A 288,358-nucleotide genomic window follows, 5' to 3' on the forward strand; every position below is an offset into this window, starting at 1 on the left:
TTATAAATTTTACCGAGTATGTATGTATGTATTTTTTCAAATATTATCATAATGTTAATAATTTGCAACACCTTTAGTAAATCTCTCCTAGTTGGTCACGACTTACGATCAACAAATTCATTTTGATTTAAAAAAATCTTCTCTTTGCACAGAGTAAATTAAGTAACATGTTTAAGTGTATGGTGTATATAAAACAGCAAGAAAAGCGTACGAAGAGTACTAAAATGAATAAAATAATATAAAATAATTGTTTCGGGCCATCTAGCGGCAGAAGGCAGTCGTAATGGGCACGCTCAAGATGTCGCGAGTATCGGCGGCGCAGTGGCGACGAATTGATCGCGCGGCGGGAGCGGGAGGCCGAGGCGCGCGGTGCGGCAGCTAGCGAGCCGAGTGCGGCGCTGAATTCAATTATTTATTCGCCGCGCGAGCCGCGGGCCGGAGGTCGCTCGTGGAGTGTGTGCGGGGCCGGCGTCTCCCCGTCTCGGTGTTGTTATCGAACCTACAGTCGGTGTTACAAGTGACTATTATGAGCGACAGGGACAGGTCGTCGCCCTCCCTCACGGACACCCCGCTGAAGACGTACATCGGCCGACACGACGACGACTACCCCCTCATAAACGGAAACGGTGAGTGCTTTCCGCGTGTACGAGCGTAAGGGTCGGGTGCTGAAGCCGTGAGCGCGCTGGCGCTGAGCGCGCATCACGCGCTCGCGCCGCCGCCGCGTGCTCGATGCGATCGTCTCCCGCGCGCCACTATCGCCGCAGCGGGGCAGTGGGTCACTGCACTCGCTTCGCTTCCCGCTTCGACTTGGACCTCACGTTAATTTCGCACAGCCGTTTCGTTTTGCCGCAGTGTATACGTCGCGGGTTCGATCGACCCGCTGAGCTTATACCCGAAGTTAAGGGGATTAGGTATATCTACTTGGTATGTGATGGCGATCAACGATCACTTCCCGGTTCCCTAGAGATCTAGTTTACTTCAGTTTTGACCGAAAATGATGTACTGAATCGAACCGTTTTGTGATGAACCCGATGATAAATGAGGCTGCGGAGACGAAGCGATTCGGCGCCGTGGTGCGACCGGTGCGGTCTCCAGCTGTCGCGGATCGATACCGGTGACCTTAGATTTTCGGATGGCATAGTTTTTGTAGGTAGTCATCAAACTTCTGAAGAACAGAGAAAGATACGATAATTCTTGCGGGCATGGTCGGACCCGTTCTATTTCCACTCGATCTATTTATCGGCATTTCGGCTCTGCCGCAACGATTCCTCCAGTTAGCTTTGGCCGTGTTACAATAGATAGCTTCCCTGGCCGGCGCTGGCCGCGGCCACTGGACGAGCTCGTAAATAATCCTCGGAATAGTTTAGAGTTTCGACTCGACACCCATAGAGTTATATTTAGTTCGGCTTCCGCTCCTCTTTGTATATTTCACTGTGGTTCTGACATTCCACGCAAATCAACGTAAACATTGCGATAACTCCTTAACGCAAAGTGACTGATCTCGACCGTTTTTATAACTTTATGACGATTCCGTTCCGATTCTACATTTACATCGAAGACATTAAAATTATCAGTTCGTTAAAAAAATATATCCTATCAATGTGATCTTCGTTATCAGATAAGAGTTTGAAATAGCCGTGCTTCGGTATTACAAATCGATCATAAATAAGATACATCTATTATTCCGTTTACTGTATTAAACTGAAAGAATCTTATGTCTGTCTATGAATTATTTTATAAAAAGAACAATTCTCGTTGAACTTATTTTAAGAGAAGCTGAAGATTTCTTTAACTTTTTTGCCACTGGATTCATTATAAAAGCAGCCGTGGTCTGAAATAGATTGAACATTTTAAATAAAAAAAAATAAAAGAAAGCATTCCCACGGGAATTACGAATTGGTATCCTTAGTTAAAATGTACACGGACGAAGACGCAGTCTTAGCTTGACTTTAATCTATTTTACTTAGTTCACGGAGTACGGTAGCGTAATTACGCTTATCGTATTATAACACAATTTGTACTAAAATGAAATAAATAGTATTATGAAATAATATGTATTTGAGTACCGATCGCCTTGCAAAGCAAACGTGTAGTATCGGACAGGATAAACATGAATAAATAATTATACATAAAACCAATCGTTGGTACATATATCTTTACTTTACAGATATGTGTATATCAGCTGAGTACTAGAGTACAGATTTTCTTGCTGGTTCGTAGTAGAATCAAGAATCGAAACCGACGATAGCTCTGCATTTAATTTAATCTTGTAAAATGACTTTATAATTGACAACAATCACGACCTTTAATGGTCGAGGTAAATTCTATGAATGTCTTAAATTGGCTGCAATAAAACCGTAAACGCTACGAGATAAACTGACAACAGCAGAATTCTATTATTGGTAGAATAGGTAATCTTCCGTACTCAACCGAATATAATTTTCTACTGTTTTGGTTAAATAAAGTTCTACTAATATTCTAATATATATTTGAGGATACATTTTCTGTAATACCTAACTAATTTAAAAATATAAAAATCTTTACCAGACGTTCCAGCGCGCAGACGTATGCTATATAATATTTTAATATCGGTAGTTGCTCTTTAAATTTAGACTCAAATTACTTTCTTATATGTTACTATATGTATAATAACAATATATGTATAGTTCGCAAAATAAATTTATAAAAAAAGGTAATAGTTTTCATTACAAGATAGAGGAAACGGTGAAACGAATTTTCGAAGCACACGCGTGAGGTGTTTGATTAATTATTCCATCTCGTCTAAACTAGTGATTTCCTCACTGCGCTGGGTTTTCTCAACGCGAGGTCGAAGTCACGATTTGTTTGAAATACACTTCTTCCGCAGCGCTCGTTAACAGATTGTTATTAATGAGGAAAGTATTGATTATATTACTTATCATATAATTGTAAGTGTATAAACCATACTGAAGTGGTATCGTAACAATGATTTAGAAGTGGACAGCAATTATCATTGGCTTATCAGCTGCGCCCCTTTGATAGTGGCTAAGTTGCAAATATTTCCTCGCGGTTGAGATTTGCCTGTTTGTTTCGTTAGTAAGGAAGGTATGTAATACTTGTGATAGATTTCCTGTAACATATTACTATAATTATGTCGCTGAGTTTTGTACGACTCAGGATAAACCGTGTTAGTGTTTCATTCGCCTAATATTTCTAAGTCTGACCTAAATTTCCTTAGTATTTATCAATGATAATTTAAGCTTCATATGTGGTAAATACCCACTTTAGTGTAAAAGGTTATTTGGGGTTTCCACGGCGTTTGATAAACAGATAAAGAAATACAATACGGGTAAAACTTATTCGAAGATAAAATAAATGTTTCGAACATGTCCGATTTCGAATAGAATTTTATTGAGGCGTCTTTGAAGGCGGCTCCATAAATAGTTTACGATGAAACTCACCGAGTCTAAGCGAAGGAGCATGACTTAAAGCCATTTCTTACGATGTCGTTTCTCGTTTGCAGTCAATTGTCAAACTAGATTCGTGCCCAGTTGGATCCGGATAAGCTGAGTATTAATTTAGACGAATATAAAAAATTCGGACGATGTATGAGGAGTTATTTGAATCGTTATAATGGGTCAAAACCGTAAATTTCATCGTGTGAAAACCTACACGTGTTGGAGTCTAACCCGCAATGGAGAAGCGTGGTGGAGTAGGCCCCGAATCCTTCTCATTAAAGTGAAGACAGCTTTGTTCCCCGATTCATTTATTAATCCTAAAATGTCTGGTGAGAATTTGATTTGTAATTAATGAATTATCAAGCAAAAGTTATTAAAAAAAAACCCTTATTCCAGGTTCCAGAATATAAACCCCTGACCTACCAAATTTCATTCGAATCCTCGAAGTATTTGCGATTGTTTTTTATTTAAACACTTTCCCATTACGACGCAAAGACTGAACCTTTTTTTGTCAACCGATTTACTTTTGGTTTTGTTTTGTAGCTAATGACAACAATTGTTGTTTTTAGTAAAAATAAATATATATTAGTAGTTGTAAAGTTTTCCTGAATTTTTAAGTAATGATTCTGTTCGTATTTCGATCGCGATGCGAAAATTAGTACTATTTATTATTTTATAAATAATATCGGCGGGGGTGTATTTTGTTAATAAAGAACATGAGAATGCTTAGCGAGAAATTATTGAGTCTGTAAATTTATTTTATAACGTTTATTTATTTATTAGTTCAATAAGCATGAATGTCATAAATATAAATTTGAAATGTTTTTAACTGCCAAGGGCAAAATTTTATTGTTACCGCCAGTTATCTGACCACCCATTCCGCAGCGAACGATCTTTTTTGCTGCAGATAATTTGGAAACGGTGATATCCTCTAAAACTTTTATTCGAATGTTTTAGTGAACATTATAATCCGCATTATGTGCCCAAAGTAAATAACATATTTATTTGATTATTATAAACTATGTTTTTTAACAAATTTTTAATTTATATTGTTATTATGATTTAGCAATTTTGAACGAAATATTTACAAGTTATATATACAAACATATCTCGTTTATCTCTCTATCTGAGAATGAAAACCGTACCAAAATATGTTGAGTGGTTCAGAAGAATGTAGACATACAGACCGCGGCAGAAAGCGACTTTGTATTGTAATATTTATAGATTCTAATTTAAAGGAGCTTCTATAGCGCTGGTACGTTTAAGGCTAAAATTATAGATGACCTTTAAATTTTCTATTCACAATACTAATGAATGTTTCTAGTTTATTATAACAGTTTTATATATGAACATTAACTTTGTGAACAAGTTCACTGTGGTGCACGATTACAAGTACTGAAAAAACGAATGCAAAAAAAAAAAAATTACATCATTTAAATAATAGTCTTCTATTATTGGAGCAAGTCTTGGTTCCAGGTAGCTTAAAATTGTTACACGTAATTAAAAGCAAATATAAAAGTCATTTATAATCATGATATTGATATCGGTATTTACCCAACGTTGGGCAATATCTACGAATGAGAATTCGAAGCTAAATCAGCTACGTTTGTTCACAAGAATAATATTTCATAATAATATACTTTTGCGATGTTTTTCTATATTGAAATTCACCTGTAATGAAAACTAATGAAGTATGATAAGTATGCTAATTACTGCTATTAGTATTGTATTTTATCAGCAAACGCGCGATGTTACAAGAATATTTATTTAGTCCTTTACAAAAGGAAAAGCGAATCGTTCAAATTTGAATAATCTCGAAGTGTAATACTGTAATTTTATAACATGTGACTACGTCAAAATCTACCCAATATCCAGTACACAACAATACCTCTTTAACTTAATCAAATCAGAACAGAGACGTAGCTTAGATTTATGTTTTCCATGGGATTTTCTAGTAGCTCGGTTATATTATGCACTATGAAAACTTCTTGAGGAATATATCTTTATTTATAATACAAACAAAAGCCTCGTGATTATTTAAGCCATCGACCAATGATATCGCGTCAATGCGATGTCAATAGATTTTTATTTATCTTAATTCCTCTTGTAGTTGGAATTATATTTGTTTAAATTTTGTCTCCTCACACGCAGTCGATTGTGCTTTGATGGTACTGAAAGTATCGTAAAAATCCGACAAATGGTTTATCTTCATTTAACAACGATGCTGGGACGCATTAGAAACGAATACAATTTTTTTTTTAGTAAATTCCATGGATATATCTAAATATGTCCGATCAGTGTTTTAATATGTCATTATTAGGCACACGGTTCTCGCCCTCACCTCGTGGCCCACAGTCAATCAATCAAGGGTACACTTGTAGGCTCGTATCTATACGAAGTTCTGAAATGTCATTTTACGGGTTTAAATTAAACTACCGAAAAGAAACGTACACATAAGTATGGACGCAGTAGTTTTTCTATTGTCATAAATCAGTTACATCGTCAACAATTAATTAATGTATCTCGTGTGCAAATAAACTAATGGGGCAAACTCATTTATCGTTTTGATATTCTTCTATTATGAAAGAAACCTTATTTTTTTAATATCATATTATTTAAAACAAAGTTAAATGTTTAATCAGTCAGAAGTTGTACATAAGGTAAAAAGTAATAAGAGTATTTACTTGTACCACGTGGTCACCACCGCCCATTTATTCTTCCCTTCCATCCCCGACCATTCCTTAAATCACTCATTGGCGCATTCACAACCAAATGTGGTAATTGAGAAGTTATGTCCCTTGTGTCTGTATTTAAAATTACCTTTAAAACCTTAAAATTATTAAAACTAAGCTGAGTTGTTTAGCATACGTGTAACGTGGTGGAACCTACTCAGACAGGCATTCACAAAGTCATACATAATTTATGATTATTAATTCATACTGTTATTAGTATATTATCATATTCATACTACAGAAATATTTTTAGAACTTCTTTACGAAAAACGATCATACAGTGACGTCAATTAAAATTAAAGTAATCTTCGGGGTTTATATGCTGTACACAGACATACAGTGAAAATATTTTATTCAATGATAGACCTAGAGAACAGAACCTAGAAGATTTTTGTATTTTCCAACAACATATAATCTGATTAACTAAAAATATATATAATTCCATAAATCTTTCAAGTACTCATTTGCAAAAAACATTCGCTTAGTAACCAACAAATATCACAGTGGATAATGTGGTCTGCTTTGTAAATATAAAGTGTTATAACTCGGTCACAAGACGGGTGTTTGGTCAAAATTGGAGTCCAGTAGCCGACAATGGAGTCACATTAAGGCGCTCGACTTGCGGACGGTTTCAAATAACAAGCTTGCTAGGAACCGTTTCGAGTGTTACATTTTATAGATACAAACGAATGTTGCAATTTTTTTTAAAGAATTTAAAAAAATAAAATTTTCTTTTTCTTACGGATAGTAAAATTGCCCATGGTTTTAATCGGCTACCATTCGTTACTGGCAGACCAGATGGTTACAATTGTTCAGTTTGTGTCATAAGTGCCATCAAAGGCTAATAGACGATATGAAATCACAGGAAATCTTATTTATTTTATGGTAGTCGTATATACCGTCAAAAACCTATAATAATTTATATTGCTGTGTTCCGGTTTGAAGGGCAAGTGGGCCAGCGTAATTGCACAGGCACAGGCGACATAACATCTATGCTTATGGTAGGCCGCTCTAATGATGAATGAATTGAATAATTAATATTTCTTACACTTCTAATGGTCACAAATTGCTGGTCGTTTTATTAAATAATAACTGAATATGTACGTGAAGTTGCGTGAGATTGAAGTCTTTTCGTATCACAGATTATACATCGTACACAAAAATACCTAAACGAGGTATTTATTAATGGAAGGTGGCCCAGTCTGTGGGCTAATCTTACTACACTATGTCACCAGAAGTGCTAAAGTTACGCAGCAAGATCTTTTAAAGTGCTTATGTAAATATATATTGAATTTTTCAGGCTTTGAGCAAGCTCGCTTAGGTAGGTTGAGTACCATGTTATATTAGTTATACTGTATGATTTTTGAAATATGAAACAATGAGTTTAACGGGAACCAGGGATACAACATCAATCAGGGATACAAGATCAGTTCCCATCCCATGAGAAAAGGTGTGAGGAATATATTTCTCTGCATTTTCAATGACTATCCGCGGAAGTGACCACTTCCAATCAGGCGGCGTCACGTGGCGTGGCGTTCACGTTTGTAAATAATTTAATTAAATCAAAAGAGACGTAGTAGTATTACTTATTTCAAGAGGATAATTAATCTTACTTTTGCACTAAATTGAAATTGCTAATATGATTATAGATATTCGATTTATTGACGCTTTTCATAGCATTTATATTTCATAGCTTTTGTTACCAATACAATGGTAATCGTAAAAGCGTAATTAATTAAAAAGTTTTAAAAAATAAATTAAAAGAAATTCATTTAATGTATCGACGCGGGCAATTGTTATTAATCCTCTATATAAAATTGTTAAATTTGCCAAGTAAAATCTATATTGTCAAAAATTTTAACGTACGATTAAAGTTTGTTACTAATGGAAGTAGGTATGTACTAATCCATCTAGGATACCCTGAAACAACGACAGATACCGAACATGACCAAACCAATCAGTCAAAACATATATTAAGACTGATAGCGTTATAAATATTTTATTAGTAGTCATTGGCACGTATCACAGTGTGACACTAATATACAAGCCAATTTTACAAATGGTATACGTATAACTTTCAAACGTAGACACAACGTCTTGTGTCGTCCGATACTTGGACGACGGACGTATGGGAAACTCCAAAGCATCTCCTTAAGAATGGAGATCTTTGCCCAGCAATGGACAATTTACGAGCTGTTACTTTTAAACCTACACGTTGTGTAAGAATTTGGCTGTATATTATAAATATAGTAAACGTGAGCGTGATGATTCTCTAGTTACAAATTAGGCGCAGTTCTCGCTCATACTTCCCAGTGTCAGATTAAACCAGAAATCAGTCTGTCCATTACGAGCGTGCCTACATAACGCACACATCCAACTAACATGTGTGCACTTACAAATGTCTTTTTATTTGAGTTCTATTTGAGAGCGAGAGAACGCATCGGGAGATGATCCCTAAATAGATCAGAGGATTTCAACCTTTAGGTTACTAGATCAGACCTTTGAGTTTTGTAATTACAGCTCTTTATAATTCAGTTTATATAGAGATTGCTGGGCTCTGGTGTTAAGATAATAAAAATACAGACTAAAAACAAATGTAGTAAATATCAATACAAATAAGGGCTTACCACGTTCTTTTTTTATTCATATAATGCGAAATATAATATTATATTCTGAATCTTTGAGCTTATAACGCGATCATTGAAAGACTTGTTATAACAATATTAAGTACGCCTTTGTCAAATTGTCACAAAATGTATGTATTCAAAAAATTTGAGTTAATTTAAAACTAAAAATATTACTTTTAGTACTTCTAGTACTTGAGAATTTTTAAAAAATATTGAATATATAGAATGTTAATTTCCTTATAAATAGGGCATTTCCTGGAAGATGGTCTAAAAATTTTATTTTCATCGATCATTCATGCAAACGAAGCGGCAGCTCGTTTTAAATAGAAAACCATCAAAGAACAACGAAAGACGCTGAACTAAAATACAAACTAATGAATAAGTATTAGCTTCGCATTATTAGCTAAGACGCCTCAAGGAGTAGACACATGAATAGGTTACGTATGACGAAACTTAACAATTTGTTTAAAAATTAACATACTAAAGCGACGAATGCACGCTCGAAACGACTTACGTATTATATTTGAATACTTGAATGTAATGCTCGGTTCAGAAGTATGAACGTTTTTGAATACGGTGACATTTATATTAAAGTCCAGCTCGGCCGATTATTGAGGAATTATTTTATGTTTTAGATTTTTGTTACCAACAAAAGCATCTTTTAAAATAATGTCGTCATGGTATTCTTATAAGTGTTCCAGATTTAGATGCGTTACTCGTATGCCATCATCAGTCACTAATTTGGTGTATGTTCTCCGCCATATTGTTCGACAACCTTGCGTTTGACATTTTTCGTACAATATTAATAATAATTAATTTTTTGCAACAATTTATAATCTTGTTAATCTGTACATACATTCAAGAAACAACGCATACATGTATATATGTGATCTTTCTAAACTACCCGTTTATTACACAAAACATGATCATAACCCGAGCAGATAGCTCGGGTTATATTCGTGCTTTGTGAACGGTACAAACTGAAATTGGAAATATGCATTTTTCTTTGAAATAGCCCATACAGTGGGTATAAAGCTCCTGTCACTAAAAAGATAAATGAAACCATAGGTTTATCATGGTATGGACACACGATGAGAAAAGAATAACAAGCCGAGTGTTAGGTCTTAATTTAATTGATTATAAGGCGAGAAATACTCGACTGCGATACTGCATGTAAGAGAATATAGACGATACACCAAATACCCTATTCAGATTTGATTGTTTTAAGAAAAATAATAGAAAAAACCGAAGTAAATATGTATTAATCTATCCCCAAATACCAATTGCATTTTATTATAAGGATGAGTGGACCACACACCCAGAGTTGCTACCACTATATCTATATATCTATATCAGTTTTGAAGGTACCTTTCCGCCTATTTCATATATATATATATAAAAATATTTGTCATATTTGTCGTACAACCGATAACCGTTGGGGAAAACGTGTTCAAGAGTGGAGACCGCGTCTCGGCAAACGTAGTGTAGGACGTCCTCGGGCACGGTGGAGTGACGATTTGCGCAAGACGGCTGGCAGGAGCTGGACGCGAGTAGCCGAAGATATATCACAGTGGCGAGCCATTGGAGAGGCCTATGTCCAGCAGTGGACAAGTATGGGCTGCTGATGATGATGATATATAAAAAAATACAAAATGTAGGATATAAAGAATGACTAGATGGAATTGAGGATATGAGATACAAATTTATGGTAAAGAAAACACTACGAGGACCTTGAATAAGCGGGGGGGGGGGAGGTATGGGCCAGTGAGTGACGAAAGAGTAGTACTTTTAATCTGGATACGTTTCAGAAATTATTTTATATATCACGTGAATAACTGGTTCGATTCAGCAAAATTTCCATATGAAACCATTTCGTAAATTGAGGGTAGCATATTCAAATCAGAAATTAACTTAAACGGAACGTAAACAAAATAGTTTCATGCGTAATAATGCTTTGTTATGATAGCAGCCGGGGTTCGGTTAGTGAGCAAATAATACAAATGTTTTGTGCTTCGAGGTGGTTATTAATATCTAATCTTAATAAACTTCGAAACGGACCTTCCGATTACACAGATCCCTCCACCTTATGTGAATGATTCCCACTTTACATACAAACAGCGAATGCGTCCCCAATTTCGGGAATTGAGCCTTGTTATGCAGTTACATTGTCTCATTCACCGTCCAAACTGGAACACAAAAATACTAAATAGTATAGTAAATATCAAAATAATTTTAAGATTTTCTTATAATATAAATGAGCGAGTAACGTGTGTGTATTTTAAGGATAATTGTGCACGGAGACTTCAAGGACCCTGGAGGGAAACAGGGTATGCTACTTACTGCCTTGTTATGATAGATTATTATGTAAAAACATTACCTATTTAAGTAATATTAATTTAATGTTCGTATGTAAATTATTCCTGATGTTGCGAGCCCATTTTGGATATATATTAAAATGTCAGCAATGTGACCGACGCTTGATCGATACGAATTGAACTAACGCGTCACGCCTCTCCATTTCATACCTTCGTTCCTGTTTTTCGATAGCTGTCAATTCAGTGTAATTTTCAAATTCGTCGACATATTCATTGGCCGTTATTTATTTGACCTTAACGAGTACATCAGCGAAATTCTCTATAGGACTGATACTTCGAATAGATTAATAACTAGAAAGTCCTTCGTAATTTAAAAAATCGTAGATTTTTCCTTTCAATGGATTTTTAATTAAACTTTTGATCGATTTTAAAAATATATCGAGTAAGCGTATAGAGTAATGGCTTTATTCTGTCCTAATCCGAACTGTATCTCAATATTGTAAATTTTTTTCGGAAAAAAACCGGCTTGCACGTGCTCTGCATACTACATGCATGGTTGGAAATTCGAGTATTTCGATTGAATTTTTAATACGAACAAACATGGAAACAATTTGAATTTGAACGAATGAGTCTTGCAAAGTGTTGTATTTATGATTACGTTACGTTAACTTCAGAATTATAGCGTATTTATTCAATTATATTATATATTTAAATTGCACGTCTGATAATGTGTAACTTCATTGTGTTTTGAGATCAATTTCTTTCAGTCTCAATACAATTTTTATTGTTATAATCTTGTTAGATAATGGAGTTTAGTTCGTGTGTATAGACTATTTAAAGGAGATCATACTGTTTCAAAAATTGGTAAGCATGTGTAAAAATCATTAATAGTCCGAAAACTTTTCCCGTCTATTAAATGTTTCACAATTCACTAGTTAAGTCAATTTATTTTTTAATTAATTTGATTCAGTAATAATTGTATTGCGAATGACTATCTCACTCAGTGGCGTTTAATATATATTTAGGGTAAATCGAAAGATTTGTATTGTATTGTATCTATATATATATATTTAAAATTTATTTTCCCTTTAACTTAGAGATTTGAAAATAAGAAGTATTGTTTTTGTTCGATTCAATGAGCGTTATAAGTTGTACACTTGATTTTCAAATTATTTACCTATTTAAGTATTGTCGCTCTTATCCAAGTTTTGCTACGTTATAGAAGTGTATAAAATATACTATTATAATTATATTATGACGTCATTAGTAATTATAGAATTGGTACAGTCATCATTTTATAAAATTGATTAATAATTAATTATAAAACGTAGGTGTTTTTCTGTTTTAATAAATTATTCCTTTAAGGGCAAACTACACGTGAAGTACAAAACAAATCAACTGTTTCTTATTTAATAATAATTGCAAGTCACGCTCGTATAATTCTAGTAATTTAATGTATTCTTAAAATTGATCTTTGAGTACATATTACACACATAGTGGTACATATGAAAATTCATTGATGCTGGCCCGAACTTGACCCGCAATATTCAGTTAAGATGTTATGTGTTTCAGCTATAGCACCACACCAGTTTTAACGCATTTAAAAATAATTGATGATGTCCTGACCGATTTCAGCCACGGCGGCTAATCTCTTGAGATTAATCAATTGCGCGGGACATATGATTATATGCACAAGCACAGGTGAACTCTTATAATCCGATGGGAAAGAGTTCAGGCCGGGTTCAGTTCAGTTCAGTTCCGTAGTTCCATTTGACCGTATCCAACGTAGAGCAGCTCGAATTATCGACGATAAAGCCCTTTCTGATCTGCTCGATCCTTTGGCTCTGCGTAGAGATGTTGGATGACTCTGCATCTTCTACCGAATCATCCACTGGGAATGTTCCGGGGAATTGTTTGGATTAATCCCGGCAGCTGAATTTCACCTTCGGACATCTCGTCAAAATTCTAAATTTCACCCGCACCATCTAGATTGCGGAAAATCCACAACAGCGCGATTTTTAAGACATTTTCTGCCTCGCACAACTAGTCTGCGGAAACAGCTTTCGCCGGCGGTTTTTCCGAACCGATACGACTTGGGAACCTTCAAAAAAAGATTGTACTCCTCCTTAAAAGGCCGGCAACGCACCTGCAACGCCCCTGGTGTTGCGGATGTCCATGGACGGTGGTAATCACTTTCCATCAGGTGAGCCTCCTGCTCGTTTGCCCCCTATAACATAAAAAAAAAAGTTCCGGATTGCGGATTCATAATATCTCGATAAATATGTACCAACGAGATTAGCGATTATCACGACGTAAATAAATCATTTTCACGACTTATTTCGTTTTAATAAAATTAAATTTTTCAACATTTTCTATCTCGCTTAAGAAATTTTCTAATACCGATTTTATCCGCCATAATTAATTCTCCATTGATGTCAAATCGGATTCGAGGGGGATATGGCAATATCATAAGCGCTAATGAGTTTCGTGTTCAACAAAAGACAGTCTAATTTCCTGCCTATTTCAACTTCGTATCGTTCCAATCTTACCTAACAATAAGAACGTTAGGGTTTACGATTTATGCAACTTTTCAATGTCACAATGAAATAAAAACATTGTTAAATAATCATGAAGAATAATAACACACTTTGTATCGCTACAGCAAACTTAGTTGCTTTTCTTTGAATCATAACTGATTATCAACAAGTTATTAGAAAAGAACAATGGCGTTTTAAATTCGTCATTGCCTTGCACTCGTGAATGCCATAAATTCGGGGCGAGACTGTGCAGAAGTTTGCCTGATATTAATTTTGCTTTGGAATTGTTAAGCTGTCGGTTTCCCGTTACGGTGTTACGGTTACGGTTTTTGCTTATAACTTTTTAAATTTTAACTTTATGGTAAAAAGTCACATAAATATAATTGTAGTCACAACAATTTGCTATAAATTATGTTTTACAAATTTTCCGTACAATTAATAGTTTCGGAGATGTAGTTAAAAATATGTTTCCACCACTTTTTTCAAGATGGCGGGCGGGGTACAAGGGCGGCAACCCCACAAACTTGGGGTTAAGGTTGTATTGACACATCCTACATGTCCCACAAATAAAATTGCGTCCTCTAGAAAATGTTCAGTCAATGTAACATTTCAATGGACTAAAAATCATTTAATGACGTGTCATTTGTTAAAATTGAATGGAGTCGTTAGACTAGTCGATACAAAATATAATTAAGGTGTTCTATTTATATAATTATTCAAATAAACATGAACATTTTCGGTGTACTTCAATTGAAAACGTCACATATTGAATTTCGTCTGTGAGCTATATTTATTTAACAATTAGGTCTAAAGTCGCTTGACAAAATACGATATATTATTTCCACGTTCGAAATAACGTTTGATTTCGAATTTATTGGTTTACTTACTAACTGTAATTATTATTATAATATCATTATTATATTCAATGTCTATTATGAAAGATTTTTTTTTAGTTTCACATTCGAAATCAGTGATGAATTTCAAATACTCGGGACGACTAACCTCGTATGTGTGGCTCATAATATATGCAAAGTCGTACGTAGTTGTATGGCTGCGTAATTGATTGAAATTTATTATAATTTTATTAACAAAAATAACAACCGCCTCGATGGTCTAGTAGCCGGTGTCAAGAGCTTCAAATCTTGAGGTTTTAAGTTCAAATATCGGATCAGAACAACAATATAAGGAGGCGATTGACCTTATATAAAAAATACTTAAATGTTATAAGGGAGCCGATAAATATTGTACAGAAAAACTAAAAACTGTACGAAGCCGTAGACAAAACGAGTTTAGTATTATCATATAAGTATTTTTACTTAAGTGAAAAAGGAACAGGTCTCGAAGGAGAGGTTGTTTAAGCTTATTTCATCACGCTGCATTCTACATTGCAATTCATAGACTTCAATCGTTTAAAAGAATATTAATAAATAATACATTACTGAACACAAGATGGATGATAAAAACCGCGGAGTTTATCCTTGTTCACTTTCGAACAGGACAAATTTATTTTTTATTGTATTTAATTGACGTAAACAGTAACCACTGAGTTTCTAATCGGTTCTTCTTAGATTATACATTCCGAACTGGTGTTAGCTTTACATTTAATACAATTCTGCAAAATGAAGATATAAAATAAATATATATTATAATATAATGATAATATTTGATAATAATAATAATTTTCTCCGCAAGTGATTTTGTTAATTTTATGAGAAAATAAATGTCTTAAACCATTTACTTGAATAAAGTATTCTCTTTAGTTGCGAGCTTGCAGATGCACATTTGGCAAATACCTCCCGATACATGTAGTTTTCTCACGATATTCCTCCACTACCGCGCACGAATTATAATCCCAAATTGAGCACACGAAACAGTAGTGGTTTAACCGAATTCGTACCTGCAAATGTTAAGAATAGCGGTCTCTAACCGCTGAACCATATCGGTTCCTCTTCCTTTCGCTGAACCATATAGATGATGTTTATCTATTATTTTTAATGCGAGAAAACATAGAATTTTTGTTTGAAAAACACTTATTTTTAACTAAATATCAATCTAGTTTGTATGTACTTTAACACAGATTTAATCGCTATAGTCTACAACCACAGACTATGATTGATGTATGTATGATAATGAATGAATGACTTTACTGGATGAATGTAATTTATCGATACATCTATTCCTCATCGAGGCTAAGAGTGAAATAAATGATTCCTAATTTAAATTTGTTACATTAAAATACTTTTACAATGATATAAGTTTAAATCGGAATCTAATATTGTTAATTACCCTAGTACTACTATTTATTTACAGATGGTTCCCATACATATTATTACTTTTAAAAACCTTTTTTTTGTATAAATGAACTTAATAGTAGTCGATCTATTAAGTGTACAAAATCCATCGTATCATCACCAGCACCGAAATCTATTCAAAGTTTCAGCTCAATCGAGGGGACTAGTTTAAAAATTAGCTGCAAGATTTAATCATGCTTATATCAAAGCTAGAGCAGCTGGAGCCGAGCTGGAGCTGAGCTGGAGATAAGCTAAAGATGATAAGCTTTTAAAATGCATTTTTACGAAACTGCTTTTAATGATTAATTTTGTAGAGATTATGCGATCGCCTTCTATATTCTTCAGGAGGATAAACTTGTTTCATAATATAGGACTTTATTTCGATCTGTTTTTAATTTATTATCATGGATAATCGGCCGCGTAGCGGATATTTTGGTCTTTTTTAAAGGTAGTTGGATACGCTAAAAATCGGAACTGTCCTACTTAAATTATAAACGTATGTTTTACATTATATTTATACGTACACAATACCCAAATAATCGTAGATTTGACGGTAGATTCTGAGGTCCTGGGCTTAATTGCCGCGTCGGTCCAATAAAAAATATTGGGTTTTTCTATGTCAAAAAGTTCTCAGAAGAATCTTATAAATATTTAAAGACCATATCTTGAAAATTACATAAAAACCGACTGGATTATGGTATGGGACACATTCGAGAGAGGGAATAGAGCTTGTATTTGCATGCTGCAAGTGAAGGCAATAATTCGCCTGCCTGCTTGCCTAGTAGCCTTCTGGTTAACTTTGAGGAAGGCCGTGAAATAAATCGGATACGGAAACATCGCCATCATTCGCTAAACTCCTAATTCTTCTAATTTATTTACACAAATTTCACCTTTCCAAAATTGGAAATTATCCAATTATCAACTGTTTTGGGTTTCACGTTACCATAAAGAAAAAACTGCAAGCGAATTTTAATTTCAAAAAGTGTACGCTGAAATTTTAACCCAATAATGGAAATGGCTGTTTCTAACCTTCGATTTATTCGGAAACGGACGTACGGTCGGCGCTGTCATTCATTTCGTACTTTTTGGGTCGTTATAGACGCGCCTACAACTTTTCCACATAGATATTTGAAACGGAACTCTCGGACGTCGGAGCTATGAAAACAGGAACGCTTCTTTTTACAATCGAATGGGTTTTTTTTCCAAAAGCACGGACAGTACTTGTTTTGTTGAAAAATATATTGAAAACGCCCGTCGTTTGGGGCGTTACATAATCGTCTATGTTCGAATTAAAATAAAAACTGCTATGGATTTTTTCAAGACTGCTTTGATTTGAAATTTTTGTTATAAAAGGAATAAATAAAACAACACTTTTCAGCCTATGTCGGAAAAATTTAGAAAAAACCTGAAATAAGTTTCGCTTAAAACACCAGCAAACATTTATTCTGTATGTAAACTCATACTTACTTTTGATAGACTCGATCAATTTTGAGTAAATGATATCTACACAGTACCTTGGAATGTAGTTTACATTTGTGAACATTACCTGTTTTGAAAATTAACCCGGACAAGGAGGAAGTCAATGGAGTTGGAACGATGTCGGTATATATGTCGGTAGATGTATTGAATAACAGGTAGAATAAAATGTAATATGATTGAGACTAATTAAATACCAACGACAATTTTTTTATAAAAAATCCCGTGTGAATTAAAACGATAGTTTAAATAATATTATTTAAAACCGTATAAAATATAATGAGAATAATAATAATAATAAAGAGAGGAAGATTTCGTTTTCCTCATGTGACGATTTCTGCCTAAAATTAATTCACCCTGAAAAGAAATGTATGTTTCAGCTTTGTTCACGTATAAATATTAAATGATTAACTTAAAATTTAAGTTCAATTCAAATCACAGACATATATTCAATTTTATTTATTTCTTGAAATTCGTATATATTTTTAATATTAATAGCAATAAGAAATGAACTGTCTCTATATATATCTACAAATATAGGTATATACAGCAAGTTATTCTAATAACAAAGGTGAAGACTGTCCTAAAGTCAGTTTAAATTGTCACGAATATTCTAGCTGGTATATCTGGCTTTCTATCTTATTGTAAAGATAAAGTAAATTAAAATTCGTATTTTCGCTTTCCGTCAATAAAATTCCATTAAAAATCCGTCCGTTGAATGCGTTTTAATGAACAAATATACAAGAATTCAAAAAACTCAATTTTAGTTTTATTTGTATTCCATTCGAATAGTTTTGATTGGATTTGTATGTTTAAATAAATTCTCTTATGAGTTTTGTTCAATAGTAAATTTTTATGGATCACTATTAGATAAATAACGTAAAATTTAATGGATTACGCTTTGTAAACTAACCCTTTTTGTGTTAATAATATTATATTGGAACAGGCTACAAAGAGATTTTCACCAGTTTTCTATATTACAAAATATAAAGTCTTAACTTTACCTAAATGTTGTAAAAAATGATTAGCTAAACTTTTCTTTTTAACATCAAACCAACGATAATGATTAAAGGCAGAAACTTTATAAATCAGGTCAATTAAATAAATAAAATATAAATAAATTTATTGACATGAAAAGTTAACATAGTCACAAAACATCCAGTGGTCCCGCACTAGGCAAGCCTGTCTTGCGGGTACCAACTACCGGTTACAATTTCGTATGTTTAAACAAGAGTTCGGACGATATACGATCGCATAAAGAATTACATAATAATATTTCGTTATATAAAATACAGCAATATATATGAAAAGTAGATTAGTGTGTAATACCTAAAAAACAAAAACAATAAGTAAAATAAATATAAATAAACAATAATCAGTATAATTGATAAGACAGTTTATGTAGAATAATAATATGTAAATGCCAATTTATTGAGAATGGAGCTTGAATGTACTACTAGTTTAAAGTTGGGTTGGGTTGGCCCATAGACATTTGTAGTAAGCCCGTGTAATTACACGGATAAATGACATGCTCAATTACTTTTGAATGTATTGCAAATATGTTCTGCAGTGCTAAAATCTATAGACTTATTTGACCATTGAGATTTTAGTAGTATTAATTATAAAAAAAAACTACACCTTTAAGGCAATTTTTTTTAATTCCTCACTGAAAATGTATCAAAAACATTTTTTGATTGTAAAGTTATTTTCGGTGTGATAAAATAGTCAATAGATCAAATGTCGAAATTTTTAAAAATTCCATAGTCGACTAATCTTTCCACTTATTAGCTCGGGCTCCGGTGATAGATTGGACACGGCTCGCATCACCGGACACGGAATGCTGGCAAAAATCAAATCAAAGAATTAAAGTTGAAAGCTTTTCGGTATGTAGATTCGCCAATCGGATAAACTAGGAATTTTTCATTATGATTTTAGTTTCATTTTAAAATATTCGAATACACTGGATTTATTGGAAGCCCGGCAGTCTATATAACGAAATGACCATAGATATTCCTGTTTTTAAATTAAATAATATTGAGGGTACACGCGTTTGATTAATATATATACTTCCAGAAGTTTTAACAAAATCACAATGATATTGATTATTTAGTTAGGATCAGGGACAACCATTGTATAAACAAGACACGTAAAAGCAAACTCAAAACACCAAGTTACCGAATCGAGAGCCAATAAATCTTTCCTGCGGGAAAGGTATTTGTGCAACTGTGGTAGATTACCTATATGTAAGAGACAAAACTTTTTAAAAGTGCAAGTATACCCTTATTGGCGTCGTTGATCTAGCGGTCCTGAGATCATAGGTAGACCAGGATCGATCCAAAAAAGTAATTGGTTTTTCTTGTAGAAAATTTCTGAAACTCTCAGAAGTATAAAGCCCTCGGTTTGTAACTTAACTCTTTCCGATCACATAAAGTGTATACACTTGTGTCCTATATTATGCCCTAAAGTTATATGCCTGTCAGTTGACTAATCCCTTAAAAGTCACCGCCTTGTCTGAAATCAGGACAATCAACGTTCTTGCCTCCAGTCTATTCTAATTTTGGACTCATGGAATAGCAATACGAACGGACAAATCACTTGGAATCAAAGCTAAAAGCACTTTGCATTTTAAAATAAACAACATTTTTTATTATTAAGGTAATGTAGCTCGTTTCATTAATTAAAGTAATTGAATATAATTAAATGTCCTTTTATTTATTCTGTCATTTCACTTCCTGATTGCTGGTTGTTTTTTCTCTTGAAAACTTAACTCTATACTAATTCAAATGGCTTTCGTAGCGGGAGATTAATTCTATAAATGCATTCCTTCAGCCATTTCAATGAAATTATCTTTCTCGAAGCAATTTATGATGCAAATTATCTCTTTGTAGTTGATCGTTATCATAAGAAAACAGAAATGTCAATTTATTATTTACTTGTTCGTTTCATCAATTTGTTTTCGAAATTTTATAATTGAATATCTTGTGATTAATATTTAATATTTGAGAGAGAAGAACCGAAGATTACAGTGTAGAAATACTGCCTTGACTGACGGCGAATGGTGATAACATAATCTTAGATTGTTACATCAAAATCGAGAGCGTCCGGTCAGCTACCGCCCTTAAATACGGAAACTGATTGGAGTGCTAGTGAATGGTTTTGGATTTTCGAACTTCGCTCTAGTTTTTTTTTTTTCCGGCCACGTCGTCTAACCATTCAGCTATGACGGTATTGGTAATGTTGTTAGTTATCAAAATTACTTTTCACTGAATACACGTGTATATTTGTTAATTTACAAAGTTATGAAATTGATTTGTTAAATAAGAATGAAATCTATACACGAGTATTCCAAATATTCATCCAATGAAATAAATATAATACAATTTAATTCGTTTATCTGTATGTAGAAATATCGATCAAATTCTGATTAAGTTTTCGCCGGAGTAGCTTTGGGACCTTGTCAAATTGCCAAAGGTAATTTCAGTATTGCTTCTAAGGCTCGATCGCTAACATAAGCTATAAGCTTGGTGCGACAAAGCGTTAATAGTCTTGTACTAATAGTTATATTAAATAAAATGTAATTAAAATTATTTATTGCGACATTAACTTATCATTATTCATAATATTTTATCACAATACATTGTTGTTAAGACCGTTTTGATAAGTATTTTAATACTTTCGGTTGACCTATTAAAAATATTTGACATTAATATTTTATGTAAATATAAATACCACCTATATATTAATAAGATAATTAATTTGTATGTGTTTAAAGCTATGATTAGTTTTTAAAACTATTTATGATGTAGTTTAATATAATATCATTTTCGTATATTTATACCTGCTGCCAATTAAGGCGTTATATAAAATAAATATTATATAGAATATTATGTAGATGATGGAAAGCTTCAATGAGATCTAATCGTATTTCATTTGTTTTTATTTAAATTTAATTTAAATACAGTTTATATTCGCTTAGTTTCAAGTTTCTCCTATGAACAGTTAAACAAAAATATCAACTGTAAATTGAACCACTTGGCATACATCCTATACTTTTGAGTATAAGGTGTCGGAGCCTGACCCAGCGCACTGTTCCAATGCAGCCGTTTTCGACCAACCCGTCAGAAAAGCATTATCTTAGCGGTCAGACATTAGGTTTAGGTTTTGCCCTGGTGCTCATCTTATCGCGCACACACCACTCAACAATATCTGTACATTCTCTTATTTAGATAGATTTAAGTATAAGCCGATATTAACTTTGACTGATCCCGATGTAATTGATAAATTGTATCAAATAAAAATAATTATCAGATCGTTTTGACCGAGAGAAAAGAGAAAGATGCTAATAATAATAATCAAACAATAATATTATGGTATTTATAGTAAATACCAAAAAACCGTTTATCGAGTAAAGTATTTAATTAAATTAATTAATATTGGACTGAAAATATAATCAACAACCGATATCATCATCCTCCTGCCCTTATCCCGATTTACTTGGGGTCGGCGCAGCATGTCTTCTTCCATACTTCTCTGTCGGACGTCATCTCACGAGTAACATTCTTTCCAGCCATATCGTCTTTCACACAGTCCACCCATCAACAACTGAAATAAATTTAATTATTGTTACATCAAAGACTCAACTCAACAACGGCACCGCATTAAAATATTAAGTTTGCAAATTGTAGGATAATAACACTTTCGCCCTGTTATTGTTAGAGCAATTAAGTATTTCTTTGCGTTACTTTCAACTAAAATACGTCAGTTACTATGTTACTAATAACAGATGTTAATAACTGCAAGTTTCTGCGACCTAAGAGTTTGTGTATCGCCAATATTGCAAGGCAAACAAGTATTTCAGGCGACAACTTTTTCGACAAATATCGATTTATAAATTATTTAATTACTTCGAAATACTTGCGCCGAACTACGAGCAAGTTGAAGCACCCATACAAATCAATGACGTTCTACACGAATGGCCAGATTAGTATGTTTCGTATAATTAACAGTACCTGTTATTATATGATGTGTGTAAGATATATTTTTAACATATACTGAGTATGCTATAACTACTATACATTAGGTTTACTAAATGTCTAATTTTTTTCAGTACTTAAGTTATAGTATATTAATTTATAACATTGCGATCGACTGCTGGACATCGGTCTCTTTCGGATAAAATTACAATTTCAAAATAAAATACTAATTATTCATTCAATTACAACATATGTATTATGCGGCAATAAACACGTTGATTAGTTTTATATTATTGAGAACGAATGATAAAATATCGAGACAGATAACAACAGACATTTGTTAAATATAATATTGAATGACAGAATGATTGAACGGTAATTGATTCGGTTTAAATCGTCTGTGTAATATGTAGCCAAATATGTATGACGCATGTTTGTCAAGGAATTTAATTATTTTTTTGTCTTCCTTGTTCGTGTAATGATTTATTTTTAATGAGATTTGACTACATTTGATGTGTTATATTACATAATCCTATTATATATAACGAATTACGGAAAAGGTCATAAAGAGTGCGTAATTTTTGTTCGTTTTTAAATTTTCGAAATGAAGAAAAAAATTACAACGCCTTCAATAGGAAGTGTACCAATTTGTATCGGTAGTGTTGAAATCGATGCGAATAAAGCTGTTTAAAAAAAAAGAAGAAAAATTAAGACGCAAGATCAAAAGCGTAGAAGTAATTTTATTTATGGAAAACGATTTTCAATTTCCTGCACTTATATTATCATTTATCAGAACTGGTTTCAGCTGATGCGTGTGTTATCTCAAGATGGCGTCTCGGCTACATTCAATATTGGAGGGCCACTCTGCGATAAGTAACCGGGGTACAGCGACCTACTAAAGTTCGCCTAACTTCAAACAGCTTTGGTCATGAACTACGAATTAACTTAAAGGAAATTGCATTTAACATCGAAACCGGCAGACGTTCTACATTCTAAATAAACATTCAATATATTGAAATCCGTTAAAATGTACAAAAAGATATATTTTATATATCTTTCTGGCCGACTTCGCCACGGCTGTATTTCAAGGGAGACTGCACAGGATTATTACACATTGTAGATAGTGCAAGTGTATTCATAAACACAAGTGTGCTCTCCTTCCCCAATCCAAAGGGATGACAAAACCAAAAAGCTTAAACACTCAGGATCGATTACGTGAGTTTAAACACTTTCAAATTCATAATTCTGGGCTGCCACTGAGAATTATTTGAAAGAATAATAACTTAATATTGAACCGTCTTCCGGAACTAATCACTGAACTTAGGACCACAGGGTTTAGAGCATTATTGTTAGTTAATGTACATATTAGGCGTATATGTTAGAATGTTATCAGCGGTTTATCTTTAAAATAAAAATATCAGTGCGCTTCTACATTATAATATAAAGATCTGATTTAATTATGCGTATTTGTATTTGTTTATTACAATAGAGTTAGAAAACAAACGCGTTTCCCGCTGTCTGTCTGTCTCTATGTATGCTTAGATATTTAAATCTACGCAACGGATTGTGATACGGCTCTTTTTTATAGATAGAGTGATTCAAGAGGAAGGTTTATAATAATACATGCATAATATAGTAGAGAAAAAACACTGATAATTTTCGAGGTTTCTAAAGTGATGTCGTAAATAAATACATTTTTTGGTTCAGCCAAAAAATGTATTTATTTACATTTTTTGAATTTGAAAATAATGAACTACAGTATTGTACACCTAAACAGGTCTACAAAAAAGTCTGTGATGCATTATGTCTGTCTATTAGGGATAACGCACAGTAACTATTTTTATTCTTTACTTTTTACGAGAAATGTCTTATTTACACAGCGATTTTAAGCAATACAGCATTAATCCTTATAGAATTACCTTAACTACGTTGCGCATTTAATATACATCAATATGGCCCTTTATAGCGTGTAATTTAAATGAGTATTTTCGAAGATACTACAAATTTAAAATGCAGGGACACAGCGAGTTGAATTTTCTAATTGCAAGCTGTGAACGCTATCTATAAAGACATTCTTTAGCATATTTAGTGTCTGCATGGCACTCGTGCGACGTCGGGCGGATCGCTAGTATATAATAATAATATCAATAACTTTTATTATGACATAAACGATGCTCACATAGAGAGCAAGACAAGTAAGCCTGTCTGGTGCAAAAAGCGTGACTCGAGAAGGCTTTATTTCAAGTATCTTGTGCGTCTGAGACTCAATATTGAAACATCATGAAAATATCTCAAGAATATATCGACGTTACTCTCTCGCGAGTTGGTATCTCAATTTACTTTGAAAATTATCTTCTGATATTTCCCCAACAATCCTTACTTAGCCTTATTTATTAAGTAACCTTTATTCAATAAAGATCGTTTAAATTATTCATTAATAATAATCACTTTTAAATATGAAGACAAGATAAGAATAATAAATTAAATAATAACGAATTTTCTCGTTAGGCAATGCTATTAGAGAGATACGAATTATGATTTTCAGTCCGATGTTATTCGAAGCGGAATTCAAGGTCGTTGAAATTAGTCTATTAGTTCGCTACAACCATTGTGTGGACTACCAGCTAACTTAATACACCTAAATTATTGTTTGCTAGACACGAGTGATTAATCAAACGTGAGATGCTGTTGACTAATAATACAATTGTAGGATCGTGAACTGTTTCCAATCACTATTTGAGCTTTGCGGCTGTCAAATATCCTTGATGATTTCTGACAAATTATAGGTGAATAGATACTTGATTATCAAAAATTAAAATCACATCTAATTTGATAACGGCTGTGATAATTTTATTAAGATCTCAACGAGTTGTTTTACATCTTAGACTGACTGTTACAAGTACTTATTCGAACACAAAAATTATAAAAAAATGTCGAGTTCTCGTGGAACATATGATGATTAAAAGAGAAATAAAAATCAGTTCTTCTAAAACGACGCATTCTCCTTTGTGGAAGTTCCAGTTCAGGTTTTCTCATATATTTTTCTCTGTTCATACCCAATATTGTTTTTATATTTTTTACTATCAAATATGATTCCCTGATATGGATTGATGATTCTATGATAGGAGATGAAAGCGATTTTTTTATTAAGCAATATTATTTAATAAATAACATAACCCTAATCTATTAATAAAGTTTCTTGAATGTTTAATGTATTAAAACTGTCAACTAGCCATAACAGCGTAACATTAAATTATTTCAACATTCGTGAATGTGCACATATTTTAATTATTGCGGAATTATCGTGGTTTAAAAACAAAAATATTATTATTAATATATACATATATATTTAAAGATTTTTTTATTTTACCTTAACAAAGTAAAACCTCACTAGTTTTTTTCAGATTAAGTTTTTATATTTTATAAGATATGTACGGCTCATTGCATAAAATAGAAATGGCGCTGAAATAAATATTAACCAATCCTTTCAATTCCATTGCTCCGTCGGCCTTGGAAGCCAATACTTATATCCCTTGGGCCTGTAGTGGATCACTCACCTTGCACAAACCCTACCAACAAAAAAATCATCAATTATTATTTCTTTACTGTAATGCATGTCAAACAATTTTCGCCTTCTTCCTTTCAATTTCAAAACACAGGAATCGTAAACGATTTGAACGTTAACTTTTATTCCGTTCTCACTATTTTAAAACAAAGGGGAAGGGTAGTTGGACTTATCTATGAGAAGCATATATTTGAATTCGTTTTACTATACTGTATAGTTTAACATAAAATTTTACAAGTAAAATGACCGTGCTCGACTTCTAGCTTTATCAACGAAAGAGGCCGAAACCAACTGGTCGCATGCGATAGTCGTGAAAAATCTTATGACATTTTTAGGCATTATTCATGCTATCACTTAAAAGTAACTCTCCCAAAGGCAGCACTTCTGTGCTTAGGAGGTGGTCTCTTTTGGCTTATATGGTCTTCCTTTTCCAACGACTTTAGTTGGGCCTGCCACTTGCTCTGATGAATTGTCGTCAACACCAAAGACCAGATGGAGTAATAGTAGTTTCCTCGAAACGGAAATGGGCTTTATTGTAGGTCGTTACATGCGTTGACACATTGACCCCGTTTCTCGTCAAGAAAATAATTTTAAAGGCCGGATAATTCTAACACGAACAAACGGCGCAAAATCTTCTTTAATTCAAAATTATTTGTGTGCCATTTGCGAATGAAACGCTTGGTCTTTTAGTAATTGATAAAAAAAATTTGAAAAACATAAGAAAAAATCCCCGAGTTTAATAAAATAATGTTTAATAAGATTGACTTCATTGGTCACTTCAGCTGGTTTATTTTTCCAGAAAATTGGAATTATGATTTAACAAGAAAATGCTGCAAGAATGTCTATTGTACTTGTAGCTTTACCAGCTCTCGAACTCAATAATAGATAGTTCAAGAGCTGGTCAAGATCTTTGAAATATATTTAAGATATTCTTTAAAATATCTCTTATTTCAGACAAGTGTTTGTGGTCGAATGCGAAAATTCGAACTGACAAAGTATTTATAATATTGGAATGATATCAGATAAGACGGTAATCTTATACGAAAACATTATCGTTTACTATCAGTATCTATGGCGCAGTAATTTAGGGCAATGCGGATCGGAGTAGCTGACTGCGGGTCTCAAATGCGTAAATGATAAGTTATAGCCTCACTGAAGATATAATGTTAAAATTATTTCCTGTGTGATTCCGTTTGCTATTCGAATAGTCTAAATGATAGCATTGCATTCTATCTAACTACTTTATAAGATAACGTCCATTTTATTTTGGATTTTAATATTAGAAAATGAAAATAAAAAAGAAATATCCAATTATTTACATAATATATAATTCTTAAATATATTTTTGTAGTTAATGAAGCATAACACAACTCTCCGTGGACGTCTCATAGTTTTCTTATGTATTTATATGATAATAAAACTATATATATAATAATTCAAATACATAAATACATTATCATCTAAAAATGACCCAGAATTGATCCCATTAGATTTCGTATAAGCTATAGACGTTATAACATCCAAACACATGTTTTTCATAATTCGTAGTTATATATAATATATTCGTAGTTTTACATTGTGTGTCTGTGAGTAGCACATCATTAGATAATTTATGTAAATATGTTTGTAATGTCTTTGAAACATTTATAACAGCCGAGTGAACTTTGGATAAGTTATAACAGACGTCTTAGCTTACCAACGACTTTGAATCTCTTGTTGATCTACGTTAAAGTTTACATGGTAATTAACATATAACCGATGAAACTTCCTAGACACATAGATCGAGACGTCTCTTAATCCTGGTTCTGAGATTCAAGGTTTTGGCTTCCAATCCGAGCTTAGCCTTTGAACTTTGATGATACGTGTTTTATAGCCGTTTCTTACGTAGCTAAACCAAGGCTCACACACGTGATAGGGAACAGGTAAATGACAGCTCATGATAGCTATTGCTGACAATTTTCCTCTTAAGGGCGGCTCTTCAGCGGGATCATCGCCTTTAATGTAACAAACTATGATTCAAGGCATTACATTATACAGCTTAACTGATTTACGAGAATTTTATGATTCGATTTTCGCGTTCGCCTGCTTTCATTTGATTTTACAATGTCGGACAAATTGCGTCATGACAGGTTGCTCATAATGCCCAGTTTTTCTCATTCGCTGTAGTAACGCTCAAATATGAAATGTTACCATTTGGGAGAGTGCTCCGCCTAGAAGTCGATATTTCTCAATTAGACCAGAGAGAATTAGATTTCTTCTGGATGATTTTTTTTTACATTTTACGCAAATACATTTAAGTGATGATCCATTTGATTCTGCAAACTTCGCTTAAGATTCCAATGTTCTATTTAATGATTCATGAAATGCCGTGGAAGTGTCAGATTAGAATATTGAGTCCAAACTAATACAAGTTCTATGTATTTTTTTTAACAAAGCATTTGCAATTTTGTACTAGTAATTCTCCAAAAATATCTGCCTTATGACAGCTTATTATTCCCTTTTTTCATTATTTCTACTTAAAGACTTTCGCGTCAGTATAAGTTTTAATTTCGTTTTGTAATTAATCTCCGTTACTTGCGAAGTTCTTTTTTTAGTTCAATATTTCGTCTACGCTCCGCAGTGAAAGAGCTGCACGATGGGAAAGATGAAATATATCCACATGTTCACTTAAGCCAATTTGTATTAGAGTGGCTTTATAAATTAAGTGCCGTGTCGTTAACAGGAAAATTACCTCCAGCGAGCGGAAAATTAGCCCAGCGGTGGGTATAACGAGCTCTTACCCACTTATCTAGTCTATACCGAACTAAGTATCTCGATTTGCGATTCCTGTTAAATTGGAACCGCCCTGATGATAGGGAGGGCACACTTTGTCATCAATCATCACCATTGTCACTCGTGGCGAATATAAGTGCTGGTTAAAAACATTACGTAATAAGATCAGTTAGAACTGGTCGTGTTAACCGTGATGACTAAAGGTGAATTGGAATAAAAATAATTAGTACAGATTTAGTGGTAGGTCTTTGTCTGGGCTGGTCCCACTCACGTTTTATCTATCTGGTGAAATTACAAAAACATACACACATATGTAATATCTTAGTGTCCATCATTCTTCTAGTTTCAATATTAACGGACGATGTTCCTGGTACCTCATAAAATGACACATTTACCCATCTTAAATCCTATACTAAGTTTGATTTAATTAATAACCCTTAAAAGGTAAACCATATAAGATATTTTGTTTTAAACAAAGTCAATCTATGCCTGAATAAAGACATAAACCGTTATATTATTCAGATAAATTCGGACATCAGCATTTATCCGATAAAATATCGTCAATTAAACTGCGCCACGAGAGCGTTACATAATTTTATAAACGAGTATCGAACGATCCGTTGAACATTGGTGTGTAATCCTATTGTACGACGTATCCGACACAAATACATATATAAAAAGAACCTTAAAAAGAGATTTTATGAAAAACGAAAATATACCTTCTCTTGAGGAGAAGTCTTGGAAAATATTACACCACGCTGTTCCAATGCGGGTGGCACACACACATTTAGCATAATTACATACACACATGCAGGTTTTTTACGATGTTTTTCTTCAAAGCCGAGCACGAAATGAATTAAAAGCATTAACACTTTGCTATATTTTCCTTTATTAGTGCCGTCACTAATAAATAACACACCATTTTTATTTATGGTAACCAAAGATAGATTACAGATAATCATAAAATATTGAGTACACGAAAAAAAATAAAATAAAAGAGCGATGGAATATTTATTTTGAAAAGCTTATGAATGAAGAGAATGACTCGAATGGTATTCTCCAAGAGGCACAATTAATAAGGGATTAGTAAGAGAAATAAACATGGATGAGATAATGACAGCAGTCAAAAGTATGAAAAATGGGAAGGCTTTGGGTCCAGATGACATACCAGTTGAAGTATAGAAGATGTTAAAGACTGACGGATGTATGTGGTTGACTTTATTCTTCAATAAGTTGTTGCATGAAGAAACCATCCCTCAAGAATGGTGCAGTAGTTCGCTAGTGCCCATCTTCAAAAATAAAGGGGATGTACAGGATTGCAACAACTATAGAGGGATAAAGCTCATGTCACATACTATGAAAATATGGGAGAAGGTAATAGAGAGAAGATTGCGAGAAGAGAGGGGAATTACCCAAAATCTGTTTGGGTTTATCAGGTCGAGCGCCAATGGACGCTATTTTTGAACTCCGCCAATTGTGCAAGAAGTACAGACGTGCTCACAAGAACCTGCACATGGTGTTAATTGATCTCGAGAAAGCCTATGATAGGGTGCCTCGTGAAGTGTTATGGTGGGCATTGAAAGACAAAGGTTTGCCTGGGAAGTATGTGGAGTTAGTCCGTGCTATGTATAGGGGATCCTGTACCTACGCCCGATCGTCTGCCGGATACACCGACCAGTTCAGTGTGGCTGTAGGGTTGCACCAAGGGTCGGCTCTAAGTCCTTACCTCTTCCTGCTGATTATGGACGCTCTAACGGCAGACATACAGGAAGAGGCACCCTGGTGCATGCTTTTTGTCGACGACATTGTACTGGTTGGTGAAAATGGACCTGAGATCCAGAGCAGATTGGAAGATCGGCAACAGAAACTGGAGAATGTTGGCTTGAAAATCAGTAGAACGAAGACTGAATACATGTTCTGCGATTCTGGCGGTCTCTCCGGTCCTGAAGCCATAGCTTGATGGCGTGGCCCTTCCACTCTGCTCCGACTTCCGGTATCTCGGTTCACTCATTCAAGCCGATGGCGAAATAGATTGAACGGTGAAGCACAGGGAGGATGAAATGGCGGCAGGTTACGGGAACAATTTGTAACCCCCGTATTCCCCTTAGACTTAAGGGGAAGATCTATAAGACCATGGTCAGACCTGCTGTTCTATATGGATCAGAGTGTTGGTCTATAAAAGGGATGACTGAAAGACAATTGCATGTGGCGGAGATGACAATGCTGAGAGGAATGTGTGGTGTTACGCGAATGGATAGAGTAAGGAATGAGTACATAAGAGGAAGTTTGAAAGTGGCACCGGTAACCGAGAAGCTATCTGGAAACCGGCTGTCTTGGTATGGGCATGTTATGCGGAGGAATGAGGACCATGTTGTGAGAAAGGTTTTCAGAATGGATGTGGATGGATAAAGAGGTAGGGGACGACCAAAGAAACGATGTATGAATTGTGTGAAATAAGATATGGTTAGAAAGAATGTTACTTGTGAGATGACGTCCGACAGAGAAGTATGGAAGAAGAAGACATGCTGAGCCGACCCCAAGTAAAATTGGGATAAGGGCAGGAGGATGATGATTGAGCACACGAAAAATCATTGTTCTTTGCCCTCGTTTGTACATAAGTTTCACGTGTTCTGCGCCATCTTGATTATGTCAAAATTATTATTAAATATTACGATTTAATAAATGTTACTTATCGACGAATACTTAACATGCTTTTGCAAATGGCTTCCATCGCAGACCTCGAAGTCCGACTGATTTAATTATTTTATTTGATAGATACTGCAAAACAAAATTAAATTATATTTTTTAACGATAATTATAAAATTAAAGTAACATTAAGACCGGAAATAATTTTAAAAGTCTCTTGAAAATAGCGAGAAAGATAGATTCACCAATCTTGCAACGTTTAATTAAAATGTGAACGTCGAAGTCTTTGCTGAAGCAAATCTAAAACAAAAGGCTAGCGATATGACTTTGTTCAAGTAGGTATTTCAATTTCACGGGAAGGATTATATCAACAGCTGCGGATGCATATCAACATGATCCCGGAGCCTCTCCAGTGCCGAAGACGGTCATCGCATTGACTCTAGTGGGTAAGAATCCCATATACCCGGTTCCCAGGGTTTCATACAATATAGTACTGTATCGGGTCTCTTAAATTCTTCTTTAAAGCCAATGCGTTTCAGTAACTTTTATAACTCGGATTGTATGTACTTCACATTTGGGGTTTCGATAATTCAAATCTTAGTTGGAACTAATACTAATTAATTACATGTGTAGGATAGTCAGAGTTATCGACATAACCCGACGGATTAGCAAGAGAAATGGCTGTCTGTTGGTCACATTTATCGCAGAACCAGCAGCCGCTGGAGTAGACGTATTTTGGAGACCCATTTTAAACAAATATTTTAGAGTGATAATTTTTTCAGTGTTCTGGACGAACTCTTGGAAATTCCTATGTTATATTAGTAATTTGTTTTTTAAATGTGAACCAATCTTAGGTTTATGAACGACTCATTTTCCGTAATTCATAACAGCATGACGCTTTCATGTGCTGCCATGCCTCCTCTCCAGCACCACCCTCCACTCTTATGGGTGCGTAGCGCGTGTATTTCGTTGCTATATATTATTACTAGCTGTTAATCTGATTTATCCGTATTTATTTCAGTTTGTAACAATAAGAGTTTTATTGTTACTGAAATAAAAAAGCGCTATTGCTGGATAATCGGATTAACAGATTCAGATTTAATCTATTACAAACAACAAATCTTTATTCATAATATTAATTTGTACGCCGGTCCGCACGGTCCACGCTATAATGCTTATTGTTATAATAAAACATCCCTCCTTATAAACAAGTAGTTGTTTTCAATAATTCTTATACTTAAATACCATCGAAAATCCTTCATTTTTATATTGTCCGGGAGGACTGAAGTTGGCTCCACTCCACCTGATGATAAGTGGAAATGGAATCCAAACGCGAAGACGACTAGTACAGTCAGCAAGAATGAGCTGCACTAGTCACCCTCGCCATACCGGACCGCAAGATGCCTCTTCACGCCTCGTTTGAGGGCACCCAGGTTACAAGAGGAGGGGAAAACGTGTCTTGATAAAGGTTCCATTTTTTGGCGGTGCGACAAAGAAAAGAGTTGCCAAAATTCTTTGTGCGCGATGGAATCGATGTCACAGTTAGGAGGTGACGTCGCCATAATTGCTTTAAGTTCAATAACATTGGACTTTCATACAAACTTCCAATCCCCGTTTTACCTCCTTAGGACTGGAGTTTCATAAAATCCGGATGTTTACACCCTGTAAGGACCTACCTGCTAAATTTGAAGTTTATGGATGTTCTAGTTTCTGAGATTTCGTGATTAATCAGTGAGTGGTATTTCGCTTTTGTGTATATAAATAATAATCAAAAAAGTATTTATTATATTAAAAGAATTAAGTTACGTTAACTTAAGTTTTAATCATATTGATTTAGCGCTCTTTGGTTATAAATTCTTTCAATAACTGTAAATTTCAATATTTCTAACATAATGGGCGTCTCGTAGCGGGCTTCTTTTTGAAGTTATAATTATTATTTATCAGTTGCTTGACAGCATATCCTACCATCAGCAAAGCTCACTACTGAGTGTGTATTACACTATAATACATACTTATTATATCCGTACTAAACCAATAATCCTACAATTTGTCATACGTATTTGTAATTTTTTTATGACATGAATAATTATGATTTTTACGTGATTAATATTATTTTAAATTTTCTTTTTATGTGCCTCGACTTTCTGTTATAGACCTTGACTGAGACTTGTTCATAGATCATGACTTGCAAATCAACTTTGATACGAAACTTAAGGAACCAATCTAGGTAACATCGAGCGACCTAGATCTGACGTCACAGAAATTGCTCCATGACTGTTATCGTCTAATCTTTACTTGAATAGTTTGATGGGTACATTCCTAACTAGTTTTAACTGGATATAAAGTTAGAAAATGACATAGTCAACACAGCAATTTTGATATTTGGATGTTCAATGAATTTAACATAAACGGATTAATAATTGTATAACAATACGAATTATATGAATTAAACCTTTGTAGTTATATATATATAAAGAAGTACTTGTGTAGTAACCAAAATTTAATCTATTCTACGGATGTGTGAAACTGTTTTAAAAATATATTGCAAGATTGCACCTACATACTAAAAACGTGAATTTCAATTAAAACTTCGTAAAAAAAGTTTTGTTCATTTTACTTGTGTATATGATAATTTCAAGCATATTACACATAACGTTATTAGATTTAACGGCATACTGTAATTAGTGCGTTTAATTAATTTACGATAGGAGACAATTAACGTAATTCCGGCCTGGCATATCGATTATCCGACTTACGATTATGTCATTAGGAATCAGTGGTACGTTTTGGCTTTCTACTATCAAAATATTACTACGATTCTCAACAGGGGTTTACTTATTTAACAATGAAGACACATTCGAGATTAGCTCTAACTATATGTAGTTCTCGGAACGCTTTGTTTTAAACTACAAGTAAATGTCCCCCCGGACAAAGGCCTCTCCCGTCAAGTAGCGGGATTCGGAGCTTAACTACGCTGCCTCAAAGCATGTTGGGAGATACACGACTCTCAGAATTTCTTAAGACACAGGCAAGTATCGCGACGATGTTATACGATATATATCATCTACTACGAACTGCGCAACTCGTTAACGACGGTCTATTTTTAAAACAATCTGTCATCGCGATCGGCCACTACGGTCTCGGAAAATGTGCTGAAAAAGTTCAAAAGGAACTCTGTATTGAAGCGTGCCTACAAGTCTTCTAGTCCTGTATCGATCTATTCAAGAGACTGTCTTATTTATTACAATTGGATTTGATGTTTGACAGTTAGTATATTTAGTTGGTGGCTTTAGGTCTTTGAGCAAGTATGAGTACCATGCACTCAACACGTATTCTACAACTAAGCAGCAATACAGTATTGTTGTTTGGTTTGAAGGGTGAGCGAGCCAGTGTAATTATAGATACATGAAAACACCATCGGGCAGTGGCCACAAAACCGCAGGTGTTTTATTGATCAGTCCCTCTAAATATGCAATAAATTAATTAAGTTTAGTTCAGTCGTTATATACGAGTACATTCCAACCGTACGAGTTTAAGATTCTGTGTACGGGAGCCTTAGAAAGGCTTAACTTGAAATTGTAGACCAAGATTTCCTATGAGCTTGTTTAAAAATGGGGGTAAATTTTGTTTTTTTCCCATAACTCAAGTCTCCTTCATGAGATGAGAATATTGATTGTATTGTTTTTTTTTGTATTTAATATGGCATGACGGCATACTAAGAGAACGTAAAGGTTTGGCGTCACGGCATACACTGGTCGGTCTTCAATTCACATGAAAATTAGCACACATTTAAAATAAAACTATTTTACATAATCACTCTTGATGTTCACTGTAACTAGTATTAATTCAGTGTTAATATATATTTTTTAAATATAATATATTAATATATCTTTAATGAGCTGCTGCGCGAGCTCCAAGCAGAAAATATCAGTGTAACATATAATATGACTATATGAAGATTAAACATTTCCCACGCGTTTTTACACACTATGTATATATATATGTATGTATACATGTTAATCTTTTATAAGAAGCCGAGATGGCCCAGTGGTTAGAACGCGTGCATCTTAACCGATGATTTCGGGTTCAAACCCAGGCAGGCACCACTGAGTTTTTATGTGCTTAATTTGTGTTTATAATTCATCTCGTGCTCGGCGGTGAAGGAAAACAACGTGAGGAAACCTGCATGTGTCTAATTTCAACGAAATTCTGCCACATGTGTATTCCACCAACCCGCATTGGAGCAGCGTGGTGGAATATGCTCCATACCTTCTCCTCAACGGGAGAGGAGGCCTTAGCCCAGCAGTGGGAAATTTACAGGCTGATTATGTTTTCATTTATTTATTTAATCTTTTATTTCATTAAAAATTCACTTCCAAATAATATGGGTAAAAAGTATATATTTTAAATGTTATTAATTTTTTTTTTTTATAAATGTATATTTTTTTTGCGCTATTTGATGTCTTATATTTCTAACTATGATTTTGATTATTTACCTGAAATAAAATATATCATTATTATTATATTTATGGTTGTTGACACGTTATATATATATTTTTAAATAAATCGCTGATTTACCTAAGCCGTTATTTTTGTTTGGTTTAAATATAAAATATTAATAAGTAAGTCGTTGAATATTGATGCATTTCTTCAATATTCAATAAATAAATATAAAGATGAGTGTACATAAGACTGGTTGAGTGGCTGCGTGTAGAGGGAAAAGTTGCAGATACTAGGAATATTTATCAAGAAATAAAATAAACAGCAACCTATGCAAACCTATGTCCTATTCGACTATTAGACTATAATCTATCTCTTTGTCAAATGACAAAAACATATAACTAAGCGATTGATTTTTTACCATTACTAGAATTCACATATTGATCATAGTCACGTAAATAAAACACAATTTTTAATGAGTTTACTCAACATCCTAACTAACCCAATATTGTATTCGTAATAATTGAACGGATAAAGAATAAGAAATTTTAATAGTCATTTTACAGAATTAATTTTTTTAAGCTAGCTACCGTCGTTAAATTCAGGACCTACGTAGTAATCTTTCTCGTAAATGCATTAACGTAACCGCTATTTTATAATTAAAATATCCTCCATTTAAAACTTATATTCGTTTATTTCCAATAAACGAATATAAGTTATAAATGAAAAAAAAAATTAACGCTAGATAAGCTTTAGCAATTTTATTATAAAGGGGTAACAGACAGACCGACTTGCATTTATGATTATTGCAGATGAAAAACTCCGATGGGAAATCTTCGTCTCCTCGTTAATAAAAAAAGATATATATCTCAAAGTGCCGACTTGCTGTTTGTTCTTCATACACAAGTCGAGATGGAATTATTTGCAATAAGAAATATAACTTATATTATGTATTTATTATATTAATTGTTAAAGATTCATTCGTATCGAAAGCATGCTCTTGAATATATACTTTATTATTTCCAGAAACATATTAACAAATACATCCTTAAATAAAATGTTTCCGTGACTTTATTGACGTGGCATTATTTATTATTCACAATAATACATACAGATCTATTTGAGAGAAACGGTGTCAATATTTGTATATACACGAGGTAAGATAAACTAATAAAACCTAGTTTACGACTTTGCACTTCGACTTCGTTAATACGTACTTCTTGGGGCATGATATTCGTTTTCGTTACAACGAGATTCCACAGATATCTAGAACTTCAAGCAAAATTACTTGAAGATATTAAAAATTTGAAAAATTTATGTGCAAAAGAACACTGAAAATGGCATTTTACTTAATACAATGTTATATCATTGATAAAATATTTGTTGAATTCTAGGCAGGATGACGGAAATTTTATTGTACTTTATTGACATACTCTTTAAATGTAATGTTAAGGAAGGGAACTAGTCAGTTTCTTGTCAATTCTTAAAGGTAGATCTAGTTTCCAACTTTACATATAATTCTGTTGAATCTGTTCTGTTCGGTAACGTGACGATTTTAAAGTGCTTTTAAGAGCCTACTTGAATAAAGAATATTTTGATTTTTTTGTTTTCCTGGGTAGCAGTTCCTATGAAGTTAAGTTCCTCAAATGTGTAGGAGAAAACTGATTGCTAATGTGAAAAAATAGCCTATAGACGTAAAATATAAACGAAGCTTAATATGTAATTCAAATATGAAATAAAAGGGGAATTATAAACTTCATAATATACACGTGAATTTTAACCACACGCGAGCATCATTGATTTTTCATGATCCATATTCGCGTTTAAAATTCATCTCGTGTTCGGTGAAAATATCGTGAGAAAATCCGCATGTGTCGGATGTGAATCTACCATATTAAGTATCTTCTTAATTTGATTGGAACTGTTTGGAGCGGAAGCTTGAGCCCAACAGTGGGACATTTACGGGTCGTTACGTTATCAACTTTATAAATTGTATCGGTATTAATAAGAAACACTATTCAACCCAAATAGTTGTAGGAGAACATTTGAAATATATATTCTATCACACTCCTTCGCTGCGAGTTGTTGCTTGAGGCATTATATCATCCGAAAAGGAAGTTCCTTTGCGATGTTTTCGATCGACTGCTAGTTAAATTTTAAACACATGAAATTTCAGTAGAATGTTCTATCCAATGAGCCAGGTCGGCTCTTATTATTATAAATTATGATATGAAATACTATAATAGTATAATTTAGTTAAGACTCCTCACCAATGATATAAAAAAAATGTTTTGTGTAGACCCACCGTTATTCTAACCGTGTTAAGGCGGGAGGTGCAACTATATGTAACTTGACAAACATAGTTCACATTTCGGAAAAGATATCAGTTTTTTAATGCAACAGAGACCAATAAACTGGTTTTCGAATTGCATACAGTCGTATTTTAACGATTACAGTGTTCAAATATGATATTGTAGTACGTGTAGTTAGACGTTGGGATCAAGGACACTTGTATCGGAGTCTGTCGGAAGGGGTACTTTCGTACCGAATATCCATAAAAGATGTACAGATTGGTCACGAGCGAAACAACATATTAGATATATGAATAGTTGATAATATGTAATAAGATTCCTTTGGTAAACTACCGTCTTATAATACGAGTACTGTACTTCACTTGTTTATAAAATTTGCTGCCCAACGAAAGTGACTAAGGGTAAACTACAGTTATTTTTTTGTTACAATTAAAAAATATTAAACGAATTCAATATTTTATAAATAATATATATGTATTTTATTTCAATATAAACCTGCTTATTTGTTTAACTTACTTGGTAGTGCTTTGTGTAAACCAATCTGGGTACACACCACCCACTCATGAGATATTCTACCGCCATACAGTATATAGTATTTTTCGTTTCGGTTTGAAGATTAAAATCAGCCGTAACTACAGACATAAAATATATAACATCTCAGTTACCAGGGTTGGTGGCATATTTCCAATGTAAGGAATGGTTTTTATTTTAAAGCACCATTGTCTATTGGCGGTCGTGATCATTATTTCTGAGTGGCAAATTTAAAAAGCTAGAAAATGCAACAGACTTTTTTATAGCCATCCTCGTATTTTGAAGTGTAATACAATACCTTCTAATAGGAATTAAATCAACGAGAGGGCTACTCGAAGCTTATTATTAATGGAAAATACATCTATTGTTGTCGATTTGAAAGAAATACTTAGAGGAAATAGCGTTCATGTCGGGTAAATTTATCTGAATCGAATCTTCGGTTCCAGAGATGTAGGAGTCGATTCGATGTTAAAACTTTAAAGGAACTTTAAATTGACATTTCTATACATATATTGCAATCAAATCGGAAAAAAATATTTACACGAGTATTTTGTTAATGTTTCCTTTCTAAATAAAATATTTTATAAGAAAAACTTGAATCATTTGTTTGTGTAGTCAATGTCAAAATATTTGTGACTACGTCACAGGCAGTTTAATTAATTAAATGTATTAATTAAACTATAGTTATATTTTCGTAATAACCAATTATTGCAGGATAAAGACCTCGACAAGTCTGACTTAACCCTAAAGAAGCATATCTGTATATAACATCGTGGTGGTGTTAAAAATACAGGCGTATCGTATTCAGGGTCAAAAAAATAAGGCAGTTTACATTACAATACTAATGCGGCAAAGCTGAGTGTACTCGGCAGCTTATTATTAGGAGAGCCCTATTGTAGTTTAGCAACTGAAATGCTACAAGGAATACTGTTCTGTATAAGTATATGCTAATATTTCCCCATTTAAAAGTGGTTAATACTTATATTATATATGGAATACCTAAATTATAATATTCTCTATTCAAGTTGCTTCTTATATTTTTTAAGTTTGCTACATGAAATGCTTGAATGAAATGTAAAGTTAACACGGTTCGGAATATAGATTCCATCAGGACCAGCTTTTTACAATTATATTGAGTTACCAGACATGAGAAGTCATTTATATTGAAATTTCTATGTGTAAAGTTCAATGACATTTCACAATCTATCTTATATTATCCAGAGTGAGTCAGTTTGTATTAACACAAGAGATGAAATTTCTATTAACCCAAATGAGATATTTAAATGAAACAGATCAAACTTTTACAAAAGCTTAACCAGACAATTGTGCCAATTTAATTCGATTTTTGTAAACTTTGCTACTAAAATTTTTATTTGCAAACTGGTTGTCGCTCGGCACTTTCCCCTCGTGCTAGACAGTCGTCATGAGGTTTTAGCCATAACACAGTAGTACTATACCCTCCCTCTTCTTACTAAGTTTGAGCAAATCGTTTCAGTGGTATGGCTGTGAAAGAGTCATAGACAGACAGATAGTTACTTTTCATTCATAATATTAGTATAGATTACGGAAACATATTGCGCTATTTCAGAGATTAATTTTGCCGATTACCGCAATAGCCGCTTTAAATGACGAACCGTGTAATTAGGGCTATATAATTGAACATAAAAGCGATACTACATTTTCATTTATAACTGCGAAACATCTTCATAAATCTAAATTAAATGTCGTGTTACAAATGATAACAGGCTTACGATGGGAATGAACACTTAGCATACCGTGCTACTTGATAAAAATTTGTTTCATCATTGTTACCTTTTTGCGTTGGACAATAACGTATCATGATAGCACTTTTGTAGTATGTCTTGTTATATTATATATGTCGGAGGAGCAGGATGCCGAACAGTTGGATTCGGGGATTGATCCGACATTTGGAAGAATCATAATAATATCAAAGGATTACAATAATTCATCTCGATTAAGAGCAAATGGGTTTGCAAGCAACCATCGCATTCGAGTAGCTTGTCAAAACATAACGACTCGCATTGCCATGACACTTACAAATCCATTCGGGGTGACCCGCTCTTAAAAGTAAATCAGCCATCGAACATTATTGCCGACTATTCATTAATTATCCAAATCAACAATCAAAGTAATCTCGCCCCTTATATATAATAACTCAATATATAACGATGTATATAGTTTGTTTTCTGAGAAGAACTTCTCGTAGTAGACCAGAGTTTGAAAGTTTACACAACGTGCCCTTGAAAGTTCGTAAAGCCGTTGGTCTTATCTTTGAATTCTCGCCGTACGGATTTCCGTGTTCTTTGATTAAAAATGGCACTTGTGTCTTGTGCAGCAGACATTTGCTCTATAATATTTAGTGCGCATTTGGCTAGTCTCCATTGAAAAATGTAGCCTTGACCGAAATCGGTCAGGAGGTTATCAAATGAAATATGCCACATATAAAAAAGTGACCCATTTCTTTTAAAAAAATAACTCTTTCTAAGTAACGGGATCCAATAAAATGTCGATTTACCAATCACGTATTTGTAACAAAATCAGAGTGACGTCATAGAAAGGTAAATAAACACATTACAATGACAAAGTCAGTGTCAGCTTTAATCACGCACTGCCAATAGGCGGATAGATTCGATTAACAATACTCGATGCAGACTGATTATTTTGTCTAAACAAATTCCAACGCATTAGTAGGCTGTATCGTTAAATGTACATACTATGTGCTTTGGAATAATTAGTGTTTCATTATACAATTAATTTATATTATATATATAATTACATTAAAAAAATTGCGTTAAGTAGATTTAAGAAGTGGTTATAGAAGTTGAAAATGGCCCATTAGGTTGTGCCCTTTGTGTCGATAAATAAAAAAAAAAACATCATGAGTTGTATTGTCACGATTTGATTTACAAATGTGAACATCACATTGATCTTGGATCATAACCGTATGAGTGAAATAAATCTAAACGAACTCTGAGATTTCAGCGTCAACATTTGTAGCATTTAATAATTGAACAATGTTCAATATTTATGAATAAAATACAATATAAAAATAAATAACTAGAAAGCAACTTTTTTCATTTGAAAGTTACTCGTAGTTTTGTACCAAATATTAAGCAAATTTTGCTGGCAATTTAGGTGTTTTCTAATATGACATTATGATATGAAAACGATACACATATGAAATACAGTTTTCCTTATTGTGATAGATATAAAGCCTTCCTGTGACGGCACTTAATTTCAAAACACCTTTCTCGAGTCTTAAACGTATCGATTACATAAAAGAATACTCGAAGTCATTTGTTAGGAGCCTGTAAGATTTATATGAACAAGGCATGTCCACGTCTTTTTCTCTTAGAGCCACTTTTCATTTATAGTTTGAAGGAAAATTTAGTTCAGTTAAGTAATTCATTTTGGTTCATTTATTTGATTTCTTAACGATAATAGAAATTATTACTTTGCGAAGTTTTTTTCTAGTCTAGGCCATCAAGAAAATGTCATAAGATTTTTGTCAAGAATTCTCAGTAGTATTCCCTTTAGTTAAATAAAGTGTATATAATATCTACTATATGCTCTATGTTATTAAATAGTCTACTTTTGGATTGGTTGCAGATCCAACTGAAATACATTTAGATAAAGTAAGTTTATCTGCATCATAAACATTAATATTCTATCAAAAATTACTATATTTTTTGTGAAATTGTTGAACCAAGGTTTTTGCAGAATAAAATGTACAAAAGAGTAAGAACTTTGCATTCATTCGCAATGGAAAAATCTAATTTATATGCTGATGAAGGTATCATACATAGGAAATAATACATGCATATGAATATATCAAACGAGACCTGTGACACGGAACGAAAATTGTTATGTCGGTACATATGTTTTAGTTTCATCGAGGTAACTTTGTCTGACCACGTTGCGATATTACACGCGACACTAAAGGGTCAACTTCATCAACTTCAACGAGTAAACTGACCGCTGTGACTATGAATATATATATATATATATATATATATATATATATATATAGTTATTTGGGAAGTCAGCTTGATAAACAAAGTTTCTAAGTCTATATATAAATCAGTCTGAGAAATATTACAACGTACATCACTAGTACAGGCTAACTCATCATGTTAAAACAAAAAAAGACTACTGCGCCTAATAAAGAAGATAATTACAAAAAAAAAAACAATTGAATTTTCAAATTATAAAGTAAAAATTCATCGGTTTATCTAGATCTATGTTGATACGCGATATAAAAGCCGTATTATTTATAGTATCTGTTCAAGGGGGGAAGTATTTTAATATTAATTGTGAAGTATTTTGCTTTAAATAAATCATAATTAGACTATCAGACACGAGTAAGATAAAGGATTACGCCCTCAAAATGGCAATACGTACGTGGCAGAGAGTGAGCGCTTGCTGGAACTTGGAGGGGTGAATTTGAATAGTGAAACTCTAAGTTTAACTGCTGCATCCGCATCGGAAATCTTAAGATCGATGGAAGGGAAGAATTTAAATACAGACTGCCATATTATTCCGAAAACAATCTCTAAACTAAGGTATCACGTCCCTTGTTCCTGTTGCTACACTGTCTCAATCAAACCGGAACACAACAATACTAACAATGAGTACTGTTGTTTGTAGAATATCTAAAAAGTGAGTGCTACCTGAAAAAATCCCCAACCAAGTGAAATTGTTATTATTTACAATAAGAAATTTATATTATAATTTAGATATAAAGGTAATCAGCACTCACGGCACGGGCTCGGACGCTTAGTTTAGGTGAGATTAACATTAATCAATGTAATTATAGATGACATCTGCATTTTGAGTGCTTTCAAACGAATCCACTGAAGCGCTACGAATGATAACGTTGCCAGAACTGTAATTTTCATTTCATACGTTCGTCTAGTCGATAAGTACCGAAATCGTTTTTATTTTATCGTTCGAAGTTATTTTAAACGTAACATTGAAATTACTGTTTTCGTTACTCGTTTTAATATTTTTAATTAAACTACGTTTCGTCGCGAAACGTGGAATAAATGCTGTTATTGTTGCATGCTATAACTATACTATACTTGACAATTAATAACGCCCCGAATGAATTCTATAAAACAATAAAGTCATTTCATTGGATCGAGTTAGCTAATAAACAACTGATTGAAACGAATGGCAATTACAACAACTGTGTTATATATATTTTTTATTATTAATCGTTTATATATTTTTTCACTCCGTTATATTTAACCGCCTTGTTGCTATCGCGACCCCTTCTTTTCTTTCTTGTTATCGGTTGCCATGGGCGACAATCCCTTTTGCGTAATTGTTAATGAGTAACGTTCGGAAAAGACTGGGTCGGCTATTCAATTTCAAGGCTTAGCTTGGCTTGGCTTGGTTTGGCTTGGCTTGGCTCGGCTCGGCTTGGCTCGGCTCGGCTTATGTGAAGTCGACCTTTACACAATATATATATTTAGTTTATGCAACAATAATTTCATTGACATCGTATATAATTTTCGAAATAAATAAATTAATTAAAATCACACGTGGCGTCCATGAAACGTAAAAACATATTTTACGACACGGAGTCCACAATGAGCTTGCTTTATAATGCAAGACAAAAGTAGACTTGTTAGATGTTTCTTTACGCTGTAAACTCCTTTACGCTTTGCGTTACGTTTTATAGATCAATTCATTTACGTAGACGCGCCCCTCCACGTTTAATTATTGTCGGTGAGAGAACCTATGTGTGTGTGGTACGTTATTACAAGATGTCTTAGTGTGCGTGATACCGTCGTCTAGGACTAAGGACTGTTATATAAAATTGTATTAATTAATAAATTAATTAACGTGAAGAGATGCCTACGCGAGTAAATATGATCTATACGAGTTGTGTGACCGTAAAAAATATATTTTGCAACTCAAATTTATTTTATCATAATATAAAAAACTTGAAAAAGCTTAGTAATAATTTTTCAATCGGTTAAAAATGTACAAATTATGCGAAATGTTGATGTTTCGTAATCAAATCGGCAATTAATGTCCTTTGAGGGTTGTTTACAAGCCAACGCGAACTTAATCACAAGAAATTAAAAAAAAGTTCTGAATTAAAAAAAACATCTATTGTTTCCGTAGATTTCAAAATTGCTTTAGCAATGTTCGTGACAGTTATATTTTTTTATAGATACAGGAGTCATGGTAACGTTTTTAGATTTGAATGAAAGGGGAAAAAATAAAGATAACTTCAGTTCTTAGCGTTACATTACGAATAGAACGAAATCAAAATAAAAACTTTTTTAATTTCAATCGTTCTCTTTGAATATGTACCATTTACACTTAGTAACAATAATTTAGAAATATTCTAGAATATTTAAAGATTATTAAGGTAATTTCATTGAAAGTTTTAATTATAGCCTCGTCTATTTAATCTTTTAGGTGACGTTATAAAATTAAATTGATTTATAAGCGATTTGTGAATCTATTTTTACATGTCAAAGTAATTTATTATCATATATATATTTATATATATAAGGTCACGGGTTTTTCAAAGCATTATACAATTTGATTCATCTAAAACAGAGTTTAATTTTGTTACATAAATAACATAACATAAACAGCCTGTAATTTCCCACTGCTGGGCTAAGGCCTCCTCTCCCTTTGAGGAGAAGGTATGGAGCATATTCCACCACGCTGCTCCAATGCGGGTTGGTGGAATACACATGTGGCAGAATTTCGTTGAAATTAGACACATGCAGGTTTCCTCACGATGTTTTCCTTCACCGGCGAGCACGAGATGAATTATAAACACAAATTAAGCACATGAAAATTCAGTGGTGCCTGCCTGGGTTTGAACCCGAAATCATCGGTTAAGATGCACGCGTTCTAACCACTGGGCCATCTCGGCTTTTGTTAATAACAAATAAGTTTTACAATACTAATACTAATGGCTGACTAATACAAACCTAAAACAAAGAATCGACAATTGCAATGTTAATGCTTTATTTCCTTATTTAAAAGAGAACTGGAATTGTCCTTTCCACTCCAAATGGACACTAATTAATAAAAAAAATACGTTTATAACTAAGTCTTAAATAAATATTTAAATTAACTGACACTTTTTATGTCATTAAAAAATATGATACGTTTTTTACTGAGACCCTCCTTCGACTCAACTGCCAACACTCGAATTTCAACTCAAAGTTCAGTCACAAATTGTGTAACTACTGACCATAACCGGAAACGAGTAGCATACAGTTTGAAAAGCTGCAAGCCTTTGACGTAAAAGGAGAGAAAATTTAAGGCTCCGAAATAATAAATACATTTTAAGCTCCACATATACAATAATTAAATTACCAATTGCAGAGATATTATGTTAAAAATATTTTTGTAAATCGAAAAGCTCTCGTTTGTAATGCGTGATTAATGCTGTAATACTCTGCTTAAATCCGGATTGTAAACAACGTAGGAAGACCATGATATACGCGTAGAATTAGTAATTTCGGTTTAAATAATAATTAAAATTAAATTAAATATTGGGCTGGAAAAATAATTACAGCATATAGACATATACATGTATAAAATATAGATACAAAATCAATATTTATACATGTATATAGAGACGATGAACTTTAACATCGTTTGCTCGATCATCTTGTAAGTTGGCACAGAACATATGTATTTTTTTTAACATCTATCTGATATATCTATATGGAAATGAGAGAGATGGAACGATCAGGTGACGAATAATAGAGGAGAATGGAAGGCAAAGACATGTTGCGCCGACCCTAAGTAGCTTGGGACAACGGCAGGGAAAAGAAAAATACCTTTTTGTAATTGACTAGAAAATTATATATATTTTTTTTATATTGTTTAGCAATTTGCATATACAACACTAGCTTAGTTAATTATACCCTTAAACATATACCTTTACTTAGGTTTATATAAGTGAAATAAAACTGTGTTCCTTTGGATGTCAGTTCAATGGTGACAGAGAGATTAAATAAAATAATTGTTAAACATTGTTTATTATTTTTCTGAGGTCTATATGTCACAGAATAAGTCACTAAAATATTTTAAAATTTGGTCAACCTACAAGTTAAAGTGAACACCGGCCGTGCAGAGGTGTTGATGCACGGGATTTTCCTCTGAATTATTCAATTCGTTCGAGTCGATTTCAAACTTTTATAGTTATCACATATTTCGTATTCCATTCGAAGTATTCAATATTAAAATAATCTTTATTCAATCAGACCGTATTAGCAGTTCTGAATCGTAACAGGATTAAAATGAATGTAAAGCACCGGGTCGGAAATTAGATTCTACCACGAATAACCGGCAAGAAATACGTTACTTAATATTATTCTGAAAAGAAGTACATAGTGTTCTATATACAGGGTTGTTGGTAATTCGACATGTTCCCGTTAGGAGGTAATAGGGGTGACTATTTCCGACAATTCTAACCCCCATATGTATGATGCAGAAGTGAACCATTGTTGAGTTATCACGTTTTTTAGCTTTTTTTGAAAATAGGTCAAAAATGCAACTTCAAAAAAATCTTAAAAAAAGTATCAATTGAGAAAAAAGCAACTTCCCATAAATTATTAAAAAAAAGTATCAATTGAAATAAGATTATTAAAAAACGATAAAACATTGGTATATATTATATTTGATGTTAAATTTTGCTAATTAATATTGGCTATACGTCGAATTATCAATAACCCTGAATAATTAAAATTGTACGTCCTGTGTGGAAATTAACGAATAAGAAAGCTACGCCTTTTATCGTCTGTATTAATGTTCTTATTTTAAATTTATTATTAACAAAATTCAATTTATAAATAGGCAATGTTAAAATATCACTGGAATCTTATTATAAGGAAACCTTGCCCCAGGAAGGTTCTATTGACTTTGCGGAGCCGGAGTGTTTATTTACATTTTCTGTTATCGGAATTTATTCCGCTAAGCGAAAAATGTATATTTAATATTTCTAGTGATAATCTTTTTGTCGCAATTGTTTTTTAAATTTAAGAGCTTTTTTTGTTTATTACATAAGGCTAATACATATATATAGTTGTTAAATAGGGCTAGAATTAATATTCGTTGATTTTATTACAGGATATGCTGATTGTGTGTCGACTTATTTTCTTCCTAATATTTTAAAGCAGAATCTGTATAATGAAGTAAATTTTAATTAGTTTATTAGGCTGGAAATTTTCAAGTTATTAGATGTGTGTGTAAAAAATTTTTTAATACTAGCTTGGAGTTAGACATTTGTCGGTATTATAACAACGTACTGGACGATCGGAATGAGGGATTAGACAGTGCATCTGTGTTTTTGCACGCACTTTAGCTCTATATCCTGTTGCCTTGATATTAACAGCAGCGGCCTGATCTATGACTTCATTATTTTACTAAAACTAACCATTTTCCGAAATACATAACATCTTAACTCTCAATGTTTTTCTTACAGTGCCCATGATATTGGGGGTGACCACTTAACATCGCCATCGACCCCATGTTATGTCTATATAAATAAAAATAAAAACCTTTTACCTAGACAGCTCCGTATTAATAAGTATAGACTCGAAGCTGAAAGGAAATTATTTCACTGTATCGATTGATTTTATAATTGGAAGTTTATTAAACGTGTTTGGTATTTCACCTCGCTGTAATTTGAAAGAGCGCAGTAGGGGCAGGCGTCGGGCCGAGGCTGAAGGGGACACGGTGCCCTAACGGTTAATTTAATCTGGCTTCCTGCAGCGCATAAGAATAAACGCCAACGCTGTGCATTAAAGAACTGTATTCACTTTCATCTATTTTAGCGATTCTATAATTGTTCTGTTTATGAAATTGAAATTAACGATGATTTTATTAAAATATTAATTCATCCATTTTCTGAAAATGTTCCTTAATTCTTAACTCATAAGGAGTTTATTATATCGCTGATATTATTAGACATGTGTGTGTTTTAAACTCGTTGTACTTTTATTTTTAATGCGAATATTTATATCACTTTTATATAAGTAATTTATTTAAAAATCTTGAGAATAGGTGCAGTACCGCCTTTTTATGCGTATTTCTAAATAACCTTCAGGCATTTAGTCTGCTAATTGTTCCAAATTCAAATTTTGCTCCATAAAGTTTATTGATATTTTTATATAATATACATTCAATTGATTTAATCTTCAAGAAAGGTTGTTTTGAAATTTTGAATTTAAGAGGGTAGCTTTCTATATTTGCAATTTCATCCTATCGAATCTTTCGAAGTGTTTGAATTTTTATCAATAAGTACTAATCATTCTTATCGTATAGGTAATTTTTATTATAAAATGTGTCAATGAAAACAATAATATATAAGTTATACATGGTGATCTTATTTTAATACAAAACACATTTTAAAAATATTATACCTTAGAAAATGTTAAGATTAAAGTAATGTACACTTTAAACTAATTTAATGTACGCGATGACTGTAACTAAAATGCTATACAAACTCTTTTGAAATAACAAAAATCATTTAATTTATCGATATGAAGGAGCGAATTTTGCGGAGCACAATTAAAAAAGCAATTAACTATGGTCGATTTCTGTGTGTACCTGTATAACGAGCTCATGTCGGTGACGATAAAAACCCTCAGTCCTGTATTGATGGGTTGTACTGTTTAGGCGAGTAAAGTAGGTTATATATACACTTTTGAAATTTGTCGAGAACTATTCGTTCCTATTAATACTTACGTATAACAGTTAAAGTCAAAACTTTAATTCAATAAAGAAGCGTTAAACTACCTTATTGATTATCCAAAATCAACCCCCGGTTCAGGAATTAACACCTCGGACCTATGAAGACCACTGAAATAAACTCACTAGAGTTTTTTCAGTTTATATTTTAACAATTACGTATTTAGAAGCTTAGTATTTGTATTTTAGAACGTGATAACCTAAGGAACAATTTGACTACTTTCAATTAGAATCAAATTCAAAAAAAGAATGCGGTTCACAATTCATTTGTATATTTTTTTAAATATTTGTTTGGTAATATATTCTTCCAAGTTATAAAATATATACGACGAGTAAATATTTAGATCATAGTATATAACTATACCATGTTATATTGAATTCTTAATTAAGTCACACATTCGAAAGTCTTAGAAACTGAAAAGTAAAGTAACATATTGTAAACTGCTATCCTCGGAAGACTTTAAAGTTTATTCCAGCACGTTTCGCGGTAGAATTCTGATGAGTGGGTGGTATCCACTCGAGCGGGCTGGCGAGGTCCCACCACAACGTAAACTATTATAATATATGTGCCCAAATACATGTATAATTATATTTTAAAACAAAAGGCTGATGGAGCGCTCGGAACATAAAAGCTTGGCAATAAAAGCTAATGTGATTTGTGAAATTAAAAATCGAAAATTTATGAACAGTTTATTAATATTATATGTTAGTTATTATCATTTTAATTCGAAGAATAAATGTAAAGTTATATTTGATGACATAATTCTATGATGAACAATTCTATGATTGATGACGTAATTCTATGTAATACTCAACGTTTTGTATTGAAGTTTTAGCTCAAAAGTGAACTCGGGATTTGTGAAGTATCGATTCACGTTTTAGAGATAATTTAATGTTATATCCCTTGTTTTGGTAATTCATTATAGAGAAATGTTATATCTATAGCATATTCCAATTACAAGAGGACTAAACACAATTAAACAGCATTTGACATCGAAATAAAGCGATATCATTGGTCGAGAGTTTGAGTGCCGACAAAGCCGATATAGAATTTTAGTAAGTTGTAGTGAGTAGTTCAGTTGAAAAGTGTATTACAAACAACGATATATTAATAAAGAACTATTTAAGTGCATAATATATCTGAGCAAGTCGAATGAAATTAATTTAAGGTTTGTTTATCTTTATATCTTGCTAGCGACTCGCCTCGAATCCCAGCTGCAATTTATTAATAAAGGATTTGACGTGATATCAATGTAATTTACACCCTATAGCGCTGAGAAAAACTAGAATTTGATCATTAGTTGCGGAGATTACGTCCGACATATAAACAAATAAATTGTAACCTCTTTGTAATGTTATTAGAGATTTCAATGAAATAGGCTGTTCGTATACAATTAGGTAATGCTTAAGAGTTGGTTAGCTTGAACGCGCTTATCTCAGGATCAACTAGTTCGATTTTAAATTGAAATAGGTTATCACTACATACTCGTAGTATAAAACAAAGTCGCTCCCCGCTGTCTGTCCCTATGTATGCCTAGATCTTAAAAACTACGCAACGGATTATGATGCGGTTTTTTTTGTATTGATAGAGTGATTCGAGAGGAAGGTTTATATGTATAACAAATACAGTATATAGTTGAGAAATACTGATAGTTTTAGAGGTTTCTAATGTGATGTCGTAAATAAACACATTTTTTTGCGCTTAAATTGCAATCGTGGGCCCTACGAGATAGATCAAAATAATGTATTACAGTATTGTACACCTTAAAACGGTCTTCACTTCAAAAAAGTCCACGATGGTATATGTGTCTCTTAGGGATAGCTCACATTGCACCCGTGCGTATCCGTGGCGGGTCGATAGTTGACTATAAAATAATACACTTCGCTTGGCTAAGGCCTCCTCTCCTTTTCAATGAGAAAGGTTTGGGCATCCTCCGCTATAGTGCTCCAATCCGGGTTACCTCATAATGTTTTCCTTCACTACGAGCACAAGAATTACAAACACAAATTAAATACATGAAAATTCTTGCGTGTGGTGGTGCTTGCCGAGGTTTGAACTCAGAACCATCGGTTAAAATCGGGTCTTCTAACCATTGGGCCGTCACTGCTATACAGGATGGTTAATGGCTATAGAGGCCTAATATCGCGCTAATGCCTATGAGGGTTAACCGCGCGAAGTAGCTCGTGTTAGTCTCTAATATATATTATAAATGCAAAATCGTGTTTGGCAGTGTAGTGGTTTGTTCCTTTAACGCAAAATGGAGCTACGGATCTACATACGTGATTTTTGGCGTAGAGACAGAGTATGGACCGTAACTGGATGCATGAATTGCACTTTTGTTACAATGGGCTCAATAAGTGTCGTTAATGTGTTTAAATTTTTATTTAATACTAGCTGTTGCTGTACCTACGACTTAGTCAAGTTGAAATTGAGTCGGATTTTTATATTATATTAATATGTATAAACTTATCGGCGCGACGCCCTTATTATTTTTCTACAGTAAAATTAATTGAGGTACTACTTTTAAGAACAGTAATGGTCTGCCAGTAAAAGGGCCGTCGAAATCGGTCCAGCATTATTTGAAGTTTTGTGTCCGAAACTTTTCATTACCAGTACCTTATATATTTTCGTCAAGTAAATTGTTGTTATTTTGTCATTACAAACAGACACTTCAATTTCGAATCTTACTTTGAATGTGGACTAATATTTTTATGAACAAGAATGTGGTTATAGAAACTAATAAAAAAATATTTTATAAGCGAGACTTTAGGGCAAAATTTCCATTTGTCTTATAGTTTTTTTTATGGATTACGGATTTATTCAAATCTACAAATCTTGATTAGCTTGAAGATGTTCACGTTATAAAATCAAAACTAATATTTCTGAGATGTAGTAGTGCTTAAATGTTTTGTAAAATATTTCAATGTTGTAAAGATAAAATGTCGGACCAGGTGCTTTTCAAGCGAATGCTAGCGAAACTATAAGAGGTAATCTGAAAAACTTTGTATAGGGCACTTGAAGATCTCAAAAATGTTAACAGAAAACTCCGGCATAATGTCTACCTTTTACAGACGGATCAAGGTATTTTAAAATAATATGCGCGGTTCCAAGTTATTTTTAAACAGTACTAAATGAGACCATTTTTCCAATTTAGCAGTATCTGTATGAGTAATATGTAACATTTTCATTTGTTATTTTTTTTTCATAAAAACTGACGAATTGTAATTTTATTATATTTATTTTATTTTATGATATATGTAAGTAGGCGTTCAAGAAAATGCCCCTAAAGCTAAGTGGTCACCACCGCGCTTAGATATCGTAAGGAATATTAACCATACTTATAATTGACATTTTGCACACATGCATGTGCAGTACAATATTATTTTACTAAGTGAATTGAACAATACTTGGTTCATGTAATACTTAATGCCCGTCCCGACTTTGTACGAGGAAAATTCATATAAAGATATGACCATTTCACCCCCCCACCTTAAGTTGATACTTCAAATCTAAGCTGATGCCTATGATCCAAATTTTAACTTTGTATACTCAGTAGGAATAACGAAAGCAATACGCGATAATATTACGAATATAATCAGAATACCAAAAAGTGTATCACAGATTCGAATATGTATAATAAAAAGACAAACTATTTAAATGTATAACGTATTATACATTACAATCTCATATGTTAAAAGCGTGAGCCGATTTTTGTCCCAGTGATCCGTAATAGTATCATGTTGAAGAGCTCCAAGGTAGACGATTTTTGATTGCAATTTATTAAATTGTTATGATTTAACAAAGAATTAATTTTAGAGAGTGGAAAAGGTTACTGTCCACGTAGAGCGGCGCTATGGCTGTATATATAAAAAAAAAAAAAAAGTTAAATAAACGAGAAGTTTCGCGTGCGGCTCACTAGTTTCATTATGAATGTTGTAATGTAATTAAAAACAGTACACTATGAATTCATTGATCAGCGGTGAAGCCGACGATACGAATTCTGACGTAGGCAAATCATGAAGGTCGGAGGTCTTTTGATAGATAACTGGCCTTCTCGATAACAGTTATACGACGTAACGTAATTAGCCTAAGAATCAAAACTTAACCTATATAAACATATTCGAACCCATCTTTCACTTTTGGCCTTAGGTACCATCAGCACGGAAACTATTCCATCGACTTCCTGGAACAACAAGTGATATCATACAATAGATCTTTAAGATTGGCAACGACTTCAATTCCAAATATGTATTATTATTTATGAGTTTCATTTGAGTTTTTATTTATGTTAGGCGTTCTTATTTGTATAGTGTAACTCGTTACAGGTTAGTTAGTTACAGGATGAGGTATGATTGTAATATATACAAGCTGATCCTGCGGTTTTAGCGCGTGAAATTTATAAAACACAAATTTCCAAACGTTTTACCCCCTTAAAGGTGGAGTTTCGTAAAATCCATCCTTAAGGGGGTAAATTAGCAGATGTCTACAGCCTATAATGAACCTACCTGCCCTATTTCAAGTTAGGTGGTATAGTTTCTGAGAATTCTGGATTAATCAGTGAGTGGTATTATATATATAGATTAGCTATCGCCCGTGTCTTCGGTCGCTTTTTAGGCGTTGAAAAGTAGCCCATGTATTTCCTTGGAGCTTAAGCTTGCTTCAAATTTAATCAAATTCGGTTCAATGGTGTGAACGAGCAACGGACACACAGAGAGACAGACGGAGCTACTTTCGAATTTATCATATTAGTGTAGATTACTAAACACTTCTCGACCTTGAAGTTGAAATTTCCAAAAATGTCAGTGATCGTTAAGTCACTTGGACATACTTTAGGAGATCACGTGATGAGTCAGTAGTATTTCGTTATATTAATAGCGATGACATTTAATGAATGCAATTATAATCACTAAAACTAATTTACAGGATCATTTGAAATGCTTTCGGGATAAGATTAAACAATATTATATACGGGACAGCAAAGACATGGAGCTGTGATAGTGCGGAATAAAATAAACATATATGTATGTTGTACGTAGATGTTTATGATTACACATTACATAGGAGACGTTTCCTGAACAATATTGAATATTTTTTGTGACGATGTTATGTTAGTTAAAGGTCAAGTCTAACGTGCCTCTTGACAATAATAATATTTACATAATTTAAATTGCATCATTACTAAGACGTTGTGTTGTGAACTAGTTGCCGAATTGTTTTCGTGTTCTAGCAGAGTCTTATTTGTAATCACTTACGATTGAGTTTGTACGAAGATAGAAAAACAGTTCGAGCACCAGTTTAAACTAGTTTTATTTAGTTTTAAATAATGTGTTTCGTAGGGATTTTTGTGAGCTCGTCTGGGTAGGTTAGTTTATGTTAGCAATACATAGCGCGTTCCGGTTTGAAGGGCGAGTGAGTCAGTGACAGTGGCGGTGTATTGGTGGTGTAAGGAATCGTTAACATCAGATGGCTCATTTGCCCGACCGCCGTCCTATAAAAATAACAATGAATAAAGTTTGTAACAATACAACTCCGTCGTCTGAAACAGTCGGATAAATGTTTATACCGCAGTGAGTAAAGATAATGAACGTAACTCCGACCTTCACCTAGCTCACCACAGCGAATAAAAGTACATCCTGGAAATATGTAGGACGTGCAAACTCCGTAGACAGAGCTATAATTAAATAAAAATATATTTTATTCTGTAGCCGTCATTATGTGAAAAAACTTACAATTACAGACTAATTTGTAAAATTATTTTAAAACCTTCTAACGAATGAATGTTATCATTAGTTATTTTCATTAATTAAATAGTAAAATGACATAAAACCATAAAATAATTAGGAAAGGTATCATCGTAATGAAAAAATAATAGAATAAATGTACAAATTGATACATAACTTGCCATTATAAAACGGAAAGGGAATATCACATAAATTATCCAGTCGATATTATCATTTGACTACCAGTAAATTAATAATGCACTAGGCGTTTATTCTATGAAATATAAAACATTTTTATTTATCGTTATAACAAATTACATATATTTAGTTTAACGAATGTGTGATATTTGTCTTATAGTTATGGTCGGCCTTATATTTTGCGTCACGTAGACAGTGTTAATGGATTAATCGACACTTCGTAATTGACAGTGTACTACATTATGTGAAGATGTTTACACTGAAATTCAACTATTTGAGCGATATTGTTTGATTTTTATATGTTGTAAAATATGTTTTATTTTGTTCGGGCAACACGGCACCAAACTAAATGTAACTCAGACGTTATTTTTAAATTATAGTCCATTTCAATGGTAGCAATAGTAAAGATAAACAAAACATAGATATAAATATTCCAAGCTCAGATCAGCTATAATATGCACAATACACGATTTTTGATCGACAAAAGGTTAGTTTCATCACGACACTATCCCAAAGAAAATTATTTCACTTCCAAAATTTCGATGATAACTTCGCTGACAGAACACACCATTTATTACGATTTCATAATAAATACTACAGATTATTTTAAATAACCGCCATTAACGAAAAGTTAATTCAAGGTTAATGTCGTTTATTTGTCTTTAAATCTCATTTGATTTGAATAGAATTACGTGCACGATAGTAGCTACACTGTCAGAAATAAAACTAACCTAACATAATACGTCGTTAATCAATGTAGGTACCTTTCCAACTTTGTCGGTCAAACACACTCACACACGCACAGTATGTATATACTTATACGTTCTCACATATGATTATACATAATAAGGTCTACCTATCATTTGTCGACATGACGGTAATAATGTTTCTTTTACTAAAGTTATATAATAATTCTATGGCTATTTTTATGGTATTAATCTTAACTTTAAAAATATAAATGATAATGCTTTTGATTTGATTAATAAATATAATCGGTTTTCGCCGGAACTTAAGACTTATCTCGCCTAAAACTACTTTTGACCGTCATCAAATCAATAAAATAAATGCTATGTGTTCTGCCTCGGTGATTAAGACTTAAGGATAAAAGGAAAGAAAAAATCAGCGTGATTCCAATTTTAAAAATTATTTTTCCGAGTTGTGTTTGAAAATATTCGTGATAATAATTAGCAGATCAAAAAAGAGTCAGAATATTTATAAACAATGTACATTAGACACCAAACTGTGTGTGTCCCATTGAGTTCCTTTAGATTGCCGTTCTAAACTTCTCAATTTTTTCGAAACACCTATTCAATCCAAGAGATTATTTCTGACAGTATACGATTTGCAATAAAGTTTATCAATTCTATTGAAACGAATATTATAAAGCTTCATTTTTATTTGCTGGGTCGCGCTAATGTTCTTTACATTGATGATGATGAAATCCCAATTTAAAAAAAAGATAAACGTCGTCACATCTATTTAGAAAGGTTAGTCTGTATAACATCGCAATGCAACCCATGGCAGCGTAGGAACTGCTCGTATTAAATAAGATCCCATCAAAAACATTAATGTAAAAATGAGAGCCACGTTCAGTATTATGATATAAACCTTGGTTCTTGACTTCAACGACAAAAGAAGTGAGATCTAAATGGGTGCCAAGTTCAATAGTCCTTCCTGAAATTTATTAATAACTATATAAAATATCATTTCTCTTATAACTTAGAATAATATATTGTTGCCTAAGGTCTGTCTTAATAAGTATATAAGTGTTCCTAATAGACCCAATAAAATGAAAAATTATAATAAAATGATAAAAAAAATCCAGTTTCAGATTTTGTCCATTGTATTGGCCTAATTATCTACCTGCATGCCAAATTTCAAGTTTCTAGGTGACCTGGAAGTAGGTTATAGTTTTGATCTATAGGTCAGTCAGTGATAAAAATGACGATTTTTAGACGTTAATATCTAAATAACCGTTTGAGATGCGTTTATGAAATTTGGAACACATATGTATCTCGCGAGTCTCAATATATAAGCCAATTTGACACGTTTATTTTAAATATTTTTTGAGTTATGCGGGGGTCAAAAGTGGCTCCAAATGGTTCGTGTAATATTACACACGGTGCTGCTAGGCAGTTCTGTTACTTGAACTTGGCTGACATGCTACCGCGTCTCTAGATGGTTGACTTTGACTTGACTTTGCACTAGTTTGCTGCAATATAACTTTACATACGCCACCAGATAAACACATAGGTATATCGATTTAATTGATGCGGCACCCCTTAAATATATTGATCTATTTCAAAGTATTACTACATACAGACAATGCATTAATTTGTGCATATGCCATTTTTTATAATATGTTAATAACTCGTTTTAAATAAACTTATATTCATATTTTTAATAAATAAATATTTGTGTAACCGCGATATTTTTCTTTATATACGTTCTCTGAGTTCCGTTGACGTTAATTTTTTTCATTTATCTGTCCAAAGGCTAATAATCCTTCCTTAACTTGCTAGATTTTTAGTTTATTGGTAATAACAATAATTTCACATGAATTGAAACTGATCATCGTAATACAACATCATGTTAGGTAAACAATTAACATATATAAACATATGTGTAAAATATATATGTTTATATATATTTACATATATATAAAAGAGGCAAGGTCACATATTAAATAAGGCCATGCCGGGAACGTGCCATTTCGTATCATTACCGACATACCTCTCACTCTTAATAAATTAAAATCTAAAGGCGGATATTTTTGTACAATTTTAAATAAATAATTTAAATATATTCTTACATGTTATGTTTTTTATGTATGTGGTAATCTTCGGAAATCATGATAAAAAAAAATCTAGGTCATTTCTAGTGAAAAAATCATATATTAAACAAAATAAACATTAACATGAAAATTTGTTCTAGGCAACGGTTTCCTTTAGATAAGTAATGAATACTATAGCAAGTGAAGTAGAAGTATGTTGTACATTGAATTTAGTAAAGTATAACTTAAAATATCATCCCGATTATTTTAGAATGAACCAGATTCAGAACTAGAATGTTTCTTATCCTCAACATTATTTGAATCTTCTAAAATTCAAACTATAAAGTACAGCTCAATTCAAAAGTTTCAGTATTGTTAGGAAGTGCAGGCTAGATGCTATTTGAATATTACAGATTACTTTAGTTTCGCATGAAGATTATATCCCTCAACCGGCATTGGAACAGCGTGGTGAAATATGCTCCAAACCTTCTCCTCAAAGGGAGAGGAGGCCTTAGCCCAGCAGTGGGAAATTTACAGGGTGTTAATGAAAGGAAGATTATAAATGGGAGCAGATATTTATTTATAAAAATATATTGAAATAGCGATCGTTTAATGTTTCATGAATATTGAAATTTAACGTCATCGTTTTATATGTGTGTGTGATTCAAATCTTACAATAGAATTTCAAATTTAGTTATCGTTCTAGTGTAGACAATAAATAAAGGTTTGTTTTTATAGTAAATATATTATTTGAATTCGTTTCACGTTTTTGCTATATTTATTATTGAATTAAGTTTTAAATGATACAAATTAAAAGTTAATTTCTTTAATAAATATTATTTACATTGACATTTTATAACAGGGGAATTTACTGTAAACGAATCGAATATAAATTAATTATAATACAATTGGTGGATACGTTTTTTTCTTTGATCAAATTTAAATTAATTAAAAATTAATTTCAATTTATATAAAATTAACTCAAAAGAACATATTATTGCTTATGATAATTCAACTATTGATAATTATTAAAAATATATATCGCTAATAATCATTCAGTTTGAGTGGTTTTGTTGAGTTTACTTCACGAATAATACAAAAAATACAATTAATGTTTTAATAAGAGAATGAAAATATTAACATTTATCGAATAGTACTTCAGGTGCTCTTAAAATATTACATTGCAATCCTTTTACGATAGCATTAAAGTGTAGTTTATTTGTTTGCAGATAATTATGATATTACGTTTAACAAATGGTTTTGAGACACCATTATTGTTTAGAAAGGTACCGTCATTGTAAGCATCAAAAAATGACACAAAATATTTGCCCCCAAATCTATGCTTATAGTATAAAAGAGAACATAACTCTGTCTGTTACCTCTTCATGCTTAAATCGTTCAAGCGATTTAGATGAAATTAATAGGCTACTTTTTAATGCACCCCTTGAGGGCGTAGGATGTTCAGCTAGTAGTTAATATTTCTTACACGAATTTCCAACGAAACAAAACGAAATAGGTAAAGGTTTATTATCCTCTCTCTAGAAATAAAGCTTCTTTATTTAAAATAGAATTCTCGTTTTATTTAAAAAAATAATTTACGCGAAAACATTGTTTTTCAACACACATTTCCTTCTTATGAATATGTAATGTAATACTAAGTGCAGCACTTACCAGCGATTTACTTATTAAAAATTCAAATGTAAGAGCGATATGAAAAATTGTATTATTATAATCGCACATGTTAGTAAATAAAACCCGGCTTTTATATATTAAAGAGTTACTTATATATTTCTGTCTTCTTCATCATCATTGATTTGCCATTCGGCAGAAGACCAAGCATTGTTTAACAAATTCACTCCCTAAATATTTATAAGTAAACACTAAAACGATATAATTTAAATATTGTAAATAAGTAAGTACATTCTATGATTATATATTAGCTGAATAAAACACCAGCGAATATGACAAAAGCATAGACCTTGAACGTATCCCGCCCTTTAACAGTTGCGCTATTGGGGCTCAGAGCCATAGCGAATCAGCCATGCGATCGATTGAACACCTGCCCGTCTAAGCGTTGTGATTTTACAGTATTTGTGGACTTACAGAGCATTCTCCCACTTGATAGCTAACGCGTTAGCTAGCGGTACATTCGTTTTCAGAAATCATATTATTTAGTTTTATTAATACTTACTGAAATTTATATATTAAGAATTGTTTTGCTATCGGTACATCACAATGAAATATGTCACCTTCACTGATAAAAAATTGCTCTATACAAAGTAAAAATCACTCCTTATAACAATGAGATCTATAACTCTATGTTACTGTAATTATTAACATTATAATCACATAGATATATTCTTAGTGGTAAAAATAATAAGTTAGGTATGTTAAATAACACTTTAGACTTATTTGTTGGTAGGTATTTTTGCAAGCAATTCTGGGTAGGTTATACTCACCATATATTCTATCACCTGGCGGAAATACTTAGTATTGTTGTGTTCCGGTTTGAAGGATGAGTGCCTCACGTTCTCCAAACCGGAACACAATATCTTAGATCCTAAGGTTGGTAGAGCATTGGCGATGAAAGGAATGGTAGAACATTTTCACAGCGCCCATCAAGTGGCTCGGCTTGCCCCTCCGCCTACATATATCATAAAAAAAATAAAAGATATAGTATTACTTCAGATTATTATTGTTTTATCTTATTATACGTATGATGAATTGTCCATTTTACTTTTCAATATGGATTGGTTTTACACTTATCAGAGATTCATTCGCCGGTTTTTCTCATCAGGTCTGAGAATCGGAGGTGTTTCTTTCCGAACCGATGATAAATATTTTTTTCTTGACCATCAGAAACTAAGTTTAATGCTTCTATGCTGAATATAGATTTTTGATTTCCGCTGTTTCAGAACAGCTTGTAGTACTTCGTGTCCGGCTATCCCACTGAACTAGGATGTTATAGATATTCAAAAACTGATTATATTTCATATAGGCATTTAAATAAATAAATAAAAATAAAATAAAAAATAAGGCATACAGTTTGACAAACGACAGAAACAGACGCATCTCACACAAACGACAACCATATTATATACTTACCGTCGTCAACCATATCAAACATCCTTTGGAAGAGACGAAAAGGCATAGTTGACGAAGAACACCTGGATCTAAACCAGAGGTCGCCGATTCACAGAGCGGCGTCCTCTGATTTAAAGTAATACTCTCGAAGACATTTTTCTAAATTAGGTTTATCCTTCAGAAAAATTTCGTACGATAATAAAAAAAAAAAAAACAATGCAACTGCATTATTTTCCTAAACGTGCCCTGTAATGGTAATGGGCCTTGATTTTAGCACTCATGTCACCTGTTTAAGTAATTTGAGCGAACAATCGGTTTGACATGCAATGCGTAGGCGAGAAGGTCAGCATGAGCTTCCGCATACATTTAGTCGTAGTTATTGTCTTGGGATTACGGGATAGTTGAATCAAATTATTAATAAGATGTAACAGGATATCGTGAATCTTGACTATGACTACGAATATTGGGATTCTCGTTTCATCGAAACATAGTAGTTTAATTTGAAGACAGTATTGTAATACTAAGGCAATATTTGAAGCCCGTCTGGGTTCGAGGTACGCACGATAAGTGTTTTGTACCAAACAAGGCTATTGACGCATTCGTGATACGAGGAATGATTGACATTTCTTACAATATCCATGTCTACGGGCCGTATGACTATTTACAAGATCGCCCATTTGCCAGTCAGTCTACCTAAACATCAAAAGAAAAAGTAACAGTCGTTAGAAGTATGTGCCACATGTACGAAAACAGATAAGCAGTTTACACGTAATGTTTTCCTTGATACCAAGAATTGTGTGTCTCAGCTCTAATAATTATAATAAATAATCTAAGAACGCTCGTAAGGGTTGCAAACATTAATCGATTTTCTACAAATAGTCATGTAAGGGATTCTTCGATATTATATGCGTTTATTGAAATAATTAATATTAATAAAATCGAACTACTTAAATAGATATATGGAACGTAAAAGTCAATCGGATACGTTATATACAAATACATAATCAGCCTGTAAATTTCCCACTGCTGGGCTAAGGCCTCCTCTCCCGTTGAGGAGAAGGTATGGAGCATATTCCACCACGCTGCTCCAATGCGGGTTGGTGGAATACACATGTGGCAGAATTTCGTTGAAATTAGACACATGCAGGTTTCCTCACGATGTTTTCCTTCACCGCCGAGCACGAGATGAATTATAAACAAATTAAGCACATGTAAATTCAGTGGTGCCTGCCTGGGTTTGAACCCGAAATCATCGGTTAAGATGCACGCGTTCTAACCACTGGGCCATACAAATTAGTTACACAAATTAGTAACGATCTCCGATTATGAAAATAAATAAGTTAGTAATATAATAATCGATTACTTATGTATTTAGATTCTTTATATAATACGCTTGTATTATATAAATAATCATGTAGACGGTATATTTATGCGATATGTTATATAATTATACAAATAAACTTCCCTTGTCTTCTCTATCGCACGAGACATTGGCGAAATAACCTGGGCACTATTCGCATTTATAGAAGTTATAAAATTAACTTCCTAGTAAAATTCAGCCCGTAAATATCTCATAGCTGAGCTGAGTTTTCTTCTTTGTTCGAAGAGGTTCAACGTTTATTCCACAACACTGCTTAAATCTGGATTGATGAATTGATTGGTGAATTTTAAATACAAATTAAGCATCTAAAATTCAGCTTCTTGAACCTGAGTTTGAACTGGAATTATCGGCTAAGAATCTCGTTTACGGGAATGTCGCGGTTATCATAATACTTGATAAAGATTATTATCTATCCTTTTTGGTAAATTAATGTAAAACGACGCCAGTTGCTTTGTAATATCAGACTACATTATTAATTCTTCCTCTCATATTTCACCTTTGGCTGAAATAATGAGAAATCAGCTCAACGTACAACTCACGAACTCATTAGAACAGCCTGTTTCGGGACTGAAAAAAAGAACGGTTATTTTATAACTCTTGAAAATGTTTAATTTGTTGGGATTGAAGTTGTGACACTTAATGCAACAGCCAGATTGTGTGAGCATGAATATCGTTTTAATAAGAGGAAATATTTTTATTTGAGACTTAGCAACACTTAATCCTCTTAACTTCATTATAAATACTGCACGGAAATAATACTAAACATAATTTTACAAATACCATTTCTGAATATGATGAAGTTGATTAATACAATTTGACGACCTCCGTGGTCGGGTAGTGTGTACACCGGTTTTCACGGGTACGCCACTCCGAGGTCCCGGGTTCGATTCCCGGCCGAGTCGATGTAGAAAAATTTCATTAGTTTTCTATGTTGTCTTGGGTCTGGGTGTATGTGGTACCGTCGTTACTTCTGATTTTCCATAACACAAGTGCTTTAGCTACTTACATTGGGATCAGAGTAATGTATGTGATGTTGTCCAATATTTATATTAGGAAAGCTACAATACACAACTTTTAATAACATGGCCGTCAAACAATATAAAGAAAAAGTGCTGATTAGTCTAGCTAGGATAAATGACAATCCATGCTAAGCCAGTGTCTCCAAATTATAAATAGTCAAAAGATCTAGAAACATCGCATCATGGATGCAATTTCAATAATAATTAATTAAAGTAAATGGTTGAACTTAATGGATGAAGAATCCTATCATGCTATCCCATTTTATTTCGAGTTGCCTGAAGTAAAGAATACCGTGGCAACAAAATAAATCTCTGTGCTCAATAACGCCGCTGGTATCTGGAATATCGTCTGCAGGATTTATAAAAGCAAGTCTATTCCTGGCACGGTTTCAATGGCAGCCTTCAATAAACCGTAAAGTCTTCCCGTAGACTCCCTTACTTAGGTACCTCTTATACTTTTAACTTTCCGACTGTGTTCGCAAACGATATAAATCAACTCGACTGGATCATTAGTTTTAATGGTGATTTTATTTCGACTAGTCATTCTGTTCTTCTTCTTTTTTTTTACAAATATTTTTTGTACCTTTTAGATAGAAAAGAGAAATGAGACTGATTTTGATATTGAGAGAGGTTCGTGTGTTAAGGACTTAAAACGGTCTACAGACCTTTGTAAATAGAAATTTGAAAAAATGCACATTGTAAATAAAACTTTCGAAGAAAAATATATATATTCGGTTCTTCTGAGGTGAGGTATTTTTTCTGAACCAGTGGTAGATTTTGTCCCTGATAAGCAATAAATAAGTGTAATCCCTCTTTATTGAATAAACATTTTTGACTTTTACGACGCATTTACAATATCAATTACCTACATAATAATATTTCCGATGCACATTAAGGGGTTTTATCGCTAAGTAGCGTGCTTCCGGATAACCTTAGAGGCTTCAGTCAATCAGTTTTAAATCTAAACAACCTTCTCGTTTATTATCTACGCTAATCTATTAAATAAATTGCGTAAAGCCTTTTCAACTAAATCACCTTAATTTAATTGCAATTGTCTAGATAATACTCGTAAGTGTCTTTTTTTAGGTTATTCTGTTTGCAGTCTTCATCCATCCAAGTCCAACCAAGACTATAAATACTGAACCATCTAAAATGTGAGCTAAAATTTAGAACATAGGGTCTAATTTAGTTTGACACTTACTTTAATAGTTCCACAATGGTGTTGCAAAATCAATTTATTTATAATTAAATTAATCGTATTTAAAATGAAGAAAAATAAAATTGGTACCAAAAGAAATAAAGTCAGCTTTAAAAAAGTAATAGGTTTAAAGTATGGGAGATAATTTTCTTCGGTGAGAACGACGGTGATATCCCGGTTACTCATAATACGATAAATTTTTCAGTTGATTGTAATCCGGCAAAATTAATCACTGAAAGATTTAAATTTCTCCAAAAAAGTTTCTTTTTTTTTATTACTAACGGGAGGGTTTTGTGCGGCTGTATTCCTGTGCGAAGGAGGAGACACTATAATGGCAGACATAAGGGGTACTATAATAGCCTTCATGGTCGACAGAACATTGGTAATTTAAGAAACATCTAACAAATAATAGGATGGGAGAATAATTGTCGTCGGAAATCCGTCAGGACATCACTACACTTCCTTGCTTTTCTATTTATTATTCATAAAAATCTCTACTAATTTAGAAGAATTTAACATTAACAATATTTAGAAAGAACTGAAGTTACTGGCCATCTAGATATAATTTCCTATTGGACATTGCGCACGTTGGGTCCTTTAAAAGCGTAAAACCGTAGACGTTCGCATCGCCTACATATTTCCGTGTCTGCATATTTTTCGTGATAATTTTTTGTAACGATTTACAGTGAATGCCTTTTTAAAACAACATTTGTTGATACGGTAATTACAAGCAATACACGTTCTAATGTTTAAGCTGACAGAAAAATAACTGGCTTAAAGTTATAATTGTTAGTCTAAATTAAAACAAGATTATAAATAAGTTCCTATAATTGAGATCACGATTAAAAGACGGCGTTGAAAATACGGCTTAACCTATGAACGTATTATTAAAATATATATATTTAACTTTAAATGTTTTGCATTATTTTACATAATATTAACGTTCGGATCGTAAAAAATGTTTCAGACGTTTAAAGAATATTTCACTAGATAACGCTGTGATAGCAAGCGAATGACAGATAACAGTTCCTATATATTTTACAATAAACATACTGAGTTTAAAATAACTTTTTAATCAGTTTCAGTTAATCTCAAATAACTATATGATTTATTTTAGTTAAACAACAAGTAAATATCTAGCCTCCTTAGCTCATGAAGAGCAGGCCCGGAATTTATTTCACGATGCTCCAATAAAGTTTACACATGTGGCAAAATTGTACCCAGCACATGTAGGCTAACTCGTAATGGTTTCCTTCACCGAAAAATACGAAATGAATATAAAAAAGTAAATGGAGCTTGCTCTGGTTAAAACCGCAAATCGTAAGGCTTTTTTATTTTATTTTATTCTTTAACCTAACTTACTTATTAATAAACGAATAATAAATAATTGAATATAAAATTCGCTAGGAAACTTCTCTGTATAATATATTTCAAAATAAGAAGCACAATTTGTGGAGTAACTACCTTGAGTCACCTCGTATATACAGAGTAAACTTCTGAAATTGCATGTGTAAAACCAATATGGTCATGATAACACTTACGTGTCAGTGTAGTGCTTAGTGGTAAGTTCGATATTTGAACATTATAAAATCCCTCCTATAATTTGTAAAACGACAATTCAAAAGGTCTTTAAAATTCTCATACATAGTTTATTCTGATTAGACGGTTTTGAAGTTTAGTATAAAAGTATATACTTTTTATTATCATAAGAATATAAAATGATTATAATTACTAAAGTCTTAAACTTAGTAGTCTGTCTGTTACGTCTTCACGCTTAAACTGCTGAACCGATTTAGATGAAATTTGGTACTCAAACCATCTCTAGTTCGAGTCCCGGGGAATTAAATTTTTTAATGAACCCCTCATTGGTTAAATATGTGATGATGGTTTGTGTGCTATTGGTAAAACCGAAGGTAAAATAAAGTTACTGTTGAAAGATAAAAACTCATTTATCAATTTGAGCAACTTTAAAGGATAAAACTAAGACTAGGTTCACACTATTTTCTGTATTCACTGAAGTTAAACTGAGTCGAAATGGCTTAGTGAATTCATTCAAGATTCCTAAGAATATTCAGAAGAAATCTCGTTACTAGTGTTCGTTCGCTATGAAAATAATTGCTTTCGAAACGAAAGACGTGTTAGAAAGAAAAAGCTATCCTTGTACATGAGTAAAGCTGCTCACGTCTCCAGTCTTTCGCGTGACTATGATTTTCAAAGGAAGTAGTTTTGTTCATCGGCAAAGCACGAAGGAACACGGCCGCAATGACCAGAAAATAATAAAACGTTCTTTACACAGCAGATAACTTAAAACAACGAAGTATTGGCTTTGAGAAGCGGATTAAGTTATGAGAGGATATTACTACTCAGTAATTGCAAATACCCCAGCCGAGGTTGCATTTAGCTATGTCCAGTACAGAAAAAAATATATCAAAGAAAACCCTTGCTGGTAGTAGAAAGTGTTTGTGAAATCCCGTTTAGGTAGGTACCACCCACTCTACAGACATTCTACCGTCAAACAGTAATACTTAGTGTTCTTGTGTTCCGGTTTGAAGGGTGGGTGAGCCAGTGTAATTTCAGGCATAAGGGACATAACATCTTAGTTCCCATCGTTGGTGGTGTATTGGCGATGTATGGAATGTGTAATATTTCTTACAGCGCAAATTTATATTGGTAGTGGACTATTTATCATCTGGTGGTTCATTTGTCCGTCCGCCAAACTATACTATATAAAAACTATTTATATATCCTTAAAGAGTATTTACTGACAAGACATTTTTTTTCTTTAACAATGAAACAGTCTTGATTAAAATACAGGATATTCAGAGAGAGTTGCCGGTGTTGGCTAAGCGATGAGTTCTTGCGGCAAAAGTTTTTTAAAAAAAAAAACCATTTTAGTTACTTAAAGCAATCCGTAGTCTTAGCTGAAGTATTAGCCTGAAGCGACTCATCAATCTACGATCGAATTACCTCGATATTTATGAAGACAGTTTTAGTACCAGAGCTTACCAAAGTTAGGCGTAGCAAGTTATCTGACATTGTGTCACTTTTAAATACATCATGTTGTCATAAAGAAGATGTCTCATGATTGTTATATTCATTATTATAGATAAACATATGTTTTGACAAATAGGAAGTTAGAACGACGATAGTGAGGTGTGAGGTCATCTCACTTGAAAAAATATATCTATAGGCCAGGGTCGAATTAACATAGGATCGGTGACAGTTGTTTTACAATAAAAAAAAAAAAATCACCAATTTATATTTAAATATAATAATATGTAAAACCTACTTATAATTAATGACACTTTGCAGGGTTACCATATAAAAAAAAAATATTCAAACGAATGTAGCTATTTGTTCAATTGCTTTAATAAAATGGTATAAAGGATATAATAATTTCAAAAATTCAGAGATATTTACAGTCTATAGGGTTGCCATATAAAAATAATTAAAATACCATAACACGTGATTAAGTATAATAACATGTTATTAAACTAAATGCTGATAACTTAAACTAAAGTTAAGACAAGACAAGCGTGTTGAGTTCCGTTTACACGTTTTCTTTATTTTTTTTTTGTGTCAATGGATATATATACATACAATACACACGATAAGAAAATGACTTAGAAAGCTGAACTGGACAGGCAAACACAATGACAATGACATTTAATATATAGACATACGGAACCCAGAAAAATGCGTTGTGATGCACTACTGGACTTTGGATAAAGTTTCTTGTCACTACATGTACCGGTCCAATCTGTTATGTTTTGTGCCGCGGTTTTCTCTTTCCAGCACGTCTGTTTTCTTCTATCTTGCAATATTTATTAATTAGTAACCTTTGTTATGAAGAAGACTAGCTTTAACTTGTTTCAAGTAATAGCTAATATCCCTGTTTACCTCTTCAGTTAAGCGTTAATGTTGTTTGACAAGGCAATTGTTGAGATAGGACCTGAAATATGATCGAACCTGCGACTTTTAACTCCAGGCAGTTAATCGTCGAATACAATGTGGGCGTAGTTATAAAAAATACATTACCGCCTTACATTGATAAGGACTTAGACTACAAAGTTGTAGACACAGCTTTACGGTCACTATAAAAAAAAAAAAAACTAATTTGTAAAGTGTCCGTTACCGTCCATATTGTATATTAATACTGAATACGTAGTGGTCGTGTTCAGTGTTAGGCACTGCAAGAAACAAATACCTACCACCGTCGAAATTTCAATATAATGATATACTTGCGGAATCGTATTTAATATTTCAGTTTCTGTTTTAGAATTGTGTTTAAACGAGATTTATTAAATAAACAGACTGCCGTCAATGTGAAATGTTTGCGATTCAACACGCATTGACCGCCGTTGTCCTTGTACTCGCATAGGGAGCCCCGCCTGTTACAACTACGATATATTTTAATTAAAACTGTTACGCTTTAGTAAAACTATATTATTGATGTTATTCATATTCATTTTATGATAGCGGGTACTATCAGAAACGATTTACGGTATACTATTAAGAGACCCGCTGAATGTCCTGTCCTGAGTCGGAGAAGTCGTTGAAAACTTGAGAAAATGCAGTTCTAAAGTGCTATCTAGTAGTGAGTTACAAAAAAGTGGAAAGTTGCATCCTCAATATTCATGGTAATCTGTTAGGGATACAAATCAAATAAATAGTATTCGACGTAGAATTGACGCGATATAATTGGTCGAGAGCGCGAACAATCTATGATTTATTAATTACAGATTGATCAAAAAGTTGCGTTTTGGACTTCGACGGTGTCTTACGACAGTATTTTTCGACGTAAAATAAAAATTACATAAGTAGTTGAGCGGCATAGTGTTGTGTTATAAGTAAATATTAATTAATCAAAAATTGTTAACAGTGTATAATATAGCCGAGCCATTGAGCAATTTGAATGGAATAGAGTGACAGATTTGTATACGTTTAAGTAAAACGTAATGGATTAGTACTGTCAATGTCGCACTTCACATTCGAGTGTCTAGTTCGTTCTCACAGAACCTCTACCGTAGTATCTCAGTCATCCTTTACGATAAAAAAGCGTGGAGTTAATACTTATTGACTTTCAGGCTGGACATATTATATAAATTTATTTGTTATAAAAGTAATTAACGAGTTTCGATTCAAAACAAAACGTTAATAAAAATATTCGCTTGAGCTCATATTTGTCTATAAAACTAAATTTGCATCGAAGATATCGGCATTCGTCTCGGCTTTGTCCTGTTTGTTTATGCTCAAAATGTAAACTGCACGAGAAAAGGATTTGTCAGATTTCACGGTAGGCTGTCTGGCTGACGTCCTTGGGGATTATTTCGGCGTGTTAGTTTCCAGCACCATACAGGTGTGCTCGATGGAAGGATGCGCTTAACAAAAATTCCCTTAGTGGGCTCTTAAGACAGCCGACGGATGGAAGAGGTTGTGAGTTCCTAGTCTGCCGCAAATCCCATTGCTGGATTATATATTTATATCATTTAGATAAAATAAGTATTGTGTATTAGATAATACACGAAATAGAAACAGCAGTTACTTAACGTATACGTTTCAAATACTTTTATTACTGCTCATTGCTGCTACTGCTACAAAACCAATAACTTTTTGTAACAAAACCCGGGATTTGAATCTTGGACCACGGGATTTGTGACTTCATCAGCTAGCCACTAGACTATCGAGGCAGTCAATAAGTAGAAAAAAATGAAAATTATTGTTATATAATATCTAATTACACTACCGAATAATATCATTTATAAAACGAGTAATGTTCTACGAATAAACTAAAAAAACCTTTGTTTCTTTATAACAAATACAATTTAAATACGGTTATCGTCATTTGTACATTATTATTTAAATTTTACTCTAGAGAGTTACTGTCAATATGTCATTTCGGACTATCTATAAAATGTACGAAAGCGTCGATAAAAAATTGTATTTATTGCACTGTAATATCGTACATTGGAACCGAGATTGCTATGAACTTTGAACTTTGTTTCCGAACACCGAATATTACATATTGTGATTTTTTTTTTGTACAAACAGCCGGTATTTTATTCTAACTGGCGCAAATATTTAAATAATAAATATACATAAACAAATATATAAAAATAAAATAAAATCACAGGCTAGTTTTAAACTGTCAGTCTACAAAAAAATAAATTGAATAGCTACACTATACACGGAGTGTAGACTTTACGTGGGAGACTCTTTGATAAATTAATTTAATAATATATTAAATGAATTTGTAGTACGATCTTTCATTATATATTTATTTTGAAGCATGTGGATAACAAATTATTAAAAATAAAATGTAGAATACGACTTTTAATGCATGATGTTTAAACATAAATAACAATTTTATATAAAATATATACAAACATTTTTTTATATATTTATATATAATAAAATGAAAGGGTTCCTAAATGGAAACCCTATTTCCTTAGATCGCAGTTGATATCTTATTTTTATGATAAATGCAAAAGTTTGGTTGGTGCTGAATAAAGATTAAACGCCTGGGATATTACTGCAATCCTGTAGAAATTGATTATGTATTTAAATAAAACTAAGAATACTTACTTTAATAAAAGAAAACTTTATTATTTATTTTCATTGACGACTAACGGATAGACGTAGCAAACAATTATACTTAAATTACATTAATAACAAATGCATTTTCGGCTAACTTTAAAATACCTTAAAAAGAAGATTCCTCTTGTACTTAAGGGAAAGGCGAAGATATAATTCTATAATTCATCACTTAAACAAATGCACTTTATCTCACAATTTCCTTCTTGAACTGCAAGGATTACACATTGATTATTTCGATGACAAATTAAGAATTATGGAAAATTGTTTGTTGGCTTCTATAAGAATAACATGGGAAGGATACACATATCACGGTCCGTCGAATTAAGGTATCAAGCTGTACGGTACGTCAATTGCAAGTGACTTGGAATTATGTTTTGATATGTGTCCGATCATGTTCGACAATTAGCCTCCGGGTGCATTAATTCCACTGTCTATATTAATTGAAATCTATCCATTTACTAACCCAAGAAGAGTAGCTACAGTTACTATATATGCATATCATGATCTCGGTAATATATTGTATATTTTATTAATAATAATTTGAACCTGTTGCTGGTTGAAATTACTATAAAGGTAATTTTTAATTTATAAAATAATTTACTTCAAATAATTTAAAATAAATTTCACGTAAGACGTGCGTATTAAATGTCTTACGTTATATATTTTAATTATTCATTCAAAAATATTACATAACATATTATCATATATTTAATTGCATTTCATTATAAACATACCCAAAGATAAGAATCTTGCACAGGCACAAATATCTCCAATGGATAAATAATTTTTCTATACGATTGTAAAATATTTGTTTTTCCTTAAGAAAATATGTCAATATAAATAATCCTTTAAGATCATTCTATCGTTTTACGTAAGCTCCTTGAATAAAGAAAATTCCAGACTCACCAAGTGACATCGGTCTGCGTATCAATACGCTCGCAATTCAGATAATCTAGAATCAAAATCGCCTTCCCACAGCGGGTACGCTACACACGTGGACTTGATATCGCTTGAATTAAAATTTATGACCCACAACCCCTAACGGATATTGCGTCATATATAATTATAAAATGATAAAAGTTAGCCATTGAAATAAATATGTAAATGTTTGATTCAATAAGAAAATAGAAGTACATGAAATTCACGTTTGTTACGTCAATAGTGCAGGATCGGGTACTGTTATGTACATACTTAAATCCCTTTATTTTTCTGTATTAGTAATTACAAAAATAAATCTTTATGACTTTAAGGTTTCGTATATTCGAACAAAAAAATGAAACCCTAATAAGGTTAATGAAACACTCTCGTGGCTGTATGTCCGTTTGTCAAAGCCGGATTTCTCCGAACGGAAAAGAAAATTCTTAAAATTTGGTACTCATATCGAGAAATGACAGTCAATGACGTATATTTATTGTAAAGAAACTATGTTGCTAATATGAAATTAAAATATATTTTGTATGATCATTCGTAGTTCTCAATATATTAAAGAAAATATCTTCAAAATCAGTTTCAGATATATATATTATATACGTTTGTTGACATAATATAATATTTTGTCAACAAGAAACAAACAAAAAGATCCTTTGTTTTAGTGGATATTTTGTTATTCCCGGTGCTGGCAACAATTTCCAATAATAATAATTAATAAACTCTTATTTTTTGCTCAGACTTATTTCAAGTTATTTAAATGTCTTCATATTTTTTTGATACCATTCTCAATTAAGGATAATTATTCTCTTCTTATTTCCTATTGTGAAAGTACGAAACCCTCTCAACGCGAGTCCGACTCGCAATTGACTGATTTTTTATAGTACGGCTCTCTGATTTTGAAATAATTGCGAAATCGCGTTTTCAAGAGGCAGCGATGCACTTTAGAGACGTAGACATATTCTAAATGTAAATCCTATTATTAGGCCCTTTGTTGAGGAAAGCTACTTGTGTCGCTGTGATTCTTGGATTAGCGTATTATGCTGGGTGTGCGATTAGAGGGTTTTTGTGGCTCTTAAATAGATTTAAAGCATTTTTATAAGCAAGGATTGAAACAGTGAGGTGAATTCGATTACAAACTAATTAGGTAATTTATTGTTTTAAGGTTTTGTTTTTTTTTTTTTGTTGTACCTTTAATTTCAACTTGTCATACTATATAAAAAATATATTAGTAAGCAATGTCAACAATTTATAAATAAAAAAAAAAACATTTTTTAAATATTACTAAATTTGATAAAAAGTATTTATATTTTGGATTTATTATTTGCGACCCGCTCCGGCTTCGCACAGGCGCAATGCTAGTACTAAATATACTACAGAATATCTTACAACGTTAACAGCCTTTTTGTCATAAGACAATACAAACCGCTGTGTCCCTGCATTTTAAATCTGTAATATCTTCGAAAATATTCATTTAAATTACCTACTATAAAGGGCCAAAATTATAAGTGTTTCTCTGCTATATTGTGCATGTATTATACATATAAACCTACCTCTTGAATCAATCTATCTATTAAAAAAAACCGCATCAAAATCCGTTGTGTAATTTTAAAGATATGCATACCCAAGGACAGACAGCGGTAAGCATCTTTGTTTTATACTATGTAATTATAATGAAGCCGTAGTTGCTATGAAAATCAAAATAAGAACATATAATTACAACAATAAATATTTTTATTCTCAATTCCGATCTATTGATTTCTAAACAGTCTGCAATGACGCACATCATATCAGTTTTAAAAAAAAAGACCTTGCATCAAATATTTATAACTTACAATTACGAAATTGGCCGCGAATTTAATGAATTTAATATGTTCAAATTGCCAGTTTTCGGCCCAGCGTTGCCATGGTAACATGGTATCGAGTACAGTGGAATGTTTATCGGAATATCAGCGGAGTGACGTTTCTGCGTATTATGTGAGTGGCCAAGAATCGTGTAATGTGCATGCTTCACCACGCGCAATTGGCGATTTAAAGTCTATAAATATATTTAGTATTGCCATGTTTTACGTGAATAAAAATGTATCTTTAGACATTTTTAATTACTTTAAAATGTTTATACGTATCGAAAGTTTAAAATAATATTATTTTTCATGTAAAGTATTTCGAAGTCGGTAACTCACGTTACTGCAATCACAGTAAAAGTTTTAAAGCAATCAAGAAATAAATGATGGGCTTTTAGCAGTGGATAGCGAATACCCGCGGGAGTTACCCGCTCATAAATATAAGAGAACGTCCAAAGAAATTAGAATGCATGGCGAATATAATATGATAATGGTATTATTTTGTACGTTTATATATATACGTCAAAACAAGATGTGAGTTTGTATGAAACATTTTAATATAACATTACTGAACTATTCACTAAATACGATTTTAACCTGTTTTGAGATAGATGTTATACGAATATAGCTCGTAATGACACAGTATAAAGATTCAGAGTTGCGACATTCCAAAATACACCTTAGTAGTCCAAAGGTTTATTTGATAAAATTATAAAAACAATTAATGTAAGTATAAAGTCCTTCGTTAATTATAAATATGATACGTTACTAACGTTTGTAAATACTTCAATATTCTTGGCTGCGTCCGCCAGGTATTTAATGACGTCATATATGACTACACCTCGTATACTTCAATACAATATCAAACAAAAATTCTGTTATAATATGATTTCGTAATTGTGTAAATGAAAAAAAAAAAGAGAAATTATACCGAACATCAAAACGTAGCATTATTTCAATAAATTTCGTTCGTAAAGGTAAAGTATATTTCATGACCTACATGTTACTGAGTCGACATGTCGCTTGCCAAGTACTAAGATGCTAACTCAATTTACGACTGTCAATGTTAACGGATCTCACCGGACACTCTGATCTCCTTATATCTACACTGGATTATATATGCTATGGAAATTTTTACCTGCTGTTGTGTTAAGACTAAATCAATTAACATCCCAGGAGGTCAGTCGAATAAATTTAAATCGATTCAATTTGTTTATCTGTCGTTTTATAATGGTGTCTGTCGTTCTCTAAGCGTTAAATTCGTCATTAATATTTGAAATGATTTGAAATGAACTTTTACAATTTTTAATCTTAAAAATATATCATAAAATTATCTTAAACTAATATAAATGTCAAAGTAACTGTGTCTGTTACCTGTACTCGTTTAAACTGCTTAGCCGATTTAGAAGAGATTTCCTATGAGGATATTTTCGAGTCCCATGGAAGTTAATAGACCACTTTTGTTAAATCATCCCTCGAGGATAAATATCCCTATTTACCCATTGTGGGTGACAGTTTTTGTGCTACAGGTAAAGTTTTACAAATTTCGAGCGGGTAAGGCCGCAGTTTCAGCTAGTAAATATTAGAGTTCCTTAAAAAGAATGACAGATCAGAAAATAATAATAAATGAATGTTACTTTATTCCTCTTTGTATATATCAATACAATACATAAAAATATCAAATGGCGATTTAGTTCAAAATGATTTTATTAAAAAAAAAAAAAACTATGAAAAATCTCTTTATCGAACGTAAAGTCGACATCCCAATAACATGAAAATAAAAACCAGTGAGAATATTTCAACCAGTTAATATCTAGATTACATGATGGCAATATAAATAGCGTATCTGATTACGCCTGTGTGTCACTTAACCGTAAATGTAGTACTCCACTGAGAGAACTTACCCCTAATAGGATTAAGGTTCATGCACGTATACTTACGGATTTACCTTGCCTCGTTTGTGAGTTATAAAACTAATTCTCACTGCAGTGAAGTTAAATACTCTAATCCACCACCTTCACCGTCTTTAGATAATTATGAACACCTCAATTTATTCAAGAACATAAACATGTTATTCGCTCAAACATACCTAATATATTTTCAATTGAATGCAACTTTACAATGCAATATTTCTTCAAACAATAATGGACCTTGCAAGGTGATGGCTTTGAATATCGATGTATTCTAATGCCAAAAATTTTATGGCGAATTCTTGTGTGTACGAATACAAGATTCAGTTCACGTCGCACAACGTGATCGGTCGGCCGATCGATGCTCGTCTGCGGCACCGCGCCGTCGCGCTCCCTGGCATTTGCATCGAGCTGGGACCCTCGGCTATTTGGCTTAAAATGTTTTGTATTGCTAGCGGAGTGTGAGCTTTTTTGTTTGCTGTTCATTTGGTAAATGTGTTTTCACTCGCGTTCAGCTAAATGGGCACGTTTACGGATTCAGTTGTCTGCTTTAGATACACAGACCGGCGACAATATTATACTATTTACTTTGGATCACTGTCAAAAATTAGTAACAGAATATTTTACAGACTTTTTGAAATAAGAACTTTGTAATCTATATATAAATTGATAAATGATGAGCTAACTATTTAGTTTTACTGAACAACCTTGTGATGATTTAAGCTGAAACGCTGAGAACAGTTTCCTAAACATTTAGAAAGCGATGTTTACCCGTATTTAACACTCGGTAGCAACGCGTTGCGACACTGCTTCGGTCGACCTCATGGCGATCCTCAGTTCGTTGCCAACGCGCACATTTTTGTGACACTCTCTCAGCATGTCACACAGTTCTTACGGTGCCAGGCATTACTGGCATAAACTTCAACCGATGCAATTTGCATTTACAAGTATATGTGAATTCATTTCAACTTATCATTGTTATAACACTTATCTACCAAGTCGATATAGTGGAGGCAATATTGTCTATACGTTACTTGAAAATTATTTAACTGTAATGCAAAGCGTAATTCCGTGGAACCACTTACCCGAACTTGGCCGTTTGCCTTGGTTTATATTTAAATTACAATAAGATGTTAAGGGAAGCGCAAGCGTTCGGTTTCTAGTCAGCTATTAATAATAATGGTCGTCGATGAACCGGTGAGCGGTCAACGGTGACGACAATGGCACTTAGGAGGCCAGCCGGAGCGGGCGCGCGCACAAGCGGCTGTGAAGGCGAGCGCAGATCTTTGACGCTGTCCATTTGTCGGTCAGCGCTCATCGTTCTTTTGGCATCGTTGCTATGTGGAAGCTGCTCTTTGTCATGCCGTTATTTTTACCGACATATATTTTAAGGTTGTCAATGATGAACTGCCCGGCTAAATTATGATGTTTCATTTTAAAACCCATGGGCAAGACGAAATTAGATTGTTGTTGTCTTTCTTTTTGAAAACCATCCCGATCTCGTTCGAACTGCTCACGCGCTGATTGCTTTTGGACCCACGCTCGCTGTGCGGGATAAAGCTATTGAATACTTGATTTAATTAGCATTTCCTCAGCATGGCAATGGTATCATTGCATCCGCTTTCTTGTGGCTAATTTATAAGTAAATTGCAACCTCCCACGCTCCCAGACGATATCGCTCAGTTGTTGTAGATCTTCAACTGGCTAAACCTTTAAGTTTTATGTCATCAAATATGTTACCGTAACAATGAATAATCATCATATTACAGTCGGCTATGATTATTGATTTTATTGATTATCGAATTTACACAAATTGTAGCAAAAAACTGATAAATAACATAAAAAAGTCGTTCGAATACCAAGAGTATACTGCAGGAAACTTCGGTGCCAAATCGCAGTGAAGCGAGTGATTGGCACGTCCCGGAATAAGACGGGATGCACCGCTGCCCCACGGACGTTTCTAGACATTGATTAACCCAATTACATATCTGCCAGCGGCCAGCAATCATTGTTCATACGTAGGGCCATGATTAATATGAAACCTGTTTCAATTACAATACGAAAACGGTGACAGGAGAATGTTCAAGGTCGAATCGTTTGAAATGACATTGACTGCTCAGGGCTGACACATCAATATTATCATTGTGATAGTTAAATATGTGATCAAAGGTACTGACTATACTTGTTTTAAATAAGTATTTGGAAATTGATTGCTCCTATTTTAGATATGAATTAAATACCCTTTATATAAACTTTTTGTTGTTATATAAAAATATAATAATAGAAGTTTACTATAGAAATATATAGAAATGAAAACCACATATTCAGAATGTAAGGTATTCGTCTAACGTTTGTTGACACGTGTAGTCAACGATCACTCAAATATTAGAAGTGTAAAGTTGACGTGTTGTGACAGCCCTAATTTTTGGCAATCAGCTGATTTTAACTTTATATTATGATCACTTATCGGGATGGGGTAAAATATATTTTTTATTTCGTCTCGAAGGCTACAAAAGAAAAAATTAAGGACAATAACAATTCCCTAGGTTTGTGAATACACGGGACGCGCCGCTGTCTGGTAGCACTATAAAAGTCGGGGTGGGTGATCTGGGGTGGTTCGTGAAATGTCGGAGCGCTCGGAACAAATACAAGCTGAGCGTCCTACTTAATTTAGCTTCATATTTCCACAATTGAGTTTTAAAGGATATTGTTGTATTTAAATAAAGAACTCCTTATGAGTAAAGATAAAATTTAGAATATTTAAAAATAGTATCGGTGAGTTATTTTAATCTATTAATATTAATGCTTGATAAGAGTTGTTGCATTACGTCACACACACAACAACGACACTTTCACTTTGGTCATCATACATTGTTGTAATGTCATACAACTCGGCATTCGTCTATTTCTGGGTCAAACGTGTGGGGTAAGGCGAATGTTCGATCAAGTTTTTACAAGTGAGGGAGGCGATTCAACCCCCGAATCACGTGACCCGTTGTCGTAAGTCAACTACACTTTATCAGAAAGTATTCGTAGTACAATCAGCACAACGTTCTAAAATTGTTTCGATGTTACTCTTTTAATAAATGTCTCTTGTAAATTCTTTGTCATTTATGTCATTGTGCGGAATCGAAAAATGATCAGGGATCATTTTCTACGAGAAACAACATTTAATAATAAGTATTTATAAAGTATTTAATTTAACATAAATGTCGTGGAGAAATGCTTTATTTATAAATGGGCAAAGATATACACAATCGGTGACTACTTGCCAGTTATTCCTCAGCCTTGACTTACACACGTGCTCTTTGACATGCGGCTTCCCCTGTCACTTATTTAACTTGCAAGTTGCCTATTTACCCTCCAGCTTCAAGCAAACCATTTATCAAATACTTATAAAAGTCGTCCCATTTAATGAGCTGGCATGGCATGGAATTGTGCAAGTTACTGGCACGTGTACCATATAAAATTCCATAAAACTTCTCAATAAATAGTAGTAGTAATATTATCTAAGTATTGGTAATAGTTAAATAGGAACAAATCCTATTTATTATCTTGGACCCGCACCTGAATACTGGCACACATAACTGAAACGATACACTTAAACAAAAACTACAAGAACACTAAAACCTGTTTTGTTTTTAAATTTAATATATTTAAAACTCAAAATATGGTCTCAGTTAAATATTTTGACAACTGTTTAAATGTTTACTTATCGATGTAAATTTCGGAGACTTTTAAAACTCATAAATCGCCATTTTATATATTACATATAAACATAATCAGCCTGTAAATTTCCCACTGCTGGGCTAAGGCCTCCTCTCCCGTTTGAGGAGAAGGTATGGAGCATATTCCACCACGCTGCTCCAATGCGGGTTGGTGGAATACACATGTGGCAGAAATTCGTTGAAATTAGACACATGCAGGTTTCCTCACGATGTTTTCCTTCACCGCCGAGCACGAGATGAATTATAAACACAAATTAAGCACATGAAAATTCAGTGGTGCCTGCCTGGGTTTGAACCCGAAATCATCGGTTAAGATGCACGCGTTCTAACCACTGGGCCATCTCGGCTCGGCATTTTATATATTAAATTAAACCAATTCCGTACATATAATTTTACATACATTATAATTAAATATATTAATATACATAAAATTCTGTATACGCCCCACCGTTGGGCTTATACCTTACTACCTTATGCCACGAAGTTCATCAAGTATTAAACCTGGGTATTTTAGAAAAACGTCAATTTATTGCACATTATAATCAAAATCGTAATACATGAGGTTAAAGAAACTACAGCAAAACATTTAATATTATGCTAATGCAGCCTGAATTATAAATATGTAGGTATTTTGTTATCTATACCGATCACACAAATAAACCCACACATACGCACTTTCAATATATGCGTACTACTTGGCCCTACTGACTTTGCGCTCTCTAGGAATCACACACTCAGCAGATATTCTACCGCAAAACTGCAGTACTTTTTACCATTGTACCAGTTTGAATGGCGAGTGAGCCAGTGTAACTACAATCATCTCATCATGTAACATCTTAGTTCCCAAGGTTGTATAAAATAGTCGTAATATAATAGAATAATCGGATCCAATGGCGGTCTTAAAGAAAATATTTTTTTAAACATGTAAAAAAGTTATACACACTCTGATTCTACAAAAAAAATTATTTAAGTGACCTTAGAGTATTTGTAGCCATTACTAGAAAAATAAAATTAATAATATACTGAAATAACTATTATATTACTAAAACTTGATACTCTATACACACAGACATACTACTTGTTCGAAAGACATCTATACTAATATTAAAAAGGCGTAAGTAACTGCCTGCTTGCTACGTTTTTACGCTCAAACCACGGAATCAAATTGATAAAATTTGGTACTTGAAACGAACTCGAACCCCAAGCAAACATAGGCGACTTTTTGATACACAACCCCTAAAACGAGAGCATTCGCATGCGACAAATATTTAACTTATAATACTTACACTAGAATATTCTCCGTGCTCATACATACCAAATGTCATGACGCTTAAACGGTATAGAAAATATACCGTTGATGTGCTGTAGCGAGTTTTAGCTGCGAATTCGAATATGTAGTCAATGTAAGAACCGTTTACATGAAATCAATACTTAATATAATATAAAGCGAACTTTAACGGTGATCGTCCAAATGTCGAAGTCAATAAAGTATTTTAATATTCATACAACAACATCAATTTTATATGCAACTTATATATAACGTCTGTGTGTAATACGTTGCTGTATCTCTCGATTTGTCAAGTTGAAATTCAACCTAAATCTTGCTTCCGCAGCCCCTTGAGCCGAATGTGTTTCGCTAGATAACATTGCCGGCTTCCCCTTCGCCGCTAAAGACTGATTTATGAATATTGGTCAAGCTTTTTTTGGTATTTTACACACGAATAGGTCTTTATAACCTTAAAACGTACTTTATCTGACATCGATATTTATAATTACTGTTTTATATTTTAAATTATAAATAGTGTATGTATATTTTATTTAATAATCTACACTAATACCATAAATGCAAAAGTCGGTCTGTTTGTTGCTCTTTCACAAACAAACCAGAGATCCTAATTTGAAAAAAAATTTGGTCGAAGCAAACTTGAACCCCAAACAAGGATATGGACTATTTTTATATGCCTAACACCTGAAAAGCGGGCGACGCGAACGAAATATATAATTTGTTTTTTCTCTGTTTCAGGTGAGCTTGCTGTTTATAATTATCGCTGTAAAAGTAAGTACCTACGTAGTCATAGTTTGTAACTGCACTACAGACGGACTCCTACAGTTGATCCGCGTTTTCAATGTCATTGATTTTTCACATAATATCATCATGTCCGCTCACTGTCGTATCAGATGAGAGATTAAAGCGAATTCAGAAGCTAACGTAAACGTACGTACTCGCGTTGAAACTTCATCGATTTTAACATTCGAGGAATTCCTAATGGAGATATTATAAAGATTTTCTAAAATAAACTCGTCTGTCAGAGAGTTATTTATTTGTATATTGTATGAAAAATTCTAGACTAAATCTCTGAGATAACCAGTGAGATAAATAGACGGTAATCTCAATCTAAGATAGGATAGGAAAAACTCAATTTTTCGTCATCAAATTGTCTCTCGTGTTCGGCTCGACTCGGCTCGTCTCGTATAGTCTCGTCTACTCGTGAACAATGGCGTAGGATAACTTTGTAAGAAATACTTAATATTAAGACTGATAATCTTCAATGTTTGTCACAGCCTCACGGTGAAGTTTTTTTTATTTTTTTGTTAGAGGTGGCAAACGAGCAAGAGGCTCACCTGATGGAAAGTGACTACCACCGCCCATGGACATCATCTGCAACACCGGGGGGCTTGCAGGTGCGTTGCCGGCCTTTCAGGAAAGAGTAAGCTCTTTTCTTGAAGGTTCCCAAGTCGTATCGGTTCGGAAAAACCGACGGCGAAAGCTGATTCCACAGAGTGGTTGTACGAGGCAGAAAATGTAGTAAATTGTTCTTATTAAAATTCTTAAAGCTCTGAATAGCACAGTGGAACATTATCATAAAGTTATATTTCGTAAAAAGTCTAATACATTTAGTACATTTAATTCAGTTGAATTTCTTTCAATAATAAGTTTACAATGGTATCTATTTGATTCGTCTTAAACGAAGGCTGAATTATACCAGCCTGGAGTGGTACGTCGAGTTAAAACCCGTGACCTTGAATTGTTGTATTAACTTTCAAGTACGTTATGTTAGTACGCTGACAAGTATTGTCTAAAACAATAGGATTACTTTAAGTACATTATTGGGACTTATTATGAGTCAAGCAAAATCCATTAAAAGTATTTTAGTGGAGACATGAATTATTTATTAAAACGGTGAAAATATTATGGCATATCGCATATTATATTACAATAAATTAAAGTATATGTTATGTGTTCTTAGAATCACAATCTGAGTATAGTTTATTTCGTATAGTTATTGAGTATAGTTATCACACAATCACGTATTCGTGATACGTTCGTAACAATTAACGAGAAATATTATCAAGAAGAAAGTTAATAATTTCTTTTTTTTTTTGTATATTTTTTATTAATCGTAAACTCATAAATTTTGTTTTGTTTTCACAAATTTTTTTTGTAAATAATTTAATTCTAACCATAACTTATAATATTCGATTATTACAATATGTTGTTGATGCAGTTCAGAATGCAGTGCTTGTCAATATACCTATTCAGTCTTTACCTTAAATATCTTATAATGATTATGAAACACGGACACCGTACTTTCCAAGCCTTGGCTTGAGGTAAAAGGAAGGAAAACCCTAAGACGACTGTCATAACGTTCATAAAACACGTTAATAAAAATATATTTGTAAATTGAGATATTATATATGTATGTATATAACAAACAGTTCATTGACCACAGACCTTCATCTTGAACTTTAACGATCGTTAAAACGTGTCCCACTAATGAATAAATATAATTTGTACTTTTTACGTTACCACTTAGTACTTCGTGTAGGCACAGTAAGCAGTTGTTTAACCGCTCGTGATTGTAATGAGTATTCCTCTGCTCCATAGTGTGTAATGTAATTACTGGTACCAGTGACATAACGCTGGCAGTTCCCAAGGGCGGTATAATTATAGTTTTTTTTTTTTAATTAATACCAGGAAATACTTCAAATTTACATATTGCTTTTTTATCATTTCAATTCCTTGTTCTTTTTTTAAATTAGCGATTTACTTATAAAATATAGACTACGATTCTGGCGGGGAGGTGTTAGTACTCTATATTTTTAATTTACCCCTGAAAATTGCGCAAAATTTCATAATGATTGAGTAGTTAGGACGTAAAAACTTAACAATCAATTAATCAAACTCATTTTCACGTTTCTAACATTAGGCAGGATTTAATTTATTTTATTGGACCGGAGTTCTTTTAAACGGTATACAGTGAGTTGACAGAAATTTTCACTTGAAAAAAGAACGGAAAAGTAACCTGTCTCTTTCATTTGCGTACGATTTTAAAAAAATAAAATTTAAATTAAATTATTAAATGAAATATTAAATATTGGACAACATCACATACATTACTCTGATCCCAATGTAAGTAGCTAAAGCACTTGTGTTATGGAAAATCAGAAGTAACCACGGTACCACAAACACCCAGACCCAAGACAACATAGAAAACTAATGAACTTTTTCTACATCGACTCGGCCGGGGATCGAACCCGGGACCTCGGAGTGGCGTACCCATGAAAACCTGTGTACACACTACTCGACCATGGAGGTCGTCAAATTTTATTATTTAGGCGTCAAAATTTATTGTTTTTTTTTTAATTCCCATGGGATTAGTAAAAATGTTGTCGTTGTTATTTAATTGTTCTCAAATGATGTGAATTTATTTTATTGTATTTGTTATTTAGTAGATAGTGAAAACAACCTTCCAACCGAGTCCCAAGACACCTCTTGTTTTATTTATTTATTGAATAAGGCTTACCAATTTCAGTGGATACACAAACTTCGTTACAAAAATAACATTATACGATTTCTTTTTTTGAAGATATGTTCCTCTAACTTAAAGGAAAACCCTACACACTTTTAAGGATTCAAGAATTGACATTCAGAGTCGGATTTCAATATGGATTTAGAAGTCTCGAAAGACTTCTGTTATGTTTTATAAATTGATTCCTTTGTTACGTAGATATACAGAATTATACCTCGAGATTCACAATTAAACGTATTCGTTAAACTTATCAATTCTTGAAATTTAAATAGCACTAACAATAATAAATTATCAAATTCTAAATTATATAAAATATAATTTAATCTATATCTATAAATGTTTTTCCTTTTTGTACGCAAATTACGTAAATACCACTGAATATATTATATACAGCGTATTTCTGAGAAGATTTTTGAGCTAAGCATTATCATGCAATATAATTCAACATATAATGCTTAAAATCATATAATACTACTGTACTGTATTCATTAACAAAAGCGTAGCTCAATCATTTGGATCATATTGAATTTAAATGCAATGGCATTATTTTGACAAATAGGTCACTGTTACAAATAATTACAAACTCTGAAATCGTTAATGCATCTACCTTGATATCTATGATACACTGAAATGTTCTAACCGAAATAATAATACTAACTGTAAGTATTGTAGTTTGACGGTAGAAAGTTTTAGTAGGTGGTACATACCTAGACAAGCTTACACAAGATCGTATCAATTTATGAATTATGCTCTATGAACCATATTAGCGTAGTCAAATAAATAATCTTCTTTTATTTTACGAGCTTATTGTAAACATACACTAAACAGACAAACTTTCGCTTATAACCTTAACGATATAAAGATAACATATTTTATAGTAAAGTGTGGTTCTAATTCAGCTTGCAAGATTTGACCTAAACTGACAAACAAACAAACCTTGCAAGTTATATAAAATATTGAAAAAATATTGGCATATATCAGCTTGAGATTAACGCCGACGACATTTGACCGATCACCATGAAAGCTGGTATATATCAGTAGTGGAAAGGAAGAAAGGCTCAAGCGTCACCATAGTTCTTTTGGAGAATGCGTTTTACTAACTTAACTTTAAAGGTCATTTCTCAAACGTACCATTTATGTTATCTGTTTCCATTGAGAATACGTATTTTCCTTATGGTTTTTATACTATCCACGTTGTGTCAGCACTTTAACGTCCACTGTTCCTACGAACACAAAGACAAAGTCTGCCGGAATTTTGCTAGTTTAATAAAAATATAATAAAATATAAACTTTGTTATATTATTTTCAACTGATAAAGTATAAAGATAAGACCAAATTGAATGGATAATTAAAATTATAAATTCGATGGAATAAAGTAAATTTGTTTTTTTCACACAAAAATAAAACAATATTTTGGATTGTGTCCAAAGTGTGAAGGTTTTTACTATTGAGGTGCAATATATGAACATCTAAACGATTTTAGTGAAATATTATACAGAATGAATTTATCAATTATGCGTGGGTAGACAATGAAACTAATTTCTGTAGCGAACAATGCTATCGACGGAAACTAAACTGCATTACAGAAAATCTATTGATACATTTATGCAGTATTATATAGTTTAATGTGGCTCAAATCACAAATTCGACCTTGAATACCATTTTCAATATATCTTTTACCCTTATTGCTAAATGTTTAAACAAAAAAACACAAAAACAAAACACTTTTTTGCCTTTGGATTTGATCGAAACATCAATAAAATTTAATTATACTTTATTACAAGTCCATACGTGTGCATCCCGGGACGAAAAGTACCCATATATCATATATCCGTATCCGGCACATAATTACTAGAAAAAACAAGTCAATTTGGCGATCTGTTATTATGTGCGTAAGAGCGTACAAATAGTTTTTGCCATTAATTCCGTTCGACGATTAAATTTTTACCAGTTTTAATAGCCGCACCGAAAAATGAAGATCATTCACCCATCGATCACGCATCAATCAGTTGCTATTGGAAAATTTGATCGATTCAGGTAAATTGCATGAACGTGTACCGGACGCTTCGTCGTTCAGTGGAGAGTAATATTTGAGGTCTCATGGTGTAGTTTAGTTTCACGTATGACATTTGTAAAATTTTCATTTGTAATACTTTCAGTTCAGATATATACATAAAATAATTGCTATTCATTTATTTATAATTAGAAAGAGGAAAGTAAAACCATGAACCAACTAAACATTTATTAAAATGGCCTTAATTACCCCTACGCATTGTACTAATAAGTATTATTTATAATGCGTTTCAAAAAAACTGTATAGTGAGATACCCCATTTATCAAAAACCGGGGTAAGCGCTGCAGAGTTTTCAAGTACTTGAATTGTATTTATTATTCACTTGCGTTCGACGGTGAAGAAAAATACCTTAAAGGAAAACATTTGGATCTTCTACCAAGCTGCTGCCTGGTAGAAGAACCAAACGTTTTCCTTAAAACAGAAGAAAAGGTAACTGCGTAGTAAACTAGCAAATCCCAATAGCTAAAGAACTTTTGAAAATTTTAAATGAATAGCAATCCTATACTTTTGAATGGTATATAAACCACCTGATTCGGTAATCCTACCTTCAAGTTAGTCATTCAATTCGAAGAATGCCTAGCACGTGTGCGCCCTCATAGAACTTATTACATTATGAACGAACAAAGGGGTTCATCAGCGCGTGTTGACCGAGAGTGCGAAAAAATCCCAGTTGAAATCAACGTCGAAAGCCCTTACAAATGAAAGGTAATTTCGACCAATAACACAATTATCTTCGAGTATATTTGACAACACGTGTCGATCACTATATCTGTATGGTTGGGGTGATACCCAGAGAAGCCGCCACAAAAAATCACCATCAGTGAACACATTTAGTTTCGAAGATAACAACTAAATCATTTAATGAATTTATTTAAAGATCAATAGGCTGTTTTTATATAAAACATATTCAAATACAACAGAAAATAAACATTTAAAAACAGAATCAAATGTATGCAAAATAATTGTTTAGAAATTTTAAATAAAAGCACGTCGTTCCTCTTTTCATTAAAACTTACCTCATAAAGTAAATTAGATAGACACGACAGTTCACGTTGCTCACGAAGAATGCAAGATTAATTATATATGGAACTTCAAGAAATGCTGTTATTATGACCAAGAAAGGTAAATGAAATTAGTGTATCCAGTCTTCCAAGGAATTATTCTTATATTCTATCGTCATTTTAATCCTTTTTTACTGCTGTCTTCTTACAGTCCGAGCAATAATAAATAAATAGATGTATATATAATAATATATACCGTACAATAAATAGGTACGAATAAAAAAAGTAGGTATATTTCAAATAAGATTCGATAAAGATAAAATAGGATTTATTTACATTCTCGGAATGTTAGATGAGACGGCTCGCGTAATTTCCTTGTTAATTATTATTAATTGCTTTCTCGATCCAGATCCTATGTCGATAGAGAATCCAGCCAGATTTTACTGCTACATATTATCTAGAGATCCGAGGTCCTTGGTTCAAATACTGGATAATTTTCAGTATCAGCCCAGAGTTAAGAAGATGGCAGATGGCAAAAAAGAACTTTAATCCGTTGACACCAGCGCCTCATCTTTTGGTCATGTTGTATTGCTGTCTGCTGCATTTGAGATTCTGATAACGAGAATGATGACAGAAACACTCGTACACATTAATAGCTCCTATGGAATTATATAAAATTTGTATTAAAAATATTATTATCATTTACTAATATTATAAATGTGAAAGTAAAGATAAATTTATGTTTGTTACTGAGTCACGCCTGAACGACTGAACATATTTCGATTTATTTTTCCGCAGAGATAGATTACAGTCTGGAACAGCACATAGGTTATTTTATATCGCTAACACTTGCACGAATACCCTCACCTCCCCCCTCCACCTCTCACAAACGGGCGGAAAGTAGTTAGTATATGTATTTTTATAATTACAATTATAATATTGGTGATTTGAAAAGGATACTAGTCGATGTTTATTGAACACATTATTGATAAAGCTTAAAACAACTCAATAGTTACTCTTTTTATCCGTCGAATTTCAAATATTTACGATAAACAATAATATTGAAATATCCAACGTAAATCAACGAACAGTGAGCCCACGATTTTTACCATTAATCAAATGTTGAACTATTCGAATAACTACAAAACTGTTTGCATTTCAAATTCTTACAATTACAAAACAGAAATACCATGAACAGACGCCGCTAAAACGTATTAATCATCGACAGTAAATAGGGCATTTTCTCTGTTTAGATAGAACGAAACATCTATTAGGAAAAAAATATAATCGGGAACACGCGTGTGTTTTTAAATTATGTAGTTCCCGAAACGATTGTTGAACAAATAAAGATATCAAATTACAAAATATCTTACGAATATTATTATAAACGCGATAGTTTGTTTTGTTATGAGTCGAACGACCTGATTCTAATAAAATATATCATTGAAGTTAATTATTTCGCAACTAATACATTAATGAAGATCCCTAATTAAAACCAATCGATGTTCGACAATACATTTACGTACGTAAAAAATGTTATTCGCTGAAAGAACAATGACGTATGTGGCCGAGAATTCCAAGCTACTACCTTTTAAAAATATAGTTTTCCTAAAAAAAAAACGGCAATTGAATAAGTTTAGGAGTGGGCGAATAGCAACTGGATAATACAATTACGAAAACATATATATATATATATTTATTGATACATACACATTACGAATTGTTGCTACGTCAATGTCTGATATAAAGAGGATCTCTGAGTCAAATGCTGAAGGAGCGTTGACGCTCAATAGAGCAGCTGACCACTTTCACTTTTTTAATCACGCGCACTGCAGAGCATGTAAACAAGTATCTACGAGTGTATTCGGCCCGGCGCGGGCGGCGGCGTCGGTCACGGGACCGGTATATTAATAGAAGGAGCCACACGCTTACGCAGCATGCTTCTTTGATGCCCTCTCCATACCATTCATTCAATAACCGCAATACGTTCGAAACAATTATCGAAGCTACAGATTATATTTTCGTTCACGAGATAATTTTAATTCGAAACAAATTACAGATCAATATCGAGGAATATTTATGAGGTCTGTATTAATTTGAAAAGTGATGATATTTTAAAAATAAAACTCAAGAAACATTTTTGTTTTATTAATAATTAATGTACTGTTAGTGTTTATAAACAGTAGACGATTTTTATAATCTTCAATTGATATTGACGGCGAGTTAGTTCAGACAAAGGAATAGCTTATATTTTTCCGAGCCATGATTATTGAGTGTTCCGGAGCCATAGACATTTTTGAAATGTAGAACAATAATAACACAGACGGAATGGTATCACGCATTATTTTATTTTTCACGGTTTTTGGCCGAATGCCAATAATGTCTTAACTGATTGATTTTACGATGGCACGTCATCAATATAATTATATTCTGCGGTTATTAAATGGCGCTCCGACTAACAAGCTTTCGTTGATGAGTAATTTACGGTAATCTCTGTTTTATAATTAATTAAATCACTATTAAGATGAAGTTAAACCTGTTCTTATTTTCGTATTTTAATCTTTGAAAATTTAAAAGTTTAAATAATTTTTAATACGAAAGTTTTACTGCTAGGCTAAGGTAAATTTTGTGGGGAAGGTTAGCAGCGCTCCAATATGGATTGGTGGTCGATTTTAATTCATATCGATGTCTATACTCTGTTCTCGTGGTCGAATTTTTCTTGCTTAGGTGAATACCACATGGTATCACGGGTTATTTCACCAATAAACCTCACTTTTGTGTTTGCGTGTGTGTCTGATTTGTGTTACGTTTGTTTATAAATGTTGCATTCCGGTTCGACGTATATACAACCGCTAGTTTCAAATATAAGGTATAATATAATAGATTCCGTAAGTGAAGTGGCTTTTATTCATCACTAGACAGAGTTTACGTTTTTTTATTGAGGACTAGCCTATCTTCTATAAATAATTTAAAAAAAAACAGTAAGGTATTGGTATTTTAGTAAGTAGATGCATTTGTTAATATATAACAGTATTATATTTCCTAATTATTATTTTACTGCAATTTTAATAGGAAATTAAAAGAGGCCGGGTTAATTTATTTATTTCGCCGACCTGAGGAAAATACACTTCTGCATTTAATTACACACAGGCTGTAAAACTTGACGGTGGGCAGTACATCCGTAACGTAGTATCTGAATTATATTCCTGTCGTTGTCAATTTTAATGGACTGGGATCGCCATAAAGTTTTATAGCGAGCTTGTATGAAATGCCATAATTCCTAATCATTCAGTGTTATCGGTTAACTTTATCGGTTCGAGACAGAGTATCTTATTCACAACAAATCTTTTAGAAACATGTGACTATTGAGCCCATTTAAGTTCATAACAAAACTTATGAGGCAATATTGAACAATTTTATTCAATATGGAGTTTAATTTCAACCTAGTTATGTTAAAAGGTAGGCAGTTGGCCTTGCTGGTCTAGTCAGATGTTGCGAATCCTGAAACGTTCGAACGAATCTAGAACGATTCAAATTCCGGTTGGGTTGACAAAAGTTATTGGATTTTTCTCTCGATGATTTCTTAGTATTTGTTGTTAACTTTGAGTCGATACTAAGAAGGTGAAACTATCCCATTGTCGTGCCTCGGAAAGTACGTATGTGAGAACTGATTTTTGTCGTCCAATTGGCTTCTTTTCTAGAAGCAGTGCGGCTGTGATCGAAATTATAGAAACGAAATTCTCTTACGCGGCATACAGTAGAGTGAACTATCGGAAATCGTCGCGAAAAGAAACAACGTTAAGCCCCTTCCAGGAGATCTCCCCCCCCCCACTCTCTATCTCTCTCTCTCTTGTATTCGATTCTACGTAAAACTATTTAAATTTATTGTTTGTTTTTATTTACACGATATTCATAGTAGCAATTACGTTATGGTAATTTAATTATTCTCAAACATAATTTTTAACATAATTTGTTTCGTTGTACCGGTCATTTAATACATATTATAAAGTGATAGCAACTTCGTTCCAACCGGATGTCCGATGGAACCTCTTTTTTAATTTTAAACATAAATTTTAAGGAACTGTGCTCAATACCTTGAGCACACGACGAAGTGGATAAATACCGTACATGCTACTCACACCTGCTGCTCCTTGCCTCTGGGACGGGGTAGTGACGTTTATTCAACTCAAGGAAGCTATGAGTCACGAGTCAATCATTTCCATTAGGCGTCCCCGAGTCAATCACTTCTCTTGGACGTCCCCAGCCGCACGAGCCATTAAGGTACAAGGTAGTTTCAATTGATAGTCACGGTCGTAAAGTTAATTTAAATATACATATGTACGTTACTCAATGTAGTTCGAGGACACATTTCTGGGACGCATTTTTCTTACGCGCTTCTCCCCCCTTCTCTTCTCCCTTCTCCTCGCTCGCGTTTTAGGGATTGGTTGTCATGTGTGAGTCAAAAAAGTAGCCCATGTCCCCTCCTTGGAGTTCAAATTTGCTTCATACCAAAATTTGTCAAATTCGGTTTGGTAGCGATATACCGACAGATAAACATACACGCAGACAGAGTTAATTTCACATTTATAATATTAATATGAATTATTTAAAACATTTTTTGCCATTGTTTGAATTCACACGGGACTTATATTATCTTATGTCATTGAATTAGTCTCAAAAGCAGTTAATTTATTCCATTGTGTCTGTTATTATGTACATATATACATCACATACAACGAAAACAAATTCGTTTCAACAGGGTGTCACACGACAACTGCCTTTTTATTATAATTATTATTGACGCCTTTAATCGTCTTCACAGAATTCCATAATTCCATTAATAATGTTACTTGTTCTAATAAATTTATATTTATAGTTCATTTAGTTTACGTAGTGAAATATTTAAGTGAAATAGTTATCTAAATTAATTTCCGGTCCGCCTCGTATAACTTGCGCGTAATTATCGTACTATAACTGAAACCTTTACGCGATTACATTTACGATAACAACTCTGTTTCAACGATGAATAATAACAAGAAAAAACAAATACTATTAAAGTTTTTTTTTATATTATAACAAAAATATAAATATGCTTCACGGAAATGAGACAAACAAAAACAATTATAATTTTCAAGAAATGTTTTACTTCATTAATCAATAAGCATTTTTGTTTATATATCGTTCTAAATAAGAGTTTTATTTTAAGTCACACCGGGTAATGAAATCTAAAAATTTGTTCGTTTCGGATGATCTGTTTTGAAATGGGTTAAAAAGCCGCCATTGAATACATTAATATATTGTTTTTTTTTATTACTTCACCGCACCATGTTTGTTTCGTCATCATAATCATGTCCTCATGACCGATTCCGGTCACGGCATCAATTTCCAACCATAAATAGCCGGCTGCGCGGAAGACATTATAGTTCTCAAGTATGAGCGCAGACACAGGTTTTATTTTCATTATGAGTTTCTTCAATTTTATAATTCGATGAAAAGGTAATTAACCGTCGAGAGCTTAAGCAGGACTGAAGGTTTCACGTGTTTTCTGGAAAACGGGATTACTAACAGGCTGTCATTGTATTGGTGGACAAAAACACACAACATTTTTTTAATGACGGTGTCGTCTGGGTTTGAACTCAGAATCTTGGGATGTGCAGCTTCATAAGCTAGCCACTAAGCCACCGAATCAGTTTGATGTATTTGTCAGTGTATGATGTGAACACGAACAGTAACGAAGTACCGTTGTAACGACACGCGCGGCTCACGCGCTTTTGATTTATACCTATACAAAAGATAGTAGAGAACAGACAGAAGCTAAAATTATAATCTGGGAACTTTATTACGAACATTAATTAAATACAAAATTATATAAATCAACAAAATGTTTTAAGAAACAGATTTCCATCAAACTATGATAAATACATATATTGTTTTAAGAAATATAGTGTTGTTCGCAAACACTTGACGTCGCGGTGTGATCACATTTTAGAGTGAAAATAAAAGTACAATTTTCGACGACCTCCGTGGTCGAGTAGTGTGTACACCCCTTTTCATGGGTACGCCATCCGAGGCCTAGGGTTCGATTCCCGAACGAGTCGATGTAGAAAAAATTCATTAGTTTTCTATGTTGTCTTGAGTCTGGGTGTTGTGGTACCGTCATTACTTCTGATTTCCATAACACAAGTGCTTTAGCTACTTACATTGGGATCAGAGTAATGTATGTGATGTTGTCCAATATTTATTATTATTATTACAATTGCATTAAATTATTGTAATAGGGCAATGCTAGCGACTAATATTCAACCATCTTGCGTTTCTACGCACTGACGCTCTCTTCGGCTGTCGGCAGCGCGACCTTACAATAAAAATAAAACGTTGAACGGTTTAAAATTAATCCTAGTGTGCGTTCTGCAAGCCGTCATTTCATTTTCTGATGCCGAGAATAAATAATGTTATAGCTCCAGTTCGGTTAAAATTTCACGACAACCTGTCGAAATGAACACGTTTTAATGAATTGAGATTTATTTAATCTGTATGTTGTACGTTAATAGTGCAAGCGTTAAATTATTCGAAATTTAAACGTGTAGATTGACATGGCGTAGTCTTTTTGTATATACGTTTAATTGCAGCGAAGATCAGAAGAAAAATTTTAAATTCTATCTGACAATTTCCGACTCGAGTTCACTTCTACTGATTTTTTAAATAATTTTTGAAAATAAATTTATGTTCTTAATGTATACATGTGTTATTTTATTTTAAGAAGTATAATTTTAAATGTTGTTTTTTTTTTCTATCAAAGATTTATCTACGTGGATTAAGATGAACATTAATCTAACTAAGCACTAACTAAACTATGTATTTATCAAAACGTTAAATAAAAATTACTAAATTTATCATACGATAGTATCAGGTATATTTTGATTGTATAGATTACCTATCGGAACTTTTCAATTAAACTATTACAATAACTATTAAAATAGAATAAATCATTAAAATTTCTCTTTTATTGACTGAACAACAATATTTGTAATAGTATACTAATATTTCAACGAGGTAAATTTATTTGTTTGTATGTAGGAGCAATCTCCCGAAAGCTCATTACGAAGCGTAATAGGGTAAATTATATTTATATAAAAGCATTTTCTTAATTAATAAATTGCACCCGTGCGAATCCGAAGGCGGTGCTAGTTTGAATAAAAATCGGTTGTTGAAAATACTTTGGAAATTGTTTTTAAACTTGAATGTACCGACAGCAAAACATACAAATGTTTCTTTTCTGAAACAAAGTTGCTCCTCATATTTGAAAAGATAACTCCGTATATGCGGTCGCGGAGGTTGTGCAATAAAGACTCAGGCTATTCCATATATTAAAAACTAGTTGTCGCCTGTAGCTTCGCTTGCGTTTTAGACGTTGGCCGTCTGGTGTTAGTCATAAAAAGTAAAATAAAGGTTTAACAGACAGTCAGACAGTGTAACTTTCGCATTTATAATATTCATACAGATTGTAGGCTATTGAACAAAATAGATTGATTAAATTGACAAAGTTTGTTTTGCCTTTCTTCTGACGTCTTGTTTTCCTCTCCAAACCGATACCAGTTTCTACTTTGACTTTTATCAAGTTTGTATTAAAATATGAAATTATAATTAACTTAATTAAAAAAAAAAAAACGCCTTACTGTTTAAACAATAGAACGTCTGCTATAAAGTTGCTGCTGTTTTATTTAAAGTGCTAACTGTATTTTAATATTTTTGTTTATTATTTTTATTTATGCGTATTATATATTTTAACAATATGTATACGTTCCAAGGCCCTGGGCTTAAACTAAAGGTCGATTAAAGTTATCGCATTATAAAAAATCGCAGTAACAACCTGGAGCTTGGCAGTTTGAAGTTGGTCCCGTGCCTGAACTCTTTCAGGTTAAGTCAGATTATCCGTCCCATGATTTTTTAAAATTGACTGAATAGAGCGCCCGTGCTTGTCCACACAATTGAGCACTCTCAATTATAACAAAAACAAATATGTATGTAATATATTGTATAAGTATGAGTTTCATCGCTAAGCGAGCGATCTCTTCCAGACATGCTTTCGATAAAGGACATTGAATGATAAGGATAACACTGCGAATGGCGCACTTCGATAATTTCCGCAAGCGCCGAGCACGAAATGAAACGTAAAGTCTGGATTTGAACACAAAATCTTTCAATTTTAAATCTAATCGCTAAGCCAGAGGCTTCCAGAATAGTTTAGAAATGCAACAAATAGAAAAATATCTTGACGGATATATATCATACTTAAACAAATAAGTCAAGTCAATCTTCAATTGTGCAACGGTTAAGGGTGACGTAACTACTAAGGGGTTATAAAAAATATTAGTAATTCCTTATTACGGGGCAATGTTGCTATTCTTAAAAAAATATAATAATTAAGAAAGTAAACAAAAATTAATAAAATATATTCTAGCTTCTAAATTGGTGTAAAGTTCACTTCGTCGAACACATCACATTGATAACGAACAAGTGAATGTATATACGGAACTCAAGTACAGTTGTTAATATTAATTGGAACAATGTGCCGGTGAGGTCGTGAGCACACGTAGAACCATGACCTTGGTCTCGCTCACCAATTTATCAATTGACACTTATTCCACATTTACATTACCGAGCACGTGCGCTCGACGTACGTCATAGATAAATAAAAAAACAACATTTCGATCGTAACGAGCGAAATTCGTAATGCTCTTTAGTGTTATAAAAAAAATATAAACATGTATCTATTCATGCCGAAGAAAGACCACAGTGGCGTGCATTTGGAGAGGTCTATGTCCAGCAGTGGACGAATGTGGGCTGATGATGACGATGATGATGATTCACGCACACTTGTCCCTCCGTGTTAAGTTATCTTTTAATTATTAAATATAATATTTTTTGTTTTTTTTATTTGCCGTCTTTATTTTTATCTTCTCACGCACACTGAGACATACTGTGCGCCTTCGTGAGTGAATTGATACTATAACCAAATAAAAACTATCTCCGCGTCTACAAAATGCGCCTCGACCGACTCTTTCTCTTATACTATTCTCTCCTGTGTGTGTGTCCTGCTGTGTGTGTTTTTGTGTGTGTGTGCGTGGGCGTTTAGTATGTACTACGTTGCTAAATCAAAATAATAAGAAAAATATATTTGTTTTGTTAATGAGTATCCGTGTTCGAAATTAGTTTACTAAGTATAATTTTTCTGTAATCTTTTTTTCTATAATACGTCATCATAATCAGCCAATAGCAAAAATTAAAATTAACTGAGTTTTCACGAGTCAATTTACAGTTTAATTTTAGTTGCTGCCCAGAGTTTGAAAGTTGGTAGTGCTTGCGGCACGAAAGTCCGTAACGTAAGTACGTTTAGACGATGGTCCTGCCTGAACTATTTCCAGCTATCGAATTTGAATTCCATCGAATAGAGTGACGAAAGATAGAAAGAGATATATATTTCTCTTATGTTTGCGCAATATATTCAATGTCGTGCCCGAAATATGAAAGACATATCTATAAACAACTATGAGTATTATTGTTTAAACACATAGCTTTACTTAGTATGGTTGTGTGAGCGAGTGAGTCAGTATAATCACGGCTGCAACGCTCCAAAGTTTGGATAATTAAGCGTTCGGATAATTGAGGGTTAGGATAATCGAGGTTCGGATAAACGAGTTCAATTTTTAATTAAAAAAAAAATCGACTATGTAGAGATTTTCAAAAATCGTTTCTTAAACAGAAAACACATGTATCAAAATTGATGGAATCTAAATATTATTATATATTTATTCAGATTTACAATGAATTCATAGCATAAAACAACTGGCAACACTGCACCACCTCATCGTGAGTGGTCACTACTGCCTAAAAAATATAAACTATTTACATCGCCAATTTGCCGCCGACCTTGGAAACTAAGATGTTGTGTCCTTTTTGCCTGTAGTTACGCACAATTAGGCTCAATCGCCCTTCAAACCGAAATAAAGCAGTACTAAGTATTACTGTTTGACGAAACAATAGCTGATGAGTACGTGGCTTATTCAAAGCCCTTCCATAAAGTAACTAAGCTCTGTTGAATATTGTATTGAACACCAATAATGATTACTTGACTGATTTATAAATGTATATATAAAGGACTTATGTATTACTTAAATGGGTTTAGAAGGAGTAAAGATCAATTTCCTTAACGATTCTCGGTAGAATCTATCTTACAAATTGTTAGAGTGATTCGTAAGAGTTTTTGAAAAACAGTTGAAGTTAATTATATTCGAAATTTAAATAACTGAAAAAGTTGTGATGCTGTCTGATAATAATAAAATAAGAAACATATGAACAATATGTATGAAGCGACACAAATAATGTTTAATATAGTCCATTATATCCATTTATAATTAATAAAATGTTAATTATTTTAATTAGAAGAGCGAGTGCTGAATTCCTCGTTGGTCTTATTAGATTACATATCGAACCCATTAATTTAATTCTTTACTACAACGGTCAATCATTTCGTTTTTGCTCATTTAAGCATTCATTAGATTTGTATTATATACCCCCCCACTTTCACGTGGGGGAAGCGCGCAAAGCGTATTTTCGGCGAGAAAACAAAAAAAGGTTAGGTTGGAAATGTAAAAGTCAGAAAAAGTCGTCCCTTTAAAATAAATACTTACATTTACCAACTCATTTCGGTAAATCTTAGGTTTTCCTGGAAAATCTTAAGATTGACCTTAGTTCGAGCTTTTACAGTAACATATAAACATAACCCCCTATTTTAGGACCAGAAACGTCACATCTATTATAAGCACGACACGGCGTGCATTTAGTAGGTACTTACCTTAATTGGCCAACCACCTTGGGTGGAAACGAGGGTGTGGTTTAACACTCGGCAGTAGGTCGCTTCTAACGAACATACCGTTTGAGGGATAATATAACAACGACACATCACATTTCCCCTTAACCGGCGACGTTCGTCAAACATATAGTTAAAATAGGCAATAAATCGTACATTAAAAAAAAAAAATCAACGTAAAACGCTTTGCCTTTTGACCTTGCGTTGAAAAAAAAACTCGATTGAGTTGATACAGCTCACGATAAAACGTTGAATAGATTCACAGACTATTTTTACTATATTCAAATATAATCTTCGATATTATGAAACGCTACAGACTTTCGTCTGACTGACATCGTTAAAATTGTGACTATTGATCGATGTGAAAGCGAGAGTTTGAACTCTGCGTCTGAAATCGAGAGCACTTTTTTAAATAACGTCATATACGTATAAATACATTACCTTGAAAGTATTATAACGTCAACTGATAGCAGTTTCAACTTTTAATTCTCGTGTGTTTATTTTTTTTTAATATTTTCTAAGAATGACTTAACCCTCATATAATTAATGTTGCTTCGTTGTTAGTTAGTGTCGATTAGTCGAACGATTTTGTCATTTATAATTAAGAAATTTTAATTAACATAATTTTAGGTAAACCGTAAACTGTGCCAATTTTCGAACGAATTACTCGATATGAAAATCGATTTTATTGTAACTTTAGGTAACATCACTAGCATACAAAATTCAAGACTTTCGTTGAATGAAAAAAAAAAAATTGAAATACTTTTTAATTGTCAAGAAAAGTTTGTATATATATATTTTTAAATCGTTTATCTACACACAAAAACGTACAAGTACATCGAACTATTAAACTCTATCAAAATGATCCAATGATATAGAGAGCAAGATTAACAATAAACAAAATTTTAAAGTAAAATAATATTTAAACAACCTGTATACCTGTTTTCCTTGCTATTCTTTTCTATGTCTTCATGTCACAAAAAACATACTAAATATAGTAAGTTTAAACCAATCTAATTCGTTACGAAATTGAACATATTTTTTCAAATGTTAATCCTAATAAATGAACGAATGAATTTTATTTAAATACGTTCGAGTAACTCCATCTATTAATAAACTATACGGCAACGAAGACGTCGGATATTAATACAGAGGTGAAAGATATGTCTTAAATATCTTTGATTACATAATCACTGAATAGAAAGTTACAAATAAAATATATAATGAGCTTAAAGATCACTGAAACAATTATAGCCAGTTGTTGCTTTTCAAATGCATCTATATATTTTTTTAAATCTATCTGACGGTTGTTCAATTCGGACATAATTGGAAGAAGGTAAAGTAAAAGCCAGTGACACACTGCTGGGATTATTCCTTCTCTCGTTTTAAGAAGTAGGCTTTGAGCTTCTCTCACAACGCTGCTCCTATAGGCTCGGTTATTCGACCACATAGTTTAATCATTAAATGATCGATTATTAAAATTGTTGTTTAACCTGGTCAATGTGTTTTATATTGATCATAGAATTAATTAAAATAGGTACCTACTACACTTCCTAAAAAACGAAATGCTACGGTACACTCCAATGCTATATTGAATTATAATTAATGTAATTATTCACTTAAACTCTAACTATTCGAGTAATGAAATCTTCTTAGGCATTACGTTTATATTCCTTCGCCTGTACTTATTCTTTTTTTATCACCATTTGCAGTGGGTGTTTATTGCAAACATTTGTATGCAGTAATTTCTAACAAAACAAATGTATCTAGTCTCCTTCTCGTGACTTTAGCTATAAGCCCATGTCACGTCGACATATCCGTTGACTTTGAGCGTGATGTTAAACCTCTAACAATTCCACGGAAAATAATGTCTCTACAAAAATAAATATCGAACACAAATAGCTTACGAAAAAAATAGCGTTTGTGAATAACTGACACAGTTTCCACTGAGACTCTTCGGCGGAGATTAATTTTATTGGGAACGCGTCAGCAAAGCACGTGAGACGCTCGACGGCATAAGGCATGGACGCCAGCGAGTTTGTTAACATAATATTATACTATTTACAAAAAATCAGCTACTAGCTAAGTCATGAACTTTTATTTTTTTCCCCATAATAGACTAGTGTTTGATCGTTGTCTTGTCTGATGTTAAGCATAGACACGGTGCACGATGTAGGACGCTTGCCTAGATACTTGTGGTTTTTATTAGTGATTTTTTTATTCGTGTACTACAATTCATTTTTTGGTTTTCTTTTCACTGTTCTCATTCTTGATGAATAAATCTTCGTTATCAACCAAATCAATTCAATTCCTTTATACAATATTGAAGCATTACACTTACTTATTCATTGTCAAATGGGCCTTTTTTTGACAATTTGTGACTGTTTACATATATTCAATATCACAATATCCTCAGTATAAAGTAAATAAAACATCTTCTTTATAATACTTAGGGTTTTCATGTAAAATGAAAAATCAAGAAAAGAAACAGCTATGTCGATTTACATAGTAATATAATATGTATTCTATTGATTAGAATTTGGCAAATGTTTCACAAACCATATTATGACGTCATGGAAAATCAAATATGGCGGGCGGTAATTACTATTTCATAGTATGCTATCCTATAAGTAACTTAAAAAAAGACTTATATTTTTTTTAAATAATTTAATTGGTATTATCATGCGTCGTCTCGCGCTCCATCGCTGCATTTATTATATCTCGTAAAATAAAAAATATATTTTCAAGATAATTATAATCGTCGGCCTCTTGTGCCCGAAGAATTAAAATTTACAACCGAATGTTATATTTAATGCAAACTAAACTGTTTTCGTTCTAACACTTCGTATTCGGGAGACAATTTTTTTTTTTTCAAGTTTTCTGTGGGTGTTAGTGTGATGCGATGTGAAGTCTATGATGTGAATCATGTGACTAGCTTGGCACCAACATTTGTACAAATGTATGTACCAGCGCTTACCGGTTATTTATGACTGTGAGCTTTTCTTTAAACGATTTGTTATTGGATGTGAGTTGGTCATGTAAAAAAAATCCATTACGATCTTTTATCAAAACATTTTTTGCCGACATTGGTTATTGTTGTTTGAAATAACCAGCGATTATTTAATTATAAGGAAAATTTTTGATATCACTTTTCTATAGTTTTAATCTGCAATATATTTTTTTATACTCAACTAGCTTCCCGTTCCGGCTTCACACGGGTTCAACAAAAAGGTTCTATATACAATTTTTTTTATTTATTTGAAATACCATCAGCATATTTACGAAAACAATGCAATCAAAAGAGCATGAACCAATGCCGTTTGATTCACCACTACAGGTATACACAACACTATTGAATAACAATAAAAAAGTAACACACTCTTAAATTAATAATAAAAATTTAAACTAGAACATACTTAGACAAAGATACGGCTTAAGGCTTAACAAAAACATAAAAATTGTAAACATAAACATACATAATCAGCCTGTAAATTTCCCACTGTTGGGCTAAGGCCTCCTCTCCCGTTGAGGAGAAGGTATGGAGCATATTCCACCACGCTGCTCCAATGCGGTTTGGTGGAATACACATGTGGCAGAATTTCGTTGAAATTAGACACATGTAGGTTACCTCACGATGTTTTCCTTCACCGCCGAGCACGAGATGAATTATAAACACAAATTAAGCACATGAAAATTCAGTGGTGCCTGCCTGGGTTTGAACCCGAAATCATCGGTTAAGATGCACGCGTTCTAACCACTGGGACATCTCGGCTCTTAAAATTGTAAACATCTAAAAATAAAAATAAAAGTACAACAAAATCAACGATAATGGTACTCACATGATACTCACAGTGTATAATAATTATTTATTAAAGTTAAAGAGATTTTGATAGTGGATATCGATGTCAAGTCTATTTATAGAATTAAAAGTCCTGATGGATCGAGTTGATGAGAATTGAGAGTATTCGTACGGTGTCTAGGTATAACGTATTTTTAATATTGTTAATTTAATTTTAGATATAAACTCTGGCGATTGTATTTTACCGTTTATTAATTCATGTAAAAAATAATAGATTGTTAACGGAGCTGCTTTTCTGCAATTAAATTATTTTAAAATGCCTCAGACGTCTTACGTAATCCGCACGATTTGGACAATTTTTATCCTTATATACTAAAAATCTGGTGAAGTTCTCCTGATCCTTTTGTATTGAAGAACCGACTTGAAATGAAACGGTCTTATTTTTTCCGCCTAGAAAAGTTGAAATTCTCAGCTTATCTCACCTATAATATGCATGTATTTCACGTATAATCATTCCTCTTGAATGAGTCTATTTATTAATAAAAACTCCATTAAAATCCGTTGCTTAGTTTTAAGGATCTAAGCGTAAAGAGGGCAGGAAGCGATTTTGTTTAACACTATGTAAGGTTATCTCTATTATCGCAGTTGAGATGAGTCATGTCAGAAATCGACTCCATAGAATTAAGTTTCATTAAAACCGCAACAAATAAATTATATGAATACTTTTTTTAGCGTTTTATTAATGAAATTCACGTACCTCCACTGTTTACGTTCGTAATAGTTATTGAAGTATACGAATACATAATTATTGTATATAGATGACATCGTTGGTACGACTGATATCACTTTCTGAGAGTAGCTACTTATTTTTAATTATTACCATAAAAAATAGATAAAATAAACTTCAATCACAAAAGTGCTATTGTTATGTTTAGTAAATGGGGTCAAAGGCTTCACAGAATATATCACAATAATTTTATACGCGTTTAATAAGGCACAAGTTTGGTAGGCTGCTACATATTGACAAATAAGTAAAATAAATGTCATGCGGTCACGTAATCGACTACCTCAACTTACGGATCACATAAAATCGAAACGTCCCAATAAATCAGTTGTATCTATGCAACTATTGACAAACTATATTTATAAAAATTTTTGTTCTAACCGTCAAAACTACTTAGTCAAGAAAGTTGTAATTTGCAACGAAGATTTACTTTAAAAAGTAAACTGCTCTAAAAATAATTACTAATAATTTCAACTAAACTTACGTCGATACGGCGAAATATTATTATAAAAATATCTATTTGCATCGTGTTTTCGTGTATCTCCCCAACACATAAGATAGAAAATCTAAGCGCGACTCCTACGAGGTTAAAGGACGTAATTTGTTCTATCTTGCTGCAACCGAGATAATAAAGAAAAGTTCTTTGTACTCTTCCAAGCTGGTTTTTTGAAAATAATTCTTCTCGTACAAGCTTTAATGGAAATCAATATTATAAAACTTATATATGACATGTAATGACAGGTTGGTCGTCACGTTTTAAGTATAAAACGATAGCCTTTGAGCTTCAAGCTTGATTCATTGCAAATTTTATCAAAATCGTTTCAGTTGTTAGGCTGTGATAGACTAACAGACAGACAGTACCTATCGCATTTATAAGATATTACAAAGTAAGCAATAATTTGTAGCTCGGAATAGAAATATTGATCCGTTTGATCCTGTGCCTGAAATCGCTAGCGGTGGATTGTCAAGCGATCGTTGTAATTAAACATCTGTCACCGATGAGGATGACCACCGTGGCCGCATTGGAGTATTCAATGCTATTTAGAACTTATATACTGAATAATTTTAATGAAACATTACTGCGATCTTGTTTGTGTTATAACAAAGTAACGACATTTATCGATGAATACATTTATTGAAATATTAGCTGGTGCCTACGACTCCGTTTGCGTGACTATAAGCCTCAAAGTAGAGGTATTATATGGTTGACATATCGGTGTATCTTTGCGTACGACAGACGCAAAGATAAGGCATTGTAGTTCCCAAAGGGATGGACAGATTATGATTTTGTTTTTTTATAGATGACTTATCAAACCCCAAACAAGTGTACGTTTTAAATTTATAATGTAATCTTATAATATTAAAAAGTTAAAATATATTTGTCTAACCGCGTGATATACACTTAGTGCCATCGAGGATTAAAGCATAGATTTTTTGCAGTTGCGAACCCGCGACCTGTGCATGTGGCTGGCCGTGTGCATTGGAAACTGGACTCGCTTAAAAGTAAACGATTTTTTTTTTTGGAATGAGAAGGACTTGGCGGTATAAACATAAAACCATCTGCGCCGTACATATTTATATTTATAGTATATTTATTTTCAAATGCAAAGGGATGACGTAAGACCACTGGAACTGTTTAAAAATGTTTTAACGTTATCAGCCCTGGTTCCAAAACATCCCAACCTTAATAAAACGCTGTATGTTACCCCAAGGTTACTAAGTACATCATTGAAAACCGCATCAAAGTCAGTTGAGCCGATTCCGAGATTAGCGGTAACAAGCGAACAGATAAACAGATAAAAATTCTAAAATTCATATTTATGTGATACCCCCATTAATATTTTTCTGAATTATGTTCTATGTTCGGATTTCGATCAGTTACGATTTTATTATATAGATTTTTTTACGAGTTATAAACAGATTATTCTATATTTAACTACAAATCAAATCCTAAAATGTTTACTTATTTTTACTCTTAATTATCTTAACGAAGCATTTAATTAAAAATACTTTAAACATGAAAATAAATTGGTAATTTAAGTTACTGTTTCGAGCAGAAAATAGTGTGTATCTTTCGTTTAGTTTAATTTCACGGATTGTTGCGCAGAGAAACAGTTCGGATTAATTCTGGATCAAATTCGTCATATCTACCTAAAGGGTATTTAATGTATAATTTTACAGATGAGTTCATTATATTTGTGATTTATACTTGACAAATATTTACAGTATTTATAGTATAATGTTTATATATAAGAATAAAATACCTGTTTATGATATAATCAGGGCTTTGTTATTTCTGATTTGAAGATTGAAATGTACGGAATTTCTAAATGGGATTTCAAGGTTGTCAAAAGAATTAAATCAAGTATGTCATGCAGACCACAGAAAACGTATATGTAATTACATTTAAAAATTTAAATAGATGTAATTGTCCATTGCTGGAGAAGGCTTATTTTAATAGACAGATCCAAAGCAGATCGGTAGACGTGGCAGATTTCCATGCAGGTTTTCTCAAGATTCGTTCACCGCTGAGCTCGATTTGAAAATACAAATTAACCAAATAAAAATGTATTGATGCTTGGTTAGTTTGAATGAGCATTCTTCGGTTCAGACATACTTACAAACTATTTGTCTTAGAACCACTGTGTTATTTTATATACATACTTCCACGAATATCCAAATTATTAACTTATTATATCAAATTTAATTTCGGTCTAATTATGATATCGGCATTAATATGGACTCTTTTTATTTTGTCAAAAATCTAGCAGGCATACTCGTACTGGAACATCTCAAACGCTAAACGAATACACTAGTCAAAAATCAAATAATCTAGCATTGAATTTATTATATATATTGAGGTTATTTGTCGAGAAACTGCGACTTTTATCTAGCAATAGTAATCGTTTCAAGGGAATATTTTAAAATATAAAATATAAGTGCTGTAGTTAACTTTGAATAAATTTTTTAATTTATTTTTTTAAATTAAATTTTTGTATGCTTGTAATAAACAGTAGTGATTTCATTCCTTGGTGAGAACTTAATTATTCTAGATTACTGTGTTTTATTTATTTCTTTATTCAATTTATTTTGTTCTTTCAATTTTATAAAGCTAATTGGTCGTGTTTTTTTTTTTTAGAAATATTTATATTTAGTATAGTAATCTAAATGTAAATATCATTAGGTACATCGTATAAAACAATCCCTGTCTGTCCCTGTCTGTATGTGTATGCTTAGATCTTTAAAATTACAGAATGGATTTTGATGCGGTTTCTTTTAATAGATAGAGTGATTTAAGAGGAAGGTTTATATGTATAATACATGCACAATATAGTAGAGTAATACTGATTATTTTAGAGTTTTCTAAAGGAATGTCATAAATAAACACATTTTTTGCGCTTACATTGCAAACGCTGGCTAAATCCTACGAGATAGATCAAAATAATGTAGTACAGTGTTGTACAACTTAAAAAGTTCTTCAAAAAAATCCGCGGTGATAAATGTCTCTCTTAGGGATAACTCACAAGAAGCATTTTTATCCTTTATTTTTTACGAGAAATAATGGCTTATTTTCGAAGAGATCTTAAGCAATACAGCATTAATCATTATCCAATTAAGTACCTTAAATACATTGTGCATTTAATATAAATCAATAAGGCCCTTTACAGCATGTAATTTAAATGAATATTTATATAACGCAGGGACATAGCGGTTTGTATTGTCTAATGACAAAAAGTTATGAACTTTGTATTAATGACATTCTATAGTATATTTAGTATTAGTATTGCTCCCGTGCGAAGCCGGGGCGGGTTGCTAGTTTATTTTTGAAAAAGGTTTGCGTATGTACCATGTACACTAATCTTATAAATGCGAATGTAATTCTGTCTGTTCTCTGTTACTCTTCCACGGTCAAAGTTCACTCAAATGAACAATTTGGTATGAAGTTGAAATCCCAAGGACGGACGTAGGCTAATTTTTTATACCTAACACCTAAAACACAAGCGAAACCGTGGCGACAACTAGTTATTTACTATATAAACGTTCATATATAAATGTTTATAAACATAAAATCAAAATCAAAATCTACTTTATTCGAGTACGCTTTTACGAGCACTTTTGCACTTTTAACAAACTACATTAAGTGAAGCTACCACCGGCTCGGAATGTAGATTCTACCGAGAAGAACCAGCAAGAAACTCAGTAGTTACTCTTTTTGAACATTTAAAAATACAGTAATGTTAGTTAAATACAATCATATATGTATGTAACATATCCTGCCTGGAATATATAGAATTCTCGATAGAAGCTAATAGATATTACGAGAATCTTATGTATTTTAAATTATCATATGTATATTTCGAGTTATGTTATAATAAGGTCATATGTACATGTTTGTGTTACGTGATAAAAAGGTAAATGTTGTTACAGGAAAATTGGCACTTCATTTCTTGTCAACAAGCGTCGGGGAGACATTTTTCTGCATTTAATTCTCATCACTTTTATTAACACGATTATCGTTTCTTTAAAACTATAACATATGTATGTTTCTAATAGATCGGAAACGTATTTTTTTTTAATTTAAGAATATATGAAAATAGGGCTTAAAACAATTATAAAATAACAAGTCTCGTTTGTTTAAGGTAAACAGATTGAGTTAAAATAATTATCTGACAGAAGTAGGGTGTCTGGGGTGTAAGGGGCAGGGGGAGGAAGGCTATGTTTTATTCAATTACTGGCACAGTCACCGCTGGCGCCTTCCAGAGCCGAAAGAAGCCATGTACTTCCACTTACTCCACTTACTTACTCAGCTTACTCGGAATACTTAATAGATTTACTCGCTTACTGTTTCTGATTCACAATCTTTATTTAACTTAAACGAATTTATTTGAAGAAGGGTTCGATAAAAATTATATAATTTACTGAATGAATATAAAAAAATATCTATAAATAAATATACAATATTTTTACACAATACTTGTTTCTGTATCTAGTTCTATCTCACACGCACACACACATATAGAAATACATACATACATACATACATACACAAACATAGGCGTATAAATATTGATTCATCATATAATAATGATGAATTGGTTTCAGCCAACTATTAGATACCATTGTAAACCATCATTATATTAATATCAAGTAAACGACATCATGATCCAAATCAAAATGTACTTTATTCAAGTAGGCTTACGAGCGCTTTTCAAAAAATGTTATAGGATTAAATGTAATATAATACTGTTTCGAAATGTAAATTCTAGATCAGTCCGTCATTTTTTAAGTTAAAAAAAAGAAATTTTATTTTTCGGAGACTAATTAAAAATGAGTAGATACGTATTTAATAGCTTCTAGATATTCTACTCCTACAGGGTGTAAAAGGGGTTGACATTTATTATGTAGGTTTGTCTAGAAGTCCGTCACTTTTGAAGTTAGAAGCATGAAATTTTATTTTTGGGCTACTGATTAAAAATGTTTTGATACGTATTTAAGCGTTTCTGGATATTCTACCGTACTACAACGAGGTCTTATTATTAACGTAATATTTTAAGTTAATCTGTAAATATATTCAACTTCCACGCAAGCAAAGCCGCGGGCAGCAGCTAGTAGTATATAAGTGAACGATCGAACACTAACGAGTAAAAAAAAATAGTCTTACTAAATTTTTTTTGTCTCTTAATTTATTTTTACGTCTACTATCGTTGCGTGTAGACTGGCAATGTCACTTAAATTCCTATTTATATAAAATACAAGAGCTCCTTAACGATTTCGCATAAAAAATGTACATAGGATACGAATATACATGCGTTTCACAAATTAAAATATCTTTGAAATAATTAATTAAATTAGAATTCATAAAATGTTTCAATTGACATTTCATGAGATCGACGAAGTCAAAGTCGAAGTCGATGTCTTTATTCGATATAGAAGCGTAACACGTATTTCTTCGGACATAAACATCTCACATGAACCGCTAAAGAAATTCAGCAAGATTGTAACGTTTATGATCATTTTTTTCTTCGTTTCGTATTACATATATATTTTCTCACATAATATTTGATTAATTCCACTTTCAAAATACCAACATAAATTTCAACATTTCCAACCACTACGACTGAAATTTCCAGCGCATAATCCTGTATTTTCTCAGTACGGTGCATATTGTGGCACGCTCATCGTACGTGCCACTTCTGCTATTAACTAATCTGAGCATTAAAATTAAAGAGTACCTTCTAATTTGCACTTTAATTCTTATTGTTAAGGTATAATATCATATGCAGGTATTATTGAGCTCAGAACGTTAATCAATATTAATTAGATCTCCAAGTTCACAAACTCATTTGACCTCTCACCTTGATATCGCAATCTTTATTGTACAGATTTACCGATACTAGTGTAATTATATATTCATTACATTGAATAATATCCTTTTTAAAGTTTCTTGTTATCTGTTCGTATATTATATACAAGGAATATAGTCCAGGTGATTTATAATAGACGAAAATAACTATGATTTTGACATTTAAACGTGGATTTGCGAGTCGGACTCTCTTTTAATAGTTATCTCCACAGTTGCCAGTTGTTTACTGGTGATAGGGCTTTGTCCAAGCCCATCAGGGTAGATAACATCCACTCATCCGATATTCATCCGCCAAACAGCAATACTTAGTATTTTCGTATTCCGATTTAAATAGTGAGCTGTTTTATTCATAGGCACAAGGTTAACATTTAAGTTCCCAAGGTTAACTATAAAACAAGTATTTTCTAGTGTTTATTTATAATGGAACAATTAAAAGCAAATATATTTCCACAAGACCGTCTTAAGCACAACAATCGCCCCAAAGCACGTGACGAATTCTTTTAGAATATTAGAATTTTTTTAATTCCAGAAATTCTCAACAAATAACTAAATTGAATCAACATTTAATAATAAAGTTAAGATATATTACGATTTGTATGACTTGAATACTTTTTATTATTTCAACTCTCCTCTTATTTAATATAACTTGTTTTGACCCGCATGTAGCTTACCATACACATAATTATTACACATAGTATTTTTTTATGTCTATGGGGGGCGGGCTCCATGTCATTCCCACATATGATAACATTTAGTTATCTATTATAACAAATAAATTCGTTGGATTGTTATTTTTGGCTTATAAACAATTAGTTTAAACGCAACCTCTTGTCTAATCAAAATCCTTCAATTTTTCAAATTAAAATCTATCAGGGTATGCCATGGGTAGTTTGTTGAGTTTTATAAATTTAGGACTGAGATTAATCTTTATTTTCGCTGCCGAATCCATTATACAGTGAAGCAATTATTAGCAGCGTGGGCATGTTTTGACGTCCGCCAAAACATGTCTTATCCTACGAAATTGCCCGCAGCGATTACCGTAAATAACTGCCAAAACATTCGCCAATTATGTAGCACCTGACTTTGATTTATTATATTTTAATTAATTAGTTCAGTTTAAATATATCATCTGTTGCATGGTTTCTGTGAAACGTGATGATGTATCTAAATTGTTTTAATTATATTTTTGTTATAAAAGCCTGTTACTAGTTTTTGTAAGCAATAGTCTTCTGAATTAACATTACGAATCAGTGGTACTGTACAGTATGTGTATGAAAATGTGATATTATATGATCAGTATTCTAACTATTCATCCTTTATCCACAGCTGTTAATATTACACGTTTCATCTTAAATTTTCAATCAACATCATAAACATCATCATCTTAATTATTGTCACCTTCGCAATCACCACCATCATCATTAATTCATCGGCCACCGTCGTGATCACCATAATCCTAAGCAACATCACCATAAGCAGAATCATCTACACCATCAATATTATTATAATTTCTGTTTCTACTCCAAATTACCCCATCTGTTAATTTGTAACCTTAATGACTAAGGTAAGGTACGATCAGAACGTCAGCTAACGGTAAAAGAATTCACCGTCAAAAGCATTCCAAATGAAAATTGGCGTTATATAGTCTGACGTCTTTTAATATGTATGTTTTATGTTGGAAACAACCTTTACTCCTATAAATATAATACTTCATATCTCACCCTAAGTTGCAGTGCAACGACATCGATATTTAATGACGAAAGCACTTTAATTGCTTCGACGTAGATAACATATTTATTATGTTACCATATGAATTATTCCATTAACGTCCTGAATCAGTCAGTTTTATTTCAGCCAATATGGGAAAATCATCTAGACAACGATATTTTAAACTATTTTTGTAAAGAAAGTTTTCTTCAATAAGTAAAATAATATTTTTAGATTAATATGAATGTAATTTATTACTATGTGTATGGCTCACTCTGGGATGTTTTAAATTTATGTTCTTATGTCAGGAATACTTATTGTTGTATTTCGGATTGAAGAGTCCACGCTTTTTTATGTTTAATGTAATCTTGTATTGAGTAATGTGCCTTATTTATCAAAGTTTTTTTTTATATGAGCTTTAAATTTTTTTTGATAATATATATGATAAATCAAACGATTTGTTTAAACAGCTTTAGAATATAAATATTTGTTTTTTATTTAGAATAACTAAAACTAGATTTCGATCAGTGGTAAAAATTTACAGAAAATATAGTATGAATGTTCATGTTTTAACAGTTTTTTATCCGCTCTTTCCATAATACTAAAGTCCGTTAATAGCTACCAAATAAAAAACAAATATAATAGCAAGGCAAATGGGCCATCTGATGGTAAGTGGTCACCATCGCCATAAGGTGCCTCTAGATACACTAGCTCACTCACCCTTCGACCCGGAACACAACATTACTAATTATTGCTGTTTGGCGGTAGAATATCTGGTGAATGGTACCTACCCAGACGGGCTAATACGAAGCCCTACCACCAAGTACCGGTTGACAAGGTGAGAATAAAAGGGTACAGAACTGTTTTATCTTTGCCTGTTTATATTTATATATACAAATAAATGGATTAAATAAACGTGTAACAATTGATGTCAACAGAAGGGGAATCTATAGAGTGAAGACGGTTGATTTACAAAACATTATGCAAAATTGTTGTGTCAATGATACATTGTAACAGATCCTCGAGGACTCAATACTGTCACGTCCCAGCTGAACTTAGATCGATTCCTTGCTTTGAAGGGTTAGCGTTAAGTGTTAGTTTCATTACGTGTGTTTGCGTAGGCTTGTATGGGTAATATTAAACAATTTATCTACGTAAAATATAATCTCAAAGATTATTGTGTGTAATTGTGCCAAAATTTAGAGTGGAAGAATTCGCATACTTTGATGAAACAGCAATATCACAGTAGGATCAGGCGTACGACCAATGATTTACGTGATTTCTGAGACACCAGAGAACAGCACTAAGTGCATCTTCTTGCCTTCAGACTGCTATAAGGAATATCTCGGCAGTGCTATTAGTATAATTTTAAATAAAAAAAAACAACGTTTAAAAATTAAAACAGTTGTCTAAGTAGCCAATTATACTCGTAGTATAGTTACGTAACGTTACACAACGCGCTCTTTTCCAGTTCACCCTGACCTACCTCGTTACAACCCTCTTTAGCCTTAGAACAACAAGCTAATTTATATTTTTTACCGTATCACTACAATACCTATTTATCAAAATTAACAAAACCAAAAAGAATAATCGAAATAATATACAAAAAACGTCGTAATTATATTAAAAAAATTAAATCAAATCTAACACCTGTTATATTTCTAGCACACGAGCTATTACATATTTTAAAAGCAATTTTCAACAAAATGAAGGTAATCAATGGTCTTGATAGGTGTTTCCACTTCAGCGCTGTTGCATAGCGATTAACAAATAATAGATTCATGGCGTATACATCGCGGAACGTTTATTTAACATTCATTATTAACAACATCATATGTCAAATAATTTCCGTCGACATAATTTCCGTCGACAGTCTCCGTTTGGATGTAGGGGAGTGTGCATGATCCTGATTCTATTGGTTCAATTATGTTGCATGACAGTGAATCCGAACCGTTTTACGAATTAAAACATTGTAAGTAGATAGATATGCTGTTCATTGTCTTTGTGGTAGCTAAATGTCATAAGTAGTTTAGTTTTATTTGTCGTGTGGAATTCGAATTTGTTTTGATATTCGAAGCATGTTTTGACTTCTTAAGTCATTTATATTTAGAACGAAAATAATAGATTATTTCTAATGAATTTACGTTTGTGATAGAGGAAGTCAATTACGTTTTTTTTTATTATACACATCACACAAATGAATTATCAATGGCTTGTGTGTGTTCAAATTATTTCAACAACAGCATTATGTTTTGGTCCGAAACAAATTAATCACCTTCGGTTTTTAACGAATGAACGAATTCATCAAAGAAATTTGCTTTCAATTAATAATTAGTTATATAGATGAACATAAAATCAAAATACACAATGTACGTGTTTTAAGAAAACCATTAATATATATATACTGGCGATCTCATTAGTTACATTGAATCATTTTTGTAAAAATAGATACTAGAGTCTAGACTTCCTTAGCAGTCTTGAAGATTGTACATAAGTTACGTACAAGTTAACTATAGCAGCTTGGCTTTCCGTTAAACTATCACATGGATGAATTTAAAGTCCGACCCAAGGATACCAATTACACGCAATAGAATCATTGCATCGGTATTGATTTCTTGTTTGTACAGTATCAACTCCAATACGCTATTGGCGTCGGCAAAATTTATTTAATTTTTGAATACGTGAATATAAATGTTATACATTTTTTTAGTATTCGTTTTACAAGGAAAGGAACGATTCGTAGTTAATTTAAATTTAATAAGTTAGCGCAAAAGATTTAAAACTAAATTTAATTTTAATTTTCTATTTTTTTCGCAAACCCTAATATTAAATATATATATGTACTGACGGAATATGGACATTTACATATATATACACTGCATATGTTAATGAGTACAAATGGCAGAAGAAAAAACTGTATATATAAGGGAAAACATACTTAAAATTATGACAATATATACATATATATTGTAATCCTTGTTGCACACCAGTTCTGATTAAATAATTTAAAGACAATTTCTGAAGCTTTTAAAACACAAATAAATTTTACTATATATGGTATTTCATCATCATCATCCTCCTGCCCTTATCCCAATTTTACTTTGGGTCGGAGCAGCATGTCTTTTTCTTCCATACTCCTCTGTCGGACATCATCTCATATGTAACATTCTTTCTAACCATATTATCGTCTTTCACACAATCCATCCATCGTTTCTTTGGTCGTCCCCTACCTCTGTATCCATCCTTATCCATGCTCAAGACCTTCCTCACAACATGGTCCTCATTCTCTCTTCAATATCACGTACCTGCAAAGATTTTTTTTTCAGCAATAATAAAGTTGGTTACAACATTGAAATTTATTTGAATCCGCTTGTGTGTTAAAATATAAAAAACACTTCAATTGAACAAACATTATTTTCTTCGATCCTGTGAAAACGCATGACTCACACAAGTGTTACTAACCCCGAGTAGTCAGGTAACAGAGGTAACAAGCTTAAGCTTGTTCCTGGTATTGACATTATAGATATCACTATTTCTAGAAACGTCTATTACATTTTAAAAATGATTTTATCTTCTAAATGTTAGGATTGCGATAAGTAACATATGACACTTCCTTTCATCTATTGCTGGTCGCTCAAAAATATAAGTCTAATGTAAAAACATTTTACTGTAGTATATAAAACCTATTGGCATAGAAATCCCCTTCCGGACTCAGCCGTAGTCCGAACTGGGACAAATCCGGATAATTCCGGAAATCAGACACAACCAAGTAAACTTATTATTTATAAATAACTAGCCTGGTGTTATGCCTTTTCAATTTATTGTGTAAACAGTTATACGAAACGCCGTATTTAATCTTCACACAATTGTCACTGACAACATACAAAGTTTTGACTAAAATCGATCAATGATTTCGAAATGTATACGGTTAAAACAATAATTCGTATATTCTTAATGAATGAAATTATGAAATTAGACGGGGGGCTCCGAAATTGTGCTTATATTTAATTTAGTCTAAACTATTCGTAATCTGTCTTTCCAAAAACCAAGACACCGAGATTTGTGGATTTAGTACAAGACAACGTAACGTGTTAACCCAGAGGCCTCCAATGTGTTGGATTTAATTTAGTTCAATTCTCCTCTTAATCTTAAAGGAGTATGTTCTGGCTAACTCATCATAGCAACATACTATAGATTTGAATATCCCATGCCTTATTTAGTAGGTAATTGATAGAGCATTTCTGTACTCCGATAAGATGTATGCAAAACATGATTTTTATGATGTAGTTAGGCGTGGAAATATAAAAATAAATTCACGTTATCAATACAAGATTCAATTGTTAAGATTAAATAATTTTTATTTGAAATTTAGTTTGATGAAACTATTTCTTTAACCACCTCTAATTAAGGTAAAGGAGTGCTTGAGCCACGTGTGGGGGGGGGTCAGGTATAAGATTTATTGAGTATATTTTATTTACACAAATATAAATAGTATTCTAATTTAAAATATAAATATAAATATCTGAGAGACGTTATTGTCTATCAACGCTTCTCAATAAATATGGTAAATTCTAAATTATTCCGATATCCGGAAGTGGGCGTAAATTGAGCTCCAAATATTCATTACAAAGTCAAGTTGTTCAAGGGGTTTAAAAAAACAAATTACGTTTCAACATTCCTTGACTACGTTATTGCGAAAATAAGTAAAAGGAGATGACGATAAAATAAATTTCATGTAATTTATTTTCGAAATTGCATTATCTCGGAAATATTTAAAGTAAATCACTAGTTTTGCAGTCACGGCGAAACTTAGCGAATAGAATCGTGCCAATTTTGTTGCTATAAAACAAGTTCTGATAATAACATTATGCTTGTGTGCTAAAAGTTAAAAAGTCGAAATACTATGTTGATAAAACAAGAAAATTAAAATCGCATGTGCAATCCGTCAAGCATTTTGTTTTCATGTGTTTTATTTTGTTTCTCCAAGACTTTTTTAGGTCGGACCGATAAAAAGTTGTTGAGTTTTTCCGTCGAAACATTCTCAGTACAAGTCTAGATTCTGGAAGTTGGAAGTGGACCAACCACTTCTAGTGGCTCCGAAGTGAGAGTGATGGGATCCGGAATAGGGATGGGACCTGTGTTTAGCACACTCTGTTACACTATAATATGCCCTGCCTAATTAGCTTGAGCCCTAGATATTAACCATATTTGGCCGGAATCGGTCAGGGCGACATTATTAATATTTATCATTCGTCATACGTTGCATGAAATTTTGACGTACATGAATTCACCAGACACTGAAAAAGTGGTCTGGATTAAGCTGAGCTGATGAAACCTATTTGTGGAACATCTAAACAAAAACGAGCTGTAATTAAAATTGACCGTTCTATAATATTCAGAGAAAATAATAATAATAATAGTTAATTTTTGCATGACGTCCTAAATTTATTACTTAATTCAATTTTATAGAAGAAAATTACTCGGGGATGACTTGTAACTATTTCGTTACATAATTAATTTCGTTTCATACTGATTTTTTCCGTTAAGTATTTGTACTAAATTAAACATATATTAATTCAAATGTGAAGTGTTATAAGCGTTTCCTATAATCTCGTCAGACTGATAAGCGATAAAGTGAAGTACTCTTACTAACCTAAATAGTTATTAGATAATCAAAATCTATATTTAGTGTTTTATTTATTCTATAAATTAGGTACATTAAATCCGCTGGTTGCGGCTGCACAAGACCGGTCGTTGTGGCGATCTTTGGGGGAGACCTATGTACAGCACTGGACGTCCTACGGCTGAGATGATGATGATGTTATAAACGCATAGTTTTGCGTTTAAGAAGATGTACTTAGTATGTAAACATCTTCTATATTTATAACTGATACGTCAATTTTAAGAGAAGAATGTGGACTCAAATCCAGAGAAGCACCATGAAAGTTGTCTGCGTCACTACTCCGTTGAGTAGTGTGGACTAAAAAATATTAAATTTTAACAAAAAATATAAATCAATTATCAGCCCATTAAAAACAAATTCAAATGGGACCAAACATAGAGTATCTTTATTCCAAACAAAAAAAAACATTAATGACAGATTTCTGAGATAACAAACAGTAAATAATACAGTCGATTTAAGAACCTCCTCGTGAAGTCTGAAGTTAGTTGTGAAGAAAGTATTTCCAATAAACTACATAATATGTTAGTATATTGAACATAAAATAACCGTCAAAACTAGATCTGATTCATGTATCGGCGAATGCATCACGCGTGGTCGCTACACGTGGCTGAAATTTCCGAAGAACCGAAATAATTCGATTACATATTTTATCCATCACCTAAAATATAGTATTAATTATTTCTTGTTTATATAACAATTATAAAAGACTATTTAGACAACATTTTCATCGTATATTATTTATACCTAGTTTCTGTTAATGTAGGTAAGGTCTTAGGTAGTCTTTGTAGACTTTTCTACCCCGGACGTGTATTCAAAACCTCATTATGATCTGATGAGAAGTTCCGACTTGAATGTCCTACTACGGACTCCAAGCTCTTAAAGATATTTGAACAACCACACTGTTTCAGTAATGTCTGCCTCGGATATCATAATAACCATTTAATTTCTTCGTTTTCATTTTGAATTCAAGCAAAAAACATTTATATGGACTCTATCGTATGGGTTTAGGGATATATTGTATTAATTTAGTAAGGCAATTGTCCGCCAGGGCGTTGCCCAAACTATTCGTATATATACACACATAAAACTTAGCTTGTAAGATTTGTGGATGTATAAAATAGCTGCTGAAAAGTTCGTGAAATATATCCCTATAAAGTAAGATGATAAAAATGCGTTTGAAATAATTCTAACCGGTGGTTTTAGAAGTTATGGAAATAGTATAAAAGAAGTTAACGCAGATTTAAAAAGTCTGTTAAATCCAGAAACAATTTTCGCGCTTCATAATATCCAAAACTTTATTGTGAAATGATAGTCTACGTCGTCTAGCTATTTTTAAATATAAATTTTCCACTTCGCTACGGGATCGCTTGATTGCATTTCGGGGTTCGCGGCTTGGATAATTCCAATTCCTTCTTCAATTTGAAATGTCAACAGCTCAACGAATTGCACGAGTTTGATATTTGAATACTCAAAATGATCTCTAATATCAGTTTTGATAACACGATGAGGTGATTTGGTTTGGACTAAATTGTCATCATTCTCGTGATTTGTCTTAATTTGATAAAAACCGCGGAGGCTATTTTGGACAAAAACTTGCTAATGATGGTGATGATCGATTAAATAAATTATTATCATGAGGTAAAAGTACATTTAAAACGTCTTGTACGTTTTTCTCTGTAACAAATCAAATAACATCAATATATACTTTAACCGGCTATGCTCTTACAAGTTTTCGAATCGTTATTTAATAAGGTTAAATTTAATGTTACCACCAGTTCGAAATGTAGATTCTACCGAGAAGAATCGACATGAAACTTGTTTGTATTTTTCAATCAATTTACATACGTAAATTAATGTATCACAACTCTACTAGATCCGCGCTTCTTATCATCTGTATAATATTTTATTCTATTTTATTTAGTAAATACACTTTTATTAATAAACGTTAACAATAACGTTAAATACCTTATATTCATAAAAACAGTCAACACCGTACTTAAATAGATCCAAATTAATGTAAACAAAATTTATATGGTACAATGATGTATTTCCTGTTGTGAAACACGAGTTATTTAATTCTGTGTGTTTTTTTTAATGGACCGGCGAAGCAAGCGGACATAACTCGATGACCTAGTGAATAAATTCACATTTGTACATCTTTTTTGAAGGTTGAGTTCGAATCTAGGTAAGCATAGCGAGCATCAACTAATCTGATTTCTATATATTCTATCGAAAGTGACGTTGGGCATTTTATTGTAATGTTACTTGATTTACACGACTATATTTTACGTCATGGCATACGTCTGGCAAATTTCGGTAATGGATTTACTTTAAACTCAATGAATGATAACAGATGACTTAAGTTATAATAGTATAGGATTCCAAATATCGGAATCAAAGCGTGGTTGAATATATAATGTCAAGGTTATGATCGATTCCGTCTGTCGATTTTAGCGAATTTTATTTTAAGTGATGAAATGAAAGTTTAATAACTGCAAACGTTTGATTGTTTATTTGTACTGTGTAGATCATGAGGTACCAGATTAGATTTCTGAAGGAGACTTATCTAACTTATGCCACAGTAAGGGGAGATATTTGGTAGTGTTACACGGATTGCTTCAAAAAGTACATAAACCTCCAACTAGGTCCTCTCTCATTTCCTTTCTGCTCTTTTCCACAGCTTTACGATCAGATAAAAAGTAAGGTCGTTTAAGTGCAAACAATATTTGATCATCATCATCATCATTATAATCAGTCTGTATTAGTCCACTGCTGGACATAGGCCTCCCCAAGGCGCGCCACTGAGCCCGATCTTCGGCCCTTCTCATCCACTTCCTACCAGCCACCTTTCATACATCACCGCTCCACCGTGCAGGGCGTCCTACACTACGCTTGCAAACAATGTTCGGACATACATTTTAGAGTTATATTTCTTACGCTGGTTTGTCGTTGTTGATAATTAAATTGATGGCCTTGGCTGCATTTGGTCAAAAGGACAACATCGATTCGGTAGCTAACATTTTCTTACCTCTCGAATAATAACTTTAAAAAAAAATTGACGAGCTCCGTGGTCGAGTAGTGTGTACACCGGTTTTCATGGGTACGCCACTCCGAGGTCTCGGGTTCGATTCCCGGCCGAGTCGATGTAGAAAAAGTTCATTAGTTTTCTATGTTGCCTTGGGTCTGGGTGTTTGTGGTACCGTCGTTACTTCTGATTTTCCATAACACAACTGCTTTAGCTACTTACATTGGGATCAGAGTTATGTATGTTATCCAATATTTATTTATTTAATAACTATAAATATATTTATTATTTTCATCGTAGTGTAAGATAAAGTTATTTGTTAATTCATTGTTGATAGTTAATTGTACAATGTATTAATACAAGTCGTATCTATCACTCTCGAAATTAATGAATAACTTTTTTTTTTATCGGTTAAGTTAAGCAATGAATGTAAAAAATACTGTCATGTAAGACACAGTTTTAACAATGCTCCCGTTTACAGGGTATCCAGGAGAGAAACTAAATTTTCCCGCCAATGTTTTCTTTTTTTTTTATAATGTTGCCCGCTTCCAAAATCGTAGCGACGACAGTAGTTACAATTGTGCTTGGTCATTGCGACAAAAAATCCAACAATATTGTTGCGTAAATAATTTAATTTCCATTCAAAGTATTGCTGATAACTGAGGCCAAAGAGTTAAACTCCGCTTCCAAATAAATAACAGTGACGATGTTTAACGACCTTCTATGTACTTTGCCGCCTTGTAACAGTAACGTAAGTACATTGCGTTAGGCGTCATCGACATAATTGTTAATGTTCTACATTATTACAAATCGGTTTCGTATTTTTCTTAATTACTTGGGATGAAAAGGAAGGTAATTCGGTTTTAGTAATGTCTGAACGTTACAATTTGATGACCTTGGATTTTATTTGTTAGATTTATAGTTAACTATTGTAAATTCTTAGTCTTTTTTACGTTAGATTTAATCACAACTAGTAATTTCATTCTTGAACTACTACTACTACAACTAAAACTACTTTTATAGTACTAGTATAGACTACTCAGTGATTTGCATATAGTAATAATAAAAATACTGACGAATACAATGTAATACTGACACACATCGAGTTGAGAACTAAGTGGAAACTCAATAATAAGTATTATCGACATTCAAGTGCGATAGGCAACAATAAAATCGACGCAAAATATTAATAAACTTCGTAATTTTCTACGTAAATAAAATAAAAAAACAAGCATTAAATTAGGTTACATAATAAAGAATTGACCTAGTTACGACCGTTGATAAACGCTTCATTCCACCTTTGAATTTTAATAACCCACTAATGAATGACCAAATCTTTAATTTTACAAATTTCATTGTAACTTCTCATAATTCTTTTAAAATGAGATTTATAACCTTAGTTAAATTTAAATGATTGATGTTTCCTTGTCGCTTTTAAATGTTTCGTATAAATGTTTCCATTTATAATTTTTATTTCAGTAATACTACTTTTTATTTGTAGCACAACTTTAAATTATAAAGCTGTTGCCATATTTGCGTTGCTGTATCGCGTATGTTAACGCATTTTTTGCGTGTTTGTAAGTTCAATATTCCTATTCAATATAAGTGCCAGAGTCCAAATGGTTTCTGACCTTGCGTGACTGAATTGTTTGTTACATGTACACAAATGTAGTTTCCCCCGTGGACAGCGTCACGGCTGCAACAGGAACGAATAAGTAAGCATTGTAGACACTCGAACTAAACTGGAGTACTTAAAAACTAAACAGTAAATCTAGACAAGATTATTCACGCTGATTTCGCGGGATATAAAAAATACCTAATTTATAACATACTAGTGTGACACGGGGAAGGGGTTTTAGGTACCGTAAGTCCTTTCTTGTACTGACAACGTGTGTATAACATTTTACGATGCGGTGCAGAAGTTCAGACATAAAAACGCAACAAGCGAACTCATATAATATAACGTGAGTTAGGATGTAAACTAATACGTATATTGTGACGTTTCTCTATTTTAAAACAACGTTATCTTCAACAGATGTGATGATAAGAAGTGATTGTAATGCGACAACGAGTTGAGGTTTGTATTGCGCATTTTCGTCATAAGATAAAAATACTCCTCGTACGTCTTACTGCAATATCACTTGGTTTAAGAGATATATAAATAGGAAGTATTAAAAAATATTATTCCATTTTTAAATAAAATTTATTCCACGCAATTAAAACGAAAAGGTTTGCTTTCGTTCGATATTCTATTGTGAAACGTATGATCTGGGTGGTTAGATACAATTTCCTTTGTTAGTAATTCGGTCACTTATATGCGATATCAAAATTTTGAGATAAATTATTTATGGCGGTAGTTTAACACTTTGTCAGTGAGATGTTAGACATAGTTATATCTTAATTAATTGCGAATATCAGAGAGATTTTGCTTATTATAAAAACTGTAAGAGTTAATAATGTAGGCTTCTATATTTTCATGTTTTGCTGTGGTATTTCAATCAGTGAATACAATGTCAATTCGTTTTTTTTTTCTGTGCTAAATATTTCGACGAAAGTCTATTATTAAAGTTCCTATTCACTAATAATTACTTTTTAATCGCTTACCTGTGCTAAAAGCATTGCCATAATGTACTATGAGTACAGAACTAAATTACAAAAAAGTAAGCTTTTATAGCTTGTTTAAAACATAAAAATAGATTTTAATTTTATATATTTTTTTTATATTTTATAATTCTTTGTAATATTCAATGTGTTACACATTCAAGACAGATATTTAAACACGAACACACACATGGATACTTTTTTTCACGCGTTCAACATTCCTGTTCGATTTTTTGTTTGTATCACCTCCTAATATATTTAGACAGTCTATATATGCCTTTATCGTAAAAAATTTTATTGGAAAGTATAACTGGCAAATAGGTAGATCGCCTACCATTGATCCGACACGACCCTAAGGATCAAAAGTCTTATGTTACTTGAATAGTGAGTTGAATTACACATTCACCAAACTGAACACAACCATACGATATATTGTTCGTTTGTATAATGGAATATACGGAACTGAACCACTGAACTGATTCTAAAAATTATTTCAATACTAAAAAGCTACACGCTATGAGGGTTACGTCTAGATAAATATAAGTTCCAGGTTAAAATCTCAATATTTGTAAGTTAATTTGGCCGTAAATTATTTATAAATATTTACGTTACAAGTTTTTACTATATCTATGTATTAATATATGAACGCTACAAGTATCGTACATTTAGTTAAAATAATATAAATCCATACTAATATTATAAATTCGAATGTTTGCATTGATTGATGATTGTCACTCAATCTAGCCAGAACGACTGAACGGATCTGAATGAAATTTGATACAGATATAGTCTGGAATAGACATAAGCCACTTTTATAACGTTAATTTATGCAGAAGTAAACCGATTACTACAACAAGTTTATATACCTATAAAAATGTAATATGTCTAGTCGTATATCACGAAATTAATTTATCGCAATGTTACAATGATAAAGTTCAAGTCAATACGCCGGGACGTCGCTGATACCGCAGATAACCCGCTGCTCCAGCGATGTCGTTTATGTTAACTTAGATTCTATCATTCTTTATTCAATCGCCGAATACGATTTATTGCCATTGACAACATATTATTTCGATAATCATTTTTTACACCTCTGTAATAATTGTTACATTTGGGTGTTAATTACGGTTAAGTTGCTTGACGATTCTTTATCTAGAATATATGTGCCGAACGAGTTAATTTCTATAATGTTACATTGTGATCGAGTATAATATAATATATTTTGATTTCAACGAATTCGTCTTTGGTGTAGTGTCTGATCTCGATGTGCCGAATCAAATCCCGCGTCGAATAAATGTTTCATATCTGACTGAACATTATATTTGTAAAACATGTATATTTCATATATAAACATCTGTATTTGTAACTCAAAAGTTTAAAGGTATTAAGTTTTTTTGGAAACATACTTTAATATAAAATTATTTTCAGTATAGTTTATAATGATGATCTCACTTTAGGCGTCACAACCTTCCTTTATACTGTACTAGCTGAACCTGCGGCTTTAACCGCGCTAAATTCCTAAAACTTTCCCTATAGCACACAAAACATCATCCCCAATTTTACCCCCACGAGGGCTGAATAGATATAAGTATCCTATGTTTTTCGCCGGGTGTCAAACTATCTCAAATCTCTATCTCATTCCAAATTTCATATAAACCGTTTCAATGGTTCAGGCACGAAGAGGTAACGGACAGTTACTTTCGCATTTATAATATTAGAAAAGATTGTGAAAAAAATAACCAACCATTGTATAAACTCATTTCTATACAGTTATCTTAATTATAATCAAACATGATACTTCATAATGAAACGAGAGTATGAATTCCAAAAAGTATTTAATCATAAAAAATTAGGGTCTTAACATTTTATATATTTTTAACTAATCGATGATTAAACGCTATCAGAGAGTAAGATATACTGTGATTGATTCGATCCTAGACCTACGTATTCGTTAGATAAAACGTGATAAGAAAATGGAAGAAAACAGCGGCAAGGTCAGAAGACGCACGCTCGTCACGATACAGAGTACAGAGTAACTTGCAAATGCTGTACGCGAGCAGTAGATAAATCAAGATAGCAAAATTCGACGACCTCCGTGGTCGAGTAGTGTGTACACCGGTTTTCACGGGCACGCCACTCCGAGGTCCCGGGTTCGATTCCCGGTCGAGTCGATGTAGAAAAAGTTCATTAGTTTTCTATGTTGACTTGGGTCTGGGTGTTTGTGGTACCGTCTTACGTCTGATTTTCCATAACGCAAGTGCTTTAACTAGTTACATTGGGATCAGAGTAATGTATGTGATGTTGTATTTATTAAAATAGAACCTGTATAATATACTTATATACACTGGGTGGTAGAGCTTTGTGCAAACCCGCCTGGGAAGATATTATAGACTTTTCTGCCGCTAGTCATCAATACGTAGTGTTTTTGTGTTCCGATCTGAAAAAATGACTAGCCAGTATAACTAGAGATACGAGGGACATAGCATCTTAGCTTCTGAGGTTGGCGGCGCATTGGTGATGTAAGGAATTGTTAATATTTCTTACAGCGCAAATGTGCAGTGGTGACCATCGTTTACTCGTCCGCCTATTTTATAAATATACATACATACCAGCCGAGATAGCTCAGTGGTTCGCCAATGTTAATCTTGACCGAATATTGTAGGTTCAATACGGATAACTACTGATTTTCATCTCATGTTCAGCTGTAAAGAAAACATTCACGTGTCGAATTATATTTTGTCCTATGTTACACGATCGGCATTGGAGCAGCGTGGCGGAATTCTCTCCAAACTCAACAGTAGTCCATATATCAGCAGTGACACATTCGTAGACTGTACACGTGCTTATAATAAAATAATTAATTCATTTGTAAATTATGATAATATATATAAACTTATTTATTAAAAAAAAATAACACAATTTATCCGTAATGAAAATAGATAGATGATAAGTTTATACATTTAATGTATTGGTATGATAGTGGATCATTTTTCTCGAGTGCCATTTCTAACATACGGATTAGTCTAAGGTCTGAACGTGTCTTTCGTGTCCATCATCATCATCATCATAATCGGCCTGTATCAATCCAATGCTGGAAATAGGCCTCTACCGACCCGATCTTCGGTTCTTCTCATCCAAGTTCTAACAGCCACCTACCGTAAATTTGACTTTGAGTTTGTTATTCTATTATATGATGTCCGCAAAGAAACATATATCGCTATATACTTCAAATGTATCAAATCATGTGTTATATTAGTTTAATGTGTTATATTAAACTAGTACTTGGCGATACACACCACGTATTGGAGCACCGTGATCAGCCAAGGCCAGCAGTGGGGTATCTACTAAATAGCAGGCGAATGTTTATCTATTAATATTAAGATGGATTTTTCCGTAAAATGAGTATTGAAGTTTTACTGGCCTATACCCGGAAGGCGATCCTCGGGTGAATTGGACCATGAGGGATTGTTACTCGCTAAAAGCCCCGCAATGGCGTTCATCGACACGGTTCTGAGGGGCCACGGGATCGTTTTCACATATTCATTTCCTCTCTACGTATATAAGTTATAGTTTGTTACCAACGGAATAATCCAGTTTTTTTTTATCGGTCTTGATACACGTATTGAATGAACATTTTACATATTGTACTATTTCTGGGATATTGTTGTAAAGGCGTATAACTTCGTCCCACAAAAGACTTATTAACCCTGTGTATTAATCGGGTAATAGTTACAAGCTTATGTCTGTATCTAATATTAACAATATTTACGTCACGATTTCTGGAAATCCTTGTGTCCAGTATCAAATATATGTTGTGATGCGACAGTCATTATTTAACATCAAGTGTAATACAATTTGATGTTAAATAAAAGATCAATGCTACCGGTAGATGTAAATAATATCACACATGTCGATTTTACGCGATCAATGTTAACAGAATATTAATTAGGAATTAACACTAACACATAACACTATGTACACAATAAGCTATAATTATTACCATGTAATCAATGACCGAAAATATGATACGTTAGCATTTGTTACAAAATTAGTAAAACAAAATAGTTTTGTCGCTTAACAATCGTTAATAAAACTAAAATCTCTTTTATTTGTCTAGTTGTTTGTGTTTTATAGTTGTTATCTCGTTTGTCAGTATAATGTATGGCATTCGTCTAAATAAACGAAGTAAGACCAAATTTGAAAGTTCTCCAAAATCCATTGAAGAGTTCCCCTATCCACTCAGATTATCAGATTAGCTCTCTAAACTGAATACCATATTTCGGAAACATCTACTAATCAAAATATCCTACCAATATTTTGTACATCTGCAATTTCTGCGGGTATATTTAAAGATCTATAAAACATACAACGTATATATATTTTTAATTAGTTTGCCTGCCACCAACTAGCGCTGAAACATGTATCTATCTATTGGTAGTTACTGGATGAGTGTCAGCAAACACGATAGATATTGCGTGGCAGCGCTTGGGTAAATTAAGTAAGGCGAGGGTATGTAATAATCCTGGAAGGTTGCCATGAACCACTAAAAACTCATCGATAACCTCTAACGTATGCTGTCGGTCCTAGAGCGCTAGGAATCTTTGAATTATATAATCATTCTATACCAAAATTATATTTGCCCATCGAATTGTCAATTTCACTTGTAAGTGTTAAGCAATATAATTTCTAATTAGCTTTCGACGGTCACGTTCAATGGATTAATGATAAAAGCCTAATTAGAATATTGTATGAACTGAGATTTTTACGCATAAACAGAACAGAAATAGCTTGACAAAACCGTCGTATTAAGTTCATGGAAGTGTAGTTTTTCGAGCGAGTCAACATTCTTTATTGTTGTCTATTGTACATATTTTTTACGAGTGACGTTTAAAACTGAAGTATACCTATCAAAGCGGATGCACTGCAAAATATGTCACATTTTTCAGTAAAATTCCATTGTTAATCGAGTTTTGAACGCTGGAATGACACTTTTGAATCTAAAAATAGCAAATACCGCAAGGGAATCGTGGCGAATGGAGTAGAAAACTGAAATGTTTTATTGCTTGAAAAAATGTTTCTCTGTCGTCAGATTGTGTATTCCTTATATTTTCTTTCATAAATTTTGATAATGAATTGATAAATTATTATTTTTCCTTCAAAATAATGGACTAAGATCGCACCGGGGAAATAATTGGAGCTTCCCCTTGCCGTCAACACGGCTTGTGACTCATTTAAACTAACGCCTTTCATTAATAATCTTAGATATTCCCGATTTTATTTGATAATTTGATCTCGCTTAACTTGTTTGAATAATGTAGATTTTTCGACGCCGGTATTATTTATTGTCCATTATTTTAGTCGGAAAATGTCATTCAGATGAAATTAGACAAATATAATGGAATCATCTATTGTTCGATAATAAATTATTAGTACAAAAATGGTCTTCGGTAGAATGGACAATTTGAACTTTATATATAATATAATAATGTCATGTCAAAGACGTTTCCAAAGTACACTTAAAAAACGGTACTTCAATAATGTATATTTATTTTTGATTAAACTTAGCGCCTTAGTAGATATTCAATATGATTCTCCACCTAATGTACATATGTTGATGGTATTGCGTCGGAAACTTAAATACCAAACTCAACAATAACTGTACAAAGTTTCAGCTCGCTTGAATAAAAGACAAACATTCACATATAATAATTATGTACGAATTATATATTCAAAATAAAGTATTACACCTTTTTTAAATTCAATAAAATTAAAAAAAGAAAAGAAATTGTTCCCTAAATTTCGTATCTATTATTTGCTGTTTAAAATAGTCTTATAAAATAATCCTCATCATCATGAGGAAGTGAAATGATATCTGTATTTGTAGATAAAATATCTACAAATAAGTAAGGCCGTGTACGCGAATTATTTAATCTGTTTATCTGATATCAAAACAAATAGTCTGAAAAAAGAACTTTAAATTAAAATCATAAACATTTCTTTTTCAGTTTTTCAATTTTGTTCAACTGTCAGGAGCTTATTATCCATTCGAGATTATGTCCTTCATTTTGAAATTCTGTCTTCCGATCTAACGGTTTGATAGTTAAAAGTAAAAGTAAGATTACGACCTGTAAATGACCCGCTACTGAGCTAAACCTCCTCCCACTTTAAGGAGAAGGTTTGCACCAATGCAGGTTGGTAGATACACGTGTGACAGAATTTCGTAATAATAATTTTACCATTTGGGTGTCAATGCAATGAAGTCAGTGAAGGTGATTTATTCGAAATTGTAGCCAAATAAAACATATTTTAAATATAAACTTTATTCGTCGTTTTGGTAGACTTAAGATTTATTTAGCCAAATAGTTAGTATGGTAAGCTGTCAAATCACTAGTGTTTGCTTCGTCTCAATGTAAATTCTCTTCTCTCTTTTTTCGTGTTGATTTAGAAGTTATATGCACATCGATACCGTGATGAAATGTAACTCAATATTTGCAGAATTTCGATTGCACAATCCATTCCCACGAAGCTCAAAGGATTTTTCGCGCTTACCACCCGTCACTGCTCAGGCTTAGCTAACTATATCGAGGAGTTGGTTTGTGTACTTTAAACTTATTTTGCATATACTTTGTGAAGAACGATAACAATCGTTTGCAACTTCACTTTTGACATTACCATTACCATACAGAGTTCCAAAACACTGGGACGTGTTTCAATTAAATTTGACCTTGAATTATTCATTTATCGCAGCCAAACAACGTTTAATTTCAAAATATTCCAAATGAAAAAGTTTAGATGACTTTCCCAATAAAAATCTTCATCAGATGCCGTCAAAGGCAATTTTGGCTCAATTTTTTCCTAAAGAATCGGCAAACGATAGTACTTTTGCATTCATTCTGCGACGTCATTGGTACAGACAAAAGCATTTTGCAATTTCTATTTTACAATTTTTGAGACGTTGTCGTAAATAATGAACTTTTATTGAACATATATCTGTCATTCTTAATACTAACTAAGAAATGTTAGGGAATTAAAGATGAGATCATTTTAAATTGTTTAGTGCGAAGTAAGAAAAATTGGAAAACGTGGATCTCGTTTTTATTTTGGACATGCCCTTCTTAGTTTCACGTGCTCAATAAAAATCAAGAATTCTGCTACAAGTATAATTTCCATTCAATCTTAACAAGATATCTTTGCCCAGCAGTGCGAACTTATGCCCATAATAAATGAAAATTACTGGAAAAAACTACTAAGTGATCATGAGAATATTTTATAATAGAACCGATGCAGGTCAACCGCTTTTTAAATATAAATGCACATATCTAATAACCTTTTACTGCACTCATAGTAAAGGTAGCCATTACTACCCTTTGACAAATCTGTCATATTGGAAACTTGAACTGCAGGATTTGTACATATAAAGCTTTATATTGAGTATCTCATGGAAGCTCAAAGGCACTGCATAACAATGCAAACTGTCAGTCAACTATTTTATAAATGTTAGTCCTTTAATAGCTATACATTTTACACTATACGTTTATAAGATATTATTTAAATTTTATTCTATTTTTAACAATAGAACTGTGTTATATTTGTTTGAAAAGGAAATCGATGACTGTAGCGAATTAATTCTGAGCACATTTACTATAAATTAAAGAAAATGTATTCCGAAAGGTTGAATAAAAATTAAATTTTCTGAACAATAATTTGAACTAAATGTTTAATTGAAATATAAATACTTATTCAATTATGTGCTAGACCGTGTATTTATGTGAATGTTCGTGTATTTAATTTTTTTTGTTAATTTATTGAATTTAATTAATTGCAAATTAATTGACATACTATTTTTTTATTAATTTTTTTATTGTGATTGATTGTATAAATATAGATTAGTTTTACTCTGAACTTCTGGGTAGTTCATTCGTATCACATAAAGTTGTCAGTGTATGTTATGAACAGTCATTTGTTTTTGAGTGTTTAGATTTAATAAATCTTTTATAAATTAATTTAAGATAAAAATGATCCCACATATTAACACGTGTATGTTGAGCTCAAGGTAAGATACAAATTGATTACATTTTCGAGTTGTTTACAGACAGATCTCTGTGTAACGTGTGGACCAATGGCGACAATATCTTAACGTTAATACGGACAACATTTGAAGATAGCAATTTCGAATAAGGTTTTCTATTTATGTGCTACAATCTATCAAAACGTTTAGCACGAAACTACACGTATTGGTTTATGCATAGATAGTCATGAAAAACATATATATAAATAGAATAGAAACATATAAACAACGGAACACACAGACACTAGAAGGAAGCTCATAAAAAATCTAGGTTAAGTTAGAAATAGAATAGCCTCGACATTTCCAAGGCATTCAAAGTGCAAAGTACCCAGAGCTATGACGTATATCGTAAAACTTATGTTGCAACAATGGGTATTATAGTATATTTTGTGGTAATACTTTTAAAATTTATTATGATTATTTGCATCCACTACTTCGGAGCCGGCTCGCCTAAACTTCGTACAAAAATGATTTGATAGCAAAGGGTTCCGCTTAACTGCAATTATTTTAGACGACTTTATTCTGTTCGGTTCTAAGTTACTCTTCCGAAACTACCTTATATAGTATTTCATAAAAACCTTAAAAATCTAAATTAAAAAACTATATTTAAAAAAAAAATCCACTAGTGGAGCACACTAATTTGAAGTACTAAAAAAATTGGTATTGAAACAGCGGCCGTTAACAGAGACCTTGCGATGACCACTGCTGCTCTCTCACGTCATAAGATCTGTAACGCTAAAAGCTTGAATAAGAAAGAACCGATCCGATCTCTTGGAATGCTATAAAACATGTATCGATGCTTGTGATGGATGTGCGTCATACAAAATGTATAAAACCTCATTTAAATAAACTTACTGTACTACGTAAAACGTTTTTATAATATAAATTCTGATGTCATAATATACTTAAGGACCTTAGTCAGTCTAGATAATTCCATTATTATTATTGTCATTTTAATAAATCTTTACCGTTAGTTAATTTATTTAATTTTTAATAACTCTTGACATTTTACCCGCAAACATAGAAATATATTAATTTAATTCAAAATATTTTATTATGTCATAAATATAGTCACAGAGTTCTTCCGTATTCAAGCTCATAGATCTTCGTTTACTGTCATATTATGCTTTCAATGTTATTTTTTTTAATCATAGCAATCGATTTTAGTAAGTTTTAAATAAATCAGTCTCAGAAGGCGAGAGAGAGGCTATTCAATACGATCGTGATAACGTGCCTCCGAACTGCTACTACTGAAAATGTATAGATGAAAAACTTAATAACTTTTTATTGGCCCAATCTGGGTTTTAATTCATGATTTCGGGGAGGGCAGCGTTAAAAACTAGGCACTAGAAACAAATAATTAAATACTGTATTTATATCTACTGTTATTTATGCAATTTTTTTTCTATTTATTCACGAATGTGTTCTGTAAAGTTGCTACCGGTGTGCAAGATGCGTCGTTAAGTAATTTAGCCTTATCTGCGTCAGACTAAAGACTAAGTCTAAAAACATATGATCTTAGAGGGCAATGTGGTATAGTTTTTATCCCGAGCCAAATAGCAAAGCCTCCGGCGTGACACACTTCTACGGAGCGACCTCGTTTTGAGTCTCAACTGTTTATTATGCTACTAAATTATAAATGTGGGTTGTTTTTTTATTAAAGTTTTCAATGTTTAAATCTGCAAAATTAAAATGTTTTGTTGTTGTAGTTCAATAATATATTAATGTAGAACGAAAACTGAGTGACTCGGTCTAGGAAGTCTCGTCACCTCTCAGACGTAAAAGAAAGAGGCAAAAATCTTCGGTTGTCACGGTGGTAACGAATTGGAACTGTCAGTTGCGTATCATGACGAATTTGATAATATTTTGTTGATATATAAATACAACAAACAAACGAATTATCAGTGTCCGTCAATATTTATTTTAAATGTTTTAGTAAATGGTCGATTATAATGTACTACATAGAGTTTTACGGAAATTACGATAAAAATTATATTATAAAATACATGTATATCTATATCTTCAATGACTTCTGCTTAAGTATTTCCTAGGCGACAAATTTAATTGCAACGCTCCCGACGCCGGTACGAAACGGTATGAAAAAGCCTCAATCTATATTGACTCAAATATTACACCGATTACTACCGCGCGGCCCTACGGCCCTACGGCCCGGAAGGCAGGTATCATTGTGCGCAGGCGTCGCTAAGTTGCCTATTAACACTCGTTACTTTTACGAGTGGAACTTGAAGTTCAATTACGCGAATACCCAGTTAAGTTGAATATTAACTTTGATCAACACTCGAATATTGAATTTTGTTTTTTTTTGCATAAAGTATAAATTCCACAAGATAGATTTTTGGAGTTAATCCACTCCGCTGATCCATAGCGGTTTGTTGGAAATAAACATATTTGGGTAGGTAGGTAACTAACCGAGCCATCGTGTTCAAAATATCTAATATATTTTTTTTTAAACGAATCTTTATACGGGGCTATTGAAAACGAGTTTAATTGTGATATCACAAAATATAACATCAACGTCACAATCGAAATTAGCGTTTATTAATATCATATCAAAAACGTAATGTCGCAATATTTACTACCTAAATAATGTCACTCGAAATAGCGTTATTATGTTTCAATAGCATTATTCAACGTATAATTAATTTTATAATATACCCAATTAACCAGGCAGATATTTGTACTTATTGAAATTTCCGGTCAAACGAGATCACGTCAAAGGTTTCGAGTGTTTTATTATGTAACATGGAATGTTATTGATATATCATATGTATTTACACTAATTGCCTCACCCGACTTCGTACGGGTAAAGTTACGTATACCTCAATTATAAAGTGAAGATTACCATAACATAAACATAACATAATCAGCCTGTAAATTTCCCACTGCTGGGCTAAGGCCTCCTCTCCCGTTGAGGAGAAGGTATGGAGCATATTCCACCACGCTGCTCCAATGCGGGTTGGTGGAATACACATGTGGCAGAATTTCGTTGAAATTAGACACATGTAGGTTTCCTCACGATGTTTTCCTTCACCGCCGAGCACGAGATGAATTATAAACACAAATTAAGCACATGAAAACTCAGTGGTGCCTGCCTGGGTTTGAACCCGAAATCATCGGTTAAGATGCACGCGTTCTAACCACTGGCCATCTCGGCTCTTCAAGTGAAGATTACCAAAAGATCTTTATTAGTGTATATCGTATACGTATACGTTGCGCAAAGTTGCTTCTGGTGATAACATTTTAAATACGTTTTACAGTTTAAACCTCTATTACCATTTTTTCCTAATCTATTTTTTTTATTGTTTTGTAAATTGTATGTGTACACATGTTCAGGATTATCACATAGCAATTGAATGTTGTATATGTTGTGACACAGATTGTCACAATATACAGGATAGATTTTTGTGTGTCATATTTAATAAATAAATAAGATATATTTTATACTTATCGTATGCTGTCTGCTCCTTAGTTCAGCGTGTGGTTTTAAACGACAATATGTATTGGTTAACTTTGTAGTATACAAACATCATTAATCAAATCACTTTACGTGCATGAGTGACATTTTTTGTTTCGCACCGGATGCATAGATAAGGATACGTCTCAGTGTACAGATACTGAACTACTTTCCGCCTGCTACTTCGGCCATGTGGTGAATTTATATATCATTAAATTTAAATGTACTGTATGATTATTTTAGTAAAACTAGTGTTAAAATTGCCAGAGTAATTAGAATGCTAATCAGAAGAGATGGTCAGGCGTGAAGCTTAACTCAGAACAGAGGTAGACACAGTGTAAACAAAACTCTCTCAAAGTTACCCTAAATCATTCTTTTTACCCCTGATAAAATACCACGATGATCGGATCGGAACTGACAAACAAACTAATTGACATTGACATTTTAAATATTAAAGTGTTTTTCAATAAAAATACAATTTAATAGTTATTTCAAACATGATAAAAATCGCGCATTGTCTCTTATTATCGTATATTATAAACATAATTTTGGACTCTGTCAATGATATTTATTCAGAACTACCAACATAACTAACAACAAATAAAATTTATGAATTTTTTTTTCAAAGATAATCGCAGAGATAACGTATCATTTAAAAGATATCTGCCTGCGTTAACCTTTAATTGAATATATTTTTTATTATTACAATATTTAACTAGTAGTATTGAAACTAGTGGGTCGACCGCGAGACTTCGCGTTTATTCAAAAATTTTTTAGGCATTTCGAAATGGAAACAGGTTTTGTTTTGATTTCATTTCAACGTAAACTGACAACGTCTGTTCGCACGTTTTACACATTGTTTTTTTTTTATACAGCCAAAGTAACTTTATCCAGTTTTCTGAAAATTAATCATTTGTTAAATCGTAACAATTTAGTAAATTGCAATCAAGAATCCTCCTTAATATATAAGAGGATATATATACGATTGACAGCTCGGCCACTCGTGCTGCCATACACAGTACGACCATACCATACGAGTGCCTTTACCTACCCTCGGACGAGTATTAATTTATATATATATATATCAGGTAATGATAATTAAAATTGGTCCGAGTGATATAACAATAGAAGTTAATTAAACGAAGCTTAATTAGCAAAAGATGAGATATGGTCTAGCCGACCACAGTGGTTTGGTTACTGGTTAAATTAGTTACCAAATTGATCGTTGGTTTAAGAATCGTTCACCATGAACCTTCGATAATGAGCATCGACTGCCTCGTCGGTATAGTGGCTTGGAAAGCCGCATATCTCGTATAACTATGGGTTTAAACCCCGAGTAGGTCCTATACAAAATTATTGGGTTCTGTTGTAGTTGCCCAAGGGAAAGCAACTTGAAGACGTTGGTCGTGTCGGATTTGTTGTCGTATCATATTATGAGAGTTCAAGAAAAATGATTTTGCTTGTATTTGTGCACTAAAGGACATCTGCCGAATATAGTCTGTAGTCTCCATTGGCAGATCGGCCAATAGGACGTCATCATACCGTTAAACAAATGAAATTAATTTTCAAATTAGAGCGCAATCGAACCTGTACACCATATCGTTTAAACGTGCAACATAAAGTTAAACATACTTCTATAAAGTTAAAACCACGCCCACAGGGTCTAACTAAGGGTCGCACTAAAGAAGATCTTAAGGCTCGGAGTTTTTCCGGACACGTGGTCTTGCTGCGGATTTGGTACATGCGTCATTTACATACACCTGGTTTGTTCGCGAAGTTATCGTTCACAATTATAATTTCACTCATGTATTTCTTAAACCGTATGTATAAAAACACAATCTATTAAATGGTCTCGACCGCGATAGCACCTGGCTGCGTTATCTTATCACGTACAATCACTTATCAAAAATCTGACGTCTCATGGCGCTATGATAAATATACAAATTAAAATTCTTCGTGATAGTAAATGTAGGTAAGGAGTAGAAATATGATAACGGTGAGGCTATATTTTACAATGTAATGAATGATGGAGTTTTGTACTGCTAACGAATGGATCTCGCGTGTGCAGTCACGTGTTCACTTTATTTTTTTTATTTTTCTCCTTTTAGAAAGTCATACTATTCCATTTTTAATAATTTTAAAGTCAACATTTTCTTTTTATCTCGTGTTTTAATGTCTCTGACACGTGCTCCGTGGAGATATTCTTTAAGAACAAAGTCGAAATTCACCGTAAAACACGATCGTGAATTAACGTAAAGTGATATGCGACATTGACATTAATAATTTAAATACATATATAAAATAAATAAATATTCATCGAAATTCGACGTTCAACATTTTACTAGTGAGATACGAAGCGAGATCTTGACGAAACACAATACGCTTTTTTAATTTGAACACTTTATTTTTATACCTATATTATGCTATTATCCATCCCCGAAGTCATTAAATGTTTCGATAAAGCAATTTACTTATATAAACTAAGGGAATATGTTCTACATTCAAAACGGCCAAGATGTCGAATTATACTATAATCTAATTAGTAGCTTCCTTGCAAGGCATGCGTCAGACGTGTTAAATTGTTATTCGGATTGATTTTACACTGTAATAAAAAATCATCCTTATTAGTACACCGATAGGGCTTATTATTGCATTTAGATCTAGAATACTTTTAATTATACTCCTTCAAATACCCACAACACGTTTATTTCAAAGATAAAGAAATATACAAATTAAATTGAACGGCACATTTTCTATTTTAAAGTTAGGGAATTTAATTAGAATATATGTTTTTTTTTTTTTATTTAACTTTGTTAAACGCAAGACAAAAGCAGTTTGTAATGATTTCACGAAGAAGCCAGTAAATTTTTTAACATTTTTTTTGTCGTACGACTTTGTGCGTATATAGTATGTTATGTACATACGCAGATGTCTCTTATTCAACTTCTAAATAACATTACTGAATGTGTATATATAGTACAGTTGTTTATATTGGGCGGTAGGAACCACTATACGGTCCACCGTATTGAAATTTGAAATTCGTTTGAATCGTACGTTTTGAAATTCTAACTAATATATGAAAACTGATTATTAATTTAAATCCAAACAAGACAACCGTAATAATAATCATGCATTTGTTATAGAATGTCATGAGTAACGTTTCATAATATAATGGAGATTAGAGTTGCAACTATTGAAAATGTAACCGGCATAATTTCGAACGACAATGAATATGTCCATTGAAATTGGAATTTAACTAAAGCTCATTCGCGAAATTGTACGAAATTTAGACAATTGACACTCAGAACCAATATGACCGAAAATGATAGCGATATAGTCTGTGGTTAGAGTGCGTGTATCTGATGCGATGATTACGGGTTCAGACCCAGGTAAGCTGCACTGAAGTTTCATGAGCTTAATTTGTGTACAATTCATCTCGTGCTCGGCGCTGAAGGGAAACATCGTTAGGAAATATGCATGTGTGTAATTTCAATGCGATTCTGTTACGCGTTACCCAAACCGCATTGCAGCAGCATGACGAGGTCTTAGCCCAGCAGTGGGATAATTACAGGCTGTTACTTTTATATTTACAACACAAATACGACACATGGAGTGATGATGATCTAGTCATTTCAAAATACCGGATTTAAGCAGTTATTGTTCGAAGTTTATCCGATTATTGGACATTTCAGGCTACGCGTTGTTCAATTTGTCGTGCATTAACCGCCGCCGTCGCCGAAATTAATTGATATAACGGCATTGGTTTCGGAAATTAATTAGCGTTATTTTGGTAAACGAATTTTTACGCATATCCTTCGACGTCAATATTATAATATGTTAATAAAACACTTTACCTCATACGCGATAAACCCTGGTTAAAATGAACAAGATTCTCGAATGATATCGGTATTAATAAAACCGTAGGCGAAACAATTTTAATATTTTTCCTCTTTCCTTTTCGTGAGTACAAGTTCGTAGCGAAAACGTTGAGTTGCAATAACACAGAGTTAGGAATGCAGTGTCGCTCGCGAAGTTTTAATATGGAAGCATTTTAATACGTACAATTTTAATATCCAGTGGTCAAAATTAGTCATACATGGCTTATAAAGATGACAATTTATATTATTTTTTGTATTTGAAACACTTGGGCCTTGATAAGTAACGCTAAACATGGCCTCCACTTGTGGGCTGGCACCAACGTGAGGGCTGGACCAATTTTGTCCAGAGAATCGGAATTGATTAAATTCCATCCAGATCGGTTTAAGCGTAAACAGGTAACATACAGAGATACATTCACATTTATTATATTTAGCGCAAGGAGGTGCCCGTAATATACTTAAACAGGCTTGTAAAGATTTCCCTTCATGTATATGTATATTTATATATATATATATGATAGGCTTGCTGTATTTGAATTAGCATAATATTTTTCTTACGGTAGAATTACATTTATAAGACTATTTATAAAACATTTCAGTGATCAGAATAATAAATAAAAATATAAACTTCGAATTGATTTACATAAGTATATCGTAATCCGTAAATCTGAATGAAATATCACTGAAAGAATACAGAGTAAGAGTAGAAATGTGCAACAAAGAGCGAGCTAAGAAAACGTGAGCTGATCTGATCCCAGGAGATTAGCGTTATTTTATGAGACTTAGCTTGGAAAGTTTAGTCTGCGCCTTGCTGTTTCTTTACTCTTTTATACATATAAAAGTAAAGAAACAGCAATATTTACTGCTATGTTATTAAAATATATATTGTCATCAATCTATCAGCATGTGTGATTACACATTCGGAGGACCGGGTTCAAATCCAGAGTCGAGATTCCTGATAGATCAACTTATTGGAAGTTATTCTATTTGGTTGAATACAGTAGATTTTACCAGTCAACTATTAAAACAGACAATACACTATAATGTGGTACAATAAAATAAAATGACGTTGTCATGATAATCGGTTCAACGGTGACGAATTGAATGTGTAGCGCCATCTAGCGGTGAGTTACCACAAAGTAAAAACTCCGCGAATAAACACGTACATAAATATGAGTGGAAAGTTTGATTATAATCACACTCGAAACTCTTCATCTCTTAAACATAAAAATTTAACTAATATATTTTTAAATACTCAAATAATTATTTTATATTATTGATGCTTGGCGTTCAACGATTAAGATTATATTAAATAAATATAGATGAAGATTGAGTTAAAATAGGTGGGGGGATAATGAGGTGATGAGAAGTGGTCACCTACGACATCGGGCGATGGTGACCACTTCTTCTTCTTCATATACATTGGCGCTATAAGAAATATTAACTATTCCTTACAACACCAATGCACCGCCAATCATCAGAACTTAGATATCCCTGGTATTTTGTAAAATAGGACCATTATTCAAAATATTTTTTTTAATATTAATAATTATAAAAATAATAATTTATAAGCATGCTACAATAATTATAATATTTAGTTAAAATAGTTTGTTTCATTCAGTGTAGTCGAAGGTTTGTAGTCGGGAGTTCAGTTTGATAATTCGTATTTAGAACTTGGTACCTGAGTAACTTAGGGCTTTGATTTAAATAAGCAATGATTTTTAATAGACTATCAATTTGAATTTGTAATAACTTTCATTTATATTATAGATTTAATATTTGACATTACAAAAATAAAAAAAATATTCATATTCAATAATGTTATTCTAATTTTGATTTAATTCGTTACTTTTTTCGGAATGATGAACATAAAAATCGATTTAAAACATTTAATGCATCTATGTACGAAGTATATATAAATGAAACTTAACTACCTACTCCTATGTAGCTTGTGAATATTTTTTTTTTATCAGAAACGATTCACAATTACTTTCGTTAGCAAGAAAATTGAACACACAAAATTGCCGACTTTGAGTCTTAATTCTTTTAAACCAGCCAATGTTCAGAGTCGTAAAGATCAATAAACTATATCCTGCAAAAATCAATTGCAATGAAAGTACAAATTAACAAAACCAATTAGACCCTTTCGCCTGTATTATTAAAATTAATATACTAACAAAATAAACGTAGTTTCGTTTAAATCAAATTTGTTTATGTAAATTGACATCCGCTTCTAATATTGTTTTATTTCCGGCTGTCACTGTTTATTTACTGCTAAACTATCAAAGTGATTTGGATTGTATTTAGTTAAGAGAATTTAACTCGAGAATTGGAATATGAATCCGAGAAGCACCGGTAAACAATTCCTTTTGACTGTACTTCAGAGGAATTCTCAGACGATATTCAAGTTGTTTAATAATATGAAATTCTATTTTATTTTTTACTCTATTATTGAAATATATATATACTAAATAAAAAAATAACTTATTATGATATATTATTTGAAATCTTCTTATAAAATTTTATATACAGAAATAATATTTTCTGACAGCAAAATATTATGTGCCGGCTAAGTTATCCACGATACGATCTACCTGACTGCTTTCTCGGAATGAGTTAAAAGAGCAATTCTAAGAGGTAACGCCTGTCTGCATCCACATCCGTGCCAGCCATTGATTTTGGCGCGCCCTCGACCTTCGCTGCCACTGTCTCTCCCTTACCCCCCAGCCGCTTCCGAAATGCGACATTGCGCGCCAACAGACAACACCCGAACCGCTTCAATAGCTAATTAATTAAAAATTAAGAATTAAATGTCTTACATTAAAATAAACAATAATAAATTACATGGCGTAATACTCGATATAATGTAATATTGATATGATTAGCAGCGATAATATTAATTAATAATTATTATCTTATTTTTATTTATCTTTTAAACTACAGAATGTTGTAAATTATAATGTTTGATATACTTATTATTTACAGTAAATCCACATTAAGAACACGAAAATTCAGTTGTGTTTGCCTGGCTTTGAACCCGCATTCTCCGTTAAGTTTTATACGCTACCAACACTAAGCCACCTTACTCCTATAAAGCCTATATATAAAAATACGTTTAGATTTTAAAGTTTACTTATTATGAACTGTGAAGTCAGCGTTCATTGATTTTCATGCAGGATTTATCATTCAACTAGTTGTCGCCTGCGGCTTCGCTCGCGTTTTAGGGATTGGTTGTCATGTGTGAGGCAAAAAAGTAGTCGATGTCCTTCCTGGGAGTTCAAGTTTGCTTCATACCAAATTTCGTCAAATTCGGTTGATTGGTTTGGCAGTGAAAGAGCGACACACAGACAGACAGACAGATTTACTTTCACATTTATAATATTAAAATTAGTATAATAATAATTAGTATAGAAGCATAGATTCTGTATAAATGACAAGGTACCCGTCCCCGCTTCACACGGGTACAAATAAGGTGTCTGTTTATACAAACATGAAAAGAAACATTCCGGCTCAGCTTTTCTTTACTATAATATGCATATATTCCTTCCTCTTGAGTAACACTGTTTATTGATGAAGACTGCATCAAAATCCATTACGTAGTTTAAAAGATCTAAGCGTACAGACCCAGCGAAGCGTATTTAGTTTATACTAGGTAGAAATGTCTCGTTTGAATTTATTTAATCTCGTTCAAATTGCTTCGATACTTGAATAGAGTGCATTCAGATTGTTCATATTTTATCTTTGATAACTTATCGACTACATAATTGACTGCAGTTATTCTTGGCAAATTCTATTGAGATTTTTGTTAATGGAATAGAGAACGATATTAATACTTTGCAATGCCATTCATCTGTCTGTAAGGTGTTCAAGTACTCAGAATTTTATTCAATGAAATCTTACTCCTGACAAGGTAAATATTGAATAGAAAAATGAATGCGGAAAGCTGAAAATATTATAAGCTTATAAAATTGAATGAGTTTTTAGTTAAATGAAAAAGCAAGTTATTTTAATTTCTATTTCATTTCTTGTAGGATGTAAACTGTATGTTGTCACATTTTTTTAATCGAAACACAACATTTCTATCCAAACCTAGTAACATAATATTAAAACGTGTAATTTTAACACATTTGTTATATATCAGGATATCATTCGATACATGCAGGTTTCCTCACGATGTTTTCCTTCACCGCCGAGCACTAGATGAATAGTTACAGACCAAACTTCAGCACGTCAAAATTCTGTTTACCTTGCCCTTGCGTGTTTTTCGAATTTAACTGCAACGTAAAGTAACTACTGTATGAAAAGACGCTGACACAAAAAAAAATCATTTCTGACATTTTTAAAGGACTTTATAATATGTCATAAACTGGAATCAATTCTCGCTGGATTTTAATGATTTTAAAAAGAATAATAGCAATACCTGTTTTCCGAGAATTACTACAATCTTCCCCTCCAGTTAAGCGTGAAGCATGTATTAAGAGTGGGTACTACAATAGACCAAGGGTATCGAACCAGGGACTTGTCTATTAAAGCTTAAAAACCTTATTGTCATCATAAATAACAATGTTTGATTAAACTAGTTTCCGCCAGCGGCTACTGCAACATGCGAGGACGGTGGGGTGCGGTTGTCAGATACTTATGTCGAATTTATCATATTGAATAATATTAAAAATCACCTATGAAACAAAGTTGAAAAAAAATCTTTAGTATTTTTATATAAAAAAAACATATTTGTTTTTTGTTTTTGTAATTTATTACAAACGTTATTTTTTTCGTAATCCGTAACGTGTTTCAAAAACATTGTCCCGTAAATGTTTACTGCCTCTAGTAAAGTAACGCGGGGGCATTCGTTTTTACAAGCCTACCTAAACCCGACTAGGAGTGGTTACCGCAGAAGCCCTAAGGGTCAAGGTTGACCTGCTTTTAAATTGTCAGTCGCAATTATTACTGTGGAAACGTTGGTAATTGTCATCAGGAACAAGTTTCATTTTACACGTAAATTAATCTACGCCACACATACATCACCAGTTATTTAGACAAAATAGTTTTTTTGTTTGTGTGTTTGCGTCACTGTTATATTATTTTCGCCAGCACTGGACGTGGTTCATAGTTCTGCCCTCGTATATCATAACGTGGCGTTATATACTCTTATAACCCCTGTAAATAAATAGGAATTCTTATATTTTTTTGTTTCAAATCACTCTGGTGGGTATATTAGTTCGGATAAAAAAAACAGCTTTTTATTGATCAAATAAATGTATTCATTGTAAGTCAAGACTTCGTTTTGTAAAGAAAACACCGAGACTCGAATACCATAGACGCGATAAAAGGAACTTAGTTAGTTTATTTCGTTTTTGCTAAATACTTACCTACCTTTATTTTTTTATTTTTTACAATTGTGTCAATAGCACTACAAGAAGAGAACAAACAAAGACATATTAAAAAAGTAACATAACATTTATATTGTGCTGATATCACAGGATTGATTTTAATGAGACCGCTTATTAGCAAACGCAGCGGTGGTCTGTCAAATAGATGTGGAGGGCCGAGGATTATACCGCACCTTGCGAATGGTCATTTCAGCAGTATCCTGATGTGATGAATATTAATATGAATATACAAACACAATATTTTTTAATCTGTAATATTATTACAAAATCTTGCGTAACATTTTGATTGCTTGAAGTAAATGAAAAAATATTTGTATGTATCAATAATCATCCTTAGGTTTCGGATAAACATATGACGCTTTGTTATTATTACCATATAGTAGAGAAATGTTAATAAACTTAATTAAACCCCAAAAAAGAAATAAAACTATTGTAAAGCCATCGTGATTATACAAAAACATAACAAAAAAAGCGCACACAAATTAAATCTGCTTAGTGGTAGGCTTCGTGCAAGCTGAATTAGTACCACTCAGCAACTATTCTACCGGCAATAGTAATACTTAGTATTATTGTGATGCGATTTGAAGGGTGAGCCAGTGTAACTACAGGCACCAAGGACGTAACATCTTAACTCCCAAGGTTCGTGGCGTTTTAACGGTGTAAGGAGTGGTTGATATTTATTACCACTTACATCAGGTGGACCATCTGCCTACCTAACTATACAATAAAAATATATAAATAAAAAATAACATAATCAAACAAGCCTTAAGATTGGGACATATATGAACTGTTGATTATCTTTTTTTTATTCCATTACCAATGAATGAGCTTATATTAATATGTTAAATTAAGCAGAAGCTCTTTAAAAGTTGAACATAATTCCGTTTGTGCAAACACGTTACGGAAACCCTATGTATACAAAGATAATTAAATTAAACTCGACTTCGAATTTTATGTATAATGTATTATTAAAAGTTTGCTATTTTTAAAATCCGTATCCATCGACAGCTTTTAGTGTTGGATGTATTTTCAATGTTTACTTTTCCCTATAGTCCAATTAATTTCGTATGTTGTTTATTTTTGGCGTACGGCTTACAACTGATTTTATTGGAGTTCGATTTACGATATATATTTTATTAAAATTTTCGCTGTCAAGGTAAAGGTCGGACCGAATTGATTGCGAGTAAACATTTTCTTTGCATTGATTTGAATATTAATGGAACCTTTTTATTTATCGTATCGTCACAAGTGTGATATATGAAAATTTTACTGATTACTTAAATATGATACTGGTAGATATTATTAAGCAATATATTAACGATATCTATACGATTTTCTATGTACCTTTGTAGATAGACAAGTCTCTACCTTTAGACGTCCCGGACGACGTAGATTCCATAAATTAAAAAATATTGTATGTTTGTCATTGTGTCCGTGTCAGCTTGTGAGGGAATGGGTAGAATAATATATATATATCACAGATAAATAATATTAGAGATAAATTTGATGAATAATTATGTTCTCAACGACATCACCAATAATAATCATAATACCCTTTCATACTTAGTAGAAACTCACACTACCTGTAATTTTAAAACATTCAACAAACATAATATTAAACTTAAAATAGTAAATAAATATTATCTTAATTACGTCAATTGATGGTAAAGCTCTGAGCAAGCTTGTCTGGGTACCACCTTCTCAACAACGGTTGAATATGTGATGAGTGGGTGGTCTTGTGTCATGAAACAGTAATACGACGAGTCGAACACTGTTGTTGTGTTCCAGTTTGAATGATGAGTGAGCCAGTGTGATTACAAGTAAAAGATTTCAGTTCTCATGGTTAATGGTATATCTCTTACGCTGCCAATAGCCAATTACCATCGGGTTGCCCAATTGCCAGTCTAATTAGAATTTTAAAAATACAATCCAAAATTTTGATAAAAATTTTGACCATTAATGGTACAATTAATGTTATGTTTTCATAAATGACTGAAGTTTGCGAGCATAAGTTACTTATATACATAACATAAGTACTTGCATCAGAAAATTATAAAACTGTTGACAGCGAGGTGAAATCCATTAACGTCAAATATTTAACTTTCCGCAGTCCAGTGGCTCGACAACACGCAAACTATAAATATGGCACCACAACCTATCAACTCAACTGTGCTGCGGTTTAAGGGATACTTGTACAAATATAAACAAGTGTAGCGTACGACGAGGATGACGCGAATATAATAGTGGATATCCACCAGATTGGGGAAAATTTTCATGTTCAGAAACAACAGAACATTGTAAATTGTTGACAACTTGTGATGATTACAGAAACTTTCGACGCAACGCGTTGATTTTGCTATCAACAACAAACAATATTACCAATTTTCTCTCGACGTCGACGCGGTTTATCGGCGTTTAATACGTGAATTTGTGGATGTTAAAAATTGCGTTACGTTTAATTTTACATTAAACTTTACCGCTGTATGTTATTCGTACTTGTACATTGATTACATTTTATATTTTTATTAGCTTTTCATTGCGAACGAATTTCGATCAATCAACGACCACAATATAACTTTAAATTATATATAAAATATTTAATAAAAAACCTGTTATACAATATAACTCGCCAAGTGACATTTCCACAGTACTTTAATCAGGCAAATATTAGCGTGAGCGTACTTTTGTCTTAATTGGAACATGCGGATTTAGAAGCCGAGACTGTACATGCAAATGACGCGAGAGGAGACAGATATTAGAGTTCATTTTATTATAATACTGATGCATATTGAGAAGCGGCGCTCGGTAGTTAGTTAACATGTAGACTGCGGTTATATTATTTACTAGTGTCACCACAACTTTAATCTTACGCTACAGGAGTCGTTAAATCCTTAAACGGTTTGATTTGCGTTTATTTGACTGTATTTTTAGTGATATTTACAAATTGCTCGTATTATAATGCAGTTAAGGTTGTTTTTGTAATAGTTTTTAATCGTACATGTGTTATCTATATATAAGCGACGTAGATAGTCACTAAAATAGGATTTACAGAAATATAAACTTTAAGGGGATAAATGTTAGGGCTAATTTCGCTGAGACGGATATGTGGTAGTTACTCATTTTACTAACTAAAATATTTGCTGTTTACTTTTTAGTAGGCAGTAAATAGGCCACCGCTGGGCAAGTAACTCCTCTTAAGGAGAAATTTTGCACTGGATAGGTACACGTGTGAGTTTCATTATAAATATAAATACAAATGAAGAGCAAGAGAACTCACTTAAAGTTGTCGGAATCAAATCGATTTTCTGTGAAATATAGCCGCTACTATGTTTATGGTACACTAAACAATACGCAATTTCGAATGTAGTTCTTTTACTTAAATTACTCAGTGTTTAACATATTCATAAAAATATGTAAGTTTAAATAACTAGCAAAGAACGTGTTCGTCCGATAAAATTAACGACCCGCATCTTGTTCGCATTTATATAAATAATAAGACGAATCCGTATACAGACTACCCTTGAAATAGTTGGATTATGTTACGTTCACATTCATAATTCAAGTTACAAAGAATTTCTCCTCGCTAAATGCTTTGGTCACACATGTGGAAAGAAAAATAAAATGGTCAAACTGGTGTTATTTTGGATACCTCGGATGCAGATTTAATTAACACCGATTTTATTTTTATCATTAACTGCCTCGTTGGTCCAGCGGCGAGCTTATAGCAATGACGATCCGGGCTCCTGAATTCCAAACCCGAATCGGATCAGTAAAAAATATTGGGTAAAGAAATTCTCAGAGTATGAACGTCGGTCGTATTTAGACTAAATTCTTTCCGATCGTGGCGAGCATGCCGTTCCATTGGGTTATACAAGAGATGTATATAATTAATTGTACACTACAAAATACCGTTTGAGTTACGCCGCCACTGAAATCGGGCAAGGACATCGTAATTTTATTAAATGATTCACATAATAAATTATATAAAATAGTAAATAATATCTAAGTGGCACGGTGGTCGCCATTATGTGGCACTTATGTACAATGGTTGGTTCAATACAGAATGGCAAATAGTTGTTAAAACAATACGGGTGTTATGAGCTATACAGAGTGTGGTGCGTGTACACAACTTACCCCAATAAGGATCATTGAATATTGGTTTATTTGTGCTGGTTAAGTGTGGTGTGTCGAATAAATAACGACGGAGCTATAAGGGGTTTATATGAAATTTGACGTTAGGCAATTGTTGCATAATTTGTTGATCACAATTACATTGAGCTCGCCTAAAACGCGGTTATTACAAAAGTCAGTTTCAATTATATCCTAATGAAACCCAAGACGGTGGTTCTTATGAACATAAAATTTGAAAGAAATTATAAACAAAGAAATATTTATAAAAGTTGTCTGTTATTAATAGTCTAGATTTATTAATCGTTGTCTTTTTGGGTTAACATATTAATAGGTGCTTCATCCGCTATTTAGCAGGGTTATACTTATATCATAAAAGGTAACATTAAGATTCAAACTGATGTGTAGTACAAAATTTTATCATACATTTCCCTCGCCGTATTCTCCCTGGGCTTGCAACCCGAATACAGTATTAACGAAACTCATAAATAAATACTGTTATGTCCCCTATAACGCAGGACGCCATCGAATTTAACGATAAAATTATGCCTAAATATTTTATAATAATATCAAGCCTAATTATAATTAAAGAGTTCGTTTATTTGTTCGCTCTTTTCGTTCAACAATTAAATAATTACTTTAATTATAGTTTCTGTTTTTGTATAACATATTATTTATTAAATAAAACCAGTTACGAGATGATATTTTCTAATATATTGGTGTCTCAATATAGGTATTCTTGGAATGAAGTATTTTACACGGCTTACCATTGAGTGAACTGGTAGAAATCCTCATGTAAGGAGGTTATACTCCTTCTTGGCGATCCCCCCCCCCTCATTCTCTCGGTATCTTTCTGTTATATACGGATTTGTATTTAGTTGTTGTCGTCATAAATAATACGGGATTTTAATAACAATTTTATTTCTTGCCATAGTTCAATGTGACTGTTATTTTACATTACATAAAGCAGCTTCGTTATAAACCAGGACAACTCTCGTTTAAATATTTTTGTACCTGCCAATTATCTTTATAGAATAATCACGTGACCATCGAAGTTGTCTTAAAATACGTCAATAGAAAATGAAGTAGAATTGAAGGCTTCCTTGGAGAACGCTCATTTGATGGATGATTGCACCAGCCTGCAAGCAAAGAATAGTGGTAAACGATCGTGAGGCAAACAAAATCTGCCCCGAAAAGTATCAGGTCCTGGTGATCATGAAGAAGCATTCGAATTGTATATATATAATTATCTATACATACATATAATAAAATTGGAGTGTCTGTTTGTAACATTAAAATAACCGCGTTTTACTAAATGCATATGTATGTATAAACGGTACATATACTTAAATAACATTTTTTACAATTTTTGTATGTCTGTCTGTTTGTTCCGGCTAATCTCTGGAACGGCTGGACCAATTTTGACTGGACTTTCACTGGCAGATATCTGATGTAATAAGGAGGAACTTAGGATACTTTTATTTTAGAATTATATGTAAAATAATAATAAAGTCACGCTTTTTTATTAAATTCAAACGCGCACGAAGTCGCGGGCGCAACTAGTATTGAATATAATTGTTATACATGTTAGAAATAAAGGTCTACATAAAAATGGGAGAGGCCCCGGATACGATGATTACGATCCCACAGCCCCTCCGATCCTTGCCGAAGACGGCCATCGCAGTGGTTTTACCGGGGTAACAAAACGCGGCTACCCCAATTGGCCCGGGTACCTTTCTGAATCATAAATCATGATACACATCTCTATTGCACGGCATGTTTTTTTAACGCCACCTTCAACAACCATAATCAATTTTTTTGACAATTTCCTAAAAAGCTGATTTTCCGCTTAAATCTTTCTCATGTATTACTCCATCTATTGCGCGTACAGAAAGACAGATAGACCTGACGTGACAATATTTTGTAATATGCAGTACGATCGTGAATAAGGAAAACACACGTAAATTATCGTTTAAATCTAAGAAACTACAACGTTATTATATTATTATACAAAGTTGTTCTTAAATACAATGAATCGAAATCGAATTGTCATTGCAAATTATCTTCTAAGATACCTACCTACTTGTCTCATAAGTCACATTACTTATAACATTCTGCAAAAAATATATCGCCGTGATAAATAATTTATCATTATAAATAAAATAAAATAATAATTAATATAACAACGTCGACTACCTGTTTTAACATAACTTATCACTGAACGCGCGTTTTAATTCGTTTATCTTTAATTTACAAACGCACATATTTATGTACAACCTATTTCGTAGATATTTACAGAGTTGACATCTAGTTCAATGCTACAACATACGTCGTTCAAGGTCATGCCGTATATCGTACCTACATAATACTTTAAAAACGCTCTAAGCAACTTGCAGTCAGAACTCCACGAACCGGTTACTAAGTTTTTATTGTTGACGTTTTAAACGTATCGTATCGTACCTACGGACGATTATGCGAATTTATGTCACACGAGCAAGTATTGCAGAACTTGTAAACAAAATATACAACGGCGCCATCTATAAGTTGCAGTGCGTGAGACCCGCATGGCCTTCAAGCGTGCTTGTCACGTGCGTTTGTACTGACTGCTTTACCGAGGCACGTCCCACCGTCCAATAGCGGGGCGCGCTGCTTTACCGAGACCGATTCACACGCCAATCGCAATCAACTACATTTCTGGCATTGCGCGCACATGTGACCGCACTCTACTTTTATCATATTGCGAATAAAATATTTAAAAAAGTTTTTATAAAAAGTAAACTTTAAATTTTGGTTCTAGGAGAGTAGGTTTGTGGTTTAGTTCAGCTCTGTGAAATTGCTTTTAGGAAATATGAGTCGGCACGGTAAGTCCGCATGTTGTATTTTTTCCTTTTATAGGCACGTGGTATCTAGCGCCACTCGAAATGGTGGCAGTTGGAGGCACTACGTACTGCGTACACCTTACCTGTCACACGGGAAAATACATTTTCCTAGTTGATTCATAAAATTGTAGATGGCGCTGTTGCGATGTTTTGATAAAATAATATTTATTTTTTACCATTACCCCAATTGTTATTAAAAATAAAGAATTTATAAATAAAATGTTAAAGTTATATTTTTGGTTTAATAAATATTATTTAAATCAATTTCAAAATAAGGAATTCTATTATTGTTTTATCATTTCACTATTAAAAATTAAGATCGGTAATTTATATTTTTTTATCTTTGACCTAAATATATATCATGGTTTTTATTTAACAACAACATTATAAATTTTCTTATAATTATTTATTATTTTTAAAAAAAACTTCTACAATAGTTTTATTTTATTTTTTTTTCAGATTTCCTGAGTCACGGGGCTAGTTTCAACAAAAAATACGGTTAGTAAAAGAATTTATAAAAACAAAATAAATTGATATTGATAAAATAATATAATAATTAAATCTAACTAAACAGATTAAATGAGATCTAACACCTATTCCCGCTAATTAATAAAAAATAGCATTATTTTCGTATAAATAAATAATATAATAAAAGGAATTACATTAATTTAAGTCACGAGCTCTGCGAATAATATTAACAAACGAATAATTCACACTTGAAGTTCGTTTTTTTATATATTCCCAACATATGTGTGATCTATATTATGTTTTTTTTATAATTATATATCAATATTTAAAGATGAATACTTAATTATTACCTATGGGTTGACAGCTGTTATTATATAAATGATTTTTCGGAAATCGAATTTTATTATAATAATATATGGATGTGAGCAACAGAGAGAGACTAATTAATAATGATAATATTTAAGTCACAAATTATAGTTTAATTGAGTAGGTTCAATCGAGTATAAGTCTTTATAATCGATTAAACGTACATATTTATGGATACAACGCCTTTTTAAAATCCAAATTGTATAATATATAATATAATAGATCTATTCCCTCAAGAAAGTGCACTCATCCATCATAAATTATCCATGTGCGTTAGTAAAATAAAAAAATATATATTTTATTATTTTTTTGCTGTGTGGCCTCACGCACACTAAGTAATACTGTAATCACCAGCGTCACTCACTCACACTAATGCACGTCGATAATAACGTGGAGGGGGCGCGCCTCCATGAGTTAATTTGGAAGATTTTTATTTACCATTATTTGGCTATCAGTTATTTTATATATTAAACGGACAAAAGGTGAAATAAAATATACTTAGACAAAGCGCTTTCCCCCTTGAGGCTTGTAGCTTATTCTCCGATGCAAGTTGCTGTATAAACATGTAGCAAGATTTTATGAAACTCATACATAGTTTGCCGGACACGAGACGGTTAAAAAATAATTTAAGCGCATTTATGTAAACACAAAATGTAAATGTGAAAACTCAGCGCTTGCTCAAGTTTGAACGCGCAATCTATGGTTTTGGTTCACTTGTTCTTATCTACTGAGCCATCTTGGCGGTGAAATAAATACTTATATATTTATAAACATAAATCATACATATGGAAATAATATTTGTTTTGTACTTTCATTTATTTTTACATTCTGCATTTGTGTATCGTTCATTCGATTGAGTTTAAACTTTATGTAGTTTTTTTGGCACTTGCGCGAAGGCTGCTGGCATAGTACCATCGACAATATCGATAATTGCTTACAAAAAAAAAGAAGATGAATCCCAAATTATACCGGGTCATTAGATTATAAAAAAAATACCATTGTCTATAAAATGTAGCCGTCACGGGACGCCCGGAGGACGTGAAACATCGAAACTGACGCTTATAGTAATTTATATAAAATTAATGAAAACCAATAAATAAATATGGAGCGCAATAGATAAGAAATGAGTTTCGTCGATAAAATAAATATATATATTTCTTATTTTTATAATAATATGCCATGAATTGTGTAGTATAAGCACCACATACTAACGCGGAAAGAGGTAATGTCAAGATAAAAGAGTCACGTCGTTTGCCGTCACGGCATACGAATCGGTTTTTCCACGGCGCGATATAGATATTTCACTTCTAAAACTTCTAAAGAATCTTAATTATAGAAAAATAATAAGTTTAGATTACTCTGTGGCACATTATATCGATACAAATGCGATTATAATAAATTATATCGTTTTCTGTAAATATAATTAGCTGCCGGCGTTAGCTTATGAGTTTGGATAAGATTATTAAATATTGTTGGTCGTGCGAAAACATTTTTTTAGTAACTGACCTATCTATCCACCTGTAGGCACTGACCTACGTTAGTTTGACGTAAAGCTATTTCATATAAATATTTGATTAACACTATTATTAAAAATAAACACCGCGAGATGTGAGAACTAGTAGTAATTTCAAATTAATCATATATAACGTAGTCAAGGCAAGGATTTTAAATGTATTTTCCCGATGAATCACAATACCGATTCTTAAATTACAAATAATCACCAATACTGTAATATGATAAGGTTGAAGTTTATTTATTAACGTTTTTCGTCAGTTTCCACCAGTCCAATTGTAAATAACATTTGTGCATTCGATAGCCTTTTGATATTTTTTTTAATTTGGATTATTTTTTTGATTTGGGAAGTTTATCTATAAAGATATAAGCGAAATACCACTCATCCTGAGTAAGGACATCGTAAATCCGAATAACTTGTTATTTAGCACTACTAGTCACTGAGAAAGGATTTCTAGAAATTTCAACTATAAATAGAAACCAATAGAAACCACGTTGAACGACTAGCGTTAAATATTTTTATTAATTGACGACGATGTTCTAATATATAATACAAATATATAAAGATCTAATTTGAAACTGTACACTAACGCCATCTATCGCCAACGCTTGTTACTAATTACTAACAAATAGTATGTTTTTATTGATTAATCTAATACAATATAAAACATAATAAATCCTGTACGGCTCTATCCACACGCCCCTCGCCCCTCTACGTTAAATTAATATATTTAAAATAAAAAAAAAGTTAACCTAATTTGTATTGTTTTGCTGTCTTTACTCTTAGACGCACGCACACTAAAACATATTGTTAGGACAAGTCCTACATACGTTACACATTCATACGTATATACTGCAGGCTGATTGTGATTTTACATAAGATTACTAATTATATAACCTATAATTTAACTTCATTTTTTTTAAAGATGTCTCTATAGATTTAAAAGGAAGTGATGTATATAGAAAAATCAAAAGTTATATCTTATTTTGATACTTTTCATATCTGTAATTGATTTTCGCTTTTAAATGAACATTCATTTTATACGAGTTCGCTGACCTTGGCTTATTCTACATCAGTGCTACGAGCTACGATACTTTATAGTCATCTGGTCCAACTCTTAATTTCGAAGCAATTCGTTTCGTAAAAATAAGAACACAATATGAATACTTCTGTTCAGATGTAACCGAAGCTTCCAGTAAAAGAAAAATATGTAGGCGGTGAATTTACGTAACTTATTTTAAGTTAAGTTATATAAAAAACCTAAGCTCGAATATGGCTTTATGATAATTTAATTCGAAAGGTAGTTGGAATAAATACAATCTTTATTATTTATATAGTACCGAAATTTTAATTTGATTTATAGGCGGGAAAAGGTTAACTTTGTCATCCGTCATTTAAATGTATCAGCTACGACAATGGCACATGTAAATTTCTCTATGTATTTCGATGTATTTGGTAGCGGGCTAAAAATATTATAGAACACCTATCATTCAAGGTAGATAACTATTGTATTATGAGCAGAATATCGTAGGTTCAGGCATACGTAATTACACCACGAAAGGTCATGTCCAGCAGCGGACGAATGTGGGCAGATGATGATGATGATGAAAGGTCATCGTTTTAAATCTTTAGTCAATATAGCTTGCAACTGAACCACTGCTTCTCAAAGTTTCCCCTTCTCTTATCGTATTCTGCCAAGATGCTACAACGCGGGTAGGTTGCACACGTATCAGAATTGCATCAAACACATGCAATAACACAAATGAAGCTCAATTAAACACAGCGATAAATGGGTCGCCTTGTGCGTTGAAAATCCTTAATTCAGTGTCCAGACCATCCCTAAGTATTATAAGCTGTAGTCGTGCTTTCCAGCATAAACCCAACGCTTAAGTGGAAAATGAAATAAGAATATTTGTAATGCCTAGGATTGTTAGCAACGATTTTATTATAAAATATATATATTTATTTTCTAATAATAATATTTTTTACGATATGTTATCCTTCTAATTTACTGGTAAATTAGTGCCTGTTAAAATGTGGATTGTAATAATAGCTTTTCTCACGAATGTTTCATCATTCTCATCAATCTTTCATTGTAGTATAATTTGAAAGTAAGATTATTTCTTCAAAATAACTAAGACACTTCTTTTAAAAATTTTTTAGTTTTTCCAACGTACGATATGTTCGAAATACTCCTTCTGCGATCATTCAAAAAATAGATAGCATGATATATCAACGACGAGTAAGAACCAGGCTGTCTTGGTGGAGCAAGTAAACGCACGGTGCGTTTTTGATTTGATCACTTGGAAAATTTTATGTCAAAATTGAGTCCCGTGGGCGACGAAAGTCTATTATGATGAATTTAAAGCAAAACTGAAAGTAAATTCATGTCCAGTCACGTGGAGATAAACAGCAGCCTTAAACGTGATTACGTCAAACTGAAGTTTTAAATAAAAAAGTTGGTGTCGTTTCAATTCGCCGAAAAACAACCAACACATTGTTAAATAGGGACAGATATGAGTATTCTGAATCGGATTATCACTTAATTGTGTATGAAAAGTGGAAACAGGGTTCGGACACAGCTACACACAGGATTCGTAGCTCAACCATGTGTCAAAAACAAGTTAAATCTAAAGAGACTGCTTGTGATTTTGGATGCTTGATGCAATTGTCCATCACATCTTGAAACCTGGCACAACTGGGTTAGCAAGCTACTAGACCATACCAGATTTTATTAATTTTTCGACGTATATTAGTTTAACCGTAACCTAATCAATAAACAAAAATAGAAAATATATGAATAAAAAAAAAATTGAAATACACCAAAATCCCGAATCACGTTATAGTGCAGTCATCTTCTATACTTATTAAATAACAAGTCTCGACTGACTGATTCATCATCGCCGAGCGTAAACTATTCAAGTTAGGGACATGAAATGGTTGCAAATCGTATACAGGTTAGTTTCGAAGTCCGTCATTTTTGAAGTTACAAGATTGTTATCCAATAATGTTTCTCAGGAATTTAAAACCACCAAAATTATGCAACGGCATCACACTAATAGTATCGGCACTCCATTATAATGTCATAGAGGCTACAGTTATCACTGGATGTACTAAAGGATAAACAGTGTATATTCCACGAATATCTTTGATACCATCAGAATAGCCCTTTGAGACCAAGAGAGTACAGTTCGCGCTTAAAGTCTGCCTCGTCATGACAATTAATAAAACCCAAAGACAACATTTTTAAAATGGTCGGACTAGACCTAGGAGTAATCTGTTTTTCGCAAGGACAGTTCTATGTAGCCTGTTCGAGAGTGAGCTCTGCGAACAGTCTGGTGGTTCTAGCCTACGAAAGTCGAACCACAAATGTGGTATACAATCCGTAATATAATCAAATACCACGCGAGCAAAGCAGCGGGTTACAGCTAAAGGCTGATTTTTGGATATGTTGTAGAGAGGACTTAAAATGAAATTGTCGGTCTCGATTTCTTATGTGTTCGTCGCCACTTTATATTATAATATATAATAATATATAACTTTCACTTGAACTTTGATATCATATTCCACATTGAATGTCTATAATAATTAAAGACGATCATAATTTTTTTTAGTATATATAACACTTTTTATTTTTATGTAATCATTTTCAAATAAAAAATATAAACTTGTCATATAATCTTCGTTCGTATACTCTGATTGTGTTTATAAAATTAGAAAGCTGGCTTATTTTTAACTTTTATAAAGTTTGATTAAAAAATAATAAGTATAAAAGAATAACATGTTACACAATCAGTAACGAACGTAATGAATACGTAAATTATATTGTTTAGAAATTTAAAAATAATTGTTTTAAAAAACTTCTAAGCCTTCTACCCCATACTTTTACGTAAACAAGTTATGTAGGCTGTAGGTTGAAGTAATACGTATTCTTGAATTGTTATACCGCCAAACATTGCGTTAACACATTTGCAGTCGGAGGAAAATTTTATAGTTATGTCATCCAGACTTATAAAGCGGCGGCCATTATCAAGGGGGACTTATATAACTGTGCAGGACATATTATTGTGACCAAGGGTCACTCCCATCCGACATGACCGGAAAGTGTTCAAGTGATTGCACTTTCAACAACAGCATCACGTGCTCTCAGAGGTACGGGAGCCGACACACACTGCCACTGGTATTACCCGTATCGAAGAGGCAGTGTGGTAATTTCAAGCCTTTCTAACTATTTGTCAACATAGACCCAATTCATTTTTGTTGTCCTGATTTTGGATTAAACTCAGTACAACAGGCACTACGTGATATGTATGTAGGATGTACCAATTAGAATTTTCTTTCATATCAAAAATATAATGAAATAAGAAATTTATGCAAATGTTTAATACATACAAAATGAAAGGAAAACTTATATAAGCTGTTCCGCTGTTTTGTACGAGTTAAATATGACCGTTGTGCCTTTGAAATTCGTTAAGATGTTGTGCTAAATAGTTTTTCTATCCGGAACGATAGACTCAAAAACTTTTTAACGTAAACTATGAAGCGTCAAAAGCGTAGTAGTTTACACGCTGACTTGCGATGTGAATCAGGTTCGATCCACTGAGCTATGGTCGTCCCCATTCCTAGCACAAACTTTAGGCCGTTAGGTATTACAATTATAAAAATTATTATTATTATTATTAAAAAAAAATTTAGAGATTAAACTAACTTAAGCTGTAATCTAACATCACTATTTATTGTGATATTAGCAAATTGATAAAATAAAGTATGATTTTCATAGTCACTTCTTAAATACCAATTATAAATCGTTACAAAATGATTACAAAAACTGATTAAAGGAATGTAGACATCAAAAATATAATTAATTACTTAACCTACATATACTAAAATTTAAGTTAAACATTAAAGTATCGTTATATATTAAACTATCCTTTTATATCGTTATATATAAATATTTTATCTGGAAATTAAAAGCTTTGTAACTATACCGAATTGCGGTAGGAAGCCTCACTCGTTTTTGATTGGCCGTCTCTTTGAAAGTAGCGTAGGGTAGCTTCTATAATATCATAAATATATCTAATTGCTTTCTTAGAAAAGCAAATAATCAAAAGAAATTCTTACTTTGCTCTTAATTTTAATGATTCTAATATTCGAAATATCACGATATGTAACATTAGATTAAAGTTTAATCGTATTTTTGAACGGTTCGTAATATTGTTATCGTTTACCGATAGACAAATTTTAAAGTTTAATTATATATATAATTCTATGTCGTTTCAAATGAATTCTCCGACACTGTAGCGCCGAGTACTCGTAGCTACGAATAATAAGCACTATTTCTTGCAACTTAATCATCTCATAACTTCAAAATACTTGAAAACAAAATCTTTAAATATTATTTTCATGTTAACGATATCGTATTTATATGATTTCTCTTTGGTTTAAAATGTTCACTAATTTAATAACTTGGTTGACGTAACGTAGAACCATATTTTTAATTATAAAATAGGTACGCGGAGGGGCAAATAGGCCCCACCGACTACGTTCTGAGCCGAGGTGCGATCTCATAGGAGACACCCTCAGGACGAACGTCACTCTCGAGCCCGAAAGGGTTCACCTTAAGGCAGAGTTTTAACATTCGCCCCAACGTTCGGTGACGCTGTAAAGGCCAGTAGGGCCAACAGCACTACTTCAAACAAGATACAAAAAAAGGGCAAATAGGCCTGATGGTAAGTTCGCACTGAACACAACTTATATGTAATTTCCGGTTATTTTATCATATAATATCATTCAATTCAATTCAATAATATCATTTATATTAAACTTGAAGACTTATACTTACTTTTTTTTTTCAAAAAACATATTCTAGACGAATATGTGTTGCATGTTATATAAATGATATAAAATCGACGATATATTATTACGATGTAATATTTTCATTGCGTTAAATTTTATCAAAATAATATCTAGAATTAATCATATTCTTTTAACAATAAAAATATGTAAAACGAAATATTAACCGCTGGTGCAAGTGAATCGACGGAATTACAATGTTAATTAAATACTAATAAAATTCGATTAATATGTTATCATATTTTTAAGGATGAAATTATGCTTAAAGTGGCTACGATAATAACCAGAGGTCATGATAAAAATAGAAGCTTCCTCGTCTATGTCTAGTTTCCTTACAAAAATACTATCCAATACTTACTAATCAAAATTTAAGAGATAAACGTAGATTTCTAGCTAATTTAATATTCAAATCTTCTCAATATTTTACTGCACAAATAGATCTTATAGAATTTAATTTCTGATATAATAGAATCATTCGAATGGTTAAATACGTAAAACTTTATAAACGTGATATCATTTTCAAATCGGTTAACGTATAACGAAAGTAAATAGTCTGGGAATTTTGACTGCGGTTAATATTTATTGGTTAGTTAATATAATAAAACGATTACAGAATACAAACCGATATACTAGTACGTTACTTGTAAGCGACTGTTACTGGAAGGAGCATGGCTGTCGTGCTATCCTAACGAATTATGTCTCGTGTCATTTCTAGTGTACTATCTTCCGTGAAACAACACACCCAGTCGGATGTGTCCGAGAAAATATTGACTACATATTTCTTACATTATAAACTTATTCGAGTTGTTACGTTATTATTTTGATTATAAATGTGATATGGCAATTTCTAACGTTGTTACTTACAGCGATGTCATTCTGCAACTGATCCTTTCAATTTTCAACAATTACCGTTTAATATTACAAATAGAAAATAAGTTTACATCAAACGGAAGCACAATAAACATAAATTGAGAGATTATTTCAATTGTACGTTGTCGAATTTCAAAGAAATATTCAATTCCATTGAATGGTGAAGAGCGAGTCTATGGTCAAGAATGTTCAGGGCCGGATTAAGCTATGCCAGGCGATGCGAGGGTCGTTGTACCCCTAGTAAAGAAATCATAATATTCTCAAAGGCTTAGTATGTGAATCGTCATGTTAGGGTTGAATTAAATGTATAGCTACCACCGGTCCGGAAACTAGATTCTACCGCGAAGAACCAACAAGAAAATCATAAATTTAATTCTTGCTTAATTTTGGAAATTCGTTGTATGTTGTATGTTACCCATGTATTCACTTACCCGCAATGGTGTGACCTAGGAGGAAACCTTCCCTAAAAGGAAAGAAAGCCTTCCAAAATAGGACGCTGACAGACTCGTACTTACAGCAAACTCTAGATACATTTTTATCACGAGACGTGTGGCTTATGGGAGTTACTCGAAAGCAGTTGACAAATTTGTATGAATGGATAATACGAGATAACAGAAATACATATGTACCTTTACTGATCAATAAAGTTATGCTTACAATTCGATAAATCCAACGTATTTAATGTAGACGAATTATTACATATTAAAGATAACTTATTGACAAAGTCGAAGTTCCGGTGACTGCTTAATGTAATGTTAGTGTATGTGATTAGCCTCAGATATTACCATACGCTGTCCAGTCTGAGACTCAAAATCTCATGATGATAGAATTAAAACGTAACTTGTATGTATTCACACCGTCATTCAAGTGTAATCTGTTTCTATTTTCTTTGAACGCTGTGAATGTAACATTGTAAACTGTATTTTCAATTGTTACTTCAATGTGCATTTAATAATAATAACATAACATATGAAAACAAATTAAAAATTAAAAAAATCGCGTGTATTGTTAAATAATAATTCATTGTTAGGCATGTTCAATCGTTATTTTTTCGTCTATTTAATTGAACCTCATTGGTAACAGACTAAAGTAATAACGTGGGCTTCAAGAAGCAAACACATCTGATAATAAACGTCTCCTTATTGTAATCCTTTGTGAATTGACATTTACCTACACAGGTAAGCTCTGTAGCTTTTTAATTGTCTCGTTGATTGTCTTATCCCACTGTTGGGCTATAGGACGTCGTCAAAGTGTTGACTATTAGCTGCTAAGAATTTCAAGAGATATTCTTTAACGTGATGACAATGCCGTAGCCGGTCATAATAGTAACATAATATCGCATTGATAACGATAATTTTGATGGATCTGATTATTTATCGGTTCGAAGGCTTCTCGAAGGCTATGTTGTTGTCTTACAAAACAATGAATGGAGCAGTGCTGTATCTTGGGCGCACGGCTGAAGGCTCCAAGGTCATTCAGAAGGAGCTCGAAATACCTGCGGGGCGCGGGGCGCGCACGTGTCTGTCGGCGTGCACGTTGCGGACGAGTGTGCGAGCGCGGCGCACGGAACGCGACACGTGCAAACGGCGCCGCTTCTCAATCCCGCCTTGCAGTTCTCCGGGATCGGTCGCGTCGATCTAGCCGCCACGATTGAGCTCGCAACGTCAAAGACGGTCAGCGATTGTTCGCGATGGCCGAATCCACGCCTCGACCGGCACGGGTATATAGATATGGGGATAAGTTCCAATTCCCAGTCCTGTGCCCCGACAATGTCTACTGACTGCTGCTTCCTGACACCTTCGACGCCGCTACCCCACAGATGCTGCACCCAACAAATTTATCAACCAGGTAGGGCGAGTTTGGATCTGTGCTGAATTTTAATAAGGACCATAGAGGACACGTCGCTGGATATAAATTTATTGCTAAAATGATAATTTTCAGTTATAATTTCATCACGATAACATAACTTTGTCATAACTTTAAATTTTTTGTGGGTAAATATTTACTCGAATCATAATATCATGATTATTACTTAAACTACATATATTTAAGTTACAAGATCAAAAGGACGATATATTTTAAAAGCTTAAACTATTAAATTAATGAAAATAGTTACATAAAATAAACATACAAACATATCGTTAAGACTTTACAGAAACATACACGTTTCGTTAATAAATTTTAAAGTTTTAGAAATAATTTCTAACGAACTTAATTTATATAGAAATTTTCATAGTTTTGCATCTATAATTTAATATGACTTCTACAGTACTACAACAAATATTGTATAGGGTTGTTTTGGAAAATTACTAAAGTCTGAACTAAAATACTAAATAATATTTCTATTTATACTTGAAGATGTCTCATTAAAAAATATTTCATTTGCGTTGCCTAATTTTAAATTGACATCAGTTCTAACTGAGGAAATTTACTATAAACACGAACAGACGGAACGGATGGCATCTGAATGTAATAAATATTATATTAGTACCTGGTATTGTACAAGCCTAAACAATATTTCAAACTCAAACTCTAAATTCCTTTATTCAATATGGAAGCATTACACTTACTTATTGATAGTCAAATTAAACGCTAGAAATTAATTTATTAATTTATTAACTTTTCTTGATAAAAAAATTATAACATAATAAACTTCTGCATTACTTGTCCAATATTCTTATTTGCAAACAAAACAATTCAACGTATTTTATTCAATACTTTCTTTGTGAGCCGTCATTGACTGACATAATTTTTGTGGTAAGCATTGGTTATTAACGTATTTATTAAATCAAAATATTAAATTTAATACGAAATCATTTCTCTCTTCATAAATTTCAATGTAAACTCTTATTGTTACGATGTCTAGTTTGACGTCATGATATCCGATTTAATTCTACAAACATGTTAATGTTATAATCACTGGTGAAAATATATGAAACAATAGTTCGTACTATTGTAATTGTAGTTGTTGCGTTATAGTACGTATCCCAGTGCTACGCGTATCATCTCTACAGTCAAAAAGCATCGCATATGATTACGAGGATTAGTTTTTAGTGCGCGTTTCTATGTTTTGTCACATACTTGTGGATCATAATGTTTCTTGTGCATTTCTCTTTTTAAATAACGTCATTGACATATTTATCGTCTAAAATACACTTCGTATATTAATCCTTTTTTAAATAATATAACAAAGCGTTATAAATATCTAAGAATAAATACGTACTGCACGAAATTAGTCAAATAAATAATGAATATATATAATATTCATAAAGATCGTTAGAAATATACCTAAAACATCAAAAGAAATGTTCCTTTTCATATTATATATATATACTGCCTGTTCTAATTGGAGTAATCAACGATATTTAATAATAAAAACAATATTATAAGCACTATTTACATCTCAATAAACAAAATATTTAAAGCTTATTAATTTACAGATTATAAAATAAATACTATAATTACTTACAGTATTTATAACTAAACAATGTAAATTAATTGTTTAAGCAACGAGCCTAGTTTTAACAATATTGAATAACTAGCTCAGTCGATCTTAAGGATGCTCCAAAACACTAATGTTTTATTAATAAATCTATTAGGTGCCACTGGTAACTATATTTATTCGAATTTTTCCAAAGTGCTATATGCAAACAATTAGCGAATTTTGCCATCGCGATTTAGAATTGTCTACAATTTGACCTAACACCACCTAGTATTCATAAGTTGAAATATATATGTACATTGATTACGTATACAAATATAAATTAAAAATACGTAAAGTTGCCATAAACATCAGCTTGTGGAACTAAAATTATATTAAGAAGCCGTAGAGTGTTTCATATGTGATAATCAGATGTTCTAGTACAATAATAATACGACGCGATGTAAATTTTATAATATTTTGTAGCTTTCAAAACGCACTTCATACAGTCCTTCTAAATAGTCTGATTCTCGTTGATTTATTCCATTTCATAAATACTGTCTGCTTTGTAAAATACTAAATTGAAAATTACTACATTTTTTTTTCTTTTAAATTATTCTTTTGAAATTTTAAATCTTTTGGCGCACTATGGAAAATTGTGAAAGTGATTTTTTATGATGCGCAAATGAAATCTACATGATGTTCCTAAACCGCTCGATTATATGTCAATCCGCCCGAAATTGAAAACTTCACACTTGTCTATATGTTATATGTTATATATTTTTAATGTTTATTTAATTATAAATTTAAATTGTTAATAAACAATTTTGTGAGTGACTTCTATAATAGAGGTGAAAAATTTACGCTGAAGAAGTAGAGGTTCAGAAGTATAGAACGCGTAACTTTTTTTAAATCAAAGTTATTATAGAGCACTGTTTTATTTTTTCACTAAGGCGTCACTTGGGCCGACAGGTGTGACTTACTGTGGGTCGACTTTTTTGATATTTTTGTCGTTTATTTTTGATATTTTTGTATTACAACACGCGATATTTTATTGAAATTAATTATCCTCCCCTTGTCCGCATAACGTAAATATTTACAAATAAAATTTGGTGATAATTTCAACTTCTGAAATGCACGTGTATAGTAAGGTTCATATACAACTTTTCATATTGAGGAAAAAAGATAAAAACAAAATCAGCTTGATTTTTTCCATAAAGGAAAGTTGTTATTATTCACTATAATATGCATGTATTCTACACATAAACAATTCCCTTGAATCACTCTATTTATTGTTGAAAAGCGCATTAAAATACATTGCGTAGTTCAAAAGATCGAAGCATAAAAAATATACAGACGGCGAGAAGCAACTGTTTTATATGTACAGACTACACTGACTTTTATGGGAATTTCCAAAATGATATCCTACTAAAACAAGATCAAATAGTTCCCGATTGGGAGTGAGATGATTTCAAATATGTGCACCTACTAGCTTCAATCACCTCGGCTTGGAATGTTCGGTACTGTCTCATAGACTTAGACATAAGATATTCAGATTATGTTAAATTAATAGGAAAAATGGCGAGAATTCCAATCTTATCCGTTATCGATATTTTTTAGAGACTCAAGTTGATTTTTTCTACCGGGGTAACCTCGTTCCGTGCAGCTCTTAAGAAGTAGTCTCTCTACAAGTCATTTGATTTCGTATATGTGACCTATACTTCTATTACTAATGTTATAAATGCGAAAATTAATCTATCTATCTGTCTGCCTATTGCTCTTTCTCGCCCTAACTACTGAACTGGATTTGATAAAATTTGCTATGAATCAAGCTAGATTCCTGAAAAACTTTTTTATGCCTAGCATCTGACAACCACTATGCTTAAAACGCGAGCGAAGCTGCTTGTGATAACTAAGTACTCTTCTATATGACAAGATTTATTTCTATAATAAAAAATCTTATTAATTATTTAACACCAACTACCCTAAATATACGGGTAAAGTGTTAAGAAAATTCGTCATCAAATATAATAATCACTTTAGACTGGTTACCGGTGTCTTTGTCCACATGTGAGGGATGAGGAGATGTTAGGGATACATTATATATAAGATATCCATTTCATCAAACAGACAAACTTTCACTTTTATACTATTAGTAAAATGCAATCAGAACCTACAGTAGCAACCTACAGCAGTATAGCTACAGTAGTAATCCATTTAACCGCACGGCTCACGTCTTTTTTTGCATGCGTTTATTTTTATTTAATTTTATTTATAGATTTTCGAAACACCATCGGCTTATTCGCATATTATTGAGTAAAAGCAGGAAACGATTTCTTGTACGGTGTGATACACCACTTCAGGCGTTCACATTATACATTTTAAATAACAAAAAAAACTAAACTCCTACATTGTCATATCTTTAAAATAAAAATAAAAATATGAATAGCAGTTTTAAAGAAAAAATAATAATAAATGACTCCAAATAATAAAAAAACATATACCACGAAATGAAAACAATTTAACTTGACACTAATTAAGCAAAGAGGTTAACATTTTCTTAAAACTATTGCTATTATGGATATTTATATCAAATATAATATCACTACAAACTAACAGTTAAATACAAGAAAAAATAATTCTAGCCAGAGGCCTCGTTTGTTAAGAAGTTTTGGAGATCATTTCCTCAGTGCAGATTAAATTCTAGTGTGACAGAAATTAATTCAAAACTTATAGATATCCTCACGATGCAAGCATAAGATGAACCCTAAAATCAAATTAAGCATAGCATATCAAGACAGCTTGGCCATGAAAAGTCTTGATATTTGGTCAATTGACGTGTACTACGGACCCATTTAAGATCTTATACGAATATTATATATATTTTTTTATATTAAGCTGTAATTCGAAACATAATAATGGTCTACGGCTCATATCTTTGTCTGAACCTGGTGGTAGGTCTTTTTGCAAGGTGATATGATTATGCAATCCCGTCTGTGTAGGTGTACCGTAGACTTAATATTTGTCCGGTTTAAAGGCACCAATTATATAAACACTGGTGGTTGGTGGCTACTTACCATCAGATGGCTGATTTGAAAACTTTCAATCTGCACTAGGGCAGCGGAGTGATCAAGGTCAAAACCATCCTCTCAAGGCTCCTCTCCAGAAGACCTTTCCCAAACACGGCTCAGATGTTTTCGGTCTGTTAATACTGTGACTTTACGCTGTTGGATTCCCAATAAATAAAACTACTGATTTAAATTTCTCAAAACAAGCGGCAAGTTTTTTTCAAAGAAAATTAAATTCATTTCGATAAATTTATTATTACAATTATTATTAGACAAAAAAGAGTAGCTGGACTTTATCTACGCAATCAATCCGCCCTGAAAGTGCCATTTGATTTGTTTACAAACGTTTAATTTTTTTTTTATAAAAGAATTGTATTTTAAAATGAAAAGAAATTTTATATAAGTGAAAATTTTGTTGAAAATTAATATAAACCATTGTTTTAAAAAAATCATATATATTGTCGGAAATATGAAAATTATTCAAGCGTTTATATTCCCATATTCATTACAAGACAGAACTATAATCCGTATTAAATATAGACAATCTTACATTTTTATTGCAAAGGAATAGTTGAATAAAATTCTATGACATAAGTCTGCCTTTAAATCGTGTCGGAGCGAACATTTCAAAGCATTGTATTTATTGTAAATAAAAGAAAAATATTAGCAATAATAGAATGGCATTTAATTAAGTAAATAGAACCTGCTATTACATAACTACCATAAATATATATTTATTATAAATGAACAGCTACTGCTGATCATGGATGAACTTTAACAGATTTTAAAAAAGGAAAGGACTTATGTGGGCGGGTGCAATTTATTAATGAAAACGATCATTACATTGTATAAAACAAAGTCGCTTCCCGCGGTCGCTCTGTCCCTGTGTATGCTTAGATCTTTAAAACGACTTTTGATGCGGTCTTTTTTAATAGATAGAGTAATTCAAGAGGAAGGGTTTTGTGTATAATACTTGTATAATATTCTAGATAAACTCTAATAATTTCAGAGTTTAATGTTCAGTCTTTAATGTGATGTCGTAAATAAACACATTTTTTTCGGCATATATTGCAAACGCCTGGAAGAACCCTTCGAGAAAGTTAAAATTAATGTACTACAATATTGTACACTGTTGGAATATGTCTATATCTTAGAGATAAACCATAATATCCGTTTTTTTTCCTTTTTACAAGAAATAGTAGCCACTATTATATCTACGAAGTAATTTGAATAAATCCAAGACATTGCATATTTAAATGCAGGTACATAGCGGTTTGTAGTTGTAATGTCTAATGACAAAAAAGCTCTTAAGGTTGTATATAAAAACGTTCTATAGTGTATTCAGTATCAGTTTAGTTTAGTTAAATATAGGTCCTAACGAAGGAAGAACAATAATAGTGTATACTAACCTCATTGTAAAACAGTTGTAAAAATGATTACTTGACACGAGGCTGCTTTCCGAAACGGCGGTAGAATTTAAATATTGACGTTTCAACAATTATTTATTTGTGTAAAATATATTTGATTTTAAGTTTTTTTTTATTATGGTTTCGGTAGGCGGACCAGCAGTGATCCTGATGGTAAGTGATCACCGCCGCCTATAGACAATGGCGCTGTAAGAAATATTAACCATTGGACCCTTGGGAAGTAAGACGTTATGTCCCTTGTGCCTGTAGTTACCCTTCAATATCTGATGAGTGGGTGGTACCTAGCCAGAAGACTTGCACAAAGCCCTACTACTGCCTAATGTCATCGGAATTGGTTAATTGTAAATTTTTATTTGGGAGTACGTACAAAGTTTTGAAGTCGGTTTATTTCTGACGAAGTTTTCTAGCACCAGTGAGCAGAAGAGCAGGGATTCCTGCTCTTTATAGAACTTTGTTTATTGCCGAACAGCAATAGAAAATATTTTTTTGCGATATAGTTAGAATAGTTAGTGAGTATTACAAGGTCATAACACCTTAGACCTGTAGCTGGTAGCGTATCCAGAATTTAATTTCTATGAGCGGTGGTATTTTTTTTGGTGGTGGTATAAACTATGAATGGTATTAGCAAATCGATGTCAGCATGTTAACGTGCACATAGCGAATGGGCGTCAGGTGGAAACAGACTAATTTCTAAAAAAAAAGATTTAGTTGTATCATACACATGCACATATAATCCCCGTAGTTGACTCTGTCTTATTCATAAGGACTTCAATAAATATGATGATATTCATGAATCCAAGGCAATAATAACTTGGAAAATCATGAGCGCGTTGAATGTCGCGGCAAGAACACTATCAGTGTTTCTCTGTTTAATAGCAATTCTGATTATCTACTAAAAAAAAGTAATTATATACTTGAATTAATATTATATATATATTCTGAAGTAATACAATCATACAATTTAAATAATATTAAAGTAACACATACTTACTACAAAACGTGATTTTGCAAATAACTTAAAATTTTCAGATTTTAAGAATTACCGAAATATGAATTTCTATCGCAAAAACAATCTTTTTTATACCCAACCAACACAAACTGACTTATTAAAGTTCTCAGCAACACCATCGAATAGCAATCTATCACTTCGACATTTAAAAGCAATTAGATTTTAGTTAATCTATGTAGTTACAGTTCTTTATTATAGAAATGTTATTCTTGAGTTTCAAATCGTGCATAAATTAAGAAAAAAAACAACACATCAATGCTTTGTGTAATTACCGAGTCGATGTAGAAAAAGTTCATTAGTTTTCTATGTTGTCTTGGGTCTGGGTGTTTGTGGTACCGTCGTTATATCTGATTTTCCATAACACAAGTGCTTTAGCTACTAACATTGGGATCAGAGTAATGTATGAGATGTTGTCCAATATTTATTTATTAATATTTATTACGATAACACTTTTCAATGATAAATATTATTACGGATATCAAATCTATCGTTTACCGGACAATATCAAATGAACATAAACAGTTAGCGAATGCGGGATATAAGATTTTTAGCTCCACATATATCCGATTATCTAACATGTGCAGGTTGTCTCACGACGTATTCCTTCGTCACCGAGAAAGAGATACGTCAGTGCTTCCTCTGTTTTGATCCTGCAATGTTTGATAAAATTTACGCATCCTAATCATGCATTGATCAGAGTGCTTGCAAAATGAAAAATAAGAATCGTAAAACGTATTCCCATAATAGCAAATTCAACAGGAAAATTATTGATACAATAGACAGTCCCGCGCGTGGATCGTATTGAATTTTCAATTAAATTCATAAGAACCTCTCGCGACCTAACACCCGACACATTTTCAATATGAAAAACACCGTGTGCCGTTTTATATTTTGTCTCATATCTCAAATCCCAGACATCTTATCTTGATGAGACATTAGACTATTTGTGAATCAATGAGCAAAGAACTGAAAACTACATTGAAATGGTTTCAATAGATTTTATTTAAAACGAATACAGATAGGCGATCTTACCTACCTACCTACAATACGAAAAGTGTTCCTGACAAATTTGTTAGATACATATTTTTATTTTGTTCTTTCCTGGAACTCAATGAATGATATTTTATTTCTTTATTTCAATACTGGAATAACTGGAAATAAAAAAAGCAGTCTTCCAATAAGTTTTATCCAGAAATTAGATTACATAGCATCTCAAAATCAAAATATACTTTATTCAAGTAGGTTTTTACAAGCGCTTTGGAATAGTCATTTTATAATAAAAGTTTCGTCATTTTCTATAAAATTCAAACCAATCTGTTGATTCCATTTACCGTAGAACTGTCGATCTCCACGTGTTTATATCTGTACGACACTCGCAACTTCATTTAAATTTTCCTTCTTGTTTCTGTCTTTGTATAAGCGGGCCTAAGTTTTTATTTTAAGTCTGTAAATGTTATTTCAAATTCGAGAACAATCTACTACATTCGATTTATCGCTAATAATAATTTATTATGATTGGACTGGAGAACTTAAACTGTTCTGGAAAGTAAGGTACGTGGATGGACAATTACCGAAAACTACTATTAAAACTATTATTAAAACACCCCACGCAAACATATATGTTAACTCAATTTATAATATTTATTTAATAAATCTGAACTCCTGAATCATCATAGTTAAATTAAATAGTTATCATAATTTAATTATCCATGAAGGATTAGTTGAGCCGTTAAAGAAATTCTCAAAACCTACATACTTTTAAGTAACATATTGAGCTCAGATCTATATATGAAGTAGGTATACTTCAGCCATAAAAATTGTTTAAATATTTTATTTTATTTAACAAATAGTATGTAGCTCCATAGATTTTTATATAAATATATTGTATTTTTTATAATATTTTTTACTATAACTTATGTTTAAAAGAAATATACAATTCAAATTTAACATCGAAATCAGCTATATCGCTTTAGTTAGTACCGCTTGAAATTATACTTTCTATAAAATCAATTAAATAAATAATGCAGCTAACACAATTACTACGTTGAAAAATAAACAAAGAACGTCTTAATAAGCCTTAGAGTTCATATATACGTTCTTCACTTCGTCAGCATAAAAGTTCACGCGACCGCCGCTAGATGGCAGCTCATACATAAACGTGGAATTTAATCTAAAAAGTTTTTACTTAGACCTCATTCATAATTCAAACTGTTTTAAATCAATAGAGGCTACCGATTTCGATCTCGAGTCATAATCATCGCAATACCGTATGTGTTTACAAAAAATTACCGCGTCTATGTACCTACCTATGTCGCTTTGCAAGTTAAAAAGTTATGTGGCTTGATATAAGTGACGCCTTTTTAATTTGTGAAACAAATGTATTGGATTTAAATATATAATATATTTATACGATCGAATTTGTCTCAATACATGGTTACCTTATGTTACTAAAATAAAAAATGAATACATTATTATTTACTAAGTAATTCTTCGTACTTGCGATTTGATGTTCGTTTGTTATAGAAAGTTTTATTTTTTATTTATATACGACCCAGAGACGAGAACAGTAGCTACTCAGTTACATTACCCGTCTTTTACAATAAATACCAAAGTTTATAAGAATACGGGAGTAGGGTATGGGGACTGCACTAGAGTGTTCGTTTATAAAGTAAATTTAGTATTATACTAATTAATTCTATCACACATCTTTTTTGAAAATACCCGCCATATTCGCGTGTAAGGATATTGATCAAATTTTGTTAAACGTCATAAACGGTTGAAGAAAACATCGTGAGGAAACTTGCACTTTGAAATGTTTTATTAACTATTAAGGGTTACTATTTACGGGTTGTAAAACAAATGCTATAAAGTAAAAGTAAAAGTATACTATGAATAGATTACAAACCTTATAGGAGTAAGGCATCGAACCTAGTCAGAATATAATTTGACACAGATAGTTTTTCTTTAGATATTTTCTTTTACGGGATCAATTATAGACACAAAAATACTTGGAAATTAAATGGTGCTTGTCCGGGCTTGAACCTGCTATAGTAAATAAAATGGCACGTGTTCTAACCACCGAGTCATCTTAAATAATTTACTAACTACTACCACAACTAACTTAAGTCGTATTATTTACTTGCTTACATTTTAATTTAATCTGATTCGCCACAGCACATTCCACCGGAGATTAAATATAAATAGTTCAATGTAACGTATGTGCTTCGGTATTCTTAAAATAATTGCCATTACAAATTATGATACGGTATAAAAATCCGAGACAAAATGCCTCAGTGTCATCTCCATTGTCATTTCATTCGCAATTGGGATAAAACCCCAACCACTCATATATTCTAACGCCAAACATTACTAAGCCTTATCGTGTTCCAGGTCGAAGACTGAGTGTGCCAGTGTAGCTACACTAGGGGCACTAGGGGTATCTTAGTTCCCAAGGTTGGTGGCGCATTGGCGATGCAGGGAATGGTTAAAATTTCTTACCATACTTGCCATCAGGGCGCTCATTTGCCCGTCCGCCTACCAAATCTTAAAAGATCAACTGGAAGACCCTACCAGACTGTTACTTGAAAAAATGATACATTTTTAAATTTTTATATATATTAGAAACGATGAAGAAAAAATCTTCTGCCGAGAATTGTACTTACAAATTAGTCGATACAATTCGAATAGTAATTTACATATATTTCGATCACTTGACCTCGACCGCATCTTATAAATACCTAAAGCAATGTATAACTGTCACAGTCTTAGAATCCATTCAAGGTATAGCGCTACACAGCGCTTTACAGCGCTATAATTTTAATGTATATTCACTCTACGCTTTTCGTATCTCTTAATATCATTACAACATTATTTTTAATTGGTTGGCAGGTTTACATACGGTCATTGTGACATTATATATATTTTATTTAAAATTATATATATTTGAAAACCATGTGCAGTTGAACAAGCAAGTTATAGTTGGACGAGTAACCCAGTATAATTACAAGCGCAAGGGACGTAGCATATCGTATGCCATGGTCGGCAGCGCGTTGACTGTGTAGAGCGTACTTTATACTTATAGAGCTAATTTTCGTTTACAATTTCTATTTACATCATTGTTCCTTAAGTGGTATTCAGAAAAAATAAATAATTCACCAAAACAGGAACGGCCCCGTTTCATATGCGTGACTTTCACTCGGCCTAGATTTTGTTATCAACATCCAGCATAGCTCTTTACCTTAAAAATTCGCGTCAATTTCGCGAGTGCGTTCCATTCTATTTATAAGACGAAGCGATTCTTTACCGTAATTTAAAATTATGTTACGAAATTGAATTTTAAATATTTATGTCGGTTAATGTTTTTCCATATTTAGCCAAATCTTGATTAAAGTTTTCTGTAAATGTTTAACAGATTATAAACACAATTTCAGACATAATATTTTCAATTTTCTTTTAGTAACAAAAGTAAAAATATATTTAATTTGAAATATTATTATCTTTTAAATCGAAGATAAATAAGTAATTATTTTCATATTTATCACAAAAGAACGGAGATGAAGTTTAGATTATCCGAATATCTATTATATCTATTTATTTCGTTCAAAAATACGCAGGATACTAACTATTGTAAAATCATCTTACTAAATAAAATTAAAATTCTTATGTGAGCATGATTGTCATGTTCTAAATAAGTTTAAATTTTGAATATGTCAATAAATATATATTGAAACAATTATCTCGTTTAGAACAAAATTCAAAACACCATTATTTTAATTTTTTATCTGTGAACATTTGAAATAAAACAGTGTTCGCTTATGCATCTTAAGCAATGGTAAACATGCTTCTTAAAGCGGATGTCAAATGCATATGATTAATTCGCACCTTCTGAGATAAACTGTTACGAACGAAATATATAACATTATAAAATAAAAAGAAAATAACCACCATTTTTTCAAAGTATATATATATATATATGTGTATAAAGGAGGCGCATTAAATTGTCAAATTTTTAATAAAAAAAAAACTTAACAAATATAACTTAATTTATATTTTTTTGCTGTCCTTACTCTTAGTCGTCTCACGCACACTAAGACACATTGTAAGCACGACTGTCACTCATACTAATGCACGCCGATAATTATTTGACGTGGAGGGGCGCGCCTTCAAGAGCGAATAGATCTAGAAATTTATTTAACATACATACTATATATTTGAATAATATAAAAAATATAACATATAAAAACAAAATAGGTACTTATATATATTATTGCGTCAATTATTAAATTGAACAAACACACTAGCATTACATTTTCGCACGGATACAAAACTCACGGAAATGACATTCACGCGTTTTCCGTACGCTACTATTGTTTAGCGGCTTTGCTCCGATGAAACGTATAATGGGTCGAAGAATTGTAGTAAGAAGTTTAAACGTTACGATTTTCCAAGAGTTTTAACCAATCAATTCATCTTTAATCAACTTAGAATAACGTTTGATAATAAATATAACTGTAATTTTGAGAAGCCGGAAATGAATTCGAAATAAAAAAGCGAAATTTTAAAATTAAACAAACCTTTTCCTATGTTAGTATTGTATTGTATTTAATAATATAAATTACAGATTATAAACAGTTTTTAATTTATTAAAGCACAAACGAAATCTGAATAGGTATGTTGCGGTACGTTTAGGTGATTTCTGTAAACTCTCAAACCAGTCAAAAACGGTGAAAGTTATATCCAAGTCGAAGTCGCCTACGATAACGTCACTACCCATCTAAGTTTTGATCGTGTTTATAAAATAAATCATGAACTAAAGTAAATTTGCTTTTACTCACAGCGAATAAAAACCGTTAAATAATTAATCTATAATAATACTATAAATTTGAAAGTAGCTCAGACTGAACAGAGTTTCATGTTATTTGCTATGAAGTAGGGGTTATTTTTTATGCCTATCACCCGACGACCAACCCCTAAAATGCGAAGACGCGAGTCACAGCTGGTATATATGTATATTATGTTTATATAAGATATATTGGAGATTCCTAAATTTCGATATTATTGAATACATTACCATACATTTGTCATATGTTTTACATACTATCTAATTTGCTGTAAGTAATTTTATACAGGCCAACCGACAATTACTAAAGGTGTATACATAGATATATGTATATACCAGTCGCAGTTAACGTATAATCTCATTTAATGTTGTTAAAATTAAAATAAAATAAACCTATAAATCTAGACAGTCGAATTAATTAAATAAAAATATATGTATGTATTATTGTGACCGGTTCATAAAAATATTATATATTATGTATGAGTGTAGAATTAGTAACAACATAAATATGTAACTCGTTACCAATGTGATACATCTCAAGTGGGTTGTATGAATGATGCAGGATACAGATGACCAGAACGGTCAGTACTACAAGGTTCTGAGTTTCAATTTCGGCGCGAGTGAAAGTCTATATTTTTGAGAAAGGAAAAGTAGTTTTTTTTTTGTGCTGAGATCCGATCCGCGAGCGCCTATACCGCCCCTCTCCTCTACGAAAGTGAAAGTCTTCCAACTTTCGGCAACACCTCACTCGGCCAAGACAATGGTTTCTGTGATCCGATTTTTTTTCAACCATTTCAATTAAGTGATATTATTAAATCAAAGAAATAACTTTCTATCATTTTTTTATTTTTTGAAAATAAGAATAATAACTATCGCTTAACAATTTTTTGTAGAAATAAGGTTTTTTTTTTTATTTGAATTCGTTTATAGTCAATGAAGTTAATGTGGATTTTATGTTCAGTGTTAACATCTGTTAGTTATTCAATTGATAATCGAAAGCACTTTTAACCGAAGCATACTTTCAATCATATTTAAGCAACAAAATCAAATGTCAATATTGTTTTTTGAATAAATTTTGGTAAAATCTTACTTATATTTCTCAGTTGAATCCAGTGGATTTTAATACATTGGTTCACCCAAAGCACATCTATTTTAATCTCCTTAAAGTGATAGATATTTTTATACTAACATCTTAAAGAAACTTTAAGTGGGCAATGGAACGATTGCCTCTAGGCCTTTTTTTTACATCAGAAAGTATAAACTATAATTTATGATGAATGGATTGACTTCGCAATTTATACCCAATGATTGCCTACAAAACATTTTAATATTTTATGTTAATTATTTGTGTAGTAGGTACATTTCATTAAACATATATTATATACACATGAAATGTATATTAGCTGACTGTATTTATAAACACCAGTGTGAATAGTGCGTGTGTGTGCGTGCGTTTTCTTTTTTTTTGTGCTAAAAAAACAAACTTGAATTATTCCTCAGAGCTCTTTTCGGAACAAACATATTTTACTTTTCTATTAATAATAATTTGAAAAACATAGCAAGAGCCTTCTTCAAATTTCAAACCATTTATTTAAATTGGTAAAAATACTACCAATAATTCAGAAAGAATAATTTCGCTAACTGGTTATTTAATGAAATAATAATAATAATTAATTAATTTCAACATCAAGTGTTTTCCCAGTGCAATAATATATACTTAATACACCTATAAAATGATAAATGAAAAAAATAATAATAATACACCGTAATATTTATCTCGAAGAAAAATAATTCACATTTTATTACAGGGCTATCTATATCGGAACTTTAATAAAATTTCCAGTAAGATTCCGTTTACATTTTAACGCTGAACACTTTAATAAAAACAGTAAAACGAACCTGTATTATTTTCTAATTACTCGATAAGAAAAATTAATAACGTGAAGTTATATATATATTAAAGTTGAAAGAAAATTGTCGACAATCTGTCTGCAGATCTGTCAACAGTTCCTTTGTTGGCAAAACCATAACATGGACACAAAAAAAGTGCAAAATAGTTGTTGAGCTCTTTCGAAATGTCGCCAAAATTGTATATACCATTTTTCAATTAAATCATGGATTTTACAATGTCATGGATGGCAATTAATATAAATGATATTAGTTAAAGTTGTTAATAGGCAAAATAACAACTTGTTACTTTTTTATTATTTTTGTACATAAAAATTACGATTCATACATTAAAATTTAGACCACAGCCAAAAGAAAATTAAAAAAAAAAGTTCTGTATGATAGCCTTAACGGAAGAACCGTAGTAAAACTAACGCTTAAATCGACTTACTAAATTCGTTAATTTGTCAATTACATACAGTGAATACCGAAATAATTATATGTGTAATGTCTTTATGATTGGCGTAATTCATTCGTCCGTACTTCGTTACAAATCTTTTTTTTCATACTGTTTTATTTGTCCTCCTTTGTACCTGCGGCTTTCCGTGCATTAATCGGGTTAAATGAGCCTATCGATCCTTTGTTTCGGTAATACGCTACGCAATCAAAGATAGGCTAGGAAATGAGCAAAATTTTCAAACACAAACGGCTTATTTAGGTCGCATCTGGTACTTAATTTTGTATTTGTTTGAGCTGCAATTAGGTACAAACTAAATAAAGCATCTCAACGATGGAACTCGAAAAAAAAAAAAATTCTCGATTAAATCTAACGCGTGTCCTTGGTCAAATAAATTTATCCTCCACTCGAAAATATAACTCTGGTGAAAATATACTACCAGTTTGTCTTCGTTAAATATACATGTTTACAGTATCGACGTAGAGAACTAAAATTATGAAATGATAGATTTTTCTGTCACGAATTCTTATTTAACAGACCTGTGTCTTAATTTGCACAACGTCCCACCACTTAATGCTTTGGTACCTGCGTACTATTTGAACTAAATTGATGATTGCTGTATAAACAAGTCCCTTAGTTAGTGCTTACGACGACTACAAGATTATATGGGATTTTCGTTCAAGCCTGTCAAAACCCAGTGCAAAAATATCCGGGCGCTGCGAATTGGGGGCGCCTTATATTTTGGCGCGAAAGGAGATCGCCTAGACACTGCTTGCTTGCAGGCTTGCACTGAATGATATATTTAAGACAGGGCTGTTCATTGTCTATAAAAACTTATCCATAATGAAGACTGTAAGCTGATAGCGTATGACTGTCTTACACGATATGTTGTATCGGAACCGCGTCGTCGATGTTGTTTTATCTCAGATACTATAGTATCAGTGCTAGAAGAGTTACACGTTTCGGTGCGGGTTCAAGTTCGATCCGATAATGTAGGGTTATCAGTTTCCCCCACTTCCTGCGCGCGCGCACATTATGTCGATTGATGCGGATTAAATCTAAGTAGACTGCTAATTATTTTTATAAATCATTTAAATATTCGTTTTCACCAAGTCTGATAATTATACCTACTAATAAATTTTAACCGAAGATTGTAGGTTTAAAAACCATTTAATTCGTATGTTTTCATTTAGAGTTTACGATGAACTTCAGGCAGGGCAGTGAAAGAAAACATCGTATCATACCCAAATCGTAGAAGCGTGGTAAAACAGTACATTAAATTCGAGACCTTTCCTCAAAAGGGAAAAAGTAATAGCCCCGCTCTCGGATCTTCTACTTTAGTATTCATTAAACTATTACTAAATGACACACGAATACGCAATGCTATGACAAAATTATATGAACTAAAATGAGGCCTTCCAAACTGAGCGTGAGTGCAGTGTCGTTATGCACCGCCACGAGCTGAATGAATTAAAAAGGCACAATAATCCGCGCCATTCATATTATTCCTGTATATAGTTTAAACTTATACAAACGAATATACAAAACATTGCTGCTTTAACGAGAGTGATTTATTTAAAAGTGTGTTGTACATATTTTAATACATACCGTTTCATGTATTGTACCTAAAGACAGGTACTAACAATTTAAAAATAAAATAAATTACGTGTCATTAAAAAAAAAAAACATTATAAGTAAAATTCGAAAACATATCGCAAAGAGAAAATTATCTCAATGAAAAACATCTAACTACTGACTGAGTAACCAGGTGGCTAGTTAACGCATGTTTTTATAAACAATGTTACGTCACCTGCGCCAGCGCATGCTACCTGTCCTCACACTAGCGCACACCCATTATGTATATAATTTACTTATACATTCATACAATAACTTATGTTTTGTATATAACTTATCTAAGTAGTTACACTACGTTTACGATTTTTGATGCACATACACATTGGCCTTAATCTTGGATCATTGGACTCTATAATTATTTCTAAATAGCTAATTCAATAACCTGTATTAAGGATATTCGACCCTCTTCCCGAAAGTAGATATAATCAAAATACATCAGAATTGTATTAAACATGTATTTCGCCAATTATGCTTTACGTTTAAATACTTGCAAAGTGAGTTTTTTTTTATCTTATTTCACAACAGGATCATAAAATATAAAAACTATCTTTATAAAAAAAAAGAATGTAAATATCAATTTTCACTCAAGGAAAATTGTTAGCTTTTGTGTTAATAAGTTTCTTTGATTTTATTCATTTGTGAGTCCTTTCTGCAAGTCTGCTACGGACGGTATTTTTTAAATTAAAGTAATTTGATTTACTGTTACGATAATGTAATACTGTTTTCTATGTCAAACAAAAATATTACAGCACAGGAACTTCGGTTCAGAGATATATAAAATAAAGTACTCGTTACATATTTGTTATTTTTTTCTTAAATTACGTATGCAAGGATTACAATTGATTTATACATTTAATGGCCTGCTAAAATCAATGTTCACAAAAAAAAAACAAGGGTAATCTTTGTCATTATGACACATGTGTTCGCTCATGAGCGAAGCCTTCAAAATTGTTTCACTCGTACCAACAAAACTGTTCACAAACGCATTTCATATAAAGAACTGAAGCAATTTATTATATTATTGAATTGCTTCTAACCACGGGACTTAAGTGATTATGTTCCTTGAGTCAGTATTCACTCTTCCTACAGGAACCAAGCGATACGAAGCAAAATTGTTAGCAGCTAATAACACTGCGTCGGTAATTACGGGCGTGTTGTTGAAGAAATTCAAAGGATTATTTAAAAAGGGCAAAATGGTTCATGCTACGTTTCCATATATAATACAATAATTACGTTCAATTGTAACAAAACTTAATGATACGTTTCATATTCATTTCCTTATTCACTGGACCAACGTTTACTGTGGAAAATTAGGGAAAAAGAACTGTTGAACATCACGTTTACAACAGAGACTATTGTATTGTATGTCTCGGTTCATCAATAGCTCGCCGTCCTTAACTAAAGTAGTATTTAAGTACAAAAATGTACCTTGTTGTACACAGCCGGGTATAGTTTCTGGAATTTTCGATTTCTTAGTAAAGGAATAAAAAAGAATAATAAGTAATATTTACAAACTGCATCGAAGTTTTCTAATCGATAAAATATTGTTTCAAACAAAGGGTTTGAGAAGCTGAGCCATCTGGTGTGGACCAAAACACCATTGTTTGATCGATCGGACGATAGCACAACGCCTGCACCTGTGGCTTTTGTTTCGTGGCCATAATCTTGATCATTTTTTAGCATTTCATGTAAAGAGATGACAACGTAAGAGTTATTCACTCGGTGGTAGGGATTTATGCAAGCCTCCTGGGTACCACCTACTTATCACACATGGTACCACCAAAACAGGAATACTTAGTATTATTGTGTTCGGTGAGTGAGTCAGTGACTATGAAGTACCTGCGCAAGGTGTTCATAACATCTCAGTGCCCAATGGGTTGTTGATGGTTAACATTTCTTAGAGTCTTCCTTGGACCGCTTACCTGTATTACAAATTTAAAAAATTCTGAAAAATCTTCTGAAATTCAATAAAGGTTTACACAATTCAACAGAGAAATTGCGTCTGTGTTCCGCGTTACTTTCAAATTTTCTTTCGTCAAGTATTTCGTTACGATATAAGTCCGTACATGTCCTCAAATACCACGATTGCCGTCAGTTAGCATCGAAGACTCTTACTTAAGATAGCTCTTACTTACTGATTAATAATTTCGAAGAAAAAATACTATTATCAAGTTTGAAATCAGCGTTTTATGCTCTGAATATTTTAGCTGAAGTGGCGTTTGCCCCACGTTAGGATTATGGAGATTAAAATGTATCAAGTCTCAGACAAGCCGTCTATTTAATATATAATGTAATGTCTTTAGAGAAACTCTACGGAAGCATACACTTGACGGACTGGCTATTAAAATGATTATAATAAAAATTTTATCATGTTTAATAATTTCTTAGCGCAATGCTGATGTCAAAATTTAACGAAGATAAGAATTCAACGCGCTGCGTCTATTTTGGTCAAGTTTTGTGTGTGATTGAAAATGTTCATTTTCTATATTTTCCTTTTATAAGCAAATGGTTTCTTTATATGTCTTAGAACAATATCTATTTTTTTAGTTCAGAACCGGTTTCAATAGGTACACTGTTAGTAATTACTAACGACGTTGGAAAATCTTCATAATTTTAAGCTACGTCTTTATACAGATGCTATAAGGCATCGCTTTACGTATCTGAGATAAAGCTGACCCGATCGCTAATGGAATCTTAGGATGTATCGCTTGTTTACAACAATGCGCGTGCGCATGTTATGTGTGCCGGTAATCGGTTATCATTGGCGAGAGTGATCGTGCATCAGTATTATGTCATTCGCACGGGGGCCCGACACGGCAGGGCTTCGCCGGTGGAGCCGAGAGGTGGGGGTGTGGGGTGGGGAGGCGGCAGGGGGGCGCGCACGCCGGCCGTCCGCTGCGAGGAGACTCGCGCGCTGCTCGCCGCCGCGCACGCACGCCCGCGCACTGGCCAGCGCCACCCGCGCGCCTCGCGATGTGTTATCAGTGACGGAGTACCTACCTCATGGAGTACCAGCACCCGCAGCCCGTTCAGCCCCTCGGCCCGCCGGCGCCGCCCCCGCAGTTGCTACCGCCGGCGCCGCCACCCCCTCTGCCCTCGCTGCCCCAGCTCCAGCACGGTCACGTTCAGGACGACGATCGATGGAGCCAATACCACATCTGGAGACAGCACGTTTTTGTCAATGGTCAGTTTCGCACCGTGTCATCGCGGGAAGATCGCGCACTTTCTCTCCAGCGCGCTCGTCCCCGGGCAGGGCTCGCCTCGGCACCGGCCGAAAAGAGAAAGCGGGCGACCGTAACCCGCGATCGGAACTTTTTGACTCATCGAAATTTCTTTGTTCCCTTGATTCTTGACTCGCCTCTCGATTCTAACTTTCTCAGCATCCTACTTTTCGCTGTCGTAACAGTTTTGAGCCTATGTTTGATTCTTATTTTACTTATCGTATGTTTCGTTAGAATTTTGATTAAATTGTTGAGCGTCTCATAGAATATTACACTGTACGTAAACTATTCTGCTGTCACGTTCTTCAGATTCTTTCGAACATGTGTGCGAAAGAAAGAGTAAAGGAGCTTATGTAAATGACACGAGGCGTAGGTTTACGGAAGGCCGCGTGTCCGGCCACAAAGGCGATTAGAGTGGTATCGGGAAGCCCTAGTGTACTAGTGTAATGTACACAACACCGTATAGCCAAATCGAACTCTCGTCCATGGTAAATTGCATCTCTAGTTCACTGGGTCAAAGATTATTGCACAGCTCATTATCTGAACTCGATGTTGATAAATTAATACATTTCGTTGAGGCAAAACATGTTAGATATATTTTAATTTACGTAAAATATTACAAAGTTAATTTTAATTTTTATATTACCTGCTCACGTTGAATTAACTTAATTTATGAAACTCTTACTATAGGTAGTCGATTTTTCATGTTTAATATTTAATCGAATTCAATAAGAATAGGACCGTGAAAATAGTGATACGGTCGTGATCTGTTTCGATATATTATTGATCATACGTCGTGGACTCGCGCGTTATCGATTCACGTTCAAACTGTTGATTATCGTTTTGAAAGCGATATTAAAAAAAAAAACGATCAAGACGAGTTTTTTTTTAAAAATAATTAAAATAATAAACATTAAAATTCAGTCTGTAATTGTCAAAACGTATTATGAATTATTCATAATTACTGAAAGCGTTCTGCTGAATTATGAAAAGTAACATTTATATTATGAAATATCTGAAAGTTTTATTACATATGTTTTTTTTTTTACTCAACCCAAAGTAAATAAGGTTCAATTATGATTACCAAACGATTAATATTTAATACTTGTTTACAGATAATCTATTTCATAGTTAAACCGAACAGACGGACGTATAGTTTCATTATTTTTCAATTACATTTTCTCAATATGACGTTGATTTTCTATTGTATTTTATAAAGTACACCGAGATGTTTCCGTAGAGGAAAACGCTTCAAGATATAGCAGATATATATCATACATACATATAGTTAGATAAATAGTTATTAATTATTAATGTTAAAGAACTTAGAACTGTTTCTATTATGTATAGGTAAGATTTAATAATTGTTTATGCATGTTTTTTAAACAGTTGAAACAAGTTTAAATAAATATTTTACTAATTAAATATATAACATAACGAAAATTTGACGTTTTTATGACTTTAGGGTTAATGATTGATTAACACGACAGTTAGAAAAGAATTATTTTCTATTTAGTTGTTAGGTTATAATTTAATTTTTAATACAGTAATTTGATCAGTTTAATTCATTCACATTTGATAAAAACCCAATAATCGGCAAATATCGATGCTTAGATATTACGTCACAACCTCATTCATAATGAGGAACATACAACACTAGTTATGTATAAGGTATTAAGCTAGCAAACGTCAAGTTGTTTCGTTGCGTTGTTATTCACAGAGCTAATTATGTTAACAATTACTTCAATGCAGTATCCATAATAACAATACAACGTTAAAAAGTCAACATATATTTTATTGAAATAGCCTTAAGCAAGCTGTGAACTGTTCGAAATTTAAATTTTTACCGTAAATAAAATCATGAACGAAACTCAGTGGATAATCTTATATATAGAGAAATTACGTTGTATAAAATGTGTGTTATTTTCGATCGGAATCTATAAGAAATCACCACACTAATGTTTAGAAGGTTACACGTGTCCACAGCACTCAATCACATGTCGAAGGCGACTATAATTGTTATTCGCTGTATACATATTTTGCGCCTATTTCAGTATAAACTCAAACCTATCTAGGTACTTGTTTTCCGTCTCGATATCGTAGCTCAATTGTTTCAAAGGTTTAATAACTTGTAAACTTCAATGAATTAGTTGCTTATTAAATATGTTCTTACATGAATATGCTTTATACGTATTTATTTGTTTTTATAGTACTTATGTCGATGTTAAAAAACGTTTACGTATTTCTGATTGCAATATAATGTATGAACGTTAATAATAAAAAATCAATTTCATAAAGATTCCATATTTAATTTATGCTGCGCAAGATTAGCTCCGTGGGTTATTTTGATCAATTCGAGCATGGCCGCGCACTTTCACTCCGAATATTTGGGAAAAAGTAGCGACCTTCTCGTGGCTTTCTCTAAAGGCCCCTCGCACCCGGCCCCCCGGAGCACATGCTTTCTTCCGCGTTCTGCCTACAGAGCACTTTTACTTTTAAACTTGACAATGCTCTCGCGAGATGATTTTTATCAATTGTCTGCCACACTATCACATTGACCCCCATTTATATGTCTTATATACGTATATACATGACAACGTGCTAAAGGTTCCGGTCAGTGCGGAAATGTTTTTTAAATATGTAGCTCTTAAATAATTTCAATAGTTAGGATTTATTGAATCGAACGGGTTTTAAGAGAGAGTTTGAGTTTTGTTTTTTTAATTAATACTTATCTTTATTCAATTCAAGTGGAACCGCGTTGATGTCGAATAGGCAATAAAATTGTATTTTTTAACGAAAATAGTAATTAAATAAACACGGATCGGAGACGAACGTCGTATGAGCAGCAAAGCATAGAGTTTAGTAAATTACAAAGATTTCCATCTGAGAAGAATTAAACTAGTTAGTAGTTATAATAAATAAACTGGTTATTTTTTTATGTTATTGGTAGGTGGGCACGCAAATGTAATGCAACTACCTGATGGTAAGTGGTCACCGTCCATAGACATAGGCAATGTAAAAAATAATAACCACTGGCAGCTAAGATGCTATGTCCTTTGTGCCTGTAGTTACAATGTCTTACTCTCTCTTCAAATCGGAACACACTGTTGGTGTTGGTTAGTAATGTTGTTTGGCGGTAGAATATCTGATGAGGAGTAGTATCTACCCAGACGGGCTTGCACAAAGCCAACCATATCACGAAGTAAAAAAAATCATGTTAGAAAAAAAAGCATTTAATATAAAAAAGAACATCAACAGTGACCAGATGTTTTTGAGAAGAGCTCGTGTGAATAAACCAACTGTAGAGATGTATTTAAATCGGTTATTTATAGGGAGCTATTTACATTTTAATTATAGTATTTTATGTAATACCGGATGAGATCTTAATAGAGCTAAACACATTCGAAAAACAGCCTGCAGTGGAACCTTCGAATGTAACCTTACAAAGCCCTTATGCTAATGTGGTACATGAAGGTTTAATTTTTAATTTACCTAAATCTGAACTACCGATTTAAGATGGCATTCAGACAACGTATTATGATATTTGTAACACTGAATTTATATATAAATTTATGTAATAAAAATATTTATAAATAGCTATTAATGGCAATGTATTCCTGTTTCGGCATCGATTCTAGTAAATATTTATTTATTGCGTAAATAAACAAGTCCGATACTGTGACGGCGGCTGACTTACGTTGTGTGATAAATTCGGTTTAAAATTCAAGAATATTCGTTGAACATACATTACACTTTCTTATTGATACATTGTACCGGTTATAACTCGGAAAGAAATACCTTACAACTGAGAAAATCCGGTGGAAGGTAAGTATATTTTATATTTTTCAGCAATGTAGGCTTTCGATTCAGATTTACTACTAAATATATTTTATAGGCATGAGATTGTACACAATCTTTATTAACATTGTGTTTTTTTAAAGAACGTAATTCAAATTAATCAAATCTTACACAAGAAACAAGTTTGATCGCTGAGATCAATTCTTATAAATAAATAAATAAATTGCAATTAAATAACTTTCAGAAAATTGTAATTGCATCGGAATTTCGAATCATTTTTTAAACCAGTTCATTAAATATTAATAATAAAGTTTACATAATATCGTGCGTTACGTTTTTGACCAAATACGCGTAACACTATTTACATGTTTAAGTAAATATTTATTTTTTCATATAAATATAAAGCAGAGCGATAAACATTTTATTTGTGAATATTTTACACATCCTGTTCATATATTGTTTAGAGTTTTTTTTACACACTTTATTTAATTTTTTCCGACGATTCGTATTTTTTAAATAAATTGCGATAGTTTTTGTATAAAAATTAACATCTCATTTAAAGTATTCAAAACGAAATGGTAAGAATATATACAATATCAATGTAATTTCCATTTCTAGCTATAATTTCGTATAGTATTTTGTAATATTACATAGAAATTGAAAGTTCTAGTGAGCTGTACGCAGGCTCGTCTGGCGAGAGTAAAAGTAATCTTCGGTCTTCCGCTATCGCTTCCGCGTCCCTCCTCCCCCTCTAACACCTTCCGACTTTTACTTTTCCGTTGACGGTGCGCGCGCGCAGCTATCACAACGATACCACTAAATCTTACATATGTTGTTAGTTTCCGACATCTGATTTGTTATTAAAGAATTATATCAAGGTTAATTCAAGGCTTTGCTTTACCGTTATGTATATAACATTATATACAATAAAGGTGTGTAATGTCACCGTTTACAGTTAGTATTAATTCACACATACATTGTAAGGTTTCTTTTTTGGTGAGATAAAATGAAAGCAAGTGAAACTTAATTCTTAAAAACGAACTCAATGCAAATTTTTATGTAAATAAAATTTCGCGTATATAATTTTTGCATAAGATTATTATTATTTTTTTTTTAATTAAATAGTTGGGGAAATTTAATAACAAGTAAAAGAAATTTAATAATTATGAAGAATAATGACATCGATACCTTTATATTACTTTACGTAACTGCTTTGTTAAGCGATGACGTTGGTCTTTGTTATACCTATTTCAAGTTTTTTAACAATCTTGTTTAACTTATTCTTAATATATAATTGCGGATAATACATAGGAATAAATAACTTTCATTACATTCATTAATAAACGGATATGTTTATAGGGATGTCTTTTTCTCTACTCTTATGTTATGCTTTTGGAAATAGAAAATTTATAACGCGAATTTTCTTTTATATTGAGATTCTAGTAATGTAAATTTGAAAGATTTGAATGTCTTTTTACACAATCAAGCATAAACGGCTGGAAAAATTAAATGAAGTTTAGAGTAGAGATAGGTTAATTGTCTCACTACCGCACACAATTACAACCGCTGGCGAGAAACTAATTCTGTTATAATTTATTTTCGTTTCTTCAACATCCGAGCGCTAGGTTCGATAATAATGAACACTACATAATAAATATTTAATTACTCAATAATTAGTATTTTGACTCAATGAAAAAAAAGCACGTGTCACGCTAATTTGTTAATTAATATGCAATTAAACCTATTATCCTTATCCAAAATAATACTCTTTGATGAATAAATTGATGTGTACGTACATACATAAGTACGCGTTTAATTCGTATATATACTCGGTATAAACTACGAAGGTGTTGCGCGTGTTTTAAATAATGATTGCTTACCCTTACCATATAACATAATATTAGTATGTTGTGTTAGTAGTACCTGTGTGTGCACGCCTGTGTCGGCACGACTCGTCAGCTATTAAACCGCTAAATAGAACTTCGTGTTGCTGTGTTGCGGCACAGAGTGAACCAGTTTAATTACAGGCAATAAGTAACATCTAAAATCTTCTGGTTAGGAGCGTATTGTACATGAAAGAAGTACGTAGCTTGCGTCTACGATTTAAGGCGACTAGTTTTGCTCCTTAAAACTAATTAAAATAAAGCTTTTAAATTATTTTAAACTAAGTTTACTAAATGTAACTTTATCAATAACAGTAATATTACAAAGATTATTTATACTACTCAGCGAGTCCCTGTAACCATTCGTTTTTAATACTATATAGTTGTTGTCAACGCCATCGAAGTGTATGGAATATGCGTCACGAAAGGTAGTAAAGAGCGGCGGTGAAGGGGGGGGTTAAACTTTAAAGTGCCCACATATGAATGACTTCATCTCATTTACTGTATGCAAATTTTCAAAACATAAAAATGTCAAAATTCTATTTATAAAAAAAAAAACGCATGTAATATTTTTAGGTTCACGATTTTTGTTCACACTGTATATCACGTTTATTGAAGTTACTATTGATTAACAATTACTCAATACTAAATTGAAGATCCTGTGTCAATCTGTAGCTTACAAAAAGTTAGTTTGTTGTAGTTATTAGTTATTATTTTACTGTCCGCGATTTAAATTGTCTTGGCAAAAAACATGGCCAGAAATTCGATAAATGAAGTATAATAAGTTCGTTGTTACTTAATTAGTAGCAACTATATACATCAACTAACATTTGCATATAAATTGCCTTTTGAACTAGCGTATATATAAGCAGAATTTTCTTCAACATTTTCCGATTCTGTTACCTTATTTTAGTACTCACAATCCGAATCACACATACACATTCAACATACAAAACACACACAAATATGAATTCTCACAGACATACACACGCAGGACACAAATAACACAAGTTTTCTCTGTTAACCATTTAAATAACAATTCGTGATTCGTAGAATATTTTACAACATAAATATTTTGAAAACACGTAGCACAGAAAACAATTAAATTGGTATTTTAAAGCTTTGGATACTAACTGTTTCTCCTTAATACAAATCTAGCTAACAGAACAGTAGCTCAAAGAAAGATTTCTGTTCTTTTCGACGCTTCTAGAAATATTATGTACTTTTTACTATAGAGCTCTAGATGCATTGTAAACACAAGATAATCGTTTAAAAATCATACGCGTCTAAATAATCCGTTAATTTATATTTAAATTACAGTCTGAATACGTTTTTAGTATATTATAAATTCAGTCCAAAAAAAGAAAGGTTTTTATATAATCAAATTCTCAAGATCTAATAAATATAATTTCAATAGATTACATCGATGTTTATTGAAGTTAATTTAAAATTCCACTTACCAATGTACAGAGAAATGTTTTATATAAAGAAACATTCGCTTTAATTTTTTATCACGGATAATATAACCGTTATCGTTCTTAATTATATACCTACAGTTATTAAAATAGCTTAAATAACAAGGTTTTAATAACGCAAAACTATGCAACAATACGTCAATGGTAATCAAGTGTTGAGATTGTCAGGCAGAATTTATTCATTTGAAATATATTAAATTATTTCAAATATTTAAAAAAAGAATGACATAAATACAAGTTCAAGCAATCGGGTACTGCGCTGACTTTTATCCACGGATCTGAACAGCCCATATACATAACATCAATAACCAACCGTTTCTGGTTAAAAAAAAGTTTAAACCAACTAGCACGGGTATAATATTAGTATGAAACTCTAGAAAATATTTTCGTTAAAAATAATACTAAAAATAATTTCAAATCCATTGCAATAAATTTCCAAAAATAATATCGTTTATTTATTTTTAAATTTGGCTGTACACAAGAGGCTTTCGTTGTCATAATTAAAAAAGTAATACCTGTATATTGTTAAATAGAAATGACTAGTCCATTAGTTGTAATTTATTAAATAACATCGAAATGTTCTAAGTTTGAAAATGGAATTTATCTGATTAATCTGGATTATTCTGCATTATTCGTTCCGAAAATAACTTCACAAAGATGCTCTTGTGTTTGACAGTGACTAGAAATGTTGAGGACGTATATGGCTAGCAATGCGTTCGAGTGAGCCCACGCATGCGCCACTGGCTGCCCCTATTATTTGTAAACACTTTCGTTCGCAACCAGTATGTGACAGAACATAACTTATGTCATTCATGTTTACATATAACATAATTTTTATAATTCATTAATTAGTTACTTTGGTATTATAAACAGAACGACTCACTGAATCGTATGTTATTATTAAATATAAATACGCACAAACGATTATTACAGTGTGATATATAAAATGTAAATACTATGTATTAGTATTCATCGCGGAAGCTAAACTTAAAGACAACCTAAAACATCTGTTTTGACACCTGCCGAGCGCTAACAAGTAGCTGCAAAAACTTTCGTCCAACTTTCATTCAATTCACACATTTACGAAAAAGAACGTCAGCGGAAAACGCCTGCTTTCACCATTACGCAACTGTGACCACTTCCCGTTTCCCCCCACCAGCCCCTCCCCTCTCCCGTCTGTACCGGCACTCCTTACCTATATTTTCCGAGTAGGAAGTAAGTTGCGCAAGAGTAGCTTTCCATTGGTACCCGCGTGGCATTCCAATCGTTACTAATATAATCTTACCATATAAAATTATATACTTCGCAGTTATCTATTTCTGTCCATTGAAAGTTATTTATTTGTAGAGACCGTTCAAAAATTGTGTACCTGACAGTAATAGAAGTTTAAAGAATAAAATAAGTTCTTTAAGAATAAAAACTAAATATGTATATGACGAAATATTATTGAAAACAAATTTATCACTAAAGTGAAGATTAAATAATTTTAGTTATTCATTAATTATATTAACACCATTAGAAATATTCAAAATCTCTTTCTGAACATAAAAATAAACTTAAAAATCTCGACTTATAAATGTGAAAGTTAGTTTCTTTGTCCTGCTTTCACGCTTCAACGCCTCAACGATCATCGCGATATTTGGCACACGGATACACGGAGACACGATTAAGACACGGGTCGAAATATAGGTTACTTTTGGTCCCTATTTATTAATTTTCCGTTTTTCTAAGGTGTAAACTAGCGGGAAACCATTGCTGCGGTTCGACTTAGCTATACTGACCTGGCTCCCTTTGCCACACAACATAACATATTATTATAGATATCTTAGGTGAAGTATTATTTTTGACTCTATTATTAAGTATTGATTTTTTTTTGTTATATTATAAATTAAAATAACACTGACGTTTAAGCGACTAACTACAATCTTTAATTTGACTATAGCATAGTCATGAAGGTTGTTATATATATATATATTTGTTGCTAGTTTGCCAAAAACCTTCATTTCAAGCAAGTTGCTAACATGCCCAAACACAATTCAATTGAACGAACATAAATGAGCCTAAATTGTGTCCAACGACACATCTTAATCTTCAATATTTTTCTTTAGTCAAACATTTGACCGTTAATATTCAACGGAGCGAAGGGCGACTCTCCGTTACACAACTTTCGCTATGGCCGATAGTGAGAGTGAACCGCTCGCCTCGTAAAACCGACTTGCACATTTGACTTACCACTTTCTCCACTATAATCCGTTGCCAAATACTAAATTATGCGGTATGCGTTTCAGTTCACTAATATTGTATTTGAATTTATTTAAACTAACCGCACATTTAAAATTGGTACCAATGTTTGTAACGGTTGGTACCGAGCTGGTCTGAAATATCTCAACTCGATTTTAAGTCGGTCTGTAAACACGTTTTAATTTATAAGAGGAAATTGGTATTATGGGAAAATTCTGACATAATGAAGAAGTATTGAAAGTGTCTTTTAAAATAGGAAATAAGTTATGTTGGGAATTTTATGACATCACTATGAATTGTATGTCAATAATAAGTTCGAATCCTACAACATTATCACAAAAACTTGGATATTATCTTTGATGTAATGATGTTTTATTGTGTAATTTTCATTGTATTCCTTTTGTCGTAACGTATGTCACTTTATTGATACTGCACTGTCAAAAGTCATAATGAAAGTTCTTAACATTACTAAAAGAGAGTATTAGGCCTGAGATTAATTTATACCTTAGAAAATACATGCTTGAAAAATAGATTTCATTCAAACAGATTATTATACGGGCTTCAATTAATTTGATAAAATATTTTTTACTAATTTTCCTATCTCTACTCGTAGTATCGGTATTTCGGATCGAATCAAAATATTGAAATTTAACCAGAATCGATTCGAGGAAAGGTAATAGGAGTTTAGACATCGGACCGACATTGCATAGTGTGGCTATGTCGTCATCAACGCAAACTTTCTCCAACGAAAGTGAGAGCGGTCTGACGAGCGGCCCGGAAGCGCTCTGCGTCTTCGATGCTGTCTCACTTCCTCCTATGTAATAACTGCATCCTACATCTCTGTCTAGAGGCAAAACGTGACCCATATATTTTCAGAGTTCAGGGAACTTGAACTTGCCTCTGAAGTTCAGGATTTTTCTATTACAACACGAAGAGGAAGAGGTCGTACGAAATAGTATGTTATACTGTCTACTTAATATGATTAAATATTTATTTGTTATTTCCTAGACTGAAATATATATAATATATAATACCATATAAGACTTAACAGTGTCTATGTGAATGATCTAACCTGAAGTGTAGTCTTATATATAATTTTTAATATTCTGTATAATACATATTTAAATATATATATATAGGTATAAATATTTGTTCTCAATGCGTTGTTAAACTATTCATTCGTTTGTGATGAGGCTTTTGTATGTTGAAGATTAAGCAGAAATCATTTTAAGAAGACGCTTATGCCAGTCCATTGTATATTTGCCATTTAATAAACAAAAAACAATCCATGAAGGCCCTTATTCTACCCGTGCGAAGACGGGGCGGTTAGGTTGTTGTATATAATAAAAAATTGGCAAAGTAAATGTGACTTTAACGTATATACATGCTCATGAAGTCTTTTTTGTACTAAATGTAAGTATATATGTAAATCGAATTATAACAATATTGTATTTGCGTTCGATAGGATATTTTAATAGTTACTAGCTAATTCCAGCGACTTCGTACGCATCTTATATATTTGTTCACGTGTATCCCGTATTTGTTACTATTATTTATAAGGCATTAACAAAGGCCCCAGACTGTCTGTCAGGTTTTACGACGATCAGTTTCATAGCTTAGTCGTTATGAGGAAACAAATAGATAGAGAGATTTATATTATTATTATGATTGATACATCTTAAAAAATATATAATAACGTCGTTTTCTTCGCCTAATTTACAATAAATATAGTTCGCTAGAACACTTGTTAGTTTTAAACATAATATTATCTGTATCACGAGTGGTCGCAGCCGTTACTGACGCGTGCAGCGCGCGCGCCGGAACGGCTCGAAAAGCGTGGCGTGCGCACGTAACTTCAACTAGGTTACTTCCCTCTTCCTCTACTTCCTTACCCCACTGCGTAAGGTTTTTTTTTATTAGGAAACGTGTTAAATTACTCCCACAGTAATTACTGTTACGATTACATATTTCTTTAACATTTTACCCGCCGATATTATGACGTGATTCTGAATAACATTTTACGCCACTTTACGTTCTAAACAAGACAGGTAATTTACTGGAAATCAAGCTTATAATTTCAAGAAATACGTATAATTTTATCAGTGTTTTTATATATTGGTATTTTTAATTCTTTAATATAGCAGGTAAATGAGCAACGTAGACGTCTTAAGATAGCCTTAACGTGAGACACTCACTACGTACACCGCCAAATAGGATCAACTATGGCAGCTAAACGTTCCTCGTAAACGAATTCTAGAAAGATTCACGCACCCATCAGATCGGGACAAAAACATATTTACCAATAATGGTTAATATATTATGTGTGTTAAGCGAACTATCGTTACCGAGGCTTCCACACGATATGCCAATAATACAGTATACGAAAATATAGAATAATAAAATAAAAATTAAAAATATTTATCTTAATTTCTATTACAATTAAATGTAATAATTATAAAATATTATATAAATTTAATTAATTAAATAAATACGTAAACTATAAAATAAAAATAAAATAATGTTATTTCTCTTCACAGATTATATATAATTTTTAATCAATGCTATCATATAATATCCGAACAATAGTATCTTTTTTATTTTCTTAACCAGCTAGTGATTCTAGAGCTTTCGATTGTTCCTTTTATATATGACATCAATGGCTAAGTTTGAAAGTGATAAAAAAATGGTATATTTTATATATAATACAATAAATATATAATTACACGGCACCTAGTGTTAACTTATCTGCTTCGCTATAATATAAATATCAATGCATACGAAATGACTAGACATTATGAGTATTGCTGGTTGATGTTGTTGTTGGTATGAGGTGATCTTGCAAATATTATAAGTTTCATTCAGAAATTATGTTTTATAAATCAGAAATACTTTGACAATGCTCACAGTAGTTGCTCACTAGAAGAGTTTAATTCGATACTCAAAAACGTCAAGCTATACTTATCTAAGGAATTATCCTTTAATAATTTATTTAGATTATATTCACGCATAAGCATATTACGAATCATATATAAAAAAAAACGCTATGGTCATACGCCTATATCTTTTGGAATATTTTAATTTACAATTTCCATAATCTATCTTATATACGGTAGATAAATATTATAAAAATATTTGAAAAGCCTACTTGAAAAAGTATATTTTGTATTTCGTTTCCAATGAACTATATTTCTTATGGATTTCACATCGGTCCTTGCACGACGATTTTTTAAATATATTTCTGTTGACTTCATTCCATAACAACAATATATTGTAATTGTAAATATGTTTTGTTTCCAAAGTGTTGATATGGCTTAGTGTATTGAACACGTGGACTTTAATCATGCGATCATCGTTAAAGGAAAATATACCTAGTGGAGGAAATCCATTGTTTCAGAAGATCCTGAGACATCGTTACTAATTGCAACGATTAAATACGTATGTTGGATAGCACAGAGACGGACACATTATCTTAACAAAAGCCTGCCTTTGCACATCGGTCGCCATAGGTCTATAATATATATAACATACCATATTTTAAACGAAGCCGTATTATTAATGTACGTTTAAATTGTATATTTTAAGCAAACATTAAGTGGTACGTTGTAGAGAACAAGTGCATCTTGACCTATGAATTGTTTCAATAAAACATCCTTCGTTAAACAACAATTTGAAATCAATAGAAGAAAAACTATTATTATAACATCGTAACATAGGTGACTACGTAAATAATACTCGTTTATGATATTGTAACGTGCTTGTAAGACCACTGAGCCTAGTTGTAACAAATATATATATATTTTAATATCTTTACAAAACATTATGTTTTATAGTTACTATCTAATGTAGTAAAGTACAGTTTATTTAAAAACTCAGTGTGTAATAATTTTATGTAATCCTTCTAAAATTACATCTTCATTTATTTCTGAGGAGACGCGATATCGGGGTTGTCTACTGTTTAATACTTAGTTATATTTTATTGTATGTTCAAATAATTTCGGCTCGACGTCTATGAGGTACGTTCCACGTTGGTTTTCGGGATCGTCACAGAGTCTTCTGCCTTCTCACGCGGCTGTCGCGTGTATTGCCTCGTGACACTGCCGGCACCCACGTCGCACGTGGTAAATCATTCGTGCTCGCGTTTATTAATGTAAAACCTTAAAGATAACTCGAACCGCCTAAATGTTAACTATATAGTGTGACATATGACTCTACCTATGTTTTATTCATTACCGTATACTGCAGTTTCATCCGCGTTCTATTTGTATTGTATGTACGTAGTACAGGTTTCGTACAGGTTGATATAATGGTTGCGGTATTGCTCCTTTGGATCTTCCAAGAGATATACAATTGTTACCTCCCATAATCTATCTCACTGAGAGTTCGCGATGAAAATTGACTCTTCAACTTTATAATATATTAAAATACAAAATAAAAATGCCCTATTCTGTTTACAAAAGTTTATCCGATTAACAATATAATTTGTTTATAATTAAAAAAAAAGCAGTTGTATTTCGTAACAGTAGATGTCAGTATATTTTCGTTCTCTACTTTTGTTTCTAATATCTATGTTTCTCTGTTGTCATGTTTGCATCCAATGAAATTATTGCAATTGTTAACTATGTCATTACTTTATAATAAATAATTATTTTTTATAATAGTCTTTGCTTGAATAAGCTGTAAATATATTATAAGTGTATCTGCTTGTGCGATATATGATTACAATATTTATGAGCCGATACGTGCCTCGAACGCTCAGCGAATGACTATTATATATTACTATTTAGATTAAGTCGACTATAAACTTGGCGTTGCAACCGCTAGCCGTGTGTCCCTGTGAGCTTAGACAACCGCGCAGCCCCGCTCCTAACCCGCTCTGTTGTGCACCGTGTAGCATTTTTTGTCTGTCACAACATTGTGGTATTGAGGTGAAGGGGCCTAGAGGCTGTCGTTGTTGGGCGCGAGCTCGCAGTGACCGGGCTACCGCCCTCCTTGTTACAGGCAAATCGGTGAACGCGAAGGACGCGCTCGAAGATAAGAAGGATGACAGCGAGCTGTGGGAGGCGCAGGCCGCCTTCCTCGGACCCAATCTCTGGGACAAAACGCTGCCCTACGACCCAGATCTCAAGGTACAAGAAGTCAGTAATCGCAACTTTATTACCTACTGCGTGTTGCGTGTCGTGTGTCCGTCTTTCACAGGCTTTCTAACCCGCCCGCACTAGGTAATAGAGTCGCTTCCTGCTTATCCCACCGGCGAATCCCCATCCATACATTTATGTCTTTAATAGTTTAAGATTTCATTTTTCTATGTTTATTTTAATTAATATAAGCTTGCGAACTGTCTGCGAACGCGAATTTGCTGCTGCGAAACGACATGAAATAATGTCCGCCGCTAGCGTCTCCGCTGCCAGCGCGGTGAAGAGCGCGGCGTGTGACGTGACCTTTGCATTCCAGTACGTGGACTTAGACGAGTTCCTGTCGGAGAATGGCATGCCGGGAGAGGGTCTCGGTGGCGGCCACCTCGGCGGCTCGGCGTTCGGCGCCGGCACGGGCCTGGCGCTCGGCCTGCAGGCGCCCGTCACCAAGCGCGAGAGGTCGCCGTCGCCATCGGACTGCATGAGCCCTGACACGATCAACCCGCCGCTGTCGCCCGCCGACTCCAGTATGTACCCGACCTTACTTAGACCACTGTAAATGTCAACATTGTTAAAGTAGCTAGGAAGCTAAATTACATTTAAATTACACGTTCAATAGACGTTAATATTTCTATGTCACCCCTGCATTTCACTTAAAACGTTCATTCTCGTCTGCCGCCTGAGACAGTCAACTGCACAAAATGTGGCAATTTAATTACTTTAATAATTTCGCCTTACCGGCCTACAATTACTACGGTAAGTATTTGAATCAATCAAAGACGGACGACAATATTTTTGAACAGGTCTCATCGCGTCGGATAACTCCATCGTGTTCCCCATACACGCCTCATGCAGTATAATTGATACAACGATGACTGACAAGATCACGGCCAATATTAATCATTTCGCGTGCACTTCCAGCGTTCTCGATGGCGTCGTCAGGGCGCGACTTTGATCCTCGGACGCGTGCATTCTCTGACGAAGAACTGAAGCCGCAGCCCATGATCAAGAAATCCCGGAAACAGGTAAATGAAGTTAGTGCGCTGATCATTCCTAGCGGCATGCTGCAACTGCCTGCGGGGTGCGGCGACACTCACACTCACTCTACACTTAACATTGATGTCAAAGACTGAGACTACTTCGGGACCCTTATTTCTTTTGAAAACGAAATGATATTTTCCTATCGTTTGATTAAATTAAAGAAAAAATAATATAAAACTATCTTTAATTTAACATTAAATATAAACAATTATTTGAAGAGTTTAAATTGATCAATTTTTTATTATTAATTTTCATAAATAAATATTCTATAATGCAATGTTTCCATTCGAACCTTTTATAGAAAATTGATATATTTTTTCGTCAAGACTCGACGTGACTGATAAATAATTAAACACAAACTTTTATATACACACAGCATGACAAATGCTTGTCTAACGCTTTCTCAAATCTTACTAACAGATATACAACATTAATTATTGAATATTCGTTCCACACAAAACGTGCTTCGAAATAGAAAAAAATTGAAATCATTCTATTGCGCATTTTATGTACATTTAAAAAAAAAAAATATTCATAAAATATTATTTATAATCGTTCATTGAAAATTCAAACATAATTTTTTGCATAAATGAATCACATTTTGTGTGCTGCGATATTTAATATTTTTAAGGGGTATAGAAAATATATTATTTTGTATATAGTATGGTACAGGGTTGTTTATACAGCTGAATTAGTAATTTTATCTCCAAAATGTATAGGAGACTCCGTTTTCTACGTAATCTCAAATTAGTTCGTTATTTTCAAGATGCACTTTTTCTTATAGAATTATTTAGAAGAATTTCGTCATTATAAAGTAGAAAACGCTTCATACAACACTACATGTGACTACTTGTGAATAACATAACGTAGTGAATATTAATTTGTTCGCTATTTATATAACTTTAAATTAAAAAATGTTATCGGAGTCCGTCGTCAAAGAATTACATTCAGAAATTAACATATTCACGTCAACCACGTCAATTAATATTTACAAAGAGTAGTTTCCATTTCAATTTATATATTGATTAGCTTGTGGAAGCTTTCTGTATTTCCGTGTACCGCCCACCCATCATTTATTATACTGTCAAAATGCACCAGTATAAATAACCGAGCCAGCGTAATTACAGGCACATGGGGTACTTTCTTAGTATTGCAGTGTATTGACAAATAGTTAATACAGTTGCACTGTTAATGTCTTCGGGGGGAAGCGGTACTATTTACCAATAAGCGACCCTTAACGATTTTAAATTGAAAATTATAAAAACATTACGTTGTGTTATCACATACAGACACCACACACATGATCGCTACTAATTGGGTTTTGCACACACACAAAAATCACATTTACATTTGACAGTAGATAGGATATATTTACTAACATGTAGTGTTCCTTACGACTTGAAGCTAACCGTAGCGCTGCGTAGCGGAATGGGATGATAAATAGTTACGTTAAACAATCAAACAAAACAAGATTAAATCGCGTAAACAAATTTCATCGCATTTATTAAGCTCATCTCGAAGATTACTGAATTAATTTTGATGCGATTTTATCTCAAGAGTATACCGAATATAAGAACAGAACGCTTAACCGCGTGAAAATTATTTCATATAATATTTAGAATGATACAGATTATATTAATTTGAATCGCAATTCGATATATCGGTTTGTTTTAATGAACGTCTGAATTCCACTCGTATAATTTACGTTTTCAGATTCACCTAAAACAAAATCGTAAATGAAAATATAATTGAAAGATTACTTTTAAACAATTTACAATAATAAAATGCGAAAATCCTATGGTTAGCCACAGACGGTGTATAACAAAACGTACGTAAACTGTAGGTTGCGAATAGGTAGCAAGGTATCGTCGAAGTAGTGATTATCGATACGTAAATCGTATTATTACTGATGGGTGAAGGGTGGTATGAGTGTGTGGCGCGGCGTGCTAACCCCATATCGACGTCGTCGGCAGTTCGTGCCCGATGACCTGAAAGACGACAAGTACTGGGCGCGCCGGCGGAAGAACAACATGGCTGCCAAGCGATCTCGTGACGCGCGTCGGATGAAAGAAAACCAAATCGCGCTCAGAGCCGGCTACCTTGAAAAGGAGGTGGGTTTGAAGGAATCCCTCCGACTGAGAGGATTTGTATTTCGTTTGAGGTATCATGTAGCTTTTATTCTAGTAATGGAATGTATATACATATGTTACATACATAGCGCAATTATTCATTATCTGCTTTATATTTCATACACCTACGGAAACCGAAGCCCGTGTGTTGCAGGAGACACTGTTTAGGAAAATCGAAATCCTATTTATTAATATATATCATAAGATCTGCGGTAGTAGTATTTACTAACCTTACTTCTCTTTAAATTATACGAAATTCAGCATAGACATTGAATTTTGTATACTTCGAGAAACTTCGATATCACCAAAAAACGTATAATAATCTCGTGTTTGTATGGTATTTTCAGAACATGGGCTTGCGACAAGAGGTGGAATTGCTGAAGAAAGAGAACCACATCTTGCGCGAGAAGTTGTCCAAGTACGCGGACGTATAAGCGGGCTCACCGCTCAGCACAAACAAGCCACACGATATGTGAGTACTGATACGAGGAACATGTCTCTCGATGTCGTAACTATTAGTCTATACAATACAATGAGGATGGAGATCTCTCCAAGAGTGTCATGTCAACTTTCACTCCAACACTTTTGCACCTAATCTTCCTACTGATGTAATTGCTATGTATATGCTATAAGACTATCAGCTAAGAATAAAGGGAACTGTGTTTGGGAACACGCTTGACCTATATAATTTATCTCCTGCTGAGTGTAATATTCTGTTTGAAAAAAGTCGCTGTAGCTAAAATAGATCAGGCAAACATCAAAAGAACAGTCTTATAATAATTATAGCGTTAGTATGATTGATACAGAATTGACGATGTATAATAATCTTTAGTTTAGATCTGAACACAAATAAAGTTCAGGAAGATTAATCTTCTGTGTAAAATTCACATAAAATATTGGTGAAAGTTCTAAGAGTAACTGACTGTGATCAATTTTGTTGAATAAGTATGAAACTAAGCGGATCGTTTCTTTGTTCCAGGTCGCGGGTATTATCGCGCGTTGCGCCGTCTCGGGGCACACCGCCCCACTTTCTATTTGTAACGCTTTTCAAATATTCGGTTATATTGTACTTTACTGACTAATCTATTGTTAAATATTGTAACTCGCTCTGTCTGTATGGTCCGCTCCCTCCCTCGTCCTACTTCCTTACAAACCCTCCCCTTCACTCTAACGTAAACGACTCGATTCGCTAATGCGTTCCCCGAGTACTTATAGTAAATGTTATAATCACAACCGTAGTTTAGTTAAGCTGCAAGCTGTAAGCGGACGCTGCGCGCGAGCCTCAGTGGGGTGGTATGGCGAATCGACTAGTTTAAACCCAACTCTAAGTTATTTGTTCGTTTGTATATCATAGAATTAATCAATACACAGTTACCGTAAGTTAATCTACTTAGTTTAATAGGTGAATCTTTACCAAAGTTCCGCTCGAACTCTGATCTATCGTCGTATCTAATTCCTCCCTTCGGACTCGGTTCGACACTCTACAGGGTTAGTCAACGACGTACGGACCAAATTTTATGAAGAATTGTTATTTTTAAAGAATGTTTGTCGTGTCCCCGTCCCGAGCGTGCGTGGCGCCGCGCCCGCCGCCCGCGGGGTTCGGTCCGGTCAGGTCCGTTCCGGTCCGCTCCGGCCCGGTCCGGCGGGCGCGGGTCGTCGTCTATGTTAATGTTGTTGAATATTTATATGTTATCGGCACAGGTCGCGCACGGCACGGGAGCGCCCGTGCCGTGCGCTAGTTTGCTCAAGTGGCTCGCGTACGCATGCGCAAGTGTAGTGGCTGCGTCTGTATATAGGTAGTTTTAATAGGACCCCGAGTCGCCCGGGCAGCCCCGGGTCGCGCCCCGGACACCCGGTCGCTCACGATCTCTATCATTATCGTCGCCGACACCAGCTCCGACCCCGTCCGTCCCTCTCTCCGGAATGCGTGCAGCGCGTCCGCCGGTGTCCGAGGCGCAAGTCTCTCGCTCTAGCTCGCTTCGTAGACCGCTCCGTATGAGATTAGCCCGCGGGCCGGCCCGGCCCGTCCGGGCCCGCCGTCTCGCGCGTGCCCTCTGTCGTTTCCGTAGTGAGCGAACACTAGTTTCGTTTCAAATTTACTTAGTGGATAGTTTAAGTAGTACGTAGATTCCGTAGCGTAGTCGTTATTAGTCTATTTTTGTTATGGCTGTAGTTGTTAACGTTTTTAAAAGTTTATATTATTTTTTTTAGTTATAAAAAACTCGCGTTATCGCGTCTATTTGGGTAGGACCCGCGTATAGAGATTGATCGGCGCCCCGTGCCCACAGCACTGCGACACGCGCGCTCGCCCGCCGCCGGCCGCCGCCCGCCGCTGTCGGGCGCCCGTGTCGCCAGGCCCCGCGCGGCCGCGTCCCTACGCACTGACTGCATCACCTGGACGTTTCCTCCGCACTCTATTTGACTCGTGCTAATCTTATAATATATTTTTGTAGATTTTTGTCGTTGATAAATGAGTCAATTGAATGTTTATTGAATTGAAATAAAATTAATGTTTATGAACTAAGACTAAGAAGTTGTTGCATTTGAAAGTATTTTATGAATACAAAGCGAGAACAATAAAATGTTTTTTCTATAAAGGTTTACATGTGAGGGATTCTATAAAGGTGTGACGGTTGAACTTTTAAAATGCACTGTTTCATATCAAATGATATTATATGTAATGAACTTAATGTTATTCGGCCGCGCAGTGCGGCATTTGATATTCCATCTTGTTTGTTAAAAAGTATACATTAAAAATTAAATTATGCTATATTATGTATATGGTACTTATACAGTTTACATAATAAATTATAATTGTTTCCGCAGACATTGTAATAAATGGGTATATAAATAAATGTAATACATAATGTAATGGTAAGGTGTCGTGATAAGAAGGAGTTGTGTGTAAGCGTCGCGGTCCGCGCCGCACCGCGCCGCACCGCGCCGCACCGCACCGCACCGCACCGCGGGCGCTCGCCTCCTTATTTATTTATTTCCCTCTCTCGTGAGAATTAATCGCCTCTTGTGAACATCTATCTGTATTGCAACAATGTAAAACCATATTGATGTACGAGTAGTATTTCGTTTGATTATAATTTATATGGTTCTATGGATTGAAATAAACGTTAATTGTTGTATTTTATGTTTATTTATTTGATGGCGGGCCGGACGGCCGGAGCGCGGTCGCGAGCGCCGCCTTAGTTACAGAACCGCTGATATATTTCCTGGATCGCTGTTTTATGTAATAAATCGTGGTAAACAGTACCTTGCACAAACATGACTTTTCATTATTCCCTGATATCATCGCATACCAACGTGATAAGTCACTACACAGAAACACACCAAAACCTAATCTACTATAACCTACCTGCCTATATAGGTTTTACCACCTATGTATGAATTAACTTTACATATGAATCTGGGATTAATGATGTGACACAGCACAACGTAATTAAGGCTAACATCATTTGATCACTAACTAAAACTAGAACCGCATACACCGAACCTTTGAATATAAAATTTTCTAGTTATGTTTGTAAATAGTAAATATATAAAATTTTTTAGTGAACTTTAACAAATTATTTTGATATTTATTATTAAATGATTTATTTATGTGTTCTGCGAATTTTATTTTATAACTAATGCTTTGTACATATATATACACACGATCAGGGATTCATATTACGAATGTGACTTGCTTAAAGTAAACGTTGAAAGTGCTTTTGCTACTGGAATAATTAATATCATATTAACAGGTTTATTAACAAGCTCGTTCATTGTATAACAAAGTGAATAATCTACATTTAAACCCTATATACGTATATATGTAAAGCAAAAACATAAATTGCTATTGTCATGTTAAGACCGTGGAATCCGATTATCTGGGCGAAATATGTATCATTTCCTTTCAACAGGCCTGGAAGGAGAGCCTGGGTGTCATACAATGGTTTTGATCTATCGGTCAAAGGTAACTTCTCCAACTACAAACGAAACAAATAGATAATCGGGGAGATGTTTTTATTATAATGCCAACAGCTGAAAAATATTTCTAAACTAATATACATAAAACTTAGACCAGAAGGAAGATGTAGCGTGTTTCGGAGAAGGTTTTATTCCAGAGTGTGTACCCTTGCACAAAGCCCTACTATCATGTAAAGTACATTGTATATAATTTATTTATTTAGGGTAGGTACTCTAAACGCAAGATCAAAATGAAATTACTAATGATTAAATCTTTTAATAAAATATTTCCTTGTAGTAGAAAAAAATTGTAAGACCTGATTCTTTTCAAGAGAATGCTAGAAAAACTATAAGAGGTAAACTAAAAAACTTTGTATAGGGCACTTGAAGTTCTCAAAAATGTTAACAGAAAAGTACGAGATCATATTTACCTTATACAAATAAAATTCAAAGTAATAACAAAGTGCTACTAGAATATATTTTGGATTTTAAAACTAACTAACTTTAAATATTTGCCTCGTATGTTCGCTAGCATTTTCCAACGTGGATTTTAATATTGATTCACTGACTTGACACGGGGCTTATGTATAATACGTTCCCAGGTAACTAGTAATGGTCTATAATTCATTTCATTCATTAATTCGTCGTTAATAGAAAACAGAAACGGAAATGCATATCTGAACTCGTTGCACAAAAAAGACCGTAACAGTCGAAAGGGTATTCCAGTCAGGCTGTGAAGCACAAAGTTTATAAGTCGGATACCTGTTGTTATGCAAAAATATTAATTGTCTAAAAGTATACCAAGAATTTTATGTTCCGTCTGTCACCAGTGAAATGATCTTAAGTTGGTAAAGCTAGAAGCCGTGTACGTATTTTAGATTTGCCCAATTTAGTGTTACACTATCTAAATTGATCAGCATCAATTGGTTCTTGAAAGTAACAAATTTAATATATATATTTTGTTTACCTTGTAAAAATAAACCAAGGACTAACTTTCAAATGCCACACTTTTTAAGATTTTAATTTCTAAATTTAAATATATTGGTTTAAAATAAAACACCTCTTCAATATATTTACTTTAATTTAAAACTATTGTATCAAATGAAATTTATAACAATCGTGTAGCCTTGCATCTTATAAAAGTTTCTTTCTTACTCAGAACAGAATGTCTCATAAATGGTATAAGTAATTATTATAATTGCACCTGAAATGAATCCTTCTAGTATTTCATTTAGAATCAATTTTAAGTAACATGTTTCCACATTTATTCTTAAACATTGTTCATACTTTCAATATTAATAATACATGTTCAAAATTCTGTAAACTTAGCAAAATAATTAGTGATTTAAAATAGTTTAACTTAGAGTAAACGTAACATGACATCCAAGGCCAGATTTAGGGGAGGGCTAGGCCAACCAGGGCACCGTCTCCGTGGCTCTCCATAAGACATATTATTCCGACGAGATTTTACAAGTTTACCTTTGCTGTTTTTGAGAAATGACTGCTTAGGGGCCTCTACTCCTTTGTTTTCCCAGGGCACCTAGACCACTAAATTCGGCCCTGATGTCATCGTATGGCCAGTATTGTATAACATGACCGTGTCATACATACTTATATGTAGGTAAACGTAACCTTCTAATTGTCCTGTTCTGAGATTCAATACAATTATAAATAATAAAATAAAGTATTTGTCCAATACAAGTTTATTTACTAACAATAATATAAAATTTGTTGAATAATGATCTTATGATTTCAACTTAAATAATTTTTTGAATATTTATATCAATTTTACCTTTGATTTTGTCTCGAGTATAAGGTACAGTAATGTACTTGTCAAGTTTGTTATTTAACGAAATCAATAAATTGTGCTTTTTACAGAATATTCTTTAATAAATAAAATATTTATAAAATAAACAATTTCAATTCGCACGTCACTAAATATATTCGAAAATAAATATCTACAAATTAATCTACTTGGTAATCTAAACTGATTGAGTTCCTTGAAGTTATCGATCATAACACCTGCACTACTAGGGCATTCGTCGACAACAACTCTTGCAAAAGCTTGGCTAGAAGGCACGTGAGGCGGCACACTCTCGCAAGACGCTATTACAAAATCAATTATTACTTTCCGTCAAAAACACTTTTGTATATCTTTCTAATATTTAAAAAATTATATTAAATTTTCCTTTAACCTTTCGTCTGAAGTCTCTTATCCCAAGTCACTTCATATTCCGTTATCAATTCAGATCTCAATCTGACAGTTCAAACAAAATGATAAATAAAACAGTGTAAACAAATAAAAAGTTATTTAATCGATATGTGTCCACGAGAGCGTGACACCACATAACAGGGGACAGCTGAACTAAGGGCTGGTAGGTCAAGCGTTAGCGGTGCTTGAGAATGATCTGATGATACTGTCCAAAGCAGTATATGTACCAGCGAGCAGACCAATAACGCCTATTATGAATAAAATTGCATCTTTTCCGAATAGAATGCTCCTCGCGGCGCTTGCTCGTTGCGGGAATGTAACGCAGACTTCCATCAATGCCGGGAAACATATTCCCAACGCGGAGAGGCAAAGCGCTCCGAATAGGGATATGAAAAGTCCCAGCCGTGGTACAGCTACCGCCAGCACAACTGAAAGCAGACTCGTTGAAACATAGCGGCCAATACATCACTGCAGCGCAGCCAGTAACGCTCTACTAATCATATCCAATTGTGAGAATCTGTATTCTAATAGCGGAAGCTAGTGTTCCGTTTGAATCGAACATGATTTTTTTGTCCTCGCCCTCTGAATTACCTAATTCTAAATTGAACGAAATTGATTGGGTGCGATTTTAATAATGCTATTTAAATGTTGCTATCCAGAGACACAAACCATTTCGACAATCAGTGGCATTAAAACGATCGTTTTAAATTAAGAAACGTCAATTTGTATGTTAGAACGGCAAAGACCGATTAATTTCCGAAATTAATACGAAAAAGCATTTTAATTAATTTTAAAAAGTATTACAAAAGAAATGTATGATAACATGTAAATAAATAAATAATATTTAGGGAATCCTCGTCGTAGAATATAAGGTATACTTACAAGTGAGTAAACATAATGCAACTCGTAATGCGTATTCGTAAAGTCGCACTTTTTGCGACGAAGAGCCCTCAAGCTTCGGTAGCAAGTAGCCCTTCCATAGAACCTCAACTGGCACGTAGCAATGTAAGCCGTAGCTTATGAAGATAGCAATGGCGAATATCACCATCACGCTCGTCGCTAATCTAGATATAATCGTTTATAGTTAGTCCTCAATATTGTTACGCGTCTATCTACTCAATATTCAAACTACTTGAACATGAAGCTTAAACCGATTACACGTTTTTAAAGGTTAATCATGCGAAGAATAGAACTTGGCAGTTAAAACGTTTCTAAGTATATAAAGGTTGCCCATGCCAACCAAAGATACTTAGAAAGTATTGAACAAACTCTGTTATTTATAAAACATGAATATGCTCTACAAAAAATTTCGTCACCCGACTCTACGCTTTGATCTTAGCCGTAAGGCCAAGAGGCGATGACGTCACTACACTCGGCAAATGTTAATTATTGAAATAACAATATTTTTAAAGACAACCAAAAAATAAATAAAAAAATAAATCCTTAATAAAATAAATAATTTCGTTGAGAAAAGTCTGAAGCGACATCTTGACAGTATATGAAAGCATGAAGCACCACGCATCACGGCATACGGGCCGGTGTTAGCCCTGAGGCGCGACTTAACAACAGAAATCCGATTGATCTAACTGAATCAATCTTTGTAATTTTCTTCGAATACTAAGTATTGTTTTAACGATTGGTTTATTCGTTAAGATTTGTATACAGTGTGCTATAGTTTAAGCTGATATTTTCAATATTTGACAAGTCTTGTGTTCGTATGATGAAAAAACGCAGAAAACGATGCTACTTACGGGTCCTTCTCTGGCAGATCGAGTGTTATAGAATCTCTGCAATCAGACACGCAGTACACGTAGCCGAGAGCTCCTACCGCTACGTACAGCAGAACTATTATGATCATACCGACGTTTAGTACTCCAAATGGTTTACCGAAGGCTTTCGGTGTTTTCATATTATTCTCCAGGGCTATTACCTTAAATAAAAATAGATAACTATGAATCGAAGTATCTTAAATGGAATTATATTAAATAGTTTGTTATACTTACAACACCGACGGCAGTGAGTGCAAATAATACCGTTCCAAAGAACAGAGGGAATGTTTCAATTGAACCCCATAAATCGAGCGGCATGTCCTTTGCACTGGCTTTCTTGCCAATCACTAGGTAATAGATGACAATGCCGAGGCCGACGAAGGTCATCACGTTGGCAAGCGCGGAGAACGGAGCCAACAGCTTCAGACTCGGTATCAAGTTGAACGCTATCAGAGGACCGAGGATTATTAGCATGTGAATCTCGGCAGCCATTACGTAATATGAATCAGTTACCTGGAAAAAATATTTCCTTTACCGATTGCGTCTGATCGTAATATTGAGGATCAAAAACTAAGAAGAAAAACCTTAAAAACATAAACAGATGAGAGATCAGAAACTACTAAGCTTAAATACATCTTAATTTATACATACTTTGAATCGTCTTATTCAAAAGAGTATGGTGATAAGGCATAACATACAAAGACCAATTACATAAAATATGTACTAATAAAAAGAAAAAAAAAAAACACTAGAATTACAATACAATAATAAAAGTATGATAAAAATTAATAGAGAATTCAATTATTAAAAAAATAAATTGATAATGTTGAATAAATTCATTCAAATCGAAAAGAATAATCCTCGATGAACCTAAGAAGCGAATGTTCCCGTTCTAATATTATTGATAAGGGTATTATATTACACTATGTGCAAAGCTACAGACTGTTGTTCTTATTCAAACGTCACAAACGTCAATTAACCTGTAAACGAAGATTCGCGTGCACGCAACTATTAACTAACGTGATCATTATAAACGATAACGTACTTGTGACACGATTGTATTGTATTAAAGATATACTATTATTATTATTTCAAAACCTACCAAGGCTTTTTATGCTCATAAGCCTGATAGTTATAGAAAATATAAGGAAAAGGTATCTTATGATCACTGTCTAACTATACAAAGAGGATGAATACATTGCCTTTTAGTTACAAAAGTTTCCAATATTCAAGTAAAGTAACAAATGACAATTATAAGACCAGCACACATTTTCCTCTCGATATGCTTACGTGAGATACTCTTGTTAAGCAATCCAAATAATTTTATATTCAAATTCAACATGAAAACTGGATTTCTAACTGAACTCAGATCGATGACCGTATTTAGGGTGTAGTCGCAAGTGCGATGAAACTGGTGTATGTTAACAAATGTAAATAGATGCAATAGAATATTTATTTAAAATAAATAGAGAAAAGGCACAACACATAAAATGTATTTGTAATATTCTATTTGAATTGGAATTTGCTCCGATAAAATTGCAGGTGAACGATATTAACAATTGAAGGTTTACTATCGTGAAACCAATACGCGTGATGTACCATTAGTAGTAGTAGTAGGGACACGTGCATGTATTATTTAGTGCCCTTGATGATTATTGGCGTGCGGTCACAGTACGATTCATGACCCGCGTCATGCTGCCGCCGACGCCGACGCCCGCCCATTTAAACCAATTGCAGTACCCTCGCTTGCATAATATTGAGGAAATAGTAACGGATCACTTATTAATTTGTAACATTCCAACGCTGCCATGAGAAGTAATCACGCCATAAATAGATACAAGCGTTGCGGTCACAGGCGTACCCTCAAAATACTGACGTTATCGAGCACAGTACGATCGTACTGTTCATAATTTCGCAATGGCATTAATTTTTACAAATCGCACATACCTAAATACTTATCTTAAAGTCTATCTTTGAAAAGAATTTATATTTACAATCCTAATAACAAAGCCGTATGGTATAATTGGTCAAGAGCTTGTAAACAATATCGGTAAAATAACATGAGATTACCTTTTTGATGTTATCAGCTATGAATACAATGTAAACGCAGCAGATTCCAAGCTGGTAGACGACGAGGAAGATGTCGACGGCGAGGGCGGCGGGGCGAGCGAAACGACGTAGTGCATGCGGCCCGCAACCCAGAGCCGTCGCCACAGACTCGGGATACGACAGAAGCGGCACCCGCAGATGTTTACACGCCGCGTATTGCGACCGGACCTTCAGAAATAAAATAAGAGTTAACCTTTAATTATACTAAGGAACCTTAGACGAACACAATCATATTTAAAACTAATAGTTAATATAACATATAGGCAAATGGACGAACGATTCATAATAGTAAGTGGTATACAGTACGCAGAGTAAACATACTTTTACAATTCAAAAATCCCACGAATCATAACGAAATACAACAACAGAAATTCTATTTTAAGCGGTAGATTAACAGATCACTTGCAAAAATCATCTGTATACTAATCCAATTGCAATGTAGATGGTAACATAATAATAATTTAAAAGTTAAACTTATAATACATACGAGTACGTGGAGGCAATGCGTGACGAGTATGCCAACCAGCACGGTAGCTATTATTCCGGTGACGAGTCCAGCGCGAGCGAACGCCTGCGGCATCGCCAATATACCAGTTCCTAAACTGCATTTCAGAAGATGCACTAACGTCTCGATATTACTGTGAAAAAAATCTCGTCATTAATTATTTCAGAACAAAAGCACAAAAGAGCGAGAAGGTGTACTCTTAAATGTATGTCGTTAAAGCTTTATTAAAACCATAGAATACGTTTACATTCCAATAATAATTCCAAAAATGCTATACAACATAATTCAGGTCATTGTTCCATAATTGACGTTCCGTTTTAGAGAAAGTCCTATTCTAAGTATCCCGTCCCGTCAAATAAAATTGATTGCTCCGTTCAATAGTAACTAAGACTAAACAATATGCCGCTATATTTGGTGCCAGTGACAATGGATTCTTGGCTACTATTGATTTTTTGGCAAGTGCTGCCAACTACAGTATTTATGATAGAAATAAAAGAGACGGTTTACAGATAGCTTTTCAGTGGCAGACTGTCGTTTAAGGTTATCATGGTCGACAAACTACCGCCTGGAGGCATTCCACGGAGCTAGATTATTAATGGTCTTAATTTTCGTAGAACCATGTTAAGGTAGGAGGTCGTTAAAACTTCTTCTTCACGTCTTGCACGAGAAATAACAGAGTGAATCATAATTATCAAAGTAACAAAATACAACGCTATATTTTTAAAAGGACAGATCAGATAGTGATAGAAATTTAGCTTAGTTAAGTGATTACGTACATAATAATCAATAACATATTTTTAGTAACAGTAAAATCAGTCTTTGTATAGATATATTTAATTCAATATATGTGGACAAAGTAGGATGTGAGACTACTACTACATAAGGCTGAATAATATAACAGTGGCATATTGAAATATTATTTATATCCAATCGTTAAAATAATTGAGACTACAATTTCAGACTTTCCTTTATAGCAAAATATTTTTCAAAGAAAAGGTGAAATTATAGCGCGGGCATATAATGACACCGTGAGAAAAAAAACGTGTCTTGCCACGTTTGGTAAGTGTTGAAAAATTGTATATTACAAGTAGACTATTCTAGAAAGAACGCAATATATACTGAAATATTATCAAAGATAATAAAAATTTACTATTTCGCAAATTCCGATTAAATAGAAATCTTGATTATTATTTACGAAGTAAAAGCGCTGGTAACGCAGCACTACTGGAGTATCTTAATTTTGAAATAAATGCCTGACTACATTTTCATAGTTGATAGCTAAGTTTCTTAAATATGAAAGTGCATTAAATTCTCCATTCCCAATGTAAGATGTGTCAAAACGAGTGTACACTCGTACTTAAACGGGGAAGCTTTAGATGTTTTAGAATCAACAGAGTTCCTTGGTATGACAATATACTCTAAGCTCCAATGGGGCCCCCATATAAATAAGTTGGCGAATAGACTCAGCTCTGCAGCCTATGCGGTAAAAAAAATCAGACTTGACTGATGTGGATACGGCTCGCCTTGTGTACTTCAGTTATTTCCACAGTATAATGTCGTATGGCATCCTACTCTGGGGTAATGCAGCTGACATTAATACTATTTTTGTACTGCAGAAGAGGGCTATTCGTGCAATTTATAACCTGGGCCCAAAAGATTCGTTAAGAGATAAATTTAAAGAAATTAAAATAATGACTGTCGCTTCTCAATTTGTTTTTGATAATGTTATGTTATGTATGTACGCAAAAACATAAACGATTTTCCCAGAAATTGTGACGTACATTCTATTAACACTAGGAACAAGAATAAACTTGTTACTCCAAGTACCCGATTACACAGGGTTAGTAACTCTTTTTTGGGGCAATGTATACGTTTTTACAACAGGATCCCAGAAAACGTTCAAAATTTTTCAATTATAAAATTCAAAAGAATCGTTAAAGAGCGTTTGTGTGCTTAAGGATATTACAACACTAATGACTTTTTAGTTGACTGCACACCTTGGGAATGAAATGATCGCCTCCAGGCTGCTTCAAATAACTAAAATATAATTATCATTGTACATGGAAAATGGTTAAAAAAAATATATATATCCCGCTGAGTTTCTTTCGCCGGTTCTTCTCAGGTCCGAGGTGCTAAATTCCGAACCGGTGGTAGATTTTTGACAATCAATAAGCAAGTGTAAACACTTCTATATTGAATAAAGATTTTTGACTTTGACTTTGCATATATGTCTATATGAATTATCAAACTAAATGTGCTATAAGGAAACAAAATGGAAGACGAAGATACGAAAAGAAGAAAATAACAGAACGAGTGTCCTTTCTACAATTAATTAATTATCAAAAAATAAAAAAAATAAGCAATAATTTATATCTCCAATTTATTTATGATTCCGGTAAAGAATTAATTATAGAAAATAAAAAAAAAATTAAAAAAAATTCCATGTCATTTCTAGTGAATTCCTAGCCTATGCAATATATTAAAGTCATTTGCTAAGTCGTTTAAATCCTTTAGAGCTGCTACTACTGGTTATAACATTTTGTAATAAGTTAACGACGGATGCTCCAGTCAGTAATTTAACTTATCAAAATTATCGGTTGCGTCGTTTAAAACAGGGTTACTTTGTTAATAGCTTGCAGTTTACACAAAACTAATTAATTTAGCGGTTTAATGTTTTCATCTTTAGTCGCAGGACCGGATTCATTATTTCGGGGCCCTTATAGGCAGCCTTTTCTAAATACCTATAATAATATTAATTATTCTACCCACAATGCCGTTGAGTCGTAATTGCGTTATTTTTTTTTTTACTCACATATATAGGCAATACCCGACTAAATAGGAAATATATTTGGTTTGAACAATTTCATTGGCAATTCATTTTAAAATCTTATTGCATAATCGCCTACCCACCTTGTCGCCCCTAGGAAGTTGACTACAAAGCCTAATGGATAATCCGACCCTTCCTTTGTAGTAAATTTTGCTTGTTAACATTGCATGAAAATCGAAGACTTAAAATAAAACTCATGAAATAATAAAGTAATAATAATTATATCTCTAGTTACAATTAACAAAATGAGGGCCACGACACTGCGTTCGGTGTGGTTCATTGAAAACAAGATCCGATATTTTTTTCAGTTAAGTCAATGTATTCCGAAGAAATTAGAAAAATAACATATAAATCTAAAAGTAAAAAAAACTTTTTTAAACCAAGCTTTTATTTAAATGCACCAATAAGAAAAAAAAAATAGTAACTTTTACACTAAAACTCTTACTTTTATAATGTCATTTCACATTTGACACAATTTCTATGACATAGAAGCTTGTCGAAAGATTTATGTACTCGTATTTTGATATATAAAATTATTCAGATCAAATTATTTAATTTACTTGTTTATTAACACACCTAAAAGTTCGGAAAGTAAATTCTGCAAACCGAATCATCATCAAACAATGCGTTCCAATAATATCTCACTTTGAAAATTTTCCAAATAAATGTATTCTAACGTAGCTTGGACATTTTCCAATCAATTGTTTTAGCGGGAAGTTGTACGGATGGCTTGCAGGGTCAACCGTTTTTGTTAATAATTTAGTATTTAATAAATAATTAAGTAAGGTCATATTCACCTGAAGGCATCATGTGTATATGACCTTACCTAATTATTTAAAATTCATTTAATTAAAAGATTTTTTTTTATTTTAAAGCTATTATACAAATTGCGTTTTCAGCACGTCATTATTTTTCAAATGTACAACATTAATTTGTCCCTTATTCCCGGTCCTATGTATATATATAAATGTATATAAAAATATATGTAAAATATAAATGGGTCAACTTTTGTTTTACATAGGTATATATTTTATTTAAAAGTCTAAGTTAAATATTCAAATCGAGCCGTTACTGTTGTTCTGCTTAAAAAAATCGTGCAAAAATCTACTCCCGATTTGGAAACTAAGACCTCAGACCGGAGAGAACGGCAAAATAAACTCTATGGGAATTCTTTTTTTTGTTACCCTAACTACAAAGGACTCGACGTAATTGCATACTTTTTATGAAAATATTTTTTTAGCTGACAAGTAAAGTACACGACCACTCCGTATATTTTTTAAATACATATATGTATTAAATACTTCTAAAAATGTTCTACTTACTTCGTTGGCTTAGAAAGCTGCCGATGTAGATGTGGATCATAATCTTCTTCGGTTTCCGCTCTGAGAATAAAATAATATATTAAAATTTACACACAAGTCTCAAACACATACAATGTTATATTAAATTCTTATATAACAATAGAACTACAAAGCTTTTAGTCAAACAAGTATGATTTACTAAAAGCTTCAGAATTTATCAAGTAATTTTTGGTGGATATTTACTACAATTATTTAAACATTCCCTCTGCTTCGTGTGTACCTATATAACATACAGAACTCGTTCACTATCCCATTAAAAGCCCTTCATGAATCTGTGCCTCCATTACTATTTCCGTAAATTTTATTGATTGACATGATTTAGTCACATGGACGCCCCAGCGCGACACGGAAGTCTGGGCCTCTAACTATTAAATGCAATTTGAATAATTTCTTTCAGCCTAGTTTTTCATAAATTTACTGCGGGACAGCTAGAATTATTTTCTCAAGCATAATGATATAGTTTTATTATACTTATATATAATTATATTTAGCTATCTGCAAATTATGTTTTTTATCTAGAATTATTATTTTGGGATCCCTGTTTATGAAAGCCCTGGCGCGAGCCCTGGATCGTTCCCAAAATCTGTCCTTATCCCAAACTCAAGACCGTGAAAGGTTAAAAAGAGGTTAAGGAGATTATCTAGCAGCTCACCGTAACGCTTATCTTATTAAGCCGTAATGCCAAAGCTTCATGATAGAATATTACAAAAACGTGTTGCACGATCGTCAGGAAAATATCCTTTTCCTGTTTCCTGTATTCATCGTATTAAGATACCATCGCAATTGCCCGTGAATAATACCTTTAAAATAGGTTAGCAGCGGTTCACCATTGAAAATTGTGTTTTCTCAATTTTTCAGACAAATGAAAATAAATATTTTATAGAAATTTTGTGTTCTACACCCCTGGGGTATACACATACGCCCTGGATATGATGATGTAAATGTCACTTGCATGTAAATATTTTTTATAACGTTAAAAGAAATAAATGAAACTTACGTTTATTCGTCAAGCTGGTTAGGCCGCCACGTGATGGTAAGTACTTATGTGGTAGTGTATCACGGCAATAATGTTAAATGTATGACGTGTACACCACGAATAATTTTTAAGTAATTTTGTGCAATCAATAAAACTAATATTAAGAAAATGATCATTTTAAAATACTTAAGATTTTGATTTATTTTATAAAGCGCGTAAATATTACCTATAATAATTTCAAAAATATTTTTAAAGCGGTTTGACCTTATGTTTTCCATTACCAAAAAAAAATTCAGTATAATATCTGTCTCAGAATAGTATAACCTATGGTCGTGGCTCGTTACACGTTCGTATGATAGGGGTCTTTTGGGTCATGTTTCCGCTGTTATTAACCTAAGTAGTTTAAATTGAATACTGTAGAACAAATTGCCGTATTAATAACACTAGATGAAAATGTGAATCTATATATATATTTAAATTTAATAATATAAGCAAAGAAATAAAATATCGATATTGTTAATTTAAAAATGTTATATAAAATTTAAACTTCCCAAAAGTTTTTCTTTTATTATACGTGTGTACACAAACATACATTTTTATATTTTTCACACGTGATACCACACTAGCGTGGAGGCTTACTACATCATACGCAATAACTCGGACGCATACGTCGGCACGGAGTGATGCGTCCTCCTCCGGCATATAAATATAAACCCGCACTTGGGCAAATACATGGGGAATCTCGTGTACACACATCTTGAAATCGGTAGACATAGTCTATGTCGGTTATATATATAATTATATATATATATATATTACTTGGTAGGGATAGGTGAAGAAGACTCGGCCGAATCGGACACCGGCTGCAGGCGCACTGTCTCCGCCTTATCGTCCATCCCCTGTCAAACTTGTTTCGACGTCACCCTTGATTGCAACTCTACGATCACCTGTGATGAATACTTTAATAACTAATCATTATCGCATATATAAGGCTTATCTGTGACTTCGCTCGTGATTAACATTTATTTAAAAAATATACTTTTTGAATTAGCGAAAATTAAATGAATTTAGATTTCATAAGTATTATATACTAACATAAATAATAAATAATGTTTTCTTTATTAAAATATAAACACAAAAGTTAAATTAACTACATTTAAAAATATTAATGATAAAAAAACGACTCTTAATTTTCCTACTAGGTAAATAAAAATTATAATGATATCACATTTCTGTATAACAATTGTCTCGCTGTAATAATATCGCCTCAGCATTCCACAATACACATAGAAGGACTAACACTTAAATGAATTATTTAACAAAGACAACTTCTAGACAGATGTTACAAAGTCGGTTATGTAAAAGAGCTATTTAAAACTTTGTCGTAAAAATGAGCGCATTTCAAAATTTCGCAAAGCATGCATTATTTTACTCGTAATAGAAAACAACTGGACAATTTTAATATTTTAATGAAACACTTATCGATTTAAAACAAAGAAAAACCCTAGCCACAACTCAGTTAAAATGTAAACTACAATAAAAGTTCGCCGTCGTTGAGTTCTCGATAAAAATAAATTTGATTTATTTGACGGATAATTCCGAATGAAAATGATATTTGATAAAAAAAAAAAGCAAATTTTAAATTGTCGACATACTTGATATTCCTTACAGCTGAGCGATGTTGACGTGACAGAATACGGGACTATGGAGTAGGGAATGAGCACGCGCGGCTTGTCTTGTGCACCCGTTATACTATATGCCGTGAGCTCGTCTGACGTCTAAGAGGCCCGACATCCCGGAGGACCGCGCCCACCTCCGCCCGCGCATATCTCATTCATTTAACGTCTTAGGAACTATGTACATGAAACAATTATCCGTAACCTATTGGTGACAGACAATTGGACCAGATGATAAAATTATTTGAGGCAAATACCGACCGCTTCATATTAAACCCACCCAACAAAAGTATAACATTAGTATTTTTATCGCAACCGCTTCGGAGTGATCTCAAAACATAATGGTTTTTGTTAACTCATTGAATAATACAATATTTTTTATAGCAATATAGTGAATTTATGGTTTTACTCTTTGGTAATATATCAGGTTTGATTAAACTACGAAGAAACTACGCTTGATATTATCACATAGAACAATACATTATACATATTTTATAATGTATCTCAGCGATGTTCTAGATAGAGAATTCAACTCAGAACATTTTGATGTGAACTAATATCGGAATCAATGACGTATTATTGTTAGATTTATTTTTTGAAACTAAAATAATCATGACATATGTTTTGTATTGCGGTGATTGCTGATCGGTTCAAAATGACGTACATATAAAACTAGGATATGAGAAAATTATATGAGGAAGACGACAATCATAGCCGTGGCAACAAGAGGTCGCCTGCGTCTGCACTAGTTGATATCCTGTGGTCATACTTACGGCTGAAAATGATCCAAGCTTAGATCAATTTGTTTATTGCGCTAACTTGTGTAAATTAAACCTTAAAAGATTTTTTACATAAAAAGTGTTATATTCAGTTTGAGATACAGCTAATACACTCAATGTAAAATCATTATTTGGTAATGATTAAGGATAATTAATCATAATGTAATTACAAGACTATATAAATAGATATTTTTGATGTCGCTAGGTCGTTGAGTTCAAGAACTAGACGTATGACATAAATAGAAATTGCACATACATTACGGATAGCGGTCAATTTATAAAATATTTTTAAGATTTTTAATTAATTAGATTTTTTCGAAATATGAATTACGTACTACTTGTATCTTAAATCTATATTTTATTATAAAAGAAGGTTTTAAGGCATGAAAATATATATTGTAAATGATTTACACGCGATTTTCTCATGTAAAACTCAATTCGTATCGTGACGGGTGACCTGATTCTTGTGCCAAATCATACGAAATATATTCCGTCTTGTTTGACGTGGAATATTGTTTCAGACTCGACCTTCTTCTTGAACCTTTTTCTTGTTTCACTACAATAGACAAATTATATATTTTCTTTTTCTGTGGCACTGTTAACAAATAAGGTATTCTTTTTTTTATAGTATAGGTACGTGGACGGGCGATTGTCCCGCTCAATGGTATGTGATCACCACCGCCCATATACATTAACTCAGTAAGAAATATTAAACATTCCTTACATCGCAAATGCGCCACCAACGTTGGTAGCTAATATGTCATGTCCCTTGTGCCTGTAGTCACATTGGCTCACTCACCCTTCAAACCGGAATATAACCATAATAAGTATTGCTGAATAACTGATAAGTGGATGGTAGCTATCCAGGAGAGCTTGCACAAAGCCCGGCCACCGAATAAACAAATTCATATAAATGGCATCTGTGTATCAGCTGTGTATGTCTAGCAGCGCTCTTGCCTAGGATTCTTAAAACAATAAATTATAATTCAACCGACATAATCTACTTTTTATTCCGCTGCTGAATTTTTGATTTCTAGATATTTCTTTAAATTATAGAACATTTTATTTTGCTATGATCGCTGATAGGATAAGATCGAATCGATCCAATTTCCGTCTGAATCGAGCACATTTTTATTTCCTTTGTTATATCAGTACAAGCTGATATAACTGCTTCTATTGACTGTAGAAAAATATATAAAAAGTAAACGAATCAGCCGGAAATTCCATCGGTGCGGTCTACCCCTCTGCGCCCTATTTAACAATACCCTCTAGAAAAGTTCACGAACTATTAAGTGTTTAATTTTTAATCGTTGGTGTAATTTAATAGGTGTACTTGGGATACGTTTTTTGTAACCACAACTACCATCTTAAACCGCAATATATGTTATGAAGTGTGTCTTGGTTTAAAGGTTATTTACGTATAATGCAATGCATATTATGATATGGCAACTTGCACTGTTTCCTATGTTAGAGAAATTCTATTAATAAAATAATCCCTTTACACCGAGCGCTAGACGAACCTAGCGCGAATATTTTGCCGTCGGCTCCTGTTATTATTGTGAATATCCAACAATATGTAGGTATTAAGTAGTAAAGTTATGCTTCAAAAAAAATTACATAAAACATTGCTTTTAAACTTGGAAGACAATTAAAAGAGATATATTTAGATTTGTAACGGAATAAATTTATATGAATTAAGACGAACCCGTTTGGTTCGTTTAGTTTGTTATGACAGACATTTTACGTGCCTATATAAACTCTATAATATCAAAGGTTTTCGAATAAAGTAGTAATTTTTTAATCGGAACAAGTTACAAAATACCGGAAGATGATTATGCTGCAAATATATTTCAATAACGGTACACTGAATTTTCGTCGAGCTGTCGAATACGAAGTTATCATGACAGAGCTCATCAAAAATATTAGTAAGGAATCATTTTGATTAATTGACGATCGTTTAATCACAATAACGAGGTTGTTATGGTATTGTGCATTGTTAAACATAAAACTCAACTCCGTAAATATTCTATAACAGAGCAAATATTGCTCTTAAAATGATTTGAATCTCATTCTATCACACTAACGTACTGGTTTGAAGAAACATCTGACACAACACAGATTCCTCGCGATGTTTTCCTTAACCGCTGACCAAGAGGTAAATAAAACAAATGAAAAATTGGTGGTACCTTTTTAGAACTATTTAGGTAAGATTTGCGTGCTTATGCTTACGTTTTATCGTAAATCCGTAATGTAATTTTGTATGTCAGTCAGTTTTATCAAGGCCGGATTTAAAGTTTTGGTTGCCCTAGAGCAACAAACGAGTGGAGGCCCATAATTAGTTTTCCGAATTATTTGAACCATATTTTTTCAGTCGCGTATTTTAATAATCAACTGCAGAACAGATTAAATATTTTTATTTCCTTATAAATATTATATAGTCTTATAATTCTTTATAAATTAAGACTATTTATAGTACAATACAAGATTTTTACTTTAGCTACATATATGTACCATATAATATGTGTATACTCGTTCTTTGGTCGTTTTTTTGGCCCAGAAATATATTATCAGATAGATAAACCTTCCCCTACATCCAACGCTGTGTTTTATATTAAACGTTACGTAATTGTTTTTCTAACGTTGTATAATAATTAGTATTTACCCACCTGTTCTAGTGACGCAGCAATGTCGAACGGTCCGTTTCTTAAGTACTGAACGCAGTTACTAATATGGCGAGCTACGCACGAGAAGGGCCTCTCTGGGACGACATTGTTATCGTAACAAAGGATATGAAATCCATTGTGGCACAATATAACGATTTATTTTATTCATTAGCAATTGATCTAATTCATGCAGGAATTGATTATTTATAATAACGGAATTCAGATTATGCTCTGCTATTATTTTTTATAAGTAGCTGCAGTCGCCTGACTTCACACGGGTTAAGCCACGGCTCTGTTCTCGATTTCCACAAATTCTGATATCAGGTTTATCTTTTTGAGAGTTTACACTACTAGGGAACTATCTTAGGTAAAAAAAATATTCTAGTCACAGTCGGCTAAAGTGACGTAACATTAAATTTAACATGGCGCCCTCTAGAAGACAAATGGAATACAAATAAATTATGTTAATTTGCTATCAAATGAAAGGGCTTAACCAAATATATAAACAAGTACTATAAGTACACTACGTAGAACGGTTACTAAAGTTTCTTAACGGTCAACAAAATGAAATGGATTAAAAAGTCATTACAAAAATGTGTATTGAATTTATATTTATGAATTAGAAATTGGAATGCTAAATAAAACCCCAAAGGAAAATAAATAAAAAATAGATCAAAAATTGAAAACTGTCTACGGAAATAATTGCGCAAAGTACGAAACTAGAAAATATTCTCAATACCCTACGTCCTCTTTTTTTACGTTTTTCCAAACCAAGCCGGCGCCTTGGTTTGGCCGTCCGTGCAAGCAGTGTTATAATATTTCTTCTCCTTCACACCTCCCTAAAGATTTTTAAGAAACCTTTGGGGGTGGCTCACTAATGGTCCAAGAATTGATGAGGCGCCCCCCAACGGGCGGTGTCCTAATTTTTTGCAATTTTTTGTACCCTAGATTAAGTCGAGCCTGATTAAAACGTCTTGTATACTGTATCTGAATTAATTAATAATCAATCTCGTTCATAGATTAACTAAAGCAAATCGCTTATTATTTTTACGTCTACTGCAACATAAAAATGATTATTGTGATTTATCCTTAAAACATAGAATATTGTATCTAAATTTTCGTAGGCATTTTATAAATCTACTTCAATAAAAAGTTTTAGTGTTTCGCCCTAGTTTCGACAGCGTTTGCTCAACTTGCCCCTGAAATTTTTACCCCACCTACATTAACATAAGGTATAGCTCAAATATTTCAGCCATATTGTGGCACTACACATTAGGCCCAAACATCGTTAAAGGATAAAAATACCTCTAACTAGTTTAGAGGTAAGAATGGGATCATTTTTGATTAGTTCTACATTGATGTACTCCATGATATGAGATTTTTTTTTTATAATTAAACAAAGCGCATGGACAGGGCCACCTGCGAACAAAAATTAACCAATCCATATATTGCCGATTCCCGATCATACTTGGGAACTAAAATTTATGTCCCCTGTGCCTGTTACACCGACTCACCTGTCAAACTGAAACGCCTTCATAATGCCCCACCACCATTTTATTAAGAGTATTAAGACTGGAGCCGCACCGGAACATTCTGAAGTGAACGAACGATGCCAATATTCGTCCAATGCCAAATTATACTTTTGTGCCGCTTGCAATTGAAACACTCGAACCTTAGACTAACAGGGCGAAAAGACTTCGTGAAGACATAACAACCATTCATATATTCGCCAGTAGTTATAATTGTAGGGCTGTTTCGTTTTCGCCCCGATTATAAGAATTGCAATTCAACGGGGAAATACTGCTGGCATTCTTGCGACCATTCCACGCGGTCATGATTTGTACAATAGCTATTAATTTCAACAAGTCTCGTGTATTTATTCAGGTCTTCTATTTATAAAATTCAAATGTAAATTTAGCTATTTATTATATTTATTATATGTCCAAGCTGAAAGTATTCGAAAGGTTATCTGGTGAATCCCAAAAACGACTTTTTTATTATATACGCAGACAGACGGGTCAATGGGCGACCCAGTGCACCACCAGCAGCAGGAACTAAGGAGTTAAGTTCTTTGAGACTGTAGTTATGTTCTTTGACACAGGCTCACTCACCATATAAATAGAACAAAACAGTACTAAGTGTTGCTGTTTGACGGCAGAATATATGGAGTGGGTGGTACCTACACACTGGATTGCAGATAGCTTTACCACCAAGTATATATTACATTAGCAGCCTGTAAATTTCCCACTGCTGGGCTAAAGGCATCCTCTCCCTTCGAGGTGAAGGTTCGGAGCATATTCCACCACGCTGCTCCAATGGGGGTTGGTGGAATACACATGTGGCAGAATTTCGTTGAAATTAGACGTATGCAGGTTTCCTCACGATGTTTTCCTTCACCGCCGAGCACGAGATGAATTATAAGCACAAATTAAGCACATGATAATTCAGTGGTGCCTGCCTGGGTTTGAACACGAAATCATCGGTTAAGATGCACGCGTTCTAACCACTGGGCCATCTCGGCTCATCTCGGTTAATACAATTAAATAGTAGCTGAAGAATATTGTTTGTCTATCTGTCTATAAATCTATAGGTTATATTTTTTTACAAATATCGAATGCCTTGGAGCAGCGTTACGCGTTCGATTACACAACGCTCGAATAAAACGTTTCCGTCGTTTACGGTTCTTATCAGTCAAGTGTACCGAGCGCTGCGTGTCTAAAATTTTTAGCGATTTTTTGACTGCCGCCTATATCCGATTACAACATAAATTCAAGTCATACTAAAAGTCTTAATTTAAAACGGATGACTCTCCGAAACGCGTTGCAACTTCTGGTATAAGTTTTATGCGTATCGGTTAAGTAGTTTTCCGATTGGCATTTCAAATAAAAACCTCTCCTCGTCTACTATAATTGATCCGTTATCAAAAGGACGTATATCGAATCGGTATAACGAAAAACCCTGTCAAGTTTTCAATTTCAGTATCCATTGTTTTTCATGTGTTTCGTTTGCAAACATTTTCAAAGACAGTGTTTCTTTCTTAATGTCAACAGCAATTGATCTTTCCTTGTTACCGATTGTTGCTTAATTTGTGTACATTAGGGAACGGCTGTGTTTGTACGAGAGGCACACCGGTAACGTTAACTGCGCAAATATGTGGTTAAGTCATAGGTTTCATTCTCAAGGTGGACTAGAAATAGAGTTTAGACACCCTTTAAAACAAATTCAATTTTTGACAAAGATAGATAAAAATTAATCTGACGTAAAACATTGAGCAAAATAAAAAATCTGGTAAGAAACGAGTAACAAAAATAAAAAGAGCTCTCTGCGAAATGGGTCCGCCCCTCTGCTGACTCAAGAGCTACCCCTAGCACTTACCTGGCTCTAATACTGAGCCAAGCATTTTAGTAAATAACCTAGAAATACTGTCTCCCTGGATAGTCACGTCATCTTTCGAAAATATATTACTTTTAAATGTTAAAAAAAAACATTTCATCTGTTTAGATATATATACATTCTGTATTATTTTTGCGTTCAAGGTTCAGTAGGGGTCAAAGAGTTGTTTTTGTAAATGGGCATGTCGTGCCTTTATTTGAAGCGTATTTAAATACAAGCAACTTTTTAAAGTCTGTTTTTTTTTTAATGTATTTCTAATAATGTAACCTACATATATGAAATTATGGGTGTACATAAAACTTGCAATTCAAAGCACGTGATGGACGTGGGACGCTACATTCATTAATATTATTCCGAAACTTGAATTTCAAATTCGCATCGCGCTTACAGGGGTTGAACTACAATAGCGTACAGTAAATTTGCTTTTTTATCTTGTTAATCTGATTTTAATGACTCGACTCGAATGACTAGTTCCTGTATCATAACATAGTTCTTACTTCGATTTTATTTTATTATATTAAATTAACTAACTTATTAGTTAACTTAAAATAATTGTATATAAATTCATATCGATTTATACAAAAACATAAGATAAAAAATATATACTTTTATTAATCATGAGTTCATGGCAACAATTTGTGAATTATGAGTTAAAGTGTAACACAAAAACAACACAAAAATGAAACGAAACATAGTTTAGACGTATATTTGACCAACGATACAGTTCTATATTCAAAAAAAAAAACTTCGTTACGAGAACATCGGAAGGAATTATGAATAAACAAACTAAGTCGCAAGCATTACGCGAATACGCCTGCGATGCTAATCGCGTCAAAGTAAATTAATTTATATAAAAGAAACTCACATGACGCCTTATCTCGCTGTACACAAATATATACAGGAAGATTCCAGTCTCCTAAAGTTTATTCTTAGAATATATTGTGGAATTACTTCAAAGTGTATATCATCAATTAAGTAACCAAAATCGAAGCCAACATTCGCGCTATTACATAAACAGCCTTATTTAAAGATAACATATATACATATATATGAGATCACTTACGTCACAGGAAAAGATCACCCGTTATATGAGTAACTGTTGCCACCAATGTGAGTAAAACATTTAAATCACTGATTTTTATATCGTAAAGTAACTGTCGCCTCGAGTAAGGCTTGTATAGAAATGATACTCGCCGCAACCCCGTACTGCACGCGGTCCGTGACGTCACTGCAGCACCCTCTTACATGAGATCGTGTGCTAAGATCAAAATGTGTCCCAGAAATGGTAAATGCTTACTGTGGTTATAATTATCCAAATCAAATTATAAAAGATTTTTTGAATTGTCTGTACACAAGCAAAATAAATTTAAAGTTGCAACCGGTTCGGCATGTAGATTCAACCAAGAAACTCAGTAGTTATTTTTTACACTTGAGTTGCAAAGGTAATTAAATACGATTAAACGATTATTTATTTTGCATAAAATACAACGAGTGCTAACTCCACACTTATTTATTATTTATACAACCTTTTATCGAATAACATGCAATATTCATAATAAAAAGTTTTTTTTTCGTAAGTTTTGTTTTTGACCGGCACTCTATTTGATATGTATGAGGAAATGAGTCGCTTTGTATTGGATGAACCTAATTAAAAAATAGTTTTATAAAATTTGATTACAAAACTAGCTAGCTAAAATTAATTTTAAAATATTGTATAAATGTACAACTTTAGGCCTAAATACTCACCCATCTATTAATCTTGATTTATGAAATTAATATATCATTATTTTTTATTAAAAACTATAAAAAAAATATTTAATGTCAGTGTGAAATTACCCAAATGAGATAAAGAAATAATTCGGATCGTGATGCCATTTCTAGCTTTCCTTTACTGTGGCACCAACAATACTCGAGTTAGAAAGGGATAGCTATAAAATTGTCGGTTCGTTTTATTCATGATGTCGTAAACAATTTTTGTGATCCCATTTATTTATACGATCGCGTAACGATGATATTATGATAATCCTGAAAATCGATGCAGTCTTGAGAAAATATAAAAAAAATATATAATAAACTAATATGTTACATGGAACTTAAATAGACGCACAGGAAACGCACATAAAATTGTATAGGTTTCTACTAAAAGTAAAATAATAATTCGATTTATAATGTTTTTATACATATTTTATAAATTAATATTACATTAACGAAATATTCACAATATTAAGAATTATAAAAAATATTAAAATAAAAAAATATTATATTTTGTGTAGGTACCTACATTAGGTATATACCCACCCGTTATAAGAAGAAAATGGTTGTTAAACAAAATGAACAAAATATTGCAGAGACGACTTTTAGCGTGCCTACCCTAAAGACTGAAGTCTACCTTTAGGGTAGAGTAGATAAATAAATAATAATAAAATTAATTGCTTAAAAAATATAAATAAATAATACTGTACAATAATAGATATACTTACTTTTTAGTTTGAGTTTTGTTAGTTTAATTTTTTTTAACGTATCATCTTGTAACGCTCCAAATTTTCGATCTATTTGATCCACTTATTGCCTCTTCATTTATGCACGTAATCATTTTAACTATTCGCTTTTAAGCTAGTTCTCAAAGTTTTTGTCGTGAAACATCAATTAGTGCGCTTTTCGGTTAAGACGGCACGTATACCGTGACGGCAAACGGCATAACTCGGTAGTATTTAATCCATTGCGTGTGCTTGGCGCTTGTATTATATCCTTGTTGCTTCGCGTGCAACATCTTAACAAATATTCGACCAAATGTTCATCGCCAATTGTCAAGTATTAGCTGAACGTCTCGTTGATATCCGCGAAAATTAATCAGGGTTTTTTTTTCAAGGCAAGAGTCAGCATGTTCAAGTCGATAGCGTTCCAAAATCAAAATATATTTTATTTACGTAGACTTTTAAAACTCTTTGAAATTCTCATTATACAGGATTTTATTATACGAAGGCTACCACCAGTTTAGAATGTATAATCAACCGTGAAGAACTGCAAAGAAACAGAGTAGTTACACTTTTCCAACATTTTAAAGTTATCTTAGACTACGTCTATACTTATCGTCATGATGATAAAAAAGTAACATTATTTCACCCTTAACATTACCACCATAACGACACAATGACGGTCAATGCATGGATCTTGGTTTTATTAATCTAAAACTTAACCTTAAGGAAGTTCCCAACATTCTAGAAGGTTCATTATGTCATTGTAAAGCGAATTAGTGACTTTAGCCAGCTAAAGTTTTACGATTATAAGGGTGACATTAAAAGAAACCATAGCTGCACATTAAATGCAATAACGGCAAACTAAATAAACGAAACTTGTAACAGCAATAAGTATGATTACAGCATTAAAATAGAAGAAAACAAAATACATTTTAAATGAAACGTAAGCACAAATAAGGCAAAAAAAAAAACTCATCTCACATCACAGATCTCTTATAATTTATAGTGCGTAACGAGAATATCAGGTTTTTAAAGCGTTCGCTATTCCCGAGAGATAAGTACTTAATTATATAACATTCTGTCTTAGCGTTCATTCAATTTTATTAATTTATTTAAGGCAGTTATATCTTAGTATATTAGAATCAAAAATGTTTGATAGACGTAGAAATATTTAAAATAAAAAATTGGCTTTAAATTGATGCATAAAATATTACTATTATATTTATATATTATAATATTGTTATAATAATATATAGCAACGATTTTTATAAGTTGTATACGCGCCCCGTAGACACAATGTAGTTGAGAACATCGGTAGACGCGACGACTGTGTTAGAGAGCATCTTACCGTTTGCCGAGACGGCGCGGCTGTTCGGTCTTGCCCAAGACCGCCAATATAAGTACTTATGTTTAAAACATAAGTACCCATATTATAATTATACTAACGTGTCCTGATAATATATACAATAATAGCGAACAAAATGATTTCAGACTTATCATCATTAGACAATAAGTTTCATTTTATGTACGCGTGATTTCAAACATGACTTTGCTCTATTTGACCAACTTTCAAAATTGAAAAATAACTCCGGAACGAAATAATACTTCACATCTTTCCGCTGTTAAACTTTTAGAAGACCTACATAAAACAATATATCGAGAAATGATCGAGTAAATAGCCCGAACGAAATACTAAACCATTCGATATGGAATCCACTCATAATTATGAATTTGTTTTATAAAGTAGATTAAACGCTAAAAATTAGAATAATGTAAAAACTGCTTAGTTGACAATAAAATGAATACGGCAATTAACTATTACAATTATAATAAATAAGATTTACAGTTCAATAATAACTTTGTTAGATTTTAATAAAAAAACATTATATTGCTTATCAAAAAATATGTTTTGTTAGTTACCTAATTACAAATTGAAGTTTATTTTGGTCGTGGATTATAAAATAAGATTAAACTTTTATGTAAAATTTTGTTATACCAATAAAACCGTACCTTACACAGGAATAATAATTTGAAATATTTATAGGCTCGTTGTGGGTAAGATCTTCTCGTATGCCGTGACGCCAAACGACATACGATTTGGTGGCGCTAATACTAGTATACTTTTAGGTATTTTGGACATTGCTTAAGTTTATCCCCAGAGTAGTTTCCGTTTTTGCTTTTATTTATGGGGTGTTCGTTTCAATAATAAGATTTTGCAATTATTTTTAAGTTGGCCTATATAATTCAAATCTCACGTCAAAAAAGGCATATTACTTAATAAAGGATTGTATTAAAGATAAAAAAGCATCTACTTAGTATATTATTGATTTCCAGGCAGTATATATATAAATTTACTTGTACTTTTGACATACTCTTAATTAAAATAGTGGAAAAGAGTATTTATTGATTCAAGTCAATACTTTAACATGACGATTCAAAAAAAATGTTATGATCCTGTTTTAAAAAAGATGTTTAATTTTTATTAATAAATGTTATATAATTTCAGTAACCAATTTAATAACCACCAATTTCACCAAATCCACACGTTGAACAGTCACAACTTTATAATAATAATCAAGCTCTATTTATTTGTACAAGACACAATTAACAGTTTAAAATTAACAAAGTTTTCGGCAAAAATTCAGCATCATATACAAACAGAAAATAGGAAGGTTGATAATTAATTAATTATATAATTTAGTATTCGTACGGCCCACTTCAGCTAAAAGCGATACAATTTAAGGAATACAATCTTCCTTGTTGCTTGCATTTGCACCTTATTTACTATTTCACCAGCTCATGTTGCACTTGACTGACTTCTTCATCTAGTAGCTCATGGTCCCATCTGTTTTGCTGATATTTCAGTTACGTGACCACATGAAATTTCTTACTTAAAAGCTGTTGTCTTGTTATTACTATCAATAATTTTATTATTTACAATTTATATAAATCTGAGAGATCAATCCGCTTGGTGAACCTGAGCGTCACCTTAAACCCTAGATCAGAATACAATGTTACATTTGACTTAAGTAGGAATGTTTGGGTCAATTTACTTATACTGTTCCCTCTCCAGTTCTCTGTACCTGACCAAAGTGACCAAACTGCGTAAGATATACAATGACATAGTGAATATATATACAATTGTATTTAAATACTCAATAAGATGTCAATCCAACACGACCGGGGAGACAAGGGAGGGACGCTGCCAAGATCTCAACTCCAGGCTGTTGCTGAAAATGTTTTCACAAAGTAACTCTGTAATGTTTATTGGCCTGGCTCGAATAGGGGAAATTTTACCGATAAGACCAATTTTAACCGAAAACAAGTATTATAAGAACCACCTTAACGTTATACTTATATTAAGGACGACATCAACAATCTTTTATAATTGCATAATGCAACCTTACCCTTGACCTTGGTGCCCTAGTCACGAAAATAAGTTAAGAATTAATTAATTGTAACAAAAATGGCTTAGAAATATTACTATACAGCCTGTACACAATCACACTTGGCAAAGTTTGTCGGAACAAAGCGATAGAGGTCAACTGATTGATACGTGTAGGTGGCCATTACGTCTATTTTTAAAACAAATCAATCCATAGCCTGAATGCAATTACCACGCCGTCGTATATCAAAACCTTCTCAATGTCATCGTGTAATTTTTGGACTTATCCCTCTTTGTCCTTGAATTTGTTATCAGACATAAATAAAAATAATAAAGTACTTACAGTTATCCAAATAAATACCTTTATATAACAATAATATAAAACACTCATAACATTAATAAACAATTAAAACAATACTAAAACGAAATTAATTGAATAAAACATGAATTAAAAAATGATTTTTTATTTTTACGCTTTACGTCATAATTGACAATGAAAATCGATTGTCTCGCGTCATAAATATAATTAAAATAAATTGTAAAAATTTCGAAAAGCCGACAGAAGCCGTTGTTCTCTAATTCTGAATGATCTAAATGATTCCTATACAAATTAAACATAACAATGTAAATGTTTGGCAACAACTAAACACGTCCCATTCTCAAGCCGATCACCAGAAGTGTATATTACACTCTAACCTCGACGTCGCTGCGCTGATCCGCGAAAGCAGCTTTAGCTCCGCCCCCAAACAGCACGTTACCTAGGTTATATCCATTATGATGGGCGACGTTAAGCTCCTCCCAATTTTGGAATTTTAATTTCAAGCAGATTTTATTGATTATCAATACAGATACACATCGGCCACATATATAAATACGAACATTAGGTACTAAAATATCGAAAAAAAAAATCCTAATTAAAATTATCCGATTGATATGGAACGATCACTCCGCCACAGAACCAACGTTAAGTATTATTATAAAATATATAAATAACAAGTATATTTTAGGACATCGACTGCAAATAACATTTATTAACATAAGAATTGATAATATTAAGTGCTTAAATATATACAAATATGAAGTAAAAAATAGTTACTGTATAAATCTTGACCGCGTGGAATGGTCGCAATAATGCTAGCAGCATTTCCCCGTTGAATCGCAATTCCGATTCTCTGGGCTAAAAACGAACCAGCCCTCCTGTCACCAGTGGAGGCAATAAGGCGAGGTGTTATACTTTTGATGAACCTTTTTGCACCATCACTCCAAGGGCCAAGTGTTTCATTTTTGGCCGACTATTCCACTCAATAAAAATTTCACATTTGTAACAAATTATTATTTTAAATTCTTATACATTATTAGTATCGTAAATAATGAAATATCGATTAATGTTTACTTCGTTAATACATATCGTGTAATATTAAAGTGCACGGTGATACCACCCGTACCTAAATAATAGAACATTTGCCAAGATAATTTACAGTTAAATTACAGTTAATATATTTTTGCATTTATTTCAAACGTCGATAACAATACGATCGATAACCCGCAATACTATTACACAATTATTTATTTCAACATTTTATCGACTTGTGCTTTCATAAATAGGTATATACTTTTTTAATTTTACCAGTTTGCACACCTGGGTCAAATGTTGCAACGACTTTAAACCAGCTAAATCAATCGATAGAGGTTAAATACAAAGCTGGTACCGATGAACCAGCAACAAAATATTTTTGTGCATTTGTTTATAGCATATTGGGATACGGACTGAATAGTGAGCAACTAGATGGTAAGTGGTCACTACATACAGACATAAGGACACAATACGCTATCAACCACGGGAACTAAGATGGTATTTTCCTTGTGTCATAAATTAAATAAAAAAGTCAGTTGTGCATTTTCATTTTAAAAATAGACGTCTTATAAAATTTAATATAAATAAATGTTTGTAAGATAACTTTTTTGTTCTATTGTTAAAAAAGGCGGTTGTATTGAATTTTTTTTTTTAAATATTATTACCAAAAAAGATTACTATGTAAAATATCTCCAAAAATACTACAAAAATTTTAGCGACAACATGTACGTAATTAACAGTAACCGTTCCTCTGTTTCTTATTTGCGATTTTTATTTGTACCGAGAAAAAACCTGTTTAAAAAAAATTGCCATTATATTCCGAAGGTTCGATAGCAACAGATAAATACATGTCTTATTTTTCAAACAAATAGTATAATTATAAGTACGTAAAGTTACATGACAATGTAGATAAAAAAACACTTTAATTCTTTTGTTTATACACACACTCTTCGTCTGTGAAAACACTACCTCCAGTTTAACTATAAGGGTATGCTTACATGACCGGAAAAATATCAAGCGCTGGTCTGCTTAACATGCTCTCTAAAACACTTTTTCGACGTATCGAACGACCGTCGTACTAAACACTTTGGTAAACAGCCCAGGACATAGGGTCTACTAACCTTATATGCTCGCCACTATGACAGTGACAATGTTTAATAGTAATAATGATATGGCCACACGGTTCATAATAGCGTTTTCAGATTTTAATTACTTTAAATTAATAATTGTACTGTAGCAATCTAAGATTATTATTTGAACATTTTGAGCAAGCCTGCGCGACAATATCGGACAAAATTGTGTCATTACAAGTTGCACACTGTAACGCTTCGTTTCCTTACTTATGTTCTCAAATCGCAGGCGAATGTACTTCCGGCGAGGGACCGGCCTGACGTCACGTTTTATTTTTTTAATGATTGCCCTTCGCCCTTTAAAATATTTCATTTTATAAGCTTTTATTTTACATCGTCTAGCTAGGAAATAGGAATATAAGTAATTCCTTAATTAATTTGGGGCATTGCTACTATTTAAAAAAAAAAAAACGTCTGTTTCTATGAAGGGATCAATTTCTGTTTGTTTTTTATACACCCAAAACATGTCAAAAATATACACGGATGGACTTATCCATAAAAGGCATCTTTCTATCAACCTTAGTGTACTGGTTGAAGGGTTTGTAATCATTTTTTAGTAGATTGTCGTAAAATTCGTTCTCTAGGGTTGTTTTTTAAAAACCTCGATAATTATTATTATTGATAATTTGGTAATAAAAAAAAACATTTAAGTTTATTTTATATACTTTTAAAGTTTTTATTAAAGATACAAATATTTCAATATTTGTAATAAAAAATCAATCAGTTCTACTTCGAAACATTTAATATAAATAAATTTGATACAAAGTCCACAACATCAATAGACGTATAAAATTACACAAATCGAAACAGCACAGATTAATAAAACACACAATTATTTCTGTGATATAAAAACTATTTTGTAATATAATTAAAAAATATACTATCAATTATTTATTTCCAATTAAGTATATATTTATAAATCGAATTTGTTTTTCTTTCTTATTAATACCGTAAAATAAATGCAATGTTATAGAGTAGCGTACACAATTCGAAGGTTCTAGAATTATAATAGAGAAATACGTATTAATTCATTATTTATTAAAAATAAGTTAGAATAATAAAACTACAAATTGCTTAGGTATAAATTCGGCACTGGGAAATGTCATGATTCTTTATTGATAAATTTTTATAAGTGTCACCTGTATGTCTGATTTTATTTGAATGGCATCAGTTTATGGCTGACCTCAGAATAGGAATCTAGTCACATGTACAAGTATAATAATAATAAAATTAATAAGTCGTATGTCACAGACATTTTTTTTTTTTTGTGAATGTTCAAAGGCACAATATTTGTTTGTTACTACAGAAACGGCATAGGAAAATTAATTTTCACATACGACCTTTTGAATAGTTAAACGGTTACAGTTGCTGCCATAGTAACGTTCGTTAAATTCTAACAAAATTAACATAATTCGTGTTATATTTCAGTCAAACATTAATCGTGGCTTATTATTTAACAGTCGTTAATACTTAAATATAAAAAATAATAATTTAAATTAATGAATACTCGCAATAATCCTCAAGAATAAATGTCGAGTTGCGGTCGTTTAAGTACACAATTTAGTGTCTTCTTCCTTCGAATTACGAATGACTAATAAATAGATAAATCATTGTGTCGAAATGTATCCGCAATGTAATATTTGCTAATGTGGCCGTATGATTTGATATCCAATCCTATTTCCATCGGATTCGTAATATATATATATATATAAACAAAAAAATATATATAAATCAGTTAATCTGTGGTGAATTTAAATCGTATATGTATATAAATGTGAAATATATTTTGTGCGTAAAAATGTGCCTTGTTTAAAAATATTGGTTAGGATTTTTCGTGACATTCACGTATATAGTAAAGTTTATTAAATATAAATTTTATAAACAGACATCGATTCAATAAGCGACTCGCAATTCAACTACAATTAATTACGTGCACGTCAAATTTTAACATGAAGTGCGACTTTTTTAAAATGATTTATATTTTATTTAAGATAATATTTTTAATTAATAGTATTCCTTTTTTTGGTTTTTGTCTTCTAGTGTCAAAAGGATTTAAACCTAATTGCGATTCTAAAATAAGAATAATTTATTTTCAAAATTTTGGCAATCATCATATGATTTCCCCGAAATTAAGTATGATTTTGGATTTATAGTTCGACAATTTGAATAGTGTGTCCATCGCGGGACGTTATTTCCATATATTCCGTTTCCGTTAAAAGATTTTTACTTTAAGTCCTGATTGTTAATGAAATCTCCCAATTTCCTGCTATTTTAACTCGGTGCTATAAAAATTAAAACTGAATTCCGGCCTGTACTTGAGCCATCAACAGTGCTGATTTGCGGAGCTGCCCTAGTTCCTTCTCTGTAAGGGGTTGGCGAATGACGTCGTAGACTCCATTGCTGCCTAGCACACACGGTAGGGACAGGAACACGTCCTCTTCGATTCCGTGCTCACCCTGGACAAATAATTTTTAAGGTTACAAATATTATTGAACGCATATACATTTTACTCAAACGTGCACTGAAATATCGACGTGTGAAATAATAAAAAGTAACCTATGTCCTTCCCTGGAACTCAAACTATCAAGATAAAAAAAACCATCTAAATCGGTTCAGCGGTTAAAGCGTGAAGTGGTAACAGATAGAATTACTTTCAAATTTATAATATTGATAGGGATACATTTGACAAAAGAATAAAAAAGAATTCGAGCAGGATATAAACGAGATTCTTATTTGAAAAGAAAACAAAAACGGTCCATCGAAATAACTAATGAAAGAAATTCTTTGTAGTTTTTCCGTATTTTTTTTTTATTGACATTAGTTTGGTTACGGACTGATCCTCGCTCGTGCTCCAGACTCAAAATTCACATCGTGTACTAATTTTTGGCCTCGGGAATAATGTCAAATTATTATTATGTTGAAGATAAGATCACCATTTCATTTGGCTTAACAATAGTAGTAGATTTATATCTTGGTACTAATATTTTTATATATTAAACTCATCTCAGATCTAAAATATATCTCTCCCAATCAGTTATAGCTTCATTCCTGATATTCAAGTGAAATCGAAAAAGGCCAATCAAGATAGTTCTGGGAACCGAACCCGTTGAGTTTAATCGGCATTTAGGGCAAAAGTTTGGTTCACTTAATACAAAATTTGTAACAAATTTCCTCAAATACGCCTTAATTTATGCTGAGTTAGTGTAATATAGCTTAATTTATGGCTAGTGAAAGTGATGTTCGTGTGTACAATACCTTGAGATAAGTGGACACAGCGTGAACACTGTTAGCATTCGTCAAGATGGCCCGTGCGAGCTGCGAGAGAGATAGTCCGATAGCCCAGGACGTGTAGCCCTTCAGTTTGATCACTTCGTAAGCACTCTTCACTACCATCTCGTGCAGTTCCTGCCAGTTCTCCGGGTCTCCGTCGGTTCCGATCTTGACATTCAAATCGCTCAGACGTACACCAGCTACGTTTACGCCGGACCATACCGGCACTGTAAGTTGAGTATGTATTAATAAAAACGTAATAAAAAAAAAATATCGTCACAATAAACGAAGAAGTAATTTAATTATTGTATAACAAAATATTTGTTCCTAATTACTTTAGTATCGATATGTGAATAAATCAAAACAATATATTTATTTTATGTCTACAAATAGATTGGAAATAAAATCGTTATCGATTTTAAATTTCACGCCATACTCCTTCACACTTCTGTTTCGATAAGTAAGAAGCGTTTGAATTAACAATGTATTTCTACGACCTATATGTCGAAGCGTGCGAGTGTCACAATATTGAGGAGTTTGGTTGAGCGTTATGATAAAAACCTGCTCCGGTTTTGATGGTATTTATGTTGTTATTGCTATTGTTTAGTTTTAAATAGTTTTAAAAACTAGTACGTATTTCATCTAAACCCGTAACTCAGGGTTGCCAGTTTTAAAAAATATTATTTAAGCATATAAAAATATTTAGTGGTGGGAGAGCTTTGTGTAAGCCAGTCTGGGTAGGTACTACCCACTCATCAGATATTCTACCGCTAAATAACAGTACTCTGTATTGTTGTGTTCGGGTGAGAAGGGTGAGTGAGCCAGTGTAATCACAGGCACAAGGGACATAACATCTTAGTTCCCAAGGTTGGTAGCGCATAGGTGTTATAAGGAATGGTTAATATTTCTTACAGTGCCTTTGTCTATGGGCGTTGGCGACCACTTACCATCAGGTGGCCCATATACTCGGCCCATAAAAAAAAATTAGTCGGATGTGAACGTGAAATTGTTTATTCTAGTAGTTACTGAATAAGAGTAAATAAAATTACGCATACATTTTTTTTAATGTATTAGAACAATTTTTGTGACAACCCTATTACATTTTCAAAGCTGCTGTTGGTTGATCGGTTATCAGCAATTCTTACCGACAAAGATTTGTTTCACTAGTACTATTTATAATACTCCAGTTCTACTTATAACTATGATGAGAAAGATAAAAACAATTTAGTAAGTGGTATTCTACGACGTCAATAAGAATAAATGTATTCTTAATAATATTACGTCAAAGTCTACACAATAGGCAACGTCAGTTAGAGAGCGGTACTAGGGCTGTATGAGGAAAAAAAATGAAAAACGTAAACAAAATCACAGCCGAGATGGCCCAGTGGTTAGAACGCATGCATTTTAACCGATGATTTCGGGTTCAAACCCAGGCAGGCACCACTGAATTTTCATGTGCTTAATTTGTGTTTATAATTCATCTCGTGCTCGGCGGTGAAGGAAAACATCGTGAGGAAACCTGCATGTGTCTAATTTCAACGAAATTCTGCCACATGTGTATTCCACCAACCCGCATTGGAGCAGCGTGGTGGAATATGCTCCATACCTTCTCCTCAAAGGGAGAGGAGGCCTTAGCCCAGCAGTGGGAAATTTACAGGCTGTTTATGTTATGTTATGTTATGTAAACAAAATCAAATATGTCTTTGTCAAACTCCAATTTTAACCGAATGAATGTATACTATGCGACATTTTAAATAAAAAATTCTCATTTAACTTGAAGTGTGCAATGAATTGAAATCAAAACAAAACTTGTCATAGTTCTTGAAATTCAGATAAAGTCTTCTGAATAAACGATAAGTTTCTATTCACTATTCAGCTTATTATCCGTTAAACGTTCCTTTATAATTCGTAGTAAAGTGAAATGCTTCTCGTAAATAAATATATTCGTCATTCCGTGAGCAAAATAAGTCGTTTCTTGAGTATTGTAACCAGACATAAATATCAGAAAAGCCGAAAATAATAATAAACATTGGACAACATCGCATACATTACTCTGATCCCAATGTAAGTAGCTAAAGCACTTGTGTTATAGAAAATCAGAAGTAACGACGGTACCACAAACACCCAGACCCGAAACAACATAGAAAATTAATGAACTTTTCCTAGTAGGCCGGGAATCGAACCCGGGACCTCGGAGTGGCGTACCCATGAAAACCATAACATTTATTATTAAAATATTAAATAGTTAATGATATATATCAAAAAACTAAAACTATCAATATATATATAAATAAATGATATCCTCAACAGCAGACCGACAATATTCTATCATATAAATATAAGTTATTCTCACCACTGCTGTCTCCGTGTTCACCGATGATGTATCCGTGGCAGGATGTGGCAGCCACGGACAGCTTCTCTGATAGGAGATAGCGGAATCTAGCAGAGTCCAGATTCGTGCCAGACCCGATAACACGGTGCTTGGGTAACCCGCTGATCTTCCAGGTAACATACGTGAGAATGTCGACTGGATTGCTGGCAATTATGAATACTGCGTCCGGACTGTATTTGACGAGCTGGAACGAGAGCGAAAGTTTTTATATAGTTTTTTCTCGCAGTAGAAACTTTCAAAAGGTGCCCAGTCTCAGGCGTCCCAGCTGCACAGAAAAAATCAATATTTTTTTTATCAATAAAGGGCTATCACACTGGATCACAAATACATAGATAAGTAGGCATATTCGGATAAAAAGAGTTTCCTTATATACTTCTATGCTAGTCTGGACTTATTCGGGATTGCGTAAAAAGCATCACTTTCCAAAAATATCCATAAATATATTTTTAACACTCGTAAATTGTCATCATTCCGTATGTTCCGGTTGGACGTTGAGTTTGGGAACATTCTGTACATATAGTCATTTACTAAATTTCATTACAATCCCAATTTTCTGTGTAATTGTGTGACAAACTATCATATATAAATATATAACAAGTCGTCAGGTGTAAGCCATAAAGTACTTTCTAGAAGTTCAAGCTCGCTTCATACCGAATTTTTAAAGTTTGGCTGTGAAAGCACAACAGGTAGGCAGACCGATAGAGTTAATTTCGCATTTGTAATATCAGTGGTTAGAACGCGTACATCTTAACCGATGATTTCGAGTTCAAACCCAGGCAGGCACCACTGAATTTTCATGTGCTTAATTTGTGTTTATAATTCATCTCGTGCTCGGCGGTGAAGGAAAACATCGTGAGGAAACCTGCATGTGTCTAATTTCAACGAATTCTGCCACATGTGTATTCCACCAACGCGTATTGGAGCAGCGTGGTGGAATATGCTCCAAACCTTCTCCTCAAAGCGAGAGGAGGCCTTAGACCAGCAATGGGAAATTTACAGACTGTTAATGTAATGTAATATTGATTAGATGTTATATATAACACGCACATATGTTACATATAATGTACACTTTAAATGTATCGCAACAACTGTTATATAACTGAGAATAAAATATATTTTTTTTTAAATACTGAACGTAATTATTTTGTAATATAATAATATTTAGATAAGTAAATGTTATCAATAAAAATTGACATGTTTACTTAACAATGTTTAAAACTGCAATAAAAATTATCTAAGTAATTTTATGTGTTAATTATAAGCGGTTATATCACAATTGTAAAATTAATGTAAGCATTTTACATATCGCGACTTTGCTTGCGCTAATACTAATAATCCTATCGATTTTAAATCAATACGAAAGTGAGTTTGTTCGTTTGCTCGTTACGCTTTTACGTCTTAGTTACTCGACCGATTTTCATGAAATTGAAATTCACACTCGGACGAATACGCGGGGGAAGCTAGTCTCGTGATAAAGACGCTCGCCGGTTAGTTGCATTCGGTATATTTAGTTAACCCACACAGCATTTACTTTGACGCCATTTAAATCCATGATGTCAACTTACGCCTCGGCATCGTTAAGTATTAGCCAAAACAATGAGCAAGGAAATTAAATATGTATATAATACGTATATACCTACTTAAACAAGAAAATTCTTCATTTGGTATTGCATTGACTGGTTATGATAGGTAGACATTGGCAAATGGGCCACCTGGGGACATGTGATCATCACCGCCCATAGATTACTCATTAAAATGTTATTCACACTATATATATACACTTCAAACCGGACCATAAGAATACTAAGTATTGTTATTTGACGGTAAAATATGTGATGAGTAGGTGCTACATACCAAGACGGGTGTGAACTAAGCCTTACTATCAAGTAACTGTCAGCAAAAAAATGAAGGTAATTTTTTTGCTGACAGTTACTCAAAAATAATTTTTTTGTTATTTTTGAGAGGTGAAATCTACCCAATACCTTCTAAGTATAGAGGAAATGCTCTTACTTGCGGGATGATTATCTTGAGAACGTCAGTGTTTCTCTGCACTAGGTCCAACCTCGACTCGCCTTCCCGTTGACGGACACCAGCCGTCACTACACAAATCTTTGAGCCAGCTGAAATTGCGTAATCTGAAAAACAATAAAATCATATAAACATTGTGGCACATTTTAAATCTAACTACGATCACAATGAACAAAAGTTCACTTTTTTCATGGACAATCTTTGGGACAGTACTTTTAAATATAACTTTAATTCTGCTCCTTTTCTAACATGTATGAACAATAAAATTCGTTCATGAACATACTAGTTCTCTGTTTCGACCTTACGAGGTCAACATTAAGGTTCAATTTATATATTATTCCCGACTTAGTACTTAGTACATATATTTTTTATACATATCTATTATTCGCAAGCGTTAACCAAAGACTAGACTAGATCCAAGTATTTCTCGCCTATTATTTAAATTACTATAACACAAAGAGAACCGTCGCGGCAAAGGTTCTCTGCATTTAATTATAAACTAGAATCTTCTCAGATACTCCCTGCATCTTCTGGTATAAGTTAGGAACACAAAAGTCTCCTCTTTTATTAATACAGATACATATAATTTTAATATGTAAGCGTTGTGCCTAAATAGCAAAACAAACGTACGTAGTTTATCTCTTTATTTATATTAATGAAGTTTCATTATCGCCCACAATTAAAATGTCAAAACAAATATATATAATTTACGGTTTCGTTGATAATAAGCCAATTAAAATAAAAAATTATTCAAACCGACTTCTAACAAGATTTAATAAACCGGTTATCCGTCGGTAGCCGGATAAAACCGGAAAACGAAAATTATTACTAGTTTATATCGATGAGTTACTTTTTATTTATTAGTATTATGTGTGAGGTTCAAAGAATATTAATATTTAATTGTCTTTTATGATCTATATAATGTTTAACAAATTTTTCTCAGGATAAGTTGCAATATGTTTGCAACGCGTAAAGTAACCGCATTGTCCAACTGCAGGACCACAGCCTTTTGGCTAAGATTTTAGAGTTTATTTTACCAAGTTAATATAACTATACTAAAATTGATACGTTGGAAAACTGTATGGGTGTTTTGCTCAGTAATTTGTGTAAATACTATATTATTGCATGACTGGTGCATGTTATTCACAAATAATGAATCGTATTCTAAATAGAACTAATCGTACTTCTACTAATAAGTGTGGGTATTAGTGCTTCATTCTGATGTTTGTTAAGTTCAAATAAACTGGTAAATTTGCGTTGACCGAAATTACATTACACGACAGAATACAATTAATATAAATAAATGAATTTCAGATCACCGAGGACAACATGAGCTGATTGACTGGTAGAACTGTAGAATATGGATCAGCATCATTAAACATTAACCAAAGAACTATTTTGTTTGCTTGACCACGACCACTTGAGTCAAAGGAGCAAACAAAATAGCCAAGACTTTGATCAAAGAAAATGTAAGAGAATGTTACACAATAAATTTTAATGTTGTTTATATAATTTTATTGCATTATTTAAATCTGGTAGTTCTTCAGACCCCAACAATTTAACGCGGATCCCAAAAGTAAGCTAATTACTCTAACAGACAGATCTTTATAGAAAACAATTTGGATTTATGAGGGGTGGTTCCATAATCGACGCAGTTATAGAGCTTTTTAGCAATATCTATTATGTTCAACGTTAAACTCTATTCAGGAAACAATATCACTGTGGAATTAGAGAGAGTGTACTCGACTTTTTAAATTCTTATCTGAACAATAAAATTCAGAGAGTTGACGTTAGTTATTTATTGTGGTAGGTGACTATCTTACCAGTGCTGGCCTGGATCCTTGCATTCTTCATGAAGGCAGAGCCATGCTGAAGATCCATCATCTCGCCCTTCAACTTGTCTTCCATGACGTCAACCAATGCGATGTTATTTGTTACACCCTGTATCCATCATATTATAAAAATTACATACATAGTATTTTTTTTTCTAACTAAAAACTATTTTAAATAATGAAACGGCTTCACGCGGAAATTTCGCCGTTGCGTGAAAGAAAAATAAACTTGATTTCGTATTTATAATGTATGTATGTATGTTGTTCGGATGCAGGTCATGATATTTTTTTCGGATCAGGTCATGAAAAGTGTTTAGAATTTTCTGTAAGATACGCAGTCGTGGTGAGTCGAAAATATGATTACCTATTACAATTATATGTCGAAAAATTCCCAGTATTACTGAAAGGTTAAGGAAACCCTTTTATTGAATTCCCGTTCTTTAGATAGCACGCAAAGTCGGTAAGACGCTGATTTCTCATCTTCTCTTCTCAGTAATCGTATTAGATTATGAACGTGGAGGCATAGAACGATCACTTGTGTGCTTGTGCGCTTTAAATCACTTATATGATCTTGTTGGCTAGTTTCAGTCGAGATATGAAGACCAACATCAAGAATTTCAAATAAGGATGAGACGAGGAGTACGGCGTTCAATGTTGTAATGATACAGATATAAAATGCTTTCATTGTCGACGCTCAACCTAATTTCTTTTATTTTCGTAACACCGGCCGTCGACTTTTGACTCGCGGATTATTTTTAAACACGCACTTCAATATATCCGACCAAGACGATATAAATAATAACAATGCACTTCGGTTGTAGTAACCGTTTTAGATTTTGCCGCGAACCGAACTACATTAACGAATAGATAAGTAAAAAGCTAAGACTACATAAAACAACACTTAAAAATTTAAATAGTTCTATGAATAGGATGAAGATACTCGGCAGTTAGCCGCAACCGAGCAACAGCGCGTAACGTAAATTAAAAATGTCGTAACTATGCAGTCTTGTGATATAAACTGAATTGCACCGTAGTTATTTTATTAATAAAGTTCATTACTACATTTCAAATATAATAGAACAAAGAAAATTTATGACATTATAGGTCAGTATAGTTCGCGGAATAAATTCAACGCTTTTTTTCTATTCCGTTCTAATAATTTGAAGCTTTGTGGTCCATCGACACTAAAAATATCTATAATTAATTTCATATCTACTAAAGGACTAAAATAAATTAATAATTATCCTAAATATATGTAATGTATATTAATAATTAATAAAGGCAAACAATTAAACAAACATCATGATGAAACATAAAATAACTATTCAACAAAGGGTAATTACCTGAATCTATTATACAATAAATGTTAAGACTTGAATGATAATTTCGTCATACAATATTATAGAAATAGGGTAATTTTAAGGTCCTTCTGAAATTTTTCCTCCTATATAATGTCATGATATGTCGTGGTATCTTGGATATTTTTATGACTTAATATCTTCACTCCGTTTCAAGTGATGAACGGAGGAATTGTATATAAATATTTTAATCCCATAAATAAAAAATAAAAAACAAAAATTAACTGGTGATACTTATTAAATTATTTTCAATGTGATTCTTTATTTATATTCGACGATCCAAACATGATGTGCCTATTTATGTATAACAATTCATTAGTCATTTTAGGTTTTCCTTGCCGGTATTACAAGGACGATGACAATGTTTCATCAGATCTTTGCTAGTCGTGAGTCAATAAAAAAGGTAAACCCACATAATTATATTAATTAACTTTTTATACCTTATTATGCAACTTATATGCAATAGTACTTCTAACCAGGATTATTTGTAATTGCACAATCTGGAGTCCATGTTACGCGTGACGTGCGCGAGTGAGCTAAACGCTAAACATGATGCTAGTATTAGAAATATGGCGAAACAATGTAACGTTTACTTAGCAAACATATATCAAAGTGCTTTTAACATAAAGTCGCTTTTCGCGTCACGTTAATTCCTTCTAAACTAAACATTGGTTTCTAGACGGTTTTCACGACTATTAAGGTAATTTCACAAAGGTTACATTACAAAAAATAAACAGTTTAGATATATTTCTAACACTATTTTTTATTTATTTTAATTATTTAATAAAGTCTCGCGATGAAACACCGTTTTTTCCTTGCATTTTATACTAAAAAATATTATTTGTATGTATTATTTTGAATGAAAGGTTTATCTAACTAACTTTATCAGTCTGTATTTTTTTTGTTAATATTATTTGTGTCCCCACTAAAGTTCCGTTGTTATATCATATTTATAAATAGATTTTAACTTGCTTGTATTTTTCATTGTCAGGCAGCATTATTATCGAAATCTTATATTGCATATTGGATTGCAAATTTATGACAAAAATTTTAGATTGAAGACTGATGAGTTATTATTAGACTATGAGGAACTCTGGATTCGTCAGCTGATCTGAATGGTATACGGCTAGATTGTCCATAATTTACCCCATTATAGATTGTAATCCAGAATTTCCTTGATGATCGTCATTGGTGCCCTCATAATGAGCGTTACAAACGCGACTTCGCTGTTTTGGGCGTAAAGTATGAAGTATTTCTTATGACGCGATATTGCAACCACTGCATGTGGTAGACATAATTACAATTCAGTGAACTGTTTCAGACTGAAATTACTAAGAATTCCGTTAAAGCTGCTGTCCAGCAAAAAGGACGCGTATGTCGGATGATAGCTTTTAGTGCGTAAACTAAAACTCTTGGGGTTATAAATTATTGCAGAGCGAATTCTATGATCCGTGATAGTGTTTCTGCGATAAATTGTTCTTGTTACCGAGTCTTTCTTACTATACTAATATATCATTTTGCTGCCATATAAGTCATCAATATAGATTGTTCAGCGGATATAAATGTAATTTATATCGATAACAATTAATATTATATATAACATATACAATTATGAATATATTTATATAATTTATGCGACATTTTGGAGAGAAGTCAATCGTTCCTCTCCTTGAGCCCTTTGAATGTTTTTTTGTTTTGTTTTGACAACTTAAGTACTTCAGGCAGAGTTCGCTAGGAAAACGACAGGACCGACAATGTAAAGTTCCATTTCGACTCAATAACCAACGAACATAATCTGTATAATCTGAATATGATATAAAAATAAACACTTTATATTTTATATAATAAATATTTTACCTGTGTCAGCATAGAGAAGACAGCGGCCATTCCAACTTGACCGGTACCGACAACAGTGACCTTATTGCCGGTGTCATCGATCCTCGGCTGGACCGGCTGAAATAACTGCTCTAGGGTAGCCATTTTACCTAGTGAAAAAAATAATAATTAGTACGTCTGATAGGAGTATACTCAGTCCATGTTTGGGCATTGACGGTGAATAATACTTACATTACAGATACATTACTCTGATCCCAATGTAAGTAGCTAAAGCACTTGTGTTATGGAAAATCAGATGTAACGACGGCACCACAAATACCCAGACCCAAGACAACATAGAAAACTAATGAACTTTTTCTACATCGACTCGGCCGGGAATCGAACCCGGGACCTCGGAGTGGCGTACCCATGAAAGCCGGTGTACTCACTACTCGACCACGGAGGTCGTCAACGTGAATGGAATTGGTGTCTATGAGTTACCATTAAAACACTATTTAGCTAGTTTTTTCAATATCAAGGTCAAGTATGATTTATGTAGCGTTACAAAACGTTTCTTGATTTTACTTTTCAATGAAGCGATTCAAGTGCTGCACACAATCCAATATCAAAAATAAACAATCCTTACGTTTTATAGGATCAAATACGATTAAAAATAATAGAATAAAAACCTTTAACGAGGGTTCATAACCGAACAGGCACACCAAAAATATGTATGTGCTAATTTGTAATTAGAATTTATATCGTGTGGTGGAATGAGCTCCAAAACCTTCTCGCAAGAAGGGTTCTTCTCGCTTTTTACTCTTCGCGGTTCTGGCAGAGTATGTAATCTACTAATTACTTTAAAAATAAAATAAAAAAACAACAAAGTACAAGTCTGGTTAAACAAATTCTCTACATGAATGTGTCATTAATTTAGCTGATTTATTTAGTTTTAGCTCATTAATATATTATATTTAAGAAAAAAACAACAATTATTTTGAATAACTATTGTTTTTTTCATAACATAAAATAAAAGATTTGATAAAGGTGAACCTAACTTTTTTTTAATTTCAATCGAGTTGCATAATATTTCACCTAACTGGGTCTCCATATATATGTATAATGTTTTTACATATACATACATACACAAAAGTTAAATTATTTATTTTTAAGTAATAATTTAAAAAAATACACTCTAATATTATAAAAACTAAAAACAATTTAAAAATCACAAAACATTACGCAAAGCGAATTTTTAAATTTACTATAGTAAAAAAATATTTACAATGTTTTATGTTAGTTACACGATCACGCGAATACCTATTTGATATGACAATCGATTATATTGTGATAAACGACATTTAGGGCTACTTTTTGTTACAAATAACTATAACAACTTTTATTTACGCCGAGCAAAATTAAGATTACATTATAAGAATTCAATAAAATTACAAGGTAAATAGATACCTGTTATTCTATAATGTCTACGACTTAATAATAACTTTACACTGAACCGTCTTAATACAGGAAACATATCCACTACCTATAATAATCACTGAACACTTATGAACATATCACTCTCATTGTAAATATGATATGACGAAAATGACTCGCAAATAACATTAATATAGCTATCATAACAGGTAACTCATAGAATATTATAAAATACAAGATGAATATTTACTAACAATCTTCCTCCTACTATCAAGCCGGTAAAAAAACTATTTAATATAAAATTGTAAATTTATCATAAAGAACAAGATGAATTATAAGGTTTAACAAAATATTTCGCAAGCATGTACATAAAATATCATTTAAATTCTATTAATAATAATAAATTTATAAATCTCACGTGTAGTGCCATTCACTCCGTGTCCGTTGGCGTTATTTCCCGGCATGGTTTTATAGAAATACAAGTCTTGTCACGCTTGTAATATAATATCGTCGTTACGCCGTTGATGTCAGCAATGCAACTAATTAATAACCGTTTTTGTAACCGAATATATAACCAAAGAACGGTGATACCGAATGGCAGCGAGAGCGCGAAAATATAGGGTGAAGTGACCGAACGTGTGTTACGGTGGGGATGGATTCCAAATTTAATCTGCGTGTGCGAACGGTTGATCGAACGGATTCGGAAATACATGTTCCGATGCACGTACGTTGCTTTGCAATAACAATGCAATAATTATTCATTTTAAAACATCATTCAATTGTATACATTTTGAAATATTGTCGTAATGAATTACTCACACAATACTTTTTTTAATATATTTTACATTATAATTAATAACCTTTTTTTAAGGTACCTTCTTATTTTTAATTTTTTTTTTTATTAACGTTTGCCTTCTGATCTAGTTTTACTTTTAGTGCATATGTAAAAAAATACGTGCAAAGGGGACGTATTATATTTATTGTAAGTAATCATTTTTTTAATTTAAAATTGAAACTAGAATACTATTTTTTTTTATATAGATACCAATTTATGAAATACGTAATGTGTTATTTTGGAATTGTTAGATGGAATATATAATAGAATACAATTGTTTAAAGTCGCTAAGCAATTTTTTTATTATAAATTACCGATGGGACATGGTTATATTTCTTACCGCACCAATAACTATGGGGAGTGAAAAACAAAAAAAAAAATTAATGCCGTACTAAATTTTAACCCTTATTTCGGCAATGCGCTGTCAACTTAGAAAACGAAAATGTTATGTCTCTTGTGCCTTCAAACTAGAATATAACAGTACTAATTACATATTGCTGTTTGGCTGTAGAACGTGTATTAAGACATCAATAAGAAAAGTTATCTATTCCATTTATCCTATCAAACAGTTAATTTAAATATTTATACTTATTTAACTAAATTATATTATTAATTGTTAGATTGTCATAAAGGAGACTGTTTTAATTAGGAGTGACTTTATAATGTATCTTTAGCTCCAAACCTGTGACCTTCGCCAAGTCATAACGATGCGCTTTAATATCTTTATTTGATACTAGTTGTCATCGTAACTAGCGCAGCGGCTTCGCTCGCATTTAAGGATTAGTTGTCAGGTGTTAAAAAAATAGACTAAGTAGGTACCAAATTTCACCAAAAACAGTTTGATCGAGAAAAAACAACAGACGGACAGAGTTACTTTCGCATTTCTAATATTAGAATAGAAGTACAGCTTAGTATATACTTACCTTTATTTAAAAAAAAACTTTTTGCTTATTTATGTTTGTTTTTGGGTATTAAAATAAAGAGGTTATAATTATAACTCGCATTACATTTAAAAACAAATACAAAAATAAAAAGTATGTTAAAATTTTACCGTCGTTTCCTTAACACAAATAAAACGTCAAGTGTTTTTATTTTGATCCAGATATAAATTTGCAGCTGTTTTATATAAATTACACGAAACGAGATTGCATAAATTACTTTCAATTGAGTAATCCAATTGATTCGTTTTAATTTAAATGGGATAAAGTCATCATAGAGTAGAGGTCACTGTCAAGATCACGTGAACTAACACGGTCAATAATTAAATAAATATGATCAGACAAAATCTTTCAAATCTAAGTATTAGCTTTTATCTGAGAACAGTATTTATTACTTTTAATAATATTACAATACATTTTATACGCGTTACCTATATGATAAATTCTTAAGTCAAATATTATGACAATATTTTTGATTTAATTAATATTATAATTATATATCATAATTGAATACATGCACGTGTTTGAGAAAAGTTAAAAAAGTTTTTTTTATAAATCACATTTATAAAATAGTAGATGCTTTACAACAAATAGTTAATAGACGATCTTTCCGTACATTGACACTAACGCCGAAGGTCAACACTAATCTCATAATTGAAAATTTAACACAACAAAATATAGAAAAACTTATAAAAATAAAAACAAATAATAGAAAAACGTCATAAAAGACAAATATAAAATTTCGCAAACTTTATAATAAACTTTAACTAACTTTTATCCTTGCTCAGATTAAAAAAAATTCAAGTACATAATTAAAATAAACAGATTTAAAAATGGAATAGAATTGATTCATATGTCAGTGAAAGTAATACGTGGTTACTCACAGATATATCTTAGGTCGTGGTACAGGTCACGTAGAGACGACCAACGGTGGTTGTATGGCGAGGCGGTTGAGACTCGAGTCAGCCGTTTACTCAAGGTGACCTTCAACAATTCGTTTTAGAAGCCACGCCATCGCGCATGACTGAAGCCGCTCAATCAAAAACAGACCCAATGACCATGGGATAAAACGTATTCTAGCAGACACATTCGCTTTGATACAGGACGATAATACTATGAAAATTAAGCGCGTTTAATTCAATGATCCGGCATTAAATACTTTATTAGATATTACAAGTGCAGTTACTTCACTAGCATTGTGTGGTTTTAATGAATCAGAACCGTTATCGATATCTGATAAAGGTCGCTAACTGATAACGAGCTTTTAAAGGATATGATTCTTACAGCTTTGGTAATAGGGTCCAGGTTCGTTGAATTGTAAGATATGTTATCCCGAAATTCTGATTGGTGTAGTGACTACAATAATAATATATTAAATCACCAAAATCATTCGCTTTCCCTTTACTATTTGTTTAGGATTGACCTTTTATTATCCGTCGTCCAGTTTTTGTCGTATCTTTACTTTTTTGTGCGTTATCCTTTACAATTTTCATCCCTTTTTTTTAGTCTTCCTCTTGTCTTTCAGTCCTAGTAACTCGCTCACATAATTCTCCTCTTGCATGCAGCTCTGTCAAATGGGAATGATTTCTGTCAAAATTCCTATTATTTAACAATATCATTATTTAATTTAATTACTCATCATTTCACTTCCATTTCATCATTTAGCAGAAGATATAGAGCCGTGAAGTCATAAGAACAATTTTGACATTCAAAGTACTCAGAATTGATACGAGAATTTTTATTTAATAATGATAACACTTAAATTTTAAAGAACTCATGCAGCAAGTAAATTTGAAGTCGGATTTTCATATTTTGGGTTAGAGATACGATAGGAGTTCTTACAGAAAAGCACCATTGATGACATTTTATATATTTTCTTACGTACTCGACTTATTAATTACTCAATTAATTATTAAATAGCCCTTTAATTAGCAGCCTAGCCACTACTTTTAGCGGAAAAATATAATCCGATCGCACCTGAGCTTGCGCTCATTTAGGCACAGTAATATCTCCTGCAATTCTGCGTCGAGAATTGATGAAAGACCGAAATTGGTTAATAAGTGTATTTTTTTCAACAGCAAATTGCAATATCGCAAATATTGTTTCTTGTACTTCTTTCGGTAGCTGATATTAATAAATGATCAACAGTACTCGGTAAATCGGATTTAGACAGGCTTTTTATTAGACAAAATGATATATTTTTAAAGATTAAAAACAATTTTTTTTCTATCATAAAGAAAAAATAAGCGAGCACATTCACTAGGTATTTTTCACATTATTAATTTGTCATGTATTACAATGATTACGGGTCTTCAATTCTTGTTTATCCAGGAACTACAAGCCTGTACTACTTTTTTTAATGCTAATCTATCCATAATATTAATGTTTTTAATAAGAATGTATCCCTGTTTGTTTGTAAACTATTTAAGGCTTAAACGCCAATACGACTTCGTAACTATTTGGTAAATATGTATGAACTTAAATCCTTATGATCAGACTTTAAGAAACAGTCATAAACGTTTCGACCAGTTTAGTCGCACGTGTCCCTTAAAATTATAGAATTCCAGTTTGTTGAAATTAGAATTGAATTTCAGGTTTCCTTACGATATTTTTCTTCACCGCCGAGCACGAGATGTATTATAAACACAAATTAAGCACATGGAACTTCAGTGGTGCTTATCTGGATCGGTTAAGAACCACGTGTTCTAACCACTGGGCCATCTCGGCTCTTTGTTATTTAGTAGAATAATACATATTAATAAAGTTTCAAGATATTAAAATTCTCTGTTTAGCATGACGTCTCAAAGCTAACGTTTGCCGAAAATCCAAAAATTGACGCAAACAACCCACCGGAATTTTTTTATGTGCGTACGTAGGTGCACATCGATTATTACGAATACGTGAAAACACTCGTAATTTACTTACTAAAAAATAATGTTAAAGTTTATAAATTACAGGCTTCAACAGGATGATAGAAAAAAAATGCAACTGAGGGATCGTCCGAATCCGGTTAAAGGTAATTTTAGATTAGTGACTAAAGATAGTTTAAAAAATTCACTGTTGCATTTAACGCATTTTTCGACCAGAGATATGTTTGTTAAAACTGTTTTGATGTGACATTCATATTATTATAATAGTTTATACTTTTGCCGGTACCAGAACTTTCAGAAGGTTTGACCTTTTGATAAGTTTGAAGAAGATCTGAAATGGAGCATACAATGTACAGAAGGGCGTAAGATTGAGCGCAAGATTGAGCCAGTAGTGGTAACAAAGGCCCGACTCGCGTTACGTTACCATTACGTACATTAATTGATTTAAATGATTTTTCTTTAAAGCTGATAACCATATATAAAACTATTGATAGTTTGGATACTTCTTGTTAATAAGTGTTTTTAATGTTGAGAAGATCGAGTAAAATTACAAAAAAAAAATAATTAGAAGAAACTGAAATATATTTTTTCTTTATCGTTTATTATGTAACGTGAAATAATTATTTTTATGTTAACATGTCATAAGATCCATTGATCTTTTAAACTTAAATATAATATCTTCGCTTCCGGAACTACTGGTGATGATAAGATAAACTTTGCCACAATATTTCGTTCAATATCGCCAATTATGTCATAATTAACTAAAATGTCAATTATAATCATGCATTAAATTTTTATTATCGCTAGATTTTATGATTTATAAACATTTTGATTTATAATGTAACAACACAATTCTGTTTATTTTACAAATGATTTGTGTGAATAATTTTCCCAACAGTTTTACCCGCGAGTTCAGGGTTAACTGATTGTTTGAGTAGTTAATAGGTTAAAGCGTCAAAGACACACAAACTCACTTTCTGATTTATAATATTAGTAAGGACTTTTGGGTAAAGAGGTTATGGAGCATAATATCACGTTGTTTCACAGAAAGTTAGTGGATAGATACCTCGTCTCCGAGGTACCATCGACTCTTCAACGGTCAACGTTTTTCCCTTGTTATTATATACACTAAATTACAAGGACAAGAGACATAACGTCTTACATTGCTTGTGTGGCAACGCGACTGTTCGGCATCTGTTCATTTACACGTTTTAAAAATTATAGCAAAGTCAGCCTTATTAGTTTTTTAACAATTTTGAGATATCAGGTGAGTACGTGTTTTCTTTATGATATTCGCCTAAACTGTGTACCCCTTAAATGTTCCGCAGACCACTGAATTAAATATATTATTCTTTAATATCTTATAGGGCTGGTCACGCCATGGTGAGTTGTTACAACCTGAACACTACCTACTATGTATACCTCAGGGGTACATTTTGTACTTAACCCTTTAATTTGTACGTGCTAATAATTCCTTCCATATTATGCCGAATTTAATTAATATGGACGTAATCTTCGGTGTATTTAAGCAGAGTCGTGAAGTCAATGCAGTGTAGTCGGGTGGAGGAGCGAGCATTGTTCACTTTGTTCTCGGCACTCGATTATACAACGCATCTGCAAGCCCCCTGATGTTGCAGATGTCCACGGGTGGTAGTCACATCAGGTGGCCTCCTCCCCGTTTGCCACATGAACAATAAAAAAAGCATCTCAGGACTTTCTCTCTTTTCTACTCATACGATATATACCCACAATTAGTGATAATTTGTGAACGTACACAATATCAACCGGGTGGTTTCGGTTAGTGACCTACCGACACATATTATATATAAAGAAAACCAAACATCTCCTTTTTTTATTAGCTTTAGTATATTATCTGAGTGTCTAGTCTCGTAGATCTATCAATACTAAACATACGTATTTATTACTGCGAATCTACTGTCATCTGGCATAGGCCCCATTCATACATAGCCTTGTGGCGTACTCTCAAATTATATTTAGACACTTTGTAATTAAAAACATTAAACTTATCTAATAGACAATAGCTAATTTTATTAAATAGTTGGACATATTCTTTAATAGTCTCTTCATAAATACCATACCAATCGGAAGAGTAAAGCATAAACAACCCTTTAATTGATAAGTTCCATGTGACCTGCAAACAGTTGCTGTAGACTATTCCACCCTTTAATTTTACTTCCAAAGTTATAAAAACATTTTGCCGATATCCAAAGAGTAAAATATTCGCAAATCTTTATTGAGTTTCATAGATTATTAATAAAAACTCGAATTTAAGAATTCACTATCAAAATTGATTTTATTCCTGCTGTAGTTGTATTAAGCTAATTTATATATACATAATACCGTTAAATAAAGACATATTTAATTATGGGATTGTTATTTCAGACACATTTAAAATGTATCTCATAGATTTTATATACAAACTATTTTATATAAACTCTCACAGGTAAATATCGCCTTGTCATAAAACTTCGTTGACAAAAGTCCATTGTAAATTAAATTTAAATGCTATATCTCTACTCAAAGCAAGAATTTACTTATATAAATAATAATGAGTACTTGGAGAATGGCTGGATTAAAGTACGTTTATTAAAATCAATTTATATGTTTATTCAAAATATTTTTTACAATATATATTTTTGAATTCTACAGAAATATTGAGTTAGTCAGTGCATTTAAAGATAAATCAAATATATTCGTGTTTGATAGCGAATTAACACTACTATGAAAGTTTAATGTTTTCTTACGGAACCCATTAGAACAAGGCAGTGACCACTTCCCATCAAGAGACTCGCATACCATCTCCATATTTTTTTTTATCGTTATTGTTATAATGAAGAGCCGAGACAGCCATGTGGTTTATAATCTCTCTTTAATTCATCTCGTACTCGATGCTGTGACATTGTGAGGAAACCTGGATTAGCCAGAAGAAAATGTGTCTCGTTTATCCACCAATCGATTAAATAAGGCTTAACCCAGCTGTGGGAAATATGTATGCTGTTTTTCTAAATATACAAGACTACAGTCCGGTGTGTAAGGAGGAATGTAGGTAAGCTTGATTAAAAACATACTTATATTTTGTATACAATTTTCAGTTACGTTAACTATTCGAATATTGCTGCGACAACTTTAAGAAAGGCACTCAAGTCTGACATGAAGGACGAGGCGGCTAAACGTGATCAATCGTTTATTAAGTACTTTTATTGGGTCAATGGGAGTCAACTACGTAAGGCTATAATGGTTGTTGGATTCGTTCATGGATTTTATGGCATACACTCACTTAGTTAGTGACGCATACCCACACGTGAACAGAGAATTTCTTTATTGGAATGAAACGTTCCTCGTTTCAAAAATCGGGAATTCCCTACACAGTATTTACGTACGATTTTTTCCGCATATAGCTCGAAATATAATAATAATTATAAACATTAATTTCTTACTTTTTTAATAATTAGTTGGGTCGATTGTAGGAAACAAATATCACTTTACATTTCTTTCAAGTCTACAAACCTCTGTAAATCCATCTTAAGTAGCATAGAATCTGTAAGAAATATTCCCTACTTCACCAATTCGCCACCAACCTTGCGTACTATGATGTTATGTCCATTGTACTGTACGGCACATGTACAATTTGTACATGTGCCTGTACACACTGGCTGTAGTTACCCTTCCAACCGGAAAACAACAATACTGGGCATTGCTGTTTGCTTTTGTTTTTGCTTTTTGGTGGTAGAATTTCCGATGAGTGGGTGGTACCTACTGAGACGGACTTGCAGAAAGTCCTACCACCAAGTAATTTAACCGCAGTTCAAAGAATCGTTGCTTCCTCGAAATTCGACATACCGAGGTTCAATAGACATTCACCCAGATGAATTGTAACACAAGTGGCAGGGTTTTTGATTTAATTTACTAATCTGTACAGCTGTTTTTCGGTTCGAAGGATGAATAAGCGAGAGTTTGGACGGAAGGGATAACATCTTGGATACCAGAGTAACTACTTTAATATACTGTTTCCTGTTCCAGCTGCCGGAGAAAAACCAAAGCTACCAGATAAAGATAAAACGTAATTATGAATTAATTCTATTTAATCTACATAAATACAAGATATTTGTTTCTCTCTTCTCTTTTTTACTTATTTAATTTTAGTTTTAAAAAATAAAGAAGTCAAAAAGGTGTTTATTATTTTGTTCATCACTTATTTTTTCTGTAATCTTTGATTTGACATTCAAAAACGACAAGAAGACACGACATTTTTTATCTAATCACTAACTAAAGAACGCATACATTAAAGTATTAAAGGATTTGCAATATACAAATAAATTAATAGTCATTTTAAGATATGAATCAACAAAAAGCAGACACATCATTTATTATGAACGAAATGAAAAAAAAAGACAAACACTCGATACTTAAATAAGGGTAATTTATTAAATAAAATCACAATTTAATTGTAATTAACTTATTTATTAAAATAATATTTTTATCATGGTAACACTATCGAATAAAGAATTACAAATGTTTAGAAATAATTCCTAATCAAAACTAATTTGCACCGTGTGAAAAAGTTGCAGAACTTTTTTTAGGAAAAGTAGTTTTGACGTGGAAGGAGTTATGCATAGAATTTAAATTCATTTATATCACAAATAAGCCGAGTGCCCCACATTATCGGTAAATCGAATTTTGAAAAAATATAAAGAAAGTGTATATTCATAGAAATAATATACAGCAATGTCAGCACTCAGCTTTATACATCACATTATTTTTTTGTATTTTGTAGTCACAGATAATTTAAATACAAATCTTAATGATAAATAGATTTAATGAGATATTTTTTTAATCAAAATATATATGTAGTTAATATAATAATTATTATATAATTATTTAGACGCCTCGTGTTCTAAGCAAATGTACATTGAATTGAATTCTGCTTCCTGGTTCGAAAATGGCCAATATCAATTCTTTACTTTTGGTGAGAACAGAAGCAATTAACATATATTGGTTGTTATATGTAACACACAACAGTTATATGTTACATAAAACAACTTTTCGTGTGATATTGTTAAGCTTATGTCATTTTAGCATAAATTCATTTATTATTTTTAAATGATTTGGCAAATGGCAAAATTTGGTTCACATTTTTTAAACTTACTTTAACCTTTCCAAAAAGGTAGTAATACCAGTCCAGAGAATTTTAATTGAGTCAAAATGTACAACGTGAGTTTAGAAATAAGAAATTTAAAAATAAATCTACTTCAAATAATACTCTCAAAAAATAAAATATAAATAAAATTCGAGCATATAAAAATGTAATCCTGTATTTTTCACCCCAAAGTTGGTATTTTTTATTAAAATTTTAATGGGACCAAACGATAAGTATATGTTATACTACTTGGAACGTATGGTCTCAGACAAGAAGCGATTTTTCCAAATCAGTTCATATATTAGAGAGTTCTGATGAAATTACTTTTTTGAAGTCGGTTTAAACACTATTTTACGGTTCTTGAATTACATATATTAGTAACATAGCATGTCATGTAATAATACATATAAGTTCACTTAAAGGCACCTTTTGATTTAAAAATAATAATATTCTTAATGTTACAGATTAAAAAAATATGCAAAATAAATAACATACTAATGGACTTAATGAGAATGCTGTCACTTACTAAATCTAATTTACTTTTCCATGTTTTTAAATCTTAAACTGAAAAAAAAATAGATCTACATCTGTATTATTATATGTATAATTTTTTACTAAGATTTCCACTTAGTCAAAAATTATAAACCAATTATAACAATCTGAAATCGACTACACAATAATTCATCATAATTATGACGTAGTCAAGTTCAGATAGTTGTAAACACTTTCGTAACTACCTTATTGTTTCATAGTAATTAGAAATTAATTTATAAATTGAATGACATGTATATACTATTCAAAATTATATTAGTTTGACGTTATGACGTCACGTGGACTACTGATGACAACAACATTAACGTTATTCGTAGAAACAAGGTTGCCAGTTATTCCAATAAATTAAATCTTTTTCTTAACAAACTAACAAATTTACACAAATATTTGTCTTTTTAAACCCTACATAGTAATCTATTCGTTATTTTGTTTAAACTATAGGAAATATAAATTATTCTGGTATAGTGTCGTTCTCAATATACACGTAACTTGTAAATAATCTTTGGATTATAATTTTGTATACGATCTTTGGACGAATCGGACAAATTAGATGCGATTATATTTGATTAACGATAACAATTTTAATTTTAATAAATTGATTACAAAGTATTATTAAAATTATTTTTTTGTAAATGTGATTAGGGATAGACTATCAACAAATTTGAACCTTAGGATTTTTTAAGACACAGATAATATACTAAAGGGAATCACATCAAGTCAATGATCAGCATTACATACTTGATAACTATTTATTTTATTCGTTGGAAGCATAAGGACTTATTCTCTAACTTCTTAGACACTGTCTGCCTTTGAGCAAATCTTTTATATCATTAAAAGATTATAAAGTTTCCACTCACTTTAACTGTGATGGAAAAAATGATACCAAAACCTAACTCGGCCGAATAAAGAATCGATTATTGTAGCCAAAATCGATTTTTAATAAGATGTATGGCCGCAGTCAATATCATCGATTATTGATTAAATATTCATTTTTATAACAATCTAAATCTAACTTAATTTAATATTTAAAATGATGGTTATACATGTTAAATCCCTATCGATTATAAATTAAATATAATTTTCTGATATTTATAACCTAAGTCGATTTGTTTCAATTGATTTTTAAATCGAATAACCCTGGCACCTTATTAACCCTCATAATTAGAAAAAATAATAATATGTGATTGTCCGTCACCGGTACAATTTGCCTGTATTGTTACAGTTCAGATTCGATCTTTTTAAAAGTGAGTAGAACATTGCGCAACTTCGTAAATTTCACCGCTTTTAAAATATTTATTTTTCCTTTTAATGTAATTAAATATAAGCGGCACGAGTCGTGAACACAAACTCGACCTGCGTAGCGGTACATTCTTAGGTCTCTTTGTGGTAGAATGAAGGAACCGTGGGCGCCGAGGCTGCATGCGATTGGTCTGTTGTATTGGGACTGTCACTTGTCATTCAGCTAATGTAATTTGGCCGAAAGTGTACAAGCGCAAACTTGACCCCACTACTGCTCATCTCATCATCGTATTGTAAAAGACTTGACTGCAGGCGAATGCTTAAAATCTTATATTTTTACATTGCAGGCGAGAACAGTGCCGGCGAGGGACTATCCTTACAATATATTGTCCTTTGACAAAACTTAGCTTGTCTTACTTATAAAGGCTGAATTGGCTGTCCGGTTAAACTCTGATGTATCTCTTTCTTTCATTATTGATTTGACATTGAAAAGAATGAGACAACATCGTTTAATATGTAATCCATTCGCCCCCTGAATAACGTTTATAAGTAAGGCTTATGTTTACTTATACAGAGTGTTCAAATCAGACGAGATTACATTTATTTTATGTAGAAAATATGCAAACCATTTTACTGGGTAGCTTTTTAAACCATTATCGAACTTTATTATTTTATAATTTATTATAGTTGGAAGCTTTTTAAAATTTCTTAGATCATATGTGTAAATTTTACTTGAGTATGTCTTTCGAAGTTTGTTATAATCCATAATGATTTAGCAAATAACATTTTATCAATAAGCCATTATTTGTATTCAAGAAACAATGAATTATAAAACAGAAAAACATAAAACTAAATATTTTATCAATTCATATGAATATTATAAAATAAAATATATATAAAACTGAATGTATGTCATGTCTGTACTGAAACCTCTTAACGAGTTCCTCCATATATAAATATAAATTTCATAAAATCACTATTTACTTCATCGTCCCAGTCTTAAATTAAAAATCGTAATCATATAAAAAGTCTTCCCTTAGGTATATAATTTCAATACAAAATAGAAGAATTGACATATATTTTCGTTTATACACATTTAGATATACTGTACCTCTTAAGCCTCTTCAAGTCTGTCGGCTTCGGTGTTAACGACTTGATTTTCATCTTCCTGTACAACTCTTCTTTGCCAGCACCTTGGCAATATGCCATTATACTCGCACATACCGAGGATCAATGCCGCAAAACCAATTAAATGTGGCCAGTGGAATATTTGCCAGCTCAAAGCCAAGGATGCCATCCAGACGACGAGTGTTCTGAAAATGATATCATAAAAACATAATATGCATTCTTACATTATATATTTATAGATGTGATATAGTAAAAATGATTTGAGTTATGTCATACCTGACTGAATCCAGAACCATTCGAGTCGTGGCTGACATTTCCTTCGTAACACTGATACCAGCGAAATTAAAGAACGCTATTGACACGATTGTTCCCAAAATGGCCACCAACAATAGAGGATTATTGCCTGAAACACAACATTTATAATTATTGATTTAACCGGCTCAATATATATTTGTATGTAAAGTGCAGACTGTAGATTTCCCACTCATCGTATCAAATCAAATCAAAATATACTTTATTCGAGTAGACTTTTACAAGAACTTTTGAATCGTCATTTAACAAACTATTTAAAGCTACCACCGGTTCGGAATGAAGATTCTACCGAGAAGAACCGGCAAGAAACTCAGTAGTTACTCTCTCTTTTTGAGGAGAAGGCTTACCCCACCACGCTGCTCCAATGCAGTGGTTACATGGCGTAGATTTATATCAAAGGATTCCTCATGACATTTTGCTTCACCGCCGAGCACGATTTGATGATAAATGCAAATCCTGATGGTGCTGATTTGACCTCGGATCATAGATTAAAATTCACCTCTTACCTAACCTAACCACATCACGGGACAATTTGCGTGCATATAATCATTCAATGTGGCAAGAATGTGAATTCAACACCTTATGTCAAGTGGTAGGCTGTTGATATATAGTTAACTTATATTATATAGTTACTTTGAAATATTTTTTAAGAATTTTAATAACAATGGGTCACTGTCCGTTAAATATTATTTCCTAGGAAAGTTTTTAAGCACATCCGGCTGTTACAATTTTTTTCTAAGGAAATTATACCAAGTAGACTTTGAATATTCGATGGACAATTTAAGACGGGATATCTCCGAAATTAAATTATTAATCTGATATACATCCTTACCAATTTGAGCAAGTCCATCGATCACATCCTCAACGGTCCCTCTAGCGTTGTGGTCAAAGTGAGGAGGCGCGGGGATCCAGTAGAAGATCACGAGTAGTACAGATAGAACAGAGAACCCGAAGACACCCTCCCATCCCACCGCTTGTAATGGGGGAATATTTAAACCTGAAATATAACATTAGATCATGTTGATGTAAATGAATACATTTTGGAATATTATATAGTATATTTGGCAAAAATGAACGATTTCAATGATTTCTCGGCAACTGTAGAATTTTAGTAGTTATTTATACAAAATGACAATTTTTTAAAGAGAGGAATTTCTGATTTTCTTTCCGAGAAACCAACCAGAATCCGAACCAGTGGTACTAAATCAAAGATACCTCGAACAATTTATTTGCATAAAAAAAATTCTGAAATGATTTTGATTACCAAAATAATTGCTCACTGAGAATAACATAAATTATTTTACAATTGAACAAGTTTGGTTTGAACACTTGTTTAACTCATGTGTCTGTGTGAGACCTACATCACGTCCCAAGATAAATAAACGCCTACAAGTAATATATAAATACCTAACTGAAATAACATAACGTATCAATATTTTCGCTTTATTAAAAAAAAATTATAAAAGATTTAATTTAATTGTTGATATTTGCGATGACTCATCTTGAACATTTACAAGCCATTAGCAAACTATCCTAAATAATATATCTATATTATTAATATTATAAATGCAAAAGTAAATCTGTCTGTCTGTGTGTCTGTTGTTCTTTTACGTCCAAATCGTTTAATGAAATTCTGTATGAAGCAAGCTTAAGCTCCTTGTTAAATTTGCTTAAACTTTGTATCTATAATTCATATCGTGCTCGGCGGTGAAGGAAAACATCGTGAGGAAACCTGCATGTGTCTAATTTAAACGAAATTCTACCACATGTGTATTCCACCAACCCGCATTGGAGCAGCTTGGTGGAATATGCTCTGAATCTTCTCCTCAGAGGGAGAAGGTCTCCTTAGCCCAGCAGTGGGAAATTTACAGGCTGCAAATGTATGTAAGCTTAAACTCCAAGGATGAACATAATATACTATTTTATTTAGCACGACCAACCCCTAAAACGAGCGAACTCGTGGCCGACAACTAACACATTATATATGTGTTTGTTTATTACGTATTTACGTCTAAACTACTCAATAAATCATCATGAAAGTATGCACATTCACAGAGGTACATATACAGTACCTAAACACCTTACCTTCTCTCCCACGTCCCATCACGCGTGCAGAGTAAAAAACTTAACATTTAATTAGAGTAATAAGTGACTTCTTAAACAGTTATTTGTTATATAGGTAGATATTTAAATAAATCTAGCTATTGCTACGACTTTTCTAATAATAGGAACCATTGACTTTTGACGTCATTAGCCAATTAGCAATAGTGTGCAACAGTGTAACCCGATTAGACTAACAATAAGATATCATTTGAGTCTTTGTAATGTGTTATATAATAACAAATCTCATATGGATTGTCGTACTAATATGAATCGAATGAAAGCAAAATCGTAAACGTACAGATACGGAACCACTGGAGGGTGATTAATAAAATATGATTATTTTTTGCAATTGCAAAACAAAACCTGAGTCCGTGTACTCAAATTTCATTCGGATCCGTTCACTGGTTTTGGTGTCATTAATTAACAAATTTCAAATATAAATTTACTCATTTACATTACTAATATGTTTATGTTAATTTTAAATATATATGAATTATTGATACATTTTAAATTCGTGTTAAAAGTAAAAAACATTTTATGTGAAATGAAATATTTTAAAATTACTTAAATAACTTTTAAATAATTAGTTTATGGGTGGCATGAAAACTACACGTCGTCACATTTGCTTTGCTTTGCTCGCTTAGCGACCCATTAAGTGTTGAGTACTATTTAAGGTATTAAAAAGAGCAGAACAACAATATTTTCAGGCCATTAAATACTCATTTATTGTTGCAAAATTAAATTTGACTTCAAATTTTGTGAACAAAATAAGAAAACTGATCTAATCCCTAAAATCGTTAAACTTTTACTATGGCACCAAATCGGGTGCTAATTTAACTCGTCCATTATGAAAAACAAATATGAAAAAATATACCCTTTTTTTTTATTGCGAATTAAACAGAACATTAACACTATGAACAGAGAACTCTATTGCAATCATAAGAAGAGAAGAGCCAAATAATCAACATTTGACAGCAAATTGACGCGATATCATTGGTCGAGAGCTTGATTAATCTATGATATTCACTATGTATTTCCGAAACAATGGCGTTTTGAAAGTCGAGTTAGTTAAGTGTAATAGTGTTGTATTGATATATTAAACATAAACCCTCAGTAGAACACAATATAGCTCAAATCAATATAGCTCAAATGATTGCTAATAAGCAAAACGCATGAAATACGTAAACCTAAGGTTTGTTTATTTTTCTTCCTACTACCATTGGACTAGGCTATAGTTAACATGTCAGTCAATTAGTGCTGACCTGAATTTATATAACCTTCCCCATAGAAATTTAATACCGCAAGTGTACTTAACTTCACAACTCAAATTTAGCATAAACGTTATCAGGGGCTCAGAAAAAGACACAAGGATAAGTCCCCACACGCAGACGAAAACTAGAATTTATTATAGCCTAAACGTAATTCCACGTACCTGACACGTATTTCTCCTCATACACCATTTGGCATGATGATATAATCTGCGCAACGATAATCAAAAGGTCACCGGTTATCAAGCTGTTCCTGCCTTTGGCTTCACTCGGTGATTGGTATATTGCATCTGTTAATCCCACGATCAGTAATCCTAGGATAATTGTAGCTGAAATTAAATAAAGAATATATATTAAATTGTCGTCACAACATACTTTCGTGATTAAAAATGTACAGGGTTATTGGTAATTCGACGTATTCCCTTTAGGGGGTGAAAGCATCCCTATCTATAGTACTATATAGAAGTAAGTATAATTTCTATCTCATCGGGACGAAGTCGAGACAGGCAGCTAGTATATAACCATATTATTTAAATAAAGTCTATGTCCTGTCTTGATAACTTAATATTGGAGTATGTTTTTTAGGAGTAACTTCTGTTATAATTTTAGGGATAGGATTGAACGTGTGACACTTAGAGACGACGCCTAAACCGTTGCCCTGTTGGGGTTTTATTATTTATAACTTCAATTTAAACTAATACATAATTACGAATGATTAGTTAAAATTTTATAAACAACAGGTTTTATAACGATGATGGCGATGAATTGTTTGTTTACAAATTGCATTGTAAGTTTAGAAACTGTTACAATTACAAAAGGTATGTCGAATCGAAGTGAAGCTGTTTGACTTGCGCCGCGTGAATCACGTACCGATAATAATATTTGCATACACTGAATTTTATAATGACACATCTTTTTCATTGTATCGCACATGTTTTTGTCGAACACGATAAATTTCAAACGAAGTTATCTGCTATGCCAATATATGTGCTGTAAAAATTGTAAACGTTACAGTAGTAACGACAGCACAACAATACATTTTATTCTATATTTTTTTTTATTAAAATTATCCTGATAACTGTTCAAACTTATTACTGACTTGCTGTGCTAACAACTACTACTAGCTGTGATTTGTATTACACTTAAAACAATGTCTAATTTCAGCCTCTACATATTATAAAACTATAGTTTGATAATTGGGACCATCCTAGTAAGTTACTGATATTACTAGCAGTACTTGTGGCAGGTTACCTCGCTTTTCAACAACGCTTTATACAATTTTACTACATTCATTTACTTATACTTATACTTGAAGTTCTCTCAAATTTTCAACAGACGAACCCTAGTCAATTATTAATGATCTAATTTGTGTATTACTATTAATTTATGTTTTATTAACAATAATAAAATCTCCGGGGTTCAATATCAATTCAAGTTATATGATAAACAAACCGACCAACAGCTAAAAATAAACTGATTGAACAATAAGCGTCGCCAGTTTAGTGGCTAGACACTTGATTAGAATTTACCCTCGACCTGTGACAACGTCGTTGAATCCGTTTCACTCGACTATAGTCTCACTTAACGTTTGCAAGATTATTGCAGTACAATGCTTTGATAAAGATTAACCACTTCCAATTAACGGACTATCAAATACAATAAACATTTTTTCAAATCCGAACGTTATTTCCTGAGATTAGCGTATTCATGCAAACCATCCAACCTCATCATATTAAGTATGGATTGATATATTTTTTAATAAATATATAAATATACTAGTTACCAGTCCTGGCTTCGCACTGGTCGAATAAGGGTTCCTTAAAATGTTTGTCATAATATACATCTCTATTTGGCTTGCATTTTTTTTCTGATAGTTTCAATCATCATAATGTTTCAGACAATTTACACAAAACCGCAATGAATAATACACCTAAACCTTCCTCAAGAATCACATCGTCCATTAGTGAAAACCTTATGAAAATCCGTTCGTTAGCGGATTAATAATATTATTAGGTACGACTCGGTCAGCGCGGTCCACGCTAAAATACTTTTTATTGTTATAATAAAACATGCCTCCGTATAATAGTAGTTTTCAATAATTCTTATACTTAAAAACCATTTAAAATCCTTCTGCCATAATTACTTTTACTTCAATAACATTGGACTTTCATACAAACTACCAATCCCTGTTTTAACCCCAAAAGGAGGTGATTTCATCCACACCCTCTATAGAGCTTACATTTAAATTTCAGATCTCTGACTTCAAAAACATAGGACTTTCTACACCCTATAAGGAATCATCTTGCCAAATTTTAAGTTTGTAGTTACAGTTTCTGAGATGACGCGATATATAGAGAAGATAATGAATTGTAATTAATATAATTTATACGAATAAAATATATATTAATACTGCAGTTAGTTGGATATAGTTCCAGCTTTTCATACAATGATAGTGATCAGTCTGACCACTTATACAGATTGGCTGATAGGAAGATCCTTGTCACACTGTTATATTAGAAAATTGACGTTATTATTTTATTGACTCCCGCTTATTTATCACCCCTCTACTCTTAAGTCTTTATAATAAACTTTATATTACGTGTGAATTGCTAAACAACGACTCATCTCTTTCTCTCATCAGTAACCCGACGTGCAAAAGAAAAATACAGAGCTATTTAACTATTATACAAAGTCTTCGCAACGTTCATTAGTAAGGGCTTCGAATGTTTCCAATGAATATCTAATTGATCTTCATAAAACTTATTGAAATGTTGTTGATATTCATGCGGTGTTTATGTAGTAGTTTTATGTTATGATAACATTATGTGCGTCACACAGACAAGGCGCATGTTTTGATTAGACGATTTCGGGAAGTGACGTGTAAACATTCGCTTTACTCTCACAGTATTAACTTTCACGATTGTCATTCTGATTAATTACATACTTTGATAATATTTCACGTTATTGTTATTTTTTTTTTTATTTAAATTCATTTTGGAACTTTAATATGTCTGACAGTACTGGGAATATGTATTTCATATCTAATTTTGCTATCAACACCAATATCCACTAAAATAAAATGCTAACATTATACAGATATGTTAGGGTAGGTTTTACTCCGGACAGGCTTGCTATCTTCTAATATATTAGACGTAGTAAGACAATTTCACCCTCAAAATATTTTGCTTCACTAGTTCATTTTAATGTTAGCCTCGTTTTGAACCCACAATCTTTACTTAAGACTTACTGTCTTCCAACCAATGTCAACACTTTTTATAGAGATATTTAGAATTTGAATAGATGTTTAAAACTCACCAATTCCCACCCACTCCCTCTTGACTATAATCCTTTCGAGGAACGTAGTGGACAGCACGGCCACAAATATAATAATTGATCCTCTAAACATTTGGAAGCTGCTGACGTAGGTCAAATTTAAACCTATATACATGATGGAGGTACCAATCTGAGAACAATTTAAATTAAGTTATAATCACTGCCAAAGATTTATTTATTTGTTTCCATTTCTCAATATTGTTGAAACATAATCATTCAACTCTACTCTATAACTTACCAAATCAAACATGGCTGCCGGCATCAGTATGAATGGATTGAAATCTTGACTGCCTTGAATAAGCTGATGATCACCGTTCCTGTTTCTCCAGAAGATGAATTTGAATGTCAATAAGCATAGAATCTCTCCTAGAAACATTGCTGCTGCCTACAAATTAGTTATTATTAATATTAGTAATTGCTCATCAATAACTACCAACCAAATAAAATTAAGAAAATCCTTGAAAATTAGGTTAAAGTCAAGTTTCTACTTTAATTTGCTTTTGCATTATTATGCCTTGTTACATAAAAATAATCTCAGTATATAAACATATTATTACAGTTATTGTGATGAACTTTACAATTTAATATGAATATAAATGCATTATTAACATATTTAAAATACTTAATATATAGGACAAGCTGTTCTTTTTGTAATGCTAAAGGCAGTGTTAACCGTGAACGCTTCTGTTATCAATAAAAATCTCTTTGTTAAATTATCTTAGCTTAAAATTCTCAATTCTACAAAGACTAGTCAATTATAATGAAAATAAGAATTTAATTAATGTCATAAAGTTCACTTACCTGTAAGAAAGGATGGTCGAATTTCCTGACATTGCCGTCTGAACCTTTCGCATCCATCTGATCAGCCCATTTGGTACTCAATGTATTTATTGATCCAGTAACCACCATCATCAGTGCAAGAAACTTTTGATACTTGGACCATGCCATTGTTTATGTTGTTCTTGTTTTATTCCTCAGTTAACCTACAGATTATTTTATAAAACATAATGTATATTACAATATTTTTTAATAGTTGTAAAATTATATTATCAGCCAAATCAATTTAAGTCACGGTGACCTTAGCAGATACAGATTGGCTATAAAAGTTTATTAGCTGTTGCCCGTGGCTTTGCTAGCATGGAAGTTGAATATATTTACAGATTAACTTAAAATATTATGTTAATTTAAGACTGTATAGTTTGTATTTTACACTTTAGGATAGAATATCCAGAAATGCTTAAATATGTATCAACTCATTTTTAATCAGTAGCCCAAAAATAAAGTTTCATGCTTCTAACTGTAAAAGTGAAAGACTTCCAGACTAACCTATATACGAAATGTCAACCCCTATTTCCCCCATATATGTACAATATCCAGAAACGCTTACATATCTACTAATTTTTAATCAGTATTCCAAAAATAATATATAAATAAAATATAATAATAATAATAAGATTCATGTTTCTAACTTAAAAAATGACAGACTTCCATACAAACTTTCAACCCTTATTTCACCCCTTTAGGGATAGAATTTCCAAAAATTGTTCCTTAATGAGTGTCTACTCAATAAAACGATCCTATTTACCAAATTTCATAGCTCTAACTGTAATAGCTTACGCTCGGCTATGTTGAATCAGTCAGTCAGGACATGTTATTTTATAAGTATACATAGATAATAAGGCAAGGAAACTATTTTTTTCGATCACCCTTATAATCTGCTTCTGAGAATTTCTTGACAATAAGGTTTTGAATATAACACCTTAATAACACAGAATTTCAGAGTAACCTAACCAGTTGACTGATTGACTGAGCAGTTTGAAGGAAAACTACAGTACCTTATATTATTTTAAATTATTCAATTTAAAAGTTAAAATCTTAAGCTTAAATGACAAATATTTATTTTACATATTTTAACAAAAAACAATTTCAATAAAATTTATCTTGTTTATTATAATTCACATTCAGTTTATTTTTGTACCTTTGTCAGATCTAATCTCATGAATAGATAAAATATATTTATTTACCCACAAACACAAATATAACTGTTTATAAAATATAGTAGAATGGTGGTGAATCAAATATTAATAGTGTTGCAAAGAGTTTTGACTCAAAAAGCTTTAGATGCTATACTGCCGAGTTAAAGAGGTGAATTTAAAATATCATAAAAAATTATTATCCTTTCCTAGTAAATACAATCCTATATATTGCATACACGTAAATATACTTCTAAGAAATAAGCATAATGTGTGTCAGTAATAACATTATGTCAGTATATTACTTATATTTTCTTCAAGCTATGCTATAATCGTACCTATTAGAATCAAACACTGATATGTTCAATGTACAGAGGTCAAATTTCTGTATATGTAACGAAAAGTACTCGATTATCTTGTAGGTGATTACTGATCATTTTAACTTATCCTGAGCTCAGATTTTGAGTTAAATATATATAATAATAGGGAATATTTGCGACTTATCGAGGTTCTACTACTTTATTCTAGTACTACACTTTGATTATACTGGACACAGACTATTTTTAAATTCATATATATACATTTATAACATTATATATATTTCAAATAAATACAAAATCTAGTACGCAAAGCTCATAAACTGCGTAAATATTTTTAAGTCACTGTCTAATTACATCGATTTAACAGAATACTAAATAAGTCTTTGTTAACATTATTGTTAGGTAAACATCAAATACAAGTATGTCTTCAAATATTAATTTAAAAAAAAACATACAATTTTATTCTTTAGTTTTAAAATGGTAAAATAATTTCAACCAGAAATCTACATTAGACGTTCGGTAAAGAATAAAAGATTGTCATTGCAGTATTCGTTTGTTTTAAGTAAAGCCTTCGTCATTATTAAGAAGTATTTTTGACACTGGTTGGTCAGTGAACCCAACAAAGTTATTATCATTGTTATTTTATTACAAAAAAAAATTTGGTTAATTATTTGGAATGGAATAAAAATATGTTGTATTTCTAAGATGTGAAGAGTAATGGAACATGGATAATAAACTTACGTATTGCAATTGCATCCGCTTCTGAGTTCTGACAATCACAAAACAATATTTTTAAAACGTTTACTAATACTATGAGACAAATAGACAATGAAAAACTTACATTCTTGTCTTTGATTAGTCGACGACCGTGAGCCTGGTCGCGTTACCGACAATTTATACACAGATTATAAAATCATATAAAAACAGAGTGTAAATGTGTAGGACAGATAAAAACTAAATAGTTGGATTCTTTACACGGTATGGGGATTACTTAGGATTTTGATAAAAATAACTTTAATATTATTAAAACAATTATGATTGTTATAAATATATAGCTGTTTTGTTATAAGATAGAATAGGTAAAACATAATAATATGATGTTATTTGTGTTGTTGATTTATCTTACTGCCATCTATTCATAATAGATGGCAGTAAGATAAACACGAACTAGGCAAGAACAAATATCATAAAATGAAATATAGATTACAAAAGTATAGCTAACTATAATTTACGAGTAATAACTTATAAGTAATATATTATAAATAATATATTACTAATATTTATATTTTTCCATGTTAACTGTACTTACCTAATGCCGTTAATTATGTTTATGATGATGTTACTGCTTTCTTGGTGGTAAGGCTTAGTGCAAGACCGTCTGAGTAGGTACCACCCCCTCATCAGATATTCTACCGCCAAACAGCAATTGTGTTCTTGTTTGAAGGGTGAATAAGTTAGTCTAACTACAGGCACAAAGGACATAACATCTTAGTTCCTACGGTTGGTGGCACATTGGTGGTCATGTTAGGAATGGTTAATATTTCTTACAGCGCCTTTGTCTATGGTAAAGGTGCTAGTGGTCACTTACCATATGGTAAGTAGCCCAATGACTCGTATGTCTGCCTATAAAAATTTATTTAAAAAAGTAATTTTATTTAAAAGTAACTATAAATTAATTACGTCCGCGCGAAGCAATTTGTTTCAGTGTTTTCAATGGCTACTACATAATATTAAAGAATTCATAGAATTACACCACACACACACACAGAAGACAGGACAAAAGAGCTGGTTCGTTTTTACCCCAGAGGATCGGAATTGCGATTCAACGGGGAAATCCTGCTAGCATTATTGCCACCATTCCAAGTGGTCAATATTTATACAGTAACTTTTTTTTTAAATGTAATTCATATATGTTAATAGTTATATATAATTTAATATAATATAACCTACAGCTGCTATAACATGTGATGTCGGCGAAGCTGATGGCAAAAGCTAGTTTCTAATAATTATATAACTTATATTATATAGACGCATTGATAACTTAAATAGTAGTTATATTTGATCTGTTGATTAATTAGTGTTCGTTGATTTTAATAAAGGATACATAAATGTAATTGTTTATGCATAGGTAGTACAGTACATATGTATATTTTGTTATTGATGGAAAAGAGTAACTATTGAGTTGAGTTCTGTTCATCTCAGTAGATAATCTCATTCCGAATAATGGGTAGCTTAACATTAATCTTGTTAATTACGATGCGATTTTTGTAAAAACAAAATATATTTTAAAATTTCAATTTTCTTTTGTTATTTTAGTTTTTATAGATTTTATCGTTTTATTGTTGTTGTTGTAGTTCGGATTATTTCATTGATAGGTATATCGACACAATTATTGTTAACGTACTTGATATTGACTTTGTTGACCAATTATCTAAAATATATCTATATAGAGTTAGGAAACTCTATATATAGTTTAAATTAATTTAATTATTTATTAAAAAGTCACACTTAACCTTTATTTCATCAATTTATGATCTTTATAATCAGCTGTAAAACGTATAAATAAAACGCAAGCCGTTTTATTTTTTCTCCAGCCCAATATTTTGTCAAAATCCCGCCAAAATTATTTACTCTTTTTCACAGAATAGAATCTTGTGTAGGTCATAACTCGATTAACAAAATTAACATTCGATTTTAGTAGACATAAAATATTATTTGTTTATATAAGTAGTATTAATTAATAATCTAAATTATAATATTACAAATTATTGTCATTTGCTTATAATAGCATATTTTTAGCAGAAGTGAAATAACAATTTTATATAAATGATTACAAATTTATGAATATAGTGACATTATATCTGGATACGAAACGAACCAATAAGATATTTATGCGATTAAAATAATTTACAGGTGACACTCATACCCACCGATATAATTATTACAGACTTAAAACTCCTTAGTACCTAATCGTACGCAATCAACCCTAAACGTTGACTCATATGTATACTACAAATTTAAGTGTATGATTCCAGGCATACCGTCCATGGATAATATAAATATTTAAAAAAAAAAAACACAATTTTAAATTTTATAGTAATTTATTTTGAAAGAAAATAAAATACGAAAATAAAACTGATCTATAGAAACATATTTCTAGAACACTTATTATATTCGGTACATCGTGTGAATATAATTTAAGAATAAAAATTATATTATATGTTAGTAATATGTTAACAGTATAGCTACTTTTTGCTAAATAAATAGAAAAGAAATATAGAGAAATAGCTGCATCAGATAACAACGCATTCATGTGGAAAAACCAATCCTCGAACAGCAACGGTGGGGCATGCTAGAACAAATAAAAAATATATATGAAAAAATACTGTTAATAATAAATATGACATGGACGGGTCAAATAGAAGCAATATAGGTCGAAATTTTCTTTTTTGTTTCATGAAGGATATGCGAATATTATTAGAAAGAAAGAGATGACAATGAATCCTTACCATTCGCTTTATCCGTTAATGAACAATAGCTCGCAATGGTTTGGAATGTGTGATAAACCAGTATAATTACGTTGATATTATAATTATATTCCAGCATAAACTTAGATTTGTCTTTGATAGAGACAAAAGCGCCGGCAACTCGTGGGCGATGCCACCGGACAATTTATTAGACATTATATTATATAATTTAATTGTTATTTAATAAATACACACTTAATTAGATTTATAATATATTTTATTTATTTATTTAATGGTACTTAAATATGTTACCTTTCTCACATCGCTGTCCAAAAAAACCTGTACCCTCACATTTGCAAGCGTACCCTGGTTGTTGAACAGTTTGAGTACAAATTCCTCTCATGCACGGTATTCGCGAGCATGGATTTGCACTCCTCTCTGTCAAAAGGAAAAGTATTAGTATATCATTTAAATTAATCTCCTACATTCTATAAGAAAATTATAACACTGTCTGTACATACAATACTAGCGACCGGCCCCGGCTTCACATGGTTGCAATTATTAATAAAGAAAATTTCATGATGTAAATATAATCTATGCCCTTTATCGCTCAAGAAAAATACCAATGATTTTTTAGAATTAGATAATTAGTTCCGGAGATTACCGCTACACACAAACAAACACATTTTACCTCTTTATAACACTAGTATAGATTTTTTTTCTGTTTATCTTTGTAGTAGAGCCTTGTAGAAGCTTGTATGTACAGATCATTAATTATTCTACCGCCAAATAACATGTTTGAGTATTATTGTGTTCCAGTTTTAAGTGTGAGTGAGCCACTATAATTTGACATACGAATGCATATGTACTTGGTTCCTGATAAAGTCTTTAAATCTTTTGGGACTCATCCTAGGCAATGTGATACTATTATTTTATAACAGTATTGCGTAGCCTACCGCGTAACGTAAGTATATAATACATATATTTATTAATTACCTAACAACTGTAGATAATGTACGTACTTGGTCATTAAAATAATATATATACGTATATAATTTTGATCTATTAAAAACATAGCAAATACATTCTAATTCACATGATTTTATCTTAAAGATCAAAGGAGAACTGTAAGCATAACTTAAACGTTTAAATATTTATTTAATTGTTATATAAAGTATGATGTAAGTATATAATATACATAAACAAAGTTGTACGTTAGCTGTTCAATCAATGCGCTCCCAGCAAACCGGAACACACAAATACAAATTATTGATGTTGTAAAATAACGGATGCATGAGCGTGGGTTTCCTTTGTTCTAGCCCGCCTGCGTGAGTTGTTTGACATATAGGCAGGCTTAAAATAAGTTCTACCAGTAAATTTACAGGATCGGCCTTCTATGATTTAATATTATGTTAATGAATACCGAATTGTCCCGACACAGAAAACATTTCGATAGAAAATTTGAAAAAAAGTACTTTTAGATAACATAAGTATTTCTTTTTTTGGAATAATCTCACGTCGGTCATGGCTTTCTTATAAACTTATTAAATTTCTAGAAGAAATTGATCCTTACTAATATTATAAAGACGAAAGTTTGTATGTATGAATGTATGTTACTCTTTCACGCAAAAACTGCTGAATGGATTTTAAATTTAATGAAATTTTACAATATTATAGTTTATACATGAGAATAACACATAATATGTGACAACCAAATCCTTAATGAGAGCGAAGTCGTTGGTGAAAACTAGTTTTATATATTTAATAAAGAATCGCTGAAGAATATTTTTATGTCGAAGTTGGATTTATGTGATTCAAAATAAGTGTGTTATATCAGATCGGTATACTTGAATTAATAAAATATCAACAGTATCACTTATTTCCGATATATATTTTAATATATTAAGAAAGAGCTACGTTATACATACGTGCGTATCTGAATAAATATGAAACAATCATTTTTTATTAATAAATGTCCCGTATCTCTGAAACATCTCTAACAAATTTGCTTCAATTTTGTAATCAGACAAGGTTTTTATTTAAGTTTATATAGCTATATATGCAGAAAAAAGACATAATTCACAAAAAAAGTTATGACTAATTTTTAGAGCCGGATACAATGCACAATAGAATACACGCTTATCGCTTAACAGAAAGATTTACAAGAGGCGGCCTGAACGCTTAAACAACGATATTTACTACAGACCTCTGAACAGAAGAAAAAAGATAAGACACATTTGTATATATATTCATAGTTTTTAAATCTAAGAATGTTATAGCATATTATGTTCTCTTGATTGACCCACTGTCGATCATAATCTACTAATATTTCGTTGATGAAGAAATATTGACCGTCAATGATGATAGCATTTTTTATCGTCATTGTTCTAACATACACAAGGCAAATAATGATAGAACGACTAACTAGTTTTTACAAAAAAATGTAGCAGTTTTATTAATTAGAGATGCGCCCAGTGAAAAGAAAATAATAATACCTTAGACCCTGATACTCAGTAAACGAAAGACGCAGTGGTTACAATATCACAATGTATCAATAAGCCCAAAGGAAGAAAGTTGGCTGTACACTTTTTTTTATCATGCGGATCGACCTTTACCGTTTTTTTGGGATAGCTTATTTTTTTTTCACGCAGTGGAAATCTTCAGGCAGTACCCGTGGCCTTGGGGGCCTTTATGTGGGATACTTATCCACTAAAACTACTACGATTGCCGTCATCGACACGACAAGTGAGGCTGCGTGATCGTCTTTATCGCACCCGTGCCACCCTCCCGTGCTGTGGCTCAGTTGAGCTCCCCTCGGGGGGCGAAGGTAATCCTCCCCCCACCTCGTGCCCAATGCACGCTTCTGTATTCCACCTACGCTGTACTTATCTATCTAAGATGGAAATAACTTAAACATTTTATTTTATAAAGGTCAAAGTGCATACTACGAGTTCTTTGTACAAAGCGAAGTAATTTTCAAACTCTATATTCCTTCAAGAACGCCCTGAGGTAATATGAAAGCTTCCGTTTACAATTCATTATTTCAACAAAGTTAAAGGTAATCTAATGGACGAAACACTTTATGCAAGATACGAATTTTAAATGTAGCCTTTAAATAACGTAATTTAAGGCTTTTATATGATAAACTACGATAAACGTGTAAGCGGATAGAACCACGCGAAGCAGGTGCTACGCTTTACGCCTCATACGACCCCAGTCTACGGCGAGGGCAGTGGCGTGACGTTACATTCAAAATGCGCAATATTTAATATCAAAATCTACTTACAGTTTTAAATCTGTATCGTATGAACTCATTACTAAATGATTTATTTCATTATATAAATCGCGATACAACCAAACCAAATAATATGATATATTAAACGTATCGGATTATTTCATGCTCGTCCGGACCGGATTATGCGTTCATTGTTTTAGTTGGTATATTTCAATCAATTACGATTTTTTAATCTGCAAATGGCCGTAAATATACTTCAATACATAGAGCGTTTTAACAACCTACATGGCCTATTTTTATCTAAAATCACCGTAGATTGACCTAAAGGTTGCGAACCGAATGTAATTTATTCAGAATTCCCTCTTAGGAGGCCTTCAGACGAATGCAATTTTAAATTAATCTGTCGGCTGTAGAATTTTCAAGCAGCCGTATTAAATGTTTCAAAGCATTATAAATCATGCAATTACTAAGCTTGGCTATAAAGTTTCACTATTAACACCGGATATATCGTTTACTTTATGTGAGTTAATTTAAAAACAATTTTAGGTATTCCATTTAATTAATTGTTTCGAAATAATTTTTGTAAGTATATATATTTTGGAGTTAGCTCCGTATAGGCTTTGAATTGCAATTCCTCCCTGTAATATACTGAATATCTGGTATAACATTTTCGAATAATTCTGATTAAAGCAATATGGGTACTATTTACGCAATAATTGAGTTTAAGCTTGCGTAGGTGGTAGGTATACTCTATGATTTGCGGTATCATTTATGACAATTCAATGAGTCTTCCGATCTCGAGTGGTGAATATATATTAATAATTATATAATAATTCATGCATGTATATAATTATATTTCAAGTTAACTTCTCATCATTTTCAGCATTATTATTTCACGCTATTTTCAAAACCTTGGAAGAATATTGAAATAATTGTTACTGGCCCAGTGGTTAGAACGCGTGCATCTTACCACCAAATCCAATTATAACGGGTTCAAACCCAGACGAGCACCGCTGAATTTCAATGTGCTCAATTTATATTTATAATTTATCTCGTGCTCGGCAGTATCGAAATCTGCATGTGTCTAATTTCAAGTATATTTTGACACATGTGTCCACTAGCCCGCATTGAAACAGAGTTATGAAATAAGCGCCAAACCTTCTTTTCAAAGGGAGAAGGGCCATTACCCGGGCGAAGGACATTTACATCTTGTTACTTAAGCTTATTTTGAAAATATAGGAAGTGAAAAGATATTAATATATCTGTTATATTTTTTGCAGTGTCCAAATAGAACCGGATACCGTTGCAGAACATGATTATGTCTGTGATGTGCGACCATAATAATAATTAGATATAGCAATTAAATAATACGTATCCAAATAGGGTGTCACCATCAGACGGTTTACAACAATTCAAGAATGAGATACTAACAATTATGTGACAATACTCCTTGACAACCAACGGTACTAATCTTAACCTCCGATTGCATTTTTGTACATGTAATTTATATTATAACTAGTGTCTACCCGCCTGGGAGGGGAGGAGGGCAGGTGTGAGACACATTATCCATTTCAGTACCCCTGAAAAAGATTATATACAATATTCAATGATGGTCGGTTAAATAATTAAGGCGAGAAACGAACGCGTAATAAACTAATTTCCGCCTTTATATTATTATATTTAATAGCAAATGAGCAAATGGGCCACCTGATGGTAAGTGGTCACCACCGCCTATAGACAATGGCGCTGTAAGAAATATTAATCAATCCTTAAATCTCCAATGCGCCACCAGTTATTCTTTGAACGCAAGATCTAGTTGTTTTCGGTGAGCAGTTTGCGTAGTGTTACTGATACATTGAAGGACGTAGAGTTTACTTGGGACCAGTTTATTATGCCGAAAGAATATTATTATTATACCTCTCAAAGCGTCCAGACATTCCCTTCTAGAGCGAAAGATGAATTCAGTTTTGCACCCGTAACCGCAAGTGCAAGAGCTCATAATCTTGCACCCATATTGAGTCTCTTCCGGCTCACAAGCGAGAACGAACACTGGAAAATAAAATACATATAAGAAAATGTTTACGTTGAGAATTACAACGTTCCTGAAGTTCAAACTATTTATGTTAGTTATTATGGTATTATATATATGTAAATATATGCAACATGTACAAAATTATATTTTTTTAAGTTACCAAGCTTTTCCAACAAAATAATTAATATTAATTTGTAATTAAAAACTTTTAGCTCCATTTTTATCGACTACATTTTCCTTAAAATTTAAATACCTTGTCTGTTCTATCAATCCAATAAAAACCAATAATTTTATTAACACTTATTTAGTATTAGAATAGACTTTAATAAATTCGCTACAACATCCAAAAATATATTTTTAACAGTCTACGTCTCCCGCCATAAACCAAAGATCAACATATTATTTTATATTTTTTTTATATCAATTCAATTATCAAGAATTGTCTGTGTGTCAACAAATTCGTCAAATGAAAACTTATCCTATAATGTTTTAATAGAAAATAATGAACAAAAGCTTTAAATTATAATTTTACAAACAACATTCGCTTTCGGATGTTTTTATCTTGATCGCTTCCGTTTAAAGACAGCTTCTGACTGTTTTCATTCAATACAATGAATTATTGTGACAAGTATTAAATTAAAGTCGAGCTGTGTTCTCTGAATTATTGAAACAATTGAAAGTCGAACTAATCTTTTTTTACTTGTCACAATGATAAGATTGATCCCGACTAAGCGTGTAACGCGGTGGGCAATCCAGAAGATAGCTATTTATCGATATAAGCTATAGTGACCCAATTTCATAGCTGGTGGAGGCGAAAATGAAATCTATGGGCAGTACTAATGCTTACACTGAGATTATTCATTATTTAAATATCTAAATAGAGTGTCACTCTACAAAAGTACTAAGAAAAACGAGCCAATATAATTATCTTGTTTGCGTGACAGCTACGTTTGATACTCGTGAAACGTCATAGTACTTTACTTGTTTTCAACTCTCACAGTCTATCTAGCGATACAAATTAATTTAAGGGTCTAAATCCGTGTTTACCGAAAAACTGAACTTAGAATATAGCAAGATAGTTTTTTACATTACAGAGTTTTAATACAAGTATATTTATAATATAAAGTTGGGATAACCTTCGCATCTGTACTCGTACAAGCAAGCCGCTAGGCAATAAGGCAGTTTCATAAACATAATTCGTAGCGAGGTGCATCTACATCGATACACCTTTGGAAATGCAATATGTGAACGAAATTCTGTTCGTGATATATTGTTAATATAGGGTATATTAAAATAGTTTTGGAACCTTATCGCGTGTGAGACTATTATAAATCGCTAGGGTTAATCTCTAGTTATAGTTCCAAAATATTTTTATTAAGTTAACAAATCGCTTGATAACCTTCAAACCTTGTGTATTGAAGTTTAATTTTCCTTCTATCGGGAGCTGAATTTGTAAAAGTACCTTACGATGTTGTTTTAGTGGGCTGTGGGAATATTTCTTCTGTTCGGGAGGAGGCGGGGTAGGGATTACGTTTTTGGATATAATAAGACAAAATTTACTTTTTTTCAAGATTGAAATAATTGAAATAAATTAAACTCTTTTGTGTGTGTATTTTAAAGAAACGTACTCCAGCTGATTGTAAGTGATTTTTGAACCTCCTAACCTTCTCATAAACGGGAGGCCCAGATATGGGACATTAACTCTAACTGTACTATGTAAAATAAATTAAGTTGTATTAAATTAAAAATAATTTTATTCTCTGGTTTTGTTGTGTTCTGGTTTCACTGGTTAGTTAGCCATCGTATCTACCGGTAGTTACAAGGGATATAACATGTTAGCTCCCGTGTTTGTGACGTAAGAAATAGTTTATTTTCTTGCAATGTCTATTAGCGGTGATGATCAGATAGTCCTTTTGTGCACTTATAGTTTATATAATTGAAAAAAAAAATGTTTGAAGCCTAGTAAATACACGGATCTTAAGCGAAAATTTGCAAAATAGAATCAAGCGTGCTCTGTGATACAGGGAATAGTTGGGAAAAACACTACATGCCTCAAATGAAATACAAATAGTATTCATCAAACTCCTCCGGAGAAGTGAAACGAAATAAGTTGTCTATTCTTAATAAGAGAGCCTTTTGTTCAGAAATGGAACATAGAAACAATAGTGGCATATATTAAATAGAAATGCATTTATTCATAAAGAAGAACTTCATAAGAATCCTTGAAATAAAACGAGATACGAGATTGCAAGAATCCTTCAGCTTGAAATCTCAGTAATTCAATGTGCGTATCGTATAACTTTGAAAAATTTCATTTGAAACCTTAGAAATAGACAGCTCCTGTTGTCTATTACTCTTGATTTATCCAATTCTTGTAAACCTATATATCGAATTCCTGTCTATGACTACTAAGACTTCTAACTCCTGGCTATTTTTATTACATATTCAATATATGTATTTAATAAGTTTGACAAAAAAAGACCCGTCGAGTTTCTTTCGCCGGTTCTTCTCAGGTCAGGGTGTTTCCTTTTCCGAACCGGTGGTAGTGTTTAATTTTACTATCAATAAATAAGTGTAATGCTTCTATATTGAATAAAGGAATTTGGGTTTGAGTTTAGTTCGTTATGTTTCAACTTAACCGAAGATATATTATATATACACATTGTACAACATACACGCACATGCAAAGATAAGTAACTACATATGATTTATAATAACTGCTCCCTCAAACGCGTGCGGAACTTTACCAGTTTTAATTGAGACACAAAACAGTAAATTCAATGTTACAAATTAAAACAATTACGTCAGACAGAGTTTATTTTAAAGGACATCAAAATCAACAATCCCGTTTCTTAATTATATTTTGTTTTTATTGGTAAACATTTACTATTAAGAAAATGCATTCTTATACAAATCGCAATTATGTTGTGTGTTACGTACAATATCGTGGTGGTGCCATCTCTAAAGGTAGGTTTTTGTTTTAAAATTGAATCGTGTACCCGATGGGATATTATAACGAGCCTACCGGCTTTATTTATCTTTGTAATTCACCCCGCACACTAATAATCAATTCTGACATGTTTCCTGCCTCCTCCCTAATAGAAGAGGAGCTTTAAACTAAGTGCCTGTAATTATTCTCGGGTATTTTAATTGTATAAAGTTGAATATGAAGTTCCTCCGGGTTCTTTCGGGTGGAATGTATGTACATCCGAATTCAGTGAAAGTATAAAATTAAATTTAATATTTTAACCTGATTCAAAGCCTGCTTGTTCGACTCTATATAAATAAATAATATTTTGGTTTATGTATTGAATATGGGTAATCAGATTTACAACAGCATATTTTTATTAAAATGTACGGTGCAAAGGGCACCACCGCTTAACAGATTGCATAACGCTAAGATGTAATATTCAATACGATCTTCCCATACAATAGCATACCTAGTCTTTCGTATTGGCATAGAAAATTCTCTAAATAAATTCTCTTTGATTTATATTTTAATAAAATAAATCATCTATTTTATGAGTTAAGTCTTTTAGGTGATCAATTATTGAAATATAATCTCTTTTCGGCTATTTTACACTTGGAACGAATGGTGGAATAATCTTTATTAATAATTACGATAGATCCGATCGAAACATATCGACAACAAGACATCATTCGTGTTCGGCTTTTATTGTTAATATGTCTCAGAATAGTGAACTTGGCACGAATTGAGAGCCCTTGGCACGATTTAATTGTATTGTAAACTGTGCCCCTTTTAAAAGTAGTAATTTACTTTTATTGAATTTCGATGGTTGGTTAGAAATGATTAGTTATGCAATCAGAGCCAGGGCGAATAAGTTAGTAAACAAAATGGATCTGATTGTTACCTAAGAACAACATGAATGCATCTGAGCACGTTGAATAAACAAGCCGTTTTGTAAATAGGATATTGCTGTCATGAAAATATCAGTAATATGAAAAGGGACCCAATCGTCTAAGACCTTTAGAAAGTGCTTTATATATACCTCGCAATCCGTAGATTATGCAAACGTAAATTTATTCTTATATTTGATTTATTTATGAATTGCAAAGATGTGATTGTGTTAGTATGGTTATCACTACATATGTATGCTGCCTGTCCCTATGCATGCTTAGATCATTAAAATTACGCAATGGATTATGATGCGGTTGTTTTAATAGATTGATTGTTTCAAGAGGAAGGTTTATATGTATAATACATGCACAATATGGTACAGAAACACTGATAATCTCTTAGGGATAGCCCACAACAATAATTTTTTATCCTTTAAATAATGACTTATTTTCGAAGCTCTTTTTAAGCAATACAGCATTAATCCTTATCCAATTAAGTACCTTAAATACATTATAGATTTAATATAGATCAATATGACCCTTTACAGCATGTAATTTAAATGAATATTTTCGAAGATATTACAGATTTAAAACGCAGGGACATAGCGGTTTTTATTGTCTAATGACAAAAAAGATGTCAACGTTGTAAGACATTCTGTAGTATAGATATTTATCATCAGGTACCCGTGTGAAGCCGGGGCGGTTCGCTAGTTAATAAATATTATATTTTAGGGTTTTTAGCTAGGCTCCCAATGGTTCATGGTTCAACGGTCGTTATTGATTTAGATCAGATTGTCTGTATTGGTCAAAAACAAATCAATCCTGACTCGGACAGGTCATCGACCTAATGTTTTAGAAGTATATAGGTATACATACAGTATATTGATATAGGTATGAAAAGTTCTGATAAAAAGAAAAATCTGATCTTGATCAAATCGAAAGGCACTTTTGAATTGTCACATAACGTAACGTTACGGTTGGTAATCTACCGACAAGAACCGTCAAGAATTTACCTCTTCTCTATTGATTAAATACAGATATTTTTCCGTAGATAAAATGGGTGAGCTTTGTGCAAGCGTGTCTGGGTAGGGGGCTAAATTATAATGGTGTGGTCCCACTTTTCTACCGCTATACACCTCGGCTTATTATTATTATATTCCTGTTTGAAGGGTGAGTGAGCCAGGTTGGCGGATTGGCGATGTAAGATATGCCAAATATGTCTTACAGCGCCAATGTCTATGGACGGTGATGACCACTTATCATCAGTTGGGCCATTAGCACACCCGCCTAACTAAATCATACAAAAATACATTAATTATATGTAATTTTTATGTCCCGTGTGGAAATTAGCTAACGTAAATGCAGTTCACGGATATCGCTTCAAAGTTAAACCTTATTAAGCTTACCGTCATTGTTAATTTAAGCTTCCATTCAAAATTGAATAATTATAAATTCAATACAAAAATTAAGTATGTAATTAAATTATATTATAATAAAGCGAATGATGTTATTCGATAGGCTCTTAAGGGTTGCAACACTCATCGTTCGCTAGCCTATATGTGGGAACGGTGCAGGGCATAAAAAGGATTAACAGGATGTTAACAGCCAGGTGTTCACTATGCGAGTGTCTCAAGCTATGCTAAGCTATATATACGTATCAGTCTATGATGCATGCGCTTCACAAAAACCTCACATCGCTTAGAAACTTGGTTCGTGCTATATTATATCCACGCTCGTATAATATGACTATTTTTTATGTAACAAATATTCCCATAGATAAGTATAAAATAAAATACATTTGAAATGTTCTAGGTTCACCAAATAACATGTAAAAATTAGAACAGAAGTGATATAAGGACAGAAATAACATTTATATATACATATATCGCGAGCTATCCGGTCATTATCAAACCAAACATTATATCGCTGGAGCTATTTTTAATAAACCTACAATTTTATTTATGACAAAAAACTAATATCTTTAAAAATAATACGCGTAATGCTTTCTTTTTAAATTCGATTGCGATTTGCGTTACAAGTTAAGTTTAACATGTTTTATACATCTGAATTATAGTTTAGATCGTTTTGAAGTCAAACAAGACGCCTAGCTTTGAAAATATGCTTCGATAAATAAGACTCCATTTAAAAAAAATACTGTTGTTATGAATCTAAAGTTTTCAATTTTTTTTAAATATAAAACGACAATATTTTAAAATTCGCTTGATAAAATAAATAAATTACACATTTTACAATACAAAAAAAATCCAAGTTTTATAAAATATAAGTTTTTTTTTAAATACTAGATTGTTCTATTCTAGTTAAAAGAATAAATGAAATTGAAGACAATTGCAAATACTCACTGAAACCGGCCGCGATGGCGATGACGAGAAGCGCGGTGCGTGTGAGCATTGTTAGTTTTATTAGAGAACAAGCTTCGACTGATAACAGCAAGCCACTGAAGTGAACGCCCGCTGTACCGCCTTATCTATTCTGTCAACTATACTATAACATATTGTTATGTCACAGCTTGCCCACTCGATGCAATTAGACGTTTCATGTGACTTTCTTTATTAAATTTAAAATACACAAGAAAAAAAAAATTGTGGGTCCTCTTGAACAATGGCAAGATATTGTTCATTAGCCTAACAAAATGACGCCAATGCGGACTTATTTTTAACCTAACTTTTAGATTTCTATGTACCTTGTGTCAGTGGAATCTAGTCTTAAATACTGTGTAATACAAATTATCACTAATCACTTAACATAATACAATAAAGTAAGGTACGACTGTACTATTTTTCCAAGCATCTTTGTTTATTTTATCTTTTGCAGTCAAGTATAAACCTTTATAAGGTTTTGTGTTTATGACGATGCATTTCCATCAGCGTTGGTTTGCAACTTTATATTATAAGAATCGAGCGAGCGAAACCTGTTTAATGTTCGTAGAGCCTCTAAGAGTCATCTAAATGACGAGTCTTCAAAAAGAAACAGGAATGTTGAAGATATAAGATTTTTGTAAACAAATCATGGTCGAATGATATTATTTATATAAAAGGAAGGTATAATACATGCTTGCGTTGCAGTTATTCATATTGTAATATTGATTTGTTCGCTGCCGTTGCGATTTTAGTAAAAAGAGTTGAGTTGAGTTGAAGAGAGTTGAAAGGAGATTTGTTTATTTTATAGATTACGTTATGACTGCGTGGAAAATAGGAATGAATACGTCTAAAAAAAGAGGCAAATAGTATTTTACCGGTTTTATATTACGATTAGTTTTTGGAGCCCGAAATTAACTGATTATTTGTCCTTTATTTTTACTTTCTTTCCGTTTCGAAGCCAAAAAGTGGTAGTTTTTTTTAAATGTTAAACATCGTACTCAAGACCCGTGATTATTGCCACAGACTAGGAAACAAGCGTAGCATAAGGATTATACCATAATACATAAATTTTCACGCGAGTGTGATAAGGCTGAATATTTGTTGTGCTTCGACCTCGGGATCTAAACGGTCCCTTTGAAATGGATAATGATTCTGTCGTATATATATATCGTATTTTTTATGATAATATTCTTATGATTCTATTATTTTACCCAACTATTTAATAAAATATTAAATGCTATTAAAGCCTCGAAGTCTACGTACCACGAAATTATAATTGGTTTAATAGCTTTAAATGAATACGGCATTTTTTATACTTCTAACATATGTAATAATATCGTGTTTACTAGCTAATTTGATTTTTTTATAACATAAGAACATGTCATTCGTGTTTGACACGTCTGTCTAAATTGGTAGCGGTCGAACACCGAACTGCATCTGTTTATTTAATCGTTTTACGTAATAAAACCTTCTCTAATTCTTCTAGTTTTATGTATTTTATAAAACCACATACACTAGAAAGAGAGAGAGAGAAGAGAGAGAGAGAGAAGAGAAAGAGAGAAAGAAGAGAAAGAGAGAGAGAGAAGAGAAAGAGAGAGAGAGAAGAGAGAGAAGAGAAGAGAAGAGAGAGAGAGAGAGAGAGAAGAGAAAGAGAGAGAGAAGAGAAAGAGAGAGAGAGAAGAGAAAGAGAGAGAGAGAGAAGAGAAGAGAAGAGAGAGAGAGAAAGAGAGATAAGAGAACGAAAGAGAGAGAGAAGAGAGAGATAGAAGAGAGAGAGAAGAGAGAGAGAAGAGAGAGAAGAGAGAGAGAAGAGAGAGAAGAGAGAGAGAAGAGAGAGAGAGAAGAGAAAGAAAGAGAGAGAGAAGAGAAAGAGAGAGAGAGAGAAGAGAAAGAGAGAGAAAGGTCGCCTGATACATGACCGCTGCAAAACGCCTTTTCGTTACGTGACGATTTCTGCCTAATATGAGTGCCTATAGTAGTTAATTCTTCTGTAAGCCATGTAAACGAACTTCATTCCAAAATAATAATAAATAAATAAATATTGGACAACATCACATACATTACTCTGATCCCAATGTAAGTAGCTAAAGCACTTGACAACATAGAATACTAATGAACTTTTTCTACATCGACTCGGCCGAGAATCGAACCCGGGACCTCGGAGTGGCGTACCCATGAAAACCGGTGTACACACTACTCGACCACGGAGGTCGTCCTAAAATGTTTACATATTTATAAGTAAAGATAAAACAGGTAAATTACTGTGAGGTATTTAAGCGAAAAATAATGAGATACGCATATTATCTACATAACAGATAAAAAATAAATACAAATATCGGTCTACATAGGACAATAAACATACATAATATATTACTTATTACAAGAGGAACCCGAAATATGAATAACAGCTAAGAAACGATAACAATTGTTATTGTTTACAAGATTTATATTAATTAACGACATATTATTATTTCCGTTACGTTAAACGAGTTCGGTTTAGTTATTTTATTTGAAATGTTCAAGGGCTAGATATAACTTTACTGAGTTTCACCTTTTGACATTCGTTCGACATTGGATCTAAATAAAATTGCACTTTTGTAATAAAGGTTCGCCTTTGAGCGCGACATCAAAGTAAATATTCTTTGCATAACCTTTGCGTTTAAATTAATTTATAAAAATACTAACAATGTAGGCAGCATTTTATAAAGAATGTACTTAAGACTTCAGTTGCAGCAGCGGGAAGATAAAATGTTTTCTATTATTATAAATTAATTATCATAAATATTTTTATATTCAGACATTCTACGGCCACACAGCAGTACTTAGTATTGTTGTGTTTCAGTTAACTGCAAACACCAGGGACGAACATCTTAGCTCCCAAAGTTGGTGGTGTTATGTACGAAATCAAAACAAATGTATTCTATTAAAATAAAGTCTACAATAAAACATTTTTGAACATTTTAACTCTGCTGTTTTTGAAAACAGCCCCAACGGCTAGAAACTCGTATCCTCGCTCTTTTAAATAATCAGAATTTATGATGTTAGCATTCAAAATTATTGTTCATCAGTCCTATTTTGGAACCCGACCCAAATCCAGGCGTCTTTATCCGATAAGTATTCTATATTTAATAATGATTATAATATAATATTTATAGATTAATATTGTCCTTTAATTTTATATATATATTTAAATCTTTTCCGGTATCTTATACGCGCTATTGTCTAAAAACGTTTCCTTTACCGCATGAAGGCGGAAAGCAGGGGTACAAGATTGTTTTATTTATTGTATTAATAATATGCATATCAGTTTTATGAAATATTTTTGTATATACTTCCATATATCATATTATTATAAAATTGTTATGAAACAGCCGTTTATACTCCACGTTTTGATGTCCTAGAATCAATATTAAAAATAGTTCGCATAGCTCTTTTCTGCAGAATAAATACAATTTCAATACCTGCTGCATTACCCCATACCAACATTCCATACGACATGAGACTATAAAAATTCGTCTAGCCTAGCCTTTGCTGCAGCATAAGCAGAAGCAGCAGCAGTTTTCTGTGAGTTTTTGAATTGTTTTGATAGCATAAATTAAACTACTTAGTTTTCTAAGTTCTAGTTTCTAAATTTCTTTCTAGTTAGTCTAAGCACCCCCTAACCTAAGGTTAGATGTTTTGTCCCTCGTGCCTATAATTAGCTAGCTCATTCCCAATTACAATGAAAAGCAAATCACAGACATACATAAAGTATTGCTGTGTGACGGGACAAAGCCTTAACTCCCTTGCCCAAATCAACGGCACTGTGTCCTGTGCGTATGATAATGTGTGTGTATGTGAATATAATATTACAAAGCTCTCGACTACCAGCGCATATTTATTTTAATATTTAAAATATTACGTAGGCGTATTTTAAATGTAATACTCATAATAATCTCTTTGAAAATACCGAGCTTATATAAAGCTTTAAAAGAATAGTAAATTACACGATGAAATTGATCCTTCCACCCACAAGCTTTTCTCAAGCTGTAATCCGTGAAAAATAATATCGTGAATTTATAAACAATTTGAACGGCTTTATTTAAAACATCAGTATTGCCCCATTTGAATAAGAAGAAAAAATACCAATCCCAAAAATATTGGACATACATATATATTTAATGTTTTTATTATACTGCTAATGGCTATGCACCGCACCGCCCACAACACAACAATACTAGTATTGATGTTTGACGGTAGAATACGGTGGCGAGTGGTTGGTATATTTACCTAGGCGGACTTGCACGAAGCCCTACCAAGTAATTATTGTAATTTAATTTGTAATTTATAAGTAACAAATAATGACAAAACAACATTTTTAAAAAAAATTGATCGGGCGTCTATTTTGATTTATAAAAGTAGGCAACGAATGTACTAGCTTTATAATGAAAGGACATTATTTCGAAACTATTAAAAAATATGTAGAAGTGTGCTTTTTGGCAAAACCGTTAGTTATAAAAAGTAAAATTAAGAAAGTTTTAAGAATTACTTAGAACATATTAATTGTGAAACTCGGCCGCTGCAGCCGGATGCTGCAGCTCCGAATTGACCTTCTATAATAATAATAAACTCGTAAATAGAAAACGGGAAGTTGCCTCAGTTTTTATAATATTTAGCTGACATATAGACCAGTTCTGACAACTAAGTTACTCTCCAACGAATTCTTACACATTGATCAAAGAAAATGTAAGAAAATATAAATCAAACTTTAATTTTAGCACTCTCGATACCAATGACATAATTTCTGCAAAGGTGATAAACTCAATTATCGATGTGATTGCAACTTGTCTTGCATCAATTTTTATTAGTTGTGTCAAACGTGGTGGTGGTATTATCTGCCCCGATGCCAATCACAATACTACCTATACTGGGCAAAATCAATTATTAGCATACTTTAAGAGATATAAACTGCTTCATAAAGAAAAGTTACGAGATTTTCAAGGAGTCGTTTGACTACTGACGCAGGTATTGAGCTTATAAGGAATATCTATGGAGCCTGGGAGGAGTCACAGGATGTGTGATATCTAAAGCCTTTGATTGTGTTCGAGATGAAACTCTGGTCAGGAAACTTTATCACTACGGATTTAGAAAATATGCGCTCGTCCTTTTTACTTCTTAACTGAATAATGGAATCCAGAGGGTTGATATTAAAAGAAAAAGGTCTCCTAGGGTCTCAGTTGGTATGGGGTCTCCCAAGAATTAATTCTTGGATCGTTTATATTCCTCATATACATAAAAGACTGTCTTTCTTGTTGGAAACAAACATGATATAGTTTTGTTAGCTGATAATACATGCTAAGTTTTTAAAATTAAAAGAAAGCAGATACAGTATGATGATGTAAAGAATGCAATATCTGATATAGTACACTGGTTTACCGTAAATGATCTTAAGTTAAATCATAAAAAAAAACAAATCAAAAATTGTACAATTTTGTACACAAAATGTGCATAATGTAAAATATGTACTTATCGAATGTGAATCGATGGATCCACTTGAGTCAGCTGAATTTTTTGTCTTTTCTGTTGATACCAAGTTCCAATGGGTCCCCCATA

The 288,358-nt window shown here is 32.6% G+C and overlaps 5 protein-coding genes across 17 annotated transcripts; 1 reads left to right on the forward strand and 4 right to left on the reverse strand.

Moving 5' to 3' along the window:
• Nucleotides 1-393: 393 nt before the first annotated feature.
• LOC113404168 (hepatic leukemia factor) lies at nt 394-202,337 on the forward strand. 10 transcript variants are annotated; one of them, XM_026644988.2, is made up of 8 exons: nt 394-626; nt 150,789-150,827; nt 195,759-195,895; nt 196,212-196,419; nt 196,814-196,926; nt 198,907-199,044; nt 199,410-199,534; nt 200,042-202,337. In XM_026644988.2, the coding sequence occupies exons 1-7, from the start codon at nt 527-529 to the stop codon at nt 199,494-199,496; spliced, it is 822 nt and encodes a 273-aa protein (XP_026500773.1). In that variant the 5' UTR covers nt 394-526; the 3' UTR covers nt 199,497-199,534; nt 200,042-202,337. The 10 variants fall into 10 exon arrangements, with proteins under 10 accessions (XP_026500773.1, XP_026500774.1, XP_026500775.1 ...); XM_026644989.2 differs by having other exon boundaries at nt 395-626; nt 195,759-195,886; XM_026644990.2 differs by having other exon boundaries at nt 397-626; nt 195,759-195,886; nt 196,814-196,917.
• Nucleotides 202,338-205,317: 2,980 nt separating this feature from the next.
• Nucleotides 205,318-220,036, reverse strand: LOC113404167 (proton-coupled amino acid transporter-like protein CG1139). 2 transcript variants are annotated; one of them, XM_026644982.2, is made up of 9 exons: nt 219,903-220,036; nt 215,601-215,728; nt 213,767-213,826; nt 209,600-209,750; nt 209,074-209,280; nt 207,238-207,516; nt 206,986-207,164; nt 206,117-206,298; nt 205,318-205,662 (listed from the first exon to the last, which is right to left on the reverse strand). In XM_026644982.2, exons 2-9 carry the CDS (start codon nt 215,675-215,677, stop codon nt 205,403-205,405), a joined length of 1,395 nt encoding a protein of 464 aa, XP_026500767.1. In that variant the 5' UTR covers nt 215,678-215,728; nt 219,903-220,036; the 3' UTR covers nt 205,318-205,402. The 2 variants fall into 2 exon arrangements, with proteins under 2 accessions (XP_026500767.1, XP_026500765.1); XM_026644980.2 differs by lacking the exon at nt 219,903-220,036 and adding an exon at nt 216,437-216,587.
• Nucleotides 220,037-233,749: 13,713 nt separating this feature from the next.
• Nucleotides 233,750-248,533, reverse strand: LOC113404112 (L-lactate dehydrogenase). Of its 3 annotated transcripts, none has more exons than XM_026644882.2 (7): nt 245,801-245,882; nt 244,376-244,503; nt 241,152-241,269; nt 239,311-239,435; nt 237,262-237,484; nt 234,894-235,135; nt 233,750-234,094 (listed from the first exon to the last, which is right to left on the reverse strand). In XM_026644882.2, exons 1-7 carry the CDS (start codon nt 245,865-245,867, stop codon nt 233,930-233,932), a joined length of 1,068 nt encoding a protein of 355 aa, XP_026500667.1. In that variant the 5' UTR covers nt 245,868-245,882; the 3' UTR covers nt 233,750-233,929. The 3 variants fall into 3 exon arrangements, with proteins under 3 accessions (XP_026500667.1, XP_026500670.2, XP_026500671.1); XM_026644885.2 differs by lacking the exon at nt 245,801-245,882 and adding an exon at nt 246,186-246,361 and having other exon boundaries at nt 233,752-234,094; XM_026644886.2 differs by lacking the exon at nt 245,801-245,882 and adding an exon at nt 248,425-248,533 and having other exon boundaries at nt 233,761-234,094.
• Nucleotides 248,534-258,105: 9,572 nt separating this feature from the next.
• Tango9 (Transport and Golgi organization 9) lies at nt 258,106-268,681 on the reverse strand. Its single transcript, XM_026644881.2, has 8 exons — nt 268,538-268,681; nt 266,305-266,486; nt 265,742-265,888; nt 265,486-265,633; nt 262,335-262,499; nt 259,632-259,796; nt 258,764-258,890; nt 258,106-258,672 (listed from the first exon to the last, which is right to left on the reverse strand). The coding sequence occupies exons 2-8, from the start codon at nt 266,449-266,451 to the stop codon at nt 258,474-258,476; spliced, it is 1,098 nt and encodes a 365-aa protein (XP_026500666.1). The 5' UTR covers nt 266,452-266,486; nt 268,538-268,681; the 3' UTR covers nt 258,106-258,473.
• Nucleotides 268,682-270,931: 2,250 nt separating this feature from the next.
• LOC113404113 (cubilin-like) lies at nt 270,932-282,863 on the reverse strand. The gene is made up of 4 exons (XM_026644887.2): nt 282,749-282,863; nt 276,416-276,547; nt 271,576-271,701; nt 270,932-271,148 (listed from the first exon to the last, which is right to left on the reverse strand). The coding sequence occupies exons 1-4, from the start codon at nt 282,795-282,797 to the stop codon at nt 271,090-271,092; spliced, it is 366 nt and encodes a 121-aa protein (XP_026500672.1). The 5' UTR covers nt 282,798-282,863; the 3' UTR covers nt 270,932-271,089.
• Nucleotides 282,864-288,358: the final 5,495 nt, after the last annotated feature.

The sequence above is a fragment of the Vanessa tameamea genome, chromosome Z (genome assembly GCF_037043105.1).
Source record: "Vanessa tameamea isolate UH-Manoa-2023 chromosome Z, ilVanTame1 primary haplotype, whole genome shotgun sequence".
Classification (NCBI taxonomy): Eukaryota; Metazoa; Arthropoda; class Insecta; order Lepidoptera; family Nymphalidae; genus Vanessa; species Vanessa tameamea.

Excerpts from the sequence above, each read along its gene's own strand:
- LOC113404168 (XM_026644983.2), top strand. The coding sequence starts at position 181,146 with ATGGAGTACCAGCACCCGCAGCCCGTTCAGCCCCTCGGCCCGCCGGCG. Across the intron at positions 196,927-198,906 it reads CCCGGAAACAGGTAAATGAA|TTCGTGCCCGATGACCTGAA; the intron begins GTTAGTGCGCTG and ends CGTCGTCGGCAG. Across the intron at positions 199,045-199,409 it reads CCGGCTACCTTGAAAAGGAG|AACATGGGCTTGCGACAAGA; the intron begins GTGGGTTTGAAG and ends TGGTATTTTCAG.
- LOC113404167 (XM_026644982.2), bottom strand. The coding sequence starts at position 215,677 with ATGGACGATAAGGCGGAGACAGTGCGCCTGCAGCCGGTGTCCGATTCG. Across the intron at positions 213,827-215,600 it reads TCTTCACCTATCCCTACCAA|AGCGGAAACCGAAGAAGATT; the intron begins GTAATATATATA and ends TTTTATTCTCAG. Across the intron at positions 205,663-206,116 it reads TGCATTATGTTTACTCACTT|TTGTGCTGGCGGTAGCTGTA; the intron begins GTAAGTATACCT and ends GTCTGCTTTCAG.
- LOC113404112 (XM_026644882.2), bottom strand. The coding sequence starts at position 245,867 with ATGTTTCCTGTATTAAGACGGTTCAGTGTAAAGTTATTATTAAGTCGT. Across the intron at positions 235,136-237,261 it reads TGAACACGGAGACAGCAGTG|TGCCGGTATGGTCCGGCGTA; the intron begins GTGAGAATAACT and ends CTCAACTTACAG. Across the intron at positions 234,095-234,893 it reads CTGTGTCCACTTATCTCAAG|GGTGAGCACGGAATCGAAGA; the intron begins GTATTGTACACA and ends TTATTTGTCCAG.
- Tango9 (XM_026644881.2), bottom strand. The coding sequence starts at position 266,451 with ATGGCATGGTCCAAGTATCAAAAGTTTCTTGCACTGATGATGGTGGTT. Across the intron at positions 265,889-266,304 it reads TCGACCATCCTTTCTTACAG|GCAGCAGCAATGTTTCTAGG; the intron begins GTAAGTGAACTT and ends ACTAATTTGTAG. Across the intron at positions 259,797-262,334 it reads TGAGGAGAAATACGTGTCAG|GTTTAAATATTCCCCCATTA; the intron begins GTACGTGGAATT and ends GTTATATTTCAG.
- LOC113404113 (XM_026644887.2), bottom strand. The coding sequence starts at position 282,797 with ATGCTCACACGCACCGCGCTTCTCGTCATCGCCATCGCGGCCGGTTTC. Across the intron at positions 276,548-282,748 it reads CGCCATCGCGGCCGGTTTCA|TGTTCGTTCTCGCTTGTGAG; the intron begins GTGAGTATTTGC and ends TTTATTTTCCAG. Across the intron at positions 271,149-271,575 it reads TGGACAGCGATGTGAGAAAG|CATGCCCCACCGTTGCTGTT; the intron begins GTAACATATTTA and ends TATTTGTTCTAG.